We start from the raw sequence: 282,989 nt of genomic DNA, 5'->3' as shown, positions 1-282,989 counted from the left end.
TAGAGATAGAGATAGAGATAGAGATAGAGATAGAGATAGAGATAGAGATAGAGATAGAGATAGAGATAGAGATAGAGATAGAGATTAGAGATAGAGATAGAGATAGAGATAGAGATAGAGATAGAGATAGAGATAGAGATAGAGATAGAGATAGAGATAGAGATAGGATAGAGATAGAGATAGAGATAGAGATAGAGATAGAGATAGAGATAGAGATAGCGATAGAGATAGAGATTAGAGATAGAGATAGAGATAGAGATAGAGATAGAGATAGAGATAGAGATAGAGATAGAGATAGAGATAGAGATAGAGATAGAGATAGAGATAGGATAGAGATAGGAGATAGAGATAGAGATAGAGATAGAAGATAGAGATAGAGATAGAGATAGAGATAGAGATAGAGATAGAGATAGAGATAGAGATAGAGATAGAGATAGGAGATAGAGATAGAGATAGAGATAGAGATAGAGATAGAGATAGAGATAGAGATAGAGATAGAGATAGAGATAGAGATAGAGATAGAGATAGAGATAGAGATTAGAGATTAGAGATAGAGATAGAGATAGAGATAGAGATAGAGATAGAGATAGAGATAGAGATAGAGATAGAGATAGAGATAGAGATAGAGATAGAGTAGAGTAGAGATAGAGATAGAGATAGAGATAGAGATAGAGATAGAGATAGAGATAGAGATAGAGATAGAGATAGAGATAGGATAGAGATAGAGATAGAAGATAGAGATAGAGATAGAGATAGAGATAGAGATAGAGGATAGAGATAGAGATAGAGATAGAGATAGAGATAGAGATAGAGATAGAGATAGAGATAGAGATAGAGATAGAGATAGAGATAGAGATAGAGATAGAGATAGAGATAGAGATAGAGATAGGATAGAGAGATTAGAGATAGAGATAGAGATAGAGATAGAGATAGAGATAGAGATAGAGATAGAGATAGAGATAGAGGATAGAGATAGAGATAGAGATAGAGATAGAGATAGAGATAGAGATAGAGATAGAGATAGAGATAGAGATAGAGAAGAGATAGAGATAGAGATAAGAGATAGAGTAGAGATACGAGATAGAGATAGAGGATAGAGATAGAGATAGAGATAGAGATAGAGATAGAGATAGAGATAGAGAGTAGAGATGAGATAGAGATAGAGATAGAGATAGAGATTAGAGATAGAGATAGAGATAGGATAGAGATAGAGATAGAGATAGAGATAGAGATAGAGATAGAGATAGAGATAGAGATAGAGATAGAGATAGAGATAGAGCTAGGATAGAGATAGAGATAGAGATAGAGATAGGATAGAGCTAGAGATAGAGATAGAGATAGAGATAGATAGAGATAGAGATAGAGATAGAGATAGAGATAGGATAGAGATAGAGATAGAGATAGAGAGAGAGATAGAGATAGAGATAGAGCTAGAGATAGAGAAGAGATTGAGAGATAGAGATAGAGATAGAGATAGAGATAGAGATAGAGATAGAGCTAGAGATAAGATAGAGATAGAGATAGAGATAGAGATAGAGATAGAGATAGAGATTAGAGATAGAGATAGAGATAGAGATAGAGATAGAGATAGAGATAGAGATAGAGATAGAGATAGAGATAGAGATAGAGATAGAGATAGAGATAGAGATCGAGGATAGAGAAGGAGATAGAGATAGAGATAAGAGATAGAGATAGAGATAGAGATAGAGATAGAGATAGAGATAGAGATAGAGATAGAGATAGAGATAGAGATAGAGATAGAGATAGGGATCAGAGATAGAGATAGAGATAGAGATAGAGATTAGAGATAGAGATAGAGATAGAGATGATAGAGATAGAGATAGAGATAGAGATAGAGATAGAGATAGAGATAGAGATAGAGATAGAGATAGAGATGAGAGGGGAGATAGAGATAGAGATAGAGATAGAGATAGAGAGATAAGAGATGAGATAGAGATAGAGATAGAGATAGAGATAGAGATAGAGATAGAGATAGAGATAAGAGATAGAGATAGAGATAGAGATAGAGATAGAGATAGAGATAGAGATAGAGATTAGAGATAGAGATAGAGATAGAGATAGAGATAGAGATAGAGATAGGAGATAGATAGAGATAGAGATAGGATGAGATAGAGAAGAGATAGAGATAGAGATAGCGATAGAGATAGAGATAGAGATAGAGATAGAGATAGAGATAGAGATAGAGATAGAGAAGAGATAGAGATAGAGATAGAAGACTTAGAGATAGAGATAGATAGATAGAGAGATAGAGATAGAGATAGAGATAGAGATAGAGATAGAGAGATATGAGATAGAGAAGAGATAGAGATAGAGATAGAGATAGAGATAGAGATAGAGATAGAGATAGAGATAGAGATAGAGATAGAGATAGAGATAGAGATAGAGATAGAGATAGAGATAGAGATAGAGATAGAGATAGAGATAGAGATAGAGATAGAGATAGAGAAGAGATAGAGATAGAGATAGAGATAGAGATAGAGATAGAGATAGAGATAGAGATAGAGATAGAGATAGAGATAGAGATAGAGATAGAGATAGAGATAGAGATAGAGATAGAGATAGAGATAGAGATAGAGATAGAGATAGAGATAGAGATAGAGATAGAGATAGAGATAGAGAGAGAGATAGAGATAGAGATAGAGATAGAGATAGAGATAGAGATAGAGATAGAGATAGAGATAGAGATAGAGATAGAGATAGAGATAGAGATAGAGTTAGAGATAGAGATAGAGATAGAGATAGAGATAGAGATAGAGATAGAGATAGAGATAGAGATAGAGTTAGAGATAGAGATAGAGATAGAGATAGAGATAGAGATAGAGATAGAGATAGAGATAGAGATAGAGATAGAGATGAGATAGAGATAGAGATAGAGATAGAGATAGAGATAGAGATAGAGATAGAGATAGAGATAGAGATAGAGATAGAGATAGAGATTAGAGATAGAGATAGAGATAGAGATAGAGATAGAGATAGAGATAGAGATAGAGATAAAGAAGAGATAGAGATAGAGATAGAGATAGAGATAGAGATAGAGATAGAGATAGAGATAGAGATAGAGATAGAGATAGAGATAGAGATAGAGATAGAGATAGAGATAGAGATAGAGATAGAGATAGAGATAGAGATAGAGATAGAGATAGAGATAGAGATAGAGATAGAGATAGAGATAGAGATAGAGATAGAGATAGGATAGAGATAGAGATAGAGATAGAGATAGAGATAGAGATAGAGATAGAGATAGAGATAGAGATAGAGATGAGAGATAGAGATAGAGATAGAGAGATAGAGATAGAGATATAGAGATAGAGATAGAGATAGAGAGAAGAGATAGAGATAGAGATAGAGATAGAGATAGAGATAGAGATAGAGATAGAGATAGAGATAGAGATAGAGATAGAGATAGAGATAGAGATAGATTAGAGATAGAGATAGAGATAGAGATAGAGATAGAGATAGATAGAGATAGAGATAGAGATAGAGATAGAGATAGAGACTAGAGATAGAGATAGAGATAGAGAGATAGAGATAGAGATAGAGATAAGATAGAGATAGAGATAGAGATAGAGATAGGATAGAGATAGAGATAGAGATAGAGATAGAGATAGAGATAGAGATAGAGATAGAGATAGAGATAGAGATAGAGATAGAGATAGAGTAGAGATAGAGATAGAGATAGAGATAGAAGATAGAGATAGAGATGAGATAGAAGATAGAGATAGAGATAGAGATAGAGATAGAGATAGAGATAGAGAGGTAGAGATAGAGATTAGAGATAGAGATAGAGATAGAGGATAGAGATAGAGATAGAGATAGAGATAGAGATAGAGATAGAGATTAGTAGAGATAGAGATAGAGATAGAGATAGAGATAGAGATAGAGATAGAGATAGAGATAGAGATAGAGATAGAGTAGAGTAGAAGATAGAGATAGAGATAGAGATAGAGATAGAGATAGAGTAGAGATAGAGATAGAGATAGAGATAGAGATCGAGGATAGAGATAGAGATAGAGATAGAGATAGATAGAGATAGAGATAGAGATAGAGATAGAGATAGAGATGAGAGGGATTCAGAGATAGACGTATAGAGATAGAGATAGAGATTAGCGATAGAGCTAGAGATAGATGATAGAGATAGAGATAGAGATAGCGATAGAGATAGAGATAGAGGATAGAGATAGAGATAGAGATAGAGGGGGGGATAGAAGCTAGAGATAGAGATTAGAGATAGAGATAAGAGATAGAGATAGAGATAGGATAGAGATAGATAGAATAGAGATAGAGATAGAGATAGAGATTAGAGGATAGAGATAGAGCTAGAGATAGAGATAGAGATAAGATAGAGGATTAGAGATAGAGATAAGATAGAGATAGAGATAGAGATAGAGATAGAGATAGATAGAGATAGAGATAGGATAGATAGAGATATACGATAGAGATAGAGATAGAGATAGAGATAGAGATAGAGATAGAGATAAGATAGAGATTAGAGATAGAGATAGAGATATGAGATAGAGATAGAGATAGAGATAGAGATTAGAGATAGATCGATAGAGAGACTAGAGATCAGAGATAGAGCATAGATAGAGATAGAGTGATATGAGATAGATAAGAGATAGAGATAGGAAGATAGAGATAGAGATAGAGATAGAGATAGAGATTAGAGATAGAGATAGAAAGATAGAGATAGAGCTAGAGATTAGAGATAGATGATAGAGATAGAGGAATAGAGATAGAGATAGAGATAGAGATAGAGATAGAGATAGAGATAGAGATAGAGATGGATAGAGATAGAGATAATGAGATAGAGTAGAATAGAGATAGAGATAGAGATAGAGATAGAGCTAGATAGAGATCGAGATAGAGGATAGAGCTAGAGATAGAGATAGAGATAGAGATAGAGATAGAGATAGAGATAGAGATAGAGATAGAGATAGAGATAGAGATAGAGATAGAGATAGCGATAGAGATAGAGATAGAGATAGAGATTAGAGATAGAGATAGAGATAGAGATAGAGATAGAGATAGAGATAGAGATAGAGATAGAGATAGAGATAGAGATAGAGATAGAGATAGAGATAGAGATAGAGATAGAGATAGAGATAGAGATAGAGATAGAGATAGAGATAGAGATAGAGATAGAGATAGTAGAGATAGAGGATAGAGATAGAGATAGAGATAGAGATAGAGATAGAGATAGAGATAGAGATAGAGATAGAGATAGAGATAGAGATAGAGATAGAGATAGAGATAGAGATAGAGATAGAGATAGAGATAGAGATATAGGAGATAGAGATAGAGATAGAGATAGAGATAGAGATAGAGATAGAGATAGAGATAGAGATAGAGATAGAGATAGAGATAGAGATAGAGATAGAGATAGAGATAGAGATAGAGATAATAGAGATAGAGATAGAGATAGAGATAGATTAGAGATAGAGATAGGATAGAGATAGAGATAGAGATAGAGATAGAGATGATAGAGATAGAGATAGAGATAGAGCTAGAGATAGAGATAGAGATAGAGATCGAGATAGAGATAGAGATTAGAGATAGAGATAGAGATAGAGATAGAGATAGAGATAGAGATAGAGATAGAGATAGAGATAGAGATAGAGATAGAGTAGTAGAGATAGAGATAGAGATAGAGTAGAGATAGAGATAGGATAGAGATAGAGATAGAGATAGAGATAGAGATAGAGATAGAGATAGAGATAGAGATAGAGATAGAGATAGAGATAGAGATAGAGATAGAGATAGAGATAGAGATAGGATAGAGATAGAGATAGAGATAGAGATAGAGATAGAGATAGAGATAGAGATAGAGATAGAGGATAGAGATAGAGATAGAGATAGAGATAGAGATAGAGATAGAGATAGAGATAGAGATAGAGATAGAGATAGAGATAGAGATAGAGATAGAGATAGAGATAGAGATAGAGATAGAGATAGAGATAGAGATAGAGATAGAGATAGAGATAGAGATAGAGATAGAGATAGAGATAGAGATGAGAGATAGAGATAGAGATAGAGATAGAGATAGAGATAGAGATAGAGGATAGAGATAGAAGATAGAGATAGAGATAGAGATAGAGATAGAGATAGAGATAGAGATAGAGATAGAGCTAGAGATAGAGATAGAGAAGATAGAGATAGAGATAGAGATAGAGATAGAGATAGAGATAGAGATAGAGATAGAGATAGAGATAGAGATAGAGATAGAGATAGAGGAGATAGAGATAGAGATAGAGATAGAGATAGAGATAGAGATAGAGATTTCGAGATAGAGATAGAGATAGAGCTAGAGATAGAGATAGAGTAGAGCTAGATAGAGATAGAGATTAGAGATGAGATAAGATAGAGATAGAGATAGAGATAGAGATAGAGATAGAGATAGAGATAGAGATAGAGATAGAGATAGAGATAGAGATAGAGATCGAGATAGTGTAGTGAAGAGATAGAGATAGCGATAGGGATAGAGATGAGATAGAGATAGAGATAAGATTAGAGATAGAGATAGCGATAGAGATAGAGATAGAGGATAGAGCTAGAGATAGAGATTAGAGCATAGAGATAGAGATAGGATAGAGATAGATAGATATAGAGGATAGAGATAGAGATAGAGATAGAGATAGAGAATAGAGAGAGATAGAGATAGAGATAGAGTAGGAGATAGAGATAGAGATAGAGATAGATATAGAGATAGAGATTAGAGATAGAGATAGGATGAGATAGAGATTTAGAGATAGAAGAGATAGAGATAGAGATAGAGATAGAGATAGAGATAGAGATAGAGATAGAGATAGAAGATAAGAGATAGAGATAGAAGTAGAGATAGAGATAGAGATAGAGATAGAGATAGAGATGAGATAGAGATAGAGATAGAGATAGAGATAGAGATAGAGATAGAGATAGAAGATAGAGATAGAAGATAGAGATAGAGATAGAAGATAGAGATAGAGATAGAGATAGAGATAGAAGATAGAGATAGTAGATAGAGATAGAGATAGAGATAGAGATAGAGATAGAGATAGAGATAGAGATAGAGATAGAGATAGAGATAGAGATAGAGATAGAGATAGAGATAGAAGATAGAGATAGGATAGAGATAGAGATAGAGATAGAGATAGAGATAGAGTAGAGATAGAGATAGAGATAGAGATAGAGATAGAGATAGAGATAGAGATAGAGATAGAGATAGAGATAGAGATAGCGATAGAGATTAGAGATAGAGATTAGAGATTAGAGATAGAGATAGAGATAGAGATAGGATAGAGATAGAGATGGAGAGATAGAGATTAGGAGATAGAGATAGAGATAGAGATAGAGATAGAGATAGAGATAGAGATAGAGATAAGATAGAGATAGGATAGAGATAGAGATAGAGATAGAGATAGAGATAGATAGAGATAGAGATAGAGATAGAGATAGAGATAGAGATAAGATAGAGAAGGATAGAGATAGAGATAGAGCTAGAGATCAGAGATAGAGTATAGACGATAGAGATAGAGATAGAGATAGAGTAGAGATAGAGATTAGAGATAGAGATAGCGATAGAGATAGAGATAGACGATAGAGATAGAGATAGAGATAGAGATTAGAGATAGAGATAGAGATAGAGATAGAGATGAGTAGAGATAGAGGATAGAGATTAGAGATAGAGATAGAGATAGAGATAGGAGATAGAGATAGAGGGATGGATCAGATAGAGATAGAAGGATAGAGATAGAGATAGAGATAGAGATAGAGATAGAGATAGAGATAGAGATAGAATAGAGATTCGAGATAGAGATAGAGATAGAGATAGAGATAGGATAGAGATAGAGATAGAGTAGAGATAGAGATAGAGATAGGAGATAGAGATAGAGATAGAGATAGAGAAGAGATAGAGATAGAGCTAGAGATAGAGATAGAGATAGAGGATGAGATAGAGATAGAGATAGAGATAGAGATAGAGATAGATGATAGAGATAGAGATAGAGATAGAGATAGAGATAGAAGATAGAGAAGAGTTAGAGATAGAGAGATAGAGATAGAGATAGAGATAGAGATAGAGATAGAGATAGAGATAGAGATAGAGATAGAGATAGAGATAGGATAGATAGAGATAGAGATAGAGATAGAGATAGAGATAGAGATAGAGATAGAGATAGAAGATAGATAGAGATAGAGATAGAGATAGAGATAGAGATAGAGATAGAGATAGAGATAGAGCTAGAGATAGAGATAGAGATAGAGATAGGATAGAGATAGAGATAGAGATAGAGATAGAGATAGAGATAGAGATAGAGATAGAGATAGAGATAGAGATAGAGATAGAGATAGAGATAGAGATAGAGATAGAGATAGAGATAGAGATAGAGATAGAGATAGAGATAGAGATAGATACTCGCCCTCGCCTGACTTTACAAATTCAAATTCCAAAAGACATAAACTATCTTTATCTATACAACTGCTGAGACATACGACTTTGTATGAGCAGCTTATGACTGTTTATGTTTTTAGGTCAATTATTATTATGTGCTCATTTGCGCATCTTCTTCTTCTTATCTCTCCTTTATTATTATCTTTCGCTCTTGGCCTCAGTCATTGTTTAAACAAACATTTCTTGGCTTGAGAATGTGACGCCCACTTAATATTTCTCAGTTAGTCGCATTATTTTCTTGCTCGTGCTTAGATCAGATAAATTAAAAACTTTACATCAATGGATTCTGTAATAATTAAGCAAACGACAAAACTGTGCAATATAATAAACAAAAATAAACGAAGAATTAACACAGACAATTGATAATACCACATTTTCCTCATATTGACCCAAGTGTTTTGATCTTTAGGAATATGTCGCATGTGAAATATTTCTGAAATTCCCAGTGATAGCTAAAGGTTCGTAATGACGACATCACGTTTGTTACTTCGACCAGGTACTGAATCATAATAGAAGCAAATTCAAATTATTTAATTAAATATCACAAATTTTTAGCACATCGTAAAATCTTTACGTTCGTCGTAGGCTTAATTGTGACAATTTTATTAATTAAACTTTACTCAGCGCCGCTGCAACTTGATGCCTTCGACACTTTCAGCAGCAAGGAATTTCAGTCCAAAATAAATGTTACAGACGAATGGGCAATAAAGAATTGAGTTGATAACTATTTTTGGCTGTTTGTTATCTAAGTTATCATTTAATGATATTCTATCTTTATGTTCTGTTGATATAGACTTGGAGTTCTTATTGAGATGCTGAACAACATTGCGAAGCATAGAGCGAAATAAGAAATAAGTAAATAGACACGAGATAAAACACATTGTTTGATAAAAGAGTGACAGTTTTTCACGGTGTTCTCACAGGTGTTGTCTAATGCAGCTATCTATTGACAACTATATCTCATATAACTCTCATTATGAGCGCTTAGTTGGGTCGATAGCCCGAAATACTTCGGTTCACTTCTGTTATTAAAGTGTAAAGTGAAATAAGGTGTTCTAGAATAAATTCTAAAATGAAATAAAACTACTCAAATAAAAGTTAATAAAGCAAAATTGTTTATATAAATAAAATAAATTAAATATACATAATTTAAAAAAAAAGTTGAATTAATTTTAAAAAATATTTAATAAAAAGTTAATAAGTTAATAGTCATGAAAATGGCTGGACATTCCATTTTATATGAAGGTAACAAGCTCAAACCTCAAGTAAAATATTCAAAAACAATTGAAAGAGCAATATTTCAGGAAATACAAGTAAAACACGTTCGTTATTGACCCTTCTTATTGGACTGCTAATTGGATTTTGTATCGCTGAGCTTATATCTTATATGACTATATCGGAAGATATTAATCCGAAAAATATCGTAGCCAGCACTGCGTCGCCTAAACAGCAATTGACCAACGATGTTGGAATACCAAATTTAGGGGTGATTGAACACGAACATCCATTCGATAACACCTCATTATCTGATCAGCTGAAGCGGGAGGTGCGTGTGCTCTGCTGGGTGATGACCAATCCCAGCAACCATAAGAAGAAAGCCCGACATGTGAAACGGACGTGGGGCAAACGCTGTAACATTCTGCTGTTCATGAGCTCTGCAGCAGATGAGGAGCTGCCCACAGTCAAGTTGGATGTGGAAGAAGGTCGACCGAATCTGTGGCGCAAGGTGAAGGAGGCCTTCAAGTATGTCTACAAGCATCATTACAACGACGCCGACTGGTTCTACAAGGCTGACGACGATACCTATGCAGTAATCGAGAATCTACGATATATGCTATATCCCTATAGTCCAGAGACGCCCGTTCACTTTGGCTTCAAGTTCAAGACCTTTGTTAAGCAGGGCTATATGTCGGGCGGAGCTGGCTATGTGCTCAGCAAGGAGGCGCTGCGACGGTTTGTGGTCGATGGCATACCCGATCCCAAGATGTGTCTGCCGGGCACCGTTATTAACGAGGATATTGAAATTGGCAAATGCATGGAGAATCTTAACGTGACAGCTGGCGATTCTCGTGATGTGAATGGGCGTGGTCGCATGTTTCCTTTTGTACCGGAGCAAATGTTAATACCCAATAAAGATCCAAATTTTTGGTATTGGAACTATCAGTATTACAAAACAGACGATGTGAGTTTTTGCGTTGAAATTCAATTGGCTTCTTCTTATATATACAAATCTCTTTTAGGGCCTGGATTGTTGTTCGGATAATGCAATATCCTTCCACTATGTCGCTCCCAACTTCATGTATGTTCTGGACTATTTGATCTATCATCTGAAACCTTTTGGTGTGGAGCGATCGCAGCAATTGCCCGCCAAACTAAAAGTGGGTGAATTGATGTCGCCGCCCAAGGAAGAACCCGCCAACAGCAATGAGGACTCTGTGGATGACTATGATAGATTATATACACCTGCAGTGACAATGAATTCAAACGAACCGGATTCAAGAGAAGTTAGCTCAAATGAAAGCGGTAGGAAATTTGCGAATGGTGAGAAAAATTAAAAAGCTGCGAAGAGAAATAAAGCGCCTCGAAAATGTATATAACGAATATGACTAGAAAATAGAAATATAATACTTAAAATTAAACATTCTTATGTACTTAAAACATGTAATGCGCGATTAATTATCGATACGAATAAATACACTTACCCAGTTGTTAGATAAACACATCTATATTGACACAATTGGTGGCTAGCTAGTAAATATGAGGTTCAATTTTGTTATGAATGAAAATATTTTGAAAATTTATAGGATATTGATAAAAAATACATAAATTTATGAATTTATGAATTAGAGTAAAAGTTGATACAAAAAAAAAAAACAGAAATAAATGACAAGATATATTTAAAATTAAAACAATTAAAAATGTTGCAGTCGACTTCATGATACTTATACAATTTTAAAAGGAGTTAACCTGTAAAGTTAAATATAATTTTGAAATTCTTAAATTATAAACTTTGCACATTTCATTTATCTTTTAAAATAACATAATAATTTCAATCAATGCACTTTTATCTATATACTTTCGTACTTACCCATCTCTATTTTTTATTATCGATACCAATCGATACGACTTCATTTGTAAAGACTATAAGAGCTAGAGACTCACTAGGACACTTTGATGATTATAGGGACTATGAGTATTTCGCAGAGAATTGGGCTTCAGAAAATGCAAACATTAATATATCATAATTATGATCCGAAAATTGCAATAATAAAGTGCATGTAAAGCAAAAGTTATTCAATAATTCATTTTTGGCACAAACGCATGCGACCGCAGCGGACCGCGTGCTTATGTGTGTGTGCTTGCACTCTTAGTTATGTTTACAATAATCATAAAATTATTTAGGAAATCTCATTGTCGGGCACTTCAGTATATGTATATTTCACTTTTACTTGTATTACGTTATTGGCGCGTTGAAAAGTTTAAAGGAACCGCAATCAATAAACACGATCAAAAGATCGAAGCGACAATTATCGAAGCGAGATTAGTTCTCAACAAAATCAACGAATTCCGAAAGCGTAATATAAGGAAAGACTTTAGTTTTCTGTTATACTTAACACATTTGTAAATTGTTTAAAGCTCATTTAAAATATCAGTACAGTAATATGGCAGCGCCAGCGAACAAAATGTTTAAACGAGTAAATGAGTAACAGTGTAACTCAATTGAACAATCTGGTAGCTCTATTGACTTTTGAAACCAGGGAATGAGTAATAAAGTCAAATTCCACTTACTTTACCAGTCTGGCAACGTTATAACATAACTGATTTGACATTTGTACAAATAAAATAATTTTAAAATGCTGATGCAAAGTTTAAAGCGTTTATTAGGCCACACGGTCTTGGCATTACTTATTTGTTGCTTTGTTTGGTTCATTCTCTTGGAGTTATACCTATTTGCATTTAGTACATCCGGCATTGCCATAAAGGACTATCTTGATACGCCCTATAAAGAGAGCATTCGAGAAGTCAATGTGGGCAACCGAAACGAGACGTGGGACAATCGCAGCATTGCCAATAAGCTATACCATAAGGTACGTATACACTGCCTGCTGCACTTCACCAGCGACCGTGAGCGCGTCAAAGCACAACACATCCTAAGAACTTGGGGAACCCGCTGCAACCAAGTGCACATCAGCGAGGCGCCGCGTGTTATCGACGCATATCGACTTATTGCCAGGAAGCACTATGACGACTTGGATTGGCTGTTGCATGTGCATGTGGATAGCTATGTGATTATGGAGAACTTGCGATACCAGCTGGCTAGTTATCAGGCAGATCGAAAGATTTACTTCAGCGCCTTTCATGCTGCCTATCTGTATGCCCATGTCAGTTTGAAAGATACCACAGATTATATATTCAGTCGCAGTGCACTGCAGCAGGTGTTGAGATCAACAAACTACCTTGCAGACATGGAACAGGGCCCCAATGAGCAGCTCTATCCATTTCAAGTGCCCCCCGAGATTTTGCCCTTTGCACTGCGCTCTTACTTTTGGAACTGGCCATTTATATATCAATTCGTCTATTCCAACAAGGTGAGTATATGTTAAATATGTTTTCATTTATGCCTTACCTCCTTATTTGTCCCACAGGACTTCGATAGTGCCATGGAAATGCCTATTATTTTACCCTACGTCGATCTCGATCAGCTTTATATGCTGGACTTCATGCTCTATCATTTACGTCCGTATGGCTATGTGAATGGCATGCCCGCCCTGCCTGAAGCATCTGTAATGCAACAGCCTGCGCTAGCTGTCAATGATACCGTTAGAAACCAGCTTTACAAGCATGTGCGCATTCTCTGCATGGTGTTCACCTATCCACACAAATACGAGCAAGTTGTGGGTACCATACGCAAAACCTGGGCGCGTCACTGCAACAAGCTAATTGTATTCAGCACCCAAATGCCGAGGAATCAGAACTTTGAGGATGTTTACACCGTTGCTTTGAATGTGAGCGAAGGCTATAAGCATTTGTGGGGCAAGACGAAGGCGGCATTTAGGCACGTCTACACACACCATTTGCACGAAGCGGATTGGTTCTATAAGATCGATGACGATACCTATGCCATCATTGATAATATGCGTTATATGCTGTATGCCCAAAGCGCCGACCAGCCCATTTACTTTGGATGCAGTTTCCAGTCGGACAACAGAGAACCGATCTATATGTCGGGCGGTTCTGGGTATGTGCTTAGCCGAGCAGCGGTGCGTTGCCTGGTCGAAAATGGAATCGATAACAATCTCTGCAATCGAAAGTCAACTGGCGCAGAGGACTACGAACTGGGACGGTGTTTAAACAAATTGAATGTTGTTGCTGGCGATTCTCGAGATGATTTTCAGCGACATCGTTTTCTTCCACTTGGATTGCCCAAATTTCTAGTTCCCGGAATTATAGATAATAAGTTTTGGATATTTAGTTATATGTACTATACGTTGAAGAAGGTATGTCCTTTAATCGTTAATACACTGTATTATTTTTATGTAATAAAACCACTGTTCTAGGGCATTGAATGCTGTTCATCCTATATCATAGCAATACATTATGTGGTCTACTATCAGATGTTTATCTATGAATACTTTCTATACAAAATGCGTCCATATGGCATCATACTGGGTCACGAGCCGCTGGCCAATTGTAGTCTTGGTGGCATTTAGCTAGATATGGAAGAGTGTAAATTTAAAACAGAAAACTAACAAAAATTTAAGTTTGTATGTACACATTTATTTATAGGTTTTCTGTTAGCTATTTCTAGAGAGTTTTACAATATATGTTATGTTCTATTTATGTATGCTTAATGAAGACAGTTTTAAATGAGGCTATGTCTTTGGCAAAGTTTTCTGCAGTCCTTTACTTGAAATTTTCATTCGTTCAACTCAAGCCAAACGGACGTAATTTATAAACGATATATTCCATTATATAAAAACAAAACATATCAGGACAGTTAAATGTTATTGCTGACTTCGAACAGCAGCCGAGTGTAATCTGCAAATTTATAAGAATTTATATAAATATTTAATATTATTATTTTAATGTGCTTCAGTTGACCTACATTCGTTAGCTTGTTCACGAAGAGCGGCAGGCCTTGCTCATCGCTACTGTTGCCCACGGCCACGCCCACATTGCGAAAACAACGTGCAATTTCCACATGCTTAATGCCATAATTGTGACTGCTGCAAATGGTACTATTATCATGGCCCAGAGTCACAAAACGATGCAGCGCCTCCTTACTAAATAAATTGCCGCCAGATCCTGTTCTTATATGCTGCTGAGAATTATAAGAAATTATATTGAAAAGAAAATTTGAGTTAACTGTGCATAATTGTAATTGAAAATGCTTGCCATAAGAACTTATATATTAAATATCTTTATATATATATATTAAGCTGAACTTAAAATTTTACCTATAACAAATTCTAAATAAAAAATTATATTTAAAATAATTATATATAAGACAAAAAAAAAAAAAATATATATATATTTATTTATAATATATTTATTTAGAATTTGTTATAGGCAAAATTTTAAGTTCAGCTAAATATTTCAAGCATTATGTAAAACAAATTATATTTTTATCTTTTTTTATAAAAATAAAATCATTGTTAAATATTCATTATAATAATTCTTGAATTAATATTGTATATGAATTTGAAACTTAAGGCCTTTAAGCACTCTTTTAATCATGCATAAATTTAATAAGATTATAAATAATATTTTTATTGTTGCTATACCATAATATATATAATTATATGATTACTATATTTTAAGTTAAAGTTAAGATTTTTAAAAAATAAATTGCATTTTAGGTCTATAAACTTAATGTAAAATATGTTTAGTAAAAAATTCTTGACTTAAAAATATATTAAATATGTAAAGTTTATTATAAATGAATATTTCTTAAGTACGTAATATTAACCGATTATTGTCTATGATAAATAACTATTTTATATATTTATATAAAAATATCAATTGACTATTTTTTCAATATATTTCCAATAAGAAAGAGCAGAAAGTTTCCAACTTGCACTGGATATTATAAAGATATACATAAATATATAAATATATTTATACAACTATTTACAAACCTATAAGCATAAATATGCAATTTCCTTTATGAAAAGCTTGTGTGATATTATTTTTAAATTATAAATTAAATATATATTTTCAAACTTGTCTATAGAAGGTATAACAAAAATACTTTTAAGATTTGTAATAAGATTAAATTATTTGATTATATATTATTATATAAATAGTTATGCTCTAGTCTGGAGCCTCTAATTTAAATGATCTTGAAGTGATGCCTGGCAAATAATTAAGGCACAGTCTATGCCGATTATTGGCTTACAATTATAAGAGAATGAGTTGAAGTAAATGAAAAATGTTTAAAATCCCAATTTACTAGCTCTTCTAGTGAGATTAATATGTTAATAACGATAGACAGCCGGATGGCTATATGCATATATGGCTATATACACAGGCAGAGGTGTAGAGGCTAAAGTTGACTCAGCTCATTACCCTGAGCAAGAACAGACTCTACTCTATATTTAGAATAGATTTTTCACCTTGCACAAAACTATGAAATCTAATTTTGTATATCTAATCTAATCTAGATCTAATAAGCGTGATAAGAAGCTATCTGATTGGCAAGCAATGATTCAACTGGAAGTAAATGCATATATCATAGTATATCTATATAGACAGATATATGATATGTCTTAGCTTAACTAAGATATTTCTTAATCCACTCACATTTTTCGTAAACTCATATGCAAAGCTATCAAAGTAGACGGGCATCTCGGGTAAGTAGTCAAGCAGCAAGTGTTCCAGATTCTCCATGATCACATAGCTAGGGGTAAATATGCCAAAAGATTAGCATTATAGATATGCCGACTCTCCACGCTACATACGTTTCGTCAGTCACCATGAGGAACCAGTCGTATTGCTTGTGATAATGCGTATAGACGTAATGCAGATATTCGCGCGTGCGACCCCATGAGCTGCTGCTGTTGCTGCTGCTGCTGCTGCTGCTGCTGCTGGTGTGATTGCGCCTCATCGACAGGTTGAAAAAAGGTTTCTTATTCTTATGCTTGGAGTTGAGGAAGAGCAGCTTGTGGCAGCGCTTGCCCCAGGTGTGCTCAATGTGCACCTGGCGCTTCTGCTTAAGCGGGCGCACCGTAATCATGCAGAGTATACGCTTAGTCGGATTATAATTTGAAGCTTGCCGCAAATTGTAAAGAGCAGCAGCAGCCTCTCTGCTGCTGCTGCTGCCGGTGTAAAGCTCAACGGAATCAGCTGATGCGCTGCTGTCGCTGTAGAATTCGTGACGCGCCAGCTGCAATAGGCGCGACAAACAGCTGCCACAGATGAGGCCCAGCAGCAGCATCAACAGCAGCTGCAGTCGCTGCTTTTGCAGCTTAACGAAATATATATACATTTTTTTCTTGCTTGGCTAACGGTATGTTGGCTTTTATTACCGTTTTATGCGCTATGTTCGTAAAGAGAAGAGAGAGAGAGAGAGAGACAGAGAGAGATTATGTTAGCTTTGTATAGAAATGAGCACGGTACAGTTGGACAACCACTGTAAACAATGTATTCAATTACTTTGTAAACATTGAAAGCTTAGGTTTGAACAAAAGTTGTAGTCACAGTTTTGCAGTCATTCACACTATTGTGTCAATGTCAATGCTTTAAGCCTCCGTATCACATGTATTAAATCTGTATTTAATAAAAGTTTGACAGTCACATATATCAATTAATGATTTTAGAAACACTGCAATTTATTTTTTAATTGTATAGCATAAAGTAATTCAAGTAATTTCCCTATCTTAAGTTTGAAAGTCATTGCTCTCAATTTACAGTTTTAGGATTATTCAATTTTGGGCTTTTATTTTTTACCTTTTCCAATAATACAAAGAGCCGTTTTATATAATTTAATTTTCTTCATTTAAATGTTACAGTTTTAGAGTCCCAAACTAAATCTCTTCGAGTTCGAGTTAGATCTTAGAACAGTTTGACAGACGCAGTTTTGAAGCTACTGAATTGACTTTATTAAACCATAGTCAAACAACTTTTAAAGATTCCCAAATTGAATTACTTTTAAAGTGCAGTTTTAGAGGCACAGATTCAAGCACACTTTGAAAGGCACAGTTTTAAAGCTGCTGCACTTGATAGATCTGATTTATTAGTTTCATATCAAACAAATAAAATAAAACAAATTTATCATAATTTTTAAATCATAGTTTGACGGTTCCTGAATTGCATTTATGGCATAACTGAAATGCTGTTAAAATTTATACGTTCTGAAGTTCGAATAGATTCATAGCCGTACAGGTGAGCGATTAAAATTAGCAAAAAGTTTGCTCAGTATTAGAGTCACAAAGCTCATTAAGGAACAGCAACACTTCCCAGTTTTAAAGTCACAGTAACAATGCTCTCTCATACATCAGTACTTCACAGTTCTAGAGCCACCGATAAAGAATTGCATAAGCTTTGCATTTTCGGAGTTACAATAATTCCTCGTATCGCATCTACTTTCACAGTTTCAGAGCCACAGGGCTTATGCGCAGTGATATACCAACTCTACACAGGCTCTTAGACACACAAGTTAAGCAAAACTTTTGATTGCCAACGCCCATTCACTCACTCTGCACTCTTAGAGCTGTTTGCAACACTGGAAAAGAGTATTGGATAGTCGACATGGAGTTGCATTGGCTTTGCTTTTCTGTTTTGTTTAACTTTTATGCAAATATAATGTTTATGTTTATGTAGATGCCGACGACGGGATGTTGTTGTTGCGGCCTATGCGTCTGATTGTTGTTGTGATTGTTGAAATACCAAATTAACACATTCTTGTGCACTGACGCAGCAGCCGTAAACGCAAAAGCCAAAAAAAAAGTTTAATAAAAAAACTTGTAAGATGCGGTTGACCTTCAGGCCAGGTTCGCTCTACCCAGGCAGCGTTGCACCTCTTTTTTCGGCTTAATTCGATTTGCAATTGCTAAATTGTTAAACTTTTGCTAGCTGTTTGCCGGTTTGCGTCTTCTTCTTTTTCATTTGCTTTAACTGTAGGCCACCGTCACAAATCGCTGGCTCCTCTGCCGCAGCGCGAGAAAGAGTGTAAGTGTGAGAGAGAGAGACAGAGAGATCGAGCGAGGGGGTGGGGAGCGCGCGCTCAATTATGCGTCGCTCGTTCCGTTTCGTTTTGTTTATTTACTTGAAGAGAGTCGCAGCAGGCACACACGTAAAGAATATATAAAAAAAGTCAAAAGTAATACAAACAACATAAATGTCACTAACATATAAACAACACGGCGCAGCGCGACGTCGACTTAACGCCTTGACGATCGTTGACAGACTTGCGAGCTGTTTTTTCTGCTGTCTTTGTTATTGCTTCTTTGTTGGTTTTTTACGTGCGCGCTTCGATCCAAACGACACTTGATTTGCGAGGCAGTGTGACCATAATGGCAAAAGCTAGAGATGTGCAACCGGGCGGTAAGTGTGATGAGCAAGCGATGGCCGTGTTATTGGAAGTAACAGTTAGTCAAGGGCCACACGCACAGTGTGTTGACTTAGGTGAATAAAGATGTTAATTATAATTTATAATTTAAAAATATTATTTTAAATAAATATTAGAGGTAATTTAAATATTTAATAAATAAATTAATTAATTATATAAGTTAAAGGTAAAAATAATTTAAATTAGGTTTCTTGTAAAAAAAAAATTTAATTTGCATAATTTGTTTCATATATTGTTGGTAATTTATTTATTATTTTAAAGATGCTAAAGATATAATTCATACAGCATACGATAGTTTTTAATATATTTTAATATATATAGATGTATGATTTCCTGTTCTCTCCAGAACCCGAAAAACAGGTATAAATGCTTCATTTCTGTGTTTCATACTTCTTATTGTTGTTTTCTTTATTTGCTGGCATTCCACTGGGCTGCTTTAAATTCAAGCCATGATTATGCCTTAAGTGTGGTTTTCTCTTTTGAACCTTAGACTATTTATCATACTGGATAAAATATCGTAGAAAAAGGCATAATGTATGGAAATCTTAAGATAAATGTATAATGTGCAAAAATATTAAAAATCATTCTGTTTAAAAAGTCTTAGTTTGAGTTTCATATCGATTATTATCGACATCCTAAAAGTATGCAATTGATAAAATCGAAAAGTCAAAACGAGCAAAAACTAACAGCTAAAAAACTGAAATTTTGAAAATAAAATTAAAATATTATATTAAATAAAATATTAAAAAAAATTATTTTATCTTTCACTCAAATTTAATGGATAAAAATAATATTAATATAATAGCTAATTCCTGCACATCAGACAATTTCCGATCTACTCATATATGCCGCTGCTCGTGTCACGAGATTTCGCCGCATTCACATAACTATCGGCAGTGATCGCTTTCAATGAATTGTCCAAGGTTTTAGTAGCAGTTGCCTCCGTTGAGGCCTGGACAACGGGGGAACGTTCGTCGAGCAACACATTGGTTGGAGCTATGGCCAGTTTCTTCAGGACAATGGGCACCCGATTGACAATTGCATTGAAGCCGTGCACATCGTCCGCCGTATAGGTAACGGTTCTCTTGTAGCCATCTGGATCGATGAGGCTATAGGAGCCGCGCACTACGTAGCCATCGCGTGTCTCCCGATGATCCTTAATATCGCCCGTGGTTTCATCATTCACGGCATAGTCAAAGCTGTAGCTGGCAGGTGGAAAGATTTCCGGTTGCCTCGGCTCGTGCAGCACTGGCAGCGGCTGTGGGAATAGAGGAGCTCCTCCACTCGCTCCATGGGTCACAGCTTGTAACACCTTGGCATCGCCATTCTCCAGCTGGCCATTATAATCGTAGCCAGTGGGCGTTGCCTGGGAATTTTCAGCATTCGTGCGCGTAGTCTGATAATTGGTTTGATATTCCTCGCCAGAGTTGGACGCAGGCTGCTCCAATGAGTTGATTTCATTTAAGCTTAGTTTTCCATTGTTGTTGTTGTTGTTGTTGTAGACGTACTCCGCTTGGATAGTTCCAATTAGCGCAAAAACGAGTAGCAGCAACTGCAAGGAATACGTTTAAACTAAAAAACATTTCCTTCAAATTCAAAACTAACCTTAAAATCCATTTTAAATTAATTTTTTCGTGATCTTTCGTTTGCTTGTGCTCACAAATTGTCAGCTAACTGCACTTTGAATTGATGTAGCTCAAAGCTTTTATACTACACTGCTCGACATATTACTTCATATATGTATATATATCATTTACCGTTATACAATATCATGCTCATCAATGGGGTGATTATACTTTCGTTTTTTTGTATTTTGTGTCTGCACATCATTTATGCTGCGTAAGCGTTTAACAATTATTCGTCTGGCCGTCAATGTGAAATGGCAATAAATGAAGACAGAACTGCGCGACATCCAATTAGCTGATGGAAACAACAATTGATCAAGACTTGAATTCATTTGGAATTGGCGAAAAGAGCTCATCGCTAGTGTTGCCACCTAATAAGCTAATTACACATATAATCAAATGCATTTGAACAATAAATATGCTATTTCAGAGTAATTATATACGGTCATACTGAGTGGCCAGCAGAACAATTGAAGAATATTCTGTTTTGCTATGGAATGGGCACTAAGTTCAATTGACTAGTGAAGCTTATCTGTAATTATTTTATTTATATCAGTAATATATTTATATTTTTAAATGTTCTATTGAGCTTTAAAGCGCTTATGAATGAATAAGTTACCAATACACCTAAAAAGTGTGCACGAACTACTGAACTAGTGACAAGAACGAGCAACGTAGTTCATAAATTCATAAGGAACCTTTGAGCTTATTCAAAACACCATCCAGCTGAACTAGAACTGTCAGCTTAAGCAAGCAGTTCGGTGTCGTTGCCACCTGACAAAATTATTGAAGATATCATCTCTTGATTGAGGTTATAATATTATGCATATATGGTCACACAGACGAGCGCGGGCAATGCGTACCATCAAACCGGTCGTTTGTTTTGCTTCATTGTTTTGTGTGTTAAATGATGTTTTTTTGCTGCTGCAAAATTAAACGCGACTGCAGCAATCGCAGCTTACACGTCGCGTCGGCCAGAACATAACGCGGACAAAACAATGGCTAAGCTGAGATCGTGGCAACTGCGCGGTCAGCTACATCTGTTGACCGGCTTCATAACGGGATTCGTTTGCGCTTTTATGTTGCTTCTCTTCATTTACGATGTACACAATGGCATCAGCTGTTGGCCAACCAGCAGCAGTAGCAGTGGTAGCAGCGACTACACCTCCTCTAGGGCGATGAATAGATTTTCAGCAGATTTATCACCTGCGATTCGTGTGCTCTGCATGGTACTCACCTGTCCGGACTATGTGGAGCGCTATGCCCAGCACGTATACGCCACATGGGGTCAACGCTGCAACAAGCTAATCTTCGTTAGCAGCGAGAACTACGAACCGTTGGGCGTCGTTCAGGTGGTCGACTCTGACGGCGGCAACTATGAAGATTTGTGGAATAAAACACGAGAGGGTTTTCGATATGTCTGGCTAGAATATGGCGCGCAATACGATTGGTTTCTCAAGGCCGACGATGATACGTGAGTACAGCTAGAGATGAGCGTGTGTCGATTATGCAGGCACGAAAAATACGTTTGTTAAGCGAAAGTGAATTGTGATTAATATATACAAGCGTAAATGTTTACCAAAAAAATTTGTTAAGTGGCCGTGCCGCATTTCCAACGCTAAAGATTCCTCTATATAAATAATGCAATTTTTACTAACATTTATTCCATAATAATATATATTCCAAAAATAAATACTGAAATAAACTCAATTAGTGTTGAATGAACTTTAAAAAATTCAGTTTTTATAGGAAAATTTTGATTTTTTAAATATGTTTGGGATATTCTTTGCCCATAACATATAGCTACAAGAGTATTTTATATTCGGTTTATCAAGGCTAGGTTTTTATCAAGTTTTTATTATGTCATTATTTCGAAGAACAAATTTTGCTCCACAAGTTTTTTATAGCTTTTTTTAAATTCGATTGAAACGTAATTTATTTCTTTTGTTTATCTTGCTAAACAAAAGTATTTATCTAATTTATTGTGGAAGCCCATTTGATTTCATTATTAAGGCTTTCTTTTACTGCACTTCTTATTCTTTATAATCACATACCTGTCATTACTTACCTTTTGTTGTTCTTTTAGCTATGTGATTATGGAAAATCTGCGTCATATGCTCAGCGCCTATGACCCCGATATGCCCATATATTTTGGCTATCAGATGAGACGCTATAATGTGGTAAGTCTCGAATTACATCTATGAGTCATTTCGTATAGCTGCACTTAGCTTTGGCATGCTAATTAATTCATTCAAAATATTCTAAAAAAATATTTCTTCTCTGTCATCTCGAGCGTCAACTTCTGAATTCCTAATTAAATTATAGGATCTTAGATAAATTGACATGCATTTTTGGCTTGGGGCGACAAAACACATATTTCACTTAACAAATTGCTCGAAACTCGCCTTTCTCTATGCTTGCGATTAATGTGGCATATAATCTTTATTGTCGGCGAAATATATGGTACAAAGCTTCAGCTCGTTGGGGAATTTAACAATTTTTTCTATCTTGTTTCTGTCACTCAAGACCTTTAAATATTTGTGGCAAAACCAGAAAATAAAATATTTTGAAATGTTTCAAAACAGATTATGGAATTATTTAAAGAATAGTTAGAAATTGTTTTCTTTTTTTTTTTTTTGAATATAATATATTTATAATATTTAAGTTTTCACATTTGTTTAGTTGCTAATAAAAATTAAAATATATTAAAAAAATAACATTCATTAATTTAATAATTTTTATATATATTTTAAGCGTATATATTTACTTATATTAATTTTTTATTTTTCAAGTTCGATCAGTTTATGCATAAGTAAGGGTATTTAAGTTACTGCATATTTATAAATGAAATAGAAATTTTTTAAGTCATATTTTTGGGATAGCGAAATGTTGTTATGGCCATGCAAAATTCAAAGTTTTATTAAACAATAATCAATTTGTTGGCCTGACTAACCGGTTATCAACTCTAGCTGCGTTTAAATAACAATTTCTGTCGATGCTCGTTTAATTGGCTAGCTAATTAAAGAGAACTTCTCTGTTAGGTCTTTATCACTGAAGCCTTGGCACTCGCTGCGCATACGAAAAACATTTATATTTTTATTTACTTCAAATAATGATTAATGAAATCGTAAGCATCTGCAATACAAATGGCAACGGGCAGCAGTCAATCAAATGTTGATGCACTGCCTCAACTATGTTCACTGCTCTTCTGCTTCTCCTTCTTCGTCTTCTTCTTGTTTTTGTACTCGTGAGGCCGCTGAGGTTTTTTGTCATTTCGCTACAGACGCATCTATGGTTGCTGCTTTCAAGCTTTGTTTGTTTTTTCGTTATTTATTTTGCCATTTGACATTATTGTGCAAAGCTTTTGCTGGCAAGGTACAAACTGTTGGCCAATAGGTGGTAATTGTGAGCGCTTTGTAGTCACCATGTGGATGGATCTTAAGCACATAGACAAGACATATAAATTGCAAATGGTAATGGTAATAAAAATACTACAAACTATTAGCAAATATTAAACAATTTTATGAAGATACAAAAGAAACATTAATATTCAAACATAAAAGAAAAACATAAAATAATAAAAATTATTTCTAATTTCTAATTTATTTTTAAAATTTAGTTTTTTCGAAAGAGCTGCAAAAGATTGAAAGAGGGCAGCTAGGCAGTGGGTCAGGTGTTCAGCATATTATAGACTTCATAAATTGTTATTTCTCACCTGTCTGAGCTATTAAATTATTACGACTAATTTACTATCGAATTAAACCATTCGCATTGATTTATTTCTATTTCATAATCAAACTGGCAAAACAGAATAAAGCTATTATAACTATTGAGACAAGTTAAGCCCAAGTTCACCACTCAGCAGGTGGCAAGGTTTTAATAAATTGCTGCAAAAACCAAGCAGGTAAGAGTTCTCCAGTCGGCAGTGCACGACAATAAAAATACCCTAAGAAAGTTTTTTTTTCACAGCATAGTTATGCAATATTTGACGAGAGACTCGATAGAGAGCTAACAATACCCAAAACCCGATTTTAATCGATTTTATGAATATTTAAGTATATATACGGATCAGCCACGCCTTCTACAGATACATAGAGTTAAGCAGAAACATTATACCCTCTTAACCCATTTCCAGGTAATAACAAGATTTTTGTGTTTGCCAAGCAGCATTTGATAATTGCTTAAAGACACGTTAACTTTTGATAGGTTTTCAAATTTTCCTTTGATTTATAACGATGCTTAAGTTGCTGTGTGTATTTTTTTTTTAAATATTATTTTGGCTTTTGTCTATCAGACAGCCCAATTAGCATATGTTAAATCAGTTAATGGCCAGCTCTATGTCGAAATAGAAATTTTTCGACAGATGCACACAAAATTATTAGAAAAAGGTCAGCTATAGGTCGCTATATAGATTTCTGTATGGGAATTTAAGCAACAACCAAAAACTGAACATACGAAATTGTGTTCACATTTCAATTAAACTTGTATTTTTGACACATCATCCATTCAATTAGGTAGCAGACGTTCAAATGGCCTTCAAAGCGGCTTAAAATCCCCAAGTTGAAGTTGTAATTGTTACGCTTGATCGGCGAAGATGCTAAGAGCCTATAGCATAGCTAATCGCTTGTACTAACATGATTTTAATGCATATTTTTGTTATATATTTGTATTATGAAATTTTACAAATGTGGGCGTGGTCAAAAGTCATGGAATGTCTATGTGTGATGAGTGTATAAAATTAATTTTTATATTGAGTTTTGATTTCTTATCAATGAAACTAGTCTTAGTTTGTTTTATAATATTATACAAATATTTCTAATTATGTATGATCTTGAGTCAAAAATTGAATATACCACTACTTAAGCTCTGTCTATGAAGTTGTATGTAAATATATGAGTTCAGGCTGAAGTAATTTTTTGTTGCTTATTTAAGTTTTTTTTTTATTATTAAGCAAATTATTTGAAATAGCTATACATTTATAAATATTTATTGATATTACATATATTTGCACTTTTCCATCTAAATATATATTTATGTTAGATTTAATGCATTTAATTCCTGGTTCGAATTTGAGAGCTGTGTTTATTGAATTTGTAAATATTTATAATAATTAAAACAATAATAATGATTTAAGTATTATTTAATTAAGAAAATTTATATTTTTATATATATTTATATTTATATTTATATACTCATTTATATATGTATACTCATTCATAAAATCAATATATAATATATACATTTTTTGAAAAAGTACGGTCAGAGTATCATTGAATCTAGAGACTCAAAAAAGAGTCGGTTTATAAAGTGTTGACATTTCTTGGATAACCCAATTGGGCTATCTTCTAAAACTATAACTGTAAAGACCCTTTGATGTTCATTCACAAATTCATCTCTGTACTAAGTTGGGTTTTGGTAATTAAGAATTCATTTATTTATTTACTTTTGGTCTTATAGTAGTAAGACAAGGTGAAAGATTACGCTTTATAGTATTATAATATATTAGATATTAAATTGTTTCTCGGCTAGAGTTACATGTCTGGCGGCGCTTCCTATGTGCTTAGTCGCGAGGCACTGCGGCGCTTTATGAGTGAAGCCTATAGCTCGGCCAAAATCTGTCCAGCAGCGAAGAAAACGGGCATTGAGGACTTCTATATGGGCATTTGCCTGCAGAATGTGGGCGTGCACTTGATAGACTCCAAGCGCGCATTGCCCGCAGAGCAGAAACCAAAGTTTTTTCCGCTGGATGTTGCAAAATATTTGTTCAACTCCAATGTCAGCATACCGGACTGGTTGCGAGAGATGAGCGTCTCACAGATAGCCACAGTATGTGCTCTACTTGAAATTGTAGTAGCTTTCTATAGATATATATAAATATGTACATACATTACATATATTTGTTATCATTCTGCAGGGCAACGACTGCTGTTCGAATTATTCCATTGCTTTTCATTATACGAAGCCGGAGCGCATGTATCTATATGAATTTCTGCTATATAATTTGCGTGTGTTCGGGCGCAGCTACGAGGAGCAGCTGCCGGCGCAGCTCACAGCTGAAGAATTATTCGAGCTGTTTCCCATTGAAAACAATCTGGATATTAGAGATTTATCACAAATGCACGAAAAGCCAGAAAATTTTTGAATTATCTAATTTAATTTTTTAATTTAATTTTTATAAATTTAAGTTTTATTAGTTTATGTATTTGTCTTGTGATTTAATTATAATTAAATTTATATAATTTCTAGCTATAGCACTATTTGTACGTTTAAACTAGTTTTAATTTTTAGCGCTTCAAACTGTATCTGCCTTTTTGTTGCTCTCAAACTGTTTGGTAAAACAAAAGACTTAGGCAACATACTTGTTTGGGCCGCTACCATAAATTGTTGCATACTTTTAGGGTCTGCTTTAATATGAAAGTTAACAAAAAAGGGGAAAACATAAAACGTTATGCTTAATTCTCTTTATTTCTTATGATTTTAGGTATTTTAACATAATGTTAAATTCTAAACTTAAGTCTAAAAAATAATATTTGCAAAAAAGTAAATACATATACAACTTTGTTAAACAAATATTTTTGAAAACTAAAAGAATCAACTAAGAATTAATTCAAGTTGTATTTAAATAAATATTGTACTGTTGTTCACTTTTATTTATGTTCTATATTTAACAGCCTTAAACTTTTACGTTAACTTTATCAACTTTTTAATTTTAGGTTAATTTTTTCTTTTCAGCGTATGTCTTGTTGTATGCTTGTTTTAATTTAATTTAATTTATTTTTTAGATTGCAAAGAAATACTGTTAATCTAAAAAAAATTTATAAAATTTTTCAAAGATAAATAAAATAAATCTGTATTACAAAATTATTGTGTATACTAGTCAGCTTCCTACATCTCCAACGATACTATGACATAATACTATTTTGATCTGAATTTAATTATATATTCAGAAATAAATTTGAATTCGCAACAAAAGAATTTTAAATTAGACTATAACAAAAATTCCAATTTAAATTAATATAATTCGAACACTTTAAAAAATATTTTTTTCACACACAAAAAAAAAGATATTTATATTAAGTTTTATTTTTATAACATGTCTCACAAGTATTATTTTACCTTTTTGCCTATGCAATTTATTCGCAATTACCTTGCGGTTTTAGTGTTTAATTAATTGTGCAGCCAATAAATGTGCAGCGAGCAGCTGCCGGTCTTTAGGCTGTCAATGAATCATTTCATTATTTATTGATCAGTTTTGTAAAGCAGAAAAATGTAAAGATCCTTCAGTTGTGAAGCATTCTTGCATGAAGGGCCTGCATAATGAATACATTGCAATTTCATTACCAAAGTCAAAGTCAAAGCCGAAGCCAAAGTCAAAGCCATGATATGAGCCTCGTCAGTGGGCCACAACAATTATTTGCTTGGCCAAGTGCAGTTAATTAAGGCCAGAATCACGTACGCATCGATTGAGATGTACGAGTGACTTGTTGTGGCCAAATTGCATTAGATATATCAAGATATATATCTATACATATATATATATATTAAATATATATATTGCTGCTGCAGCGTGTGAATTGATAAGTGAAAGGGAATTCTCAGCTATAGTTAGGCATGAGCTCAGTTTATTAATGAATCTCTTCAATACGTATCATTGAACATAAAAGCTGTGCACCTGACGACGAGGAAGAGCACTTGGCAACGCTCAAGACTAAATCAACTTTTAATCTACATACTAGAATATCGAATATGAATATTTGTGTCATGCATTTGAAGTGACATTTCCGACTAACTCAATGAGCTAAGGCATGAGTGTAATATTTGTAATATTAAGTAATACTCATGATAATGACTGCTAGATATTGATGCTCAGTTGTTAATGTTAACGAATATTATAAATAAAATATACAATTTCTGCATTTTTTTTAGTTTTTAAGCAGCATCAATCGGGTCGTCACTTTACCTTCCAAAAGGCTAGAGTCTGCTATCGCAGGACTTTTGCCGACTGCACAGAAAGTTCTTCCCGCGTCTTCTTGCGCTCTTGTGTACTGAGGTTGAGTGGTATCACTGTTGCTATCACCGACACAGCACCTTTAGACGCTGTGCTGTAAGCTTAAGCTATGCTTAGAACTGCTGTTCTCTGCACCAATAGCATCGGCTTTTATTTTACTTTAACTCTTAATGCCTCCGCTCAGACTTCGTTCAGACTAGGCTTGCATTTGTTGCTTACATTGGGAATCTTAATTTTACTGCAGTCACTTCGATCCATCAATATTTGCCAGCAGGCTACGCAGAGACCCTATTGATATCACCATTTGCTCTGTGACATGTGAATGAAAATTCAACGTCCTGACTCATGGAAGCTGCTCAAAAAAAGTTAAGCTAAGCTAAGTTAAGCCAGTCTAAAGCTTAGAGAGTTTTATTCTAGGAGTTCCCATCAAGTCACCAATTACTCGCATCTCTTGCTCGACTGGTGTATGGTTGCACATAAATAGAAGTAATTTCCTTTCCGGAGAAGCAAACTTAAAATCTCGGGAGCTTAGCCACGTCTGTGCAGATCATAGCTTTGGTTTGGTCTTTGTTCAGCCTCTACGATATTTCTATGTATAATTAGTTACATATATAAATCGTAAGCTATTTGCAGGCATTATTTTTCGAATAAAATTAATATTTAATATTTATAATATTATCCAAAGCAAATAGTTTCGCTTTACTCAATTTTTTCATTTTATAATTGGAGTGCAATAAAATAATTTTTATTTAATTATTTCCAAGCTAGCATTTGTTATACAGTAAATGTGTTTTAGTTTTTGTGTCTGTGTGTGTTAATTCATATATTAAAATTTAATTGACAATCTTGAATGGCAAAAAGAAAAAAACTGACTTCAATCAAATTGATTCAATTTATGAGCGACGCGACGCGACGACGCACTTACACACAAACTGTTTGCTAACAAGCTGAGCAAACAGCTACCGTTTGCTAGCTGCTGCTTAGTTAGTTAACGTACTTAGCTTTAGTTTTTAGTCCATGTTTTTTGTTTTAGCTGTGTAAGCCAGCCGCCGTGTCTAACCATTCCAACGGCCGTCAGACGGTGCGTATGCGCAATGTGCGCTCCATGGCAATGGCGCGTGTTCCATTTTTTCAGTTTTTGTGTTGTGTTTGTGCCGACACACGCTACACACAAGTGGGTTAAATTGTGGTTCGCCGCTGCTCTTGTTATTGTCACCTGTCCGATTAATATTTTATATATATATATATATATATATATATACATACATATATATGTATGTATATACTTTTTTGTATAATAAAATTGTGCGTCGAGTCATGGCATGTAGTTGGGGAGCATTCGCCTGACCTTCGACGTTGTCAAATGTGAGCTGTAAACTGCGTCGCTCTCGATTTGCAAGACATTCAAAAAAAGACAAAATCATGGGTAACACAAACACACACAGAAAATAATAATAAAAATAAATCCAAATTGAAATTGCATTAAATTCAAAATTGAAACCATAAAAAATCATTTATTCAGCTAGGCAAAGCTCTTGCCATTGCGCAAATTATTTTTTTTTTTAACTCTAAACTCAATTGCCACGCACTTATTATTATTATATACACATACAAAAAATATACATATTAAACATACATTTTTATACGCTTTTTTTTGCTGCTTAATTAATAAAAATTCCGTAACAAGTTGTATTTCTTTCTCTCAAAAATTTATATCTCTATATAGATTGCCAGATAAAGCTTGTCAATTTATTATACCCTTCACTTTTGTTGCCAGGCGTATTAAAAACAAATTGTAAAAAAAGTAAATACTCAATAATGCGAAGACTTTTGTATTTTTTTCCATGTTTCTTAAGATTTTATTCTTGAATTCTCTGTGCGTAGCTCTTGAAGTTGGCTTCAAGCATTTGCGGGCACTTAAGCCTTGGAATGCCATAATTAGCGCAATGTCGTGGTCTTTTTTTCTTACTTCTTTATCTGCATATAAATTGTTGGAGTATATTTCTGGATAACAAGTTTAAGTTAAGCTGGAATAATATTAATGGGAGTGTCAGCTAGAAGAATATATTTATATTTAGACAGTTGGGCAAAATAACACATAAATTGTTAGTTTGGTTGAAAGTGAAGTGGAAAAATAAGTAAAATAAAATAAAAAAATAATAACTAAAAGAAAAAAACCTGAAAACATTATAAAAAAATTAGAAAACTTTATGTATTATTTATTAATAACATAAATATTAAAATAAAATATTAATAAATATTGATATATTTTATTTTGTTACTTACATATCTAATTGGGCGTAACCTTAATTTAAACTTTATTTTAAACCTATGTTTCATAGTTATGTAAGCTTAAACTCTAGGGAATTTTTCGTTTACAGAGTTATTTAGTAAATGCATTTATTAATTATATAAAACTTGTTCGACTTTTTTCTTTTGTTTCTATATATCAGCGTTTGTCAACCAGTTGGCCAAAGTTCAGGCTGCACAATTCAATCATTATTTACAGACAGACATTGGCGGATAATGTAAAGACGATATTTTATGTCAATTTTTCTATGGGTATGTCAACAGCTCGATCGACAGGCGACGGCCCCCGGCTGCCCAGCGGCCCCTCTTCTCTATGCACATGCATGCTGTGCAGCTGTGCAAGTTATTTATTTTAAGATTTCGAAATTATGTTAAGCGCGTACGGAGTATCGGCGTTAACACTTATTCGAAAAATGAGAAGACTTTGTGAATTCCGTGGCGATGACCGACGTTCTTTATTTCCAAAAATCAACTAACTCTATTTGACAATCGTTCTTATAATAGAAGCTAGCCCTAAGCCCTGAAAACGCTGGCATTGCATACAGTACTAGGTCGCTGGTCAGCAACATTGTTGCGCGTGGACGCTTCCGCTGTTGTGCAATGTCCGCTTGAGACAGCTGGTGTCGTAAGCATTTATGCTGAGAATGCATGGTCAGCTTCAATATTTACGTTCTGCTGATCAATTGTGTTAACTCCTCCCCCACTTAGGTGAATGACGTCCTCGGAGTTCTTCAAACTGTTAATTACCGCTTGAAGATCAAGTTGACGTTTGCTCCTCTGATGTCTTTGATAAAGTTTCATTGAGGCGTAGCAGGAAAGTAGAATGATGACCACGGTTAGTCCAGATATTATTGGTCTTTTTACCAGTTGTTCTTCTATTTGAGCAATGTCCCGGATGTTTTTTATGCTTAGCTTCTGTAGGTACGGCAGGCTCGGTATTTCCTGATGATCCGTTATATTTAGAAGCGTGGATGCCGCTGGTCTCGGGGATTTCCTCACGTATTTTTTTTGATTTTTATATACGGTGCCGTTTACCTTTATCTCGTTGTCAAAGGTAAGGAGGACTGTCCCTTTCACCATTTGCTCGTCAACTATAGCCACTCTGTCGTTGATGATGATAACGCCATCGTCGATGATGGTTAGAGGTTCAAGATGGCTGGGTCGAGTTGAGCAATGTGCAGTGCCACCTGAGTGCAGTTGTTGCGCGCACGTTGTATAGGGTAATTTCTTACAGAACGTTGTTGTGAGGGCTGTGCTACAATTTCCTATTGATATTACATGGTTGTCGCAAACAGCTATATCGTAGTCTTCGGCGAAATTGATTACAATGCCATCGTGTTGGACAGGGTATATTGTTAATTTTTTACATACTATGTTAGGCTTAGGGTATCTTATAATAAAGTGTAAAAAGTTATTATTTAGCAAGACTTTAACTTGAGATACTTCCATTAAGTCAGTAATAGTGATATTTATAGGGTGTTCATTAACAATATTTTTTAAGTCAGAAGAATCTAATATGGAGGGGTTTACAATTCCAACCTTTGCAAGTGTTACTGATAGCATCAAGGTTTCTAGTTCTGAAATAATTATTCTGTTTCTTGAGAGCAGTGTCTCATACAAATGTTCTGTATCTATTTGCTTTGTTTTTGTTATGAGGTTTACTGTGTCGGTTAGCTTATTTATTTGTTCTTGCATTTTTGTGTTTATAGTTACTTGCCTGTTTTCTGATTCTACAAGTTCTTTCTGTGTAAATTTAAGATTTTCCAAGTCGTCGGAGTCTGGCGTGCCAGCTACGACTTTAAGAACGGTGCCTAGCATATTAATGCTCCTAGCATGTCTATGATGGATATTTACTGTGGCTATTAGTGCTTCTATATGTTGTATATCTGTGTCTAATAACTGTCTCATATGTGATCGTGGAAAATTTTGTCTTAATTTCTTCGTGTCCTCTACTATTGCTGAGTATAGAGTAAGATTAGTTGAATGTTTTAAATATTGGAAATCCGTCCAAATGGTTACATATCCGTCTGAGATCGGTATGTAATCTGTGTTCGTATAATCGGTAAGTTTCGCCGCTACCGTTGTGGCGAAGAGAATTATAGCCCAAATCCTAAAGATAAAAAGAAATAAAAAGGGTTTAATGTTTTGTTTACCTTAGGTTGTCTTTGTGGACCACCCTCCCTTTTATTAAGACCGTTGTCCCCAAGTCTGCGTCAATTTTGTTTTCATTGTACAGTGGTGTCAATTTGTTCCCTAAACGTCTGTTTGCCTTTACAAGAACTGTATCGCCTACTTGGAATTGTCTATCGTGTCTTGTTTCATTTACCCTGTTTATTTGGAGCTGCTGTGCTTTTTGAATTTTATTTCTTATTTCAATTTTAAGTTCTGGGGAGGATGAGTGGATTATGTCGATTGGACGTTTGTCTGTTACCGAGTGAACTGTGTTGTTGTATTCAATAGTTGCTTGGAGTATCGTTTCAACGGTATCTGTAATTTTTCTTTGAGCTGTTAGGCATCTTGCGATGTCGCTGAGGGTGCTATGAAATCTCTCGACTTGTCCATTTGAAGTACTATGGAGTGGTGGGGCGTTTACGATTTGAATGTCATACTGGCCGTTTAATAGTGATTTTATTGTTTCGGACTTTAAGGAGGGTTCATTATCGCAATAGATCGTCTTGATATGTCGATAAAAATTTACAAGTTGTAAAATTGCCGATTGTATGTCGATTATTGTCCTTGAAGCAATGGGTTGAACGGTTGCGAATTTTGAAAATTTGTCTATGCATGTAAGGAAGTATTTTTTATCAGTTGAGTATACGTCAATGTGTAGCATTTCACCCACATAGGAAGGTATAGGAGTTTCTCCAAGTATTTGTTTTTGTGGGTGACGGTTGTACTTAGCTGTTTTACAGATTTTGCAATTTGCAACCACTTCGTTAGCTAGTTTTGTCATTTTTGGAAAAAAGTAGTCTTGTAAAATCTGTTTTACATTTTCTTGAGCTGCTCTGTGGGCTCGATTGTGTTCTGTTACAGTTATTTCTTTTTGTTCGTTCTTGTCAAAAATGTCATTTACCATATGTTTTGTATATCGAAATATTGTTGTTGGGAAAGTTTCTATTAGTTTATGTTGTATGAATGCCAGTACTGGTAACTCGCAATGGATTGCATTAACGACGTCTTTTTTGACTACATCGTAAACTCTTTCGATTAACGAATTTCTGTCTGAGAAGTGAATTGTATGTCGGATTTTTTTACCGAATATAATGACTGTACGATCAGAGGCTACTCTATCTTCTTCAATTATAATTTGGTTTTGGAAACAGTTGATTGGTTTGTCTGTTGTTTCTATAGTGTACGTGAGTGATACTTCGCTATGCATTGTAGCTCTGTCTGACTGTGCGTCGTCTTCCAAGGCATGAATATTATGCCGCGATAGCGCATCAGCAACGTAGTTTTCCTTCCCTGGCTTGTAATAGATATTTGCATTATACTCGTCTATAAAAGCTTTCCAACGCCTGATTTTTGCGTTTGGATTACGGTCAGATACTGCAAACGTCAGGGGTTGGTGGTCCGTAAAGATATTTAAATTTTTTACTCCGTACAGATAGTTTCGGAGGCTTTTCAAGGCCCAGACTATAGCAAGTAATTCTCTTTCATTTGTTGCAAAGCTAAGTTCCCTATCTTTCAATGTCCTTGATATCATGGTGATTGGTTTTCCACCTTGGGATAAGACTGCCCCTAGACCAAAGGACGAAGCATCAGTTGTTAAATCAAACGCTTTCTTGTAGTCGGGGTAGAGTAACATTACATTTTCGGATGCGAGAACCTCTTTTAGTTTCTCAAATGCCGTGAGTTGACTCTCGTCGAATTTTACTGGTATTTTCTTTGATTGTCCTGCGCTAACTTTGCCGTTTTCGCCTTTTAAGATGTCGCTTATAGGTTTTGCCAAAGATGCGAAGTCCTTGATAAAACACCTATAGTAGCTTGCCAGGCCGAGGAATGATCTGACGTTAAACAGAGTTGTTGGTAATTCGTAGTTACGAATCGCTTCAACTTTACTTGGACATGTCTTTATACCTTTACTTGAGACCACGAAACCTAGATATTCAACGCTTTCTTTGAAAAAGTGTGATTTTTCTGGCGAAACTCTCATGTTGGCCTCGTATAGCTTATCTAAGACCCAGGCGATATGTTTGACGTGGTTTTCCATGTTTTCAGAAAAAATTATTACGTCGTCGACGTAAACATAACAAGATTTTCCGATTTGCTCTCTGAGCACATCGTCAATGGCTCTTTGAAAAATACTGGGTGCATTTTTCAAGCCAAAAGGGAGCCTGCAAAACTCATACTTTCCACTTCCTATAGAAAAGGCTGTCTTTTCTCTGTCCTTTTCAGCAAGTAAGATCTGGTGAAATCCGGATTTCAGATCTAGGGTTGTAAAATACCTTGCTGTTCCTAAGTTGGATAAGATAGAGGCAATATTGGGGATTGGATATTTGTCGTCTATTGTTTTTTGGTTAAGTTTTCTGAAGTCTATGACTAAACGCTTCTTTTTCCTTCCCTGTTCATCAGTACCTTTTTTATCTACAACCCAAACGGGGTTATTGTACGGTGAACGAGATGGACGTATTATACCGTTTTTTAACAGGTCTTGAGTTTCTGCGTTTACGAATTCCGATACGCCCATTGGGTATGGGTATAGTTTGGAATATATGGGATCCTCATTTTCTGTTCTAATGGTGGCAATGATGTTGGTATTATACGGGAGTGCCTCATTTGGTTCCGCAAAGACTCCTGTTCGTTTCTTGAGCATTGTTTGAAAGTTTGTCGTTATGGCTTGAGGGGTTTCTATTTCTTTGACATCCGTAAAATTTACGGCTGGGCATTTTAGAAATTTAATAGTCTCGGAAGTGCAGTTTGTTATTAACTTCTTGTTTTTGAAATCTAATATAACGTTGTTTTGGTTTAGTAAATCAAGTCCAATTATACCGTCAAATTTCGTAAGGTTTGGTAGTAAGAAAAATGTTGTATTTGTGTTAAAAAGATGCATTGTACACTTCCTGTCAATATCGTTATAGCCATGAATTGATTTTACTCGAAAGGGTTTTTCTACTGGCTTAATATGTTTTAATTCTTTTAATGGTTTAACATAGTTTTTAGAGGCCCCTGTATCTATAAGTAATCTTATTGTCCTTCCTGCCACTGATCTTTCTATGAACGGTAGCAGGGAGCCAGGTCTAAAAAATGGACCTGGTCATATTCGTCGGATTCGTCTTCAATGTCTTCTGCCTCATTTTCTGCGATGGTCCGATATTTATTACCGTCCTGTTCATATTCTGAATCTCTTGCTTCTAAATAGTTAACTCTTTGCTGCTTCGGTCCTGTGAGTCGTGCACTACTATTATTTGGTCTCTTGTTTGCTTGTCCCTGATTATTGTAACTTTCATATTTTGTGTTTTGTTGTTGAGTCGACCACTGAGTTTGCTTTGAGGGAGCCGTGTTTTGCTGGTATTGGGTCGTCTGTCCGAAGCGAGCGGATGTATCAACGTCCATTGGTTCAACTTGTTCTCGTCGTGGTGAGAATTCTTGTTTCTTATAATATGGGCTTTTCCCTGGCTGGTTGTATTTTGGGTCTTGAGTTAGGTTCCTATCTCTGCCTTGTTGTTTTTGTACTGTTCTCTGAGCCTTTTCTTCTAAACTACGTGCAAAATTCGTGGCAAACATATACCGGTCATGATTAGACTCGACTTCTTGGGCTAATGCCAGTGCAGACGGAAGGTCAGTTGGTCTAGCTGAGAATAGGACATCACTTAAAGTTTTCCTGGTACCTGAGATGAATACTCGTAGAGCGTCTGCCCTGTATTTCTCATTTAACGAAGAGGCAACGTTGGCGTCATAGGTCATGATTGTCTTATTTATGAGTAAAGTCAGTTTCTTCTCCACTTCGTCATAGTACTGTAGTAGTGTCAGATTTCCTTGACGGAGTGTTGACAGCTCTTGTTCAATTAGGTATATCGGTCTTTTGTCTGCGTACGTGAAATCTAACCGATTTATAATGGCCCTAAAATTCAGAGGAGTGTCAAACGAAGAGAGTACCATATCGGCGGCGTTTTTAATTTTGTTTCTTAATATTCCTAAAGCTTGATAATGTTTCGAGCTACCATCATATTTTTCATATACTTTGTATGCGGTATGCGCAGCTTTCCTCCATGATACATAAGTCTCATTTTTTCCTTCAAATTCTGGAAGGGATTTCATTATGTCAAGGGTTTCATTGCAAATGACGCTTGCCCTGATCTCGGCCTCTCTAAATGTTTCTACTTCAGGAGTGCTAACTTGTACAGAACCAATACGTTGTTCTATGTCGCGTAATTTCTGATCAAAGTTTTCTTTTTGGGTTCTTAATGCGCTTGTAACTGCGCCTTCTACAATCGCTCTTAACTGTTCGTTAGATAAAGACATTTTTATTTTTTCACCTGTATCTATACTTTGAAATTTTTTTACTAAATCTTGTATCTCACTATCACTCATAACATGCAAATAAGATATGTGTAGTGTTTTTTATACAATTAAAATTTAGTTGAACAGTTGGAATTGTATTTTTACAATTTTTATTTATTATTATTCTTTTTTTTTTTTTGAACACCCTACTTACATGTTCTTATATTATTTTCGTAGAGCTGATGGTTTGATGAATCCCTCGGTGAACTTTTTTTGTTGCGTATTAGTTGTAATTTATAATGTTTTTTTTCACAAATTATTTGTTGAATATTTGTTTAACTGAGTTCGGGGTTTTTTTTTTTTCACAAATTTTTTTTAATAATTGTTTGATTGAGTTCGGGTTTTTTTCAAATTATTTGTTGGAAATTTTCTTAATAGAGTTCGGGTTTTTTTTTTTTTTCACAAATTATTTCTTGAATATTTGTTTAACTGAGTTCGGGTTTTTTTCACAAATTATTTTTTGAATATTTGTTTAATTGAGTTCGGGTTTTTTTTTTTTTCACAAATTATTTCTTGAATATTTGTTTAACTGAGTTCGGGTTTTTTTCACAAATTATTTTTTGAATATTTGTTTAATTGAGTTCGGGTTTTTTTTTCCGATTTCGTTGGGCGCCAGTTATTTATTTTAATATTTCGAAATTATGTTAAGCGCGTACGGAGTATCGGCGTTAACACTTATTCGAAAAATGAGAAGACTTTGTGAATTCCGTGGCGATGACCGACGTTCTTTATTTCCAAAAATCAACTAACTCTATTTGACAATCGTTCTTATAATAGAAGCTAGCCCTAAGCCCTGAAAACGCTGGCATTGCATACAGTACTAGGTCGCTGGTCAGCAACATTGTTGCGCGTGGACGCTTCCGCTGTTGTGCAATGTCCGCTTGAGACAGCTGGTGTCGTAAGCATTTATGCTGAGAATGCATGGTCAGCTTCAATATTTACGTTCTGCTGATCAATTGTGTTAACTTGCACATTAAAATCAATTAAAATTCTTATTTATCTTCTATTCGCGATTCTCAATTCTCGATGCGCCTAACAAGTGCAGCGTGCTGCGAGCTCATCTATAAATATTTATTAATGTTTCACAGCGCTCGAAAAATCAGCTGTTAAAAAAAAAATAAAAAATAAAAAATAAATATATACAAATTACACGCATTGAAAGACATTCTTGAATCTAAAGTGCACTTCAAAAAGAAGCAGAAGAAATAATTATTTATTATGTTAGTCTCTGGGAATTGTTTCGAGTTTTCAAACTATTTCATGTTGTTCTGCCATTAATAAAAAATAAAACACACATATTTTTAATGTTTTTTTCTTCTTTTAGATAAGTAATTAAATTAATTAATTTTTATATGCTAGCAAAAGTCGATGTTGCTTGACTCAGAATTAGCTACGCAGAGGCCTTCCACTGGAGCGTTCATATCGTTTATCGAGTTAAGATTGAGTTAAGTCGATTGCTATCGGTAGCAGCTGCTGTTTTTGGTCAACTCAATTGAGCGTTCAACATATATGACACATACACGATAAGCTCACTAGTAAAAAATTATATAATTAAGTAATGTGGACATTCGAGAAGTAGAATGAATTGATTAAAGAATTCCTTAGAATAGTTATTGAACTTTATCTTTATTTATATAAAGGTTATTCAATTCTAGTTTGACAAAAAAATTTCAAACATTGTCAATTCTTCAAACCGCAAAAATTTGATCTACACTGAAGTTATTTATTTCCTTTCCAACTTGTCATTTAAATTGTTTGAACAATTTTGTATAGGCAAACGCAACAATTCTATATATATAAATTTGTGCAATTTGGTTTAAATATAGGTTCTAAAATTGTATAATTTTACTATAAATTACTCAACTGTTGATGCTGAACAAGCTTGTATCTACTTTATGTAATTGATAAAGTTTACTGCACTTCCATAAAATTATTTTAGCTAAAATAAATCGCCTTATCATAAATCTTCATAAAGAAGCCGTTAACAACATAAAAGTAAAAAACTGAAATATTATAGCATATTTACATAGCAAACAGCTGATGGCGACTGCTGCAATCCAATTGACTTTGACTGCTCAATTAGCGCGAAGAGCGTCGTCTTGGACCCGCTCTTAGCGTGTCTGAACAGGTCAAACAGCTGAAGATGTTCACTCTTTAACATTCCAGTCGACTGCTCTTTGCATACATCCGTTAATGCTGAACGCTCTTTGGCACGTTAATGGATTGGAAATGCCCAATGCTTACATATGCTTACATTCCTGTGGGAAACGTTGACATGACAATGATTAATAAGAGCCGTTGTCAGTAATGAATATGACGAAAGTCATTTAAAAACGGATTTGGAGACGGAGATCCGCCGCACAAACGAAATGGAGCATGAGCCTACCCAGTGGGGGGATGAAAACAGTAAAATAATAATGAGAGAGAGGGAGAGAGAGGCAGAGAGAGAGAGAGTTCGCACGAGCGAGTTAAAGACGGCGGCGTTGTCTTCGACCGGTTTCTTTCAAGAGCGCGAGGGGAGGTCGATTAACAGAGTTTGGTGGCGTGCTGCTTGTTCCCTAGCCCAGCTGAGGTGCCAGGCACCAGCAGATATTTCAGTACTCAACGAACTCTTGGCGGCTACGGACGTTTGGCGCTCTCCTTGCTGCATGGGCAAACTTGGTGAGCGCGACGTGGGACGAGCGACGCAAACGCTTGTAGTGAGAGTGATTGTAAACGTGTCGCGCATGCGTTCGTCGTCTTCAATTGTTGCTGTTGACTCGCTCGGTTCGGTTTCGTCTTCACCGTTATTATAATTTGTGTGCTGCTCGTTTTATCTATGCAAAATGACAAGCCAAGCTAAGGGGATGGCAAATTGTTGAAATTGTTTAGCTGCAATTTTCGCTATAGGAAGAAAAAACAAGCAACAAAAAACTCCACCCGCTGCAATGTTTTTAAATAGTCTCCAAGTTGATCATTGTTGTTGCTTCATTTTTGGTTTTGTTGTTGCTTTTTTGGGTCGACGTTTCGTTGGTTTGCCATCTCTGTTACGCACACGCAAATTCGTCGTGTTCGGTTTTGTCTTTTCGCCTCTTCTTTGTTCGCTTTGAGCGTCGTCTTCTTGTCTTTTGCTTATGTACGTTTTCGTTCATGAATATAATTTATGTTCGTGTTTATTTCTGCGGCTGCTGCGGCTACTCTTCTCCTTCTTCTTTTTTAAAAAAAACCACCTCTCCACAATCTTCCCACTCTCCACCTCTTCGATGCAACAACAAAAACAATTCACAAAATTTATTTGTCGCTTGCGCAATTTTTGCGCTAAACACAAAAATTATTAGCAAAACCGAAATAAAATTTCAAGTACGAAAATTAAATATATAGCGGAAGTGCAAAAATAACGGTTAAATGTGTGTGCAAAAGTCATAAGTGCTCAAGATAATTGAAAAAAATACAAATAAAAACAAATAATAAGGAAATAAAATAAAATGAAAGTTGCAAACAACGGCAAGCTTATGAATCAAGTCTTTGGTTATCTATTTTCAAGATTTGCATACAAATTATTTTAAACTAGTTGACACGATAAATACGCAGGGCCTTAAGAGATAAAATTATATAAGAATTTACACGGCTGCCAAGCGCCTACAAAGAGAAGAGAGCGACGTGAAGAGAGCATGAGTTAAGGACGAAAAGTAAAGCTGCTTCGATCACTCAAGTCTTTTAATTGGCAATTATTACAAGAGAGTCGCTTCGCAGCACTAAGTGGCCCAAAAAATTATTCAACCTTTGTCCAAAACCGCATCATTTTATTTTTCTTTTCTTTGCATTCCATTATAATTATAGCTTTCAACTCTTCCACGCTTTCTTGCATTTCTATTGCTACAGCTCACACGCTCGCTCGCTCTTACTCTCTCGCTAGCTCTCACTCTCTCTCTCTTTGACTACTTATTACAGTTACCAAGCAAATGTCCGCTGTATAATTTGTGTATAAAAAAACTCTTTTTTGGGTGTCTCTTTGGCTTTATGATTTTGCCGTTGTTGTTGTTATTATTATAATGGAATTGTTAATTGTTTGCAGTTGTGCAATGTATTTTTTATAGCTACGCTTTGCTTATGTTGTTGTTGTTTCATTTTCGGCATCTTTCTCGACGTCTCTCTGACTGTTGTCGATTATGACTAATGGACGGACATTTGTCGGTTTTGCTTGTAAGCCCGCAGAAGGTCAATTGTTTTGTGGGTAATTCCGTTTATTTGATATACGCATACACATGCACATATACATGTACACATGTGCATGTGTGTCTGTATATAGGTGTATGTAAGTTTAAATTCTTCACGCTTTGCCATTTATTTAGTTGTATCCATTGCATTTAATAAACTTATTGTTGGTTTCCTTTTTTGTTTTGCTTGCCTTACTTTATGCAATATAATTAATTTGAAACATTAACGAACCATTTCGTCATTTACTTAAGCCTTTTGTATTGCGGTTTTTATTTCCGTTTTTTGGTTTTATTCGTTTTTGTTTTTGTTTTTGTTTTGTTTCATTTCATTGTAAAATATAATGCACCTAAATGCTGTTTAATTTTTTGGCTAAGTGGTATTTAATGCATTTTTGGTTTACTTGTAATTTTTTCGACATTCTTACATTCTTACAATTGTATGTATATGTAATATGCAATAATATATATATATATATATAATATGCAATATATATGTATTTCATATGTTTATATTCTGGCTGCTTATATTCCAGCTTAGGCATGTTTAAATTAATCTTCAATTCACTCCAAAGTCCAAGTCTATCAAATCTGAGCTGATTGAAAAAACATTTTTATTTAAAATTCCTATAGCAAGAATGTATCTATTGATTGTGTCGATGGATTACATTATTAATTATTTAAAAGTCTTCGTTACTGAGTTACTAAAAGCCCAATAAAGTATATACGATATATTACAGATTGAGTTAATCCTTATTAAATTCCAAGTGTGACTTTTCCATTCATTTTTCACACTGCCAAGTGGATATATATATATATATATATATATATATATATGCAAATATGCGTTCTTTTTATCTACTTTTGGAAATGTTGTCAATGCCAACAGCTATGCCAACTTTCGGATTCACCCAAGTTCTAACACCCTCTAAACCCCCTTTGAAATGAAGTCAAACAACTGTTTAAACATTTAGAAGTTTGAATGACTATTAAAAACAAATACTCATATTTGTAGCATCGACAAATCTTATGCAAATTTATGATAAATAAATAAATAAAACGTGTATTCGGTAACGGTATAAATAATTTGAAAAAAAAATCCTAGTGATAAATTTTGTTGACTAAGAATAAAAAACACAATTTGTTATATGAATCACAAGTTTTTTACTAAAGTTTTGCATTTTTGCAGTGCTATTTTGGAAATTTACGTGGAAAAGATGAGCAAACGCTAAAAGTCGGCCAATGTGGCGTGTGATAATCCATATATATACATATATATAGCCAATAATAAAGTATATATAATGCAAAATTGAATCGCCCGAAGCTAAGCCAATCCAATCGATCGATCCCCGCTCCCTCAGTGTGTGCTATACATAGTTTTGCTTAATTAATTTCACAATACAATCAATCCGACAAGCTAACAAAAATAAAAATTTGCTCACAACAATAGCACAAAATATCACGGCTACATAAATATGAGTGTTCCAAGCGTGCCCCAACAGCGGGCATCAAAATATTCAAACACAACTCGAGTCCCGCGTTGCTGGAGATCGTGTCTAACGCCCAGGGCATTAGCCCCCCTATTGTTGCTGATTAGTCTGGGCCTCAGTCTGGGCTTTGTGCATTGTTATGGTGAGTACCTTTTGCATATGCCTTAAACAAAAAATTCAATTAGTCTAAGTTTCATACGAAATTCCATTGTCATGCAAAAAAAAGCGAGAAAACTATATTTTTGCATTTATAGGGAAAAAGTAGGCTAAAACTATATACAGCTAACATACAAAATTTTTGGCTATAAAAACAAAAAAAAATTGTGACAGCTGCATTATATAATAATTTTCTAAGGTATATAATTCATTTTGGATAAAAAATTTCAAATACATTATAAAAATATAAATAATATTTAATAAAAAATTGCAATTTATAATATACAACAATAAAAAAATGTCAATAATATTTTTATTGTAAATTTAATAAAAAAACACAAAATATATAAAATTTCATAGACACGAAAGATGAATATATATATACATATATTTGTATATTGCATATAGGCAACAACTGGGCTATAACTGCATCGAAAGCTGACATTATGAGATATAAAAATACTACAAAATATAAATAAATCACCATCTGGATATTAAAAAGCTATTTGAAAATTCAAATTTCAGTTTAACGTATGAAAAAATTATATAGAAATTGGATAATAATAACATATATTATTTATACAGTGCTGTTAAACCGAATAGGTTTGATTTGAAAAGTGAATTTCATTAAATGAAAACTTCAATTTGAATGAAAAAATTTTTCTTATGCTAAAAATCAGTTTTTTAATCTGTCAATGCAAATTTAGTATTTTTACCAATTCATATTGTTTTATAAGTGTAAAATTTAACTCAATACTTTACCTATTAATATACAACTATTATTAGTATATAAATAATTATTAGTATAATATTAATTCTCTAATTATATATAGGAAGGTACCGTTCATAAATTATCTACCTAAAGGGTCGCTATACTAAGGAACTGAATATACTTCCAAATAAATCAATGAAAACATGCTTCCACTTAACTTTCACGCTAATGAGTGAAATCCTTCATCGTTTTGTAACATAAACTGCTCAACAATCGAATAGTCAGCAACAAAGTGTTTATTTTGTTAAGTTATTATAAAACTTTGAGAGATTCACTGTGCAATGTTTTTTTCTCCAGCAACAAAACAAACAACAATAATTTAATATAACAACTTGAAAAAATGTTTACAAAAACGAAACAAAACGCAATTGCTAATGGGGAAGCATAATGAAATTGGCAAAGAAAGGAGGAACACAAAACGTTTACATAGATCAAGCGATCCAATGCCTTACCACATGTGGAGGGGGCGAGGTATACGTATATATGTATAAATATAGATAAGTTTACAAACAATGGATAATAATACACATTGTTTGCAATAATTTCATTAATGCCAGACAACAACGGAGAGGCTAACGATCCGTGAATAAATCAAATGATTAGCAAAAATCAAAAGAAAACATTCAAATCAAATCAAATAAATAAAAAATGCTATGTAAATTAAAATGATCCATGAAATTGAGAGAGGAAATAAATCTCAGTCTGGCCGGGCAGCTGTTTGGCTGGTTGGCTGGTTGGGCGTGCATTGACATTTGACTTGGTCCACACCCACAAAACTAACCGTTTAATGCACAAAGCGAAGTACGTGACCGTCAGCTGCAACATCTGTTCGACAGCTGAGAGAAACCGAGAGACAGAGTGTGAGAGAGAGAGAGAGAAAGACACGTAGAGGGGGCGAATCAATAGCTAAGGAAATACTCGTATTAATGCCCATGCATAATAAATCAGCAAAGCCGCTTCGCGTTTATCGGTCAGTCGATGCCACGAGATCTCGACATGTCTGCCGATATGCTGTCAATCAACTAGACATAGAGAGGCACAGCGAGACATGGTAGCTGTATTGTCTTCCGCCTCTCCCGCCCCATAGGCCATATGGATGACGTCAAACAAAAATGTTAACTGGTTAACTGATTCTGTCATTATGATGAGTTTATTTTGTTGTAATTGCAATCAATTTGCCTAGCAGTTCAGGAAAATGAAATTGATATTTGTCTGAGTTAATGCTCAACGAGGCAACAGCAGCTAAATATATACGTGTGTTGGTTAGCACGTCTCTTCTAAATGACCCCATAATAAGAGTTGGAAAGTTCCGGGTTTCAGTATTAGCCAAATGTGTGAGCATTTAGTACTTGGCTCAGCACCAGATCGCATCAGTTAGTGTTGATTAGAGTTAAAGGCTTTTTAACACTTTTCAATATAAATGTTGAGTTGACATATAAAAAATTGGGCGCTAATTGCTGAGTGAAAAGAGTCAGCCAAGGAAATAAATTCAATAAGTAAATGAAATATTTATTAAATATATGAATATATAATATTAAAAACATATGAAATATATATATACATAAAAAATAAAAGTATATAAAGACACAAACATATATATAAAAAGAAAAAATGTATATTTAAAAACAAAAAATGTATATTCTAATAAATATGTTAAATGTTGCGAAATTTAAAAAAAAGTATAAATAAATACTTTAAATTCAGATAGATTAAATAAGCCGTAATTTAAGTTTTGTGTAATACCATTATTCTACAAATCTCTGATATATAAATTAAAAATGCAAAATTGAATTAGAACTTATAGATTTCCACAAGAATGTTGTACCTAACTCAAGTTAATTATTTTTATTTATTTATGTCTTAGTTTCTATCTAGTTTTAGACTAAGAATAAAAAAAGCTTGAAATTTTATGATTCAAACTTCTAGAACTACTTTTCAAATAATGCAAATATGTGCGATATATATATATATACATATATATTCATATGTATATGTTCACTAACTTGATCAATATTGGCCATTTGCAAATCTTGTGTAATTCTATAAAACTAATTTGCAAAAGTTGTTTATGGACACTTGGCACGCCGATAACTGTCGCAATTTATTTCAATTGAATTTTATGTTATTTTATGCGTGCAAATTACGCATTAAATTGTGCCAGTTAAGATCTGAGAATGCCATAAATGTTGTTACGCAACACAAAAAAAAAATAAATGTTAACTAACTAAAGCATTTGTTGCTGATAGACTAAGCCAGTTTGCCTTTTTTTTACATACTGAATCAGAGCTCAATGTTTTATAGATCGCAGAGCTAATGCTTTAATTGACTTTTAAATTGATTGAGCAGTGGTCAGGGCTTTAAGTATGGGCCACGCCCTGTTTGGTAACAATATTTAGGCCCAATTAACATATTTGTTTGCCATTTAACGCTTGGCTTGATCGTTTGCAATGACAAACTGTTTAAATTATATTTACTAAATTATTTGTTTTAAGTCGAGTCTCACTTTTCTATAAATTTTAAATATTTTGAAATGTTAGACAGTTGAATTGATTTTATTTTTGTTAGCAGTCTTAAATATAATACTTTACGACATGAGCTAGAATTTATTTTTTGTTTATTTGTTAATTATTAAGCGCCGGATAAACACACGCCACTCAGCTACGGATGTTATTTATTTATGCACTAATTAATAAATTTTAATTTTTTTGCTTTGATTGAACATGTATTATGAATCACAGTTTTAAAGAAATGAATGCTCGAAGTTTAGATACCCTGTAACTATAAAATAAACATAAAAACATAGAAACTATAAAAACTAAAAAAATGAGCAAAAATAAAACAAATGTTAAAATAATATAAAACATAATCAAATGTAAATAAATTATACAAAATAAAACCTAAACTAAAGTAAACTAAATGTAAAATATAAATAATTAACTATGACATATTTCTTATAAGAACTATAAATTATATTTTATTAATTTGCGATTTATCTTGTTTATTAATGTTTTACTACATTGTTTATAGTTTAGTTTTGTATTTCTCTATATATATATCCATATTATATTTTAGTGCATAAAACAGAGTATGTTCAAGTCGTCCCTGCATAAATTTCATTCCAATTATATTTTTAACGCGAAACTCCCACTATAAAGATGGTTAGTGCAAACCCGTTTTAACAATTAATGGCAACGGCCGCAATTTGCAAAGCAAACTGAAGCATGTGATTTAAAGCATTTATTTTAGTTAACAAAAATAAAAAAATTAAAAACTGAAGCGTAGCTTACGAAAAAATTAGTAGCTGTTTTTGTTTAATTATTCTTTTCTAACACACTCTAAATGCCAAACGTTTTATTTTGACAATGAAACAAAAGATGCGCCAAAAACGTTTTCAGACGAAAACAACTATTAAAATCATGACGTTGACAGCAAAGAGTCAGAAACAACAGCAACAACAACAATACGGATCATGACTATATTTTGTGCCATTTTCGAGAGCAATGCTCGCACGTGTGTAAATGTGTGCAACTGTGTGTGTGTGTGTGTATACATATGTGTAAGTGTGAGGAACGATGGATGGCAACAACGACTGACGACGACGACGACGACGTTGTGAGTCTATATTTAAACAGCACAGAGCCAGAGCGTGGAGCGCAGAGCGCGCTGCGGCAACAATCATTCAGAATCAGATCCGGTTAACCAAAAACGTAGCTAACTAAACGCCAACAACAATAACAGCAGCAGTAATATTTCTACTGAAGATTTACTCATCGGAAGACTCAGCTGACTTTATGTCTATATATGTCTACACATACATATACGTATATAATTTATTGCGTTGGTGAGTTTGGAATGCCAGAGGCAAACACCTGCTTCTCAGCTCGAAAGCAAACTTTGGCACAATATGTTTGGAAAAACATTCACGACATACCACGGATGCACAAAAAAAAACAAGACTAAAAATAAGCTCTAGTCAGGAGTGTTCGACTAGAAGATACCCTGAACTTTTTTCTGAGCAGCTGACTTTCATGATTTTGGTGGGAATTTCTGAGACATGCCTAAGGTTGAGTACTCGTTAACTGTTTTTAGTTATATACTAAATTAAGTATGTTAAAAATGAATTGTTTGATCAAGTATTTGAAAATAGTGTACAAGAGTTTACATCCAAGAAATAGACAGAGAAACAGATCTAGGCTTGGTTGGCAATCCAAATCAATAATATATATAAATTATGGGTTGAGCCTTCTTCTACCTATTACATACTTTCAATCATTATTGCGTAAAATTCTCTCAAATTTAAAAAAAAGAATTATATTCTAACTTCTTTATGAGTAAAACTGAATTTTAATTGAATGAAAATATTACTGAACATTTGAAAAATATATATTCACTTTAAAAATTATTTCTTGCTGTGTATATATACTATATATATAGACATTTATACATATATATAGTACTTATATAAAACGGCAACTGCTGTTGCTATCGCTACGTTTCGGCTCGTCATCATTTATCGCATTGTTGCTGTTGTTGCTTTTAGCTTTTCTATCGTCAACGATTTCACGTTCGTTTTCTTAGTCTTTTGCTTTTGTTCGTCTTTCACTTTCATGCGCAGGGCCAATGCGTGACATTGGTCAATTAGATGGTTATTGCAATTGGGTTATCACTATATACAATATATATATATATATATTATCTGTATCCGAATTGTGTTAATGTGAGGTAAATTTGTTGGAGAAACTTTTAAATGCTTTGAGCTAAATAGAAATGAGATACTTTTGCACTCATGATAAACAAAATTGCTAGGCAGGCTTTTAGGCTAAAGACCTGCAAAATATAGGTCTTAGATAAACACCCCTATACGTACATACATCAGTTGCTGAAAAAGAGCCATTAAATATAATAACTACCCAAATGCTCTATATTTTAAACAAGCTGTGCAATTTGTTCCGTTACTTTTAAATTTTGTTGTATGCAATCATATACCCCATTATTAAGTGATGATTCCATAATAGAGCAATGCGATGTGGTAGCTCGACAATGATTATCATGATCCTTATCTTGCAAAAGAAATTTTTTCTTGCTCTCAATATTTCCCTTATTCTACGAAAATGGCAAAGCGTAAAGAAGTAAAGGCGTAGGAACAACTTCAATTGTAATTCGCAGATGGGCTTAGTAACTTAGTGGAACTTAAGTTGACGCTTGTCTAATACTTCGCTCGACTTTCCCTCATTAAATTTAACAAAGGGGAAAAAGGAGAAGACGTAGCACGAAGCTTCGATTCTAACTAAGAAAGATGAGTTGAGTGCCTTAGTGGAAGCTATTCTGAGCAAAGGAGTGAATGTTAAATTTCCCAATAATTTCCAAGAGAACACAGTCCACAGCAGAGCGTACGACGAAGGGCACATTTGGATCGTAACCGAGAGAGGTGAGCTGACACACACATGCAGTCTAGAGCGTGAGTGCGTGGGAACTTTTTCGTTGAGTGCTTTTTGAGTTCTTGTTGTTGTTTTAATTTGATAACAGCCAATGCGCTTATCCTTTACATACAATGCATACTTACCAGGTGATATATGGTTAATAGTTCTTCAATTGATTAATTAAAGTTGCTTTAAACTATATCGGATTAAAAATATAAATTGTAGTGCAAATGCTTTTTTAATGTATGTATGTACATACATACATACTTATACCTATATCTTGCATATTTTTCTTCAATTGCACAAGTGAAGAGGCATGTTAAAATGCTTGCTATTGCTATGTCTCGGTATGTTTGAATGTGCATGCGCTTGTTAGTCGATTGTGAGAGAGTTTCAAATATGAGCGCACTAATACACATTTGCACATACGTGAGCGCCTCTGCTTGATCTGAGCGTAGTTACAGGAGAAAATGATAGAATCCACAAGCGGGCGCACAGAACTCAATATCTGAACTGAGCGCGTTACTAATAATGAAGGGAATTCACATTTCGACATTTTCGTATCAATAACAGCGTGAGAATATAGGGAATGGTTGAGTGCTAATTGAGTTGTTATTGTATTAGAGCAAATGCTTCGCTTAGGCTCCCACATTTCGGTTAATGCAGGTCAGTTGCTTACGAATAGCTGGTGCCATCATAGCTGGCATGCGTCACTCATTTTTGTGTCATTTACTTATATTATTATTATACTATTATACATTTTTATATATGTATTTAATGTCATTATTTCTTAAGACAGTCTGTAGCATACTTTGTATTATATTAATTTTTAAACAATGCCTTATTTTTCATATATATAAATGAGTATAAATATGCAAACATGTACCTTTATATATTTAAATAATTTAATGCCGCTTAAGTCTTTCACTGCCAAGTCAGATTGTCCAGCTCAGCTGATATTTGTATTTCAGGAGAAGGGTCGAATATCTGTTAGTTTGATTCGTTATTTATAATTTAAATAAAAATGATTTTATTTTAAATGACATTTTAGCGTTGAAGCAGCAAACCTTGATAATTAAAATAAATAATGATTTTATTTTTATTTAAATTTATTTGTTGACTTTAGACAACAGTTTGATACTCCATATAACTGAAGGTCTAACGCAACCGGAAGCATTTTATGTGAATTTATGATAGAAATCCATCATGGGATGCCGAGTGTTTCTGTATTATATTGTGCTTTATGGCTGGAACTAAACCTAAACTTATATATATTTATGTGTGTGGCAAAAAGTTGACCTAATCAATTTGTCAAACGCACCAAGCAAAAAGTTTTTGATTCATTGACACATAAAAATCATATGAGACAATGAAATCTATTTGTTAACTGTTAATTGCTTGCCAATTTGAGAGTTGGCCAAAACCAAAATGAAAAACAAATTTAAGTGTTCAGCTAGAAAATACCCTAGAAGTATGACCTAAACTGTATTGCTAAATTATTGTTTATATATATTTCATTTTCATCTGGCAGTTACATAAGATGGCTCAAAACTAATATGCCCCCGTTTTGGCTATCAATATTTTGCGTGGTATAGAAAAATGCGCACATGACTTAATTTCATCTAAAATCAATTAACACTATCCATATAGCCATATAGTCACTCAACTTTACGCCAGGCCAAAAACTCAACTGCCTAATGAAGCCCAAAAATTCTTTTTCATCTTTTGCGGCTTAATTAGACAACAAGAAAAAGTTGTCAGCATCTCAAACAGCTGGCCAAGAATGCAGTCGCTCCAAACGCTTCAACTCTGGCCAAATGCATTGTTGTTTTTTGCACTCTCAATTATTTTGGCATTAAGTATTTTGCTTACACGCAGCTTTACGTTTTGAAGATTTTGGCATTTTGATGTCATTAAACCAAATTCCATTTGTTTAATTAAAATTTCCAATATTGGCATTTCTATAACATAAATGTAAATAATTAAATAAAACTAATTTGATATTTTTGAGATCATGGCAAGAATGAAGTGCGACAAATCTACTTTTTAAACTGTGATTTTTGACTTACAAAGGAATGGAATAATATAAACTAAATATGGTTAGAGCTTATTGAAAATACGATTCAATTTTACGATTAAGATACGATTCAATTTTTTGTTAATAATGATGTTGATTTAATAGATTAATTATTAGCTAGATTAACTAACTTAAATTGTGTTATATGTGTATATGCGTATATAAATTCATTAACAAATTATTTTAATTGAATTTGTATTTTCTTATCATAAATAAAAAAATAATTTTTTATAAAATCTTTTTTTTTCATCTACAAAACTTTTAAATATTTATTTAATTTGCCTATAAATTATATATATTTTTTAATATTTTATATATATTAATAACTACTTATTTATTATTAATTCTCTAATAAATAAATTTTATATTTAAATAAATTTATTTTATATATATATTAATTTACGAAAGTTTAAAATACCTATTTAAAATGCATATTTTTAAATATTTTCTTTATTTAGAAATTTAAAATTTTATCTTTATAGTAATATATGATATATTATAAATATAAGTAAACATTTATAAATATGTTTTTTATATTTTTGAATTATCAATAATTTTAATGTTTTTACCTTCCTATTAAAATACTTATTTATTTATTGCAAAAATTCGTAATATATTTTTAATATTTTTCATTAATTTCCATTTTATTTGTTTCTTATTTCCAGAGAAAATGTATAGTCAGACTGAGAAACAGCGCTACGATGGCTGGTATAACAATCTGGCCCATCCCGACTGGGGCTCTGTAGGTAGGTGCAAAGTAGAATATATAGTGATATTATATAAGTATGTTAAGGCAACAACTTTCTAAATGTGCTTAGAGGGCGGCACCTCATTTAAATTAGATTTGCCGTCGTTAAGGGCAGCGATTTGCATTAACACGACGTCCGATTTGCATTGAATAGATTAATATAGTGCCAACAATTTTAAAACTATTTTCAGATAGCCATCTGGTGCGCAAAGCGCCGCCCTCTTATTCAGATGGAGTTTACTCGATGGCAGGTGCCAATCGGCCGTCGACACGGCGATTAAGTCGTCTATTTATGCGCGGACGCGATGGTCTAGGCTCGAAGTTCAATCGGACGGCATTGCTGGCATTCTTTGGCCAGGTGGTGGCCAATGAGATTGTGATGGCGTCCGAGTCCGGTTGCCCCATTGAGATGCATCGCATTGAGATCGAGAAATGCGACGAGATGTACGATCGTGAGTGTCGTGGCGATAAATATATACCATTCCATAGGGCGGCATATGATCGCACCACGGGCCAGAGTCCAAATGCGCCCAGGGAACAGGTGGGTGTTAAATGGTGGGCGTGTGTTATTGCTTACCAACTGGTGTACAAATGTCGCAATAAATATTACTCCGCAGATAAATCAAATGACTGCTTGGATTGATGGCAGTTTCATTTACAGCACCTCCGAGGCATGGCTCAATGCCATGCGATCCTTTCACAATGGCACCCTGCTCACCCAGAAGGACGGCAAGCTGCCCGTACGAAATACGATGCGTGTGCCGCTCTTCAATAATCCAGTGCCCAATGTCATGAAAATGCTAAGCCCGGAACGTTTGTTTCGTAAGTTTCATGCAATTTCAATTTTCATTTTTATTCTTTACTAAATTCTTCACTTCGTTCGATTTTCAGTACTGGGTGACCCGCGCACAAATCAAAATCCCGCCTTGCTCTCCTTTGCCATACTCTTTCTGCGCTGGCACAACACCCTGGCGCAGCGGATAAAACGCTTGAATCCCACTTGGTGTGATGAGGATATCTTTCAACGTGCCCGCCACACGGTTATTGCCAGTCTGCAGAATGTCATCGTCTACGAGTATTTGCCGGCATTTCTGGGCACTGCGATTCCGCCATATGAGGGCTACAAGCAGGACGTGCATCCGGGCATTGGACATATCTTTCAGGCGGCTGCCTTTCGCTTTGGCCATACTATGATACCGCCTGGCATTTATCGGCGCGATGCCGAATGCAATTTTAAGCAGACGCCTATGGGATATCCGGCAATACGTTTGTGCTCCACGTGGTGGGACTCCAGTGTAACTAGATAGACTCATATATTCCGTATATTTACATTTAACGAATCTTATTGATTGCAGGGTTTCTTTGCCGACACCAGCTTGGAGGAGGTGCTATTGGGTCTATCGTCGCAAATTTCAGAGCGCGAAGATCCCGTTTTGTGTTCAGATGTGCGCGACAAGCTGTTTGGGCCTATGGAATTTACACGTCGAGATCTAGGTGCTCTCAACATTATGCGTGGACGTGATAATGGTTTGCCCGATTATAATACGGCCAGAGAAGCATATGGCCTGCACAGGCATAAGACCTGGACAGACATCAATCCGCAGCTGTTCGAAGCGCAACCCGAGCTCTTGGAGTAAGTTTTAACTGAAGTTTTATGTAATTCCAATATTAATCTAAATTGCTTTCATTCACAGCATGCTCAAGGAGGCCTACAATAATCAGCTCGACGATGTGGATGTATATGTGGGTGGCATGCTGGAGTCCTATGGTCACCCGGGCGAGCTATTTACTAATGTCATCAAGGAGCAGTTTCAACGCTTACGCGATTCGGATCGCTTTTGGTTCGAGAATGAGCGCAATGGCATCTTTACGCCCGAGGAGATTGCCGAGCTGCGTAAAATAACGCTTTGGGATATTATCATTAATAGTACAGACATAGCCCCGGATGAGATACAGCGCGATGTGTTTATGTGGCGCACTGGCGATCCCTGTCCGCAGCCCATGCAGCTGAATGCCACAGAACTGGAGCCATGCAATTATTTGGAGGGCTACGATTACTTCTCCGGCTCTGAGTTGATGTTCATCTATGTATGTGTTTTCCTTGGCTTTGTGCCCATACTCTGTGCCGCCGCCGGCTATTGTGTGGTAAAACTGCAGAACAGCAAACGACGTAAGCTGAAGATACGTCAGGAGGCGCTGCGCGCACCACAGCAAAAGGGTTCCGTGGATAAGATGTTGGCACGTGAGTGGTTGCATGCGAACCACAAGCGTCTAGTAACAGTCAAATTTGGACCCGAGGCGGCCATCTATACCGTGGATCGTAAGGGCGAAAAGCTGCGCACATTTAATCTTCAGCATGTGGACGTTGTCAGCGTGGAGGAGTCGGCCACAAATCATATAAAAAAGAAGCCCTATTTGTTGCTTCGTGTGCCCAGCGATCACGATCTAGTACTGGAACTCGAGTCATATGGAGCACGTCGCAAGTTTGTAAAGAAGCTGGAGGATTTCTTGTTGTTGCACAAAAAGGAATTGACACTGATGGAGGTGAATCGTGATATTATGCTGGCCAGAGCAGAGACACGAGAGCGACGCCAGAAGCGTCTGGAGTACTTCTTTAGGGAAGCCTATGCACTGACATTTGGACTACGGCCGGGCGAACGCAGGCGACGCTCGGATGCATCGAGCGATGGCGAGGTGATGACAGTGATGCGCACCAGTCTGTCCAAGGCGGAATTTGCGGCGGCATTGGGCATGAAGCCGAACGATATGTTTGTGCGTAAGATGTTCAATATTGTGGACAAGGATCAGGACGGACGCATTAGTTTTCAGGAGTTCCTCGAAACCGTGGTGCTCTTCTCGCGTGGCAAAACGGACGACAAGCTGCGCATCATATTTGATATGTGCGACAATGATCGCAACGGAGTTATCGACAAGGGCGAACTGAGCGAAATGATGCGTTCGCTAGTGGAGATTGCTCGCACCACTAGCCTTGGGGATGACCAGGTTACCGAACTAATCGATGGCATGTTCCAGGATGTGGGACTTGAGCATAAGAATCATCTAACCTACCAGGACTTCAAGCTCATGATGAAGGAGTACAAGGGTGACTTCGTTGCCATTGGGCTGGACTGCAAGGGTGCCAAACAGAATTTCCTGGACACATCCACTAATGTGGCACGCATGACCTCCTTCAATATAGAACCCATGCAGGATAAGCCACGGCATTGGTTATTGGCCAAATGGGATGCGTACATAACCTTTCTGGAGGAGAATCGTCAGAATATATTTTATCTATTTCTATTCTACGTGGTGACCATTGTTCTATTCGTGGAACGTTTTATACACTATTCCTTTATGGCAGAGCACACCGATCTCCGTCATATTATGGGCGTGGGCATTGCCATCACTCGCGGATCTGCGGCTTCTCTATCCTTCTGCTACTCGCTACTGCTGCTGACCATGTCGAGGTAAACGTTCACGTTCGACTTCCTTGAATATTCTTAATAGCTTTTCCTTCGACTTGCAGAAATCTGATTACCAAACTGAAGGAATTTCCAATACAGCAATATATTCCATTGGATTCGCACATACAGTTCCATAAGATTGCCGCCTGCACAGCGCTCTTCTTTTCGGTGCTGCATACGGTTGGACATATCGTTAACTTCTATCATGTATCCACACAGTCGCATGAGAATCTGCGCTGTTTGACGCGCGAAGTACACTTTGCGTCGGACTACAAGCCGGACATTACTTTCTGGCTATTCCAAACGGTCACAGGCACCACGGGCGTCCTGCTCTTCATCATCATGTGCATCATTTTCGTGTTTGCCCATCCAACTATACGCAAGAGAGCTTACAATTTCTTCTGGAACATGCATACGCTCTATATTGGGCTCTATTTGCTGAGTTTGATACATGGTCTGGCACGTCTTACTGGTCCGCCACGTTTCTGGATGTTCTTCTTGGGACCTGGTGTTATCTACACGCTGGACAAGATTGTCTCGCTGCGCACCAAGTATATGGCACTGGATGTCATTGACACGGACCTCTTGCCCTCGGATGTTATAAAGGTCAAGTTCTATAGGCCGCCAAATCTAAAGTATTTGTCTGGGCAGTGGGTGCGTCTGTCCTGCACCGCCTTTAGGCCACAAGAGATGCACAGCTTTACATTGACCTCGGCGCCGCACGAGAATTTCCTGAGTTGTCACATCAAGGCGCAAGGACCTTGGACATGGAAGCTGCGTAACTATTTCGATCCCTGCAATTACAATCCAGAGGATCAGCCCAAGATACGCATTGAGGGCCCGTTCGGTGGTGGCAATCAGGACTGGTACAAGTTTGAGGTGGCTGTCATGGTGGGCGGTGGCATTGGTGTTACACCCTACGCCTCTATACTAAACGATTTGGTCTTTGGCACCAGCACCAATCGCTACTCGGGCGTGGCCTGCAAAAAGGTTTATTTCCTGTGGATTTGTCCATCCCACAAGCATTTCGAGTGGTTCATCGATGTGCTGCGTGATGTGGAGAAAAAGGATGTGACCAATGTGCTGGAGATACACATCTTTATAACGCAGTTCTTCCACAAATTCGATCTGCGTACAACTATGCTGGTGAGTTGTGAAGGACTTATCGCTCGTTTGAGTCTGTTTTTAATTGAACTTTTCTCTCTTTTGTAGTACATTTGTGAGAATCACTTTCAGCGCCTCTCAAAGACATCCATATTCACGGGTCTCAAGGCTGTCAATCATTTCGGGCGCCCCGACATGTCCAGTTTTCTGAAGTTTGTGCAAAAGAAGCACTCCTATGTAAGTCCTCAAGCAATTGATTCGATGATGGAATATCTTCATTCAATGATTGATGTTATGTTTTTACAGGTGTCTAAAATAGGTGTCTTCTCTTGTGGTCCTAGGCCGCTAACAAAGAGCGTCATGTCCGCCTGTGATGAAGTGAACAAAACACGCAAATTGCCTTATTTTATACATCACTTCGAGAATTTTGGTTAAACCTTGTGTATGCCCAGTTCTTAATCAGCTCTACAATTATCTGCCAACTATAAAAAATCACACAATGAAACAAAACGGATTACTCTACGAATATTATATGCATAGTATTTAGTTTCATTCATTAAGCATTTAAGCGAATTTAGATTTCACCTGACCAACCTACCCGCCCCTTCCCCTTCATTCCCTTCTCTCACCCTAGTCCTACTTAACCTCGACTATCTCTCACGTAATCTGTAACTTCATAAATTAGTCATGTTCTACAATTTAGTGCATTATGAAAATTTCCATTGATATTTAGCTACAATCACAACAGCAACACGAAGAACAAAAAAAACGGCCCTTTTACTTTATATACATATACTTATGTATGTGTATGTGTATATGTATATGTGTATTTATTGAAAATATGATTTGTTATCAGTTTTTGTAAACCGTTTGCATTATTTATTAAAATTTACAATTTAATTGAAACAATGTAACAAATGTATTAAAATTTATTTGTATATGTCTATACTTGGTACATGTATATACTTATACTATATATTTACTTATAAATATATATATATATATAAATATGCTTATATATTTGGATAAATATATATTTATATTGGCTAATTTCATTATTGAATTTGCCAAATTTGGTTTAGATTGACACCATTGGAAGGATTTCTTTGAGTGAGTTTACACTGTAATATTTAGTTTGCTTTGAGTATTGATAGTTATTTCCCTTTTATACAGTATATATATACAGAGCTTAAAATCTGGACCATTTGACCTAATCTACGGCCAAATGGAATTTACTATAGCTCAAGAGCTTAAGAAGTTCGCTCACTTGCTAAGCAGTGCAGTAAGCAGTTCTGCAAGCAGTGCCACCATACCCATGCTCAATATTTCAAGCCTCCACTGTAAGATGATAATGCGCTTGCGTCAACTACAGCTGTTTGCTGGCAGCTCAAAGCAAAAGCAGGATTCGCCATATAAACACACATCCTGGAGAAAATATTAAACAAATTTCTAGTTAAACAACAAATTTCCTTAAATGGATCTAAATGTGCTGCGCCTAGCGGCGGATTATTACCACAAGTTACTCAATGCGGAGCTGCATATCAATGAATGGGTGCAGGATCGGTAAGTCAATATTCCACTGAAGCCAATACCGATTTTAATGTAAAGTTCTTGCAGCTTGTTCATTGCCGAGCCCGTTTTTCGTTTTGTCAGCGTTTACCTGGAGCCGAGTAATCTGTTCAATGTACTAATACCTTTGCTGGGCGTCTGTGGACAAGATTTGCTCACGCATCTGGTTTATGCGCTCAGTTTGGTTAGCGCCGTGAGCTCCTTCGAGAAGTGGCAAGTTTTGCAGTTGCAGTTAATTTCGTGGCATAAGCTAATACTTCTACGCTTGCAGGATATATCCGGAATGGCGACCCCTCTGGCGACTACGTGAACTCTATGCCAATCAGCATGCCATTCGACCGGGCATTGCATTGCAGAGTCACGATCTGAGCTGTGAGACGAGTGGCGGATTGCCATGTGGACACAGCATGGCATGGACAGCACTGCTGATGGTTATAAGTATGCATCTGCCAATAACACGGCGCTCCTTTGCCAGCCGACTAACCATGTATATCATGATTGGATGCTGCATGCTCTGCATGTGGCTTAGCCGCCTCTACCTGGCCACCGAGTATCTGCATCAGTGTCTGTTAGCCACTTATATAGCGATAAGCCTCTTGTCCAGTTGCCAAAGGCATTTGAATTATTTATATGCCCAGCGACGCTTCTGGCCGGTACTGATGGTGCTTCTGCTTGTTTACCTGGCCATCTCCATTTACTTCATTAAGCTACACCTGGAAATTGACCCACATTGGTCTGTCAGGCAGGTGAGTGGCTTAAAGAGTCTCAGTCGCAGCAAGTTTCATTAATAAATTGTATTTTCTGCAGGCTTTTAAGTGGTGTCCCGAACCTACATATATGCGGCATGAGAGCAGTCCCATCTTCCTGCTGGCACGAGATCTGGGTAATCTAATGGGCGTCGCAATCGCACTACCTGTGGATCAGCTGTATGTCTATAAACAAACTATCTGACTTTTCGGGATGTTTTTATCAAATGTATCTTTACTTTTGCCCATAGGAGAAATTACGATTCAAAATGTTCACATCGCTTTGTTGGCATTGCCATCGTGGAGATCCTTAACTATATCCTGCGCCTTTTTACACCCAAACAACATGGACGCTTCTTATTTCTGGCCTATGAATTTATGCGCAATGCCCTGCACTCACTGATACTCGTTAAGCTGCTACCTAAGCTCCTACATAGAACGAGTTGAGCTAAATTTAGTCTGATACATTTTAATAAGATATTATTTTTATATAATTAATAAATAAGTAAATATTAAACCAGCAAAATTAACAGAGGCGCCTGATTTGACTGAGAATTTGACTTACCTTAACATCACTCAATAACCGAGTGATGTTAATTAACAATGAGCTTACGTTCCACTCTGTTATCAACATTATTGTGCTACTTAACATAAATCTTAAATCAGATCAGAGGCCACTGTCCCGTGGGGGTAGGCAACGATTTTTTCGAAAACTTTAAATCAAAAATTGTGGATACCAAAAATGTTTAACTCTCCCTGGTATATACGCGGCTCAACACTCAAGCTGTTTACTTACAAGCAGATACACGGATAGATCGCAACGACACCGATACCTACTTGCAAGAGGTCTAATCCCTAATGCCAGACCCCTAAGACGACTTAAACGGCAAAGCTTTGTCAAAACGATGAGAATGCAGTAAGCTATCGACTTTTAGTTCCTCATAATATGACTGAGGTTTGGCCCTAATTCCACAATATACATGTGTTGCTAAGGTACTAAATTTGATTGTAAAGGTTCTACACTTAATAAAAAACAAAAACAAAAAGCAACCAAAAGTGTTTGAATAAAAAAGTGTTTCCATTTCACATAATTTGTTCACAAATATTTTTAAATTTTAGTACAAGAAATAAAACAACTAATAATAAATTTCATTTCGTGTTCTTTTCAAAGAAAAGTGTTGTAGGGATGAGCTTCATCGAACAACTATGAAGGGTAATTGAGTCATTAATATAGGTTTTAGTGAGCAGCAGCGGCAGCTTTTTGAATTAATTTTGTGTGCTCAAGTCATATCATCCATTAATATTCCAATTCAATAATAATTTTTGATACTTAAGTAAAGCCAGTAACCGCAAAAAAGTTACAAGTTTCACTTATAAAGAAAACTATTTATAAATACTATAATCATGTGCATGTATGTTTGTATGCATTTGAAAAATAAGCTACCTTCTGCTCCAAGCGAATGTTCGTGAACAACTGAGTGCAAAGCAAAGCCAGCGCTAGCATTAATACAATCCAAATAATTCTCCCATTCTCACATATACCGCTCAACCAATAAAATCAGTGGGCGATGGCGTGCATGCATGCAAGCCCTTCCGCTCGTGCGCTCACGAAATTGTCAAGCCATGGATCCCTTATTGCATGAGTGTCTTAAAGTATAGCGTCTCTCTGTTTAACATTTAGGAAAACACTCAATTTAGCATACACAAAACCACTCAAGATTACAGGCATCTACGATCTAAGCTCAACGTCTTCTCTGTTCCCTTCTTTGTATTTACTTTTGTTCTCCTTTTTGGCTGTGTTGAGTGAAACGGTAAGAGCTACGTCAATGAGTAACGATCTGTGCACACTTCTGTAGTTTCTGTTTTGCTCTTCTTTGAGTGAACTTTTACAGCTCATCATACATACACGGTACATATCACACACAGACAGAATTACCATCAAAAGTTATTCTCTTCTTGCAAGATTTTTAAACAATATTTATTCTGTTACTTCAGTTTGTTTGTTTTTTTTTCGGGTTCTTACAATATTTAAGCAGTTGCTTTCGTATTACATTTTACAATGTTTTCGCTGTTGCTTAAATTAATTCATTTATTTTTATTTTATTTAATTTATCTTTATATAATGCTATTTTATGTGTATGTAAATTGTTAAATGTATGTATTTGTGTGTGTGTGTTTGCGTGTGTGTGTTTGTGTTTGTGTATGTTTAACATTGGTTATGGTATGCATTTTAATTAGTTTGTATATGTAATATTTTTTTATAATCTTTACTTAACAAGTTAAATATTCGATTTTCGTTTCATTTGCTTTTAACATTTGTTGGATTTTCCAAGTTTTTTTGTTTATAAGTATTTTAGTTAGCAGCTAACGGGTTTACGTTTTATCTTTGCATTTAGTTGATACATATATATTTATTTATATATATATATATATATTTATATATATAAAACAAGTTTTTTTTAATACAAAATATAAACTAATTACAAATATTTTATATTTATATAAATATATTTATGTTTTTATATTTAATAACATTTATGCGTGTAAATAAAATGTTTATTTACAATAACTGGACTTTTGAATTTTGAATAGCTTTTGTGATTTGGTTTTTTTTTTGTTGTTTATAAATGCGCAAGAGGAAAATTGTTTTTGTAATTGTTTTTCATAAGTTAATTAACATAGTTGTCTAATCAGAATTGATCTCAAAAACAAAATGAGCTGAACTTAGCTTTTAGTATTTGCTATAATATTTACATTATGTATTTAGTTTGTATACCTATATATATATATATATATATATATATATATATATTGATATATATATTTATGTATTTGTATAATATGTTTTTCCACATTAGGTAACAGTGCATTATTTTTTTTCGATATTTTGCTGGGTTAGTTTTGTGTTTTAGTTGAAATACAGTTACAAATGGCAAGTGTTTGGGGGCATTTGGAACATTGACTTTTCGTTTATATTTTCTTTTAGTATTCGTTTTATTTTCCATTAGCTCACTAACATTATGTCGATTGTTAAGTTATCTAAACTGCAATTGATGCTTAACTCTCCACGGTTTCCCAAGTAGCGCCGCCCTCTTTATTAACTGTTTTTCTTTTAGCATCTTGAAGCAACATTTTGGGATTTGGTTGCGAATGATTTGAATGCATTTATTTTCAATATTCATTGAATACTTTTAGTATTTAATTCTGGAATTGCTTAAAGCAAAGCTGCCCACATGCTGGCACATCAAATGCTACAAATTACATTTATCTAATATAATATTATTATATTTTATTAAATTGGGGGATCTTAGCGTTCATTCTCATTGGCCAGCTGGGCTTGCATCTCTGTGGGCATATCTAATCATAATTTGCGCTTAGTTTACGAATAGTTGTAAATATTTGCTCACATCATATAAATATGCTTATCTCTACCTGTAGATATAGATGTATCTGTGCATCTGCTGCTTATTAATGTAGACAAAAATTGAAACGAAATTACTGTGCATTCTTTTTACTCAAATTGATCTTCATTTTCCAATTACATTTAACTATGCCTTACATATCGAAGTCAACTAAATTGCACTCGTCCTTAGTCATAATAGATTCAATGATTCATAGATTCGTAAATTCAGAGATTCATAGATTCAAAGATTCAATGATACATTGATTGAATGATTCAATGATTCAATGATTCAATGATTCAATGATTCAATGATTCAATGATTCAATGATTCAATGATTCAATGATTCAATGATTCAATGATTCAGTGATTCAGTGATTCAGTGATTTAATGATTCAATGATTCAAGGATTCAATGATTCAATGATTCAATGATTCAGTGATTCAATGATTTAATGATTCATAAAATTATTGATTTATTCATTGATTCATAGATTTACAAATTCATTGATTCATTGACTCATTCATTCACTGATGAATTGATTCATTGATTCATTGATTCAATGATCCATTGATTCATTGACTCATATATTCACTGATTCATAGATTCACTGATTCATTGAGTCATTCATTCACTGATTCATTGATTCATTGATTCATTGATTCAATGATCCATTGATTCATTGACTCATACATTCACTGATTCATTGATTCATTGACTCACTGATTCATTGATTCACTGATTCATTGACTCATTCATTCACTGATTCATTGATTCATTGACTCACTGATTCATAGACTCACTGATTCATTGACTCTTTCGTTCACTGATTCATTGATCCATTGATCCATTGATTCATTGATTCATATATTCATAGATGCATTGACTCATACATTCATTGTTTCATAGATTCATATTCGTATCTTAGTTATGAGAGTATTCTCAATGTACTTATAGTAATTGCTTGCTTGATTTTCGTCCAGCTCTAACTTCTTACTGTTGCTGGATCTATTGAAGCTCTTCCAGTTGTGGCTGGCAGGAGCCGCAGCATTTCTCCTTGTAGCGATGCAGTCGACAAAGGCCCATAGAGCGGGCGTTGCGACAATAGCGAGAGCTATCACGACAGCCTGTCGAAGAGCTGCCCACTGTTTAGGTATAGCGATCAAGAGATTCGATTATGGTTATGGGACTTGGTATGGGAGGGGTTAGAACTTACCTTTGGATTGACATGGCGCACTTTTGCACACCTTCATGACCGCTGGGCGTGGCTGATGCTTGCACACGTTGCCCGCAGGTCGACGGCTGCCATACCAGACGCACTGCAGAATGCGGAATTTGATGCCCTGACGGCCACAGGGCGCATTGCACTGTGTGAACAGAAAGCAAAACAGAAAGCCATTGCAATTGACATTAATAAAAGATGCACTCCATGGCCATAGCCATAGTCGTAGCTGTAGCTGTAACGGTATTGCCACCCACCTCGGACCAGGGCTCCACACGCCAGACGCCCTTGCAGCGCTCGTTGTAGCATTCTTGCCGTGCCGCCGGCCTCTCGTACTCATCGCAGGCGGTGCCCGCGCTGCCATTCTGATAGCGGCAGTTCACCTCGCGCCGTTGCACGGCCGTGTTGCGTCCGTGGCAGCGCGACTGGTGGCAGAGTGTCCACTCGCCCTTGGTCCAGTGCGGACAGGGCTCGTTGCCGCAGCTCTGGAACGTGTCGGGCATGTCCAGCCCCTGGCCACGGCATTGCGCATTCTCGACGATGTCGACGACGCTGCCATCGGTGGCATTTGACATCGTCTTCTTTGTTGCCACACGCCGGCAGCTCAGCGTGCGGCGCTATGGAGGTGGCAAAAGAAACAATGTTTACTGTTATTTTCTACTCTCTCTCTCTCTCTCTCTGTGTCTCGCTGCCTTTCTCTTTTTTCATGCCACACATAAAACAATGGACGGCAGCAGCCAAGGCAGCCGCAGCGACAGGACAACCCTGTCGAGCCAGCACTGCCTGCTAAAATATTTAAACTCGTCCTCAATCTCTGCTTCTACTTTTTAACGTACCCTGACTTGGGTTTTTGGCTTGAAAACGTAGAATCTATGTAGCCAGGGCAAAGCCAAGCATTCGGCTAATTATTATATAAGTGTTGTCTGTGGCTCGGGGAGTTCTGCTTCTGCTTCTGCTTCTTCTATTTTTTCTTGCAGCCTTAACAAAGCTAATTTGGTAAAGCTTGTTTGAATGGAAACTTTAGAGAATTGTTGCAGCAAATATTTGACTTTAGTTAACTGAAGACATTTAGATTAGGAATAACTCAAAATCAAATTTGTTATATAAAGATGAAAGACTAAAGTTAAGTTATTTGTGTTGACAAAGAGTGAATTTCACTTGTTTTGCTCGCCCATGAAGAGTATTTGGGAAATGGAATGAAATGGAAGTGCGGCAACTATTGATGTTGCTTGTGCCTCAGCTTAGCTAGAGTCCAGTCTGGACCTTCTCCATCATGGAGCTGCCTCTGTGACGTCATTACGGGGAAAGTATTTTAATTTTACTCCACACAAGATCAAATTGACATAATAACTGAACCCTTTGACCAGCTGAACTGAAGTCAAATAATGAACTCAAAGAGCAAATATTGAGCGTGATATTGATGCTGCATCGGTCAAAATTTGGCTCGTCTGTACTTCTGCAAAAGTGCCCAAGGGCGGCCATGGCAAAGAATGAAATTGAATTTCATTCATGATATCAAATGTACTTTGATGCAGGTCAACCAACTGTCTTTTTTTGAAAATAAATATAGAAACTATATAGCCTCATCATATTCAAACTTTAAATTTTTGAAATGGCAATAAATATAACTTGGCATACAGCCTATTTTAAGAGCTATTGAAATAAAAGTCATCAAATATAAAATATTCGTCTAAAGCAGCATCACAACTAAGTTTATTATTTACGACGCAAATCGAAAAAAAAAAATATTTCTTCTAGAATTCTAGAATTCTAGAAGTTAGAATCATCAACATTTATAAAGTAGTAGCTATATTGCACTATTTTCGCTATAAATTAATTAAAAATGTTGAATAAAATCAATGAAGTAACTTTTTTCACGCTTATCGAGCGAGCGATCGATTGGCAAGTTTTAATAGAAATCGATACTGCGAGAGCCGACCGAAGCAGAAGCCATTTGCAGTCAGTTAAAGTACAAAATAAAAGTTAGTTTCTAATGCTGGACAAGATTTGTGTAATAATGTTAAGGTCTTTGATTATATTATTGGCCAAACTGATAAAAATTTGTGAGTAAAACTTTTGAATGTCGAAGAAAAGTTTTGCTTGCTGGCCAGTGTTAAGCTGCTCTGCAGATAGACCTAAAACTTCAGCTATTGAAGCGTGGCATAGCCAAGAATATTGATTATATTTAAAAAGCCTCAACTGTTTTTGAACCCTGAACAAGTATTTGTAGTTGGTTTTTATTTCAGATTAGTTAGTTCAGAGCGCAACTAGAAGAACTCAACTTTTGCCAGAAAGCAGCTGATTCCAACGTTCCTCATTGCTTTTGTCTATATTTAAGAAGGCCTAAGTAGATATTCTTCTGGCAGCTGATCTTTTCTACAAATATAAACAATGCTGGTAGATAGCTAAATTTTGAGTTTATTTTGTTTCAATTTCATTAATTAATCTGCTGGCTAAGCTTGTCTGCCGCCTGAGCCACTTAGGTTTCAGCTTGATATTCATTGAAATCGCAAACTCATACCAAGAAAACAATTCTTTTTCATTATTTTGATATGAAATCCCTTTTGACTCTCAAGTACTCACCTGCAAGCCGCTGCCCGCGGCTCCACATTCCTGCGAGCACTTGGACCACTCGCCCACCTGCCAGCTGTAGCTGTAGCGATTGCTTGCCCCGACTATATCGGCGCTGCTCGCCAGATTGCTGCTGGCCGTGCTGGTGGGCAGTGTCATTGTCGTGGCCGTTTCCCAGCGTGCGTGCGGCATATGCGGTGGCACATTGTCCTCCTCCTGCTCCGTGGGCTGTTGCAGATGTTGGCTGGGCACGGCCAGTATGCGACCGGCCTCGGTGTGCAGCTCTTTGGTCAACACACGGGCCGGCTCGTCCTGTTCGTAGCGCTGCGGCGGCGATGGCGGCTCCAAATCGAGGCCATAATTGAGCGCCTCGCGCTGCAGCAGATGCTGTCCGCGTGAGTCCTTAAAACGCTGCAGCGGCCAAAGCAACTGCACGAGGCGACCATGGATAGCCAGGGGATAAACATAAAGCAAAGAGTTTAACGTATGAGAAATGCTAGCTGCAAAAAATAGTTCGGCGCAAAAATAGATTGCTATAAAGCCCGCATGCAGCATGTGGCATGCAGCAAGCAGCAGGCAGCAGGCAGCAAAGCGGCAAAGCAGCATACAGCAGGCAGCATCAATTGGGTGCTGTGTTGTGCTATGCTACGGTAAATTTGCACGGACGTCAACGCGTTTCCGTTTCCGCTTTCATAACGTGTGCGCTATCAGTTCGTGTATATATGTGTGTGTGTGTGTGTGTGTGTGTGTGTTGTATATGCTGTTCATGCATGCACACTTGAATTGCCCTCATCAATTGCTTCACGTTGACTGACTACGTACTGCAAAATCCGATTAGCCATTGAACTCAGCTGCCACAGTTGGCCCCCGCCTCGGCCCCCAAACTGGCAAATCTGCTCCCCCTACCCAGACGCGCGCACAACTTTCAAAGCACTCACACAATGCCGCTGCTTGGCACTCAGGCTCTATGCTAAAATTTGACTACCAAATGCATTTTTGGCCAACAATTTTCTAGTGCATATGCAACGCATTTGGTTTTTGACTTTTGTAAAGCTTCCCATTCCATATTGCACTCTAGCTGTTGTTGTTGTTGTTGTTGTTGTTGCTGCTGCTGTTGCTGATGCTGTGGGCCAGCATTGTCTCACTGTCAACATCATCGTCGCTGGTCGTTTTCATTTACAGCCGCCCATTGCCCCAGCCCCGGGTCGATGCACAAGCGAAAAGATGATTTCCCAAGTGCCACTTGAAACCGACAAATACGTTTCGCTGTTTGTTGTTGCTGGTGTTGCATCTGCTGCGCTTTTATGTGCAGCTGCTAGGCGCTTGTATCTGTGCCTGTGTCTGTGTGCCGTTGTCATTTGTAGCTCGACACTAACGCCAACGCCTCCATATAGCCTTTTATTGTCACCGCAATCGCAATTGCAATCGGCACTGCTGTTGTTGTTGCCGTAGCCATCGCAGTTGTTGTTGCTGCTGTTGCTACTGCTGAGCTGCTGTCAATAGGTATACCGTAGTCAGCAGGCAAAACTGTTGGCAACCATTTACAGCTCTCAGCCCGTATAGCAAAACCCCAAGCTTTGCTCGCTGCAGTCGTTAAACGAAACTTTTGCCTGCTTTTTCTTTCAGCTCAGGAAGCTAATGCCAATACGGTAATTAGTGTCCTACCTATAGAGATAGAGATAGAGGCACACAGCGTGAGAGAGCAGCTTGAAAGAATCGGCCTTTCTTCACTCGTCTTGTTGTTGTCAACTTTGGGCAGCTGCGCTGCTTTAAAGGGCAGAGTTTTGTTAATTTATGCAAACAATTTTTGATTAAAATCAATTGAAATAAATAAATTTGTAATTTTGATTTGTGGCATATGGAAAAGTAAAGAGATTTGGAAAAGATCTTGTTGGCAAGCGATTGAATGGAAGTTAAACGCAGTAAGACTTTAATAACGAAGTGCTTAGAGTCGACTCTCAATTAACCTGCTCGTTGTATTAACTTTTCATTTTATACTCTCAGGAAGTGAAAGGAGTATATTGGTTTTATGCAATGTGCGCCTAGCTGTCGCCTTTGGCCTTCTGTTCAAAGAGACTTGAGTTGTGGAATATATGCTGCTTTGCACCCTCGTTTCATATAATATTAAGACTTTTACTATAACTCGGGTTATACTATATTTGGTATGTCAAATACGCTGTTATTTAAATTTAAATATATATAACTACGCCTTTTGGATTGCTAGCAAAGTGGGTAAAGCTTTTCATACTACAGTTTGACAGCTTGAAACTAACAATTTACTGTTGACCTACTTTATTGATTTACCAAAATCTATATATATATGGTATATATATGCATGCATATGCAAGTTGTGCAAAGCCAGAAAATTGCACAGTTATGAAAAATGAACGAGTATTATTCAAATGGTTATGCCCTATACTCGCATATGCTTTGGCCTCAAGCTGCCTTACGCATATTGAGCTGATTTTAAAAATGTTTGCTTTGCTTAAATTATAAAAATAAAATATTTCTGCAGTTCCACATATTTTATCTTTGTTTTTAGTCAATAATACCATTTTTATGTATCGGAAATTTGAGAACATGTTGAATGAGATGCTTGGCATCAGCCCACAGAAGTTGCATTTGACATTTGGCAGCGACAATTTACATGCTCCACAGATGCGCGTCAAACACAAGAGTCCCATTTGCTTGTATTTCGTGTAAGGCAGTTTATAAAATACATTTTCTAATACTGCTACAAATTTGCAACATCTCTTTCAATAGACGCTCACTCAGCTCTGTTTGCCTAGAACGCTGTGAAGTCTTCATAACTTCTCTTGAGCAAATTTCGCACTAATTACAAATCTATAATTAATTTAGCTTTTTATTTCATTTAGCATATTTTCCGGTCTCATTAGCGTATGCTACAGTTTATTAAAAATATATATGCATTAATATATATATATATATATATAGATATTTTTTTCACACAAAAGGAAAATACTTTGAGGCACGCACATCGTTAAATTCTCACGCCTGACAAGCGGAGCAGACGTTGCCAGAGACAACCAGTTAACCAAACAGCAGTAAACCAACAATCAGACCAAAAAAAATGACGAGACAAGTGTGTGTGAACGACTAGCAGATACCCTGTGATATAATTTATTTAACTACTCAAATATATTTCTGTACTATTTCAAGCTGAAGACTTTGTGGATAATTCCACTTTTATCGCTCAGTTATTCCAGTACATCATACCCCATGCACACATTTTACAGGGCATTAAAGTCAACTCATAAAATGTGTAACATACTTTTTTGTTGCTTTATTTATTTTTATTCTTGAACTTAATTTAATTTGAGTTTAAATGTTGCATTTAACAAACGCAGCGAGTGCTGCAAATTGCGATGCAGCTTAAATGGAGCGCAGAGCCGCAGCCGGTGGCTGCCCTGAGGGTGTGGCTATCCTGTGAGCCCGCCAACATCCTGCGAGCGGAGCATTAATAAATAGTTGCAATCAAAATTAAAAGGGCAGCAAAACTGTGCAAACATTTCGCTTCTTTAAATCATTTTGCGCAACGACTGAATAGCACAAGAAGAGAGAAACGGAGAGGGAGGGGAGCGAGGAAGCGGTAGGAACTGCAGGATGCACTATATGGCAGGATATGGAGACTGTTAGCTGCAGCTCTGCACTGTCTCTGCAAATTTATTAACGCGCTTTGGCTGAGCTTTAGCTAGCTAAAATACGATTTTTGGTCTCCAGTTATATAAATTTGTCTGGCATGTCCGGGGCCTACGCCAGTAGCATAATTAATAGGCCAAAAATGCTGAGCAATAAATTTCTGGGTTGGCTCAAACCGAGCATTGATGAAGTCGAGATGGTGCTCTCCATGGCTCCGGCTGCTGTGCTTGGCTAATTGGCAGTCGCAACGTAAGCAGTTCAATTACATGCAAAATGGCCAAAATGCATTAGCCTGGCTAACAGCCAACTGCATAATAATGCGCATAACAGCCAAAAGAGCCAATTGCCAATTGGCTATCAGTGAAATGATTTACCCAAAGACAAACTGCCTGCTAATGAGCTGCACTCGTACAGCTGCTGTAGCTGAGTCGGCAACAATGCAATTAAAAATTAAATTACCTGGATTTACTCAGGTAAATACAGATATATTTATATATATATAAGTCTAAAGCTATAGAACTTAAGTTGCCCATAAAGCAAACGCTCATAAAACAGCGAATTATTGAATGACATTAAAAGGAAGAACGAAGAGTATGGCGGGACTAAGAGATACCCTGTAGCTTGCTCTACTAATGCTAAGAGTAGACACACGGATAAATATCAAGTACAAAGTATATATAATATATTCAACTAACTTAGGCAGTCTTCATAAATTTTAATACAGAGATAGCGTGAGAAAGAGTGCGAGAGGTAGAGAGAGAGAAGGAAGTTATTAAGGCTACCCCAACTACCCACTCTGACACTTGAAGTGAGTATTTAATGCAGCTTGCCTGGCTTGGCTTAAAAGACAATGATATCAGCTGCGGCATTTCATTAGCATTTAATTAGTTACCTGCGCCAAGCAGCCTGAGTGAAGCATACCTTGAGGCAACTCAGGGCTGTTAACTAAGCTAAGCTGCTGTGTTTACGATTGTCAAATGGCTCTAAATAGTTGGCATTGCAAGAAGGATGTTATTAAAATAATTACGTCACTATATAAACGACAGTTATATCGACTTTATTATAATGAATGAAATGAATTGATATTAAATATATAATTTTTGTTGAAGTAAATATTAATATTAAAAATATTTTTGCATTTCATTTCCTATTTTCACACTTTGATGGCGAATGATGAAATTCGATTTCGATTTCGATTTCGATTTCGATTTCCATTTGTTGCTGTGCATTGATTTTCCATTATTCACATTACATTGTAATGTGATAAACATTGCACTAATTGTGAAGCATTAACATATGTCAAATAGTTTCGCATGACACATTGGTTGTGACAAAAATTAGTTAGCGAACAAATAACACGCCTGCATAAATATGATAAATGTGGCACAGTGGGGTAAAATCGAATTGTTTATCTCATATATATTTATTTAAATATGATTTTTGGCGATGTATGTAGTCTAACAAATGATGAGACAGACAACAGAATTTTTAAGAAACAGCGTATCTGTAAGATACAGAAAAAGCATCTGCAAATAACTGTATTTACATCATAAGTTTAAAAATTTATCTTTTGTATAAATAAATCTGCTGGTGCCACCATTTATCTATAAGATACATAAGTATCTGTGAACCTCAACAGTATCTGTAAAACCTATAAGAATTTTCAAGATACAAAAGTATCTTTAGGTAAGTTGCATGTTTATCTGTAATTCCAAATGTGTGTCCATGATTTACAAGAATATTATTTGAAATATTATAATCTATTATTTTTTATATATTATCTGAAGAAAACATAAGGCTATGTGGTTTACAAGCTATCTGTAAGATATAATAGCTTCTGGAATATTTTCAGTCATTAAACAGACAAACAGATATTTGTAACATAAAAACTAGCTGTAAGAAAACAATGACAAAAACATAGAAACAAGGAAGATACAAAAGTATCTGTAAGATACAGAGTTCTGATCTAAGATCTAGAAGTATTTGTTATAAAAAAAATAATCAGTAAGATACAAAAATTATATGTAACATGGATAAATATCTATAAGATACAATAGTATCTGTAACATACAAATGTAGCTGCAATATATATATAAGTACTTGTCAGATACAAGATAGTTCGGTTGCTATATATACATTATCTATATACATTATATTAAAGTTTCTGTAAGATACAAAAGTATCTGCAAGATGAAAAAGTATCTATAGCATAGGAAATTAACTGTATGCTAAATTGTTTTGAATACATATATCTAGCACCTTGAGTTGTAGAACTAAGCTTTAGGTTTTTGTGGTTATAAGTCGATCTCACTTGCATAATAATATTATCATAAGAAAAGGCGTTTTCATATTTTAGAGAAGATTACTTTAAATTTGACCACAGTGCGCGAAAGCATGACTACTAAATGAAATGCAAATATATTTTATTTCTAAAAATAATGGAAAATGGTTATAATATTGTGAGCAGTCGAGCGATGTTGCCGCAAAGAGTTAATCAATGCGCCGCAAGCGTTCGACCCCAAATAACAGTTATCATTCCGGCAATCGCGCACGCACACATACACACAAATGGACTGCTATCTGTGTGTTTGTGTGTGGCTTAAATGCAGACAGCTAAAAGCTGCCGGGCAATACACAAAATGCCTGTCTACATAATCCATTTCACGTATATTTATTGCAGTTATATCAATATATATACATATATATATATATATATTATATATATATAGATGCACATATATATAGATAGTTTTTGCGGTTCAGGAAATGCGCAGCAACAAAAATATTTGGAAATTAGATAAAAATCGCTTTGCCAAACTATTTAAGTGTGTGTTTTGGCGGGCTGCTGCGTTCTGCTGTGGCTTACAATTTAACGGTAACTAGCTGAGATAAATGTGGACCGAAGCAGCACTTAAAGTTGTTTGGGGGCATCGGATTGCCTGGCACTGGGTTGAGGTTGAGGTTGAGACTGCGTTGCGCTTGGCTGTGCATCATAAATTATTTTTGCCTAATCTGCATATGGCAAAGGGATATGGAAAATCGGCTGCTGCTGCTGGCTGCTCGCTGCTGGTTGCTAGCGGTGCAATTTTCGGCTGCAGTCAGTTTAAGCAGTCAGTGGGAAGCAGCTGCTGCGCTTAAGTCTCGGCGGCTTTATTTGGTATATTTTCATAACCAGAAACCGCGACACTATATCACACACACACACACACACACCGACGGCATTAACTTGGCCCAGCGTCGGCAGGTGTAAAAGGCAACTTTTGTGCGATGCCGTCGACAACGTTGACTGAAAGCTAATTTTCTATGCCAAAAATTTGTTTGGGCTTTATATAACTTTTATGAGCAGCGCTGCGATTGGAGCTAGCTGAGGGAATGTGTGGAGGGTGGGGGTGGGGGTTGGTGAAGAGAGGCAATAGTAACCAGAGGTAAACATTGCAATGAACTCGCGCGGCAAAAAACTTTTCAATTAATAAATTAAGTTTGTGGCGAAAAAAAAATTTTGTTGCTAATTGTTTGTTGGCTTGTGCACACACATACACACACACACACACACGCGCACACACATACACGTATATTGAGGAAATGCTTGACGTTGAGGGCGCGGCACTTACCAAGCCAGCATACCAACAAAAACTTGTGGCAAGTTATATTTTGCTGCCACGTTGCCGTTGCTACTGCTGCTGCTGCTGCTGCTGTTGCTGTTGCTACTGCTTCTGCTTCTGGCATTGAATGCCAGCGAGAACAGCTCATTAAAAACTTTTTGAAATGCATAAATGAATAAGTTAAATATTTCACATCTACTAAATATATATTCATACGTATATCGTATATAGATCACAGAATTTTATATGCATTGATTAAAATTATAACATGCAAATATCAAAGTATGTTTGAATTAAATTAAAATTGTTTACCATGCCAAATGTTCAATTAAATATATTTTGAGCACTGCCATGCATAAAAGGTGGAGCCTTAAGTCTTGGAGCATATTTAAAAGCGGATTCAAGCTTCAGCAATGTTGAGCACATCAAAACGTTAAGACTTAATAGTTTTATTAAACTATTCAATATTTTTTATTAAATTTTAGGTTGAAAATTTCAAATGCTTTTGTATAGTAAAAGCTTAAATTTTGTTTTTTTTTATATTTTTTTAAATTTTATTTAAAATATTTCACTTAATGTTAGTAGAGTGAACGAAAAAAATTAATTAGGGGCAACGCTTATATAATCAGTAAACCTATGCTGTTATATATTTTTGTTATATATGCTTATATGTTGAAAATAAATCAGAAATTATATAATATAAATATCTAAAGTAGTCATCTGAATAGTATGAGAAAATCTCTATATAAACACAAAGTTATATGAACCAAGTTCTTTATGGTATAGCAGATTCTTCATGATATATCCTGGCAGATATAGAGATTAGTTCCTTTTAGAAAAATGGATATTTATTTATAAGATAAGAATTTAGATCATTGATATATTTTTATCAGTGATAGAGCAGACCATATAGTATATATATTTATATTATATCAACCCCTATAAAATGAACTATCTACCCAACTCTTTTCTGTATTTAATATTTAAGTTCGATTCATATGAAACAGTTCGCTTCTGCAAGCAACAGCTCTTACATTGATGTTTACAGGATATTTCCAAGTCGAGCCTGCTCTACTATAATTCAGCTTTATCTAAAGAATTTTCACATATTGTTTGTTTTAAAATTTGTTAACAGATTTACGTGAATGCCAGTCGTGACCACAGAAATGACAAAAATAATGTGAAATATTTTCCAACTTTTGCTATTCGCAGTATATAATCAAATATATACTTGTTGTCCCTCCCACTGTGCCTGTGTGTGTGTGTATTAAAATAATTAAATTAAATTGTCATGCATATCGGTTGACCAACAATAATGCACAAATTTTATTTATATAAATTAAAATTTAATTAAGTGTTTTGTTTTGCTTCGCTTCTGCGTTTTTGCTGTTGTTGTTTTTGTTTATGTTTTGTTCATAGTCTGTTGCTGCTTTCGGGTTTGAAACTCTGCAGCATATTTCGTAGTTCACAATTCATACTTTATATTCAATGGAATTTTAATTGCATTGCTGCCTTTTAAACGCAACTAATTGCAGCTATGGAATTTGATATTATTAAAGTTTCTTTCACATTAATAAATATTCAGTGTGGAATATTTTAATAAATTTAGGAGCTAGTTAGAGAAAGATAGATAGATAAGTGTGAAAGTTGTGAATATAGTTTTCGTGTTTAAGGAAGTTATGAGTTGTTTTCAGTTGAAACTAACTTGTGATACTGGTTCACGCAGTGGAAAGAGTATATTGGTTTACTGTAACATTAATCTTATTAAGCAGCCTGAATAGCTGCAGCTATAACAGTTGGTATTTGAAATATTTACTTCAAGCATGAACATGTTACTGACCTCCTATCGCCTTCAAATGGACTGCGGCCCATTGAGAAATTTAAGACCACCCTCAAAGTCTACACGATCGAGTTTAAGGACATACGAAGAAACACTTTGCTCAAATTGCATGCTGTGGGCGAGCACAGGTAATATATTTAAGTTCTGATATAAGAATTATTAATAAAAAGAGCCATAAATAGTTGAGCATAGCTCGTTATAGCTCTGTTATCTGAGTGCAGCAGAGATCGCTGACAGCTCAAGTTGATTGGAGCTGAATCTTCTATAGTAAATAATCCAGAAATTTCACTTTTATTTTACTGCAGGGTTACTTCTGCTTCATCTATGGATTGTCTAAAAATGATACATAGCTGTGGCAAAGTAAAAACTATATCTTCTCTAGCTTATGAGCTAGATCCTTCTGGTTTGATAAGCAAGTTGCTCCTGCAATCTTTTATAGAGGCACTAAAAATTATTTACTTATGGCTTTTAGAGCTAAGCACGTAGAAAATGACTAATTCTGACAGTTTTAGAGCCAAGTCTTGCATCGTTAAAATGCTTCTTCACACATAGAATTCACCAAAAAATTTCGATTTGATAAGATATATAAATATTTTGTAACTATAAACGAGTATTATGCAGTCGCTCACAACCCACAATATATAATTGTTCCAAAATTTGTTTATTTAAATAAACTTTTCATTGAAATTTATAAAATTAGAATTTTCAGAACTTTCTAAGCTTCGCTTGAGTTTTTGTTAGCGAGAGATTAAGCCATGTTTTATGCTGCTTTAGGCTTTAATAATCAAATATACTTAAAGTTGAGTAGAGACTCAACTGGAGTCATTGGTCCTTAATGATTTCCCCATACAGAGCCAGCAGCTGTCAATTAATGAAGCATTCAAATGGGCAAGCCATTGACAAAACTCTGACCTAAATATTAACCCAAATTAGAAGCGACGAGAGCAGCCGATTTCCATTAAATGGAGTTAAATGACATAAAAGTTGCAACACGCTCGTTTGTGTCATATATCAAATATTCAATTATATAAAACGTGAAAAGCGATTAAGTATGCAGAATCAAGCTTTTCACTCCAATTGCAATTGCCATCGCAATTCATTCAATCATTCATTCATGCATTCAGTTGACTGCGCATCGCAATCCGCTCAATAATAATAAGCATTAGCCAGCGGTATTTCATGCTAATTTAAGATTAAATATATTCATATAGGACTTTTGTTTTATTGTTATTTTTTTTTTATTTTTACTTCGATTAAATGAGTTGGTTTTATGCATACTTTGCTTAATTTGCTTTTTGCAGTTGATGCAATAAATATATGAATTTTTTCTGCTTTGTGCATGCTTTGCTTGGACTTTTGGCATTTGGCTTTTGCATTTTTGCGCTTTGGGTTGGAGCTCTTGTTTGTTTTTCTGGACCATTATGCCAATTGTTTGCCCATTTCAACAAAATGCACAAAATGCAAATAAAAGTCAGCGGAAAATGTCTTTGATAGCAAATAGTATGGCGAGTTGCGAATTGCGAGTGGCGAATGGCGAATGGCGAGTGGCGGAGCGAAGCGCTCAAAAAGTTCGCCTCGAGCACAACCTTTGACCAATTCGTAATTGAAAGAAAAAAGGGGGAAAATATATATAGTTAAAAACCATTAACTATTATTAAACAATAACAATTTTTGTCGAGAGCGTAACTGTTTAGGCGCTTACTGCCTCAGAGAGATAGATAGAGAGTGAGAGAGAGACAGACAGAGAGAGAGAGAGAGAGAGGGAGATGTATATGCATATATCGTACTTAAAATGGAATGGAGTAGCATAGCTTGTAGTATTTGAGTAATATTTCATATTTTACCTACATTGCATATTTTATCAGTATGTCAATTGTATTTGTGTTCCATTGTTGTTTTTGGTATTTGTTTTTCATATTGTTTTTTATTGTGTTGTAAATGGGGTGTTGTTTGACATTAAGCATCGCAACATCAACCCCACCGAAATAAGCGAGCACGAAACAAAAATGAATTGTTTCCGGTTTACGTATACGTGGAAAAGAAAGATTAAATAGTGTTGAAAAGAAGTCAAAAGTCAACAAGTGAGAACGTTTCTGTGAATTGCATGCAACAAAGTGCTAACTAAGTAAACGAACCGAGAACGCATGCAAAAAACCCTTAAAAATACCAAGAAATTAAAATGTCGAAAATAGCTGCAAAAATAGGAGCAAATTAATTAGTGTGTATTAAATGAGCGCTGTGCGCGGCCCTCAACTAACCAAAGTGAAACGAAAAGCTAATGGAATTCAGCTGTTCTACAACTGCAGTGCATGCTGTATGCCCTGCACATCATAAAATATAACAAAAAAGCTATTTAATCTTAAGAAAAATAACTTGCAGATCTGCCTGTAGCGTTAACTATAAAATCTGATTAAAATTATTTATTCGAACTGAACTTGTTCTAAAGACAATTTTGTTGGAAACTAAAAACTTATTATTTACTGAACAGATTTTATTATTTATATATACATGTAATATATATATATATATATATGTTTTAAGTGCGAGTGATATTAAAGAATGATCAAATAAAATGCACAGAAATTGTAATAAAAAAACTATTTGAGATATTACATTGCTTAAGGCTTAATTTGAAATTTTTATTCAGTCTGTTAGCAGCGCTTTTAGCTTGACGCCTTATTTTGAATAAAACTTTTCAATATGTGCAATGTTACTCCGGCAATCCCAAAGGCTGGCGGCCAGCTGTTGTCTAAGCAAGATACCAATCTGTGTAGCAAATAAAAATCAGAGCTCTCTAGCTATAGTGAGGCTAACAAACTTACCATTAGTGGTAGGCTTGCTAGCTTAAGCTCTAACTAGATAACGCTAACTGGAACTTGTTTCACAGAGAGTAATCGAATGATACACATTAAATGATCTTGACAGATGCACGCTCCTTAAATTTGCTGCAGCATTGCATATAAATAATTGAGTACGAAATTCGCTTGATATGCTCAACTTAAACATAAACTTAATTTACACGCTCGATAAGCCTGAACAGCTGAATGTTATCAATTAGCGATTTGAACATTATTGAAAAATAGTTCTCGAATATAATAAAGTTCTTCTTTGCTCATTCCACATCATTTTATTTGATCTCTAACCTATCTGAGTCATATAATAAAGCTGACAGCTCTGGTGTGTAACTAAATGCCTCTAAGTACTATATAAATCTACATCTATTGCTTAAGCAGTTGTAACTGTACTTTCCTGTCCTTTCAGAATAGTCTTAGATAATATGCAATTTTAGCACAAAACTTTCATAGTCAATGAGACGTTTATAGATAACAAGAGTTAATTATAGCTAAACACTTTAACTAATTATTATCCAACCGCAAAACTCAAGGTAATTTAAAGGTAAAATTTGTATGGTCTTCTCATTGACAAATTGCTGCAATTGGTGCGGCGTCTGCGGGGTCCCAATCAGGCTGAAAGACAAATATGCGCAGTCTGTAAATTTATATGCAGAACTTTGGCAATTTGCTTTCGCACACACCCACGCCTCGACACACACACACACACCAAGTGCACTAATTACACACATGCATTTCGGTGCTGCTGTGCCTACCTGGGGCTAACAATTACAATTACAAACCTACACTGCGATGTACATGTGTGCAATATGGAGCAGCCCTTGGGGCTGCACAAAATTTTAACGATTTAAAGAAGAAGAACAAATTGGAAGGCAAACCAAGAAGAAGAAGAAGAAGAAGAACCAGCGGAAGAAGCGATAAAAATGAATGCATTTAAATCAAAAACAATCTCAAATGAAAGAATTAATGCGCACAACTAAAAAAGAAAAGCGAAACGAAATGAAACGAAATGGAACGAAACGAAACGAAACGAAACCAATCCAAAGGATGGGCTCACCTGCAGGTTGCTGAGCAACGCCTGGAAATAGGGCATGGCCAGAAGAGTTTTGGTGCGGCTGCTGCCGCTGCTGGCGCTCGCTGGCTGCGGAATTCGGTCCTGCGATTGCACTAATTGCGAATGCTACACACACACACACACACACACGCACACACACAAATATAAATATACCAATTTATTGATGACACACAATTCGCAATCGCAATAAATGAAAGCGACGAAGGTTGGGAAAAAGAAAAATTTGACAAAATATTTATTAATTATAGCTTTATCATACGAATCTCTAATAGAGCATAAATAGTGTATATATATAGCTATATAGATGAGATTGATGAAACCCTAGACTTACTTAAAAATAGAAGAAGTAGAAATGAAAATTAAATGAAGTTTTGCCTCAAATATACGTAGTTTAATTATGATATCAAATAGTTATGCAATTAATCTCAGTAATGAAAATTAAAATTAAATAAAGTTTTGTCTCAAATATACCTAGTTTAATTATGATATCAAATACTTATGCAATTTATCTCAGCAATGATGATTTGGAATTTGACTTAATAAATATTCGAATATTTTAGATTTTGCCAACATTTTAAACCGCTTAGGCTCACGAAATGTTTAAATACCACGTATGAAATTTCTCCCAAACTCAACTAACGTAGCTCGTGCAGCTTATGGCTAACAATCTGATTTGGCTGTTGGGAGGATTTCAATTTGATGCAGAGCCAGCAACAAGACTGAAGCGGAGAGTACAAAAATACAATTCCCACAGCTTTGGAACTCAATCAAAGCATTTACGCTAATTTCTCTGTTTATACAACTTGACCTGAGCTGGCAAACAAGCCAAAAAAAAAAAGCTGGAAACAATTTTACTTCAGGTTCGGTTTGAGCTAGTCAACCTGAAGAAGGCTGAACAGGCTGCTCCTGCTCTACACGTGCGGCAGATGGACCTCCCCTTTGTGTAGCTGCTCTGTTGTTGCTCTCTGCTGAGAAGCATTGTGAAATGCTTGCTTCAGTGTGCTGTTGCCAGCCAACGTTACGTATACGTAATTTCATTGCAAAGCGCATTATGTATACGTATGCATGTTTGGCCAGTTCGGCAGATAAAGAGGAAAAGATTTTTTCTAAATCCATAGAACAGAATGTAGAGGCAGCCAACACACATGTGTATATGTATGTACACAGAGCTATCTAGATATATTTGTATAGTTGATATAGAGAGCAAAGTAGAAAAACTATCAAATTACGTGGCAGTTGACAGAGAAAAGGACATGAAGACATGACGAAATGTTGCTTCGGATTTGGCAAACACAAAATCCAAAACGTGAAGGCGACAAGTTGAGCCAGCCCCAAATGTTAACAATGTGTGCCCGATTAAGGACTCGAATGAAACATATTTAAAATGTAAACATATGATGGTGATACGTTAGACGACGACGACGACGACGACTATCATAATAAACAAGAAGTCAACGAAGCGTTCGCCTCTCACTTACCTCATCCTCCATAATGCTGCTGTCAGCATGCTGCACACCATCCGATTTGGGGCGACGATTGCGTTCACGTCCATTCTGCATCCTTTCCGACTGGTTCTGTCTGCGACGTGTGGACTGCTGTTGCTGCTGCTGCTGGGAGCTGTAAAAGAGCAAATATTGCAATGAAAAACGAATTAAAGCCAGCTAAATCCAATCAGAACAAGAAAACTTGCAGCCAGACGGAGCAGCTTGATTAACAATTGCTCTGCAAAAGCTGACTTAAACTAAATTTGAAGCTCTTTATATTTATGGTATACAATATTACAATTTATTTCATGTGGATTAGCAAAAACTATAAAACCAAACAGTTTTCGACCAAAAAAACACTTAATTCAACAATAACCCTCAAGCCTGAAGCCACAAAAAAAAAAAAAAATAAACCGGAAATTCGATGTTTGGATTTGTTGAAGTTGTTTCTGTTGTTGCTGTTGCTGTTGTTGTTGTTGGTTGAAAATGTCAAAAGCATAGCACATTGAAATTCCTGTGCCACGTGTTCGACTGCAGTCAGCACAAAAGCTTCGAGTGGAATATTGTGTGTTGGTCAACGCCCCAGGAGCAAGTCGTTTCCTCTGCCCCCTCAGCCAATTTTTGCTTTGTTATATTTTGCATGCTCTGTATAGGTAAGGATATATACATATTTGTGTATACATATATATTTTTGTGGTCTGCCAAACGCTTAAAAATTGATAACTAAATTGCCTGGCTATTGCTTCCCATTGTGAACAGATAAATATATAGATATATATGTATATATATAGATACATAACATATATATACATGAATTCATATGAAATATTAAATTTACTCTAAATGCATTATAGTAGGTAGCTTGTGCATAGAAGTTTTTACATTTTCTGGAGTCTTTGAAATTCATATCAATTCTCATGGCTGCAAGTGCCAAATAAAATCCGAGATAAATTTGCACATTTAAAGTTTACCATATAAACGGGCATGGCAAGTATTTGAGAGATTTTGAATCTTTATACCCTGTAATTACATTTTTTTTTAATAATTTTAAATTTCTATAGAATGGCTTAGCTTTGCTGAGTTGAAGGAGTTTGAGAATTGCAAGAATGTGTTAAACGTTTTTCTAAATTTCTAGACATACTGAATTCACAATGAAAAATTGTAAATTCCAATCATGTTAAGTCTTTCTAATATTTTGCACTTATTTGAGATCTTACAATATTAAGCTAAATATTTGTTTGCATATATTTTATTTATGGCAACTCAAAATATTATTTTCTGCTTCTAAAATTGTTTTTTATATAATAAAAATTTGTAATAAATAAAAAATATACTAAAAAGAATTAACAGAATTTATAATTAGGCTAAGGCATTAATTCAAATAAATATAATAACAATATATATTAATAAGTTCAGCAGAATATTGATACCATTTATATTAATTTTTATCAATAACTTTACTTAAGTTAAATTTTGTTTAATATATTTGCTTAACTTATATTCTTATTTCTAGCTACACTTAAACACAGAGTATCTTCTGCTTAAAGTATTTATTTTTATTATAAACTTGCTGCTACTTTCGAATATTAAAATTTGTGATGTTCACTCAGGCGCGTTTTAAAATATTTGTGTTTCCTCTCGGGCTAAGTAAAAATTCTTCGAATTTATATAAGCATTGTGAGCGCAAGTAAAAATCATCCATTTAAATTTACATATATCTGCGTCTCAGATAACAGATATTTACGGCACGCCTACCCCCTCGGACATGTTCCACACCAAGCAGGCAACGGGCCAATCGAGCAATCGACCAACCACCCAGCTGGCCAATAATATCAATATTATTGCTGCTCTTTGCCGAACAGACAAATAATAAATAATAAATGTTGAATAATAAACAAAAACGGTATATCAAAATGGCATTTAATGCAGCCTAAAAACATACAAAATATTGGTCAAAAGACCAAAACGAGGCAAATATGCAACCAAAAGCCCATCTCCCGACCCACTGCAACACGTATTTTACATATTCCATAGATGACACAAAATTTGTGCTCGTTTCATACAAAAATAGGCAGAAAATATGCCTCCGCCTCCACTCAGGAACGGACAAATAATATTTTTTGGGTGTAAACATTTAAAATGCGATCAAATGTGGTCCACAGGTCCACAACTTAGCCCCCATCCAACAGCTATCAAGTGTTACATGTCAATATGTGTATATATATATATATATATATATGTATGTATAGATATATGTATGCAGGTGATATTTATTTTTACAGTCTCCCCCAAAAGTTGGGCAACACTTTGTGAGCATGTTGATGATGCATTTGTAAGCAGCTCTTTGCAATTGTGGGTAGGCGTGTGGGAGTTTGTCTGTGCGTGTGTGTTGGCGCTTGTGGCTTTGGCCAAAATGCATTTTGCTGTTGGCTGTTTGCTTTTAACCATTAAGCAGGTCGTGCGTGGATCCCGCCGCTGCCTGGGCATGGCTCAAACATATGGAATTGTTGTGTGTTTGCAATTTTTGGTATGTTTAAACTCGTGGCCCAACCGAACACGTAACCCAAATTGCAAAATAAACCACACACGCGCGTTGCCAACAAGCAAAGTGGGCGGCCAGGTTGTGGCAGCCGAGTGTGGGGCAACAACTGAATAGACTTAAGGGTTCAAGTAGCTTAGATAGAGGCAGAGTTGCACTGCAACCAGCAGCAACTGCAGCAGAAGCAGCAGCAGCAGCTACCCGAGGACAAACAAACCCAAAAGCTGCTACCTAATATATAAGCAAGAGTTCGAGTCTGAATAGGACGAGTACTCGATGCTAAAACAAATGGAGGCAACTTCAAATTTGTGGTCTCTAATCGACTTTGCAATGCTCTGAATCATATTTACAATTGCAACTCGATGTGCAATGCAAGCAAGCAGAAGCTTAGCATAATAATGGTTGGGGAAATAGGTAAGCAAAACTGTTTGCTGGAAAGTCTTAAGAATACGATCTTTAGAAATTTATATATGTAAACTGTTTGGATATAGCTTTTGTTATCTATATCTCTATATCTATATCTCTTTGTATCTAAAGGTAAACTTATCTCTTCGTTTGTACAGCAGATTAAAAAATTATAGAATTTGAATTAGACTAACACGTTTTTAATAGTTATATATTTTAAAAAATTTTATATTTTATATTTTATATTTTAAATTTTATATTTTATATTTTAGTTAAACTATCAGAATTCTAATTTGCCGCGGACTTAAGGCAAGCTTTAAGTTTAATATTAATCTGTTTTAATAAGTTAAGGTAATAAAGTTTAATCAAAAAATCGAATATATATATATATATATATATATATATATATATATATTTAAAAAAATTTAAAATATAAAATATAAAATTTATTAAAATATATAACTATTAAAAACGTGTTATATATATATATATAGAAATATCACATATGAAAATATATGAATATTTATATATAGATATATATTTTTTTTATATCTTTTCTAATATGTATAACTACTTTTAAAGCTTTCAATATATTCTACAATAGTTTTTATATAAACTGTTTTTTTTTTTCTAGTAATAACTAATCTATTTACTTTTATTATATGTTGTATATATTAAAAAAATTCCAGTTTTATTGTTATGTTATTTTTTATATGATAAAAAAAATGTTAGCTAAGCATTTAATAAAATTTCAGTTTAATTTCAATTTTAATGCGTTTTCTTAGTAACTTTTCATTACTCTTTGTTAAAGAATATTTTTAAGTTATTTCTATTTAATATATAACTGCTCAATAAAATTGTATTTATTTATATCTCTATAATAATTTAAGCTAAAACTATATTTTATATTTATATATGTTTTATAATTATATTTTCTATTGTCTCGACAACTTTTGTACCTAACTCAAAACTTAACTCAATTAATTTTGAACTAACAAATTTGATTATGATTTTCTTAAAATTCCATAAAATTTAATTTAATCCTATTTAAATTCGTATATATATGTGCTAACTATTTCTGCCTTACTCTTTCTCATTTTAAATTTTCCCAACCTTATTCTATCTCTCTTCAGGATATTCCACCTCTTCTATATATTCATCTACGAAATATGCTCCATTCAGCAATTACCCTATTCTTTCATGAGCTGAACACATTACAAGTTTTGAAAACGTTTTTGCAGGAAAATCGGGAAGCTAATGGCCGGGGGCATTCGGGGAGGGATGAGCGAAAGAGAAGTGAGCAAAGCAGAGGTAAAACACATTTAAGTAACCATGAAATTTACTTAGAGTTTTGTTTTGTTTTGTTTTTTTTTACCCTTTTCTGCTTCTTGTTGCATTAAAGCTTGCGGCATTCTAGTGTGAGGCAAATACAAATAAATGTGCAGAGGTGTGTGGTATACAACACTTAAAAGGCGATAACACGCATACGCAGCGTTGGGCGTGTAGCAGTCGAGGGGCGAGCAGGCGGCAGGAGAAGCGCAAGTCAAGTGTTTGCAGTGGGGGAAACAGCGCTAGATAAAGACAAGACAGGAAACAAGCGCATAACTGACCAGGCTGCCAGGCTGCCAGAATGCCAGACAGCATTTAGCCAAGGAAAAGGGGTCGCGCGCATATTGTATAGAACGTGGTCTGCCAAAGGAAGCAACAGACAGATAAGCAAGACAGCATAGTCATAACTGGCCAAAGGGTCTGACAGCAGTCAAGGAAGGCGACTATTAAAGTAGTCAAGCTCATGGCTCAAATAAAAGCTGAGAGACGGACTTAATTAGATTTGGCTTAGACTGATGAAATTTAAGAAATTCTTTCTCGGATTAAACGAAACACTTCAAGTAACCGTTGGCTCAATTAATATTTATGTTTTCTAATGCTGTTTACATGCATATTAAATAGTTTTCACTCGGGAGCTACTTTCACTAGCGAAGCTAAAAAGTGTTCATCGTTTAGGCCGCGCCTAGCCTTAATTAGTGCCCACTCCAGCTCGCCCACACCAACTACAGCGAGTGAAAAGTTAAAAGCATAAAGTTTGGTAAGTTTGCGCAAAAGGCCAGGCGAGTGACCCTCGTTACTTACCCATTAGCGGCGCCATCAGTGCCGCCCACGCCCGCCGCTCCACCGGCTGTGGCGCCGTTCGGCGACGACGTCATGTCCGCTGAGGTAAGCGCCTCAGTGCCGCTGCGCTCACGCACTAAGCGATCTGTGTGCAAGAAACCAACAAGAAAAACAATTTGGAAAATCTCTTGAATATTAATTTAAAGTCTAATCTTCCACTCACCCGCTTCCTGGCGCTCCAACTCCTCAGCTTGCTGGCCGGGCTTGGCTTTTACTTCAATGTTTATCTCGGCCGAGCTGAGGCCGGCGTGACAGGAATAGATGCCAGCATCCCGGAAGGTAATATCCAGGATGCGCAGTGCTCCCTTCTTGGAGACCTTGAATTTGCGTGAGCGCGCCAAAGGCTTGTGATCCTTGCTCCACTTGATCTTGGTGCGATTGTAACGCTTCACCGGGCACTTGATCTTGACCTGTGTGCCAAAGAACACGACTCCGGCGCCGCCAACCTTCAGCGTTATCTTCGTCTTCTTGGGGTCGTGTTGGATGTGTGTCGAGTTGCTGATTTGTATGACGGGCTTGGGGTCTTCGGGTGGACAGGGCTTCACGTTGCAGGGCTTTTTGTCTGGCGGCTTAACGCTGGGGCACATCGATTCGGGTCGTTCAATCTTATGCTCCTGTGCCATAATCTGCTTGCACTCCACTTTTCGATCCTTGATGCCGTAGCCGCAGGTGTGCGAGCACTTCGACCACTCGCCCACCTCCCAGCGCACCGGGCAGTCGAGCACATTGCAATATTGACGATCCGCGGGCGGCGGCTGGGGGCACATGCTATTGGGCACGACCATGGTGTTCTCACCGCCACGTGTCACCTCATGGATGCACTGCACCTCGCGCGTCTTAATGCCAATGCCGCAGCTCTTCGAGCAGGGCGTATAATCCGAATAGTTCCAGCGTGGCGGACAGGGGCGATCATTGCAGGTGCGCACCCGCGCCTCCGGCTTAGTTTCCGGCGAACAGAGGAAAGGCGAGACAACGCGTCCATTGTCCTCCCGAACACAGTTGATGATTAGCTCCTCCACGCCACCCAAGCACGACGCGCTGCACGAGGTGTAGCCCTGCTCGCGCCACACATAAGTCTTGCCCGGCTCAGACACGCCCACCTTGATGGAGTCACGCGGATATTGATCATCGTAGCCAACGGGCAGGGAGCAGACTTCCTCCACGCAACGCTCCGCCTCATCGTGCGGCTTGGTGCCCTCGCAAAGGCTATCATTCACCGTGGCCACAGTCCGTGAATATTCTAGAAAGATTTTGCATTTATATGCGCGTCGACGTATGCCCTCGCCACAGGTAACGCTGCATGGCGACCACTCGGTGTCCTTGATGAAGCTGCAACAAAAATTAGGGCAAAAAAAGAAAATATGAAAATGAAAAATGGCTTATGACTTGAAGAAAAATTAAGTGAAGTGAAATTATAAAAAAAACTTAAGATTGAAAGTAAAAATATCTTAGAAATTTGTTAAATAACTTGAGTTTAATATTTTAGAAATCTGTTAAATAACTTGAGCAAAGAAATACTTTAGCCACTCGAGGTATTACAATTTGTAAGCTTCATATATTTATAGCCAAATGTTGAAGTTTCTAAATGGCAAAATATTTCTCAAAAACTATAAACTTGCACGCTTAAGACTTTAAGAACTATGCGTATTACCGTTATTACGCCCGATGTCTATATATGCAAATTGAAATTTGCATCTTCAATTTGAATATATAGAATTCAGTTTATTGAAACAAAATACAACCATAAAGTTGAGCTTTATATTCAGCTAACAAACAGATGAGCGCAGCACATAAAAGGCAATAGCCACAACTATCTAACATGGTGCGACTCCCCACTGTGCACAACCAACCACCCAGCCACCCACTGTGTCGTGTGACATTCGAGTGCTAAACAAATGCCATGCTACAATAGTCAACGCCACGTTTTACACATTGTATTTCATTTCATGGTACGCAGCATCCGAGTCGCATTTATTAAGCCTGCCCCGCTGGCAGAGCCCCAAAAACTATGCTATATGACATGCTTCAGTGATATACCCTGTAGTCATAACTGTGATTCAAATGGGTAGCTCAGCGTTGAGAGAAGCATGGGAATTGTTAGATATAGAAAAGGAAAAACTTATGTGAACAGCATAGAGCAGAATAGAGATAGCTATAGACATAACAATTTGATGCGAAATACCCTGTAAATGTGACTAACTAACTATATCCATATCTAGCAGGTATAATCTGGCTTATAAATCACAGTATGGCTAGATATAGTTACAGCTAGATGGTATTAGTCACATTTACAGGGTATGCTCTGGTCGATCAGTGCTCAGCAGCCTACTGCTGAATTATTTTACAGCTATTATTGTTGTTATTGTAGCTGAGCATTGTTTGTTGCCCGGAGTGGTTTTTATGACCACATTGACAGTCAATAGAAGAGCTTGACACAGCGCATGGTTCTCTGACCGCTCAAACAGCCAGACACTGGGCAAACGCCCCGCCCTGGCCCCGAGGCCAATTGGTGGCCGCGTGTTGTGCCCCAGCTTATTGATTTGTAGTCAAATTGTTGCCACCGCCAATGCCAGTGGGACCACATCATGCGCATTAAAAGTGGCGCCAATGTTACAGCATCTGCAGAAAGCTCCGCTCTAAGTAGGTCGCTTTTCGTTGATTTCATAACCGGCGCCCGTTGCTCATACGCCGCGTAGGCCAAGTGCCAACCGAAAAACGTTTGAAACTTTTGTTTGCTCTTTATTATCATCATTTGTTGTTGTTATTGTTGTTGTTGCTGTTGGTTTTGTTTTCTTTGGCGTTTGTATTTTTTTTTTTTTGGTTTGTTTGTCTGGCGCGTCGCCAGCACATCTCCTTGCGCCTTGCGCCGAACACAGAGGCCAAGGTTTTTCGGCGGCATCAAGACGCGACTTTATGGCGGCAGGCGTCAGGCGACAGGCCGCCAATAGTTTCAGTTTAGTGCCGAGGCCAACATAGTTGATAGTATCTCCACTACACATATATACTATATAATACAATATAAGTTAAATTGCCCACTCAGCAGAAATATAAAAAGCGGCAGTTTGTTTTTTCAACATCGCGCCATTAAATCTTTGAGGAATGTGCGTCTGGACCTTGGGTCAATGCACGAACTCTTGCGAACGGCATATAGGCATAAAATGTTACCGTTAAGTTAGCTATTGTGTAGATAAGTAAACCAAAGTCTTTTAGAATAAGTGATTCTTTAAGATGAACTACTTAGAAAGTGCCCAGTGAGCACTACAAATCCGTGAATACAATTGAATTTACTAAGCAGTTCATGGAACTATTAGTTCTTTTGAAGTTTTTCAGCTGTTCATGAACTAGTGATCAGTGATCAGTGATCAATACATTTCACTAAGTCATAAAAGCAATTTTTTTGGTAAACAGTTCATGGAACTATTAGTTCTTTTGAAGTTTTTCAGCTGTTCATGAACTAGTGATCGGTGATCAGTGATCAATACAATTCACCGAGTCATGAAAACAATTTTTTTTGTAAACAGTTCATGGAACTATTAGTTCTTTTGAAGTTTTTCAGCTGTTCATGAACTAGTGATCGGTGATCAGTGATCAATACAATTCACCGAGTCATAAAAACAATTTTTTTTGGTAAGCACTTCATGGAACTATTAGTTCCTTTGAAGTTTTTCAGTTCACTGAGAAATATAAACAAGTTGTTTTGCTAACTAGTTCATAGAACTATTTGTTCTTTTGAACGATGAAAGATAACAAGCTTTTTATTCTTTGAAAGAAACTTGAGGTGCGCTTGCTAAAGATTCGAATGAACAAACAAAAATAGTTTTGTCAACTATTTTTCAGATCAAGATAATATAAGCTTTATGTCGCCGTCAATCCATCCACAATTATTCTTTTACTTAGTTTAGAAGATCAGTTTGCATAGAGTCTTAGCACTATGATCTCTACCCAGCACCAAGAATTTTAATTTACTTAGATCCTTATATCCTTAGGGATTATATGGCACCCATTAAAACTGGTAGCTCAATGCCTTTACAATATCGGGTTTTCCTTCCAATACAAACATTATTCAGCTAGCAATTATTGTTAATTTGCCATCGAGCGCTGCCTCTCATTGCAGCCAAGCATATTGATTACACTTGGCTGATAAGATGTTAGAGCTTGTCGTTGCCTTCGAAATTATATGATTTGGTACTACTATTTAGCTGTTACTACTAGCGGAAGTATAGGCTAGTCGATTGAGTACTTAAGCTGGCAAACATCTTCCAGCACTGCCGCTTTTATTTACACAGACTTCATTGCTTGAATACTATAGCCACATAAATTAGAGCAAAGGAAATGGTATCCATATAAATTACAACTATAATTGGCTATATTAAATACAACGAATATCGAATGCTCTTTCGATGCATATCAAGTTACTTAGTTACAGATACTTAGATTGCTTTGTACTTAATACTTATAGTAAAATGTGCTCAAGCCTAAGAATACGCAGAGTACTGGATGCCTGATTCCTGGATGCCTGAATCCAATATTAAAGCTTGAACTGAATCTTGTCATATTCTTAACATTCCTTAGCTTATTTATAATACCCCTTGTTAGGGCATGACGAGGACAGCACAAGAGTCGAGCCGAGCCGAGCCGAGCCTAACCTAGTCGAGCCAAGCGCGACCCAATCAGAGCTATAATTTATTATTTGGTCAGCGAGTATTCCCCACATACCAATTAACAGTTAAAAGCATTTGATTTAGCTAGCTCCAAACGATTTCATTAGATGTTCCCCATTCGCCGCATCGAAGTCTAATTAAAGTGTTGGCTTATATGCACTATTCGACCCCGAGACTGCCCGCCGCCCCGACAACCAATTCGACAGCTTATCGCGTCTACTTTATCGCTTACCAATAAACATCAACAAAGCACACGACGGCACTTTAATTGTCATTAGGCGTACTTTACTGTACTTGCAAGCAACTCGAACAGTTTCATGTTGATGATGTCGTTGTCGATAGCCTTAATTTTAGGTGTCGACACGGCTCAAGGACATTATGAGAAGGCATGCTACGTGGCCACACTCAATCTTAGTGCTATGTGTGTGTGTGTGTGAGAGTGTGAGTGTGAGTGTGAATGTATACAGCTTGTAAGTTCTTGTAAGCCAAGTACTTAAGCTGAAGTCGTGAGCAGAAGGAGCGACAGCAGTGAGAATTGAGGCGAAGAAGCGCAGAGCACTCGTACTTGAGCTACAGTTCAAATATGTCAAGTACGTCCTGGCTGGAGGTCTGCTGTCTGAGTTGGAGTCTAGGTCTGACTCTGAGTCTGAGTAATGATGGATTGTTAACCACTAAAAGCAGCGCCTTGGCTGGGTTAGCAGAAAAAAAAACAGCTTTGATTGCAAAACTGTGAAGCATTTTAAAGATTCCACAAAAGTCAAAAATATTAAGATAAGCTGAATAAATATATAAAATATAAAATCTAATATTATTTGAGCTTAAAAATTAGCTCTCTATACGATTCTCAGAGTTTCAATTGTTTTTGAAAAAATAAAAATTTATAAATCGCCTCTCTTCACGATTCTCATAGCTTAAAGTCATATTAATACAGCTTAAATTTCGATTTTTATTTCTAAATTACTTTGTAAAACACCTCTCTATACGATTCTCATAGTGCAACTTTCACCCAACCATAGCTGCCTCTCTCTCTCCCCATCTCTTGTTTACCAACAATTTTAGCCAAATATTTGGCTTGAATTCAAGAAAATATTTTCATATTATTCCGCTTTTCGCACTCACCTTGGATCCAGCGAGGGCACATCCGTTCCACCGCTGGCACCTGTTCGTGCATTGTTGTGATTCTTGCTCGAGCTGCCACTCATGAGTCGCATAGTGCGTGGCTCCTCGGGCGTCTCGTGATGCAGTCGACTTTGTGTGTGATGCGCATAGCGCATTGGCTGATCTGCATAGGAGAGGCCTTCTCCATCGTCAGTGTCTTGGCCTGATTCCATATCATCCATATCTTCAACTTCCTCATCCTCATCGTCGTCGTCCTCATCAAGATCCGAGCTATCCATATGCCGTTCGGCGCGCTGTAAAGACCGATTAACGTTAGCTCTGGCGTATAAGCCACACAAGTGTCGGCAAATGCCACTGGCTTACCTCATTCAGGGAGCGACTGCTGCCGACAATAATGGTGCCGCCACCCTTATTCGGGCCACCATCGCAATGGATGCCAGTCGCACACTGCTGCATGCTGCCGGGCTTCGTTAGCGGATCACATTTGGCACTCAGACTTCCATCTGTCGATTTGCACTCAACGCCGCGCATCTGAATGCCCTGTCCACATGAAACGGAGCACTGGGAAAGGGAGAGTTGATAGGGATCCATAAGCATTATAAATTATTGCAATATGTTTTACTGAGGGCGCAATAAAAATTCATTTGTTTGCGCAAAAGATGACGATGAAAAGTCGTGAAAAGTGCGAGAAGCGAAAGTGAAAGTGGACGACGGTTGCTACAAACAACAAAAAGCAACAGCTAAATGGAAACTGTTTGGCGGAGTTGAAGGGGGCAGCGGTAGGGGCATGGTCGGACATCCTTCATACGCCCTAGCCCATCAACGGTGCGGCACGTGCACGCGTCCACGCATACAAATGCAAATTTTTCATATTGTTTGCGTTTTGTCAGTTGGCGCTGCCACGCGGCGTATGCGTAACGTCCTTTTCGAGTAGCTTACCCCATTGTTTATCTGCGCCCCATGCCCATGCCCATGCCCATGCCCATACCCATTCATTGCTTTTATGCATTTCATGCGTACTCCACTCACGCCTCGCCCTTGGCTTCCCGCAACTTTTAGCCACTTTTCAGCTCATTTTAATGGCGCTTAATTTTTGCGCCACACATACATGTGGCACATATATAGGCATATGCATATATATATGCATGTGTTTGGGCATACTTATTTTATTAATGTGCAAAAAACCTTAAATGTATTTTTTTATTGACCCTCGAGGCTGGCTGAGCTGAGTTCTTATACTCTAGAAAAAGATATTGTAACTTGGCTATCAAATTTGACGCGTGCACATTATATTTATGCTATCAAATTAATTGAATAGCTAATAAAATAAAGTTTTTATATTTAAATAAATATTTTATAATTCCAAAAAGTTTTTATATAAAAAAAAATATAAAAATAGTTTAATAAAGAAAACTTTTTTTTATTTTTTTTTAATAATTACTAATCAAATATTTTTAACCACTTCAAATCAATATTTTACACAATATACACTTACACATTTCACTCATTTAATTCTTAGTTAGTTCATTGGGTATTCGGTTACTGTCCCACTCGTCCCACTTACATTTAATTTCATCTGCAGAATACTCTCAGCCTTTGCCATTAACATGCAAGCCGTTAAAATGTTTTTTGTTTTTTTTTTTTTTGCCAAAGTTAAATTTTTTTCCTCTTGTTTTTTAGTTCATAAAGTTCTTAATAGGCTGAAGTTGGAGCTCATTATTTTCAAACATTGTAATCCACTTTGTATTAAAAGCTATAAAAGTGACTTTGTTGTGCGTCAAGTGCAAAGGGAGGATGTGCCGGCAGAAGCACACATAAAATCAAGCAGGCAAACAGCACTATTCCATATGCCCTTAACCTCGCACAATGCGAGTAGCAACACTCTCAATGTAAGCAAAATAAATACTCAGCCAAACTCAACTCAAGACAATTCAATTAAGCAACACATAAACTTGACACCCCTGGCAAGACGCCCAGGAGCGAACGCGAACGCGAACGCCAACGCCAACGCCAACGCCAACCCCCAACATATAGAAATCGAGTCGCACATTAATAAACTTGCACTTTAAATGAACAGCAGCGAACTCGATAAGGCCGGCAAGGGTTGGGGCACAGTGGGGCGATGGGCGATGAGGTGAGTGTTACTTGCGGCCAGACAAACTTAAGCAGCAACAGCAACGAACCTCCAAGTTGATTAAGTTGTATGGCTATAACCGGGAAGAGGCTTCAGTCTCAAGTCTAGCGGCTTATTACGAGCCAGCAAGCAAAGTAAATTGCAAAAAATAACACGAGTAAAAAAAGTAGAAACTAACACGCCGAAACTCTGATGCTCTATAGACATAAAGTAATTATGATGCAGACAGAATTTTTATAAAATAATTAATAATATTAATATAATTAAATCTATTGAAATGTTGCAAGTTGCTTAAACTACAGAATTTTTATAAAATTATGAAAGAATGAAAAAAAAAATTCAAATAAAAAGAAATTAAAATAAGAAAATAAAATAATAACTGCAAAATATATTTCTGCAAAATTTCTTAAGCTACAAATTTTGTATAAAATTATAAAAGAAAGAAAAAAAAATTTTAATAAGCTGCAAAGAGTCTGATCAGATTGGGCTGTTCTCTGCAGAAACTTTAAAAATATTTTTGCAAAATTTGAGAGCTATGAAAGTTGCTTAAACTAAAATCTTAGTCAAATCGTGAACTCTTTTATAATTTCCCACTCTCTCTCTTTACATGTTTTCTTCTATTCAAAGTCTTCTGTTTGTCAATCGACTCTCGGCCAGTGTATGCCTAACAAGTAGCCGTCTACACATTTAGCTAAGTATACACTACGGCCAGACGTGGCCTCTCATCAACGTCTGCGTCTTCCACTTGCCCTGTCTCTGTCTTGCTTTTTAAGCTATGTCTGCGTCTTGGTCTTCGTCATGTCTGCTTTGCTGGCAAAAAGTGCATGATTATTACACGAGTTGTTGCTGCTGTTCTTAATGTTGTTGTGGTTGTTGTAGTACTTACACCAGTCCAGTCCTCCACCTCCCAGTGTGGGCACTCCTCGATAATGCAGGTCTCCTGTGTTGGCGGCTTCGGAGTGCGGCACATAATATCAGCAACCTGTTACCAAAAGGTCCAAGCATGAAACCCATCCAGAAAAGTGAAGAGCAGACAAAAAAACAAAAAAAAGAAAGAAAAATATATATAGAGAGTGTGAGAATACATGGTAATATTATGTCTGTGTGTGTCGTGTTGCTACTTGGTATGCAAAATTAGCAGCGTTTAAAAGTGGGCGGCACTCTGGTAATAGCCACTTTCGTTCAACTATTTTGGCCACTAGCATTGCACTTACCCTCGTTTTGATGCCGTTGGTCTCCTCGGCACAGACAACCATCCGTTCACGGTAGCCGTGCCCACAGAGGCGACTGCAAGTGCTCCAATCGTCGGTTATCCAACTGCGGAAGAGGCGGACAAGTGGTTAGAGTATACCCAACTATAACACAGTGGCCACTTGCGCGGGCGTTTTGCTGAATTAGTTCAACTAAATTGTTTCAAAAACAAGCTGACCGCCTCTGCGGTCGGAACTCAAAAAAAAAAAAAAATTGCAACAAAAAAGTTGACGTTAAAAAGGACGAGTCCACGCCCCTATTGAAATGGTGTTGGACACTAAAGAGCATGGCATTTTATGCAGACAGATTATATAGTCGAATGAATCACTTTGTGCATGTGTTGGGACCAGAAAGCGAGGGGGGTCAAACCAGGATTGAGCTGTCAGCAAACGAAGACAGCCTGGCTATGCAAGGGGTGCACATACGAAGGGCTAAGATTGCTAAGGACTTTGTACTTATCAAGGTTTATTATGCAATAAAACTCAAATAGTTTTTGCCTAGAAGATGAAACTAGACTTTTAACTATTTAAACTAAGAAATAAGAAGAATTGATTATCAAGCAATTCTCTTTAGAACCATACGTTAACTCATTAGACCCAAAAAGGACTCACAAGTCCTTAGCTCTCCTGCAGATAGGCTTCACTTACAATAGTAAACCTGCCTTTCAGCTATAACATCTCGACTCCATCGTAATCTCAATTTATAGACTTTACTTTCGCGCAATTACAACAAAAACTCGTGCGTCTAGACTTTATTGTCAATTCCCGCTCAAATATCCTTTCTCCCGATACAACTCAATTGCCATACGAAACTAACAACTATCATAAGTCTTTGGCAAGCACAATGATACTCCAGCCAGGCGTTTTACCCCAACCAGCTATTAGCAAAGTCCCCAATGTTGCAGTTAGCGTTGCCAAAAACTGAAAACCTCAAGACAGCCAAAATCACAGGCAATAATTGATGTCCCAAACCGACGGCGGCCCAAAGCCGCGAACAGCAATAAACAGACCAAACGCCAGAGAGCAACAGCAAAGAGCAAAAAAGGGACATTGAGCGACTAGTAGCGACTACAAGATACCCTAGATATTTACTGTAAATTGGGTTTAAAGTAAAGGCAGAACATAAGTTCATATGAAATGCACTTTTAAAGGCTTTATAGAACTTGCATATCAAATTTAATTGCTGCAGCTTTTATATTAATCAAGTTAACTTAGCTTGATAGATGGACTAAAATATATAACTCTTCTTTAAACAAAACTATATGCTATACCCAATAATATATAAGGCCCTTAGTTAACTTTGTTAATCAGCAAATATTTCAGAGCTCTTGGAAACTTCTGGTTGAGCACATCTGTGGCTTGCAGGGTATACCAAAAGGGAAAAGGAAAAACAACAATAGACAACCGCACAGAACGGAGATTAGAATTTGAGGCGCTGCGCGCGAGATACTTGGAAAATTGGCGTAAACTTTCAGTTCGGTTTTTGGAAAATGTCACAGAGCGATAAATAAAGTGTGGGCGTCGGGGGTTCTTGTTATGTATATATATATATATGTGTGTATATAGTCATATACACGGGCAGACGGAGAAGACACCAAACACGGACAAGTCCACAGCAGGCAGACAGCGTCAGAGTCGTCGCAGTGCTGGGCGATAATAGAGACCGAGTAGGCAATCAAAACGTGCGCACGATAACCAAACGCCATTTAAATTGATAGCTCGGCAGGTGGACTAAGGCCGGAAGGGGTGGGAAAGGACAACGGCGTGTGGGCAGGTGGACTGTCTGGGGCGCCTGGGGGGGCAACTGTCAGAGCTGTACTTACCGCGGCGGACAGCTGTGTGTATTACATGGCACCACCGAATTCTCCGGGCGATTAGCAGCATTGCAGAGCATCGTATCGACATCAGCGCCAGTTAGGCGATTCTTGCACGCAGGACGAGACATTTTATAACCTACGGCACAAGCGAAACAGAAATAGAGCAAACACAAAAAATATATATATAAGTAAAGAAATGCAGAATGACGTTAGTATTAGGGGTAAAGGCTAAAAATTGGAAATGGCAGACGACGTGCATTTGCTGCATTTTAAAATCAATAATAGCCCGAAATGGCTTTCAGTGGGTTGGGCTGGGCTGGGTTTTCGGCTGGGCTGGGGTTTTCTGCGCTGCAACTTTAATGTCACTTAGGCACTTAAGACAGTCACGGACACGCAGCGAATAGACCAAACAGCAGAGCTTAACCCGCACCATACCGGGAAAACTTATCAGTAATTTTAAGTAAAAAACATGTCTTAGCACTGAGGCAATTCAGATTTAACTAAGCTTATATATTAATTAGTGATATTTAAAAAATATAATAAATTTAATAAGAGTTTGTTTTATAAATATAAATTTAAATTTTATTATGATATTTTCCTTAAGTCAAAATTATGATTCTATATGAACTTTTTTCAACCTCTTAGTTAAGCTGAGTCTAAAACATATTATTTTATAATAATACTCGGCTTTTGGCTCAAATTCTGTTATATTATATATAATACAAAAATACGAGTTATTAAACCATTTTTCTTTTAACTGAATTATTGATAATTGTTAATAATTCATAATACTTTTATACAAAAATTCTTCTTAAAAACTTTTCAATATTCTTCCAATTTCCACACTGGAAAATTCTGTTTTTACATGCACTGAACGCAGCCACGCAATGGGTTAACGTTAACAAACAGATGTGAGTTTTCAGCTAAGCCAAATGGCTGCAGCAAATGGGCTGGGCGTTTTCAAATTCTATTTTCTTCTGCTTGTTGTTGGCCAAAAAAAAAAAAAATAAAGAGCGGAAATTGGCAGAGCAAACACAGAGCCAGCCAAAGAGGCTGCAGCAGAGAGATACACAGAGAGTGAGAGAGAGGGTAGGAGAGACAAGTGGCTAGAGCTTTTTTCGTTGCCGATGCTTCAGCAAAAATAGTCGCACAATGCATAATGCCATAACGATCTGTCAGTTTGAAAAATAGTTGGAAGCTGCTCTCGAATTTGATAGTAAATAGTGCTGCCTCCCCAAAGAGCACAGATGGGACGCCGATTTTCAGCTATTGAATTTCGTTTATAAGCTTCATTGTGTGCGTTCAGGCAACGTCATCGTCATCCTTATCCCTAGCCTTACACTGAGACTATGGCTTCCCCTCCAGCGGCAACACGCCGCCCTCTAACATCGTCATAGACGTCAGCTGGCGCCGCCGCTGCTGCTGCTGCTGCTGCTGCTGCGTATTCATGACACAATTGGCTTAAGGCAATTGGTAATATCCTCTATTGGCATTTATGTCAATAGTTGTAACGCAAAAAGTCGACTTCATGTTCACGGCAATGATAAAGAGCGATAGAAAGACTGCAGGGGGCGGGGCAGAAGTCAGACTGTGTGTGTGTGGCATGTGTTGCATAGCTTTTGGCTCAGCATGTTGCTTGGGGCATAGCCAGCATGGCTAGCATGGCTGGCGTGGCATGCAGCATCATGGGGTCCGATGAGTGGATTTATAAAGCTCACTGCACCCAGCATGTTGTCCATATTAAGTTACGAGCAACAAAAGGGGCTCCTTCCTGTCATTAATATTGATCATAATTTATAGAGCAGCGGAAATGTTAATGTTACTGCAGATTCCTCTCTTTCAAGTGGCTGCAGCATGAGACAACTGATATTTTTTATGAGCTTACTACAATCTTCAATGTGATTCATTTAATGACTATTGAGCTGCTCCATAGAACTATAATTTGGTTAGTTTTAGTTTATGCTTCAAAGAAAATTTTCTTTGTGGGTCTTGAGAAAAAATGTTTTCTTATGATTCTAATTCCGACTTATTTCAATTGAGTTCGGCTTACCAATATTAATCACTGTAAATTAAATGGTTAATTAGGATAAGTTTGTCTCGCGTATGTAAAATTTATTATGTATTTATTAAGATCCGTAAATTGTTTCTATATATATATCATATAATAACATAATATATATGTATGTATGATACTGTGAAATAAGGAAAAAGATTCTGTTAACTAAGTTTCCCAATTCGTGATTGGCTTCCACTGTTGCAATAGTATTAGTGAGAGAGAGCTTTTTATCTGTGTGAGTTTGCGCTTCTTTGCTGAAAGCTTCTCATTTCATGCTTGTATCCTCTAATTATCACTTCTTGAGAGAGAAAGAGATATAAAGCTAGATGTCGCTCTAATTATGACTCATTGAGCGAGAGGGAGATAACTATAGTTGCTGCTGACTGCTGCTGAGCGCGAACGAGACAAATAGCCAGCTTGCCAAGCGAGTGACTAAACGAAAAGAAGACGACTGGAAGTTAGCACACTTAAAAAGCTGAAGCTTGGCACAAAGGGGATTCGTGATTGGGTGCAGAGAAAAAATTATTAAGTTGACCAAATTTACACAACTTCAACATATAATTGAATTTTAAAACATATCAAATTTTGCTTTGCCAAAGAAATTGGATGAGCAATGATGCGACTATTTTTACAGACTCAAGCCACTGTTCTGTAGATCTAACAAAGGTAGTTTTAGTCCCTGGTAGAAAATATTTCAGCTTGGAGCGGCTAAGAAGGCATGCAAATAGTGCATCTAAAATCTGATATTCAGCTATGATATGCAGCTATAATAAGGGAATTCGAATAGATAGACTAACTGTAAAGAAAGTCAACGAAAGCTGCTACCAAGACTACAAAGATATTGAATGACAATGAACTTAAGATGGTTCTCTCACACGAACAGAATGACTATGACAAAAAAAAATAAAAGGGATAACATTTAAGACAGTTTACTTTAAAAACTATTCTCAAACTCTGTTAAAGTGCTTAAAATTATAAATATATTACAGAATATTCACTCGTGTATGATCTGGCTTACTTTAATAAAATATTTCACTTGGCTTTTAGTTTAAAACATTTTCCAATTGCTGCCCAGCTGAGTCGAGTTAAAATCTTGTTCACAGCTTTAATCCGCTTACACTAAATGCCTTTGGTAGCCCAAATACTTGAACCTCAATTAAAACAAGTGCACAGGAATATCAGGCGAGCGATTTCAGCTGACCTCCACTAGTCACCTGTTTAACCTACATATATATATATATATATATATATATATATATATAAAGCTGGACGCATGTATGAGATCACTTGGTGCCCTTAATTTGGTGTGCGAGAGAAAAAGAATATGAAATAAGTTGACTATCAATTTGGAGCAAGCTAAGGGGCGGTGCAGTGAGCACAAAATATGTATAATTCGGCATAATTGATTACCTGCAATGTAGACAATTATGTTTGCCGGTGACGTCGATAAGTGAGTAAAACAAATGACAAGTCGCAGCCGAAACAACGTGCTATGAAAAACTGACAGACGATAGTAGTTTTTATTCGTATAGTTCTCGTATGTTGGGCTTGGCGGTGCGTTTATTTGGGTGCCCCCTGTGGATAGACGCCGGTGCCGGCCAACGGCAAGCAGCGACTGACTGCACTTGACATTTAACTGACATGTGAGGCGGACAGACGCTGAAATGTAATTAAGGCAGCGAGCCCTCCGCAGTCAGTGGCACGTGGGCGGGCGGGGCAACGCCTACTTGTAAGGTAGCTAAACGATATTGCAATTAAAATTGAAAAACAAATTGATTTTGCCATTTGCAAGAGACGGCCAGGATAATGACTAAGTAAACTGGCGTCGCCCGGCGCTTGGTGCGTTCTCCCATTGTCGGAAATTAACAAGTCCCGGCCCGTTGTTCTTGTTGGTTGCTAGCCCCATGCACCTCTAGGCCCCCCTCAATGGAAAAAAAACACACTGACATTTATCAAGCGGCAAACCGATTATTTTCGTTCGGCATTTTTGACGGCCTAATGGCCGAAAATGCTAGCGCATAGTTGATTAAAAATTCATGAGGCCACACCAAAAAAAAAAGAGGACAAAGAGTAAATATCAAAAATGGTGGCTTAAAGTTTGTTCTCTAACCCAGAATATTGACAGAAAATATTTGTTTTGGTTTAACGCCATTATCATCAGCTTTTGCGTGTGTTCCACAAAATTTGTGTGTGCCTTTGAAATTTGGCTTCAATCGATTTCTCTTTCTAGATTAATTACTATTCATATTTCGCTTAGGTGACAATTTGTTTATATTTTTCTTTGCTTTTTCAAATATACTGTCTTATGGCATATGCCAAAAGGTAAATAAGGCTGAAAGAGTAGTTGCAATTTTTGAGATCTTTAATAATTTTTCAAAATTTTTTGATATTAAGAAAATATATATTTTTATTTGAATTAAAATATTATAAACTTAAGCAATACTGTTAGTTGATGTTAAGCAAAAATATAGAAAAGTTCTCAAAAAAATTTTAAAATAAGTTTTACTCTCGAACTTGTTGAGAGTAAACAACATTTGAAAATATTTTGAAAAATTTTCTATATTTTTATTTAGCTTCAACTCTCAAACTAAATGAGAGTGCATTTTTAGTGAAATGTACTATATTTTTGTTTAGCTGCAACTAAAATTTTAAATGTCAATATTGCTTAAATTTATAATATTTAAATTCAAATACAAAAATATATTTTATTAATATCATTACTTTTTAAAAAATTAAAAAAAATCTCAAATATTTAATTATTGTTTTTATCTTTTAATTTTAATAAAATTTAACCTTATTCAACAATCATGATAGGCATTAAAATAAATTAAATAAAACCTTAGATAAATTTACAGCATATCCTAAAGCCTAACAATCACTAGCACCAACTATGCCTTTCATTTAATTACTAACTGCCATTAAGCCAGGCTAGTTCCAGTAAATGTGCGCTTAAAATTATTTGTTAATTTTGAAATGAATCATATATTAAAGACGCCAAAGCCAATTCGGGTTTTCCACATCGGTGAAGATATTTAATACACTAATGCAAATACATTGCAAATTGCTTAATAACAATACGTAATAATATCAATTAGTTATAAATTTAATTCAAATTGAAACATCATGTTGACTTTCATTAGAGCTCCGACTGGCATATAATACAATTAAGATATATACTAATTAAATGCTTGTTACCATAACAATCGTTGTTGCTCTTGTCGTATTACTTCAACCCGCTGAACTCTCAGCTGAGACAGGTAACTGCCGTTCAGTAAGAGGACACCAAACTTATATTATCTCATGTCTCTCATCATGTTACATGCAGGCACACTTGTGAACTTTTGTGAATTGAATCGGAAAACTTCTGGCTTTAGCTTTCAGCTACTGCTGCTGCTGCCAATGCCACTGCTGCTGCTGCTGCTGCTGCTGCTGCATGCAAAGCAATTTATGAACCCACACAGAAGGCAGAAAACAGAAGTTAACCTTAGGCTTTGGCTAACAACAAAGTTGGATCGCAGGCTAATCGACAAACTTTAGTTGCAAATATATTATTTCGACAGCACTATTAATCATATATACATATATATATATATATATATATATATATATCTAAAGTATGATAGTAGAGCAAAAATATAATGCCAGCAAAAAAAGAAAAGAAAAATTAAATAAAAAGAGAGCGCAAACTTTAAGCATTTAGCCAGCAAATTTGCTGAACAGTTTTTTTTTTTTTTGCCTCAACAAGAGGCACGAAGGCAGCGCAACTGCCACTCGATTACCATGCAAACATTCAATCGAAACAAATTCCAATTCAATGAAAATAAATGAGCACGACAAATAGCTGCTTGCAACACACACTCACACACAAGCTGAAGGGGGAAATTGGAGGCACGTAAAAAATTTGACAGCATTTTTCGCGTAAGGGAAAAGATTACAAACGGCAGCGAGGCACGCCAATGCCTGCGGCAATGTTCTTGACATATTCCACTTGTTTATTTACACTAGAGACTAGCCGACTGGCGGCAGCTCCCAAGCCAGGCACACAACTACATAAGTACATGCATAAGGACCTAGAGACATAACAACTACGGACTAAGGACTAAGGACTAAGGACTTACCGCCGCCGCAGGTGACGGAGCATTGCGACATCGCCGACATCTCCCAATAATAGAGCGGTTGCGAACAGGAGTTGCCATCGCCTCCGCAAACGCCGCAGCCGTCAATTTTCTTCGTCGAGCCTATTTTCAAATCGCAGCCAACGCGCTGAAAAGAGAAGCACAAAACCAAATAAATATATGTATATAAAATATATATATATATATGTATTAAGGCGAACAGTTTGATAAAAGAGCCGTCGAAAATAAGGCGACAAAGTTAGCCTAGTGTGCAGACGCCTCAATGCCCTTACATATTGCAATTGGTATAGCTTTATATCTCTCACATAAGTCACTTCAGTTATGCCTCCCTTTTATTATATATAAATTAGCTAAACGAATCTGGCAACAGCGACGTTGCTCTGTCGACTGAGCCGAAGCTCTTAGCATATTGGCATTTAGCTTACATATAAGCATAGTTGAGCTTATCAAGGTAACTCTACAGATATGTCTACACGTTACACAAATATTATCAAAATCCAAATACCTCAAGCTAGTGTATTCAAACCGTAGAAGAAAAAAAACATAAAAAAAATGCTACGTAAATAAGTGTAAATCAACTGTTAGCGGTATCGTATCGTAACCTATTGGCAAACAAGCATACAAGAAAATACACACACACACACACACGCACAGACAAGTCCTCACAGTAATAAATAAAATATGGAAATCAATGAGAATTCGTTGCATAAGCCCAGGCGCAGGCACACACACAACTCACTTGTATCTGCTTATGATGTATTTGCCAAGATATGTGTATGTGTGCGTGTATGCTGTTACAATGTATTAGTGATTGATATGCAGCTGGTGCCTCATGGCACTTGCTACACAGTTGTCTTCGTGCCAGATTTCGCTCAGTGCCAAAGGAATATTATTTAAGGAATGGCTTGGATTAGTTGAAGTCGTTTGACAAGTGGAAGCCATTGACGAGCTTAGTTAGCGTGTGCTAATTTGTATAACTAAAGTAATGCATGAAGACACAACTATATGTGCTTTAAATTAAATCAAATTTTCCAGCTATTTTCACAGCGTTTCAAACTAAATAAAACTGTTAAATAAATACACAAATAACGCATGTGAGTGATATTAATACAATTGATGAAGCATTTTCAATATTTCAATAATATTACCTTAAGGTAAAATTTCGTTTTCCTTTGTGTAGTCAAAATTTGAATTTGCTTGGTGCATAGAAGCCGCAAACCAACTATTTGAGCTGCTTATACCACACATTGTTTAAATATTGTTGTCATGTATTAAGTTACTCAAAACTCTGTGCAGAAAAGTTATTCTGCTAAATTCATTTTGTTCTTATTTTTGATAGAAATTCATGAATAATATTTAGTTACAGCAAGTTCCTTGTGGAATCAAATTTCTATATCAAAATCTGGGAAACTAAAAATTAATATTTATACATAATAAAATTAAATAGCATAAGCTTGCTGATGAAATATATACCGAATATGGTAACTGGCAATTGCCACATCTACTTGAGCCAGTTTTTAATATGGTTTTATTCTTTTGAAATATTTGAATAATATTTAGTTAGCATGCCCCAGCTTTACATAAAAATTTCCATGTATTTTGAGAAATCAAATTCAAAATCTAATTTATATAAAATTATTATGCTTATAATATTTATTTATTTATTTATTTATTTTTAATACAATTATTTCTAATTAATATGCATTCATAAAATTTAATAATAATCAATTTGATCTATTTGCTAAATTTTCGATAGCTTTTCTCAAGTTTAACTGGAAATCCAGCAAAAAATTTAGCTCACAATATATTAAAGCATTCTTTAATATATACTCAGCATGATTATTATATATATATTTATATATTTTATATATTAACCCAAATATCTCAGAATTTATTTTGACAGTGTCGTTTAGTATTTTAGCATTTCGAGGAATTGCCCGGCAGCCAAATGACAGATGGCCATTTGAAAATTAATCCAGTGTTCTCTTAGCGGTAAATGTGTTAGATTCTAACCCATGTCAAGAGCTCTCTTAGCTACCCGAAAGAAATGTATTGTGGTTATGGCTGTATGTGAGTGCCTGTGTATATGAATATGTATGTGTGTGTTTGTGTGTGTGCGAGTCTGTTTTTTGATTTTAGGTCTCAACCACAAGCCCAACAGAGCTGGTGAGAAATAAGCCCGCGGGCCGCATTAAAACCCACAAAACTGGCAACTTGCTATTTGATTTATTTGCAACGGATACAGAGATATATATAAATATATATAGAGCTATACATATATGTATGTGCTCATACGTGTTTCTGGCAGCTGCTGCTGCTGCTGCTGCTGCAACATCTACTTGGCCGCCCAACTCGTGGCAGACAAATAAAACACAATGTAAACCACATGACATATTGGCGTTTATTACAACAAATTGGGGTGACGATTTGGCGGCATTACAAAGGCAGCAAGAGCTCCAAACTAGGCGAAAAGTCGGATAAGGCGCGACACCGACACCGACACCCACACCCACACACAAATTCACACACTCACACACTCACACTGCACTCGAAACAAATTGAACTGAAACTCAAACAAACCACGGGTAGCTAGAGAAAGCGCCAAGAGAGGGCAACAGGCGCAGAGCTGTGGGGGCGGAGGGTAGCTAAGAGGGCCTCGCAGCTGTGCCCACATTTCTTATTGTTGTTGTTTTTTGTTAGTGTTGTTTTTTGCTGCTGTCGCCAACTTCGTTTGACATTATTGTAGTTGTAAGCCTGCCAAACTGCGGACGTACATATTACACACGAGGGTTGCCTCAACTGTTGAGCATTTAACATGAATTAGGACAAATGCAATGGAGAAATCTAAGCTTTAAACAGATATTTGCAAAAGTAAAATTAAATTGATTTTATTCAAAAATAATATATATATATCTGATAAATATAAAGATTTGCTGGCTGTTCAAAGCAACAGCTTTAGGTATAATTAATAGAAGCTAGAAAATTGCATTTCAGATAGCATATATCAATAATCAACCTACTTCACCACAAATCCACAAACTTATCTAACACCCCTCCCATATCTCATGTCAGCATTGCATAGCATACTTTGTAGCGCGCGCGTTTCATTCCTGCGTCAACGACTGCGACTGAGTTTCGTGAAGTGGCAGCCAGGCAGGCAGGCAGCCCACCGGCAGCACGCTTTATTGGCATTTCAATAGTTGGCCTTTGACGCTGAAGTGGCAGCCCTTGCTGCCGCCTTCACTTATATATCAAACTCCGCCAGATCGTCCAACCAACCGCCCTACATTATGATTTATTTATGTTCACGTTCATAATGATACAAAGGCGCTTGCGTTATGCAATCTGCATATATATGCATACGTAAGTACGTATTACATTGGCGGGCTGGTAAGCTGAAATGGCTTTTGTTTTTGTCATGCTCACGAGCCACGACCACGCCCCCATGCTCAGACACGCCTACCGGCCCACCTGCGCTGACAACATCGACGTAATTTATCATCTTTTAGTTTTGGAGCGCAGCTAACACACACACACACACACACACACACAGCAAGGAAGGAAGGAAGCTAACAAGGCTCACACGCACACACCTCCATATCGTTGGCTAAACATTATGATTGCATCGATAGTCCATCTATATACATATATGCAGCAGACTCACCTGGCATTTGCCCTGAATGCACATATCCAAACTCCCAGAGCGACAGCGCGTTCCATCCTGCACCCGCGCCGACAACTGAACAATGACGCTTTGCTCATCGTAATGCTCCGATTCCTCGGCATTAGCTGATCCCGATTCCGGTGAGATGTCCTCGGTAAGATGAGCCGGGTGTCCCCTGATTGGAATAGAAAAATCATTTCGTAAAAGATTTATTAAAGTATGATCTATGGTTTTAGCCTTGTTTAGGCTAGATAGTTGGCTCGAAGAAGGGCTTCAGCTTGGATAGAAAACAGTTTCAGTATTTATAGCCAATTAGTACTGCTTCCTCTAGCTACTTTTAAATGGAATTTTCAGCTTAGCTTTCTTTGATATTTGCAATTTTTTTAATTCCCTTGGCCACTTTATTAGCTGTATTCAGCTTTTATCTTACGAGATCCCCTTGGCCAAAACCGCTTCATTTGCAACTAAATTGCACTATTTTGACGCTTAGCAAATGATTTATATAGCCCGCATGTGTATCCCGTATGTAAATGGCGAGGCGAAAAGAAATATGAAATCTAACCCAAATGGATTAACCACAAAACCGGGCACCGCAAAAGCCACAGCGCAGCGACTGCCACTAATTTTAGCCACAAATACAAATGAAGCTATAAAAAAGAGTTGCAAATAAAAAAGCAAGCAGCAACAAGCTTGACTTGCCAGATACCCTGTATATTGAGAATATAAGAGAGGGAAAAATGAGAGCAAGCGCAGTTAATCTTAAAGAAAGTTCTTGATAAGGAATTATTCAAAATATTACAAAAATTCTGATAACTTTAATGATGTATCAAAGAAGTTTTCTAAATAGAAAACAAAAATTTATTTTTGTGTTTAGACTGATTTAAGTGAGCGCAAAATTGTGGCTCTTTGAATCTTCTAGACTTTAGTAAAACCAAAAAAAATCTTCTCTAATGTCAAGCTGGACAGCCGCTCGCGGCGAACCATGTTGAATGACAAGTGAACAGCTCTGGAGCTGAGCCATTTAGCCAGTTGGCCAATTGGCCATTTGGCCCGTAAGCGCATCGCTGTCGACTGTTATTTTGGCATGCAACAAAACTCACCTGCATGTGAGGGCACATGGCTCGACATAATCGTAGTGAGGCGTCCATTTGTATAGGGTGCCATCGTAGGGGACATCGTTGTAAGCGGCACACTGGTTGGCACGGAAGTCCTGCTGCTCTGGGCATGGCTGCATGTTGCAGATGCGATAGCGAGCGCTTTCGCCGCGACAGCTGCCGGTTGTGTTGCAGCGACGCATTTGCTGCATGATGCCGCCATCGCAGGTGCGCGAACATGTTGACCATTCCGACCAACCTGACCACTGGCCAGAGCCGGAGCCGGAGCCAGAGCCAGAGCCCGAGCCACCAGCTGAACCGGCGCCCTTTGAACGTTTCTGTTGCTGCAATGGTAGGATAAGGATTTGCTAATTGAAATGACAAGTGTTTGCATATGTTGGTGTGTGTGAGTGAGTGTGTGTGTGAGAGATAGAGTGTTGGGGTTTTAGTGGAATTCGGCACTCACTTCCAGCTCATTTTCCAAATCGGATGCTGTGTTCCATGTGTCGTCAAAGGCTTGACTTGCATTCAATTTCTTTGCCCAAGCGGCTTGTGAAATTAACAGGCAGAAGCTCGTCTGAAACGGAAAAGCAAGGTTATTTAATAATGAATGCTATTCAATGGAAATATATATAATTATATATCGATTTACTATAAAAAAAAAACAAAGAATTTCGCTTGTTCTATAAGCTAAGCTCAGCCTTTTTGAAATAAAACTTTAAGTTTATAAAAGATTTCTTAAGAGCTTCACTTCATATACATTCATAATCCTGCGCTCAAAAATTCTCAGCAAACTGATTTAGAAATTAAAAAAAATATTTTCACATAATACGTAGGAAAATTGTAAGGCTTTGTAAACAATATGATAAACACGTAGCATAAGCGTCATATAAAAATAGAATTGGAAGGGGCGAATCTAATCCTAGAACAACGAATAATGCGTCTATCTCCACCTGACTCTATTGGCATCTCAAGTGGCTAAGATGACGTTTATATTTGTAAAAGATTTTGCGCTTTTTTTTAGCCTCGCACGCGGCTCTCGCGTTAGTCACGTTAACAATTTGCATTTTGGCCGGGGACTTTGCTTTTTATATCGACAGCGCATTAACCTTTAGGACACGCGTCACGTATGCCCCACGGGCATTGAAAACAATCTCGACTGGCGTGTCAAGGGTTATGCCACACGAATGGAGGCGTTTAGAGGGGCGTGGACCAAGTCGTATGTCGTGTATCTGCTGCTGCTGCTGCCGCTGCCGCTGCTGCTGCTGCTACTTCTTTTCGTGCTGCTGCTTAATGGCGTGTCGTATGCCACGTGCCCCACGCCTTTTTTTCTGCCAACAACACGTAATCGGGTTTCAACTGGGTTAAGCGTTTTACTAAAATAGACTACCCCGTAAGAGCAGACAGTTAGCTAAGTATTTATGTGCTAAATCTCTCTCTTTAGGCTAAGTACGGCAGACTTAAGTGAACGACTTTGTTTTTATTCTTCCGTTGTTCTGTGAGATTTATTTGCCTTCTTGGCTACCTCGAAAATTGAACTGAGATATTAAGATACAATTTTGCAGCAGACAATTTGTTGTCTACATAAATTTATTTTAATTGCAGAATTTTTTTGAATTGCTTGTTTTTTACTAAGTAATGCTCTGTAATTAGTTTTGTATGTTTTCACATCTTTTTCTTGTCCAAAATATATATCATTTTTTAATAATTTATTTTTTATTTCTGAATTTTTTTGTTTAATTTTTTATTTACTTTGCTTTTATTTTATATTTATTTTTTATTAATTATTTAATTTATTTTTATTTATTTTTTATTGGTTTATTTTTTTAAAATTTTTTTTTTTCATTTTTATTGAATTCAAAAACGAGATGTTTAAATTGATAAAATGTTTCTTTTTTTTATTTTTTATTTGTTTTTCTATTTAATTTCTTACTTACTATTTTTGATTCTATATTTTTATTTAATATTTTAATTTTATTTATTTTATTTTATGGTTTTCCTCTCTAATTGTATTAATAAATAAATTATATATAAAATTCTCCTTAATTCTCATGTTATTTCTGTAGATTGTCAGATTATTTATATATACTTTGATATGTTTTATTTATTAGCTATACATCTACATACACGTATATATTATATTAATGTTCTTCTAAATGGTTGTGAAATCTGTTTCCAGCAATTAACCAGCGAAAAGCCTTCATAATAACTGTGGCCAGCTAAAAGCTGACGTAACGGCTTGTTTAAGTCAAGGCCTAACACGCACACATTCACACACAACAAGAGCATCATCCGATGCTGTGATCCTCTTGTTCTGGAACAGCAAGCAATAAACAGCCGACATATGAAAAGCTAATCTCAAAGGCAAATCAATGGCAAATGGACCACAGCCAAGGCAAAAGCAAATGAACAGCCGCACACACACACACACAAACACACACGCACACATGTATAGAGTGTACATAAATAGTCTACTGCATGAAACATGATCCAACTATGGCTGGCCTCATGCACCGTTCCACAACGAGCCGTGGTTTAAGACAAAAACCATTTTATAGCAGTTTAGCTGAGAATATGTAAAAACCCTACACAGCGAGAGAGAGCGGGAGGGAGAGAGGCAGAGAAAGCGAGAGGGAGTGAGAGAGATAGAAATGTACGAACTGACAGCAAGATGAAATGTCTGATAAAGCAAGTGTAGTGCAATAAAGGCTGTAAAAGAAACACACACACACACACACATACATGCAGACATGCATGCACAGACACATGTGTGTTTGCCTTGCACACAGACAGCAACTGAGGCAAACTCTTAGCAAAATCGGCGTAAAATCTCATATGTCCATCCATGCGGTTACAAAAGCTACTAAATTACTATTTAAGTATCTATTACCACGTTTCAAGTGTCTGAGGTCCGGCTCCTAACCAAACTCTTACCCTGTCCCCTTAATGGAAATGCCTAGCTAACAACCCTGACGACCCTTAAGCAAACATTAGAAAAACAAATAACAAATAACTAAAGAGTGTATGCCCAGACCCCTGAGCCGTGCGCCATGTGCCGTATGCCGTGTGCCTGCCTGCCTACCCAGGTGTATGGGTACGTACAGGAAGTCCTGTGCCTCGACACGACTGGGAGTGAGATGGCTGCAAGTCGATTATTGTAAAGGTTGCTTTTCGTAGGCGCATCTATGTGCCTACTGAATTGTAAGAGGAAAAAAACATTAGCAAACAGCATTGGACAGGCACATTTTATGCGAATCCGGTAATTATTTATTTATGAGTTGAAGCAGTTTCAATAACTCACTTTGCCTTAGCTACCACCAGCCCGAGCGAGCCTGCTCCTGAACATACGTCAAATGTCGAGCAAACTGTATGTGTGTGTATAAGTGTGTATGTGTGTGTGTGTTTGTGCGCGTGTATTCTGAGTACTCTAGCCAGAGTCAGCGTCATCATCATGACAGGAAGTCGTTGTAGGTAGTTAGTTAATGTGCACAGTGGTGCGAAAATTATGAATTTGTTTCAGCTTTTCAACTGAAAGGTTAATGGGTAATACGTTATGCTTAATGCTTTTTGTTTAATGTTCAAAACCAGTTAAACAGAAAGAGAGAGAGAGTGAGTGAGTGAGGCAGAGCGAGTATGAGAAATGGTCTGCTATTAAAAGGTCAAATAAATCTTGATGTACAGTGTCTGTGTGGCAGGCAAACAGGTAAGCAAAGCAGTGCCATAAGCGTGTTCCTCTGGCAGACATAAAATATGTGAGCCGCATAAGCATTTAATTATTATGTTCTTTTGAAGAGAATCTTAATGTATTAAAAATATGACAAAATATTTTTATTTTTGGAAATATTTTTACAAACAAAAAATATATTTTTGATATAATTCTTTACAACGATTTATTGCAAATTAAATATTTGCAAGATTTTTTATGTTTTTATTAAATATTGAAAATACTTGTATAGAAAAGGTTTTTATATAAAGAATTTAGCTTCGGAATTTATAAATATATATATATATATATATATATATATATATATATATAAAGTATACTATTGAACTATATATATATGTATTTTATATATTTTTATAGATTATATGTATTATATATTTTTCTAAAATTCCAAATATCTTAATCACATCATTTCTATGCAACGTTGCACCACCGTGCAACACAGTTGCCAAGTCACAGATAGATACCGTTAAGTCTATTTCGAGACTCATAGTCGGGAGTAAATAGAGAACGGCCTAGAGCAGACACACATTCTGTGCTTGAGGCAGGCAATTTTTGCATAACACCGGGTTATTTAGGGGTTGGGCAAGGGATTGGGATGCTGCTGCGAAGTCAGTCAGTCGGACGATTAGACAGTCAAAGGTAAGCAGCGTTGTGCCAGTTGATTGTTTAGTATTGTAACTGTATATATGCATGGATATATCTATATATGTGTGTGTGTTCAGTCGGTAATGTGTCTGTTGCGTCACGCCAGTTATTTATTCAAAGCGACAAGCGGCACAAAACGTCAATGAGCAAAATTTTCTGTATGCGCAAACGTTGTACAGGTAGCTGCTGCTGCTGCTGCTGCTGCCCAAGCGGTGACGAGGCTGCCAGAACAACGGCTAACTGAAACAAAGGTAGACAGTAACAACAACAATTGGTAAAAGCTGCGCTAAACTTTTACAAGGAGTTGCCATAGCAACAATAAGCCCTGAGACAAGGAAGCGAACGCGCCTCTGACATGACAAGGGATGGATGGATGGCTGGATGGATGGATGGTTGACTGACTGACTGACTGGGTTGCAGGGCTCGAGTTGACTGGGGGTTTAGGGATTGATGCTGAAGTTGCGCTTGAATTGATGGTACGCTTTTGTATACATATATATATATATATATATATATATACATATATATGGCCAGTCAGTCGGCTGCTGTTGCTGCTGCTTACCTCGTCTTGCTGTCTGTCTGTCTGAGCCTGTCTATCCATTTGACTGACATTGCTTTGTCATTAATTTTCGATGGCAGCACTTAACACACATGCCGCATAGGTCAAATGTCAGTTTAGCTCTAGCATCCCTAACTGCCCGATCTAAAAATATTTGTATATGTATGCCCATAAAAAGACACGAAATGACGTAAGCAGCGTAATACAAAAATAAAATTCGCACCTCTTGCAGCCGCACAACCCGCTTCCACACCCACTCCCACACCCCCACACACAGTCACTGTCTAATGCCATTTAACAGCCGTAAGTGGCCAAGGGCTTAGCCGTTGTTAACTGTTTCCGGTTTGCAGCTCGTCTCGACCTACGTCGCTTTATCGCTCCACTGCGGCTGTCGCCCAACTGCTAAGGTTTCCCATTCGCTCTGACCCCCAACTTTGCATTGTAACCCGTTTTTTACGGTCTTTTTTTTAGCCATTTTTTGCTGCCCCCAGTTGGTTTATGTTGCAATAGCACAGCTTGTGGGGCTCGGTTGGAGCAGCTGTTCCAGGCTTGGCCTGATGACAACATATTTTGAACGCACTTTATTGTGCTTTTTTGATTCAAGAGATGCTGCTTTATAAGTGGACTGAATATACTTTATTTGGGTAATTAAAGCGGGGACAGCACAAGGTGTTAAGCTCACTTTAAAGAGAGTTTTATTTGACAAATTTATTCAAATATTTTCTACAAAGCTTATTGATTTCCTACTCGATGTTCATTAATTTTTATAGCATACTTATGGGGTTTATTTAAAAATTAAATTGAATCTATTTAATCTGCGATTGTTCACAAAAATAGTAGTGATTTATAAAAATCAAAAATAATTTTATTTTCAATTATATTTCAGGCAGACAAAAGTTAGAAACTATTTCAAAATTATACATCAGCTCTCAGCACTTACTTTATTTACACCCCCAACAGTTATATCAATAGAAACTGCAAAATTTTGGACTAGATCGAAGCGACATGAGTCATGCATGCCAAAGATATTTAGTGGGCAAAACGAATTGCTATAACCCCGGCCTGAACTTTATGTATTTAGTTGAGAACAAAAGGAAAAAGAAGAAAAAAAAAGATATATAAAATAGCGCATATTTATTTGATGCCAAAAAACTTTCTCAATAAATATCATCGATAGCAAGCCAAAGGCGCGAGTAATCAATTGGCATATGACAAGTGGAGGGGGAGTTGGCTAGGCAAACGGAAAAGTTGACTGACAAATAACAAAGACAGAGTTGAAAGTCTTTGGGGCTGTCGTGCTGCTTTGCATGTCCCGGAGTCATTAACTCAAAAATGGAATCGAAATGAAATTGAAATAAAATGCACGAATTTCACAGGATAGTTAAGGATGGCAACACAAACGGAGTCGATGGCAACATAGAAGATAGGCGGACAAGTGCGATGAGACGACTGACAGTCTGTCGTCCGATAGAATCGTCCAAACGACCCCACGAATGGATTACAAACAGAGTGTTACAAATTCGAGTACATAACAAAAAAAAAAACCCAATGGAAGTGCGAGAAAATAGAGGAGTTAAGAGTGAGAGAGAGAGAGAGAGAGAGAGAGAGAGCGAGAGCGAGCGAGAAACGAACTGTGGAATTAAAAGAGAGGGCAGCAATTGTTGTTCTTGTAGTTGGTACGTGCCTTTTGGCCAAAGGACCAGCATTTCAAGTGGCAACTGGCAAAATGACATGCTCTCCAACCAGGGCACAGAGTACGAGCGGAAACACTTTGTGAGCTATATTTTTTTGGAGTTGGTGTAAGAGAGCACGTGAAATTAAGTTTTCATGTAGACTATTTAAATTTATTAATGGCTGGTTGAACAGCGAAATTAAGAGCTCTTCAAAATATGAGGCATTTAGAATACACTTTAATAAATTCATTAAATCAACAAAAGCGCCGTTCTATGCGGTTTTCAAAATTTAAAAACTTTATACATTATAGTTCCCAGGCAATCTACTATATCTTAGCTGTACTACTCCAATATGTTAGGCCTTTCTATGCAATTCTCCTGATATAATTGGCTGCTTTTGTTATCAGCTGAGTTCCTATGCGATTTGGCACTTCCCAGTAAGACATATATTAGTTTCTTAATGCCTTTCTATCAACAGACTCTCTCTACTTTATGGTGTAACTTTTAAAATGTCTATTTTTACTATCTCACAGTTTACTTTTCCTTTAAGCAATTTTACTTTGTGCATTTGAATAGTCTCATGCCAGACACTTTATCATGCAGTTCAATTTAGTCGTATACACCCACTGAGCCAACCAATGGGCCAACGTACTAAGAGCTTAACTTTACACCAGGCTCCCCTCTGCCATTAATCATCTCAACAAATAGTACAGCTTCGCTTGCTATATCTTCTTCTTATGGTTCATTCTTGTGAGTCGCCAGCAGAGCACTCACCGCAAAACTTGTCAAGCAGTCGTACGCCTAGGCCATTAACACGCCCTCAACACAACGAAACAACCTAACAAACAGACTACAACCTACTGAGAGGCGAACAAACAAACGGGCAGACAGACAAACAAATATCGGTGCCCAGACAGATAGTCAGAGAGACGAACAGACTGATGGTCGGACAGATAGACAAATACTAGAAATAGCAAAGAAACGGCACACGCAAAACCTTGGTCGCAAAGTCAAATTGAAATAGCAGCAGAACGGGCGGCAGCCCGAAGAAAGTAACGAAATACGACAATGGGTAAGAAAAATATTTACTACACGTAACAATAAATCCACTCGAGAAACGGGTGAAGAAATACTACACACACACACACACACAACACGCAGCAACAAAAAAAATGAGGAAAAGAAAAAAGTTTCGCAGCAAAAAGGGGAATTTTTCCTACTCGGACCTGCCCCATTTATAACAAAAGGCTTTCATGTCCTTCAAAGGCACGCAACGAAACCATTTTTTATACATATATATATATGAAGTGTAACATACACTTCGACAAATTGATACCAAGATTAAATCTTGACAGCATGAAGAGCCACAAGAGAAGGAAATGAGTATAAATTAGCGTCAACGAGCTGGGATCAAAATTATTTAATTAATATTAAAATATTAAAATAAATTATGAAGCTATTTTGGGGCTTACAGACAAAACTAATTAGTGTCCAAGCAAAAACTAATCCAACATCAATGGCCAAGCACGAGACAGTTACCAATTTCAGCTGCCAATTTTGCTGTTGGCTGTTGGCTGCTCGCCATTTTCTAATTTCAATTTGTCGTTGCGGCTGCTCAGTTTTTCAGCTTATTTTCTTCTTTTTTTTTTATTTTTTTTTTTTTGTTATTTGGTTTACCATTGACGACCCGCACAAATGACGACGCCCAATGTCCATTGACATTGCTTTGTGGTGGACAGAGAGTTGCCAACGTTGTCGCTGCTCCACATTAAAATTAATTACCACAAATGGACAAGTCTCATTACAGCGCGTTTCTTTTTCGGCACAATGCTATGTACACGGTAAACATATATAGTACAATACACATACACACACACACATACACACATAAATATATATGTATAAATGGGTCTCCAACAAATACTATTGTTTGTGCTTGGCTATTAGATGACTGTTCTCTCCACTGTGCCACTGTGACTGGCACTCGAATGAGAATAAGAACTATACACAAAAGTTGCAAAAGTAAATCATTAATTTTTTTCTTGTTGAATGACCTACATACAATTTTCTAAGGCATATTAATTTACTGGGAGTTGTGGTGTATGGTCAAAATATATAGGAAATTCTGACTTGTAGAACGTAAATACCTTGTAGAAAATAAATATACAAAAATAAATAAATATATAAATATGTAAATAGATAAATATAAAAAAAATAAATAAATAATATATATATATAAATAAAAAATAAAGTTAAATAAAATAAATAAGATAAGGAGAATATATATATTTTGTTTACAATTTTTTTTTAATTATGTGGCATATTTTAAGTGCTTATATTTTAATTTAATTTGATTGCTGTCAAACTCTGTTGAAAATAAAATTTTTTTGGATGCGTATTTTCTTTTAAAAATTACAATAAAAATTAATAAGATACTTTTTTACATTTCCATTTATATTTTTATTTCTATACAATATTTTAATGTTTTATATTAATAAATTTGTATATGGATCTCAGCAATGGCTTTTCAGAAGAATTTTGTATTTTATTTTTTTCAGAATTTATAAGTTTTATCACATTGATCAACCCAAATAAACCAGACTCGTTGACTATAGCAAGAAAATAGCAATAATAGCTACCCAAAAACTTTAAAACGATTCACGCTTCAAGCTTCATTATAGATTTCCTTAGCAGTTTCTCAATGTCCGAACCATTCGCTAAAGCCAAGAACCGCAACTTTTTGTTTTTTTTTTTTTTTTTGCAGCGCATTGGTCGCTGCGGCCAATTGAATGCATCGTTGCTGACGTCGGCGTTGCCAAGTAGCCCCAAACTCGTCTCCAACTGTTAGTTCATCATCCCTCATTACATCCAAGCCCCAGACCCAACCCCCAACACTGCCACCCACCCATCCGCAACAATGCCACAGTTACAAAACCGCGTCACTTTAGCAATGCTTGGCCCATTGTATTGGTGCAGCAGTATGTTTGTGTTGAGTTTTGTGGAAGAGAAAGCGCTGGCAACAAACAAACTGAGCTGAACCCAGCTGCAAATGAACGAACGAAGTGAACCCAAAAGAGTCTACAGCACACAACTGAGCACAACCCGCGAGCCGCGCAGCGCTGCAACAGAAACTAAAACTCAAACTGAATGAAATGAATGAATAAAAGAATGCAAGTGTAGTGTGGCATGAAGTAAAGTCGGCAAAGAAAAATATGAACAAATAAGAATGGTCCAGCTGTCGGGAATAAGCTCAACTAGGCGATACTCTGTAAATGTAAAAAAGTGAAGACTTTGATATTTGGTGTGGGGAGTAGAGAGAGTTAACAGAAAGTTCAGAAAAGCTTGAAAAAGAAGCTTATATATTGATTTTGAAGCAACTTTTCTTAGAAAAACACGATATAAAATACTATAAAAACATCAAAAATATTAAATGACACTAATAAATTAAGTATCCTAAATTTTTAAAAAATTTATAAAAAATTGTGTTAATATTTTTTTTGAATATATTCACAGTTTGTTATAATGAAAAAGTTACTTTTATGAGCTTTAAGTCAATTAATATGCTGACTGCTAACTTAGAAGAGAAGGTTATATTCATAAAGGCTATAGCTTTATATCTTTATAATTTATTTATTAAAGAAAGTTCAGCCAACAATTTCAGATAAAGACTTTCCATTAGAAAAACAATTTTAAATATATTTTTAATCAGAGCATGTTATGCCAAAATTCAATTTTAATAATACAAAATCTTAATCTTAATATTCAAATCTAAGGAATGCCCTGTCTTTGCGTCCGGCACAGGGTATAATAAGAAAACCAACTGCAGAATCATGAAATATTTTGTACATTAGCAATTGTTACGCTGCTGCGATTGTATGTGTGACTGTCTGTGTGTGGGTGTGGGTGAGGCTGTGTCTGTGTGTGTGTGTTTGTGTAGTTGACCCTAACGAAAGCCAATGCCGGCACTCCCTCTACAGCTGCTCCATAACGTGCCAATAATAGTTGAATTTGGCTTTGTTACAAGCCAAGGGTAGAGAGCGTGTGTGTGTGTGTGAGTGTGTGTGTGCGTGTGTATTCTATGGGTAATACAACATTCAACAAACCGAGTTCAGTTTATGGTTTTATTTGGTTTAGCCCGTTGCTCCCAGTTTGGCTTTATTCTTTCTGCGCTTTTCTTTTGGCAATTACTCAAAGTTTTTGTGCACCGGTCAAATGATTCGAATAGAAACCGAAGCAGAAAAAGTATACGAAAAAAAAAAGTAAATATAATAAAAATACAAATATAAAAAATAACGAAAAGGAGAACGAAACAAGCAAACAAACAAAGTTATGCATTTCAATTTCAGTTACAATTGCGAAAATTAATTTATCATATTGCTAAATTCAACCTGAATTTGCTCTTTGGGGTTGATTTTGCCCAGTTTGCTGCGGTTGAGTTTTGGCTATTTTGCTCGGTTCGGGAATTGTGGCCGAGATTCGTTGGTTGGCAAATCAGAGCTCGTGTAATTGGTTCAAATCAATTGAAGTGCACTACGGCAGTACGTAAAATGGAGAGACACAAGGAATAATTAGAGCACTGCATAAATTGCATCTTGTGTGTGGGACACACATCTTGCTATTGCCTTGACAGTTTAGGCGGGAGGACTCGACTCAGAAATACCCAGCACAGTTTTAAATATATAAGCTTGCTTTTCATCAGCTCATTATGATGATCGTTACTATAGAATAATAATAGATTATTATTACATACAAGGCACAGTTATTTGAAGTTGCCCATCTGGGGACTTCGCTGGCAATTTCAGTTGCCACACAACCTCTGTGCCGCCGTTTAATTGTGCATTAAAGTGCTCAGTGATCATCCAGAGGGCTGCCAAAATATAGCTCTATACAGAGATACCTTCCACTTACCATAGACTACGAAAAAAAATGATTCGGAATTGACTGCGCTTGAAATCATTCTGGGACCACAGGCACAGACGTAACATCGTGTGGCAATGGCTGCCCGTCTCATTAAAGCCCTGGCAGGCCTACATTAGGCTAGATTAAAAGCTCGTTTGTGGTACAGGTATACTTTCGACTAACTTCTTAATCTGTGCAAAACTCTAAACGTAGGCAGCGCTGTAAGACCTGCCATACATGGTCATAAACCAACATGAAGATTGCTACGAGCGGTCTTAGGGTAGCGACTTGTTGTCCCGACTCTGTCTAAAACATGAAATTTAATGGAAGCTTAGCTCTTATATAGAGCTAGTTTTTGTACCTGCTCTCTAACTGCACAGGTATACAAATTTTAGAATGAAATCGTAGCCTAAAAATGATCAATAAATCTTAATATATATATCTATATATCTATATATCTATATATCTATATATCTATATATCTATATATCTATATATCTATATATCTATATATCTATATATCTATATATCTATATATCTATATATCTATATATCTATATATCTATATATCTATATATCTATATATCTATATATCTATATATCTATATATCTATATATCTATATATCTATATATCGTTAGTCATGTTTGCATAAATCTTTCATTTACAACTCTATCAAACTGTATTAATCATTGAGCACATCAAGCAAAATTTATAAAAATTCAAAATTAAGTCAGAAAGTTAAGCAAAATAAAATTCTTGAAACAAATATTTTAAAACTTAGTTCTCTTAATATTTTAACTGCCTTATCTAAATTCTTTCTAATTATTCGCCTGCTTGTTAGGCGCAAGTTGTATAAATCACAAAACTTAACCCACCGACACTATGTTACCTATATTACAATTTGCCAACAATGATTACGGCTACTTTCAGTAAATTTCAGTGAATTTCCACACCTGCCGAAATGTGTTCGCGCAATCAAGTTTTACGGCATATTTCGCATGGAGCGCTTAAAATGTTCGCTCGCACGTCTACGCAAAACAAGCGCAAGTTTTTAACAGTTGTTCACGCGTGCCCACTTAAATATGCAACAATTTCCGCATAATTTCGTGCACTCCCTGGGCTAACGGCTCCAGGACACTAACCCACACAAGCGCAAATATATGTATTTACTCACACACACACGCGCACACATTCACACTTGCATGTGTGCGGCTAATCACATGACTGACTAACACGAACTATCTATGGCAGGTGGGAGTGCGCCTCTGCGAGTGTGTGCGAGTGTGTGTCCATGAGAAGTTGACGCTGAGCCTATGGCCAAGCAATTATTACGCACCAATGAGCACGCACACGCCCACACCCGCACACACACACACACACACACAGAGCGAGAACAAACCGAACAGAATACACATTTGCCGGCCAGTGTGTCCGACAGAAGTTGCGGCATGTGCGGGTCCTGGATCCAGCAACGACGTTGATTAATACGAAGCAATTTGCAGTCCGTGAGATGACGATAGCGATGCGTGAAATTGTCAGGCGATTCACGTATGACTCTCAACTGTTGAGCCAGCCAGCCAGCCATGGAACAACAAATTTTGATGACCCATATTCGGATGTCAGGCACAAATGGTTGCCACACCAAATGTTAGCTCAGCGACAGCTCAAATGGTTCATGCGAAATTCCTAGTTATGATAGAGCTCCATGATTAACTAACTGATATGTGTGGCAAGATTCAGATTTTCTTTTCCTAATTTAGTTAATTCTTTGCATTAAGAAGTTATGTATTAAGCTAGAGTTATTTTTGGGTTGATTAACTTTTCAGCAGAGATCAATTGAGAGACTTCATTAAAATATGTTATAATCGAATATATTTAATAAATATAAATATATAATATGATATAAAAATATATAAAATATATGATATTTTTTCTAAAAAAAAAATACTAGAAAAAATTATAAACATTTTAAGATTTTTCAAAATAATTAATGCTAATATTTATATTCAGAAAATTCTACAATTTCTAACAATTTTTCATATCTATCGCACACATATTGGAATGAAAAACGTTATTTAACTTTTATACATCATTTATATGTAAAAAAAACCCAATTGCAATGTTTCACATATAGCAATTGAATTTAAGACATTTTTTGCACTGAAAGGGTTTAAGTACTAAATATATAAGACATTTATGATATTTTTTTAAATATAATTTTTTAACTTTTAGAATTTATATGAAAAATGCACATTCAGAGAAGTTCAATTTTTTGTTAGCTTCTTGAATTTTTATCACAAATGCACATTCATTAAAAACATTTCAGAGCAATATTAATAATAACAATAATAATAAGCGACGTTTACTTTCAGTTTACAGTTACATAAACAAAAAGTGGACGCTGGCTTCACACGTTTTTGCCCCCTTTCCACAACCTGCGCAGATACAATTCTCAAATAGTTATAGCATAGCAAGAGTAGCCAGGCGAAGGCGATGATGGACCAGCAAAGCTACTGGAAGGAGCTATGCAGACAGACTACTTGGCTATATGTCTGCTTTATTCTTGGAAATATAGAAATGTTCATAAATACCAATTACAGCAAACATAAAAATTATTAGAAAATGTCCGCCAAGATACAATTTGATAACATTTCAACATTCGCATATAATAATTATAATTTCCATAACGCTTCAAAAGCCCTCAACCATTGCACATTTTGCCCGCTTTAAAACAACGTTAAATAATAAAAGAACCGACATTTTTTGTACTTTTCCGATAAGCACACATATCGATTGTTAAATCAAAACAAATTCGCTGTTTCGCATTTCAATTCCCATTATCAATCGACGTTGTATGTTTTGCATGTTCCTAGATGGCGAACGGGCAAACAGAAAGAGAGAGAGATAGGGAGAGAGAGAGAAAAAAAATAACAAAAGTCCCCATTGGTAAACCTCACAATTTGACTTTTGCCGTCATTTTCCATAGCAATCGCAATCCTCGATAACACCGCAGAGCAGCATTCTGCCTGTGTAGCTCGGCTAAAGGCAACACATGCATAAATTATTATACCAAATAAAAAGCAAAAATTCCACAGTTCACGCCACACACACGCCCAGATGAGCCACCCCTGTAACACATACCCACAAACATTTTAAAACAATTAAACAAACTTTTTGCACATTGTTGGCTATGCGAAAAAAGCGCAGCATTTATTTAAAAGCCGCTACTGCATGAGGTCTACAAAAAAAAGATGCCTTTAAAATATGCCAGCCACTAGAATAGAGCGAGCATCGGGCTATGCAGATCGTGGCGTGGCATGGCATGGTATGCAACAAAGGTTTACATGTTTTATGAACTGCTAAAAACAGTTGAGAACCCCTAACTAAATATGGTCAACCGAAATCGAACGAAATTGTTGCACAGCCCAATGAGGTCAAGCGCAGTGTAAAAATCTCTCGATTTTATAACTTCATTAAATATCAATAGAGCTTTTTAATGCTCTTAAATATATAATGTTTGCAACAAAAAAAGACAACAGCATTTGTCATTGTCTATTCAATTGTTAAAAAATAGTAATTGTAAAAAAATAAATAGAATAAAAAACAAATACAATAGATAAAAACGTTAAGTGACGGAAAGAGCTATTATTTAAAATTGTTTCGCTTTTATTTTGCAATTAAATTGAGTTGAATTAGTTAAGAAAAAATTTGTATAAATTAAATAAAAGCAATTTTTACATTTCAAGGCTAGGACTAGGCAGCAGATATAAGTTGATAAAATGTTATGATATCTACTATTTTTTTAACAAAGAATTGGTCTGCTTAAATTCATTGAGCGCTAAAATTATTTTTCATTAAAATACACAAATAATAAAAGTCAAAGAAGCAAGAGGTTTTATTATAATTTTTTATTAAATCATTATTAGCAAGAAAAAATATATTTTATGGCAAATTTTCGCTCTTTTATGTTCATGTTTAAATACACAATATAGTGCAGCTAACTATATAAATATATTTTTTTGGAATGTAATTTTTAGGCTTTTGCGTCCATTTACTCATTTACATAAATTGAGTTTCCTTTAAAGTTTTCACAATCAAATATTATATAATGCAGGCAACATTTGTTTTCATTCTCGAACTACTTCAATAAATCATGTTGTTCAGCTACTCCTTTAAAGGCTCATCGTCCTTTACCGAATTTCTTCAAGAACATGAACTGCTCGAACTGCGCTTTCGTTTGATTATAAAAGAACCAGACTAAAAATTTAGTCGATTTTATAACTTATAGAAATATAAAAGTTTTACTATGTAGAATAAAATTATCTCTATTTTCTATAAAATATATTATTAGTATGAAAAAAATCCAAAAGAAATGTTAATTTACCAAGCTACCTTAACCAAAAGTGTTTATAATAAATCTTTGTCATCTAAGTGGAACCGTTTGTTTGTTATTTTTATTGAATAAAAACCGAATATCATGAATTAGCCTCAACTAATGATTTAACAAAAATATATATATAATATATAAAGTATATCTTCTATGTATATGCCCAAAGTTGTCCCATCCTCAGCATTGAATAACATTAGAATGAACCCTGTCAAAGGCATACTAACAATACAACTTTCCGAATTCCAATTGAATAGACTACATACTATACCATATATACTTATATATATATATATATATGTATATGTATATACAAATAAATCTATATGCATGTAATATCCCAAATGAGCTCAGCAAATTTGAGGTTATGCCAAAACTTGCCTCAACATTACTTATTAACATATCGAAACCATTTCAAGAAACCCAAGACACAGAACCTGGCAGGGGGGCAATACATAAAATACAGAGCACACACACAAATACACACAAACAATCTACTGCTGCTGTAGACAATACCATTTACATAACATCGAACCGTAACGTAACGCATCGAAGGCAGCCAGGCAGCCAGGCAGCCAGGCAGTCAGGCAGTCAGGCAGGCAAGCAAAAATGCGTATAAAGCTTAACATTAAATATTTATAAATATTACGTATACGTAATCGAATTGATTGATTTTGCAATTTCACGCAAGTCGAAACAAATGCAAAGACTGACAAAAGGAGCGAGTCGTAAATGATGAGAATGAGCATGTAAAACCAAAAGCCGGTTGCTAACCAGTCGAAGGAGCCAAACGTCGACCTGACCTGTCCAGCTCAGGCATGCCTGCCAGGCAGTCGGGCAGTCACTCAACCGAACTGTGGGTAACTTGAAACGAACTAATACCAAAAGAATGGCCAAGACGGAATGTTGGGGTATTATTATGGAGGCAGCAGCAGCAGCAGCAGCAGCAGCAGCAGAGCGTCTTAAGTGATTTCTAACTGAGGGGCCGCACAAGTCAGCAGCCAGATAAAATACATTATGGTAATGTGCGCACAGTAACAAGTTGTATGGTGGCTGCCACGCCCACACATTAACGAAGGCAAACACACTCACATACACGTAAACACTCTATAGAGCAGTTTACAAGCCACATGGCCTAATCCTTTTGCTGCCGCACCACGTTAAACCAATGACCAGCAAAATACATTGAACTCGTAGTTAAGGATAGATTTAGCATTGAGATTGGGTTACGGTTAGGGTCTGGATTTGGGTTCGAGTTTGGGGTTTACCGAAGTGACGTCTGGGTCCAAGAGATGCTTCATTGGCGCTATAAAATGCCGTCGGGCAGCCCAAGAGCCGACGAAAAGTATCCGCAATCAGAAAGCGGCACGTGTTGCTGTCCAACTTGGCGAGTTTCGAAGTCCTTCCCATGCACGCCGAAACCGCCTTCACGTCATGGTCAAGCTAACTGTGTGAGAGAAAAAAGGATTCAACAGTCCTTGCCTCGTGCCTCTTGCCTTGCCTTGCCAAGTCCTTTAAATTATTGGTAATTTGATGTTTTATTACATTTTTCGAAAATTTGATGCGTGTCCCTTTTTGTGTGGGATTTTTTATGTTTTTTGTTGTCCTGCTTTAAAATTTATGAACGCACTGAGATGGCCACATTATTGCTCTGGCTTATAATTGTCACACAATTTCTGAAGGGCGACTGACTTTAACGATTATGTGACCATATTTAAATTGCATCCAGGCTTGGGCAAATGTAAGCAAATTATGCAAACATTTTATATATTCTAATTTGAGTAGAAAATAATGAGAGCAAAAGGGTTTAATAATCAAATTATCTAATTCTAGTTGAGAGTGAAGCACAAGTAAACAAGTAGAATAATGAAACGAAAATTAGAAAGTTTTTTATACATTATGTGCTTAGCTGAACAAAATCAAATGTAGAAGAGTTATTTATATAAATGAAAGAAATATGATTAATATTTAATTAGATAAAGTTGCCTTAACAATCAAGTAATATCTATGTAAAGCTTGGTATGATAGAAAGTTAATTTATCAATTAATATTCCACAAGAAAATGTTGTATAATTTTAGAAAAATACATTTTAAATAGCTTTTGCCATATACGTACATTAGAAATATTTATAAAAATCATAAAATGAAAATGTACAAGGCAGAAACCTTTCCTCAACAAACTAAATATTTTTTATATTACAAAATTTATTTCAATAAAATCGGCGCTTTCGTTGAACTTTTAAAGAGCTCAAACCCATTCATTCAGCTGAGCAGCACTGTATTTAGTTAATTCAGTTAATTCAATCACCTCATTTTATTCTGGTAATGCAGCAAGAATTCTAGATGTGTGAAGTGTGGGAATGTTTCCGAAAAATAAAACTGCAACTGCAACAGCAAATTAAATCATTCTAAGTATGCAAGGTTTATCAGGCTGTTCATAGAAACTATGCTCAGTCATCATGCCCACTCATACTAACAGACAAATACTCAAGCTCAAATCTCTTCTAGTCTTAATCTCAGCAACACTCATAGTCAACATATGACCTCACTTGAAAGCAATTTATCCTGGCTTATTCCAAGAGACTAACGTTAAATGTGTTGCAGAATTCATGCAACATCTGCAAGCAAATCATGATGCACACATAAGAGAGAGTGTAAGGAAAGCGTTTGCCAAATGCAAGTAAGCCCAAGAATAACCGCCTCTAGACTTTCCCTTCAGCGCGATCTGAACTTAAATGACTTAAATGACTCAACCAACAAGGCATTAAATTGTTGCTGGTTGCAATTTATAGCTACATCAATGCCCGTATATACAACACATGACATCCACCAAATGGCCAAGCGCGACATGGCCAACACTGCTTCCAGCTTAAGCTGAACTTTTCGGTGAGTCGCTTGAGTATGTGGCTTGGTATTTCGACAACAGCGTCTCGAGTGCTGGCCTCGAGCCCTGCCAAAGTGGTTGGCTGGTTAGCGTTTACTAAGGACTTGATGTTGCCCCAGAGAAACCAATTGAGAGGCGGCAAAACGCATGATATCAGCGGGCTATTGATGAGCGCTTGTCGTGCAATGAATGAGTCGCTCAACTGCTACTTTACAACAGCTGAGCAGAAATTTTGATAAGCAAATCTCATTGCATATTACAGTCAATAACTCAAACAATTGCTGGGATATAGTTCAAGGAAGTGGCATAAGTCCTGTTGGGTGACTCGATATCAGTCCAAATAGCAGCTACGAATTGAGCCAAGAAATCTATACATAACCCAAGTTGTGATCGAAAAAATGCCTTAAGTATAATTATTGGAAATAATGTAGATTAAATATAGATTAAAATTGGAAACTATCAATCTAAATATATTCAAATAACAGCAACAAAGCTACAGCTAAAGATTTAATATCCACAAACTAGCGTAGCAGTAGCTTGCTGATTATCGTAGTTCAATGACCTCAGTAAGCCAAATTTTAATTTATTTAAAGGCAACAGCATAGTACATCATTATCAAATTTCGAATAAAATCTCAAAAGATTGCACTAATTAAAATACCTCAACAAATACATCAGATCTAAGTAGATCCCAAGAGGCGACTTTAGTATTAATTGAAGAAAACAACCTTTTCACTTTGACAATTTTATTATGAGTCTAAAAACAATACGATCTTTATATAAAGCAAAAGACGGCAACAAGCTCAAGTAACAATTATTAATAAAAGTTAGCTTAAATATGAAAGCGGATATGCCGCTGCTATATTTATAACTTACTCTGCCCAATTAACTTGGTTAAAAAATATATTTCTAAAAATAATATTAATTAATATAAATTTTGGCATTACTTACCACGAGCAAAGCTGCCCGAATTTGTTTAGTCTTCCAATAAATTTGCGCTGGCATTTTTATCTGTGTTTTCTGGTAATCATGGTTTCCATGCTGTAATTAGAAATGTGAAGCTGTTTTAGTTGAGATATCAAGGAACAGCGGCAAAGGACAATAATCAGTGCGAAATGCAAATAGAAATCATATGCGGCACACGGGCAAAGGCTAATACAGGTAACAGGTAAACAAACACATAAGCCAATACAAACACAAACACAAACACACACGCACACAAACAAGCTAAATAAGCAGTTAAATCAATAGAATGTGTTCCGAGGAATGTCGTTTGGCATAATTAAACTAAATATTGTTAAATCTTTGCGTATGCAACGATTAATGAAGGCAACAACACGAAGCGACAGCTGACTGAATGCCCTGGAATGTGGGTGGGAGGGAAGAGAGCTTGAAATTATGGCAGACTCTTTGGCGCATCCCTCGAACATAAACAACAACAAATGGCAGCAGCAAGAGCAAGAGCTACAGTGAGCGTAATAAATACGTTTAGGGCTCTGAGACATTTGTCATTCAAATTAAGTACAAACGACATTACTCATTTCATCCAAGATTCCGCCGCCTCCTCCAGCAAACAAGCCAGCCAAGTGGGCATGGCACTCGCCAGCAAATTTCACAAATTTCGTTGATTCTTTCCTTTTCTTTTTGTCTTAAGCAAAAATTTAATTTAGATTTATGCACGTTAATTTGGTTTGGGCTGATTTTGCTGCCTCAACTCGGGCCGCCTGCTGTTTATTTTGTATTAATTTTATTTTACAGTCAAGCAATTTGCTTGGCCTGAACAGAAAAAGGAGTCGACTGGAGTGGGCCACGGAGCGGAGTGACAGGCAAAATTATTTAATGTACTTTTAAATATACGCACGTAATTGTAGAGTGCAAAACGGAAAGCTGCCAAAGGGTATGGTTAAAGTTTGCAAAGCTATGGGACTTCATAAAAAAAATTTAGTTTTAGCTAAGAGTATTTTAAGCAGAAAACTATGAAAGAAAATTAAAATAAAACTGGCACATTGAATATACAAATTAATAAGCAATTTAGTATTTATACTAAATGAAATATTATAACTGAGAATATATACGAAAAACATAAGAAGATATGATAATATATGAATAGCAGAAAATATATCATTAAGATAATATATATATATTTTAAGATCTTTTATAAGACGTTGTCCATACTACAAACAATCTTATATCTGTGTATCTATATTTATAGCTGACAATTATAGGTAAAAAAAATATATTTTAGGTGAGCACATTTAGATAAGAGAAATATAGATATAGATAGATAGATAGATAAATAGATAGATAGATAGATAGATAGATAGATAAATAGATAGATAGATAGATAGATAGATAGATAGATAGATAGATAGATAGATAGATAGCTATAAATTGATAGATAGATATATAGCAAACTAATATAGCAAAATAAATATTTTTATATCAGCAAATTAAGATAAGCAAATAAAAATCAAAATAAAAATAAAATAATATAATATAAATAAATAAATGCAAGAACATTTTCACAAAATAACTCCTATAAAATAATATATTTATATACAATAAATATATTTATATCCCTGTTAGCTACCCAATTTTATAGCCAAATAAAGAGTATTATACAGCCAAGCACAGGCGGCCAGTGTAGTCTGCTTTGAGTTAACAAATTACGTAATTACCTTTTAAAGAGTTAATTAAAAACCAAAACTGCATTAAAAAATGTTCATGGAACTTTCGATGATTAACTTAATTAAAAAACTTGCAACTTTTTATTATATAGATATAAATATATATATATATATATATATATATATATCTATATATGTATAGACATAAACTCACTGCAACATTTCAATTAATGGCCATAACTTGTGTGTGTGCCAGACAAGAAGAGAGACAGAGAGAGAGAGAGAGAGAGACAGAGACATGCAGAGTTATCTGCTGTTAGCCTAATCAATCCTAAACCATTTGAATGCTCACCAGGGAACACTTAAGGTCGCCGAGCACGTACCACAAATTGGAAAATGCTAAAAATACATGATACCAATTAGTTTTCTTTTTTCAGACCAGCCAAGGGAATAAATATTTTTGGTCGGCCACTAAGTTTACATCTATTGCAAATGGAATTACAACTTTTTCATTTTACATTTTGCCACATTTCCTATGCTCAAAGCATATTTTCGACTGTAAAAGTTTTTATTTAATAGACGGGAGCATTTGGTGTGGTAATTATGAGCAGATAGCCGTGAAAAATATCTCACAGCATGACAATTCTTCACTAAGCTTCACACACACAGAGACAGCCTCTGGGCATTGGAATGCGTTGTGACAGCGGCTGCTGCGTTCGTTGCGGTTGTCAACACTTGTGACCTGTGGCAACCACCCAGCTCCAGGTACAGCCTCGACTCCCCACCCACCTTCCACATATAAAAATCAAAAATATAACTTCAAATATTACAGACGAGGTCATAAATAAAATGTTGGGTTGGGCCAACTTACACCAAAGCCTGAACATTTGCCCTGCTCTTCCGCTCAACCTCTCACACCCTCTCTGTGTGTGCGTGTGTGTGTGTGTAAGCTCGCAGGTGATTTTATGTGGTTTTTATATGTTCGTGTGGGTGGATGTGTGTGTGGTTTCTCTCGAATTGGGTAGCTGAAACGTAATGTAATTAGTTGGCCCAACCAAATACATAATGAGCATAATTTAAAGATTTATTTGCTTGGCCAAATTGAAGAGAATTTTTATATATTTTCGAGTGGCATTTAAATGCAGCTATACCTGCTGTAATTTTCCTTTTAAATTCACAAATAATTGCAAATTATTTTCACTGCAGCAGCATTTACTTTTCGCTGCTCATTTCTTATGTAATGCAATGCGATGCAAATTTTGGTTTCCTTATTCGACTTTTTAAAGTTTGATTAAACTTCCCTCGGGCTATTTACATAACGTCACGCAATTAATTAAATAATTAAAAACTGATTTCGTATGCTCCGCTTTCAAACAGCAACGGAAATCAGACAGACGACTCGCAGCCAGACAAAAGGGGAGACAAGTAAAGAACGCTTGAAATAAATTAACTATGCTCTTGTTTTAAATACACTAACAGAGAGATTGCTGGGAGTTTCTTAAGGAAGATGTAACGTAGCGTTAGAGGTATATTCAAGTATGTAATTCTATGATGAAGATATACTTAAAATATAGAAAAATTTGTATTAATCTGATATTTGCGCAAAATCGATAAATATCGTTAGGCGTCAGATTTTAGTTCAGCAAATGAGCTGAGCATATAGACGTAAGTCTTTGTGTGATATAAATACATTTAGCATGCATTTCATTAGGAGAATTGTGCAGCTTATAAGACTTAATAACCAGAGTTGTCGTGTTTATTAATTATTTTTTACAAAGTTTTAAAATAGAGCACAAAATGAAGTTTTTATAAGAATTTAGAATGAGAAAAAAATTAGTACAAAATGTGGAAAACGTTAGGCCCAAACGAGACATTGTTCATGGCTGCATGCATACCCTGTAAGCCCAAAAATTTAATCAATTTGACTAATATAGCCGCAACTGCTAAATCGAAATCTATTTATATATGTTATGCACAAGAAAGCTTAGGCAGAATCCCAAGTCTAAATAAACTTTGACTCCAAATAGAAGCTGTTAAGAGAGCTGATCTTGTCTTTAATACGACTCTATTAGTTCAGTTATTTATATATATTTATATACATATATTTTTTTTCTCTAAAACATCTCTTTTCAATCAGTTTCTTATCAATATGTGTATGAAGAAGCTTAAAAACAGATGAGATACGATTATAGAGCATCACTTATGTATGACATAATTTATTAACAATTAATAATTTATTAAAATGTGATTAAGCAAGCTTAAAGCCAGCTGCTTACAGAGTCTAACTTGATTAAAAAAAAAAAAAATATATATATATATATATATATGATTTTCTCTTATAAAAACAATCTCTTGTGAATAAGTGAATATCTTGTCTATAGTAAAACTTCTTCAAATAGTCAAAAAGTGATATGTGACTAGGACAGCTCACAGCTAATTACAGGGTATTTCTGGTCTATAATAAATAGGTCAGTTTGGATTAGAGAACATCTCTTGTCTATAGCACAACTCTTTTAGATTTAGTCTCTATGTATAAGAGGAATTCAGAAACTACCTCGCAGCTGCTTACAGAGTATCTCTGGTGCTTCTCCCTTTATTAGCCTTGTCTCTAGAGTGTGCTTCCCCAGCTCTGCTTCATCTCTTGCCTCTGGCAGCTGCCATGTTTGTAGTACAGCTGGTTTTTGGTTAGTGCATTGAATCTTCGGCTGCAGGCAAAGCTAAAGAGTTCTCTTTTATTGTGCCCTTTATTCGTTCACCTCATTCCCTTTGTCATTGTCATTGGTGTTGTGCTTGTTGTTGTCCATTTGGTTGTTGTTGCTGCTGCTGTTGCTGCAAATGTTGCGCATTGAACTTTTAATTAGCAAAAGTGACGTCTGCTTAAGCGAACAACCCCAGCACAGCACAGCACAGCACCGGGCCCAGTGCCTGGCTGAAAGGTAAGCCGTGTAAGGTGCCAGCTGTCGGTGGATGGGTTCCGGTTGAGCTCTGGCACAACACTCCCGCCCCCAACCCCGAAACGCAAATGACAACAAAATGAAATTCATTTCTATGCACAGATTGTTTGCCTGCGCAGGCGGGCGAACTGGCGTTTGGACAGGCGTGGCATTGCATAACATTGTGTTTGTTTATGTTTCGGGGCTTTTATGATGTCGTAGTCGTCGACAAGTTCATAAATTATGAACAATTAAAATGTTGCCCGGGAATTGCTTGAGGTCGGGCCACTTTTTTGGGTCTACCCGCACGGCTAGTTCATCAAAAATGTTTGCATATGTGACAATCTGGGCAGGGGCTGGGGCTCAGGCAATTGAAGTCAGGCAGCTGGCGGCGTTGCCTCACTTGTCATTTGTGTTCTATAGCTATTATTCAGTTTTTAGTTTTCTGTCCATACTTAATGTACATAAATAGTGATTAATAAAAACACGAAAATTTCAAGTCTCAATCAAATCTATGTATAGTCCGTCTTTCACGACGTCCGGAGATCCGGCGCATTAATCTATACAGGTTAGAGCGAACTTCAGCCAAGCAGTCCACGTTGATACCCCCTTAAAGCCAAAAACCAGTAAGCAAACCAGCCTGTCCAATGTCATCCTCTTCTAAAGCCAAGCCCTACATATTGTGCTCACCATCTACGCCAGAAGCTAAACACGTGAGTAGCGCGAAAACAACAGATTCACGAATAATTCACAAATATTTTGTAATCATTTTTATTTAATTTTTTTTTTTTTGTATTTTTGAAAATATTATTTTTATTTTTTAACTTTTTTTTGTATATTTATTGTTATGTTTAAAGTTGCATATTTCGTATATAAAATATTTTCAGTAATACATTTTTTTTGGTTTCATGTGAATATTAAATATTTTTTATGTAAAATATTTTATTTATATGTTATACAATTTTTTTTAGCTATTTTTTAATACGTTTTTATTTTTAATAAATTTTTTATTTAGATATTTATTTATTTATATAATTCTATATTTATTTACTTATTATATTATGTATTATATATTTATATATTTATTATATATTTACAATCTAGCATTAATTTTTTTTAGTAATTACTTTTATTATTATTATTATTATTATTATTATTATTATTATTATTATTATTATTATTATTATTATTATTATTATTATTATTATTATTATTATTATTATTATTATTATTATTATTATTATTATTATTATTATTATTATTATTATTATTATTATATATTTCCTCCTCTTGACACGCAGCAATTCAACATGTGGAGACCAGATTTCCCTGATTGGTATTATTATAATGCGATGCTAACTAACTCCAGCGGACAATTTGCAAGCACAGTTCATCCACGACAGCACCGCCACCAACAACAACAACAACAACAAGATCAACAAGGATATAGACCAAGTTATTCATATATGCCTCGGCAACAGTCCCTGCCTTATGGCGCTCAGCATGAGAGACTTAACTATAATGGATTAAACCGAGCACAGGCTGCGACTCAGGCTCAGGCTCAGGCTCAGGCTCAGCAGCAGGCCTGGCTAGCTTATCAAAAACAGCAATTGAAGCAGCAGCATAGCTACAGCTATTGGTATGGCTTGAATCAGCAATTAGCTGGAAGAACTTATCGTCATACTGATCCACTCAAGCAGCAACAGTCTCAAGGCCAGACGCAGCCAACTATAAATTTGGTGAGAAAACACTAATCCCCCTCTCTTATCTTAGCTTATCTTCTATTCTCCACTCAATAGCTCGATAGAAGCTCTCAATCGGGCAGTTCGCAACATTCGCCATATCCCAATCAGACCAGCTTGCCTGGCAGCAGTCAGAATCATGACATCTATTCGCAACTGAGCAGCAGCGGCAGTCTCAATCGCATCGATAGCGTCTCTAGCTTTAAGAATCAACATGGCTTGCACATACGCGATTCTCAACATGATATGAACACCTATCAACTCATTGCGGCACGCAAACTGAAAACGGCAGCAAGCACAGCAAATCACACGGGGCAGACAGAAGAAGAAGCAAAGCAAATTGAAGAGGCGCTGATCAAACAGAAACAGCCAATTGTCGGCACCAAGCAGCAGGAGAGCCAGTCAATGCAACCAGCTAACTTAGTTATCAAGTGTTGCAGGGGCAACAGTTTGCTTAAAAAACTGGGACTCATCAAGCACCACAAAACCAAATCCACAGATTTAAAAATATCAAATTCGAATAATACTCAGGAATGCACTCCGAGCGGCTCTCGGAAGTCGCGCAAATCAAATTTCTTCAAACGCATTTTTCGTGTTATGCATTATCCTTCCACAAAGGTGACAAATGCAGCGATCGCACAGGATCTACGCGAGGAATTAGAATTTGATAAAGTACGCCACAAGCATTAGATGAAATAGTAAGCCACAATAGTTCATGATGAATGTTATATTAGCTTGTTATAAACAAAAAATTTTAAAATATAAATAAAAACAGTCAGTAAAGCCAATAAGAAACCAAATAAAAAAAAAAACAAAATTATAATTTATGTCAAAACATAACTGTTTTTTGCAATTTCAATTCTTTTCTTATTGATTTGACCTTTAGATTGACTCTGCACTTTAGATTTAAAGGCAACAATTTTTTTAGACTTTTTTTATTAAGCATTGAGCTATCTAAAAATAGATTTTTAATTAAAATTTAGCATTAGGGCACAACTATTAATTTGATATATTATTTGCAAGTTTTATCAAAAAATATAAGAGTGGGATTGCCGAATAGCAATATACCTGAACCCTGCAATTCCAAACATTTTACGCATCTTTTAGACCCACATAACAAGCTATAAATATGCACACATTCACACAAATTCAGCACATGTTAATGATATCTATATATCTCTATTTAACACAGCAAATATGGGGTTAAGGGAATGCAGTATACAAATGCGACAAAAATTATAAATCCGAGTATTTATCACGAGGATAAAATTGCATATATCTGCCATTTCTACTATATGTAGCAGATATGAAGTCTTTAGCTTTAGAAACTCTAGCTTTTGTGATTTACTAGATCGCTATGAACGAACAGACATACAGACGTAGAGAAGGACATATCTGGATCAAGTCAGCACGTCGTCCTAGTCTAAAATATACAAACCTTATGGGCTCTGCCACCTTCTGCCTGCTACATACATATTCACAGCAGCCTTTCGCCATGAATTCTTAATTTTGAATGGGTTCAATCACATATAAACTTTTAAAATGTTTCCAAGGTTATTATTGAATTCGTAATTCATATTTTTCCATAGAAAACTCTCGAATGGGCACGGGCCCAGCTATATTTTCCAGGAAAGAGTCGATGAAATTCCAATCCATGCCGAATTGACACCATTGATGATTAGCTTTAACCCACCGCAGCCGCTGAGCCACTCTGGGACAGCGGTTTGCCTGCATGTCGCAAGCGTTAACGGCGCCTCATTAAACAGCCATCAACGCTTATTAATTTTGACATTTCGATGGTCATATATCATTATCCAACCAGCAAGCCATCGCAGCTCGTCAGCAACAGCCGCAGAGTCGCACAGCATTTGCCAGTTAGACAAATTCCGAAAATTTCAAAAGAGTAGAAGAAAAACAGCCAAAAATAATTGCGCAGTTAACACGCTAATCAGCTCGTTACCAACTCTTTGATTTGGAACTCAATAAGAGCCATGCCCATATTTATGGGCATTTGAAGCCCGCACAAAACACTTTTGACAACTTTTCCCGCAGGTTTCCAAATGGAAAACGCAGCGAGGGTGGCACGAAAAACTCATCAATCATTTTTAAACAAATCTATAAATATAGAATTTACAAAAATAAACCAATATCTCTCACTGCTTTAAACTACTCGAGCCAACCTCGCGCATGCCAGCTCATTAACATTTCAATAAATTGTTGTAAATCTTATTGCAAATGGGCGTGGCAACAGTGTTTGCCTATAATTAGTAACGGCTCAGAGCAGAAGGTGCAACAACTGCGACGCGGTCAGCGAAAAATGCAACGCTTCATTGCATCACAAGCACAGCTAGAGAGAGTGAGAGTGAGAGAGTGTGAGAGAGACAGAGACGCCACCTATATAGAAGTCAATATATCTGCATCTGTTTTTTGTCTTCTTTAGTATGAAACGTTAACGAGTAGCTTGTAAATGAGGTCGACACGAAACTTGTTGCCCTGTTATGACTTCTTCTCGCAAACATGACGTCAAATCGAATTGGCAGTCATATTATATATATACATACATATATATGTGCGTATGTATATGTGCATAAGAATTCCAAAAATTGTGTGCACCCATGACCAAGTCTTAAACCACATTGTCTGCCTGACAGCCACAGCGAGCAATAAGTTTCAAATGGAGCCGACGTCGACGTCGACGTCTTCCATGTCAACGCAAAGAGCGATGAGCTGTGCTCCAAGTGGGGTGGCCGAGACGTGGGCGAAGGGGCTGCAGGTAGAGGGGGCCTCGCAGATTGAGAGGACAGAGCTGCAAGAGGCGCTATGCGATGCATTGCCATCATTGTCGTTGCAAAACGTTTCGATTTCAACGAAGATCATTCAAGTATTTCAGCGTGCACTGAAAGAAATCAGTGGAGTGTGCTTAAGCAAATTTAATGGTACAGCGCACTTCAGGAATGTCATGAATGTTGAAATCTTCAAAATATAAACAAATCAAATAAATAGAATGTGAATTACAGGAATTTATACCAAATTATTAAAAAATAAAAAATATGATAGAAAATAATATTAAAGAAATTTATAAAAGTATTTAAAATAGTTCCTTATAATTTAAAACTAAATAAATTTAATATAAATATTTTTAGTAGATATGAAAACAAAATAAATAAATATAAAAAGAAATAAATTAACACTTTTTTATAATTATTTACTATTTTACATTAGATTGTTTTATTTATATCGAAGCAGAGGAACTGTAAAATTAATAAGCCAACAGCAATTCTAGATTTTATTTTTTATGTTTTAGTTTTTTTATAGATAATTAAAAGATCTCGATTACAATTTTTTTTAGAAAAATCTGCTCATAATAACTACTTTATATTTTAAATTGCTTGAAAATATATTAAAAGTTATTTAAATGTAATCTTTAGAAATAAGGGAATTAATTTTTTTTTTGATTTTTTTTAAGTTTTATTTAAATTTATTTTAAATTCGATTGTTATTGTTTTCATAATATAATTCAGTCGAGAATCTCAGCAATATGAAATCATTTTGTGTATACTTTAAGTGCTTTTGTGTACTTATTTCTGTTCAATTTATAAAGCTAAAAAATGTTATAAAAAAAATAAAATATATTAAATACGTACGGTAAATGAGTTAACATATAACCTTTCATATTTATATATTTTTGATTTATTCATAATATATTTAATTCTATTTATTTTTCTAAGGTTCTGTCAATCAAAGAGTAAATAATATGCGAAATACATATTTAATTTGATTAGATATCCGTTATAAAAATAGCCAAATATTAAGGCTTAAAATTTAATATACAATTAAGCTCAAGTAGAGTTTTGGAAAATTAGTTTTCAAAAAAAATTCGTCGGCCACTTGAAATGTTGCAGCCGCAGGCAGAGTAAAACCATTTAAGAAAAAAACTAGAAAAATGAGAATTCTTTTCTTATTTTATTGTTAAGCCAATAAATTATTTTGCATGTATAAATCACAGGGGCACGAAACTTGTGCTGAAAACATGTTAAAGCCATTCAAAGATTTATTTCGAGAAGCGGCTCGAGAGGCTGCAGCGAGTGAAGAGCCAGAGCTGCCAAGCAGGAGCAGGAGTCAAGCACAAGCGTTGAGAGAAAGCACGCAATAAAATGAATGAATGAATGAATGAAGGAAATGGAAAGAAGCAGAAAGAATGCGTTGCAAGAAAGGCACGAAAGGAGTAGGCAAAGTTTTGTGGCTGTTAGCGCTTTTTATTTTAATTTTTCACTCGTTTCGCAAGATTTTCCAAATGCCGAGTGCCGCCGCTTGCCAGTCGCATTGGAGTTTATGTGTGTCAGGCTAGGGCTCGAGCTGAGCTGAGCTGAATTGTGGGAAACAGCAGAGCAGGTAGAATTACTAGCAGGAACCACCAACCCATTAACCTGCAACACACGCACACACACTCAGTCACACACACACAACATATCCGCCACTTGGCAACCCAAACAACTTGCGCTAAACTTTGACAACGGGAGACGAAGCGCGATATTACTTGAATATATATACCCTGTAAATGCCTAATGAGAGCTTGACCCTGAAAATCATTTTATATATAATATATATAATAATACAAATATTTGTTAAGTGTTTTTCAATGCATTACAATTTAGTTCGAATACATTTTTAAATAATAAATATTAAAATGAATTATTTTTCTGAATTTTTAAGCTCTTTAAAAACAATGATATATATATATATTATTAAAATAAACTTTAGTTTAAATTTTTAAAAATATATAGGAATGATAATTATATATATATATTTTTTATATTTATTTATATTTTACTTTTATTAATATTATATATTTATATTATATTTCAATATTTATTTTAAGCTTTTGAAAAAGAGATTTAATTCTTTTTAAAAAGTTTTGAAATTAAAATTTTGGTTGATTAGATCATAATAAATTATATTTATTTAAATTTGCTCTGACTTTTTCTTAGTTTATTTATAAAACTATACATTTAATTTAAAATAAAAATTAATAATAATAAATGGTTAATTTGCTTTTATGTACATATCTAAAATCTCAGCATTATTTATTTATAATTATTATACATTGTTAATAAAGATGTCCATTGCTAGCTCAATTATTTTTTAAAAATGAAAGCTTCATGAATTTATACAGAGACCTATGCTTTCCAGTTGATTTATTTATTAATGAAAACATATAAAATCTGCATAAATAAAAAAATTTATATAATATTCGCAAGTAAATTTTTTTACAAATATACATTAAATTGTATAAGTAATAATGAAAATGTTTCCCTTAAAGCCCAGCGGTACCCTGGGCTGGGTACAGGGTATATTCTAGTCGAGCACTCTACGAAACGGATTTCACTTGTTAGCACTGTGTACTGCTTCGCCCAGAAGTGGGGCTGCAGCTGGAGCTGCTGCTCTTTGATTTCGTGGCAGCTTTTAAGTGTTTAACTTCCTCAACTGGCGCTGAGCATAGCAGAAGGCACAACTTTATGCAGCCTCATAATTTACGGCCCTTCCCGATGCCAGTTTAAGGACTCGCGTGTCTCTAGCTCTGGATCGGCCCGCGCCTGTTAAGCAGTTGCATTAACGTAGCAAAACTTCGTTAAGTTGGATTGGGAATTTCTTTTTCTTATTTTCCATTTTGATAAAGTCCCTACAAGACACAATCAAATGCTTACTTCAAATACGAAATGGAGCAGAAGTGCGCCAAATAATCATTAGAGGAGCGCATTAAACGCCTTTTAAATGAAGTCACAAATGAGACGATAATCCGCCTCGAGACGAAAATGCTCTAATGTGTTCTTAAAAAGCTGCTGGACAAAATGAAAGATGACAACGAAGTGTTACCTGTGGCCTTAATGAAACATTAATGGACATTGAGAAAATAATATACAGAAGACAGATAAGTTTAGCTCATAGAGCATAGCTCGATACGAGATATAAGACTTTCTATTAAACTGAATTCATATAAATTAAAAATGATCTTAAAAATTTACAAATTTTCGAGAAAAGCTCAAATTCGTATCTCAAATTCAGCTTCAAATAGAAACTTCTGATCAAACTAAAGCTTACATTTAACGGCTTTTCGAAAGCACTTACAGAAACCTTTTTGGACAAGTGCTATAAAAGTGTTGCTTTTAGCACATATTGAAAGAGAGAGAGAGAGAGAGAGAGAGAGAGAGAGAGGGAGACAAATGACTACAATAACAACTACCTTTAACTATCCTATATCCATATTGTAACACTTGGAAACATCTAAAAGCTTTATACACGCACTTAAAGCTCTTTACGATTTACGTTTGTTTATTTTCAACTTTTTTGAGCTGAGAAAACAAACGCCTTGGACCCCAATAAACGCATAAATATAGCAGCTGCTTGAGCCCAATCGAAATCGTCATAAACTGTGAGTACTGTATCTAGAGACCTCTTACTCCACACCCACACACGCGCTTCCTATTCTCTGCCTGTCATACATACAGCTTAATAAAGGCAGCTAATCTGAGAGGCATACATACACACACACAAGCGTAGATATATTGTCAGAGTTCTTTATAGAAATTTTCGCACACAATGGGCGCATTATGTCGCTCGTCTACGTCGACTTTTTAAGTAAATTATAAAATATTTAAGTATTTTAAATGCGAATTTCATTGAAATTGCTGCAAATTTCAGTATGAGAATGCCTAAACAAATAGGCACCGACTGCGCAATGTTCTTTTGCAGAAGTTTTAATCCGATACATACTGTTTAATGATGGAAACTTGAGAAAAGGAACCTAAAAACTAAAACTAAAAATAATAATAACTCAAAATTTAGCTTTTACCAAAAATGTGTGTTACATAATTGAAATATATATTTTGTAGTAACAAGAAATAAAATTTATTATGTTATATTTATAAAACTCTCAAGCCTATATACTCGTCTTCACTTAATGTATAGCGTATGGCTAAAGTGTATGCAAAAGTCAACGACTGCCGGACAGACGGTCACACTGGCAGACGTGCCAGACAAGGACTGGCCGCCAGGAAGTTGAAGGAAGCGCACACAATGTGGGAATGTCATTTTGCTACAGAATGTCACAGCCTTTCCATCTCTTCTTCTTTCTCTCTTCCTCTTTCTTTTACTGTTATGTGTGCAAAGGCCTGACGTTGCCTTGGCCCCCACTCTCACTCTCTCTCTCTTTCTCTTTGCTTTCAGCTGTCATTGCGTCTTGTCCTCTACTCTTCATCTTTTCTCATTGTGCAAAGTGCACGGCAGCGAGCGTGTTACATTTGCAACGGTAAATGGGAACATCGTTCACATTCAATTGGAACTGATTGCGAGGCAGCGTCCTGCGGTCGTTCGTTAATGTTTTTTATTCTAGCATTTGTTAGCTAAGCTGAGGATTATCATAGGTTGTGCAGAAAGAGACGTTGCTCTTACTAAATTTTATAAATAAAAATTTCAAGTTTGAGACTAAATTGTTTGCATAAAAATATGCAGCAAAAAGCTTTGGTTGCTTAAGGCAAATGCAATCCAAATACTTCCCCTTAAGCTGTGCTATGTAAATTTACAAATATTTATCTCATTCTATTTCACATGCAAAACAACAGTCACACACACATTCAATGCATACAGCTGCTATGTAAACTCATGCTCATTTTACTCTTCTTATTCTATGCTCTCTGTTTCTATCCCTTTGCTTCACACAGACACACTCGAAAGGAACGTGTCAAGACGCGTTCAAATAGAATTAAAACGCAGCTATTAAATAAAAATCTCAGCAGTGACCACAGCGCTCTTAACTTAAAATTAATTACAATTAAGCAAAGAAAATGGCACACACCAAAAAAAAGAGTGCGAACAAAAGAGCAACAACAAAAAAAACAGGCCAAAAGCCGGGCAACTTACAACAGTCACGAGTTGAAAGACTAACACGCTAAGCGCTTCGCATTAAATCCAAAAGAGCGTCTCAGTCGCTGTCGCTGTTGCAGTCGCAGTGGCAGTTGCAGCACAAAATTTAACACTAACTGCGCTGCCGGCGGCAATGGCGTCTGCTGTTGCTGCTGCTAATCCACTTTTACTGTTCTTCCGCTCACTCCTACATACACACACATAAACACAAACACTCTTACGCGCGCGCACACACAACTGCACAAATGCAAGCTCTCATGTATGCAAGCGAAAAGGTAGCGACGGCGACGCTGCAAATTTTTTTTTTCTTTTATTTTGGTGTGCTGCGCTTTTGTTGTTTGTGGTTTTTTGTTGTTGTTGCTGCTGCGGCTGCTGCGCTGCCGCTGCTTGGCGCTTTTCGCACTGATTGTTACACACTAAAATCGAATTAAACTTGCGCGCTGTGCAGTTGTTTCGATTGTTGTTGTTGCTTTATTTTTGCCGCACTTTCCGCTAACTTTCGCTCTAACTTTTACTTTGTTTGCAGCGTAGGACACGTTGGCAAAAAAAAGGAGTAAAAGAAGAGCGTAGAAAACTTTTAAAAACGTGCAATTTTTTGGTGTATGTTGTTGTTGTTGTCGCTCTTCCTCTTGCTCTCTGTTGAGACTGCTTTTCAGCTTCTCTTTTTTGGCTGCAACGCAGCGAACGCGTAAAGGGATTTTCTAATAAGAAACGCGACAAAAGTTGAGCGTTGCGATCAACGGTGCAAACGTTGCGGAGCTTAACGGTTTCTAGCCCATTTCTCTTCTCCGTGTATTTATAATAATTATTTTTTATTGTTTTATCCTTGTTTGGTCCGAGATCAAAGGAGTCGAAACTTTTTCTTTGAGTCTGAAAATTTGTTGTGGCTAATAAATCACAAAAAGCCAATTTTCCAGTTTGTTTTATGCGCTTTAAAATTTGATATTTGGTTAAAATTAAAATCTTGCTTTAAATTTGTTTTGTTTTTATTTTCTGTTTATGTTGTAAGCGTTCAGTTGGACTTGCTTGTACTCATAATTCAACTGGACTAATTGGACTAATTAAAAAGTCTTAAACGCTGCTGGGAATTTTTCTCTTTTCCTTTATATGATAAATGGCTTATAAACAAGTTCTAATATTTATTTCTTGGAGCTATTCGTATTTGTTATAAATAATTATTAATTAGTTCTAAATTTACTTTTGATTATTTTCAATTTTCTTTAAATATTTTGTATAAGAATTCTACTTTTTATTTTTATTTATTTTTAATATTTTTATTTGTTGCATGATCCCAAAAATATTTATATTAACTACAGTACCCATTTACTGCAATTACAATATTCCTTCATTAGCACTATCAAATAAATAATTTTCGCTCTTAAAAAACTCTCTTCGATTTCCTAAACTGATCCTTACAAGTTTCCTCTGCTAGCTTGCAGCATTATCACTCTTATTTGTAGGCAAGTCCAATTGGAATTATGAGCACACGCTTTGCTTAATTATATTTAATTTTTAATAAAATCTATAGCTTTTATTTATTTATTCATTTATTATGCACTTTGGTGCATCCTTAGCATGCAACACACACGCACACATAGACTACGCACAGCAACAATAAAACGCACGAATGTGTGTGCCCCTTATTGAAAGCAGAGCTTCAATTTTACCGTTAGCACAGACCGTACGCACAGAAAATCACTTGAAAACTGTTCGGCCGGCCGCATCGGATGTGCCCGAACGGCCAGCCAGTGGGCATAGCCAATGATGTTGCGACAACATTGTTGCTGCAACGTGACGCATTGCATACGAGCCGAAGCCTGTTTTTGTGATTGCTGTGAGTGTCAGCAATGTTGCAGCAACTGGTTTGAGTGGAATTAAGCTGCAGCTCATACAAGTTGTGTTCGCACATGTTTGAGTTGGCTTGATACAGTTTTAGAGTCACCGAGGTGAGTTTTAGTTGTGCAACATTTTTACATGTTGCTATACAATGCTGTTACGCAGCATGTTGCATGAAACCAAATGTATGAGAAATATTTATATTTATATTATAACTGTAGTTGTTAACAGACAGACAATAGTCAATCATGACTCAACAAGTTTTGTTGCTTTTCCTGCGTGGGTGAGGCCGAAAATGTTCTGTTCTCTTCACGCATGTCAAACAATTTGAAGGAAAAGCGATTAAAAGCCCAGACAAATTGACCAATTAGGCTGGAAAAACGGTTTATGCCATTGTAAATATGATTTTCCTAAAGTTGATCAATATCTATAAATCCTAAACAAATGATAATTATTCTCATTACGAAAGCGTTGTTACCAAATTTCATCAAACCTAAAAAGATAATTGCTATGAGAAACGAAAGAGATAGCATACTACATGCATGTGGAACAACATGAACATATGTATATAAAAATTTAGTATTTTCCTATAACAATAATACACACTCCCCAGTGTTAAATGTCAATGAAAATCCAGTATTTTCAAAATCGTAGGCCCCAGGCACAAATTTCCACAAGTCAAATATCTATATATTTAAATTTTTATTACGATTCCGCGCAAACTATATGCATACAGTTTTCTATTCACATGGTTGCATTTTTTAAGAGGAATATATTGATATATTACGACCGCGTATCGATTGATACTAGCAGCTAATCGATACTATCGATATCAATCAACGTCGACCGTCGCGTCTCTAGCAGAGCGACGTTGCCCGTTCTTTCCTGTCGATACGCCAGTGCAGGCGTGTAGTGTTTTTAAAGTTGATCCACGCAAATCAATAAACATCCAAAATGGTAGGTGCCAATAATGTCAAATAATTGCAACAAATGCAGGATAGTAAAATGCCGCAGTCAAGTGCATCGAAATTTTGTGCATGTGTGTGGCAGACAAGTGTATAAAATCATGCAGAAATATGTAAAAATTGTAGACGTGACATTGTCTGCCACTGTGTGTGTGTTTGCGTGTGTGAGAGGTAGTGGTGAAATGCAAGACAAAGAAAATAGCTCAAGGGGCCGTCACAATGACGTATGCAACTATTACAAAAAGAAAAAGTACAGAAAACAGGTCATAAGATGAGACCAGATGTTTGCTTAATGCATCAGTGTAAGTGATTATATATATAGATCTAAAAAAAACCAATCAAATTGTTTTGCAAGCAATAGTCAACGCAAGTGGTTTTCGGGTTCTATTCTAACCTCACAAAATTTAACATCGCCTGAGCTAAATATGTGCAGGTATCTCAGTATGTGTGTGTGTGTGTATGTATAAGCGAGCATTTGTATAAGCATTCAACGCCATTTTTAATAGCAGTTAAGCTGCTCTGACAGCTTACACATGGACTTATTTACAACTCTGATGACTTTCTCTTTTTCTCCTGATGCTGTTTTTAGGTCAACTTCACCGTCGACGAAATCCGTGGCCTGATGGACAAGAAGCGTAATATACGCAACATGTCTGTCATCGCTCACGTCGATCATGGCAAATCCACTTTGACCGATTCCCTTGTGTCCAAGGCTGGTATCATTGCCGGTGCCAAGGCTGGTGAGACCCGTTTCACCGATACCCGCAAGGATGAGCAGGAGCGTTGTATTACCATTAAGTCAACGTAAGACGCATTAAACTCTGCAATCAGGCACGCTCTTAAATCCAATATAAATTAATTGCAGTGCCATTTCCATGTACTTCGAGGTTGAGGATAAGGATTTGGTGTTCATCACGCAAGCCGATCAGCGTGAAAAGGAATGCAAGGGTTTCTTGATCAATCTGATCGATTCACCCGGTCACGTTGATTTTTCATCTGAGGTGACAGCCGCTCTCCGTGTTACCGATGGTGCCCTCGTTGTTGTGGACTGTGTTTCCGGTGTGTGCGTGCAAACGGAAACCGTGCTCCGTCAAGCTATTGCCGAGCGTATTAAGCCCATTCTGTTCATGAACAAGATGGATCGCGCTCTGTTGGAGCTGCAATTGGATGCCGAAGAGCTGTACCAGACTTTCCAGCGCATCGTCGAGAACGTGAACGTCATCATTGCCACCTACAACGACGATGGCGGTCCAATGGGTGAGGTCCGTGTGGACCCCAGCAAGGGTTCAGTCGGTTTCGGTTCCGGTCTCCACGGCTGGGCCTTCACCCTCAAGCAGTTCTCTGAGATGTACTCCGAGAAGTTCAAGATTGATGTTGTCAAGCTAATGAACCGGTAAGCATTCCCTTCTATTATATACGCTCACACATGCTTTTAGCACAAAACGTGTGACGCTGAGCGTGCGACTTCTTTTGGACTGTCACAACCTTGCAAAGGGGCGTGGCAGTTTCGCTAGAACCGCGCGTGCTGATGGCGCCACAAGTGCAAAAAAAAAATAAAAGCAGATCAAATTAGAAGACGCAGCTGAAACGCTACACCGGAACCGCTTTCCTAATGTTCCAACGGTGCATTTGCTAAGGCAGCGACTCGACAAATTATATATTTATATCTACTATATATTGAATTTTGATATCTATAGTCCATTTCAACTCATAAATCCATATATATATATATATTTAGTTTCAATTTAATGTTTTCATAGCACAGTAGATTGCATAAAATCTTTGAAAAAACATGCATATATAATGTGTTATGTCTATGATATAGATTCGTTGTGCTTTTCTTCGTAATGCCCTCGTTTTTTATTTCTCGGAAAAATGATATGTTCATAAAAAATATTCAATGGCTCGAATGGCAACACTTTTGTATGACGTCATTCTTCCTCTGCCCCTAGAAGGCATCGCATAGCAATTAGCAACTATGTATTTTGATTATGGTAGACGCAGACGATCGTGTTGAGGTGTAGAATCATGAAAATAATTATATAAATAAGAGAAAATTAAATTAAATTAAGAACCAGACAATTGAAAAAGATATAAGGTGAGAAAATTTGTTTGTGTAATGAAGAGGGAAATGATGTGAAAAAAATATTTAACAAAAAAAAATAGTTCAAAGCAAATATAGAAACCATACACGAAATAAAATAAACATTTCCCCTGAAAAAAAAAAAAATGGATATCCGAGTAAACAATCATGCCTGAATGTGGAAATAGATAAGATAATATGTCATTCATAATTGATTCGATCACATTTATATAGTTAATTAAATCCTCGTAGAAATAGTGATCCCTAAAAATCATCGTAACTCAATTTCTATTTGTGTCAATTTCGTTTTGTAGTCTGTGGGGTGAGAACTTCTTCAATGCCAAGACCAAGAAATGGCAGAAGCAAAAGGAGGTGGACAACAAGCGCTCTTTCTGCATGTACATTCTCGACCCCATCTACAAGGTGTTCGATGCCATCATGAACTACAAGAAGGAGGAGATCAGCACGCTGCTGGAGAAGATCGGTGTTACACTCAAGCACGAGGATAAGGACAAGGATGGCAAGGCTCTGTTGAAGACCGTGATGCGCACCTGGCTGCCAGCCGGTGAGGCCCTGCTTCAGATGATTGCCATCCACTTGCCATCGCCCGTGGTTGCCCAGAAGTACCGTATGGAGATGCTGTACGAGGGTCCTCATGATGATGAGGCTGCCATCGCTGTCAAGAACTGCGATCCCGACGGTCCATTGATGATGTACATCTCCAAGATGGTACCGACCTCCGATAAGGGACGTTTCTATGCCTTTGGCCGTGTGTTCTCCGGCAAGGTGGCCACAGGCCAGAAGTGCCGCATCATGGGCCCCAACTACACGCCCGGCAAGAAGGAGGATCTGTACGAGAAGGCCATTCAGCGTACCATTCTGATGATGGGTCGTTATGTGGAGGCTATTGAGGATGTGCCATCGGGCAACATTTGCGGTCTGGTCGGTGTAGATCAGTTCCTGGTTAAGACCGGTACCATCACTACCTTCAAGGATGCCCACAACATGAAGGTAATAGATAATCAAATCTCCTAACGAAAGTCATAGTAATATGAAATTTTGTTTTCTCAATTCTTCAGGTAATGAAGTTCTCCGTGTCGCCTGTGGTGCGCGTTGCCGTGGAGCCCAAGAACCCAGCCGATTTGCCCAAACTGGTGGAGGGTCTGAAGCGTTTGGCCAAGTCTGATCCTATGGTGCAGTGCATCATTGAAGAATCTGGCGAGCACATCATTGCCGGTGCCGGTGAATTGCATTTGGAGATTTGCCTTAAGGATTTGGAGGAGGATCACGCTTGCATCCCACTGAAGAAATCCGATCCCGTGGTGTCTTATCGCGAGACCGTTTCCGAGGAATCCACCCAGATGTGCTTGTCCAAGTCGCCCAACAAGCACAACCGTCTGCTCATGAAGGCTCTGCCTATGCCCGATGGTCTGCCCGAAGATATTGATAGCGGTGAAGTTAGCTCCAAGGATGATTTCAAGGTGCGCGCCCGTTATCTGGCCGAGAAGTACGACTATGATGTGACTGAAGCCCGTAAGATCTGGTGCTTTGGCCCCGATGGTACCGGCCCCAACTTCATTCTCGACTGCACCAAATCCGTGCAATACCTTAATGAAATCAAGGATTCCGTTGTCGCTGGCTTCCAGTGGGCCTCCAAGGAGGGTATCATGGCCGATGAGAATCTGCGTGGTGTGCGCTTCAACATCTATGACGTCACCCTACACGCTGACGCTATCCATCGCGGCGGTGGCCAAATCATTCCCACCACCCGTCGTTGCCTGTACGCCGCTGCCATCACAGCCGGTCCTCGTCTGATGGAGCCCGTCTATCTGTGCGAGATTCAGTGCCCTGAGGTTGCTGTTGGTGGCATCTACGGTGTGCTGAACAGGCGTCGTGGCCATGTGTTCGAGGAGAACCAGGTCGTAGGCACCCCCATGTTCGTTGTCAAGGCTTATCTGCCTGTCAACGAGTCGTTCGGCTTCACCGCCGATCTGCGCTCCAACACTGGCGGCCAGGCCTTCCCACAGTGCGTGTTCGACCATTGGCAGGTGCTGCCCGGTGATCCGTGCGAGCCATCCAGCAAGCCCTACCAGATTGTCCAGGATACCCGTAAGCGTAAGGGTCTCAAGGAGGGTCTGCCCGATCTGTCGCAATATTTGGACAAATTGTAAGCGACTCCAACTTGGGGGACAGAGGGCTGCAGCTGCCTAACCTATGAAGCAGGTGGAACGATCAAAGATGCAGAAACAACAGCAAAAACAACATCAACAGCTGTGGCCGCTGGCAGCGTTTAAAAAACACACACAACATTTAAAGAAATTTTGATGATTATTAATTGTATAACAGTAAACAACAACAACAAAATAAATCAAGTAAATGATTATACTTAAGTTTATATAAAACAAAAAACAAATACATACATGGAGAGCACACTTAAAATGTGCTCGAACAAAAATAGAAAACAGAAAACAAAAAGGGGTCCAATCCAATTGAAAACGAAGCTGAAAGCAACTAGTTTGGTTGCTGTCAACAAAGATCACGTTTTAGCAGCGCTGTTAAGGCTAGAGAAATTTGAATGTACGTTAACATTGCCATTGACAACTCACTAAGTTAGCCAAAAGCAGCTGGGATTCAGCCACCCCTCCTGAACTAGCTAAATTGAACAACACTATTCTGTTATAGCTGTAACAGCTGTAGTTACCGCATTGAAAATTGCAACGTGGGGGTTGTATTTTGGCTTTTATTGTTTTTGTTCGTGATGCACGCCGCGTGGCCAAGTGCAAAATCACAAAGCAAAGCACACAAAGCCAATCAATGTTAATGATTACAACAAATGGGCGACATGCGGCGTTTGGCAAACAAAAACAACAGCAGCAGTAGCAGCTCGGTATGGGGTGGCACCGACCGAGAGAATGGGCAAGAGAGAGAGAGAGAGCGCGCGCAATTGCAACCCAAACAAAAACTCCCACACCAATGCGCGTACGGTCTCTCCTATTGCACTCTCTGCTTTTGTATGGCTGCCCGAATCTAGCTAAATCTAATGATTTTACCCTCTGCTAATAAAGAGTGTACTAATGTAAAGAAAAAACTATTAAATTGCAATCCCAGCTAAAATGATTTTAACAATCATAGCTATGTTAACAGACAGGCAGTATTGTCTGCGAAGAGAGCCAATATTGGCAGATCATTGGATCACGCACAAGTACAATCCAATGTAATGCTAGCTTATGAGAGCTTGCTCTTTGTTTGCGCTCTTTGTGTGCGGAGCTTGAGGTATAAGCAACAACAACAAGTAAAATAGTAAGTGAATAACATCCACCAGATACAGTAACAGCATAGAGTAGCCAATTGGCTTCTCTCTGCGGCTCAGTCGTGTTTCGGTGTTCGAGGCAAGCAGACGTGTTTGAGCAGTTGCTTGGCGCATCACATCGCATTGCAATATTTTTGTAAATTTTAATAGGTATATGAGCGCGTGTATGTGTGTGTTTCGATTTGTCTGTGTGTACGTGTGGTTTGCGGTCTGTGCTGTGTTTAAAATTCAAATTCGAAATTAATCGAATTAAATATTGCAAAAATAGTCAACAATTTGCTGAATTCGTTTGCCAAACGAGCGGAACCAACAACAAAAGTAACTTACGTTCATACACAGTATAGGTGTCTGTGCCTGTGTCATTCTACGTGTGTACGTGTGCATGTGTGTGTTCATGTGTGTAGGTGGAATTGTATGTAATTCATAAGCAAATTGCTAAATGCGAATAGAATTCTCTTGTTCTCGGAAGTCGCCGTCTGTTTTTGTCATCGTCTCAAAAGCCGCCGTCGACGTCGCTGCCGCCGCTACGTCTGTCATTACAAACGTCAGCCCCGCATTTGGGCTTGTTGGCTATCTCGCTCTTGCACACGCATACGCGCGCGGCATATTTGCTATATTTAGCAACATTTCCAATTGGAAGATTTTTGATTTGACCTTTTGGCAGTAAAAGCTTTTAACTGTAATTATTATGCGTTGCCAGCATAAAAAACAAACCAAATGCTGATGCTAAATGTGTGTGTGTGTGTGTGGGTTGGAGTGTGTGTGTGTGAGTGTGTGCGTCTGCATATGAAAAAATCGATGCCAGACTCCCTGCGACAACGACGACGACGACGTCGACGCCAGGCAACTTCATTCAGTAAAGTAAAAGGCAAGAGGCAAAGGCAGCGACGCCAGCGTCGCCGCAGTATATTTTACAGTTAGACAAAGTTGGAGCTTTGCGCTGTCTGTCTATGTGTGCGTTTGTAAGTGTGTAGGTGGCTGCAGCTGAAGTTTGAAATTCGAATTGGAACTGGCTTTATGGACAGCTACCGATAAGAGCGGAAATGAAATTTGAAACTTAAAAATTGCAAACTTTTCTATTATTTTTAACCGTTTTTTGTACTTTGTTTGCTGCATCCGTTTGAAATGCGTTTTTGGGGCAGCCAACGCAAAAGTTTTTTCTATTTTTGCGCAAAGACAAAAGCAACGTGCGTGCCTGTGTGTGTGTGTGTTTGTGTGTGATATATATATGTGTGTGTGTGAGTGAGTTGTTTATGTATAGCGGAATATAATATATCTTGTATATGTATGTGTAGCAGTGGGCGAGCAGGCAGGCTAATCTGTCGCTATGTCCGTGAGCGTGTGTGTGTGTGTGTGAGCCAGTGTGAGTGCGCCTGAGCTCCACATATATAAAACTCCTCTCTACAAAGTGTATAGAAAATATGAATGAAGATAGGAAACGCAATGCAAAGGAGTTAAGAGTAAATTGTAGGCAATGAGTGTGTGTGTGGGGAGGGACGGGGGGCGAAAAGTCTTTGCAGGAAACGAGGAACGAGAATAGTTTTCACACACAGAATAGTTTTCCACCATTTTTCACACCTCCTTTAGCTTCACTGTGGGGGCACAGACTCTACGTGAAAAATCAATGCAAAAAATTTGTTGTTTAGTTTAACGAAACAAATTTTAATTGGCTTTTGGCAGCGTGTTGCGAAAGTTGGAAAGTTTCTTAAGAAATTGAAATTGAAATTGTCAATATATTCATTATGGGAAATTTTGGGAAAGTCTTTAGTGGCTCGCCTTTTCAGTAAAGCAAAAAAAGTTTTTCTTTATGATACAGTGAAAGCACTGTTGAGTGGATATCAATTGAAGGGAATTGTATTGAAATTTGTGCATAAAATATCTATATGAAGTCCCTATGTGAGCACATATTCATTTATGCTCTATAAAATATTCATCCAGTTTTATTATTTTCCAATTGGAATATCTTTTAAATCCTTAGATATTCGATACAAAAAGATTACTTTTATTTATTACTTTTATATAAATATGTATATATATATATGTATACAGTCCTTTAGTAGTCTTGCATTAAAAAATTCTTGTTTAATTATAATTTCTCATTTAAAGCAAATCAAATAAAAAAAATTTATTTTTTTGTATAAAATATTATAAAGTTTCGAGCTATTAACACTTCCTTTTTCTATAATCTGTTCTCCACCCAATTCTGCCTTCAAAAAGTCTCACCATAGACGTTTCTTTCAGATTCTGGTGATAGAAAAAACTTATGGCTTCTATTAGTAAAGTTTGTCGGAAAAAGTATGCTAATTACCTAAGTAGCTAATTTTTGCTCATTACTGAGCTTTCTTAATGGAAAAACTAAATTTTATCTTTGTGCTTAATAAATTTTTGGCCCCTATTAAACAAAAAATATGTCAAGAGAACAAATTTACCAGATGTGCACTCTAAGCAGCTTTTACTGTACATTGAAAACAAGTTTTCAGATTATTTATTAAAAAGTAAATTTTAAATAGGAAATAAATTTATAAAATAAATGTTTTTAAAGAAACTTTATATTGCAATCAATAACAGTTGTCAATTGTGCGCTTTACGGAGTGTTTACTGTAAAATTAAAAAAAAAAACTTAAAAAATACTCCCAAATTTAATATAAATTTAAATGAAATTAATATTAAAATTTGAAATTTCTTGGCCTTTGTTAAAGTTCGCTCTAAGCGGATTTCACTGTACAATGAAAACCAAATGTTCGCTAATTGAAATAATACTCTTAAATTGAAAATTTAACATAAATTACAAAAATATATATATATTATTATAAAAAATTTGTCAGCTTTTCGCTCTATCAAGTTTTTACTGTAAATTTACATAGGCATTTAAAATCGGACTAATTTGATACACAAAGAAAATTTGCAATCGAAATTGAATGATTTAATGCAATTTTTCTGAGTTCACTCTAAGCAGCCTTCACTGTATCTCTCATCAAAGTGCCTTATGTGGCTTAGAGTCAAGCCTCAGCCACACATTCAATTATCCTATTAAATAACGGATTTATTCAAGCGCATCAAACTAATATCCGTTCGTTCTCGAAGCCCCAAACGAAATCTAATTGCACGTTACGCAAAATCAATATTAAATATTATCGATATTAAATATTTATTGAACTTTCGCAGAGCGCAACAAAACACGAACAACTTAAGCCGCTTACGGCCAACTACAGCAGCATTTACAACATTTTGATTATTTAAGCAAGAAACAAAAACAAAAAAACCTAATTTTCCCACCCGCTTTAATCGTGCCATCTCTCTCTCTCTCTGTCTCTCCCTCTTAGCATTTGAATGACGAATTTAATGAGCTGAAAAAAACGCCAATCACTTTCACACATTGCATAGATGAAAATTGAAACAGCCGACAACAAAGACGAGCAGCGGCCGTCGACGCCGACGTCGACTGAGGCAGCGACAGCGACTGTGGGCGCATTGATTACATTTTCATAATCAACGAAATACAAGAAAAAGCAACAGCAACAAAAAATAACTCACAAAAAAGTAAAAAGAAAAAGAAAAAGAAAAAAGTTGCAGTTGGTTTCAATGAAAATCGCATAATGGAGACAACACCTGAATCGTGTGGCACAGCACGCGATTCTGTGGAGGCGTTGGAACTGGAGGCGGATACGGCGGAGACAGAGGCGGCAGCAGAGCCAGCGACAGCAGCAGCAGCAGCAGCGGCAGCGGCAGCAACAGCGACTGCGATTGCAGCCAACAACATGTCCGAGTTAGAGCCCGCAGCTCTGGATGCTTTGGATGGGGACAACGACCAACAAAAGCAAAAGTATGTCGCAAGCTCTAAATGAAATTAAAATCAAATTGTGAACAACATACAAAGCGAGAGAGAGAGGGCGACTGAGAGAGCGAGTTGATGACTCTTTGCAACAGTCAAGCCGCCACGAGCATAGCCTAATTACATTTTCATTTCGATTTTAGCAACGATTCGCTGCAGCCGCATTCACTGGAGCCCATCTCCATGGACGATATACCGGAGCCCATCAAAGTGCTGGATGATATCATATCGGAGTTCGAAGAGGCAACCACCAAGCCGGCAGCACTGCATTGCAACAGCGGCGAGAATCAATCAGAAGACGATGGCTACATGAGTCTGAGTCGCAAAAAGTGAGTTATACAGAGCTAAACAGTCTATTTCAGTATAGACCTTAACATTATTCACTTTATGCTTAGGCTAACCCCCCCAGTCCATGAGTGTCTTAGGAACTGCAGACTCTAGTATCAAAGTAGTTTTTTCTTAACTCAAGAGATTAGCATGCTTCGCATACAGCAGATACAGTTTGTCTCTATTTTCAATATTATTTCTTTAAAATTTGAAAGAAAATGCAGATTATGAGCTATGGGCGGCTATATAAGGAAAGCCAAGACAAATATCTTAACCAAAAAAAAAATATTTGATAATGTATAAAAAATTAAATTTGAACTTAGGCCAGATTTATTATATATATTTTATAAATTTAATATATATATATAGTTAGTATATATATGAGTGATTATATATTGAGCTATGGTTTTTAGAAACTTAAAAACATTAAAAATTTAATTTAAAAATAAATTTGAACTTAGTGCAAATTTATTATATATATTTTATAAATTTATTATATATAGTTAGTAAATATATGAATGATTGAGCTATGTTTTTTAGAAACTAAAAAACATTGCATAATTAAAAAAAAAAAAATTAAAAAAAAATTATTTTTAATTAAAACATTTTATATTTTAAAAGAAATTCCAAAATTCTTAAATATTTTTAATATATATATTTTTTTAAATATTTTATTTATTTATTATTATCTTAACTTATAAAGTTTCTAAAAGCTGTTAAAACAATCTTTAGAAAATTTAAACTTAAAAAAAATTGATTTTCTCAAGGAATTTAAAAAAATGCTAACTTTTGTTGACTATTATATTAAAGCCAATAACTGCATGAAACAAGCTCAAACAAGTAAGAATCTGGCAGTCGACTGCATAATACCTGTTCACCTTCCTAAAACAGTTTAGTAATTTTTAGTCAAACTCAAAGGAAACTATCAAATTTTGGAGTTCTAGCTGCAAAGCTTTAAAATATAAGGTAAATCTATGGAGAAGGTCAACAGTAAAAGTCGTTTTAATGCAAATACATATAATAATAATAAATAAATAATATATATAATAGGCTTAGGTTTGTCTATCAGTAATTTTTGATCTTCGGCTTCCAAGTTTCCCGCCTCTTCTGCTATATCAGTTATAGTATTTTCCAGCTGAATCTTAACTTTAGTAGCTGTAAAGAGAGAGCTCATAAAACTGTGATAATCAATGCCAATCATAACTAATTTTCAATTCAATTTCATTTTCAATTAATTACATATTTTTAAGCACATATCCTCTGCCCACTCTATTGAAACATTCCTTAATAAACTGCCCAAAAATGTTAATAGAGCTTCTAAAACAAAATGCTTCTGTTATTTTTGTATGTGCAGCATGTCTAAAAAGGACTCGGAGGATGTGCCACAAACACCCAGCACGGACACCGTGCCCGAGGGCAGCTTCAACGAGGTTGATGGCACCGCTGAGAATCTAACCAAATTATCCGAGGCGGAGCACAGCAGCCAGGAAGCGACAACGCCGCTCATACAGACAACGCTGGTGAGCACACACACACACACACACATAAATATATATATACATATATATATATATAGCTGATGAAAATTCAATTAATGCACTCTTTACCTTTAGCCCAAGGCACGTAGCGCCAATTCGACGCCAGCCACCAGCTCCAACTACTCGAGTCTGCCCTGTTGTGGTGCACGTGCCTCAAATTTGACTGCCACCTCGACGTGCAGCTCGTCGAATGGTCTGGAGGCGACAGCCACACGCACCGGCAGCTGCAATGGGGAGCGCAATGTGCTGGGCATAGACATCAGCGCGGTGCACAATGCCGTGCTGCGCGGCAATCTGGCCAAGTTGCCGGAGCCAATGCTGAACGAGCATCCTGTGACCATCTATCCAGGGCCATCGGCCAAGGCGAGTGGCGACGGTGGGCGCGGCAAGCGTTTGGTGGAGAAGCACAAGGCTGTGTGCCACATGCTGAATCCACATTCTATTAGCTCCAGCTCCTCGTCGGGCTCGCAGCACACGTCCAGCGGCGAGGCCTCGCCGGCGGCGTCCAATATGAACGTGGCCACGGCCAAACAGCAGCAACTGGACGACTATTCCGAGGATTCCTTGGAGGAGTCAACCATCTCGACAGACCTAACGCCCGTCAAGCAGAACGGCGTCGCCTGGGAGATACACTTCAAGAGCAATAAAAAGAAGTCCAGCGGCAGCGCAAAGAAATCAAATTCGACAGCCGTCAAAAAGGTGAGAGAACTGCAGTTCGACTGCCAGCAGCAAAAGCTAATCTCTCCCTTCGCATTTACTTAGCAGCAGCAGCAGCAGCAGGATAACAATCTGGCTGATTTCAACAAGAGTTTCGCCTACAACGAACAGAGCATGCTGGGCAAGGGCACCTTTGTCATACGCCGCTCCACGGGCAAGAAGCCGCCACGTGCCGCTGACATTTTCTGCATACCAAAGCCGCCGCGCAGCTCCCTCGGCGCCGGCGCCATTAGCAACGAGTTCTATACGAGCGACAGCGAGCCCAGTGAATCGACGCCGTTGCCACCGCCACCGGCGCCCGCCGAAATCAATTTCATCTACAAAGAGTGCGAAGCGGCAGCGGCGCAAACGCGACGTGGCCTGGAAATGGCAGCGGCACACAGAGCTGCGCTCTCCTTGGATATAGCCGAGGCCACCGAGCATCTGATCAATAAGCCGATCAAGAGCAAGACGGCCATGTTGACGGAGAAGCGTCTCAGCGCCGAATCCATGCCGGACAACACCTCCAGCAGCGAGGAGTTTGACGAGGCGCGTCTCAATGGCAACGGCTACGAGCTGTACGGCTATAATGGAAGTGGTAAGGGTATTCCCTAGTCGAGCACATCTACACTAGAGCACTCTTAACTTGCTCCTAATCTGTCTTCCAGAACAACGCGTCTCGACAGCGACCACGCCTCACACAGATCTGGCGCCTACCTTGGAGGAGGACGAGGAGTCTGACTTTAGCTACGGCTGTGCGCCGCTCAAGCAGATCGAGCACAATATCAGCGCGCTGCTGCGTGGCGATATACCGCTGCCTGGCCAGCTGATTCAGGCGAATGGCTGCAGCAGTGGAGCTGCTGCAGTTACTGGAGGTGGAGCTGCCACTGGTGCTGCTGCTACGACTGCTGCTGCTGCCGCCGCCGCCGCTGCTGCTGCCGCTGCTGCTGCTGCTGCGGAGCTGCATGCCAAACGTGTGCTGGAGTTCCGTCCGGGCGTGCATAAGTCGGAGAGCGCGAAAGAGATGCTGTTATCGCAGAACATCGGCTTTGGCCCGTTGCCACCGTCGCCGCCCAGCTCCAATCCGGACATGTTCGACTATGATGCGCCATTGCCGCCGTCGCCGGTGGAGCCACGCAAGCCACTCGAGCTGCCAGCAGCTGCAACAACGGCAGCCACTGCCAATCGTGGCACCACCGTGGTCGAGGTGCACGCCACTGCCTCGGGCGCTGCGGTGCATAGCAGCAATAGCCATACGCGACGCAGTCGCGACAACGTGGCTGCAGTGCGTCATTTCAACGATGAGCTGCCGGCGCCGCCAGCACCGGCACATCAATCGAATAGCTTTGTCGACGGCTTGCCAGGTCCACCATTGGCGCCAGCCGTGCCGCCACACCGTGCGGGTCATTCGTTGAACACGATGAAATCGTGGAGCATTGATTCACAGTATCGCAAGAGATCGCCCAAATTGTTTGGCTATAGCAGCGGCAGTGGCATCACCACGCCCACTGGCTTGGGCGGCATGCCGCCGCTGCCACAGCCGCCGATGGGCACCATCGGCTCCTGCGATGGCGGCTCTGTGGCCGGCACGGGCTCCTATCAGCGACGCTATATCAACTATGGCACCAAGCGCAGCTTGAAGCAGTCGCCGCGCGAAGAGCATCGCCTGCAAACCTCATGTAGTCTTCCTGAAACGCCAATCTTTGCCAGAGGGTGAGCTGCCCATACCCTGTAATGCCTACCCGATCCCAATTCACATATGATTTTCTTGCCTTTGTCGCAGCTGTGACATACCACGTACGCCATATCGTCGCCAAAATGATCCCATTCCTGTGAGTGGCTCCCGCACAGCGCCACGTTCCAGCACATCGAATAGCATCAATATGGGCAACTCCATCCTGGGCATAGGCGGTAAGTGTGCCACGATGAATGGCTGCATCTCAATAACCATGGCTCTTGCTTTAGCTGGCGCCTATGGCACCGCTCAAATCTGCCGTCAGCGTTCGATCAATCACGCCTTAGCCTCCAATGAAATGCTGCGCATGACTGGCGCTCCAGCACGCGGCTGGTATCCCAAGCAGCGCAACATGCGTCCCGCTTCCACGGAGAACATTGATCGCTTGGCCTCGGTGCGCGTCTGGGACAATCCGGCTGGCATGTCCGGCACGGGTCAATCCCGCAAGCCGCTCACCCTGCCGCCCAATCTGACGCCCTCCTTCTTGAACAAGTCGCCGCGCGAAGCGCTACGTCGTGTCACCAGCTTGCTAATCACCAAGAAGAGTAAGTGTGCAGCTGGCTAAGCATGCCATTGACTTACCCTCCCTCTCTCTTCCTCTCTGTTTACTTTGCTAGAGCACAACAAGGAGCGCAAGCACAAGGCCTACAGTGATCTGCCCATGGATGACAGCAATAGCAAGCATGCCTATGAATTTGAAACTGGTGAGCAGATGTTTACAGCTGGGCCAAGGCAGCTATAATACAAGATGATAAAACAGAGCACTTCATATAGACCAGGCCAAATCTGTTGTTAGCCTAAAAGTTCACTCAATTAAGCTGAAGAAATAGCAGAACTGTAACTCGCTTAACTCTTCATATAAATCAAGTCCAATGAGAAGGATTTTAAATTCAAAGAATTTTTATATAAAATTTCAAAAAAATGTACAACAAATTGTTAATAACTAAACGAGTTGCTTTCTATAAGCCAAGCCAATTGTGGCTTTGGCAAGGCAAAAATGTCCATAGAGTCGATTATGATTCCACAAACTCTTTCATAGCTGTGCGCTAACTAAGCAGAGCTCTTCATATATATTAGTTATAAAACATGAATAGAGCAATTACAATTTCTCAAACAGTTTCTTACTTAAATTTTAATGAAATAATAACAATGTAAATATATCTTATAAGCATTGTAAGCAATATTGGGATCAATATTTTATCAATCCCTATAAACATCTCATGAAGTGATTGAAATGTTAAGTCTGATCGGAGATCGATGCAAGCTAATGCCATTCAATCAATTGACTGCTATGACATAGATCTTGCGAATATAACATAATACATTTCAATATATTATATATATAAGATTATATATTTAAAGTCTCTTTCTTATTCTGTAGGTTCCACCAAGCGCAAGGAGAGCAGCAGTCGCAGCAAGGACACTGCCGCCGTTGCTGCTGTCGGTGCCACGCCCAAGGCCAAAAAGAAGGGCCTCTTCAAGACGCTGTGGAAGCGCACGAAAACCGCCTCGCTGGATCAATAGAGCAGCCAAAACAACAACAACAACAACAACAACAAATTATATACCAAATGTCAACTTGTTTACGAACGAAGCCAAAACACTGCCCCAACATCCCAGCTAATCCAACTACTTTGGATATGCACACACACACACTCATATATATGTACATGTATATGTTTTTAAAGAACGTTGATAATAACCGCACCTCTATATGAACACACACACATATATATATATATATGTATTATAACCCGAAACTCACCTGCTCAGCCATCAATTTCAATCACGCGCATACGATTCGAAAGATTTTCGCACGCTCATTCGATTGTAGTTCGCTCACCTTGAAAAATTGCACTCAATATGCAAGCAATTTTTATATATATATGTATATCTAACATATATATATATATATATATATCTATGTATATGTATACAACTATATCGGTCATATAATAAGGCGAAAAACTGAGTAATTCAAAAATGCACAAAGCCGTGAATCGTAAAGACTGAAAAAAGAAAAAAAAAAAAAATAAATAAAATGTAAATGAAATGTTTAAAAACAAAAATTTTGGAAATGCCACAACAGACCAGATCAGCAGAGAAATATATATACCTATCAGCAATAAAATCTATATCGAGAGAGTAGTCCCGTCTTTTGAACCTGCAAACAATTCCATGGCCGAAACACACAATAAAAACGCACGCAACGATGAGCAAAAAAATAAAAAATAAAAAATAAAAAAATAACAAAAATTATGAAACGAAAATTTATAAAAGCAAAAACAAAAGAATAATTATTATACAGCACTGAATTTATATATAGTATATGAAAACTCTATATGCATAGTTTGGAGTATAACTGAGCCGTTTAGGGCTCCACAGGCAGCATAACTTACTTTATATTATGATGTTCGATTTATATACATGAAGCTACTCTTTTTATGGGCTTCCTTCGGACGCTGGAGGGTCATCTCTGAGCCAGCCTAACTTCGGCTAGAGCGCCGCTCCAAGCTAATATTTTAAAGCAAAAAAATATGATATCTTACAATAAAATTGTATTTCGAAATTTTGAGAGACTAGAATAGCCGAAACGCCCTCCAAATTTCAAAGAATCTTTGATAATACGATTTCCAAAATTTTTCATACAATTTAAAAAACGAAAAACGAATAAGAAAAACCTAAAAGTTAAATACAAGAAAAAATGCTCAATAGAACTTTACCAGGCAGCATTTTGCTTTTTGTAATTCCAAAAGAAAAGAAAAGAAAAGAAAAACCCGCAATGAAAAGCAGAAAACAAATAAAACAACTGTAAACGTTTACTAGTCATTAAATATATGAAAAACAAGAGGTGGGCAGAAAATGATGAAATATATAAACAAATATGTATTTTTTATTAACACACTGAGAAAGCAAAGTGGCCAAATATAACAAAAAAAAACATTTTATGAGCATAGGCGCCCGCCCCGCCCTGCCCTGCCCTGCCCCTCATAAGGAAAGTTAAGTAAAGAGAGAGAGGGAGAGCCAGTTGAAAAGTATTATTAACGAATTATTATATATTATGCTATAGCAAGTTGGTATTTATTATAATTAATATTATTGTATGTACAATTATTTGTATTAATATTATTGAATATATTTTTTAGAAAAGTAGTGTGAAAATTGAAAAAAAAAAAATAATAAAAAAACTAACAGAAGGAATAAAAAAAATAAAAGTACTTAAAAAAAAACAAAGACGAAAGTAAAATTTACATTTGGGTACTTTTATATATATATATCTAAATATATATATATAGATATTTATCCTCAAAAATCGAAATTGAATATCTGACCCAAAGTTGATATTTATAGAACGAGCTGAAGTACTAAAAAGTCGTTTGTTTTTTAGAGATGTTTTTTCTTATAGACCTTTCGACACATCCTACATTTGAGCAACATTTCTAAAGCACTAACTAAACCAAACGCTCCCAACAAAATAAAACTCTATATAAAATGTTCATTCTCACACGCTCGGCTAGACATGAAAAACTAACTGCTTAAATGGAACACACATATAACAAAATATATATAGAAAAATAAACATATAATAATAACAATGACAAATTACAATAACAATTCACACACACACACACATATGAATAAAGAGCTATGAAAAACAAGTTAAGCACAGACAGAGCAAAGCAAATGATATAATTTTTTAGCAAGAACAAATGAATTTTAAAAAAAAATATATATATATATATTATTTATATATATATAAAATTTAACAATTAATGAAATGAAATAAAAATAGCATTGAAAATTTTGAAAAATATTAAAGTAAAATTGTGTTTTATTGCAAGGTTGCAAGGCATGAATGTGGTAAGTGAAAGCTAATTTCTAATTGTAGATGAAAAATTATAACAAATTACCATTTAAAAAAGTATAAAGTATTAACAATAGTAATTAAAAGTCGCAAATAGAACTTTTTGTTTGTTTATTACACATTCTTACAACAAGCACGACGAAAACTTAAACTCAAAAATACCAAAAATAAAATGAAAATAAAAACACATAAAATTAGTAGTTAGACTTTTAAAATTAACATTGAGAATTGAAATGAACAGAAAGGGTTAATCGGGTTCTATGTTGTACTCCTCTTAAATATTAATATTGATAACATATAAATGATTTGCCAAAAACGAATATTTTCTTTTTGACGGCAACATGTACATGTACACGGTATATGCACATAGTTTAATATATTTAAACTGATTTAAACACGCACGCACATACACCTTTAATATACCTCCAGCGATGTCTATACATTGTGCGTGGCACAGTCGGAACCAATAGCCGATCGACTCTATAGCGAGACAAAGCATTTCCTTGATACTGGCAAAGCATGATGCTGCCAATGCCAATAACACGAATAGCAGACCAGATCTATTAGCTACCTAAATGGAATATGGCCATGGCAACACATATCTTAATCAATTAGAATTGAAAAGTTAATCTAGATACGAAATCTTTTCAGTGATATATAGACATATAGACATAGATTGAATTGAAATTCGCAACGCTTTGAAGATTTTGAGAAGTATTTAAAGGTAAGTGAAAGCTAATCCTTAATTTAAAAGTGAAAACACACCCTTTAGGGAGGTATATAGTATTAACAATAGTTTAGTTGCTAATGTAACAGCAAATTTAATTCAAAATCGTAAATACAATTTTCATATGGGTTTCTTTTGTTTTCTTTTTATTACACATTTGCTCGCAATTTACGTTGTGAGTATACCAAATAAATATTCATTTATGTTAAAGACGAAGATGTTTTTTTTTTTTAAAGAAAACAACACACGCGCCACAAACGAAATAATTATTAAAAAACTAAATAAACTAACTAAAAGTATCAGTAATGCGCACATCTTATACGCCTTTAGTTTTAGGATTGATTGGGTTAATGGTTAAAAAAAAAAACAAAAAAAAAAAACAGAAGCAAACAATTATTGATAGCATTACCTTAAAGATATCAATTGAATTGCTTAGACAGTCCTGTAGGTTAAAATTATTGTTTAGCAGAAGAGATACTATAGTTGTAATTGTTGTTATTGTAGCGGATGCTGCCGTTGTAATGCGTGTCATAAATTTTAAAAAGATTTAACAAAATATGCCTTGGTATAATGTATTACAAGGTATTACAATTATATATATGTAGTTTGGTTTGTTGTGCATTGTGAATTCAATTAGTGAAGATTTTATTTTTTGTTTTGCTTTGTTTTGTTTTATTTTGTTTTGTTTCTTTTTCTTTTCCTCTCGCATTTTCTTTTGTAATAATCTCTAATTAGCCGTCCGAGCCATCTGCAGTCTAAGCCATATAGCTATACTCGTCCCCAGAGTTAGCCGTACGCTCAATATATTGTTTGTCAATTAACGATTCAACGCATTTTTTTATCATTGCGATATTAGGCGTAAAGCTAACTTTCGATAAGGAGAGTACCTGTCGATAGAAGACGAATGCGATTAGTTCATATTTATATATCAGATTCGTTGACATACCTCTTGTATGAGAGCATTGTGCTTCAAGACCTTGCGCGCCTTCATAATACGCACAATGGCGGCCTGCAAAAACAATTTACGATCCTCATCCACCGAGTTAATCGTGTGCTCCACCTAAATGATACAATTGAAAGCATTAATCCACACATTATCTATAAGGTAGGCTTGTTGACATCTTTACACCGACCTCCTGTGGTGTTTCTTTTTGTAACGCCGAGCTAATCTTAAATTTCGTACGCTTATTGGTATAATCGAAATTCAATTCGATGCGCGTATCACCCGAGAGATTCTCTGAGTTGGCATTTAGCAATTTGGACTCAATCATCGGCTGCATATGCTTCTGAAACGTTTCATCATTTAATTCCAACGTATTCTGTATCTCTCGACAACTGAGCTTATCGCAGGTCTCGAAAAGCAACATTATCGCCATTTGGTACGTTTGCATAGTCACAATGTAGGACTTCTTAAGGTGGCTTAGCTTCAGTTCGCCATGGCACATATGATGCAGCCAGGTTAGCTTGCGACCGCTGAATAAATTGTGATAATAGTCCTCAAACTAAATAAAAAAAGAACATTTTTGAATACTTTTAAATTAACATTCACAAATCGTCAATTTCCAACTCACCATTTTGATGGACTTTTCGAATTCCTGGGGCACTGCAAATGGTATAACCTGCGTCGAGCCTAACGGCCAAGCGCCCGCCTGCAGCACTTTAATTGACAGATTTATACCTGTAATAATACATTAAAATAAAATATAAATTAATTTGTTATAGACTCATTACAGCTTTTGAAAACTGTTCAAAAATCAGAGACAAATACTTCTAACATAATCTACTATAGAATGTAATGCGCTGTCATACCCAGATCAATTTCGTTGTCCTTTAAATGATTATTGAACTTATTGTTCAAATCTGTGGAGACCGAAATGTCCGTGAACATGCGATGCAGTTTATTGGTGAATTCATAGCCGCAGGCTTGCTGTAATACAGATAAATACGTATATATTAAATTTCATACATAATTATAAGGTATCTTTGTAACGCACCTTCAAGCGATTTATCATGCCCTCCTCGGCATCCATACTCTGACTTTGTTCGTGTATAAGACGCTTCGCTAGCAATCTACTGTAGAACTTTTGATACACATCCTTGTCCTCAATGTATTTGAATATGGTTATATTATTTGTGAGTTTCTGATCGATTTCCGCTTCGCAGGTTTTCGATTTCTTTAACAGTGTATCACAGTATTTGGCCACATATTCAGCGCTGCGACATGGCTGCCGTTCGCTGGGACGTCGATTGATGACGCTGGCGCAGGCTTTGTCCAGCGCGCTAAGGAATAGCGAATCATTTTCGAAGACATCGGCAATTAGCTCCTGATACTTGTGATGCACTTTCAGCATATTCTCAACGAAAGCAATGTGTATATTCTCGCCTTTGAGGGCATACACCGTTTCCAGCCCTTCGTTTTTGATGTGCTCCAGAAAGGTCTGTATCAGCTCAGCTTTTAGATGATCGGGTATGGGCTGTAGTACAATGTACATATTGCGTAAATCCTGACGCCTTTCATCCGACACCATGTCTCGGCACTCTGAATATATGAAGCCCAAACGATCGTTGATAAATTTCTCTTCGCATTGCTTGCGCAGCTTTGTCAACGAGCTCACATGGAGAAACTTTTGCGCTCTCTTACTCTCACATTCGAGTATCTTGATAACCTCTTGCATGTACTGTGAAACGCTGCAACGTTGTAGCAGCTTGTTGGCTTCGTTCGTATAATATGTGCCACTGGCTTGCAACATGGGCCCTTCGAAGAAATCCTGATACAACTTTAATGAGCCTGTCTTTTTATAATTCTGCACCTCAACAAAGCTGTGTATAACGCCATTAATGACCTGTACGCGATGCGAATCGAGTGTACCATTGCTAGCCCGATCTGCAGCAATGCCCTCCAATATGTGACGCACCAGTTCCTCCGCCAAATACTCGACCATATGCATGCGCCAAATGTCCAAGCCAAGCTCACCGATTTCCATTTGTTCGGCAGCATCGCTGGACTGATTACTATAAATTGCCTCCGTATCTGTGATCTTTTGCTTTTTAATGTGCTGCTGGTTTAAGTAACTGCAAAGCCAAACGCAATTTCTATATATTAAATATTCAATGAATTGGTTAAGCTAGCGACTTACATGTATAGTAGATGAAGATATTTAATGCCCTGACTATATTCCATCCAGGTAGTATAATAGCGTTGCAATAGATCTGGTCTGCTATTCGTGTTATTGGCATTGGCAGCATCATGCTTTGCCAGCACCTTATTGGCCAGCATCTCGACGTGAGAATCAAGGAAATGCTTTGTCTCGCTATAGAGTCGATCGGCCATTGGTTCAGGCTGTGCCACGCACAATGTATAGACATCGCTGGAGGTATATAGAAGAGTGTATGTGCGTGTGTGCAAAATGAATTTAAATATTAAAAATATGTGCACATGCTATATACATGTAAATGTTGCTCGTCAAAAAGAAAATTTTGTCGTTTTTGGCAAATCATGCTGCGTAGCACAGTGGAACGCAAGCAATTTATATGTTATCAATTTTAATATTTATGTTCAGCATAACAGCCGATTAACAGTGAACGATAACTGTTCATTTATTTCAATTATCAACATAAATATTCTAATTTTGTTAGCCACAAATATATTTGGTTTTTGTTTGATATTTGCTATTTGTTTTTGTTCCACTATGCGATATATAGGAGTAAATACTCACGAAAAGCTTGTGTTCCAGACGGCGCGATCCACTTGTCTCAACGTTATCACCGATTCAGCCATGCGACGCAAGCGCGGCCAAACATCAACAAATTCCACTCTTTTTGGCTTGAGCGACATCTCTGCTGGTGTGTGTATGTGTGTGTTTGTGTGTGTGGGAGGATGTGGATTGTTTGCTTAACTGTTTTTGAATTGGTATTGGTAAGTGGAGGACAAAATGGATTGGCCCAACAGCATTGAAAACACAATATGAAAATAAACAAGAAATTGCCACAAGCGTATACAACTTGAATTTGTTTTAAACGCGCATTTTGTTATAAATAAAGTACAATTGCGTCGCCCCTCGTACGTTGCTGCCACCAGACATAATCAGCAGGGCCCCAGGCCAAAAAAAAAAGAGAAATATATGTGGGCAACAACGACGACGGCGACGACGTCGACGGCCTCGAGGTGCACCAATAAATGCAGTTGGCCCCCAAAAAAGAGCCACTTGATGTGCTGCTACGGCAACGTGTGGTGCACTTACGCGCTTTTTAATTACACTATGTACTAATTATTTATGCGTAAAATTTAGTTTTTTTGCACTTTTTTACAATCCAAAATGAACTCTTATGTTACGGCGATAGGGTTGCCAGTCCATTTCGACAATGACAGTGCTGACATGCAACCCTGTAATAGCGTAGTTCGATAACAATAATTTTACTCACTGTTTTGCATTCTGAATATTAACATTACAAATCGAGTTAGCTACTCAGTCAGCTGCTGTTAAATAATTGTTACTGCCCGCGAAATTTAAAACACTGTAAAAATAAGAGATTTTTCTGTATATATTTATGTAGATTTATTAGACTTTTTGTTTGTCCTATAATTTGCTAATTGTTTGTTTCTGATTTCAGATTTTCTTTGTTATTGAAACTATATAAAAGTGCAATGTTAGATTTATTGTTAATAGCTTAAAACACAACACTTAAACATTTACTAAATAATCTCATTTTTATTAATTTTGCTAGTTATTTTCAAATACTTTTTAATGAAAAAAACACAATTTAGATGTTTTGGGAATTTTGGGTTGACAGTTAATCAATCATCGTTATGCTTTTAACTTACATATTTTCGTTGATTGTCATGCTTTAAGCCATTAAAAAACAATTTAGGTAAGGCTAACAAAATCGATGGATAAAAATGCTTATAAACTGGATTTGCCATTCGTTATTTTTTTAAATATATTGATGTAATTTTCATTTATTTTATCTTGCTATGTAAGTTCGTTTGTAGTTTCTTTCTTGACTAATTCGTTGAAGTTCTCTAGTAAACATGCGACGCTTCTCTATGTATATATGCTAATGTATATGTAGAACTATATATATGCATATGTATATGTTATTATGTATCTATGTTTCCATAAGAATAGTCTATGTTCGGTTGTTTTTGTTTCTGTAATATGCATGCCAAATTCTTTAAATTATTTGCCTACTATTGCTCTTCCACTAGTTTGGGGCATTATTTAATGCTATATTAACTAATAGTTTATAATTATTTAGCATAAGTATAGTACATACAATTTGTTTGTTTTACTGTTTCGTTTTTGGACTTGCTTGTGGGTTGCATTTTTGTTGTGTGGTGGGATACGGATTCTCAATTTAAATATTTCGACTTAGTCTACATATTTGCATTATTTACGTTTTGCCTTTGTTATTTGTTTTTAATTTATAGTTACATTTCAAGCACATTCACATTGAGACGTACTTTGTTTTGGTTTTCTTTTTGCGAAAATTGATGCAAGTAGTTGTAATAGTATATACGTATAATTTAATTTAAATTCCTAACACTAATTTATAAATTGATGTTTTAGATTTTTTATATTTCAACTACACATCGACTAATGTTGTTAAGCAAATAATTTGTTATGTTACAGTTTTTCTATATAATTTGTAAATGAAATAACAATTTGTTTAAAACAAAACACTCACAATAAATTTAAATACTTAAGTTATAGTTATAAATGTTTAAGGTACACAGTTTACAAACTTTTCAAAAGCGAAGACCAGTTACAACTAAGGAGTACAATTTTTCTTATGCTTCTTTTTAAATGTTTCTTTTTTGTTCGTTTTCTTTTTGTTTTTAAGTTGTTCACGTAGCAGAGAATATCACACGAATATAGGCAAACCAAATGTAGCAAGTATAACAGTTGTTGTATAACAGTTAACTATATGTTCACTCCCGCACAAGCACACACACTCTCTCTCTCTCTCTCTCTGTATCGTTCTCTCTCTTACATACACACACACATATACAATCTCAATATGTCAAATGCAATTCGTTCTCAATTCACTCCAACAAGGATTGAGATTCCCCAACGGTTCCATTGCCTAAACATGTTTCTGCAGCGGCCTCTGTTGCTGCATCCTGCGCCTTAAGCTTCAGCAGTGGTGTCTTAATATCTGCCTCCAGCTCGGTACTGCACTCCAGACTAACCGGAGCTGCAGCTGCCACTGTCTCCTTCTCATGCAGCTCTACAGCTGCCTTTGGCTCCGCGGCGCTGCTCTCAGATTTACCCTGTAAAAAGCCAAAGAGTGAGGCCAGAGTGTACACAAGTATTGCGTGTACCACTCACCTGTAGATAGTAGGTCATCAGTTGACCCTTGCCCTTGACAGCCACCAAGCCGCGCTGCAGAAACGTATAGCCGAATTGCTCCAATATGTTACAGGTTTCCTCGGTCACCTGTACGGCGCCCGCTTTGCCAGTGCTCTCCATTCTGGAGGCCACATTCACTGTATTCCCCCAGATATCGTAGTGTGGCTTCCGGGCGCCAATCACACCCGCCGTAATGGGTCCATGATTGATGCCCATTTTGAGTACGAAATGATTGAATGACTGCTCATTGATGCCCTGCAGCGCATGCTTTAGCTCCAGTGCAAATTCCACCAGAACCGCCAAGTGGGACCAGCGCTCGGTAATGGGCGCATCATTGCGTAAATTGCGCTGCAAATTAATGCCACTGGCAGCCATATAAGTCGATCCAATTGTCTTAATTTTGATGATGTCCTGAAATTGTGGCAGCTCCAACAACTAAAAACAGGTTAACAAGTTATGTAGTACAAGTTAACCGAAATATATAGATTTGTCTTACCGCATCAAAATCGGAAATGACCTCATTCAGAAAACGCAAACACTCCAGACCCTGATTGTTAACAGTTTCCTCCGAATAGAAATCTGTGAAGTATGTGCTATGCTCAAACTCTATTTTCCATAAATAAACCTATAGAAATTGTACCTGAAAAGTTGGGCATGCTGGCGAAGAGAACGCCTACCTCGGCATAGCTCTGAGAGTAGAGATCATCGTGGGAGCGCTTTGTGTTCTTCATAAAATGTTCGGCCACATGCACGGGCAGCACATTATAGACCAAAGCCTCATTGCGTTGACGCATATCGTTGGCGGTTTCCTTTTGCTCGGCCACTTCAGTTTTCCATTTGAAAATAACACGATCCTCGTGGTCCATCTAGGGAAAGCCCAAGTTTAGAGACATTTAAATATATAATTTAATATATATACAATTTAATGTTTATATTAATCATTCAGTCAGCTGTATTCTCTACTGTGCTCAAAGAAAAAATGTTCATATATACAAAATTTTCCCTTATTGAAATAAGTCTGGAAAACACAACACTGAGAAGAGTAAACTGGGAACAGTTGTTTGAGAAGTAGCACAGTAAATTGCGGGCATTATACTGTACAAGCATTGAGAATAGTATAACTGGGTACAGTATACTGGGAACAATACGCAAGGAACAATCAATTCTTATATATATTTTTACAATTCGAAGAGAACATCAATCATTTTAAAACTACAAGCGCAATATTGAGAACAGTATAAATAATGAGAACAGAGTAAGTAAAATACGAGCAGATCATTGAAAGATAAATGAACAAATAAATGTGATATTTATATTAAAGGCAGAAAACTTTAAACTTTAGATTTTAGCTTTTTTAAATTTCACATAATTTAGGTATACATAGGTATATCTGTTATGTGTATATATATGTAGATACAGTAATGAAGGGCCCTAAGTAAAAAGATTTTTCATAGCTCTTGCAAATAGACACTAAGCCTTATATATAATAAAAAATATTAAACAGCAATTTCCGTGTGGTAAATACTATAATATTGTTTGTTATAATTTGGGTTCCATGTATGTAAGTCATCTCTCAAGTGTATTGTTAAATTCCGCATTAGAGGTACTTACATGTCTTGCTAAAAAGCTGAGTGACAATGCCGCCACAAGCAGCAGACCTGAAGCACAATAACGTGTTGATATAACACTGAAAAAAATTCTTTGATTAATAATCTTTAAAGCGCATACTTTTCATCTAAACTCACGGCTGATGAGCCAGATCATCCTCCAGAGTGTACAAATCCTGCATAATGCACACATTGAAATAACAATGCAGAGCTGAAGTTTAAAGAACAATCGTTTAGATTTTTATATTAAAAAGATTCACAAAAGAACAACTCACCTGCAATGGACAGCAGCAACAGGATTTTGGTCAAGTGTGTGAGCTGCGCAATTACAGCAATTGCGATTAGTATGAGGACACTGAAGTTGCTCAAATAGGACGGATATAGGACACGCTCGGTTGGCACCGCTTCACGCATCTGTTCCACAAACGATTCGGGCAGCAGGTGCTCAGCGGTGGCCACCTCCTCTAAGCCGCCCGTGGCATTGAATTCGCTCTCGCTAACAATGTGCTCGGTGCGCACGAAGGTGACAAAGAAAAACTGCAACGAGCAAAGAAAAGAAACAAAGTAGAAAGTGCGCAAAGATCGATGACTTAAAATACACCCTACAATAAGCTATAAGCTAGATGTGAGCAATCATTTATGCTTATATAGACAAAGTCCAGAAGTCTATTTCTTAAGGCAATACTATATAGATGTATGGCTTTTAAATGTGTATAAATATGTTACTTATAACAAGAAGCTCTTCAATAGTATGTCTTACTCTGGCATATGCTAATGCTAATATAACAGTTACAGAGTAATGGTAGAGTCGAACTCTGTACGGCCTTAATTTTTCCTATAGAAACTGACATACATCACTATATCAATCAATAACTTATACACACTAACAGTATTTAAATATGAATAAACTTAGTTAATTTGTCGTCCTTATTCTATATATATATATAATCGTATGATGTCTAAGGTGAACGCGAACAGGCGCTTATTGTTAAATCTATTCAAATTGTCGTGCTTATTAAGAATCTATCAACTATATAGGACATGCCTACATTTCCGTATTACATCGTATACAGCTACAATATTCTTTTGTCGAAGCAAACTTTTACAGGGCAACCGTAAGAAAATCAATAAGGACTTGAGCACGCCCAGTGCAGCAGTCAAACCGCATACTAACCATGTCGATGACATTGCTGAGGCCAATAGTAAGCGCTATAATTATGGCCGCCAGCTCACGAACGAAGGTAATGTCATTGAATCGCTTGCTCACATCCACAAAGAACTTGGGCAGCATGCCGCTGAAGCTTTCGGCAATGCTAATGGCCACCAGCATGGCAATGGGCACCAGCGGCGCGGCAATGTTAATGAAATGCAGCGTCGAGCGAGGCAACACCAAATAGGAATACAAAACATCGATGCACTGCACCAGCAGGGCGGCCAGCAAGGGCAGCGAGCTGTACGGCTCGCGATAGACGGCATAGGCCTGCTCCAGCTGCGGATTCTTGAAGCGCAAAAAGATGTTCGTGTCCTTGGTGAGATTTCTGTGTGAGTGTTAAAGAGAGTTAAATAGAGCCTGATATATTATATGCAAGGCAGTTATAATTACTCATGTCCATCGCGTGTGACCAGTTCATCTTTGAGTCGTTGCTTGAAGTTCTCCAGCTTGATTTGTTCCTCCTCATCCTCGGCGGCTGTGGGACTGTGTCCATTGATGACGACACTTTGCGCCAGCAGCTCCTCATCATCCACGGTGGCATCGTTGTCGTCGTCAGCACAATCGTTGCTCTCATTGCTGCTGTTGCTGCTGGCATTCGAATCGGGACTATGATTGGCATTTTCCGACTTTAATTCGTTGATTTTCTTGCCGCAGGGCGAGGCGAACTGAAATGTAACTTAAAGATAAAGACAGGCGCGAGCAGATTTATGAACGAGGCTGACAATCTGGACTCACCGGTTTAACCACTTTGGTAATGAAATAGGTCTTCAGGCCAGCTATGCGCAGCAGCTCCTCGCGCTTCTCACCAAAGGCGGGCTCCACCTCGAACTCGCCATTGAGAAAGGCCAACGTTTTGTCGGAAATGTGTACACGCCTGCAACACAAAACTCTTATTAAATGCAAGTGTCATAAAGGCGTCGAGGGTGTGTCTGGCCATAAATTTGCATATCGAAGCGACAAGGACAAATCATAACAACTTGAAATAGCCCGCCCAGCCCCTTTTCGACTTGATCAATTATAAATTGGACTCACCCGGCTTTGCCGCTGGATTCCATTTTATTAGCCAGCTCAACGTCCTTGGAGTAAACGTCAAATTGCCATTGACGCTGGCCAAGTATGCCAGCCAGGACAGCACCGGTGTGTATGCCCACACGCATATCAACAGGTGAGTTTGCCTTTTGCTGCACATATCTGAAAGCAAAAGTAAACTATGGTATAAAAACTATGCCCAGACGACACAAAGGGCCAATAGGACGACAGGACGACAGGACAGCAGGACGACGCGTGGTTAAGTGCAATTACATTTAATTGAACAAACGTTGATTTGACAACGCCTGTCGTCGCCTGTCGCCTGTCGCCTGTCGCCAGCGCTGTCCCATGAGTCCACTGCTTGACAGAGTGTCCTGGCACTCTGCTCCACTCACTTGATGGCCTTCACCATGGAAAGTCCCATGTGAACGCAGAGCACGGCATGATCCGGCCGCTCGTCGGGCGCTCCGCTAATGCAATAATAGCAATCACCGAGAATTTTAATGCGCAGTTGTTGGTATTTCTGTAGGGGTTATAAAAAGTGTGTGTGGGTAAGTAACTGAGTGTATGTGTAGGTCTTAGCTAGAGCGTTTATAGCGAAACGAGCTAATCGAAACGAAAAGGTCCCTTTTGGGCTGACTACCGATTAGGTACGACAGCAATGCTTAAATTACCTTAATTACAGGTCTTCAAATCAATAAAAATAATGGATTATCAAAACAAAAAAATGGGATTTAACATTAGTGCAGGCAATTAGTTATTTTAACAAAGCCGTAAAGCTTAAGCAGCTAGAAAAAGGATCTGAGACTAGTTAAAGCAAATAAGGTATCAGCTCTATTGATATATGTTAAAGATCTGAGTAAAATTGTGAGAATGGATTAATACAAATTAAAATAAAATTTGCTTTAGTACCATAAAATCTAAATAATTATAATACATTCTGTATTATATATAACAGATTCTGTGTTATATAAAATAACAATAAAATTAAAAATAATAATAATAATAATAATAATAATAATAATAAGAAATATATAAAAACGCTAAATGTAAAATTTGAAAAATAATAAAAAAAATAAATAATAAAATAAATAAATAAAAATAAAAAGTAAATAAATAAAAAAAAAACAATAAAATGAAAATAATGATAAATTAAAAATAATAATAATGAAATTAAATTAATTATTTCCTTATTAAAAGGAAATATGTAAAGATATTTACATTTTAAAATAAATAATACAGTAAAAAAAATAATAAAATAAAAATATATAAATACCTAATAATTATAAACAATAAATTCTAATGCAACTCATCGTTTAAAAAGCAGTTAAAAAGTAACAATATATAACAAAAACGTTCATTTATATTATAACACCTGGCATGCTTATTATAATTAACAATCTAAGCACTGCAATTAGTTAAATTATATTAAAACGAAACTTGGAAAAGTTCCCGAAAACCAAACCTGAATCTTAGCTCTCAAATCCCAACACAAAACAAATGAACCGAAAACACGCTGCAAAGCCAATAAAAAACAATAAACATAAAAAAACTGAGAAACAATTTCCACAAGGAAAACCCCCGAAAAAAATACTGCAGCAAATTAACTGAGCCTAAATTTAAAGGACCTTTTAGGCAAAGCCCCGAAAACAAAAATCGCATGAGAGCAAAAATCAACTCGACGCATTTCACACGGCTGACTGAGCGTAACTTTTGTTGCCAGAGCACCGAAGCGCCCAGCCCCGCCCCCACAGCAGCCCATTAAAAATATACCAAGAAAAAAAAACAAATGTGTGTAGAAGAAAATGAAGATGAATGGGAAGAGCAAACGTAAGAAGCAGAATTCAAATTAAAGTTCGAAATGCGCAATTGAAGGAAATGAAAAACGAAAACGAAAACGAAAAAAAAAGAAAAACAAAATTCTCAGATGCTTATCTTAAACATCATCATCAACATTATTTTAAGAGATTATTACGGGACCGGGCAGGTGAACGAACAGCTGGAAAACACACACAAACAAAGCCAGAGAGCGAGAGAGAGAGAGAGAGAGAAAACAAAAAGAAAAACAGTGCAAAAGAAGAAAAAAGAATAGCAGGCGGAACACAAAAGGAAAGTTGTTTCCACTTTACCTCGGCGAGCCTATCGAAGCGTGCGAAGAGCTCGTTTAGCATTTTTACCAGATCTTGGGCGCTATACGTTGAGGAGATGGCGGTAAACCCGACAATATCCGCATACAGTATGCTTTTTGTGGGTGCGAAAAAGAATATATATTTATACATACAAATATAGGTAGATTAAAATATGTGCTACGGGTCGGTTCATTCCATAATACATATATATACATACACATAATCGTAGTCGTTTGATAATGAGCCTATTAAACAAACGCTGTATAACTTATGCCAGGCATGATTCGGCGGAACTATTACAGCTAAAAAGGAGCTTATAGGGAAATTCCTGGCTAACACTCGGGTTGTAATAAAAAATACTCGAAGGCGATAATTTCGGTGTTAATATTACGACAGAGATTTTTATGGCGGAATGCGTAATGAGCATAAAAAGTGGACGTTTCCTTTTGTGATTAAACGACGAGTAACGAGTAGGCAATATAGGGTTGTCTCTTCGATAATAGATTCTGATGAGTTGGCAAAACTTATCTCATTCATAATAGAAACAGTGCCGAGTAACGCGTGAGTAGAGTACAGATTTATACTAACGAGTAGCGAACAGACATTTGAGCTGACAAGAATAACGAGTAACGAGTAACGAGTGACGAGTAAGTAAAGTTCAGATTTGCCTTAAGTTTCATTAGCGAGTAGCGAACAGATGTTTAAACTCATATTAATAACGAGTAACATGAGTAACGAGTAACGAGTAACGAGTAACGCATAACGAGCAACTAGTGAGTAAAGATTAATGAATAGCCGGTGAAAGTAAGTCCTCTTAGTTTATGAGCGAGCAGACTTTTTATAATATATAAAAAGTAACGAGTAGCGAGTGAACATTAAAGTAAAAATACATGTTAAAGTTTGAAAATATGAACGAGGAACTGTTTTCACTTGTTAAATGAAGTTTAATTTGACTACGAAAATGTTACTTCAGTAACGAGTATGTATGATAGTCAGTGAATGAACATAGTTTTACAAAAGACAGCAAGTAACGAGTGACTCATTGTGACTATTCAAATGCTGTTTAGAAACTATTAAAGTGTATATTTGTAGGAATAATCTCAACAAGTGTATAATGCCTGACACAATTGAACTCTGAAAATTTATTTTAGCACATAACGAGTTAAGTAACTAAGGGCCCTTTTATACTTTTATCAGGAGTAGCGAGCTCAGTTTTAATCTACTAACAAGTAGCGAGTAAAGACAAACAAATCTTAACTTGAGATTGGCGAATAGCAAGTCAAGTCATAGCTTGTCTTCAGCCTAATAGCGACTTAGCTTTAGTCTAAAAAGGAGCAGGAAAAATCTTATGTTAAGAGCGATCAAAAAGCAGATTGAAGGAGCTGAATTTAGGCTACTGACGAGTAAGAGTAAACCACTTGAGCTTACATCATATCAACCTTTAGTGACACGTCAAGATATCGTCTCATTTATAAACAAAACTCTCAACTTACCTGACATTCTCATGTCGACTCATGTAGATCTTCTTAAAGGCCTCCGAACTGGATGAGCCCAGGTCTTCGCGCATCTTAATAGCCACATGCTTGGGCAGCACGGATAACAACAAGCGTTCCTTTGGGAAAGATTAATGATTAATGAAATGATAAAGATTAATGCAAAGTTAAGCACAGCTCAACGATAAGAGGTAAATATATAAATATATGTGTTACCTGTTCTGCCGACTGCTCCTCTATGACCATCTTCACCTCCAGACTCTTTTTGGCCTCCAAAAAGGCGCGCTTCTGCTTCGCCTCGCCCATAAAGTAATATAATAGACCAATTAATGCTGCGGTGGCTATTAAGACGGCATTGGCCGCCGCCTGATCGGAGATTAAAGGATCTAGACGTGAAAAGCCAACGGGCAGGCTCAAGCAATTGAAGTACGTGCAAAAGCCAATGACTAAGCCCAGAAAAATCAGCGGCAATGGCAACGTCACATATATTAGGAAGTTCAATAAAATCGCCCAGCCGAGAACATCTCTAAAAAACGGAATGATTCAACATTTTAGATATGGACCCCAATTTTACATAGAGCTGTATTTACCGCGGCGAGAAGTTGGCCTGCAGCATCTCATAGGCGGCGAAATGGAGCATCGATAGGAACCACAAGGCTCGCGGCACAATCGTCAACAGCGAGTGATGGAAGCGTTTCAGGGCAGGCTGCTCCGAACGTCGTCCAATGTGCAGTAAAGCTGTCAGTGCCAGGTAGGCCAACAACATGCTACAATTGACCACTAAGAAAGGGCATTTTAAGGACAGTTAGTATGAATTACAGTTGGGATTTAGCTTTCATAAAAATTAGAACTCAGATTATAGAAAACCTGGCAGCATCTACTAAACATAATCAAAGTAAACTTTCCGAATTATTAGCACGTGGTAAATTAGAATCAAGTTGAGAATCTTAAATTTAATATCTATAACATTATATAGATCTACATTTCAGCTATTCTGTTCTAAATAGTGATTTTGAGTTCTATTAACTTTCGGAAAAGTATAGTTTGATTCTTGTTTAGTAGTTTATATTACTTATTATTAATATGTATGATTTAGCTATACTCAAAAAAGAAATTTAATACGTTAATATACTAAGCTAACTTACTTTGAATGCATGAAATAAAAAAGTTAAGATTCTTCTTCTACTAAGATGTTCTTTTACACTATCAATTAAAACTTGATTACAGAATTCTATATATATATTTAGTTAAGAACTTTTTATAGACTTCCAATTAGTTTAAATATAAGGTGCGTAGACAACACTGATATTATTAATACTTAATCTATATATTTTTTATATTAAAACTATAATGTTTCATCTTTACATGTTTACTTTTGATCTTAAAATTTTCAAATTTGAACTTTTGCTTTAGAGAAGTTATAAATACCACAATTCAAAGTTCTAAGAAAGGAAAGCATATCGATAACAGTTAAAAGCAAATTTACGGAAAGCCCATATAAAAGCAAGAATAAGTAATGCTCTAATGTTTAGACTTAAGATATAGATTAAATTTTTATAATTTTCATTTTAAAAAATTCTATTGAGTTAATCTTAAATTAAAATATGATTAAAATAAATTGTTTATAAATAAATCATTCTTGATGCTACGAAACCTCATATATATAATAAATTAGGTTTTTTAAATAAAATCAGTAATATACTAAGTACACTATTATGCCTACATGACTATGTGTAAGCCACTCGAAACTCCACTTCAAAATGTATTTTTAAAATAGTTTTTTAAAAGACACCTGTTCTCAAATGAATATGTAGTAGGAAATATATTTTCCAACAATGAATACGCAACTCAAAATAAATTCTAAGCTCTTATAAAATACAGCATCTAGAGTTCTTAAGATGATGTTAAGATTAGTTTGAATGGACTGACCTCTTGTGGGTAAGGCCTGCTCCCAGGGTATGCAAATTGTCCAGATATTAAAGAGGATGGCCGCAAACAGGAACCACTTAAGGCCGCTGCGTCGCTGCTTAATGGAATAGTTGTGATAGAGTTCGTTGAGTACGTGTTGGGGCAGGATGACCACACCGCCGCCGGTAATGCCCACGCCTCCAGCGACGACATCGCCCTCATTTGGCGGGCGACGTCGTGTTGGTGTCCTTTGCCGTTTGGTTTTGCTTGGTGTGGATGCTGCCGTTGTTTGGCCATTCTCAAGATTTGATGCCTTCTCTTCTGGCATGTTGCGAGGTCTACTGTTGCACTGTTGCAGTTTTCGTTGGTCGGCACTTGTTATGGTTTTTATAATTGAAGTCGGGCCATTTCCGTTAGCCGTCTTATCTTTACTTAGTTATGCAAGGAGTGCGATTGGGGAGCTGGAGCTGGAGCTGCGAGGACCCGTTGGCAAATAGAATAATATAAAACACAAACTCAAATACGAAACTTGCACACAAAACACAAACGTTAACGGTAAATTTGAGGCTTAACATTGTCGATTGCCTCGTGGCGTCCCCTCTCTCCCTCTCACACTCTCGCTCTCTAAATATAATTTTGTATGTGTATGTAGTTGTGTTTGTATTTATGTGTGAGAGAGCGCCAAGGCGGAAGCGTCCTTGTACGAGAGCCATGAGCGTGGCCCTGTGTGCCAGTGCCGTTGCCTGTGTGTTAGTGCGCTCGTGTGCCTGCCTTAAGCAGAAAGTTTCTAACCGTGGTACTGTGTATTCGAAACAATTAATTAACTAATCGAATCTGAATTACTTCTAAATAATTTTAAATATTTATAAATTTTAATGAAAGTACTTTATGTATAATTTACTGTGTTCAGAGTCATATCAATTGAAATTCCTATACTTTCACTATCATATCAACTGCAAATACAGTATTTAAGCCTGCTAGATGTTTAAAAAATCGATGAGTTTGTTTTATCTAATCTTTGGTTAAAAAAGTTAATAGATATAGAAAATACTGCACAATAAACTTTTTCTATTGATTGCGCTAAGAATATAAATCAGATAAGTACAATTTCATAATATTTATTTACTAACGGAAATTACATTATAAACGTCCTCCAAAGACTATTCGAATTTATATCTTATCATGCTATGAGCATTTGAATGAAACAATTATTATATTTAAAAGTATTAATTGGATTGATTTATTTTGCTTTAAACAGCGCTACCAATCACAAATATAAATATTATTGGCATGTTTTTTCTTATCGTAAGATTAGATAGAAAAACTTTTTGAGAAAAGGAAGAGATATTAAAACATATTAATTAATATTACTTCCGCTCTTTTATATTCTACATTTGGTTTCTTGAGCCAACGTGAATTTTTTGCTTTTAATTTTCGGCCGAATTTAAATTGAGTTATCAAATTTTCAGGCATAGCGCTTAATAATCGTTTGCATAAATTATGATAATTTTTTCGGCCACATTTTACCCACACACACCACAGTGCACATTATACTGCCCCGACTCCCTCTCTCGCACGCACACAAGTAGCGCTACTCAGTGTGTCTCACTTTGTTCGACTGTCACGCGCGCCTTCTCTCGCTCTCCCTCTCTCTTTTCAGCTACCTGGCCGACATGCTATTTCCTCTTCAGTTGGTTGGCGTATCCTTATTGCCGAATTCGTTGCTTCTTTTCTTGGCATACAAAAATCCTTTACTTCTAGCTATGCTCGTGGATATACGTATATATAAGTAAATATCTATATCGGTATACTTGTGTGTGTTTATCTATGTGTGTTTAAGGCTGATTTGCTCAAGGTTCGTTTTAATGCGTTGTGATTTTGTTTGTGTGTGTGTGTTTCCCTTTGTGTTTATGCGTGTATGCATATATATATGTGTGTGTGTACACTATGCATTTACAGCCGATTTCGGATCTAATTTTAATTTAAATAAACAACGGCTCGCGCAAAAAACTAGGCAGCTTATTTTACAGTTTACAGTTTTTCTGCCTGGCATTCTTTTTTATGGAGGCTGCGATAACGGTTTAAGCATGTACAGAAAATCCTGCCTGCTGCAGACTTTTTTACAATTTTTACATGAATAGAATATATCATGTCACACGCGTTAATTGAATTAACCTTTTTTTCAACTGCTTCGTTGTGGATTTTCTATCTTTTTTTAACTGCTGCTCTGGCTGCTGCTGCTGCTGCGGCTGCGGCTGCTGCTGCTGCGGACCAATTTTTTGTCGCAAGCGTCGCGCGAGCTAATTTCTGCGAACTAAACTAAGACGCACGATAAACTTGACTGATTGTTAAGTGAAAATTTTTGACAGTCAACAGCCCAACAGCTCAACAGAAGCAGTAGCAGCAGCAGCAGCAAGGACTTTCTATATAAGCGCCAAACTTTAACGGTCTCTCTTCTGCTCTCTTTAACGTAAGCTGCTCTCGCGCTGCGAGCGAGAGAGCTTTTTCTCTCAAGCACTGTGGCGCATGTCTTCGAGAGCGCATTGCAACTGATAACAGTACAGCTGTGCAGCTTGATAACGGAACTGTGCATTTGTCGTAGCGAGTGCATGTGTGTGTAACAGGACATCACACTCGCACTTAAGCTTGATTACTCGAATTGCCGCAGGCTCATAAAATTAATTATTAAGAAAAATGTTACTAAAATGGCTATCAACTGTGACAGTGACAGAGACAGCAGCAGAGACGTCTACAGCGGCGTCGCCGCCGACTACAAAAACAGCACCTGGCCTTGGGCACGCCACAGGATGCAGCTGTGGCTGCCAGAATTCAAAATGTAATGCATGTTAAAGAGCAATATGTTGAATGGGATACAGATGATACTTTCAATGGGATGAATATCTTCAAATTAGATTTGAAGCAAATCAACAAAACTCGAACAAATTCTATTATATAATACTACAAATACATATAAAAGAGTAGTTATTTTGTTATATAAACAGTAGTATTTAATAGTTGTGGTATCGAATACATGAATATTTTTGGTGATACTTGAAAATTGTACACTGAGCAGCAATGAAAACTACCCACTGTGCAAATACAAAGGTAGACCACACACACATACATTTATATAAATATAGCAGAAAATGTACATGCATGCAAATGAACGATGTATGTATGCGTATGTGTGTAAATGCTACATGCCTATCAAATTTTTAACGGGACATGAGGGCCATAAGCAAATGATGAAAAGTTTATTAAAAAATACAGCAAGAATTATTTTTCCATTTTATAAGAGCAAATTTTTATAAGAGATGAAATTGTTTTAAATTAATATAAACATGTATTTATTATGGATATATATGTATGTATATGCATTTACTCATGTATATAGATGCATGTACTGAGACCTTCCACTGCAGTGCAGCTGGAAACCCCATGTAAAAACGCGCGCATTCAAAGCAGTAATAGCAGCAGCAGCACCAACAACAAATCAACAAATGCGACACCAGGTAATAAAACAGGGCAAGCAGCTGGCTGTTCTTTGCAAGGGAACAATATTAAGCCAGGACGTGCACAATGGCACGTGATGCCGCTTAATCCATCTGTCTCGACTGTGCCGCTGCTTATTACCTGCCTACCCGTGAATCTCGACTGCTGCAATTTCCGCTTATTTTCAAAACTCGAACAAATCGAACATCACTTTGATTGATTGCTTTGTATTTCCATTTGGCGGGCTAACGTGTATCTGTACTAGTGAATACAACGTACTATTCAATATGGTTATCGATAGCTTTTACTTTTCGCCGCATTTAACATAACTAACTAGGATTGGGGTACTCTTGCTTTAAATTGATGTGCGTATATAACTTATAATAAAATAATGTACAATACATGCTACGAACAAAAAACTAGTCATTGCATTATATGGCTTATGTTTTCTTAAGGAAGCCTCCAGTTTTCTTTCAAATTTCTTTAATAATTATTTAATATTTCGCCTCTACAGTGAAAGTAATTTGGTGGATACATCTGTCTATATACATGCAGAACTGTACGGCAGCTGGGATGAAATAGGTCCTCGGAAAAGAGCAGATGTTCTCGTAATCCTTTTCTCATGGAAGCCGAACACAAATTGTTGCTCACCTTTTGTAGCTATTAAACTAAAACCTAAACTAAATGAAATGCTTATACTACATATAGACAGAGGGAGCAAAGAAAAATCATTATATTTGACATATTTCTTATACATATCGGTACTAATAAAACAGAAAACGGTTAGGCCATCTGCTTCGGAAAATTCCAGAAAATGGAATCCTAAACGCTTAAAATATAATCCTATCAAAAAGAATATTTAAAATCTTTTCACAGTGAAAAAGTTATAAGCACTAAAATTTAATTTTATCTGAACTGTGCTTTTAATAGTTATGATATGAAATATCGTAGCTTACACAGCTATCGATAAGACATATATTTCTGCTTTTATTGAAAGGTAAAAGTATTTTCTCTCTCTCTTACATACAATGTTTTTAAAGGTTATTGCGCTCGCACTATTCACCACAGTGTAGCGCGACGCCATAGTCCCATATAACAGTGCCATTTTGAGTTTAACATTATGCTTTCACTGAACACACTAATCCCAAAATGATATATCGCTAAAAATGAATTTAAACCAGTACGGGCTTCAATTTAAGCAGAGTTTATTTAAATTTAGTTTGTATAAATTAGTATTCACCAATTTCATACAAATAAATATTTTAAACGGCTTTATAAATTTAACAAAGCTTAATCTAGGGAAAATATTTTGCAGCAAATATATCGATATCTGATTTGGTTCTGGAAATCATCGATGTCAATGTTAAAATACCTAGTGTATATAAAGTTACCTCAGTTTCTGTCTCTGTCTCATTCGGCGTTTTTCTGCGTAACTGTGTGGACGTTATTCTGAACGGCAACCAAAAACCCAGCAGGCATTCAACTTTATAAGCAGCAGAGCTACCTGAAAAAAGTGGTCAAGCAAGAGTAATTGCACAAATTTATAAAATTTGCAAATCTTGTTGAAACTACGTGTTTTGGTTTTAAGTATTAAAAAAGTCGTGTTTACGTACGCGTGCTACTTGCAAAAACTAAAACTAAACACTTTTCGCGCTTCTCTTTGAAAAGTAATTCTTTAAAAGTTAAAATGGCTGATGTGGCTGAGAAAAAGAAGTGAGTAATTTATTTGGTTTTGTGTGTACATGTGTGTGCTTTAACCTATGTCGAATGTGTGTGCGTTGAATATGTTTAAACAATATATATAGCGGCAATTGCAGCTAATTTCGCAAGTGGTGTACATCATTTTCTTCCAACGGTTTGGAAAAAATTTCTTTTTGAATTTTGTGTCTATCTACGTAAAATGCTTGAACAATATATAGAGTTGTCTCGCTTACACCAAAGCTGCCCAAACGTGCGCGCAAAAAACGACGCCGTTGAAATTGGCGCGGCGTCATGACGCTTTCTCGCTCACACTCCGGCCGGCAAACAACGACGGCAGCGGCAGCGACTTCGTCAGCATGCTTGTTGTTGGGCATGTTCGTGGTGGCGGTTGGTGAAGGCAAAGAAGTAATATATTGAGCGTACGTGTGTGTGATGTGTGCAAAGCGGAGTGCGCAAATAAGTATGCATGTATGTATGTATATTTGTGCGAGCGTGTGAGCACTGCATCAGTGTGTAGCATTCAAGTTGCCGCTCTTTTTTGTGCCGTCTGAGTTTCAGCTGTCGTTTTGTCTGTCTCGTCTGTTTGCTTTTGCTGCTGTCGTCTGGCCATTAATTTTTGTCAGTTTTGTCTTGCGCATTTTTCGTTTAAAGCTTAAAGCTTGGCAATGTTGGCCGCTTGCCTTTTTCTTTCCGCTCTTGTCGCTCATTTTTGTGCTAATAAGCTGCTCAAATCAAATTCTGTTTTCAGGTATATTTTGTCATTGCCGAAAATAAACGCACTGCCGGTTGGCCTTATTGTCTACGTTTCGCTCTTTGCGTTTTGTTTTAACTGCTCTTGCGACGCAGTTAAAGATAACCGTTAGAAACCTTTTGTCTGTTGTCTGAGGTTGTGTTGGTTGCTTACCATGGTTGGGGGAGCTGGGATATTGTCGTATAGGTGTTTGTGTAAGTGTATATGCATGTATTTTGACCGTTATTTTTGCCGCTTTGCCTTAGAATGCAATTCTTTAAGCGTGCGCTTATTCGCTTGCTCTAGGTTTGCTGTTTCGCTTGTGTAAGTGACGCGCGCGCACTGCGGCTCAGAGAAGGTATGTGCGAGGGAGATGTACGTAGTGTTGAAAACATAAAAACCAGTTTTTTTTGTCTTTGCTCTTTGCCTTTGCTCTTCACTCTTTACATTTTATGCTATGTACACCTATTATCCCACTGGTGTATAAAGGAAAAAGCACAATTTTTTATATGGAAGCGCATGCCGCTCACCTTTTTTCGTTTACTTTTGCGTCGCAGTTTCCACGAGTTGTTGCTCCCATTTATCATTTGAGGCGGCAGATGCTTTTAACAATGTGATTGTGTGTATGTCTGTGCGTCTGGTTCTACTTCTACTGGGGGTGGTTGTAGCCAACGCGGAAGCGACGCCGGCTGCGGAGTTAACGGCATTTGCCGGTCTTTTGTGTTCTTGAATTTTGTTCTCGTTTTTCATACAATTGCGAAATGTTGGACAAATTTTTTAGTGTAAAATTTTCTAACTAATGTTTTTGTTTTATTTTTATTTTTTTGTTTTGCTTATCACAGCGATACCCCCGTGGTTGAGAAAGTTGCCGCTGAGGAGGTTGATGCTGTAAAGAAGGATGCCGTTGTTGCCGATGAAGCAGCAGCAGAGACACCGACCACCACAGAGAACGGTGCCGGCGAGGAGTCGAGCAGCAGCGCCGACGGCGCTAAGGAGAATGGTGCTGAGGCGAGCGCCGAAGCTGCACCCGCTGCCGACGCTGTCGATGGCGAGAAGACCGAAGCAACCGCCGCAGCACCAGCCGATGAGAAGAAGGAGGAGGAGGCTGACGAGAAGACAACAGCTGAGGCCAAGCCAAGCAGTGAGGCAGCAGCAGCCGTTGAGAATGGCGCCGACGATGCAGAAGCAGCAAACGGTGATTCAAAAGGTAAACGCAAAAGCAAACATAACCTCAAAAGTAGAGGATTAACTTTTGTCCCATTTTAGATGCGCCCGCCGCTGAAGCTGTAAAGCGAAAGGTCGATGAGGCCACCGCTAAAGCAGATGAAGTCGTTGCCACGCCGGAGAAGAAGGCGAAGCTGGACGAAGCCAGCTCAAAGGATGAAGTTCAAAATGGTGCCGAAGCCAGCGAGGTAGCTGCCTAAAGTCCTGGCTAACTGCATCGTATCGCCCGCTCAGCCAGCAGCACAGTAATACATTTAAATTTACTAACACACAAACAAATCACACACAAAATGCGCGCACGCACTCATGCACAAACACACACACACGCACACAAACACTGACATTAGTAAGTGTGTGTGTGTGTGGGTGTGCATGTGTGTGCTGGCGTCTCTAATAACAATCCTGTAAAAAGGGAGCGTGTAGTCTTAAAATGTACCGATTCTCTCTGACTTTACTAACAAAAAAAAAGAAACAAAACAAAAAAAACAAGCAACAAACACAACAAGAAAAAATCCATTATCATTTAAAATTTACTTAAACAAAAACAAAAACTTAACTTTAAAGAAAAAAGTATATATATATAAATACAAAAAAGAAACAATTAAGATGCGTTTTAAGCAGACAAGCAAAACAAAAAAGAGTTGTACACAAGGAAAGCATCAAATTTAATAATTATATAATAAAAAGAAAACGAAACAAAAACTATACAAAAAACAACTTGCAAGTCTTGTAAAAGTAAACGAAAACAAATTTAACATTACGCATTTGTCATTTTTAAGATAATTTCTTTTTTAATTTTATGTATGATCCTATATTATATATGAATATTTATATTAAAAGAAAACCAAGCTCTATGTTTAAAACTCGAAAAAGAAATCCTAAAGAAGAAGCAACACATAACATAAAGCTGCCCCTTCCAAGCTCCTTCCTCACTTGAACGATCTATAAATAGAATTGAGAAATCATTTAATGAAATATGCATACGTATATGAAAGATATATCAAGTTTTTTATGTAGCAATGAAATCAACAGCGCCGACTCGCCAAACTTAAGGAAATTAAATTATTTTTAACAAGCTTAATGTACAACCATTTTTTTGTATTTTTTTTATTTATTATCTTACTGTGTAACTTAACTTGGCTAAGTCTTCAAGCGTTTCTAATTTTGTTGTTTGCATTATAAGAGCCTAATTTTGTGTAAAGAGCGTTATGTAGATGTATGTGTGTGAGTGTTGGTGGTTTGTTATTTAAATAGGTTCCTCCCCCTCACTCCTATTCAGCTCTCTCTCTCTATCACACACACTCCATAAACTTTGAGTAATTGTTTAGAGGCAACAGAAGAGCAACAAAAAAATAGAACAAACAGACCAAACCATAGGCAATAACGCATGCAAAACAGAAAGGAAAATGAAATAAAAGGTAGGCGCAGAACACGTAATTAAAATTAGAGCAGTGTATGTGAAAGAAATGTCAAAATTGAAAAAACTTTAAAGTAGAGAACAGCCAAGTTAAGCAACAACAACCTGCAGAATATGGCTAACAAAGCGTAGCCAGAACCAGAGAAAAAAATGATATAAAACCACAAATAAAAAACAACATTCGAGAACATTCAAAAATAAATGGAAGAACAAAAGAAATACAAAAACAAAAACCAAGTTAATTATTCTGTCTACTCTTTGGCTGGGTTTTGGGGGATTTGCACCTTTCTAGAAACTTCCTAGAACTCGCTCGCATTGTATCAGTGTGAGCTCGTGTACGTGTATTTGTGTTTGCATACACTCATGCATGTTTGTATATGAATGCATGTGTGCTTGAGGGGACGCGACTGTACACCAATAGACATGGCTTATCAGCAGCAACCTTTTTGGCATTAAAATGCGTCGCAAAAAGCTCCAATGACAAATTAGCATATTAATTTATGAGTCATGTTTATATATATGCATGCATTTGCATTTAAAATTCTAATCTAAAACCAATCTTTACATTAAAAAAGCTCAATAGAAATATAATATCGGATATAGTAATTGCACAAAAATAAATATGATCGCATCCGTGCGAGTGAGTCATATTTAAAGTACATTTGAAAAGCGTCTGCAAGAGCTTTCAGCGTTGAAAGCTTTTCCAGCGGTAAGCTAGAATTTTTTGAGCTTTCAGCGAAAGCTGCCATCGTGTAGAGCATTGTGCTGACCATGTAAACCGAAAGCTTTTTGGCGAGTGTTGCTCAAAAAGTAGTGGGCTTTTCTGTTAATTCTGCATATTAAGTTACATATGGATTGTACAGCCCTCGTGTAACAATAATTTTCCACTGTGTGCGTGCCAATTGGCATGAATTTTACAAAACTCCCAATGGAGCTTTGAAGAATATATACAAACATATTTATTTAAAACGCAATTGATTGGCTTTGACCCAAAAAAACAGACTGTGTCCAAACGTAAGCAAACTAAACTAAAACTAGTTCTATTTATTATTGGTTCAAAATTTTACATTTATAAAAACTGTAAGATTGTATTTAAATATAACAATATTTTTAGAATTCCAGTTACAAACTGCTATAGCAGTCAGCATTGAGTCGCTAGTGAGTTTGCGAAATATGAACAATGACAGATTGGTAGTATAGCGAGAATCACAATTCTAGCCTGCTGCTGTTCATTTTAAAAAGCTCGTTAGCAGAACGCTATGAAACTCATCAGTTCGAAATGCAAAGGCGAGAGAGCTGACACGCAGCGCTTAACCAAGTGATAAGATAAAGAAGAGTAGGCGAAAATCGCACTGTCCTCTTTAACACTCTGCAACAACTCAAAGCTTCGATCGCAGTACCAATTGAATCGTGCGAGCGAGTGGATGTTAAAGCGGAAAACAGTGCAAAGTGGAAACCGTTAATCAAACAGAAACAGTCAACATCGCGACTAGTTTTTTCCTACTATTATTGCAATTATATTTAGCTAACAGTGACGTCGCAGTTTATAGTGTATGTGAATAGTATCTGTAATTGTTGTTGTCAACTGAAAGTGTAAATGAGAAACGTATAAGAAAAAATTAGAAAAAAACACAGGCAAGCACAGACACAAAAACAAGCACACACACATTGCTGCTACGTACCTTTTTGGACATCGTGTCGTGTGGAAGGCAGAAAGAGAGGAAGAGTGTATGCACCAACAGCCCACAAGATGTCCAACAATTTGCAAACGGTAAGAGAATGCAGAATGCAGAGAATGCTTTATAACCCGCATTATAGTTGTGTTCGCTCTTGGTAGCAGCTTCTCAGTATTTTTGTTGTTGCTGCAAATTGTACGTAATTTGCGAACATTGACCGATACACCGTTCGTGTGTCATCACGAAATCTTTGGCGGTTTAAGGCCCTTGTAAAACGCACAAAGAAGTCCATTAACTTTGTTAACACGTTTGCCACCTACAAGTTAAACAACATAAAAATAATGTTTTTTTTTTATGAATTGAGTTTTTTGTTTGACATCGGCGCCAGTGCTGTAGTAGATTGATGTTCGGAATAACTAATTAACCAATTCGTTTCTGTTTTGTTAACAATTTGTTGGTACTAAACATATATGTGTCAAGTACCTAACTAATCTAGAGTATTTAAATAAATTATTATTGCGTTCTGACATGGCATTGATGTAAATCTCAATGAACTGATAAGCTTAATCAAATTTATTTTTATTGAAGGTGTTGCTCTCTTATCGGAAAGAGTATTTCAGTGCCGATCTGTACGTCATTTCAAGGCTCTTCCGCTGTGGCTTTTGATTTCTTTTTTTCTTTATGGTGATTCCACGCGTCTAGCTTATTCCTTGCTGGGCTTATCGCACTGTTATACGTTGTTGTTATACATTGTTGTTATACATTGTTATTATACAGTGTTATACATTATAGTCGCTTGCTCTCTTTACAGTACAACTGGCAGCATGTTCCTGATAAGCATGTTTCTATTCGTATTGTTGTTGTTTCTTCTTCTTTTCTTTTCCTATAATAAGTGTAATTTTCTACTTTCTACAACTGTTGCCATATTTCGTTGTTATATTTATTTTGGGGTTAAAGCTCGTGTCGTTCTCTCTTGTCGCAATGATTGCTCTGCGAACGGGCATGCCGTGCAGGCTTAGCAACACGCTGACACGCATTATCTGCCCGCCTGATTCTAACGGCTGGAGTCACCAGAGTCGGCGCAACAGGTCACGTGCCGTCGCTGCTGCGTCGCAGTTGCGCAGCGAATTGCAGACGCACAGCTGTAGTCAGGTAATTGCTTTAAGCCAATTATTATCTACTAGAACACACTTACACACATGCATATATACAATATGTGATTTCCCCAATCTGTTATTGTTGTTGTTAGTTTTCATTGGAAGTAACTTTTGTGAATAATTTACTATCGCGCAATGAATCAGCTTGCAAAACTACTATGTGGGAAAAAACCTTGTAGTCTGAATAAATTAAATTTTAAAAATTAATTAATATTAATTTGTGTGCATTAAATATATATTTATAAGCACTGACAACTAATGTTTTGGCTTAGACAATACCAAAGTAAATTAAAAATATTTTAGAAGATTCGAATTTGGACAGCTAATTTATTGCTAACTGCAATAGCTAATACTAATATATAGTTCTTCTCTTGAAAAGTTTTGGTTGATCACACCTCTTAAAAATATGGAGCAAAGATTCTTTATCAAATATTTGGCCAAAAACAACACACTAATGTTGTCATATATATAGAAGTATTTTCATAAAATATAAAATGTTATATATATATATTTTATTTTTTATCAATTTAAATTCCACAATTAATTAAGTGTGTCGTTAGCACAATACACTTGAAGAAAAGTCTATAGTCTAATAATATGCTATAAATTAGATAAGTTATCATGTATATTAAAAAAATTTGCTTATCGAATTTGTATTTCATTTAATAATATTTACATACCCATCGATAGGCATTTGGCATATATATGTATACATTTATATATACTTTATATATATATATATATATATTTATATATATATATATATATATATATATATATATATATTTAGGTGAGATATCGCTTACTAATTACTTACTAGACTAATTATTAGTCACGATTTTTTCCATAAACCATTAAAATTTGTGTTTAGTTTGTAGAATTTAAAATGATTAGCAAATGATAGTTATTTCAGTTTTTGGCTTGTTTTTCTTAAATTTAATAGGGGCTTGCTTGTATAACATGCGATTCAAATCTTATCTCTAGTTTCGTGTTGTGCAACACGAACTTTCAGCTTATCATTGGCAAAAAAAGAAAGAAATTTCGTCTGCATTTTTCGGGGAAGTTAACAATTAATACTGACCTACATATGAGCATTTTGATTAGAAGAATATGAAATGTGCATATTCAGTTGGGACTAAAACACAAAACAAAAAAAAATCGAAAGAAATTGAAGTTTATAACAGTTAAAATAATTCCTCTGCTTAAAAAACTTTTGGTATTAGTTTTTAAGACTAAAAGCAAGGAATCCTTAAGATATTCGAAATTAAGTTTTTGTCTTATTATGTCATCCATAGGCTCATGCTGAAGAGCTTTAATGAGCTTTTCAGGTTAAAGCTGTAGTTAGGTAGTAACTCAAATGTTTAAATAGGGTATTGAACAGTCAGTATGGAACGGTAGCTGACTATAATGTTACAATGTAGTTTTTCCATTAAAAGTCTGTTCCATATATAATCTTCAGCTGCGCACTTCAAACATTTGATTTTGGCACAGGAAAATTATAATCAAAAATAGTTCTGCGATTAAATATTTGCAAGGCGAGGGCGCTATATAAAATAGTTAATGATAAGTTTCAATGGAGCTGATAAGGCCCGGAAACGACTCTGTGAAACAGCCTTATGACAATGCAATGTTTCGTTCGCTTTAGTTTTTATTGTTAATTTTATAGTTCTTACTAAAGTAAAGATCTATAAAATACTCTTCACGAGCTTATCAGTTGAAACATAAGCCTTCTATATATAGCATGTATATAGTATATAAATACATATTTGTATGTTCTGGCCATTGTTTGTTTAGCTCTGATTGTTTTACACATCATATATAAAATAATTACTTCATCTGTCTCATGTCTGTCATGTTCACAATATATATATATTTATTATGTTGTTGTTCGTCTTGATAAGAAACAGTGCGTAAATGCGCTGATTGCGTGGAAAATTCCACAACATTTACATTGTGCTCATTAAATTTACATGTGTGAGAGTTGGTGAAAGTTGTCTGAATTTTGATGCAACGATGGATTAATCTAGTTTTTATATTAATATTTTTACATTAGGATATTAAATTGAAGATAGATGAAAAGTAGCTAAAAATATATTTTAAATATATCTAAAAAAAATATATTATTTATTCTTAAAAATTTTAAGTTTTTATTTCATATATATTAATTTTTATTTATATATTAAGGATATATAGAAATATATATACCATATAAATATAGTTTTTTTATACAATATATTTGATCGTAAATAAGTTATACTTATTTTTTTAGTAAACCATAATTAAAAAGTTTTATATAAAATTAAAAACTAAATAAATATTTAAAAAAAATAATTTAAAAGTGTTTTTAGGAGCAAAAAATCCCATAGAAAGGTAAACAAAGAGAGACCGCTTTAAGAGAGGGTAGAAAATGTCAGTGTATCAATGCAGAGAGAGTGACATTCAGAGAGGAAGAGTGTGACGTCGAGAGAGAGAGAGAAACTTGAGCTAATCCTGAAGGGTTGCAGTTCTTCGTGCACTTTAAAGCAAACGAAAAATCTAATAAATAATTGCATACCTGCTGCATATATATTTAATCCAACTGGAAGGTTTTCTTCGCGAGTATATATATATATATATATATAATATATGTATATAAAATATAGAAGATATTCGCTTTATTATGCAATACAAATTTATTGATATTAAAGAGGAGAGAAAGAAAGAGAATGTAACAAAGTTAGGAGAAGTTGGAATTCATTAATAACTTATATATTATAAAAATGTTATATATATAAGAGAAAAATTACTAATATGTATATATAGTTTATAGATCTAGTCTTCTCACATAATATAGATACATATATGCACACTTTATGCTATTCATTAGTTAAAATGTAAATAGTTGTCCAAACTATAAAAGAGGTCAACGAACGTTCAAGAAAAACATATATCAAGGCCTTCGTTGTAAGCTTTCAACAATATTTACAAGTACCTGAAAATATAATCTTATCTGAAATAGGTGCTAGGCTAGAATTAATTGCCATTAAACCAGTTTAAAATAGTTTTTCTTTTCTACCTGTCGGCCAGAAATCGAACATCTGCTGAAAATCACAGATGGCTAAGCGATTGACGTATTTTATAGTTACGTTCGTGGTTTCGGTTCTAGGTAAATATACGCTTTAGCCCTAGCAACCCCAAGGCAAGGTGGTTGGTGGTGCCGCAACCACCAACTACAGAGAGAGAGAGAGAGTAAGCTAGCGAGAGAGAGTGAGATGAGGAGAGCGAATGGGCATCTCAGGGCTACGATGAGTCAGTTTTGCTTTAAGGTGTTTCAGTTTATTATTGAACGCTCAGCTGTGAGGAACAAAACGACTTAATACGGAACAACATTGAAGACTTGCGTGCATACGAAATTGTTAAATCAGTTTTTTATATAATTAGATTTACACTCATTTACACATATATATATATAGATATATAGTTGACATTTTATCGAACTTTCTTGGTAAACGGAATAATCGTAGTATGAGACAACGTAAAGGTTGCAACAAACATAAAACTCGTCGTCAAAAGCAGCAGAAAATTCCAGAAATTGATCAAAATTGTTGTAAGCGCCCACGTTGTAACTATGAACATATCTGGCAACATTTTCGACGCAATGTAAGCTAACTCTATTCAAGTTAATAGTTACATTTTACAATTGTTTCTCAGTTATATATATTTAATTGTTTTTCTTTTTTTGCACTATTCGAAAGTACCGTTGGTACATATTAGTTAGTATTAATGTAAATATATTATTTAAAAATTTAGAGCACATGCACTTAGGGTTTTTAGAACCATTTGACTTTCATTTAAATTTAAGGTTTTAAATATTTTCTATAAGTAATTTACCTACATTGAGGAGCCTTGGCTTTTTTTGGTAAAATCTGTACCATTTAGGTACATATTTATTAACATGTTATGTTCATGTTAAATATATGTTGCATATGTGCTAACCACATCATAGGTACATGTTATGTATATGTTAGGTACATGTTTGATATAACTTAGGTACATGTTGTGTACATAATTGGTATATGCGTGGTACATGTTAGATACATTATATTTCTGTTAACTACATTTTAGCATTTAGGTACATTTTACCTATGTTAGATACGATTTAGGTACATGTTAGGTATATGTTAGATATACATTGGGTATCTGTTAGCTACATGTTAGATACTCATTGGGCATATGTTAGGTACATGTTAGATACGCATTGGCTACCTGTTAGGTACATGTTAAATATGTTTTTATCACTAAGTTCACATGTTGCATACTGTAAAGCTTCCTGTTAGGTACTTTTTTGTTTAGATATATGTTGCGTATAGTATATGCACCTGAAAGGTATCAGTTTGGTATTTCTTGCTCACATGTTAGGTGTATGATGAGTACATGTTAAATATGTTATAGATACAGGTTAGGTAGATAATAAAATTGGGTATCTGTTAAATATTAACTAAGCTATCAATCTATATCTGTAGCTTATAAATAATATACTAATAAATAATATATTTTAGCTAGACATCACATATATGCTCATTTTGAGTGTGTAGTATATTTGAATTGCATGCCTAGACACTTTTAGCACTCTCGCGACCTTGCACTTGTACTAAAAATTGTACACGAATCTATTTAGAATTTGTTGTTGTTTATTTTTTGTCTTGTGTATATTGCATGCCAATTTTGCTTGTATTAAACACATTGATATGTCTTATTATATTGTATATTATTATTATTATTATTATATGTGTATTTGATGTGTAGTACAAGCAACCCACTTACCCTCCCAAAGCCTCTGCCGGGTACAAGTACTCGCAATTGTTTTGTCAATTCGTAAACGTCAAGAGCTCTCTCTCTCTCTCTGCTTCTGTCTCTGTCTCTTTAACGCATGCTCTCTCTGTTCTCTTCTCTATTGCCATACGCTCTTTCAACCAAGCATAATTTGTTTCTCTCTCTCTTTGGTTTTTGGTACTTTGACGCTCTTGGCACACATCCAAATAGGCCACACTTGAGGAAATTCGCCAAGCGGCTGCCCGCATTTGCCGTGACTATCTAACCGGACGCTGGAAGGTGGTTACCCCAGAGCAGCTGGTAGTTAAGCGCATCAGGTGAGTTTTAATTAATATTTCCATATAATCAATAGAAAGTAATTTAATCTGTGAAATATGTTTTTGCGTTTTAGTGGTGGCCTCTCAAATTTCTTGTATTACGTAAGTCTGCCCGACTTGGATGACTTTGATGAACAGCAGCTGTTGGAGGTGGAGCAGCAGCAGCAACAGCAGCAGCCAGGAAATGTCAACGTCAACCTTGGCAAACACGTCATAGCCGCCTCGACATTTGCTAAGAATAGCAACAACATCAGCAGCAGCAGCGGCAGTAATGACAACAACAACGACATCAAAGATGTGGCGCCGGAGGTAACTAAAAATTTGGCACAATCTGTTATTGTGGGCGTTGCCCCAACAAACAACAAAAGCGATTCCTCAGCAACCGCCCACGCCGATGATGAAGATGATGATGCGGCGTTGAGCGCTAAACAGACAAATAAAAGACGACGCTTCGACAGCGACAGCGGCGATTCGAGTTTGCTGCGACGTCTACAAAGTCCCAAGCAGGAACCCCGTGAGGTAGGTCAAAAAAACAAACACGTTTCCTAATCTTGCATATATGTTAATATTTGATTCGCTCTCAACGAGAATAGGTGCTGCTGCGCATCTATGGCCAAACTCATGGCGATCATGCCTTGGAGACAATGATAACAGAGTCTGTGGTCTTCGCCCTGCTCAGCGAACGTAACTTTGGACCGAAGCTGCATGGCATATTTCCCGGCGGACGCATTGAGCAATATATACCGGTAGGTTGTCGAGGAGAATTGGATGGAGCAATAAAAGTGTAGAATAACAACAGATATGAAATGTATTCTAACATTGTAAAGCATTCGTTATTGTATTTGAGGAACAGTCAGACAGATAGATCGATAGATGTAGCTGTTATCTATATGTAAATACAGATCAAGCAAATGTTTACTTTATGCTCTTGGTGAAATGTTCGTCAAGATAGAGAAATCAATGTGATTGTCAATATGTTACAAATTTATTAATATAATATGTTAAGTAAATGTATAATTTATGCTGTTATAGAAGACTTCTTCTAGAAAGTTTATGTAGATAAACTTTTTAAAGTACTTGTAATGATTTTTGTTTCGTCAAAATAATTATTAAAATGTGATGAATTCTGTATTCTCTTCAAGTAAATATATTATGATTTATGGATATAGGCATATATTGATATAATATAATGATATCATATATTTGTGAAAGCTTGAAATGTTGATTAGTAGAAGAACATCGAAAGTTTGTTCATAATATCATAATAGATAGAGGGAGATTTCTATACATGCATAATAAGCAATTTAATATACTAAAATATATTAGATAATTTGTGTTACAATTTAATTTACTATAGTAAATCTATATAATTGCCTGTTTCATATGAAGCTAGAAAGCCCTGTAAATCCAGTCTTTAGGTGTACCTTTAGAGTAAACAGTTTTATTTAGTTTAGTGCATGTGAATACTGCACAGAACAATAATAAAGAGTGAACGACTACTCAATGCTCCGATACATATGCATGAACGACTACTCAATACCCTGTAATTAAATAATACATGCAAATAATAGTAATATATACTCTATTTCCATTCAACCAGGCACGCACTTTGGCGACCACAGAGCTGGGTGATGCACGCATTTCGATGAAGATCGCTGAGAAAATGGGCGAAATACATAGCTTGAATATACCCATGTCCAAGGAACCGGATTGGATTTGGAACTGCATGGACCGTTGGCTGGCCAGTTTGGATAGCATTGTTAAGGGCAAAATCGACTCGAAGCCCAATTCGACAGTGTTGCAAAAGCAACGAGAACTAATGCGCAGTATTGACTATGTGAAGGAGATAGCCTGGCTAAGATCGGTAATAGATGCCGGCGACTATCCCGTTGTCTTTTGCCACAACGATCTGCAGGAGGGCAATATACTGCTGAGGCAATCAAACAATGGACACGAGCGTACGCCCAGAGCATCGATAAGCAGTCTAAGGTAGCTATATTTCATTGGCATATTATATATATTTGCTAATATATGCTGTAACTCTGATTTAGATCCAATTTCGATGAGACCCTGGGCGAAAGCCTGGATGGCAACAGCAATTTGGACGCGGATGACACGTGAGTGCTCTGTGGCTTAAAAGAAACCCTTGTTGGCCGCTAACCCGTATTTATTTGCCAATTGCTCAATTAGTAATTAATTTGTATATACATATATATTCGATATGCTTGTTAAAACTACCTCAAATTCTAGATGGCCCCGTTGCTGCGGTCGTCAAAATGAAATTTAAATTCGGCATAAGCAAATTACCAAATACATACAGGTTATCCATGCCCTATTATGTGATATCTGTCGTTAACTGAACTAATCGCATTTCTCTCTCTTCAATTATCTACAACGACTACAGTAAGTCGCATAGTGCGTCGCCTTGCCCGGAATTGGACACCACAGATGACTCTGCACTGGACTCCAGCTTTATGTCCGATCATGAGCCGGATCTCATTATCATTGACTTTGAGTATTGCGCCTACAATTATCGTGGCTTCGATTTGGCCAATCATTTTATCGAATGGACATTCGACTATACCAATCCGCAGTTCCCATACTTTCACCACTACAAATATCAATATGCAATGGAACAGCAGCGTCGTGATTTTATCGTCACTTATCTGAAGAAATATCACGACGATGAGCACTACGAGCCCAATGTTGAGGAGCTTGATTTAGTCGATGCTGAAATACGACTGTTCACAATGCTCTCGCATCTCTTCTGGAGCTTGTGGTCTGTGGTAAATGTTACCTCAGCTATTGAGTTTGGCTATTGGGTAAGTTCTTCGTAAATAGGATAGGAAGTAGAATTAGTATTTAAAAGTTAATTAATATTAAAAAATATAATATTTTTCATTAAATATATAGTTAAATTTCGAAATCTTACATGAAATATATTTATATAGTAAGTTTTTATAGTAAATTAAATTGACTCAATAAGTATAAAATATTTAATGAAAAAACGAGGAAAAATAATTATATATTTTATGAAAAATATTTTTAAAATAAAATATTTTTGGAAATGATCTTGGTTTTATATTAGTTTTTAATGGACAATAGACCTATAATATAATTAATATGGGTTAAATATGCAATATTTTGATTTTATTAAATATTAAAATACATAAAATAAAAATGCAATTTGAAAGAAAATTTTAATAGAAATAAATGTTATTTAAATCAATATTAATCTATAAACTTTTAATTATATTTATTAAGATATTTATATATTTATAAGCTTAAAAAATTATTTTTATATTATTATGTAAGAAAATCATAAAATTTATATCTCTTAATTTTTTTTATATATTAAATGTTCCTATATAAATATATACTATAGAATATAACGTGTATATGAAAATATATTTTTAAAGGCCAAAGCTCCATCAAGAAAAAAAAAATAGTTTAGCTCTATATATAAATTTTTTTAAATAATTTTTGTATATTTCTGAATTTTTATTAAATTTCCGACTCATCTTTGGTGTCTCTTGCAGGAATATGGCATTGCGCGCATACTGGAATATCAGCAGTTGAAGGCGGCCTATTTGGCCAAATGAATTTATGGCACTTGAGGATTAACTTTATGCAAAACCATCATCGCACTTAATCGAATCATTAAGCGTACTTAAGTGGCCTTAATATTTAAACAAACACAATAACTAAAACAAATTACTAAAACAAAGAAAAAACAAACACGAAAAAAAGAAAAATGTTTAGTCAGGAATTACATATTTCCAGCTTAGTTAATGCGAGCATTGGTCGACTAGTTGACCATATACTACTATACACTATGAGCTATATGACTAGGAATGAGCAGACTTTACTTGACCGTGGATCTATACTGATATACATGATTTGTGCTGTGCATGGCATGTTTATATATATTTTGTATATAAATATATTTTTTATGATTTAATGCCGAGAAGAAAAGTCAAAATGTAACAATTGCAGCTGTGATTATTACTGCGTGAGTTAGGCAGACAACAATAATTATATTCGCTCATTATGTGAAATTACTAGAAAAGTTTTGATTGAAGTATTAAGACAGCACCCAATATCTAACACTAGCTATTCGCACACACTCTCTTTACTTTTATATACAAACGCACACACACACACACACTCACACACGCACACACACACCTCTAACACTCATAGCAATTTGTTTGAATTTATTTCTCGCACGAATTTTGCTTTTAGCGATTTTACACAGAAATTCTGTTTTCGGTTTCCTGTTAAGTATTATTTTTGTTTTCCATTGCATCGATTGTATTCTGTCAACGTCGATAACACAGAAATAATGAACACTCAGCAAATTACAAATTGGGTTTATTTTTTGTCTTTTGATTGTACCTATCGATATATATATATACATATATGTATTCAGTAAATGAATTTAGTTATATAATATATATGTGTAATTAGTATTTAATGTATTTGCGTCTATTTTTTAATGCAATCAATAAATCAAATATTTAGTTCAAATTTCAAATACAATTTGTATCGCTTTTCTATAAAAAATATATACTTAGAATGTGTATTATAATACTAAAATGTGTTATATATATTCTTGATCAGGGCGGAGGCAGTGCTCTCATAAATCACAAAGGTTGATTTGAAACTTGAAATCTATATTATGGCATGCACGAATACGCAGGATGCTATGTTTTTTTCTCGATAACTTATCTGATGTAGTTATCGATTAAAGTCGATCATTTAGATACGTTTTTAAAGCGTAGCTTGAATACCGAAAATGTTGGAGACGTCAGACGTCAGCTGTGTGTGCTTGCGCTCGATAATTGTGAATTGAATCGATATATTTTAGCAGTGCTTCAGGAAATTGGGTGAGCAATGAGCTATCGTTATGGAATGGTCGGTTGGGTCTAGGAAAGTTAAATGGTTGAAGGCATTAAAGAGTAAAGATTCGGAAATATTGCATCTGTAAACTCAATAAGTTGTAAATGTAGTAATAATTAGGGAACTTCAAAAAATCAACTCAGATTTACCCTACAGCTGCAATGGTAAATTGACGGATGTAAACGAAATTAAAGTCCCTTTAAGGTGTCTTGATTCGACTCTCTTTGTTTCTGTTTAACAATGAAGTTCGATATGCGCGATACAGTAACTTCCTTAGCAGAGGAGAAAAACTTAAATCTAAAACTTTTTTCGAGACGCAGGCGATGCTTCAATACCTCTTGAAGGTCAGGATAATCGCCGGAGGTAAATTGCATAGAGGAGGTTCGACTCTAAATTGGTTTTTTTATAATTGACTAAAATTTAAAATCTGTTTTTTTATTTTTTTTTTGGCGAAAACAAATAAAAAGAGGTGTGAGTTTTCCAGTCGGGAGTATCCGACTAGTGCGGAACTAATATTAACGAAAATTTCGGCTGAGTTCTTAAAACTTAATTTGACATTTATCGTCTTTCGAAGACGCAGAAAAGTTGATTCGTTGCCGAACAATAGATCAGCTTTCATCTATTGCTTTGTATGCTTAGCGATAGCAAGAATATGGAATATCTAAAACTTTAGCTATGGCATGCAGCTCAAAGTATTTGCCAGTCGTGCATACCCGACTAGAGCTGGGTCGCTGTAGGCTACGATGAGGCCGGCAAGTGTCAAGCTTCAAGCCTTGCTGTTAATTTCATTTGCTAAGGATCTGAACCAATTGCGGCCAGTCCTTTGACATTAACTCACAACAATGCAATGAGCTGACGCCAGGAGAGCAGGCGAACACGATGCCGGAATGCTGGCTGCCAAAGCAATGCAGCGCATCTTTAATTAATGCAACAAACACCGAACAACAGAAGGACTATTTAAATGGCAGTCAGATAGACAGACAGACGGACTGACGGACAGACAGATAGACAGAGTGTGTGTCCCTTGTTGCACAATGATTATCTGCATGTCCTTGTGCCATGTTGTGTGTCTTCAGTGCTCTGACCCAATGTCCGCATTGTCTTGCCTTGCGGTTTCGGACTGCACTTGAAATCAATTGGGGGTGTTCGGGTCCGTGCTGGGTTGGGAGCGGCCTTTATGCTCGTCTAATGTAATGTACGCCTCGGCGGGCAAAAGCAATCCAAAGCAATTGTCTGCGGCTGGTGCTGGTGCTGGAGCTGCTGCTGCTGTATGACGAGTGTCCTGCCGGGGACAACTATTGTTTAAATAAGTACTGAAACCACCCGTCCTCTTCAGTTCGCCTGCTGACAGACGGGCGAATACAAAATAGAAAATGGTTTTCGGATTGCGGACTGCGACAAGGCTTCAATATTTCGTCTACAACTGCTGCACTTTGATTTTGATGTTGTTGTTGATGATGATGATGAATTGTTATGCGGTCTTGCAACCTGTTCAAAAACCATGCCCATGTCCAACTGCATGCTCGCCTGCATTTTGACCAAAAACTTAATTAGCATTGAGCCAGGACACGAAATCAAATTAATTAGCAAGCCAAAGTAGCAACAGCAACAGCAGCAGCAGCTCTTACTGCAGCTGATTGGACAGCATTTGTGCCTGTCATAAGTGAATTAGATAAAACGTGATAAGAGCTACAGCTACAGCTCTCGAATTTTCCCTAATGACAGCGAATTAACAACAATACACATGTATTTCTCTAAGTGCATGCCATACAATTCGGAGAAGTATATAATTTGAAAGCTAATGCTTTAATAAAATTAAAGAAATATTTTATAATTTTATAATCATAGTTTTGAATCTACATTTGAATATATTTTTTAGTAAAGAACCTCACTCCAGAGGCATTTTCTTGCTCGCGAAACTGAAGAGGTCAAATTATATAAAATCAAATCTTTAGTTCATAAGACTTGGGACAAATGATTTCAGAATTGAAGTTCGATAACTTTTTTAGTTAATTACTTTGAATAGACAATATATGTGAATATCTTAAAACATTATTGTTATGTCATATCATAGGCAGAACTGTAAAAATATTTCAGGTCTAGCGCCTAAAAGTGCCGAGATCGACGTTATAATACAACGGACGGACGAACAGAAGGACAAACAGAGTGTCGGACGGATAGATGAACGGACGGACGGGAGGAAGTACGTAAGGATGGATGTTGGGGCAAACGTAAGGATGGAAGAACTGATTGAAGGATGGTGGTAAGGATGGACGTAATAATGGACGTAAGGATGGACATAAGGATGGACGTAAAGATGGACAAGGATGGATGCAAGGATAGACCTAAGGATGGACTGAGAGAAGGACGGAAGGATAGATGCAAGGATGGACGTGAGGATGGACTGAAGGAGAAAATTCATTACGTAAAGTCGGACTTAAGGACGGACGTAAGGCCGGACGGAAGGGCGGATGTAAAGACAGACGGCAGCGGGACGTAACGACAGACTTAGGGGCGGACAGGCGATTAGATTAACTCACCTCAGCTCTAATTCCATATATATACATGTGTTGTTAAGGTACTAAATTTGATTGTACAGGTTCTACACTTAATAATAAAAAAAAAATACTAAAAAAGTACTTTCTGATATTTAAATTGTGTTTTTAGTAAAAAAAAAGTATTTTTATGCTATCAAAAATGCCTTGAATATCTCGAGCCTGAATTGTTGGACCATTCCCAGCTTTGGCTAAGGATGCTTCTTAGCTCTTAGTTTGATCCTGTCCCTCAATTACCAAAGAAACAGTTCTGTTTTTTTCAAATTTTATTTACACATTTTTTGTTATTAAATATATAATTTTTATTAATGAAACCCAATCGAATCGCAATTAAACACTTAATGATTTATGAACAGTTGCGCTGAGTGCGACGCAAGTTGTTAAATATTTATTTTAGTTTCAATTTTAGAGTGTTACCATCTACGCACATCCTTCCTTCCTTCCTTCCGCTCCCTCTTTGTGCAATTGTTTTATTGTCGTCTTTTTTTCTTCTCTTGTTTGTTTCTGCGGTCAGTTTTGTGTTAACTTTGCTGCCCGCTCTGTATATAAACTGCTTCTAAATTACTTTGACCAAGTTTTTTTTATTTTTATTTTTTATAGCCATCATCTGAGCTGGCTGAGCAAACCAGCTCTTCCTCTAGCAAGATTTGCACATCCGCTGGCAGAGGACGCAGCGGAAGAGGAAAGCAAAACGAAGGAAAGTGCAAGGAAAATGAAAAACTTTGCCCGGCATTGTTCCTGTCTACGCCTGCAACATGCAACTGTCTGCGTCTATGTCAAGTTTGTGACTGCCTCGAAGCCCACCCAATGCGTACTCTCTTCGATGTGCTCCAGGGTATACCGGGCCCGCCCCAACGGGTCGTCCATTGTCCAATTGCAGCTAAAGTTGATTTATTGTTTGCATTTTTACAACTTTTGTGTCAGTTTCTGTTTGGTTTTTCATTTCGCTTGACTTTGGCATATCTCTCGTTCTCCCCTCACTCAGCTTTGTTTTTGTATTATTGCTGCACATATTGAAATTGTCAACTAGGGGCCATTGGTCGAAGGTCCTTCACTGCAGCTTAAGGCAAAAACAAAGCAAAGTTCTATGACTTTAAAAATGCTAAAATGATTTATTTGTAAACTTTGCTGATGTACTTAGAGCAGTTCCTGTGGGAACAGATGGACGATAAATGATATATGCACATACAAATAATGCAGACTTTAGAATATTATATATAAATGCTTGAAGTATTTTAGCTTTAAATTTAAAATTTTTATTAATAATTAATTTATCTGAATATAAGTTTTTCCAAGCTGGAGTTATTCTAATTACATTTTTAAGCTTTTTTATATTTAAAAGATATATTAACTATATATATAAATTATAAATATATATATATATTTATATAAATATGTGTATATTTCTATATGACTATTGTTTTGGACAACGCTTTCAACTTCTTTAATTAAGTTATCCTTGCAAGTCCTCTCGTGCCATTTACCCAAAAATAATTCTATTTAAATCAAATTCAAATTTATCTGCACATAAAAACTCGAGAGAAATATCTCAATAAACATAATTTCTAGTTAAGATATAAAAATTTGATATATGAGCAGAGCAACTTGTCTCTCTGTTTCTTTCACTCTCTGTCTTTTTCTCATATGCTAAATGAGAAGTGTATAAATTTTTGTCAGTCCATTTACGCATAGGAGCGATACCCAGTCGAAATTACATATTTCAGTTGCCTTCTTGACTCTTGGCCCAAGCTAATTTTAGAGTCGACAAGTCACTGCGTGTCGACCCATCATCAGTCAAAGCTGACAAAATTGGGCAGTGGAAAGTGGGCGAGTTTTATTGAGGTCTTATGTATCTTAAAGTCGCGTGAGGAAAAATTATAATAAAAATGCTCGTTTTTTTGCGTTTGTAACGTGACATGTTGAATAAAAAGCACGAGTAGAGCGTTTTTGCTGCGTAGGTCAGGATAAAAATTAATTATTTAAAAGCGTCACACGAACTGAACGTTCTACATGGCGTATGAAAATTTAAATAACAAAAAATGTTGCCTACTTTTCAGCGTTCTAAAAATTTGTTTGTGGAATTGCGAGAGCAAAAGAGAATGTGATAGAGAGAGAAAGAGAGAGAATGAGCGACAGAGAGAGAGAGTGAGAGATATATAGAGATACGCGCAATTTAATTCTGTTCTGTCATGATTGTCTGCAACTGTTACAGTAGTATTAGTATGAAGTTCAGAGTTCGTATAGAGTTGTAAAATATATTATTCGAGTGAGTTTGCGTCTTAGGTGCTCAGAGATACAAATATAGCTGTTACTGAACGTAGGCCCTGGTGTTGCTGAGTAAGAGTGAGATGGCTAGATAGGCATTCGCACAGGTTCGTTATGATTGTGAGTGAACCCAGAAAAGATGACTAAAATTTAGTACTCTGGGAAGGAAGATTATTGAGCGCAGTTTTAAAAATATTAAGCAGACTAGAAAAAATATATATGTATATGTAAATATTTAGGCAATAAAAATTAGCTTTCAGATTTCATATAAAATATTCTATAACAGCGAGAATGAGTCTCATACTTTAGGCCGATTTAAGTTCATGGAAAATAAAATGATTTTTGCTCTTTATTAAAAAAAATTTTTTTAAATATTAATTTTTATTGTCTAAATGATAAATATAAAAATATATTGAAACTGACAATATATTGTATATATATTAATAATTATTTAACTATAAATTAAATTTTAAATGAATAATTATTAATTAAAAAATTATTATTTATTATAATTAAAATTAAAAAATTACTCTTAAGTCTTCAGCTTTAAAAATTCCAATAGTAATTCAATTTGATGTAAAGTGAAAAGAAAGGAAAGTTTACTTACTATCTATATATAATTCTAAACATAAAATATGTCAACTGTGTCCGCTTGATATTTAGAACTTTTTAGTACATGATCTACTTTTAGACAGACTCTCTTTAACACATTAGGCTTTAACCTTTGGCTACCTGCAGTTGAACATTGTTTTAAAAACTATAAATCTAAAGCTTTCAAGCTGCTTTGCACTTATTAAGAAAAAAAAAAACGTCAGCAATGCAATAACAAAATACCTTTTAGTTTGTTTAAATAAGCAAAGCGTCGAGTTGGAGTATTTTGTACAATATATTTTGTGTCTTGGCAGCTGGAACGGTGCAGGCAACATCATCTTTTTGCCGAGTGGGCGTAACACGCCCACAAGTGACAGCTCGAGGCGAGTCGAAAGCCACAAACTACCCACGAGTCAAGCCAAACTCACAATATAATGATAAACATGCATGGGCAGAGGGAATGCAGACAGAGCGAGAGAGAGAGAGAGGGAGCGAGTTAGAAGGCAAGCGAAGCATTTCAAGATATTTTCTTTTAGCAATTTCACGCACTATACGTGTCTGTGGCAGACCATACATAATACAAATACAAATGTCATGAAATACATATAAGTTTTACGCACAAGGAAAGACACAGAGAGAGAGGGAGATAGATATCGTATATTGCTATCTCTATCTGACGCAATCTTTGCGTGGCATTTTTACGATTCGCTGTTCGCTGAGTGTAACTAAGCAAACAGCTCGAGGCGCAACAAATTATAATGTATATAATGGCCATGCAGACACTCACACACACACACACACTCGCACACATACACACACTCTTAACTATAGTCTTTAGATAAGCGCAGTGCGTGGCTGTAGGCCAAACAAAGAGGTTGGCGCGTTGACCATGTCGTATACTTGATATTTAATAGCAAACTTTGCATAATATTCTGCACAACTTCTACACACTTTTTCCAACATTTTTTCTCTTCTTCATTCAGCGCTACTTTCGCTTTGTATTATCACTGACAATTTAGCAGCGGAGGCAAAAAGAAATGGAAAAAAACTGACGCCAAACGAAGTGTAATCTGATTGCATTTGGCAGCAGCACAAAGCGAGCGAGTGGCAGGGCAGGGCAGGACAGGGTAGTGCAGAGGAGCGTAGGGGACAGGAGCTGGTTTAGCTGTCGGTGTCATGTCCTGGCATCTGCCAAAGGCGTTTTGCTTAATCAAACGCCGCTCTTTGTGTCAGCGCGATGTCAGTGAAGCGCTTTACACCTGTCTGTGCTGCGTCGCCTCGCTCTCTCTCTTTCTCTCTCTGGCCAATAGTCGCCTCGAGTTGTCAGTCAGCGTGCGAGGCAATCGCTGAGATTGATTATGTCTGCTTTAATCTTGCAAATGTAATCAACATGTTTATGGGTTTTTAGCAGCTCTCCCCCTTCTATTTCCACCTCCTAGTTCCGCTGCTTCTTTTTCTGTTTGCCAACTTCATTTGGTTTGGCGTAGCAAAAAATTGATTGAGCGTTAAGCATTTTTAAATAAAATTTAAACTATTTTGAAGCGGGTAATGTATACATAGATATATGATTGTTAACAAGTCACAGAAAGTTTTGTGCATGAGTTCGGTCATCGACTTAAAACACTTTTCTTCTTTGGACTGCTTGCACCTTGGAGTTGGATGCTATCGCGCAGTAACCTTCAAGCTGAGCTTTGTCCTCAGTGAGCCTGCATCCTGGTCGACGAAATCACAGGCTCTTTTCGAAGAAACGACTTCGTTAGATTGCCATGAAATAATTTTACATGTCTTCCTTTTGGGACTTCCTAAGTAGCACATTCAGTTAGCAACTATAGATATCTGTGCCCACTTTGTAAGCTGATTCTTTAAACGGAACCCATCTGGCAATTGTTGGAATAATTGACACTCGCTGACTTGGCACCAAGGCAAACACATGGAGACCAAGCAGTCAGCCAGGCAGTCAGGCAGCCAGGCAGGAATCCGAGTACCAAATGACAAACACAATTCGAATTGTGAAGCCGCAGCGCGTGTAAAGTTTTTAGATCTTGAGCAGCTCAGGCAGAGTTGCGAGAGAGTGAGAGACTTACAGAGTCCGTCAAACTTTAATGATTGTGCGGTGGTGCATAAAGTGCATAAGCAAAGTACAACATTGAGTGCAGCGGCTGCTGCAATGGGACATACAAAAGGGAGCTGCGAGACTTCCAAAGCGAGACAGAGAGAGAGTGACAGAGTGGGAGTATGGGCATGACGACTGGCAAAGTTATTTTGGACGTCGTTTCGTAGAACTTCACACGGTTTGTGGACCTCGGCGAGGCAGAACTTGAACTTTTAATTTGTTCGCAAAGTAAATTTCGGGCTAACAACTTTAAGTCATATTGGGTAGTTGGGCTGCCCACGAATCTGGTTGGCGGTAGTCTGTGTGCGACATATGTGGCATCAGCTAGCTGCTAGAGATAGGCGTGGGCGTGGCACATGCTTGGCACTAAAACTGTTTGAGCGATTCGATTTTTTGTTGTTAAGCACTCAGAATGGGTGTATTGAGTGTGTAGAAAGGTATGTTACGGGCAGAAGAAGGCGTGGCCAAGCATGACAGTTCATGATCAAATGGCAAAAGTTATTGAATATTTAAGCAATCAAAAATGATCAACAACTTAAACAAATGCTGAAATATAGCTATCGGAAATAGTTTCATAATTATTGTGTCACTCATTCAAATTGTGGAATTCTTGTTGTCTGCACTTTACAGGGTATCTGCAGTCATGCACTAACTATTGTACTATTATTTGTTTCATTTTGTGAGCTAGCCGCAATCGATGCCGCTTGCCACACGCCACGCCCACGCGCAACATCGCGTGGTTCAGAGACAGCCAAAAAAACCAAAAAAAAAAAATTGCAAAGTTTTTCAATTAAATTTATGTGCAAATAAAGTAAAATATTTGTAATTTGTAATTTTCGTAGTCGAAGCGCGAAAAGCCACGAAAATTGTTTCAACAATTTAGCAACATTGACGAATTGTTCAATTGATGTAATTATTTATGGTTTACACTCAGCTGACAGCAGAAGGAGCCGGCAGTAGGTAGACTGTTGACTGCAGCGAGGCGCTTGGCGCTTGGCGCATAGCCTGAATAGCGAATCTGTGCGCAATTAGTGGCAAACGATTCACTAAGCTGCAAGTTGAACGGCTTTAGAGTAATTGATGTTTCAATTCAGAGTGCTAACTTAGTTATTTATATAAATTGAAATATATACAAGGGAGCTGAGCTACAAATTGATTTTAGGATTTTATAAACTGCATTTTAAATACAATCAAACTTTATTTAATTTTAAAAAATGTTATATATAAAAAAAGTATATTTAAAATTAAAAATATTTTAAAATAAATATAATAAATAATGAATAAGTATATTTAAAATTAAAAATATTTAAAAATTAATTTAATCTAAATTAAAATTGATTTTCTCTCAAGGCTTCAAATTCGTTCTCATTGGGTGGAGTTCTCAAATTAATAATAATTAATAATTTAAATTAAACTTAAACTATATACATTTTACTTGCATATATTTAATATATAATAATTAATAAAATAAATTGAAAAATATTTATTAACAAAAAACATATATTACACTATTATTTTATTATATACTAATATAAATTGATAAATTTTTGTAGTTTTTATTAATATAAATATATAATAAATAAAGTTAATTGAACTTTTATTATTTCGAAAACTTTTAACTTTTTAAAAATGTAATATATATATTATTAAATAATTTATCTTATTTTTATTACATTGATATTTTTATTCATGCTGTTCTTAGCAAGAGTTTCAACTACAAATGTAATTTAAAACCTTTTTCCAAACGGGTTCAGCAGCTCTCGCTCTATAAAATGCAAATAACAATTTTGTATTGATTTTTATGCCACTGCAAGCCTAGTCCAAGCATTTATTATTATTATAATTATATAAGTTTATTAAGCTCTATTTTAAATTAAATGGAAAACCCGTAAAAACCCTTAAACACATATAGCCTAAACCATCGTTCAAATTTCTTATTTTTGACGAACTTTTAAACTGCGATTAGTCTTCAGTTGGTAGATAAAAGAAAATTTGTCTTTGTTTCTCTAAAAAAATTTAAATAAATATGCAAATTGTTCTCAATTTCTAGATTAGTGTAAAAGTTTCCCTTCTTTTTGATGGCGTTTTTTTTCGAGCTACATACGTCATCATCATCATCGTCGTCATTGCAATCATCGTCATAAATGATAAATCGTCAATTCCCGCTGGCCATGTCCAAGTGGCTTGTTTTATGTCATGTTGTTGCTGTACATCAATAAAAGAAAAGCCAAGAAATAAACAAGTTTTCCTTTTTGGTTTCATTACTTTTTGTTTTTTCTTTTTTTTTTTTTTGGTTTTAGCCAAGAGCAAAACTACAAGTCAAATGCCATGGCTGCGGCGCTAAAGGGTAGTGTGGCAAACAAAGCCAATGTAATAAAGGAAAACACAACAATCATATTTTTATGGGGAAATGCAAATGCAAAAAGGAAAATAGGGACAACGGGACAGCGACTCAGAACAGAACAGGACACCACAAGCCACTCACTTATGACCCTTTGCCTTGTCCTTGTCAACGGCCATTGTCACCCCAGTTGACAGCAAAGCAAACAACAAAAAAAAAAAATAAAATATATATAAATAAGAATAAATAACAATGAAAAATAAACTCAAACTAAAACGAATTTAATATACACTAAACACTTAAAGAACATCTCTCTTTTTTCATGGTGTCTTTTGTGTAACCATTAAAAAAATCTTGATTTGGTTTTTTTTTTAAATTTATTTAATTAATAGTTTTTAAACATTTTTTTAAATTTTCGTCAAATATTTGGCAGTTTTGGGTTTTTACACAACTTAATAAATTATCATAAATTTTTATTTAATTTAATTAATTAAATATTTTATTTATTTACATATTTTTTTTTATAAAATATTTTTTTGGTGTTTGAAAATTAGTAAAACTATATTAAATACTTTTAAAAAGTTCACTAGATGTGACTAAAAGAGCCTATAAAATTTGTTTTCTTTATCTTTAGCCGAATGTTAGGGTATACAAGAACGGAAAAACGAAAATAAGGGACAACCTCACACATTTACCTATTACGAACGGTAGGTGGCGCTGCGCTGGCGGTGGCCGATAAAATGATTTGCGTACAAATTGGTTCGGGGCGCAATTCGATTGAGCTGTGGGAATATTCAGCGCCCTTTTGTTAACCGGGTTAACGCGCAAAAGGCAAAAGTGGAAAATATGGCAAAAGAGCAGCAGAGCAACAGAGCAGCAGGAACAACATCGACAGAGCTAAGGAAACTGTCGGCCAACGTTTTGCTAACTTCGTAAAGGGCTAAAAGCGATTTGTTCGCTGTTGGCCCTGGCCCAGCAGAGAGTACTTCAATGCCCAAAAGAAGTTCCAAATGCTCAAAAAAATTTATATATATATGTATTGTATGGAAAAACTCCAAAAAGCTTTTGTGGTTATTGAATTTCTGGAGCATTCTTTGCCCTTTGTGTTGCGGCCACAATCTCTGATGCTGCCGCTGCTGCTTGCCAAATATGCCGGAAAATTTTAATGATTTCCGCGCACTGGAGACTGCGAACCAGCTGCCAGACTAGATAGACGCGCGCGCAGACTTTTCAAGTAAATGAAAACAAATCGAAGTCCAGCGAGTCAGCAAAAGTCGCGAATGGGTCGCTCATTAGATGCGGGACAACAGTTCCTAGCACCCACCCGCCCACTCAGCAAAAAGCGCTGACCAAGAGATGGATCAACCAATCGATATGTCATCATTAGTTTTGTGGCCAACTCCAAATGGGGCAGTCAAGAAGCTGCTCCAAACTGCGCGCCTGGCCTTATGACTCGATGCACAAATTATGTGCAATGGGCATTTTCTTTTGCGATTTCCTTTTTGAATGGAGTTTTTCTTATTATTCTGCAATTTCTCTCTATTTACTTTGCTTCTGCTTAAATGATTTTCGGTAGTTAGCAATTCCAGGCTTATTGATCTCGTAGCTAGACGTTGAGTTCCTTGAGAGCACACCTTACTAGCTAGACCTAAGTATCCTGTATTTAGAAATTTATTGTGAGATTAATAAATTCCATTTTAGTTAAAAAATATTTTGAAATAGTTAAAAAATAAATATTCATTTTGTTTCTCTTTTTATCCTGTGAAGTCAAAAGTCAAGAGATTGTAATCGAAAATTCATTAATATCTTTTTAAAGATTTCTTTTCCTCTTAGTCTTCTTAGTTTAGAATATTACAATGATTGCAGTACTTGTTCGATCGTACATATATCTTTTTATTATTTAACGTTTGCTGTTATGTAATAAGTCAGAAATTCTGTGTCCATCCACAGTGTTCCCCAAATATTTTACATGTTTAGTCTGACTATTTATAGTAGTGGCATAATTTATATATATATATATAATATTTTATTGTAATTATTTAAATTTGAATTTATAAACAATTAATATTTTTGCCAAACATTTTTCATTATTTCAATTTATTATTGGATTTTATTTCTAAAACAATTTAAGTATATATTGTGAAAATTGTATTTGTCTTTGAATTCTATTTTCTTTGTACCCCAATATTATTTAAAAAAAAACATTTATTATTTATATAAAATAATATAAATTTTATTTTGATTTCTGATATGCTGGGATTTGAGCCCTGAAACCTTTCGTGCAACCATCAAAGTGCAGACGCTTAACTAAGTAACTTTTGAGTCTTTAAGAAATATTGAATTAATTAATAGTAATATATCTACATATACATACATATATATATATATGTATTTATATTTTTTTTCTTTTCTTTTTTTATATTATATTTTTATACATTTATATTTTTATAAATACTTAATATATATATAGCTTTTACCTTTTTTTTATCATTCAACCTTAATTATTTTCAGACTTGTCAATTATTAAAATCAGCATTTATACTCCAAATGCTTTTCTCAGCAAAAACATATTTTTTTCACTTAAATGTATAGTTAGTATATAGTTTTTGGCATGTCCCATAAAGTTTCAAAAAGTTGCTTTGGTCAACGAGCTTCATTTCTGCCTCTGTGCATTTGTATGACGTTTGATGGCATCGCCAAAGGCATTTTTTTACATATCTTTCACGAGCTCTGCCTCTCGCTCGCTGAATGAATATGTCCAGACCTATTTGCTTCTTTTTTTTTTGTCATTTTCGGGGTAACCCAAAAGATGGAATTAATTACGCTAATTGAAGTGGTATGTATGTGTGTACGTGCTTGTTTATTTGTATGTGTGACTGTGGTTGTATTTGTGTTTATGTGTATGACAAGTTGACTGTTTTGGCCTTTTAGGCAGTTTTACTACATGGAAAGCAGCAGCAGCAAAAGCAAATGTTGCTTTAATACAAAATACATGGAAAAAAACTTTGTAATGAATTATTCTACGACAAACTTTCTAATAAATTTAAAAAAAATTAAAAGTATAAAAAATCAAAAATTAAACTAAATTTTATTAAAAAAATGTTGGAAAACCAAAATTATTATGAATTATTCTAAGAAAAAATTCTAAAATAAGCAAGGTCTTAAAAAAATTAAAAAAATGTAATAAAAATCATAAACGCAACCAAATTTTATGGAATAAATATATTTTTATAATTTTAGTCTTAAGTCAATTAAAAATAAATTTCGAGCTCTCTTTATTAAAAAAAAATATATTTTAAAGTATAAACAAGAAGTCCACCCTAAATTGAAGTTTTTTAAACATGTAAAATGTTTATAGAAGAAATCATACTCATTAAAATTTTTAATTTTTAAAAAATCATCGATTGTGGCACAATTTTAAGCAGCATCGCTTTCGGCTCTCAAGTTCATCTTTGCCAAGTTGTCTTATTTTTTGAGTATTCCTAGTAATTAGTAATTAAAAACTTAATTAGGTCGGCAGTTTGGCTTGTTCGAGAAATGCAAACTATGCGAGAAAGGCAAATTGCATTTGGGTAAATTTTGCTGGCTTGCCTGTGTTCAATTACGGACAAACTAACAGGAAAATTAAACTAATTTAAGGTATAATTAAATTATGCTAAACAAATGAACAGTTCGAGACGTGGAAATGGGAAAGGCACGCAGACAGGCAGGCAGGCAGCCAAAGCGGGAAGTCGAACTTCGAACAAAGTTTGTAAACAAACTGCCAAACTCAAAGGCAATGTCAGTTGCAGCATGTGGGTGAGTCGAGAACTCTATTACAATATGCTAAAACCCAGACCCTGTGCAAGTCAAGTCCAAGTCCAAGTTCTTAATGTGAACAATGCAAATTCGATTGGAATGGAAAATCCAAGTCATAATATTTATGCTCGAAAGCTAAAAGGCAAGTTTAGCTGGCGTTTAAATTTTTCACTCAAATTGCAGTCAATGCGTACGCAAGCTGGGGTTGGGCTAAAAGAAAAGCAAACGAACAGAGAGAGAGAGAGAGAGAAAGAGGGAGAGAGAGAGAGAGCGAAAAAGTCAGGCGGCAAGTCCTTCCGGAAGTTGACACTTAAGTTTATAAATCCAATAAAAATCACATTAGCCTTGCGGCGGAAACTCGCGTGCAAACAATGAAGAACAAGAGCTGACACTGAACCAAGCGCAGCGAGGCGGCAGCGTGGCGAGGGCGATTCAAGCAGAACAAATCCTCGCGACACATTTAGCTAAGCCACTTGAACCGACGCCCCCGGCCATGCCGTTTCCCTTAGAGAGAAAGAGAGTAGATATGCTAATGATAAGACCGCCCGCATCTAGACCCAATGCTAAGCGTTTTAGCCAAAAGTTGAACAAAAAAAAATCTGTGTGTTTGCCTGGCTTTCAATAATTTAAAAGTGGGTCTAATGGATCGCCAGTCGCTTACCATATTGACTCGCCGCCAATCGAGCGGACATTGTTTAAGTCTTAAGTTGCAAAAATGGCTACCAGTCGGAAATGACAGCGCTACCAGCGAACAAATTCTTCAAGCCCGCTTTTTTAAAACTTAAATAAAGTTGAAGCAATTATATATTACTTGCATTTGTCCTAATTCTTATCTACTCAATTCCAAAGAACCTTAAAAAGGAAAGCAAATTATATTATTTACATGTGTGCAAAAACAACGGATCATATGCGGACAGATAGAGCCCTCAGGTTGTGGGCATTGTGGATTCTGAGAGCGCAAGCGGATAGTAATAGCAAAGTCGCTATGAGTGAAAAGTAGCGGGAGAGTTGTGGAGTGAGCGTTGCATTCACTTTATCTATGTGTGGAAAGTGTGATCTGTTGTTGTGTTGGTATGTTGCCGGCTTAGCGTAGACGATAGCTGTTCAGAGAGTTTGAGATGCGTAGATGCGAGCAGTGTAGAGTGTGAGCTGTTGTTGTGTTGATGTGAAGGCAACTTAGACTAGACCACATCCTGATGAGACAGACGTATAAGCCCAGACGATTGTTGCAAAGAAGTGTAAATAGTTTCCGATAATTAGTGAAATTGTGTGAGTGTGTTAGTATTAAATATGTTCATGCTTTAAACATGAAAATTACGTACAATAGAATACGTTCCACAACTGGCTGCTGTTAGAGGACACATAAAGAAAGGAAGAGATAGAGAGAGAGGCTGAAGCGAGCACTGGGATTTCTATATGCTCTATAATTGGTAATCAATCATCAGTTTTTTATCATTTAAAATTAATGCATTATTAATTCATTAGAGCATAACCAATAACTGCTGATGAGGTAACTCATTTACAACACCTCACTACTTTTAATGCAAAGCAAGTAAATTAACATTCTGTTGAAAGCCAAAAAAAATTCATACTTTACTCTCTTGACGAAGAGTGTCTGAGAATTTGAAATATCTTGAGCGCCTTTTCAAGTGCGTGACATTAACAGTTGAATGCAATATTGAAAATTGCATGAATGAATAAAAGACACCGAACGTGGGGTAGGAAAAAAGGGATAAAGAGAGCGAGACAGAGTGGGGAGAGTGAGAATAAGAAAGAAGACACTCGTAATGTAAGTTTTCTCGGCTGCAACTCATCATCAACGTCATTTGCAAAGTTCGCGTGTGTACCCTATACACACTAAAATGTGGGTATATTAAATATATATGATTATATATATATTGTGTGTATAATATTGTATAATACAAGTTTATTTATAGCATTTACAAATAAATCGATACTGATGTGTATATTATTGTCTGTCCGTTAAATTGAAAATGTATCGAAATTTATGTATAGCTTGATATGTAGATGCAGGGTATTTTTTAGTCGGTCTACTGGGTATCTTGAAGACTTCCACTTGTTTTCTTGTTGTTGCCGTCGGCATCAAGGAGTGCAGCAACAACAATCAGGCAACAGCTTCAGTTACTTTTAGTGGCATGCCCCTTGCCATACCATGTCATCATTCCCGCCATCTGTGGCAACGTCTCCTCCTTGCCTTGTCCGCCCACGTCCTGTCGCGTCCTGCATAAGTGCCGAGTGCTTGCCGCAAATAAATTTGATTTGCATGTGCAAATGAACGTGGAATTGAATTTTCTTATGCATGAAATGTGCGCATAATTGGTCTATGGCACACTCACACTAACAAACACATACACACACACACACATGTATACAAAACCGTTCAAACAGCAGATAGACATATAACATAGTAGAAGAGAAGCTGAAATGCTATTTAGCCTTTTATCACTAGACAAATGCCCCAGTTGTGGCATTGCTCGTCATTGCGTAATATACGAAATTAAATTCAATTTCAGAATTTCTATATTAGTTTTTAGACATAATTATATTGTAAATAGGTAGAAATGGCAACCAAAATAGCAGCGAAGATACTTTATGATGTTATTTTCGAACTAATTACAATTGAGAAGATGGAAATATAAATGCTCTTCACATAAGTAATATACAATAACATAGTATATAATATATAAGAGATATAGAAGAATAATGGCGAGTCAGCAAATAGTTTAAATGGTTTAGTACATTTTTTGAAAAATCAACAAAATTTATATTTTTTCCAAAAAATTTTTGTGAACGTTGAAAGCATATAAGAGTTTAAAAAAATTTTTCGAAATTCTTCGAGCATGAAAGCTTTAAGGAGTTTTACTCTAAAATTAAATTTTATTATTTAGTATTTGCTGTAATCAAAATTATTCTATAAATTTAAGTAAACAACTCAGATCTCTCTCATTATTTGAATTGCTAACAAATATTTAGCATATTTTATAGAGTTTAGAATTAAACAATAACTGACTAGATGTTTTCCTACATCACCTCCCTCAACAAGAAAGCTTAGCAATTTCTGGTAATGAAGGATTAAGTGGATGCCATTAAATTATACAATAATTGGAATAGACATATTTATTTAATTACACTCCAAACACAATGAATCAAGTGTCAAGTGTGTTTGACAGTCATTATTTTCAACTTAAGAGGATGTTAAGTAGCCAGGGGAACATAATGTATAATGCCCATCGTACTGCTGCAGCACACACTTGACAGACTTGTGGAAATATAATGCCCATTGTAGCGGCGCAGCTTGAATAATTAAAAATACAATATTGTAGTGCAAACAGTTGGGCAAAATGTGGAGCGTTTTGTTGTTGGCTAACTGGCATCCACCCTGGCTGCACTTAGCCAAAGATATCCACTTACAGGGCTCAACAGCTCCCGTATAGCCAAGCCGAGCTACGCCAAGCCGAGCAGGCAACCAACTAACACTGACGACTGACAGTGGAAATCCTGACAAGCTGTGCAAACAATCGAAGCACAAGGCATGACAAAAATGCAGCCTGTACAGTGATTCGTCTGCAGGCGAACGTGAACGGTACGTGCAGATGCGCTTGCTTATAGGTCAGCCAGCCAGAAATGAGGCGAACATGTGGGTGGATAGAGCGGCAGATATGCCCTTAACTCTAACTAGAGATGACACCGTGATAATATAGAAGAAACCACAAGCAATTTGTGAAATATATTTTGCTAGCGAGTGCTTTGACCAGAATGTGATGAAAATTCATATCACAAGCTATTAGAATATATATATATTTGTGTATTATATATCAACTGATTTTAATAAGTTTTGGTTATATAACAAAATCAATAAGTTCTATAATATAGTAGTTTCTGTTCAGCAAATTTGACTTTTATATGAATTTTATTAATTTTGCCTTGAATAGGTTTGACTGCTTAAACTACTTAACACAAATTTTGAGGCACTGGGTAAATTACGCAATATAAAGATTATTCTTTGTTCTTTAGCATGTGCTTTATTATATTAATTTATTAATTTAAATTTTACCATGCGAAACTTTTTTAATTGCAACAACTAAGGTCGCAGTCAAATCTTGCAAGAAAATATTCTCCATAATTTTTAGGCGATAGTCTAATATATAAATATTTCAAAATATTATATTATTTTTATTATATTATATTATATTTGAATATAAAATAATTTAGTTTATTTATATTTATTTGAAATATATTTAACATATATTTTATTACATTTTTTAAACAATTTTGAGGACCGTGCTTTCCAATTAGAATCTAGTGACATATTTTGCATAGTCTTCATAAATTGCAATAGATTATGCGATGTTTTATTGTATTTCAAAATATTTTCCATCTCTAGTTGAAGGGCATTTTGTACGTAACGCGCAAAGTCGACATCGTCATTGTCAACGCTTTTTGGCTTTGCTTTGCTCTCTTTGCCGACTTACCGTTAGCATTACCATTCCCCATTCGGCCATTCCCCGCGCAGTTGCTCTTTGCCGTTGCCGTTACCGTTACTGTTACTGTTTTATTTATTGTTTGCGCTCATTTGAGTCAATTACGACAAACGGAGATTGTTAATTGTTTTGCTGCTGCTGCTGCAGCGGCCGCCGCTCAAGTCCAAGACAAACAAGTCGCATCCTGTCCAGTGGGTAATGGGAAGCAGCAGGGGAGAGACGCGCACTCCATTTTGTTTTCTAGTATTTATTCGTTTGCCTCTTTTGTCTTTGTTTCGCTGCTGCTGCTGATGCTGCGGCTGCTACTCAGCTGCTACTGCTTATTGTTTGGCTTTTGGTCTCTGTTGGCTTTTGTTTGTTTACTTTTGGCCAATAAACGGTGTCTCCCCGAACCCGTCGCCTCGTCGTCGTACTCCTTGCCCCAGTTCTGATCTACAGCGCGTTTAATGGCGCGTTGAACGTTACATTTGCTCAACGTCTACCACTACATCGACACAGTCAACGAAGCCGTCTCCGCCCCCGCCCACGCTCCGTCCCTCTCCCGAGCGTCACCTTCTCGTTTCAACCGTTTTTCTTGCTGCTCGACTTGTTGTCCGTGTCTCTTGCGTAAACTTTAATTGGCTGTCAGTTCATTGAGGTAAGTTTTAATTAATTTTTTTCGACCATGTTCAATGTGAGTGTGGGAGCTTCCATACTACATACTACAGCTAACTGTATGTGAAACTCAGCAGCAGCCCGGCCAGCTAAGTGGTGCTTTCAGCTAACCACTTAAATGCTTTGCTAATTGTTTTGCCAACATTTTCTGAATTCTACTTAAAGGTTGTCAATCTTTGGAAAAGTACATTTCTTCTGTGTACTCGACATAAATTATTAATTTGGTTTTATTCGTCATAAATTCGTTTAGATAATGGAACGAAGTCATGTTTTATTTTTTATAATAATTTTGTGAATTAATTTCATGTCATTAAGGTCGATATCAAGAACAGAGCCCAAAAATATATATGAAATATATAAAAAGTACAATACTAGTATTTTTATCAAAAGTATAACAAATTTCGTGTCATAAAAAATAACAAAAGCTTAAGAATTTTCTTTTGCCATAAACACGCTGATGAGCAGTGCAATGTCAGCTAGCGTCACCATTTTGATGATGCAATACTTTATATTTAAAAGTTTTACATCAGCTTTTGTAAATAAATAAATATATATATATATATATATATATATAAATAAATATATATACATAGCTATTGTATATATATATATACATATATACAAGTTTATTTATTAAATTAATGTCAAAAATTCTAACGTGTCAATTTAGAATTTATACTGATTGTCCGTAATTTATATCATTACTCCAACCGTGGAATTTGTCTGGATCCTACAAATATATAAAAAATAGAAGTGAATAATATTAAAGACATGGCAAATAAAAGTAATTTTTCTTTTGATTTTTCCACTCACCAATTTGCCACATTTTCTTTACCCTATCCCGATCACTGGCTAAAAGTCGTTCTTTATATTTACCTTGTGTAAAATCATCAAGGATTTTACAATTTCGAGACTTTACTAATCTGGCAGCTTTACGTGTACGTCTGATCCTCGGATAATCATCTGGCTGAATTGAATCTTCCTCATCAGAGTTCTGCTGCCTACGTTTAGGCACTTTGATATGCGAGCATTCTGCTTCACCGGAAATTTCATATTTATCATCGCGTGAGCTCGCGATCTGGTAACAGTCGCTGGTTCTAATGATATTCGACGAGACTGTATCGTCTGTGGATTCGATATCTAGACCCATGATACTTTGCAGTTTTTTGGTAAATTTCGGAATTGGTTTTTCGACTCCGTGGGCTAATGTTTTGAGCATTCGTCGTCTTTTTAGATAATGCTCCTTCAGTATCTCATTTGACTGGCGGATTTGCTCGGCTGCTAGCATGTTCTCAAACTGCCTTGCATCAAACGGAGTTGTACCATTACGAGCGTTTTTCTCATTGACCAGCCTGGTCGGCGATGACTTACATAGATCACTGGAGTAATTTAGAAGGTTCTTTTTTTTCAGTGCGTGTTTCCTTAATTGATTATACGTTGTGACGTGACGATGGGGAGCCCAGCCTAAATTAAAGTCGAGAATTGTCAATTTATATGTGGCTTAGTTCATTCGCAACGTTTACTAACCTTTAGGAAATCTTTTTGTCAATCCAAAGAAATTCAAATTGTTAATTTTATTGATATTTTTTACGGCCATACTTTTTATTTTTTACGGGATAAATTTTACGGGTTTACTAGTTACTTAGCAATTTACGTGTAAAAATTTGTTGTCTGACTGAATTAGAAATATTTATTACGATTATGAATGTATGTTAATGAACTTAGCTAACTAAGCCTACTATTTTATAATAAGTCATTTAGATGTTTCACCTATCGAATCTAAATATTATATGCACGGACTATTTCGATTTCGAGAGAACTACTAAGTGAATTTGTTGAGCAAGCACTCTAAAAATTATGTGTGATCCCCACAATGAATGTCAAATGATGACAGAAACGATGCGCTTCATTAGCGAAATATCCCGTCTAATGTCTATTAAGTGGCTCCAAGAGAAAAAGTTTATTGGGTATTTGGTAATATTTAATGTTTCATCTAAAAAGGTCGATTCACCCAAGTTGTCAGTACTTCAATAATCCTTAACCGAACATTCTCATCATAATGATGCTCATCATCATCATCGTTGTCTCGTGTTGTTGTTGTTGTTTTAGCAGCATGTCCTGGAATCGCACCCGGAACGTGCTGCAGCTCCTGGTTCCAGCTGAAGCGACTCGTTTAGAAAAATTGCTCACGCACGGGTTCATTTTGGATAGGTGAGCCGTTGGGCAGGTGGGCAGGTGGGCAGTTGGGCAGGTGGTTGGATTTTAAGTGCTGGCAGTTCTATGTTGTGGCTTTTCGTAGCTCCTGATTTTGTTTACCATTTACCGTTCAACATTTTCTACTCTGTGTATCGTTCGTCGCCTAAGCGCATTAAAAGTTTTTCTTTTTCTCTCTTTTTCTTTATATTTTTTTTCTCTTTCGACGATTTGCTTTATTTCGTGCACTTTATTGAAAGCACATCACGTAGTGCACCTGATTTGCTGACAATCCTTGAACATTCTAAATAGGCGGTCCGGCACAGGCTTAAGACTGGACTCAAAGCAACTACCCGAGCTGCATACGAAATTCGTGCCACATTTTGTGGCAACCTTTTAATTAAGATTAATTGCTTTCAGTATTTAATAATTTCACACGCTCTCAAGAATATTTAAAAAGTATTCCGCTCGAGGACCCTAAACGTAATTTATGCGACCAAATGATGAAGAATATTTGGTAAGACAGTTGATAATAATAATAATAATAATAATAATAATAATAATAATGGCAATTGTTATTTATTTAGCTATTAAAAATGGAAAGTTAGTATTCAATGATTATGTGAAAATGTGTGTTGCAGGCAAAGGAATGCATTTCTCTCGATAGCAGATTCCCTTTCATTATTATCGATAACAATCGATTATTTGATTTCGTTTTCTTAGCCATGGGAATGCTTAGGTCCTTCGAATTTTGAATACCTCCCATTCGTCCTTCCATTAACTATATATTCCTGTACTATACATTGAAAATTGTATATATGAAAGAAGTATAGCTGCTCTGCACTCGATTCAGAGTATCTACCCGACTTGAGTTGGCTTAAGATAGAATATATTTGAAGAATTGTAATTTGTCTCTTCCAACTGGATAGCTTTTTATCTTGAACTTATTGCCTAATGCTAATCAGTAATAAAAAAGGTATAAATATTAATAACGTATTTACGAGAGAATTTAATGGCCTTGAGCAATGTTTAGATTACATATTTTAGAGGGGTTCAATTTAAGGCCATATAAATTACTGTTTAGCAATATAGGTAACACGTGGCCTTTTCGAACTTTGTTTTACTGGTCTTGGTGCAGCTCATGTTGGGTCCGGCAGCTGCTGTTGAGTTGCATGTTGAGCTACTGGAGCTCACTTCAATGCCTTCATCAGCCAAGTGCTTTTGTTGACTTGTAGCCAAGCGGTCAATATAAACGTCAAACAAGTAGAGCATAATTTTGGCTAATTGGTTTTCTCATGTCTTTCAGTTCAGGTATGTTTCAGGTGAACGTCATTTTGGCTAATTGGTTAGTCACGTGTTACTCGGTTCATGTATGTTTCAGGTGTGTGCTTTTAGATGTAGGCTGCTACTACAGCCGCTTGGAAGTTAGAATCATATTGAGTTATATTTTTAAATAATTTTACTTTTATAGTTTGTATCTCCGCGCTTTAATCTGAAAATTGCATGCGTAAAAAAATTCAAGGGAAAATGCTTTTTTATTTATTAACTCAAATTCTCACAGGTATTTTTAGCTGTTGTCCACGTATTGCTTAACCATTATTGTAGCCTTAAGTCGTAGTCTGGGGCGAGTATCTAACAATACGATTGTGAAGCACGTGTTCCAGGCAGCGTGAGGCTGCGCTCCACTCTACTCCATCCATTAGCATGGGTAACAGCCGCGGGATGAGCAGCTTGTATAGCAGCACGCGGTACAGCAAGCGGTGCAGCAGGGGCTGCAACTCTGACTGCAACAATACATATAGCAGGGACTGATACAGGGGCCGCAACACGAACTGCAACACGCACTGCAACACGGACTGCCACACGGACTGCCACACGGACCGCAACCAGGACTGCAAACAGGACTGCAACACGGATCGGAAAAAGTAGAGCACATCTTGACTTGGCAGTTGAGAACGCAACTAAGAGCAAAAACAAAAGCCAATCTCAACTTGAATTTCATGTCAGAAGTACTTAAATAATACTCACATTAAAAGGAACAACTTCACAAAAATAGATTCGGCATATTTGCTATCGCATTGTGCGAGTATCAAGTAGAGCCTTTAACATCTCCTTCAGTTTCACACAAAAACGATCTCACAAATGTCTAACTACTCAAAAGACCACAACCTGCGCGAAGGAGAATTAGCACCATTTAATTGTATATAAATTATATATCAATACTCACATGCCTGCGGACAATCACAAGTATCACACAAACAAATACGTATCTGTAGATGTTTATGGAGCGGCAGTCTAAAGAATTATGATTCGAATTTGTTGTGCATGAGCGAGTAGTCGAAAACATCAAGTCACGGCCTGCTTATTTAATTTTATGTATCGGCACTGTAACTGTCAAATATTTCAAATCGAAACGAGAGCAGCTCAAGGTGAAAACCAAGAAAATATTTTGGCTGTTACGACAACGGTCTGAACTTAGTCTTGAGAACAAATTAAGGCTACATAAGGCCGTACTGAAGCCAGCATGGACCTACGCATTGCCGTTATGGGGTACAGCTAGTAATTCAAATATCGAAATTATACTGCGATGTGACTAATTATAACATCCACAAAGAGGTTCAACTGCCCCTTGTTAAAGAAGACATACAACTATATGCAAACAGATACATGAATAAACTACATAACCACGATAAGGCACTAGCACTAAGACTACTGGATGACTCAAGCAACCACAGGCGACACAAAAGGTTTCATGTCCTAGACCTGCCTCACAGAAATATATAAATATGTAAAGTAGGTAAATATATGGATTGATCTAAGTGGAGACCAAGCCACCCGTTTACGTAATATTCTTGTTAAACAAATTTATTTATTGTCTAGTATAAGACAGATTGCAAATAAAAAAAAGCATTTAAAATAAAAAAAAATATATATATATACTTAATGAACGAATATAGCAATCGATTAACCAAATATTCATGTTGAACTTGAAACAAACTTTTCACGATTCGAAAGCTAAAAGGTGGGCAGCTGAAATATGCAGCTCAGGAATTTCTATTTACTATAGATAAAAATGTCTGCAATTTTAGGGACAGTGGCTTTTCGTTCAGATAAAAGTGTCTATGACAGACATATAAATTACATGAGCTGCCTTCGCTTAGAGATTAAAGTTCATTAACAGCGGGACTAAGTGAAAAGGCAAATATTCTACAGGTCAACCTTACAGTTGAACAATTTGTATATAAGTAGCTGAGTAAAGCTGCATAGAATTAGTAATAGCCGACTGTTCGATATGGTAAGTTCTGCTTCAAAGTTCCTTTCACCTACCAGTTTTTCACAAAAAAATCTTTAGAATCTCAGGTATTTTCTGCTTATTAGCATCTATCAAACGTTCTCTCTTGTAATGGGGAAAGGAGTTCCAGTTAAATTTGTCCAATATCCAAAGCCCGCAGTACCTCATGAGTTCTGTGCTGTGTTTCCGTTCCATCCCGTCTGCATCAAATTAATGCTTTTACTGAACGCAAACAAAAGACCTCCTACATTTACATCAGCCACAGTCACTACTCCAGTACCCACCACAGTGACTACTCCAGAACCGACCACAGTGACTACTACACAACCCACCACAGTGACTACTCCAGAGCCCACCACAATTACTCTTCCACCAGGCTTGTGTGCTTTGTTCCCGATGCTTCCATTGTGCTTAACAACTCCAAGCTCAAGCACAACAACAACAGCTCCAACTACCGTAACTACTCCGCAGCCAACTACAGTTACTACGCCACAGCCAACCACTGTTACTACTCCAGAACCCACCACAATTACTCTTCCACCAGGCTTGTGTAATTTGTTCCCGATGCTTCCATTGTGCTTAACAACTCCAAGCTCAAGCACAACAACGACAGCTCCAACCACTGTTACTACTCCAAAGCCAACCACTGTGACTACTCCGCAGCCAACCACAGTGACTACTCCGCAGCCAACTACAGTTACTACGCCACAGCCAACCACTGTTACTACTCCAGAACCCACCACAATTACTCTTCCACCAGGCTTGTGTAATTTGTTCCCGATGCTTCCATTGTGCTTAACAACTCCAAGCTCAAGCACAACAACGACAGCTCCAACCACTGTTACTACGCCACAGCCAACCACAGTAACTACTCCGCAGCCAACCACTGTGACTACTCCACAGCCCACCACAGCCACGAATCCCTGGCCAACTCTTCCGGAAGGATTTTGTGATATATTCCCGACGTTTGTGTTCTGCTTAACAACTCCAAGCTCAAGCACAACAACAACAGCTCCAACTACCGTAACTACTCCGCAGCCAACCACAGTCACTACTCCGGAGCCAACCACTGTGACTACTCCGCAGCCCACCACAACCACGAATCCCTGGCCAACTCTTCCGGAAGGATTTTGTGATATATTCCCGACGTTTGTGTTCTGCTTAACAACTCCAAGCTCAAGCACAACAACAACAGCTCCAACTACCGTAACTACTCCGCAGCCAACCACTGTCACTACTCCACAGCCAACCACTGTTACTACTCCAGAGCCAACCACAGTGACTACGCCACAGCCAACCACAGTCACTACTCCAGAGCCAACCACTGTGACTACTCCAGAACCCACCACAGTTAGTCTTCCACCAGGCTTGTGTGATTTGTTCCCGATGTTTCCATTGTGCCCAACAACTCCAAGCTTAAGCACAACAACAACAGCTCCAACCACAGCTACTACTCCACAGCCAACCACTGTTACTACTCCAGAGCCAACCACTGTTACTACTCCACAGCCAACCACAGTCACTACTCCAGAGCCAACCACTGTGACTACTCCAGAACCCACCACAGTTAGTCTTCCACCAGGCTTGTGTGATTTGTTCCCGATGTTTCCATTGTGCCCAACAACTCCAAGCTTAAGCACAACAACAACAGCTCCAACCACAGCTACTACTCCACAGCCAACCACTGTTACTACTCCAGAGCCAACCACTGTTACTACTCCACAGCCAACCACTGTTACTACTCCAGAGCCAACCACTGTTACTACTCCAGAGCCAACCACTGTCACTACTCCACAGCCAACCACTGTTACTACTCCAGAGCCAACCACTGTTACTACTCCACAGCCAACCACTGTTACTACTCCAGAGCCAACCACTGTTACTACTCCACAGCCAACCACTATCACTACTCCACAGCCAACCACTGTTACTACTCCAGAGCCAACCACTGTTACTACTCCAGAGCCAACCACTGTCACTACTCCACAGCCAACCACTGTTACTACTCCAGAGCCAACCACTGTTACTACTCCAGAGCCAACCACTGTTACTACTCCAGAGCCAACCACTGTCACTACTCCACAGCCAACCACTGTTACTACTCCAGAGCCAACCACTGTTACTACTCCACAGCCAACCACAGTCACTACTCCAGAGCCAACCACTGTTACAACTCCAGAGCCAACCACTGTCACTACTCCACAGCCAACCACTGTTACTACTCCAGAGCCAACCACTGTTACTACTCCAGAGCCAACCACTGTCACTACTCCAGAGCCAACCACTGTCACTACTCCACAGCCAACCACTGTTACTACTCCAGAGCCAACCACTGTTACTACTCCAGAGCCAACCACTGTCACTACTCCACAGCCAACCACTGTTACTACTCCAGAGCCAACCACTGTTACTACTCCAGAGCCAACCACTGTCACTACTCCACAGCCAACCACTGTTACTACTCCAGAGCCAACCACTGTTACTACTCCAGAGCCAACCACTGTCACTACTCCACAGCCAACCACTGTTACTACTCCAGAGCCAACCACTGTTACTACTCCAGAACCCACCACAGTCATTAATCCCGGGCCAACTCTTCCACCAGGCTTGTGTGATTTGTTCCCGATCTTTCCCTTGTGCCCAACAACTCCACGTCCTTAATAACAGCTATAATTCCTTGAAAAACAACATTCAGAAGGACGACTTCAGTTACCAATGTCCACAGACCGTTGTGGTCCTTGGACTCCCAATCCCACAACTTGTGCTCAATTCTGTTGGCTTGCATTGGTTGTCAGTTAATCAAAATACAACATTTTTTAAATTAAAAATAAAATATATATATTGAAGCAAATAAGGATTAGTAATTTAACTAAAAAAAGATTTTAATAAAGATATGTACTCAGAAATGTATTTTCGTTGGTTTTTACTGTTGGGCGCTATTTAAAACGTATTACAGGGAAAATAATTGTTAAATCCACAAAATTGTATTATGCATCTTTATTATATGTAAAAGGCTGGCGAATTGAGTGTTGAAGCGTTATGATTACAGCCTAATGAATTAATCAAAATTATGAACTTTAATCAGTTGAATTTGTATGTCCCATGGCTGTGGGAGAGGATACTCTGACTTTATATAGGATATATATTAACAGCTTGTGAGGTCGAGATGATTTTAGTTTGATCTTTGGCATCTCAACTGGCAATACATGCAGAAAATCAGAATATATATATCAGATTATAATTGTTTAAGCTTCATTTTCGACAGACAGTTTTCGACAAGATGAATTGGTAAATATCTGGAAATATAGAAAAAGACTCATTCGTATGAAACGAATATCAAAACTGGTTTTTAGTTCGTACCTAAATACGAATGGATTTGAAAATAGTTTTTGAGTTGTATTTGATTTAGTAAATCAGTAAATTATTCGGAATGGACTTCTTTGTGATTCTATTACAAAAATTATATTCATTTAAAAATAATTAAAATTAGAAAACCAAATGATTATATTCAAGTATTTAACTTAAATTCTATTACAAATAATTGAACAAATAATAAATAAAAAAAATAACAAATAATTAAAAACATAAAACCAAATATATATACTCAAATATTTAATCAAACTTGTAAAATCAATTACCTGATTTTGACAGTATATGTATATATTCACATATCTATATATCCACAAAACAAATACTTTCACGAGTGAAACAGATTACAATAGAAACCTTCCACAAACTTTTGCTTTCCCAAACTGATAGCACACACGTAAATAAATAACATTATAACATAAATAACATTATCTTACGTTTACATGACTAGTTCAATAACATTCGATATCGCTAAGCATTCTTGAGCTGCCCATTTTCTTGTAGCTGTATGTAATGAACTAGGAACAATACAAATATTCAGTGCTATTCCAGACTTTCAGGTATTTGTTGGCCTTTGTTATATTCCAAGCCATCTCGCTGCGCGTAATAAATCTAAGGAGACAGTTCCAATCTCTACTCTTCCGATTTCAACTACGGCGACAACTCCAGTCTCCACTACTCAAGTTTCAACTATGGAGATAACTCGAGTATCTACTACTTCAGCTTCAACTAGGGAAACAACTCCAGTATCTTCCACTCCAGCTTTAACAACGGAGTCAACTCCAATCTCCTATTCTTCCAGCTTCAACTGCGGAGACAACTCCAGTCTCCTCAACTCTGACATCAACTACTAAAGCTTCTCATCATAATCATCATGTGCACGACTACTATCATAATAATTATATTTCATTAATTCTACCTAATGCTATCTCTCCTCTTTTAAGACCAATCGTTAGTCCACATTTGTTATTCCCATTACTTCCAGCTATTTCGCCGTCACCTAGCTTAGCTATACTTGCCTTCCCATCGTTACCAACTTTACCCAAAATACCGCCCTGATTCCTCCGACTCTTGCAATTCCTTCTGCTCGTCCTACTCCTGCCGGATTTTCAGTGGATGCTAACGCCACCTACATTATCGTTACTATCACTGCTTTCCACAAATTCCGTCTCTTCCTACTATTTCTCCTCCACCAAGTCCTCCTAGACTACCGGTTCCACCTCTTCCTATTATTTCTCCTCCACCAATCCCTCCTCAGTTACCGGGTTTACCTTTACCAATTCTGTCAGTTCCATTGTCTCCTTCTGGTGCGCCGAGCCCGTCTTCCGACGCAGCCAACACTCATCAATCCTTCCGTTCTACCTACTCCACCCAGACTACCAGGTCTTCCCACTCCTCCTCTCCCACTACCAGGACTTCCTCTTCCACCGACAGCTGTTCCAAATCCCTTTAGATTTTTTTTTGGAAGGCACAATAAAGATAAAGCTCTAGTGACTCTCATACTTTTAAAAATTAATATTTTGGCATTTACTTATTTAAAATTTAGTTATATATTTACAATCTGAAGTAGTTGATTTCGTAGTTATGCAAGATTCCTCGATTTCGTTCTGAAGATAAGGTTAACAAGAGGGACCGCAGCTACCATAGCAAGATCCACATGGTGCATAACAAGGGGCATGGCCACATGGACCGCAGGGACCACAAGGCCCACAACAGGAGCCAAAACTTGGCCCACAACAAGGCTCACAGCATGGTCGTCGGATTGGAATAAGAGTATAACCACCGCCACAGCACATCTTGTATATATAGCTCGAGTTCTTCACGGAAATAGGTTCTTACAAGGAATGTGGATAAAAAGCCGCCAAAAACCCGTTGCCGTTGGTTGATTGGAGTTATCAATAAACCCTGTTTGAAAATAAGATATGCTTATCTTTTAACTTACTTTTTATTTACTTAAATTTTTACTTACATGACCATAAAACAGTAACAAGGAATTCACAAATAACGTGCTGATGTTTTAGATATAAAGGTCCAACTACGAATGTAGAAAAAAGTATAAGGTTTCCTGGATCTCGGAAAATTCATGTATTTGGGCCTACTAAGGTTTCCTATTTTAAATAAATAAATTCAAAGCTTATTGGGATAAAATGGATAAGTTTAGCAGTGATTAAAGACTATATAAGGCTCATAATTTGTAACCAATGAGTTTATACTTTTAAAATTCCATTGTTTTAAATAAACTTCATTTACTTTATGCAATTTTCCTGCAAACCGCATTCCGCTTACGCCTTAATTGTTCATGAATTCTGACTTCTACCGATGCTAATCGCTGGTCTTCGAATTAAGTTTTATAAACTCTCCTCACTCTCTCCACGAGCTCCAACAGAAAATTCAGAAAACTTCCAATGATCGGACAAGAATTAAAAAATAAGAACACACAAATACAATTTAATTATAACAGTAACATTTATTTACTATTCCTGATCCCAATTAAAAACCATTATACCATCATCACCATTAAATAACAACTTGATGCCAACTTATTATTGAAAACCATGCAAATCTGGGAGGGGAAGGAAACTATTTATATATACATAATTGAATTCCAAATAAGATGCGACTTACCCAACTTATAATACCAGTACCAGCGATAACTTCCAGTAGATATCATTTATGTGGGTGCATTGTGCTCTGTATCCCTAGTGTGAAGACTAAGCTATCCTAATTCCAACATATGGCTAATATCGCTTAACGATTATAATTAACAAAAAAGTCTATTCAAGAAAAATTAATTTATGAGTAAAAAAATAAAAATCCGAAATCGGAAACTTACGAAATTATATCGATATTAAGATTACCGAAAATGTAAAAATTTTGTATTAGTGCCACACAGTAAGAGAAATATGAATTGTTTTTAAAAATACGAGAAGGAGTGCAAGAAAAAACAACTTGTGTCACGGATAATGTATGGTGTAGTGGGCTAGAGTTTTGTTAAATTGGGCAAATTTTGTAGAGAATTTGAAGAACCCACTTTTAGCCATTTTTTGGAATTAAGATTTACAGATAAATTTTGAAAAACATTATAATTTTTACTTTATTGTTTGTTCCAAAACGCTGTGAACCTAACAAACTCTAGTTGACGAATGACTAAATAATTCAATCAGCTCTAGGTCCAGCTAAGCCGGATACACAAAAATCGTAGCCAGTTGCGATTTATTGAAATGGAAGTAAAAAATTTTAGGTCGGAGCAATCAAATGCATAGTATAAAAATGCTAAACATTTCTTTTCTGATTTGCCACGACCCAATGGACGGGCTTTATACGTATGAAAAGATCAAGATATAGGCTCTATTCGCATTCGTCACTAACCAAAAATCAGTTCATTTCTACGACGAGGATATAGAGATCATATAGGTATATATATATATTTATATATATGCGCATAAGCAACCCAAGCAATACGATCAGATATAGTACAGAGTGAAGAATGATAAGAACCTTTGTTTTGTTTTAGGACTTTTGTATATTTAATTTGCTGTTACAATTTTATTGAACGCAGTTTTCAATGGACATAATTTTGAGAGCTACATCATGAAAGCTGTAAGCTATTTTTCCTAGAATTCTTCTGCAACCGAGGTCCCATCGCCGCCTCATCCGAACTAGAATGTCAGTTCTCAGTTTGTGCTTCTACAGATGACAATTGGTAAAGTTAGCTCAGAAACAAAATTGGCAAAAACGTACCATAAACAACGTCCGTGCCAGAAGCCAGGACCACTTGGACCGCTACAGCTATTGAATGGTCCTTGGAATGAACAAAAGCTGGGATCATAGAAGCCACTTGGTGCAGCACCACCGCAGATGCCAATACAGCCAGCAGGATAGCACGTATATCCAAACATGATGATTTGGTGTGAGCTGTAAAAAAGCAATAGGAAAAATTGTAATATATAATATATATTGTGCAAATCTGATCAACTTACACTGCTCGTGTTACACGAAAAAATGAAAAATAATTTTTTTCAAAACTGAGTACCGAATTGGTTCAGTGCTGATGTTACTATAAATAATATTAATACATAATGTCAGGCTATAGTTGAAATGGGATTTGTAAATCAAAGACTACTGAGTGAAATGTGTATATGTATATATATATATATATAGGAGAGTATGCATTTCATATTCCATTTTACAATTTTTTATTTAATCACTCAGAATGTGGCGCGACCTTGTATGGTGTCTCCTCTTTGTAAGCATAGACTCCTCTGGTTCGGTTTACTACGACAATTGCGCCAGGCTCGATTGAAACGACTTTCACTGTCAAATTACTAGACATTTTTTAGTATCTTATTATTGTTTATACTCCCATTGAAATTGTTAAGCCAATAGTCGAATGTAGAATAATAACAATTTGCAATTAGTAGCTCATATCTTATGCATTTACTCTTTAATGTAAACAAAATACCAAAAAACTGTTAATAGCATGATCTACAGAAGGCACGACTACAATTAGCTTCCAGACCATGACGTTTTGCAATAGGACCAGGAGCTTTAGGCATGCAGCAGGGTCCACACGATCCGCAAGGACCACAAGATCCACAAGGACCACAGGGTCCACATGGTGCTCCACAAGGACCACAGGAGCCACAGCACGGGGAGCAGGGGGATCCGCAACATGAATAGCATGGATTACACATCCTGATATTGTGTCAAGTCCAACGGTTATACGATCAAGCTATATTTAAGGACTACGTGGAATAGAAACAACTATTGATTTTAGAAATGCTGTGAATTTTTTTTACTTATACTGAAAAATCTTCCCACAGTAATTTCTGGATGGATAGATAGAAAAAAACAGGATTAAGTCAATTATACATTTATTTATATATATTATGCTCACTTACATGTCCAAAAACAGTCACAGAAATTGGTATTGCAAAGTGAGCCCTTTTTTGTAGAAAATTCGAAAAGATTATGTGGAACATTTTCACCTGCTTTTGGCAGCAGTTCAAATTTTCGTTTTCAAGGCCTGCTTTGGAAATGATATTTTTAATTTTAATTTTATTCTGCTATTATCATGAAATATGTGAAATTAACTTATTTAATTATTAATTAAATCTTGCAGAAACCATATAAATGGTTTTATAAATTAATGTAAAGTAACTTTATTGGTATACATAAATATTATAAATAATAAAAAATAAAAAGCCAATGATTGGCTAAGATTTGATCTAAAAGCCATTATCAGAAAAATGAATCATCAGAAAAATTAATATTGGTATACATAAATATGATAAATAATAAAAAATAAAAAGCCAATGATTGGCTAAGATTTGATCTAAAAGCCATTATCAGAAAAATTAATCATGCGACGACTCAAACGAATTATAATATACATTTTATTTCACTAATCAAATAACGAATGGATTGGGGTATAAATACTTGTGAATAAATACACGAGAAACAAAATGTAACTCGAGGACTTGAAGGAATTGAAGGAATATCAATAGATTTATTTTTATTTAATTTCTTTCTGCCTTTCGCTTTGCAGTACTCCATATTGCCTAAATTATTATTATTTATTTTATTCATTTTATTTAATTTATTTTATTGATTTTATTTATTTTACTTATTTTTTATTTATTTATTTATTATTTATTAAAAAATATAGAAATAGAAATTCGATGATCGCTTACCGAGCTATTTTCAGTATGCTACACCAAAAATGTCTTAGCAGCTTCCGAAACTAATTGCAATTGAAACATGCTATATAGAAAATCGATTTCAATTTGCTATTTATTCGTTATACAGTTACAATGCAAGAGGTCAATCTATAAAATAGTATTTTTTAGTGGTGCATAATTACTAAATTTTGTTCTGAAGATAAAAATCAGTTAATAGCAATATCTACAGAATCCAGGAGTACAACGCGGTTCAAGGCCATGCCGCTTATAGCAAACAGGGCCACAGGAACCACATGAACCACGGTATCCGCAGGGTCCACAGGATCCGCATGGGCCACAGCAGGGACCGCAGGAACCGCAACAGGGATAGCACATTTTGGCAGATCGAGTAGCTCTGTTACTATAGGAAGCACGCTGTACCGCGGCTATTTTTAATAATTTGTTCTTGCTCACACAAATATTCAATGTTTGATATGCAAAAAACTTTTAGATTTTTCAAATACTGTGATTATTTTCAGCTCTTTAGTCTCTATAAGGGCGATGTATGTTCAACCAGTATGTATCATCACATAGAGTGACAACTAAGAAATAAAGGAATGATTTTTAATTTTTAAAAATTTTAGTTTTTATATTCTACTTACATGTCCGAAAATAGTCACAAATATTCGGTAACTGTATACTAAGTTATTTTCTGAAAAAGATTCTCTGAAGTACTGAAGCCAGTTGACTTGACTTCGGCTAGTCTCTAAAATTTTCGTTTCAAAGCCTCCTTTGATTCATTATTTTGATATTTTGTGCTCTGCTAGTTGAAAAAACTAGATATAAAAATATATATAGATTATATTTGGCATTAATAGAATAAAAGTAAGAGTGAAGAACGACCAACGCTTACCGCGCTTAGGCATTTTGTTTTTTCATTTTAAATTAATATATTTTCAAATTATAAGTTACCCAAAACAAAACTAATTTCAATTTAGATGAGGTTATATTGATTCGGCTAGTTATAGATAAAGAAATACATGGGATTTTTTTCTCCCTCTTTAAAATATACTAAACCACCTTGAGCCTGAGCTCAATAATTTCCTATTTAAAAAAATAATGAGATTAACGATTAATATATCTTACAATCCAGAAATACATTTTACTAAACTGCGAGCATATCTAGTAAATAATACTCGCTAATTCAGATCCTATGACACCTGCACAGGGTCCACAATTATTCCACATCGATATTGATATCTAGTCAAAAAGCAAAAAATCAGAAATCTAAATTTACATATAAAAAAGTCGCACAATAATCTTTAAATTATGTTTTTATTTCCTTTATCTAGTTTATTGAAAAATAGCGCCATTTCTATTTATAAATAATTTTGAAAGACCAAGGGCTAGCATTCTTCCCAGTTTTCTCCAGTAGCCCAAATTCTCTATAACCGCCTCAACCATGCCAATCAGTGTCAACTGCTTCTTCGATATTTATGCTTTGATACACGTATTTCTTTCTTTGCTTACGAGGAAGAACATACGAATCGCAAAAGAACAAACTCGCAAATATAGATTACCAACAGGTACCACCCCACAAGCCACAATAGCCCAATCCCCGACATGGGCCAGCCATCGTACCAAAGCTGGGATCATAGAAGCCGCTCGGCGCACAGCTGCCGCAAGAGCCGATACACGCCGCAGGATAACAGGGCCAGCTGCACATGGTGATTTGGTGAGAGCTAAAAAAAATATATATTAAAATAATAATTTATTATTTATTTATATAGAATGAAACTTTACATTTTTAGGCTACACAAAGAGAGGAAAAATTTCCAAGTTTTCAAAAGTTATTTATTTCGTGAGCTGTTTTACGAAAGGTTGTAAGTAACTAAATGAAGTAAATAAAAGAAAACAAGTCATACAGACTTCCCTAGTTGTCAGACTGAATAAGACTTCAGCAACTGCTTTGTTCACAAAAATAATTTAATTCCAGATCTTCAAATTTCTCACACAATTTTAATTAAGTTCTTCACGTGGCTTTGTTACACCTCATTTTATGGCACTCTAAGGCTGTCAAAATATATACATATAGGACAATGAAAAATCTCTGCCTGAAGTGCCAATAATTAAGTTAAGAACCACATGAATTAAAAAGTGCTGAGGCTGAAGGGAAAATGTTGAGTGCATGAAAGACAAAGCGGAAATTAATATCACGCACGCTGTGCTACAGAGTTGAATAAATTAAATGATATTAGTCGCTACTTTGTATATATATATATACATATACTATATGTATACTATATATTCTTGTGGTCTATGTGGCTGCTGTTGCCGCGTGTGACAGGCAAAGTCGAGCGACTTGTCAATGCTGTCAGACCATCAACTCAATAGCTGTCTCTTTCACTCTCTCCCTCTTTCTCTCTCCAAAATTAAGTGCGAAAATGTGCAAATTAGATTTTGTGGTTGACGCAAAGACTCCAACACACACACGGACAGCCAAAAGTGAACAGCAAATGGGACAACAACAACTCACCTTTAATTACAGCCAGTCAATGCGACGTATACGCAACGCGGCATCTCTAGTAAGCAACAAGAACTTTTTGACACCACGCATATGAATTAATTAGCAATTGCCAACACAGCCTGACATGCTCTGCTATTTACCGAACAGCTCTCTTCACTGACAACTAATATATGGATTATGTCTGAGCATGAAATTCAAGCCGAAAGGAGCAAAAGTTGGCTGTGAGATTGTGGAAAATTAAATACACTTACAAAGGTATTTATAAATATGTAAACATGTATTAAAGTGTATAAAAATATATAAAAATATATAGAAGGATGTATAATATTTGTGAATATGTTTTTTTAATAAATTTATTATAAATAATAAATAAATTATATAAACTATAAATTATATAAATAACATTTAATTCCAATTCATATTTTAACGAAATTATAGAGAGAGTTAATTTAATAAATCCAAGTCAAAATAACTTTAGTAACTTTTATTACAGAATTCAGAAAGCTGAATTATAATGCATATATGTATAAATATATATATATCTTTAAAATATATATTCTCATTTGACATCTCTTCATTTTTTTCTGGTACTATAACCACTGAGTTTCATAGTCCTTAGATAAAGTTGACAATATCCAACTCTATAAGTGTATAAAACATATTTAACATTTGATATTATAAATGTAGTAAGCCATGCGATTGAAGAGCCCTCAGGGTGAATACTCCTGATAAGTTGGAGAGCATGTTACGCCTTGATTGATGCCAAGTAAATACCAGTAATACCAGTTGAACCGGGGCTTGACAAAAACTTAAATGGCATTAACCGTAGTTAAATCTAGTAAAGGAATTCTCATGCCTGCTTCGCCATGTCCTTGATAGCACTTGCATACAATTATAAAGCCATTAATGTCAAACGGAATGACACAGGACACATTCAATGTCCACCCATACAGCTACACATACAAACACATACAGTGAGTTGTGAAGCATTGTAATTGATTACACTTGGGACCAGCTTCATTTCGACAGGGCCCCAAAGACAAGGCCCCAAAACCCTGCATTTAAAAACTATGCTTCGGTTTGTTGTAGGGGTAAATTATGGTCTGCTTGTGTGTGTGTGTGTATGTGTGTGAGTGTGCTGCAACTGTCAATTTAAAATGTCACAACCAATAATAAACAACAAGACACACACAACACAGTGAGTGAGTGAGGCAGACAGACATATTTATTGGATGCATACAATACAGAAATCAATGTTAATTGTTGACTGAAATCAATTGTTTAAATTGCCGAGCAATTTTTTAAGTGTTTCATTGAATTTTCGTTTTTTATACCCTCAGCTCATTGAAAATGGAAATTCAGGGTATAATGGCTTAGTGAAAATGTGTGCAGGAGGCGGGCTAGACCCCACAGTATATATATTCAACGAGATGAGTTGATCTAGCCCTGTTCATCTGCCTGCATGATTTAAGTTGCAACTCTGCGGGGTATTCCCTAGTCGGTCATGCTCAATCAGCGCACACTCTTACTTGTTTTATATACATTTTTGTTGAAGCACTCTCTGCTTTGGCTGCTGCCAACACATTTAATTGTTTTTATTAAGGATCTGTTCATGAAAGAAATCATTTATTCAATATTTACACATTGCACTCTGTGACGATTTAATAATACTTTATAAATTGTAAATGCATCAAGTTTTTTTCCCAAGGCATTTTTACAAGCAAAGATTTTGCTTGATGTGAAGAGCGATACTACAATTGTGTTGCATAATTCTCTTACCTTAATATGGGCTGACCAAACCAAGTTTCTGTGGCTATATTTAAGCAGCTGCTTAAGATAATAATATGCATCTGATCAAATATGCAATATAATTTGCCATCAAAAATGATTTGTTTTATCTGTCACATAAATTTGAGAGAATTTTTATATAAGTCGTTAAATGTCGATAGTCCTCTAGGCTTGAGTACACTCTTTTGGATTGAGATTGAACCTAACTAAAGAAAATACAATACTAAACTACTGAGCCGAATAAATCCAGTATTAACTTAGTCACCCTATAGTATATTGAACTAAAATATTGGGTCCTTTTTTTTCAAAAAACTCTATATTTATTTTATTATTTATGTTGTAAGAATCTGAGCTTTTATAATAAGAATGATTTAACTTAGCTTGAAAAAAAAAACAGTAGCAATAAATAATAAAAAAATAAAAATAAAAAAAATTTATATAAAAATATATATACTTTTAACTTAATTATTTAATATAAATATGTGTATTTAATATATATTATATATAAATTATATATAAATATATATATATATATATATAAAATATAAATTATTTAAGATTAATTAAATAGAAAATAAAAACTTTGAATTGTATGTAAATTTAAGTATTTTTTTGTGAATTCGAAAAGTAGAGTATCAGGCAGTATAAGTCTAGGACTGTAAAAAAATATTCCGTTAGCTTATTAAAATCTGATCAGAAAGGTATATGTGGGCAGCTTGTCCACATAAGCCGAGAGCAATTGTTATTAGTTTTTCGTTCCATTCGACTTCAATCATAGATATTTGACTTTGCAGAGTATCTATCTGTTGTGTCGACTTACTGGCCACAATTTTGTTTTCGGTCGAGGCGTAAGTCAAGTTAATGCCAAACAATTTGTCAACAATTCGTATTATCAGATTTTTGATTGAAATTTTTGTTTGCATTTTGTTGACGTTTTGCGTACTACTTGTAGTTGAGTTGAGTTGAGTGAAGATTGATTTGCTGGGGCAGCAGCAGACACAGTGAAAACAATAGCACTTGCAGCACAGTGTGCAGTTGAAGATGAAAATGATTGATTCGCCATAATGCGGCAGTCAGAGGAGAAGGGAGCGAAGCGATTGGACTGAGCATTCACTCAAGAGTTTCTATTTGAGTTGAGTTCTTGTTTTAAACTGAAATATTTTTGTATGTGTGTGTGTGTGTGCTTTTTTATGCTCGCCGGACTAATCATCAATCAATCAATCATATGCCCGGCCATTGCTGCTGCCATGCATAAAACAAGAGAGGCAAGCGCTTCAAGCTACAAGCCCAGCAAAGTATGCAACACTTTTTCGTTTCAGCTGCACAATTACCATCTGTGTGTGTGTGTGTGTGTTTGTGTTTACTTTGTGTTTGCTTTACAACTTAACGGAGCAGACGCAGCCGCAGTTGCTGGCTTTATCGCAGTTTGTGAATTTAATTTCAGCTGTCAATCAGCGTTCATTACGAGCTTTAAAACCGCATTTGAAGACTTACCAAAAGAAAATTGCGCATACGCCGCGGCACAATGCCAGGTAAACACAAGGCCATTCACACACACACACACACGCAGAGACACTCACTTAAAAGAGGAGACGCCAAATTGATTGTAATTGACACTTATTGGACAGCAGACGCTGACAGAGCTTCGCCGTGCGGATTGTGAACCTTTGCGCTTTTGTTTCGTTTTATTTATTTTTGCCTTTTTTCTTTTAAAAAGCCGAAAGATTGTCTCTGCACAGAAATCAATAAGCAGTAATATCGTTGGATAAGAATGCTTCTCTGAGCCAAAGTATTTCAGCTATTCAATATTGTTGTAACTTTGTATTTTTATATTAACGAAAAACGAGCTTGGTTTTAAGCTGAAGAACAATAATTGAAATAATAAATAATAAATAAATAAATAAATAATAGAGATTTGTAGAGAATAATTGAAATAATAAATAATAAATAAATAAATAAATAATAGAGATTTGTAGAGAATATGAATATTAACTTATGATAAATATGTTAGGCTTTAGGCTTTAAGACTGTAGAATATACAGTTTTTCCTGATTTTCCTACCCCCAATGGGTGTACGTCTATACTACAATTTATTTCGACTTTCGCACCTCCTTCCTGTCTATGAATAAGTTAAACAGAATGATAGAAGCCTTCAATGTATCGACTAGACTAGTGCGAACTTTTACTTGTTGCACACACTTTAGTCAAAGTTTCATTTGATAAATCTGTGTACATGGCAAAAGAAATACAAAAGCTAGGAGAATAGTAAAAAACAACAATAATTTCAATTGAAGAATCTTATTTATTATGCTTAGCAACAAAACAGAGAAATAGAAAGGAAAAAAAAGACTTTTCAACGGAACAAAGCATAGTTGAAATAAATTGAAATATTTTTCATTTAAAGCTATCTACATGGAAAACAGTCTCTCTACAGCTTTTCAGACAAGAATTCTAGACAGAAACGAAGTAAAAAAAAGTAGAAAAGAAATAAAACAAAGTAATCGACGAACCGATTTAGCAATTTGAAATTTTGTTTGTGGCCAAAAAACGTGTCTAGCATACTTGATGTCTCTATCGGTTTTTGTTAATGAAGTCCAATTCAAGAGAGAGCGAGTGAGAGAAAGATAGAGAAAAAGAGAGAGAGAGAGAGCTTCTCTTGAAAATGAAATGCTAGCTGAATTGATTTCGCAGCTGCTCTGTTTTATGTGGTCAACAAATTGTTTTAAATTTCTAACAGCAAGTTGAGCAGCCTCCCACTCACACACACACACACGCGCACACATGGTACACATACAAAAAAAGTAGAAGAAAGTTTGTTGAATTAAGGGCCGACTTACTAGTGGAATCCATAGTACTCACTTACGCCTTCTTCGCTGGCCAACGAAGCATTCGATTTTAGCTGAGCTCTGAAGCGATGCAAAGTGCAGTTTTACCCGCTCCACATTGAGGCCCGTCCGAGCTGTATTTAAAGTTGTGGCAAAGTTTTTCATTTAAATTGAGCCGAAGTCAAGCCAAACGAAGCTGGTGTTTTTTCAGTTTGATTGACGCACTGAATGATTGCCAAGCCGTTTGGCTTTTCCCTCTCATTCGCATTAAAAACTTTAACGCGCCCGTAAATTTATATGCCTGCCACTTACTTTGTCACCTGAGAAAAATAAATCGGCTTAAATTCTTTTGTTTTGCTTTCAATAACTTTAATCAATGGGGTCATGTCTTGCAGTTCAAGCAGCGCTTAAGCAATTTGCAAATTGAATTAAATTGAAGTTAAATTTTAATTGTTTTTTTTTTCTTGAAATTTAAGCTTGGTTAACTGGACTGATTCACAGTAGTAGATAGTAGAGAAGTATTTTTAATTGCTTCAATATGTGGATTTTCTGTCGATGCTCAATACACTCGAGCAACGCAAATTTAACTGGAGCTCACTATATTCTAATTACTATTTCTGTTCTTTTTTTTCAGAATTATCGTTGACTCCACCAAAAGGCTGTCGTGTTTATTAGATGGTTAATATCCAACGCAGTGCTCTCAAGCCCTAAAGGTGGCCGACTCTTAACAACAAAGAATGCATTTTAATAAAATGTTAACTCTATTATCGCTCCGCACAAAGAGAGTGATGTACAGTGCTAAATTGCTTAGGTAAGCGTTCCAGAAAGAATTAATAATTATTCTTTATAGGTACGACCTTACCATACTGATATATATCAAAAAAACTCAATCTATCTAAGATTTGGAAATATTTTATCAAACTAATTTAGGTGAAACCAAGCCCAGTTTTTCATAGGATGAAAAACTCAGAGTCTCGTATGGCGAAATAAATTTGGAGTCATGCTCTATACTCTATATATAAATACTCTCTATATAAATAACATTTCTCTAGCTACATCATTTATGTATGCTTCGATTCAGTTGCTGTTTCAACATTAAATTGTAGCATTTGCTTTGTGGCTTTTTGTGCTGCACACAAAAAAAAATAAAAGCGACAATCAACAGTCAAGCGGACAAAGAGGCAACAACAAATTATGGAAATATTTATATATTACATATATAAATATATATAAATATGTATATATACTTTGTGTATAGTATGTATGAAATGCTCATCATATTTTTATAACCACGTAGACATAAAGATTCGTATCGCTACACTTCTAAGGGCCGACATGAACTGGGAGCTGGTCGGCAAATTTGTTGTTTCGTTGTTGCTGTAATCTTTTGTTATGTGACCAATAAAGTAGGCGGCAGTTGGCCCGCAGGCAAGCCAAAAAAAAGATATATATATATATATATATATATACGTACACCCCGTGCAGGACACTGGACAACGTTGGGCGAAGGGCGGCCGCGGGTGGATGGGCGTGGAAAATTGGTACGTAAACCCGACATAAGCCAAATGTGCAATAAAAGGATTTGTGTGAGAAATTGCATGAGCACGCATTTTAAATCCACATTAAGTATGTATGGGGCCATGGTGGGCGGCTGGCGATTCGGGGGCGTGCTGGAGTTTAGGTCTCAGCACTAGGGTAGCCTTTTGCGACGCGATGGACAAGCGCGTATAAATAAACATGAAATAAAAATGCAATGAAAAGCACAAAAATGTTGCGTGGCAAATTGTTGAGCTGTTGCGGCAACACGATTGAGAAATGATTTGTCTGCCGGACAGAGCAGGCACAAATATGAAATATGGTCAAGCCGGGCAGAGGCTAATAGTGTTTGGGATGCTAAAAGAGATGGCAAAGAATCCCTACTTGATGCACTTAAGATTCGATTTGGATTAGTTACATCATTAGCTCTCATCAATTTTCCTTTAAGTTTGTTAAGTAAATAATTTATTTTACAATTTTCACTAAATACTTATTTATAATAATAATTTCAAGTTATATTCTTGGTCAAGCTACTTTCATTTGTACTTAGCCCAGGGTATTTGAACTTCGGTTAACTTCGGTTAATTTATGCTTTCATGCTGATTCATAAATTAAACATTGTTAAAAGCTGTTATTAAAGGTAATTTCTATAATCTGAAAAGTAGAAATCGTTACAGGCGGCGCAGTTAACAGAGATCTCAAAAAATAAGAAAGAAAAAATCAACAAAATAAATAAAAAATCGACCTGGCTCAACGGCAATTATTATGATTTGCCCAGAGGCTAATCATACAACTGGCCAGAGTTGAGAGTTGAGAGTTTTCGAGACGCAACAACCACCAGGTGCCACCAAGTGTTGCAGCTACGTGTGCGGCAAGCCGGCAGATAAATCAAGTTTTGTGGCAACAGTCGTTGACGCCTTTTGGCTTCGGTTGCTTTGCCTTAAAGTCGATCTGCTCTGTCTGGGATCTGAGGCGTGGCTTGTTGAGCTTTCTGTAAAGCATACAAATTGATTAGGGATCAACGGGGTTAAGCTGATTTATCAAGCCCACTTTGTACAGAGTTATGCAAACGATGCGTGGGCGCAGATTTTGACTTATATGAAATATTTCACTCGAGCTACACAATTATATATATATTTATATATCATAAAGAAACAACATTTATTTTGCTCAGATTGCTTCTTAAATTAAATCAACTTCTCTTTGTTTTCCGTTTCTTTTACAAAAACAATTAACCGAATGGCAGGAAGACATGCTCCCAAGCCGCAAAGCAAAAAAAAAGAAAACAAATTCTATGAAAACTTGTTTAACAAGTAGAAAACTTTTTGCAAACAGCGCTAAACATCAACAACACACACACACACACACGCACACCCGCGCACTCATGTGAGTTTTATAGAATATTCTATCTCTCGTCTGCGCTGGCTTTCGTGCAGCAAATGCCTCCAAAGCACTGCCTCATGTTTGTTTACTTTTCACTTACAACAACAACAAAGCAAAACATAAAGTTTCAAGTGAGCGTTTGGCATTTCACCTAATTTCAGTTTTGCGCCTCAAGAGTTTTGCCCATATGAGATCAATGTTAGAAAATCAACTTCAAATTAAGTTACATGTAGTTATAGTATAGGTAAGAATGATGTTCTTTTTCATTAAATTAAATATGTCCAAAATATAATACTATAACAGAAATAATAAGAGTAATGTATGTGCAACTACATTTTATAAGGTTAGAGCTAGTTGAGTCTTAATAAGTATATTTTTAATACAGGAACAGCAGGACTAGACTAGAAAAGGAAGTCACATTTTTCATATAAAAGGTAAAGGTAGTTGTAGCAGTAGAAGTGGTCGAACTGGTGCAAGAAATAGCATAGAAGTAACTAATAGAAGCTGTAACAGTAGATGAAGTATGATGATTAGTACTAGTAGTAGCAGTAGTAGTGGGTGAAAGGGTAGAAGTAGAAATATTTGTGCAAGAAAACTAGGTAATAGTAGTATAAATAGTAGAAGAATTAGTAAATTGTAGTAGCTGTAAGTAGTAGTAGTAGTAGGTAATCTATCTTATAAGTGTTATGGCAAGACGTATTTTTCGTCCTGCTGAAATACGTATTGCTATAACTAAATCCACATCGAAATCCAAATCCAAATCCAAAATCAATAGCCGCAAATCATGTTCGAACTCATTTCCTAATCAATTAAATATTCTGATTTCCGAAGAAAGGCAAGAAAGGCCGCAATCCGAGTTCCTATTCCAAGTGCAGGTCCAATGAATGCCTTTTTGGACAACTCGAACAAAGGCGCTTACTTAAGATTCATTCGCTTGGCCATGGGCTGCAAGTTTTTCTTGTTTTTTTTTTCTTTCGCTGGGGTTCCCTTTGTGATTGCGTAATTACGTCTAATGAATTCAGCGCAAAATGAAATTGAAAGAGCTCGTCCTGCGCGTCCTTCCTAAGGAATTTTATTTTGCTCAACCTTTTTAGTCGATTTTCTTGGTGCAGTTGAGGATTTGTTCGTGTCGCTTTTCATTTCCATTTCTTACTTTTTTCGAAGACATGACGGCATAATACAAATTTAAGGCTGCCACAAAATTGTAGAAGGGTTGCTCACAAAGCCAATTAAACAGCTTTTTGGTCAATCGATTTTGTCTATATATGTAAATAAACCCTACGGCCTGGCCCAGAAGCTGTCAGAGGCTGCCTGTGACTCGACTCTTTAGCCTTTTCGCCAGCAGCTGCTGCAAGTGCTTTAAGGACATTTTTGGGTAATTGACATTTTGACATCAATTACCGCACTGGCAGGGCGTAAAACTTGTGCTAAACCATCGCTTCCTGCACACCACCACCCACTCGACCTCCATCGACTTCATCTCCATCTGCTTCTTCAATTTGTTTTCGTTGTAGTTGTTGTTTACCGAAAACTGAATTACGAGTGCCACCTGAGAGCTAACTGCTAATGATTCGAGTGCTTTCGAAATGCGAAACAAAACCTAAGAGCACACCTTGAATAAAAGAGCAAGGCAAAATAAAACTAAGGGACGACTCTTAGGTAAAAAAGAAAATTATACATTAGCAGAGGAGAAGAGCTTCTAGAGGAAATATCTGAAAACTTCATTATAGTATTTAAATTATGTATTTAAAACACTTACATTGGGCTGACTGAATGATTAACTTACGAATTAATGATAAAACTATTAAGCAATTGATTGACTAACTGATAATTAGCTGACATATTGAGGACTGAGCGAATGATAGAGTGACTCATTGAATTGCATGAATCTCAGATAAACCGATTAATTACTCGATTGACTGACTGACACTGGTTGGCTGGCTAGTTGAATGACAGATGGACTATTTGGCTGACTGATTGACTGAAATATACTCAGATACCTACTGATTGAATGATTGATTAATATACTGAAAGATACTCAGATACTTACTGCCTGATTGTGCCTGATTGATAAGCCGACTAATAACTTGATTGATTGACTGACATACTGGTTAGCTGGTTGATTGACTGATTGAATGATTCATACTAAGCTACATACTGGTTGAGTGAGTGATTGATTCATTGACTGTTGTACTGAAAGAGACTTAGATACTTACTGACTTACTGACTGAGACACTGATTGATCCATTGATTGACTGACATACTGGCTAGCTGGTTGATTGACTGATTGAATGATTCATACTAAGCTACATACTGGTTGAGTGAGTGATTGATTCATTGACTGTTGTACTGAAAGAGACTTAGTTACTTACTGACTTACTGACTGAGACACTGATTGATCCATTGATTGACTGACATACTGGCTAGCTGGTTGATTGACTGATTGAATGATTCATACTACATACTGATTGAGTCATTGACTCCTGTACTGAAAGAGACTTAGATACTTACTGATTTACTAACTGAGACACTGATTGATCCATTGATTGACTGAAAGACTGACTGATGCAGGCTAGTTGGCTGGCAGGTTGACTAGTTAATTGCCGAAAAAAAATTAAAGATTGATGGAAATAATTGATCGAGTGCCACTGGCTAATAATATGAATGATTGATTGACGAATTGTCTGAGAGATTGATTGATCGTTTCCTAACTACTAAAGGTTAAGTGATGAACTGTTTGACGAGGTCAATGACTGAAAAACTGCTTGAATGATTAAATAATTGACTGAAATTCACTACGCTACAAGAATGATAAAATAATTAACTAACTAACTGATTGATTGATGAAGAGAGTGACTTTAAAAAACTGATTTCGACTGCAGAAAAAATTTATTCGACTCTAAATTTGAAAACTTCTTCTTTTATGGTCTTTATATACACTCTTTGTATACAAATTTATTTTTCCACGATTTAGTTTTCAGTCATTCAATATAGAGTAGTTACTAAGTATATAAGTATAGCAGAGCAGGTTATTAAATACTCATAGAAGGTAGTAAAGCTAATGGATTAGTACGTCCAGATGTTATCTAGAAAATCTAAAAAATTCTTGATTCTTGGAAGCGAAATTCTGCTGACTTATTTTATCATTCAATAGCTTTCAGATTAAATTTTCAATTTGATCCAATGTGATATTGATTTTTAAGTAAACTTCAATACAAAAGCCTTGGCCCTACCAATTTCGTTTAATCCTTTAATAGAGAGTTAAAGCTGTGCATTTGGAAAAGCATTCATGAAAACTCTTCGCACATTCTAAAACATAGTCGTAGCTTATCGATGCCAGTTAAATTTCATATCGTATGTCAAAGTTTTTGCGAGCCCCAAGCCAAGTGGATGCAACAAACTCCCTTGGCCCGCATTTGGCTCAGCATTTGGCGTCCAAGTGGCGCCTGCCATTTGGGGCAATAGCAACACAGAAACAATCTCAACTGTCAGTGGGAACTCAATGCGCCAGGGCCAGACTGTCAGGCTGCCAAAAGCGGGTCAAGCAACCAAAACTACATACATATTGAAATCGCAACAGTGGCAAAAAAAAAAAGAAAACAAAAGAGGAAGCACCAGAGTGCCGGTATACGACTATTGACTGCTCTGTAAAATATTGAAAATATTTTTACTGCATTCAGAAATTTTGAAAACTTTTTAATTGACATCATCCTTACAAATAATTTATAAATATAAACAATTATTGATATATATTTAATAATGACATTTTCATTTAGTTTACTTAAGACTCTTCAGGCTGATCTATAAGACAAACTGTAACACTTTAAGTAACCCAAGTCAAAAGTTCATTACTTCGAAGTATAACTTATCAAGCATTTATATATTTTTACACAATTTGCAATGATTTACTTTGAAATTTTTTATTTTTCTATATAATATTGAGCAAAGATTTTTTTCTCTTTCAAGCCAAATACATATTTAAAAGAAAATATTGAACAAAGACTAGAAACATTTTTATTTTAGTATTGTAAACATTCACATTAACTCTGAGAAAGTGTTATTTATATAGGCATTAAAAATCTTTGATATATCAATAGTCTTTCAAACAGCGCAGAAATCAAATGTAATATTTTTTTAGCTCAAAAGAATTTATAGTTTCTAAGTCAAATGCTATATTTCTGCAATCTTCACATAGAGATTTGGTCAAGTGCCAAAGATTTTGATGTAGGTCTAGCAAACTGTTAACTGCATAAGTAATTTTCATGGAATAGATTGTGTGTTAACAAAAGGCAGGCCATTTGAAATATGTGAAACTCTTGTAGATTGTCAATATATATATATATATTTTCTAGTCCACATAACAATTTTCTTAGTCTTGACTAAATTCCTTCACAATTTCAATTTATAAAAGCCTCACTGACTTGCCTAATGAGTGTCAATCCGTACCGATAATAGTTTTACAGGGTATATTCGAAGCAGCAACAATAGGGAATGTCATTGAATTGTGTACAGCAAATGCAGTGCAACAGCAGCTGTAAACTGGGTTGAGGGAAAATTTTTAACGCTGTTTCCTTGACTTCGTCTCCTTTTTTTGGACTGCTAACGTTTTGAAGTCATTTTCGTAATGGAATGACTTTTGAATATTTGAAGAGCTGTTATACAACATTGAAAACTTGGCTGGCTGGCTACACATGCTGCTGTTTCTGTGAAATCTTTGAAAATGCCTCGGGAATAGGAACTGGGTGTCAGTCTTGTAATGATTTAGCTCCACGCCTCCTTTTCCTTTCAGCCTTTCTAGCTATCGTCGCATTGAAATTTTCATGAAGTCCTGCTCACTGTCTCTGCCTCTCTCCAGTCCCCTGCTATCTCTATGTTTGGCTGCCATCGCAGCAAGTTTCTTTTTAATTTTTAAGCAACTCTTCTCGCACAGTTTTCAATTTGTTCGGCATGCAGCTATCTGTCTATCCTAAGCATGTATCCATTTCTACTCGAAACTCCAAAAGGAGAAAGAGGGGCGCAGAGAGCTGAATGCAGCATCAATTGCTCAAGTCAAGTGCCAAAGTTTGCGATTGCAACATAATCGATGATTGGCAGCAAGGGGCCATAGAGAGAGAGAGAGGGAGAGGGAAATTTGTTAGAGAGACGCGCGGAACAGGTTTAGTCTGCATGTGAATTAATGCCAAATGCTACAAAAGTTCGAATGTGCAAATGTTTGCAAATATTTGAAGTAGAGATTTTCCTTCTAGCAATAGCAAGTCAAAGAAGTTGCACAATAAAACTCCATTGTCATCGGGACTTTTCAGCTTAGCTTTATATTTTAGACGTATTTCAATTTAAAAATTGCTTAAATAAATATAAAAATCCATGTGCACTACTTAGTCTGTTCTAAATTGTATGGTTTTTAGTTTAGGCAATTTAATAATATTTGATAAGGCTTTAAGTTTGTTTGTAATTGCAATTTGTCTGATCATCATTTGATTTAATTGTATTTTAAAAATTTGTTTATGGAACAGCTAAACTACGATTCCTTGAACGCGCCTCAACACAAACATATTAATAAACTAGTGTTGACTTTATCTGTGGCCAAAGGCAATGGAAATTGGCCACATTTCTACACACAAGTGGCACAGTCCATAAATAATTTGATGGGTGAGGCGAAATTTTTATGGCACCCACATGAAGCTATGAACTATGTTTTCAGTGGGCACAGATGGAGGAGGGGAGGGAGAGGATGGGGGAGCAGAGAGAAGAGCTAATCTTTTATTTTTCGGCTAGGAAGTGTAGAGGGAATGGACAATTCAAAGGTTTTTTTCTGCTTTTTGGCGAGGTTATGTTCACATATTTATGATCACTCAATTAGGGTTGCGAGAGGCGTGGCAGCTTATCAAAATGTGTGTACGAGTGACTCACACTCTTGGTGTGTTTGCGTATGATTGGTGTGTGTGTGTGTTTGAGCGCATATCCATTAGCATTCCATTCCATTCCATTTTCGTTTATTTGCTCATATTATTTATGCGTGTTTGTTGCTTTTGTTTAGCTCGAATTGGCATCAATATGCCCAACACACACACAGTCTGCCACGCCCATGCCCACACGCTGACTCGTGTGAGGCATTAATGTTAATAATGCACGAGTCTGTGCGGTCAAATGTTGGCCAATGTACTCGTAAATAGTTAAAAATTATATTTGATTACAGCGGCCATTGCCACAAAATGACGTTCCAGAAAAAGAAATGGAAGAAAGAGCAGGAGCATCGCTCTCTGCCTCTCCCTCTCTGGAATTGATTTTGTTTCACGCAAAAATTGAGATGAATTGTTTAGTAGGCAATTTGTTTAAGTGTTGTGCGAGCGACAGTCTTTCGGGGCTGGGCCTCGCACTCAAATGGAACTTAAAACTGTTTCTTTATGGCTTTGGCCGTAAATGTGCGCAAACAAATCTTTGCTGAGTCGAACAACGTCTTCTTCAGCATTTTTATGAGACTCTAACTGAGTGCAGCGGGTAGTCCGAGCACATGACTGCGGCCTCTGCAAGCGAAAAGCTATTCAGATCAAGTTCTTGGCCTTTGAGGTTTCAACTTTGACTTTATAAATATTCTTTTGTAATATGTGTGTATATTAAGAGAGTATGTTTTGGATATGTAATTAATGAAATTTGATTGATTTCTTTATATTATGTACAAAGACGCGGAATGAGCTGAAGGGACTGGAGATTGGAGCGAGAAATACTCTAGATAGCTTGAGATATGCAAATCCAGATATCAGCGCATCTACAGGATACAGATAACAAGACAAAGGTAAATTATGATGCAACCACAGATGCTGCTAAATCGATAATTTCAATTCTTTTTTAAGTATAATTTGTATACCGTAAAGAATAGATATTTAAATTATATTGTGTGGATTTCTGTTATGATTGATACCTGCCCTCATAATGCCTTCCTCATATATAAAAAAGGGGAAAATTATTGGAATAGCAGGGATTCCTATTTCTCCTAATTGTGCTCTACTCGTACATGTTTTAATTTCAATTTAATTTCATTAAATTTAATTATATAATACAAACAAGACAAATAGCTAGCTAATAATGTACATTGTTTGAATAATTAATATTTGGCAAACTTAATGTTAAGCCTTTATACAAATCTGTACTTAAATATCGTTCGGCTTTTTTGATTATTATTTTAAGTAATTATTTTAATGTCAAACAGAAACTAAATTGATTAGCTCCTAGCAATTAGATGGCAGTTTCTACTTTGAATTAATAAGCTCTAGAATTGTAGTAAATTTTATGTTTTTATTTGAACAACAGCAGCCAGATAAGACAGAGTCGAAGACAGGCAAAGCCTTTTTACCTTTGACCGACTACCCAAAAATACTTGGCTTGACTAACTAAGTGAATACATTTCCATGAATTTCCAATTAATAACAATCAATAAGCAATGCGAACAGGCCGGAAGGCTGATTCAGATTTGTTTAACTGCCCAAATATTATCATCATTCTACATTGTGTTTTTCAAACATATGATATACATATATACACACAAATATATATATATATATATGCATATGTGATCTAAAAAGGTTTGGTACATCTACAACTAGCACGGCTAATGCAGTTTTCTTGTTAGCCGCTTGCATTTAAATGCTGGTCGGAAGTTTTTTTTCTGACATGAGAATTTAGCAGAGATCCGTGGCTGAACATTTCAGGCCAATTAGTCAAATTCGTTGTGCCCTAAAGTATATGCACGACTGCTGGCCCTGTCGGGTTCTTTTACATTTATTTAGTTATTTATTTTTGTTGTTGGAGCCACAAAAGCCAAACCGGTTTTGACCGTCGTCGTCTGACCCTTGGACGTCGTTTGACCTTTCAGCACGATTCGTGCGTGCGTATCTAAATCTTAATTGTTTGAACTCTTCACCGACCGAAGCGACAGCAGACACAAAATAAAGGATAATTTCTTACAAATTCCTACAAATTAAAGAGCGAACACTGCATTAGGTGTGTGCGTTGTGCGCGTCGCCATAGGTGATAAAAGCAATATGTTTTCATCTATCAAGGGTTCTCTGTGCCTAATTGAAAGGCCTCTGACTAGAGTGTTCAGAGCTCAAGTTGAAATCCGTGTGCGGTCTGGGTCGCCTGTTCAACTCCTTGAGCTGTTCAAGTGTTGGGCAGATCCATGGCCATTTCCATTAAATGCTTTTGCGGTCAGGTAGAAAATTTTAATTGGTCATGCTCAGATTACAATATTCAATGAACAGCTCGATCTATATATATTTATATATATATGTGCATAATCAAGTGTGCTAGATAATGAAAAGTTATGTGATATTTTCTGGCTACTCATCATCAGCCGAGTACCCTGTAAATAAAGTTTACGTGGAGTCGTATACATAAATATATTTATATAAATATATTTTATAAAAAGTAGTTTTTATAATTTAAAAAATTTTAAGACAGTTACGAACAATAAAATATAACAACATGAAAGTTAAGATTTTAAAAAATATATTAATATAAAATATATTTAAAGTATTAAAATCAATTTCGCTATATATGATATTATAATTTAATACAAATAATTAATATGAAATAAATAAAAAAACTAATTTCCTTTTTAAAATAAAATGATAAACCCTAGAAAATAAACAAAAAAAAAATTTAAGATCTGTATATATTATCTATTATGTATTTGTCTTAAATTTTATAAGTCTTATTAAGTAAACATTAAAAAATATTTATGAAGTTTATAAGTAAGAGCAAGAAAAGTTATCTATATTCATTTAAAAAAACATGTTGAATACTTTTTATCGATTATTATTATTACAATCTTTTTAAATTTCTTTAAACAATTTTAATATTAAAGAAAACATTTTAAAATATGTCAAATTATAAGTTTTTGTATTTATATAATTTTTAGAGTATACTTATATCGAGTTGATTTCATTATCTTTTATTTACTTACATATATATTATATTATTATATTATTATATTATTATATTATTATATTATTATATTATTATATTATTATATTATAATAATGTTCTGTCAATTATGATATAAATTAATATTTGAAAATGTGTAAAAACTTAATTTTTTTATTATTATTTGGGATTTATTATTTATTTACTTAAGAAAATTATATATTTTATTTTGTATTTTAAATTGTATTTTATTTTAAATAATATAATACAATATTTTTCAATAATATTGTTGTGAGTTCTTTACAAATATGTTGAAAGTCTATCAAGTATTTTAGTAGGGTATTTTCAAGTCGGGTAATTGACCTTTGCCATTATTTATATTTTTTATGGTGGGTGTAGCGCATTTTGATTGCTTTGCTGGCATTTTGTTTACCTTTGTTGCCCAAACTCTAAAAAGGGTTCACGGTTATTATTCTAATGCGCTTGGATGACCGATTCGATTTATGTGAATATCCTATAAAAAATATAAAAGATAACTCAATTTGTTGGCGACTTACGAAAGATATTTCTGTGTGCCCAACAGATTTTAATCATCGGCATTTTATAATGAATAAATTTACTGGAGCTTAGCAGACGATAAAACAAATAAGGCAAAGTGCTTAAGTGAGCAGATACTCTCTGTGCGGTAAGTTGAGCTGAAAGTCATTATTGCTTTTTGTACTAAATTGACAAAGTTTTGCCAGATCTAGATATTTAAGACTTAAAAAATTAAATATAAAATACAGAAATAGTGGCTACAAAAAATATATATTATTTATTATATTTATATTTTATATTTTATATATAATTTACATAAATGTCTTCATATTTATAATATATTTAAACATTTTTAAAATATATTGTATATCTTATAAAGTCTTTAAATTTCAAATCTTTATTTGATTATAAAAAAAAATATAAATATATATTATTTATTATATTTATATTTTATATTTTATATATAATTTACATAAATGTCTTCATATTTATAATATATTTAAACATTTTTAAAATATATTGTATATCTTATAAAGTCTTTAAATTTCAAATCTTTATTTGATTCAGTCAACTAACTGAGCACTGTCCTTATTGTTCCAGTGTTCCGTCACTGACCTACTTGAATGAGTTGAAGTCTTGCTTCAATAAGCTTTACTCTGTATACATTTTTTTTTAATTTTCTAAGCATAATATTTAGACACGGCCTTTCAATACTCACAACAAATATGCACATATCATGATCTATAGAGTTGAATCAGGAAAAAGAATGAACATGAAATTATATAATCATATTGGTCAGTCAACCGAAGGCATTTGCTCCATATAAGCATTTAAACGTGAGCTGGTGAGAGGCTTATATGCAGTATGCCAAATGTTAATGGCAATAAAAATGGTTGAGTGTGAATGAGAGAGAGAAAGAGGGTCAGAGAGAGAGAGAGAGTGCACGAGGGAGAGGGATTGGCATACACTCGTATATATATTGCTGCTTCATGTCGGATCTATCTCGCTTGTGCTTTGGGGTTTCAATGTGGCATCAACTTTAAAATGCAATTGCCACACGTTTATAAAATGCCTAGCTGCAGCAGCAGCAGCAGTAGCAGCAGTTGCAGTTGTTGTTGCATCTCCATATCCTGGGCATATTAACAATTATGTGTTTGCACTGCAACAACAACAGCAGCAGCAGCAGCAGCAGCATTCGTCGATTTCGATGGGCTGTAAAAGTGCATTCGATCGAAAAGTTTTCATTATGTTGCAGACGTCGGACTCGGCACTCTGATTCACATGCAGAGTGAGAGACAGAGTGAGAGAGAGTCGTAGTAGTAGAGGCAGGGGGAGAGCAGCTGGACTGGCAGGAACTATCTACGCTTCAGTTCATTTATTTGCAGAGTGCACAAACTACTGCATGTGTGTATGTCTGTGGCTGTGTGTGTGCGTGTATGTGTATAATTCAGTCAACTATTTAGCACTTGCACAGTGCATCGAAATGGCCTACGCACAGAGCCATGAAATTGAATCGCAACTGTGAAAAGAAGCGCAATAAAGAAGCGAAAAAAATTTAAATAAAATATTTTGCCAAAGTCGCAACTATCAATACACTTTAAATAATATAGGGATTAAGTATCAATAAAATATGTAGTAATATTAAAAGCTTTGTTTGAACTATGAACTTCTGTTGCCAAAGACAAAAACTTAATCACCATGATTACAAAATAATCAAGATTTTCTCTTGTTGCTTTTAGTTTTATATACTTTCGATCCTTCCATGCTTTTAGGTACTCCTTTTCATTACTCGTCGTCGTCGTCTTCTTTGCAGTAGTGTACTCCTTCGCATACTTGTCCTACTCCATCTGTTGCTTTCACCTCGTTCTTCTACTTCTTCGTATGATTCCCATTATTTTGATGTTACTTCTTCTGCTTTTTCTTTTCATTCCGCTACTCGTGATACGCTTCATTTTACTCCTTCTTCTTCCGGAAATTCCCATCTGCTTTCAAACTCCGGTTTTTCAATTTGAAATAAATTATTTGTCAATTTAAAACTTTAAAATATTAATAACAAAAATATGTATTTATTTTTTATTGAAACCTGACAACACAAAATATTAATCTTAAATTTTAACATTTGAGCAGAATAAGCAAATAACTTTTACAACATATTAAAGAGAGTTTAAATTCAAAAATGATATTTTCAGTAATCAAAATCAAAGATTTGTTTTAGTTTTTATGCTAGTCGGGGAAGCGAAAAGAGCAAATTGGTCTAGTGAAATGTCCATATTCAATGTCCAATTTTCAACAAATTTAAATTTGATTCTTCCATTTTAGGCAAAACAATATTTGAAAAGGCATTACTCAATAGGTCTGATCATCATTTGAACATATTCTAGGGACTCGAATGTCCATGTCTGCCATTGAATACCACAGTCCGATTTAGCATTTTCCACTGATTGGTGTTTTCCATTTAGCATGCTACGAATTAAAACTAAGTAATTTAATTTTGGTTAATTGTAACACATGTAATTTACTTACCTATTCCCGCAATCTTTAAACCACCAACCAGATTCATAAAGCTTTGCACAACTCGCACCACTCCAATTATCGTGATCCTCATCAGGTGTTGAGAATTTCATATTAAGAGTGGAATCCATTGCATCGCCCGCGTTTCCAGAATAGTTTCCCAATGACTTCAGCTTGAAGTGCTCCTCCTCTCCTCCAATGAGGAAGTGACTGTATCGCGCATATCCTTCATTGTTAAACTTCTTCATATAAATGAACAACTCGTGTTTTCGTGACTTCGTCATTAAGTGGAGCTTATCGAGGCCGACGAAGAACTCTCCGTTCAATTTGCCAAACCCCAAACGATAATCTTTCATTCCACGATTAAAATTCTCAGAACCATCTCGACGACGCTGAATCACAGTCCAACCAGATTCAATCAGGCTCGAATCACAAGACACGTTAAACGGATTCGAGCCAGGAACTTTTATTTGGTATATACCTGTCTCTTTACCTATGCAGCTAGAGGGTAAGCATTTCTCGATTTCTTTTTCAGCTAATCTACTTTCAAGTTCCCTAAGTCTTTCTACATTTGCAACTTCTTGAGTTTTCAGATTAAATATTTCGGAGTCTTTATTTTTTAACTCCATTTTCAACTCACTCTCTTTGTTTTTATCTGTCTCTATTTGCTTTTCCTTTTCAGTTAATTTATTTTTCAATTCCCCAATTTTTTCTGCCATTGCTGATTCTTGAGATTTCAGATTCGATATTTGAGAATCTTTATTCTCTAATTCAGTCTTCAACTGATTTTCATTGTTATTATTGGAAGGTATTAACAGTTTAATCTGATCAACAAGAACTTCAACAAGGCTCTTATCCAACAAATCGTTTTTGGTCAAGCAATATTTCTCATGTGAGGTATATGATTTGAGTTGATTCTCTTGCAACTTGATAGTAGCTTCGAGATTCAAAATTTCGTTGTTTAGTGCCGTGAACTGATCTTCCTTAGATCTGATCGACGAAGCATATTGTAGCAGAGGTTTTACTATTCTATAGCAATATCTGCCGCATTGATCATCCAATTTCGTGGAGGCAGTGCATTGCTGAAATAGATTAAATTCAAGATTATCGATGAGAAAGACAAACACTTCACATTCGTTCGGTAAACATACCGAATTGTCTATTTTTTCACTCAATATCCCTGATAAGGGAATAAAGAAGATTACTATTAACTTTCGAAATTTAAGCATTTGAAATTTAAAGATAGAATCTCTTAAACTGCACTCAATTGCAATGAATTTGAAACTGAATTCTGATGCAGAGCGTGCTCAGATTATATAGCCTCAAGATTTCAAATTTGCCAATGTCTTATCAAGCTCCAGGCTTGGTTGACTCGCCGAATCCGGATATTGAATTTTTCTGTTATCAGTCTATGGCCTTGACTTTGTTATTGTCATCAACAGTTCGATCGCATTGCCTCAACTCAGATTTTTGTATTTTCTATCCGTCTGTTTTTACACCCTTTTCCCAAAGGCAAAACATATCCTATATCTTACAAAGTCTTACAAAGTTCAGTTGATGATACCACAAATGAACTGTTTTTAATGCGCAAACGAGTATTATGCAGTCGGTAACGCCCTAATGCAATGTTATTCATGTTTTTTTTGTTCAATTTAACTTTTTTATTTTATGTGCTTTAACTTTTTTGTGTTTAGTATTACTTTATTTATTTTATATATATATTTTTTTATAATTATAATTATTGTTTTATTTTAAATATATATAATTTTAGTCTGTTGCTTATTAAATTTTATTTAATTTATTTTCAATTTACTTATTTATTCGTTTATATATTATTTTTATTTTAATATACTTTTGTTTTTATTTTTTATATATACAATATATAAAATAAAACAAGCATTTTATGTATTGTATCATTTATATTAAGCTTTTTCAAAACATTTTTTTTTTTATTTTGTTAGCAAGATGGATGTGATTACTGTTCAGATCTATTGTCTCTGAAAATTCCTCGTCTTAAAGGTTGTGTTGGCGTTTTAATAGGATTAACCCAAAAAACAAATATAAATTTTTCGAACGGCTGCCAAAAATATGCTCAGATATAGATTTTAATGTGCCACCGAAAAGAAAGCGTTGACAAAATATGTTTACCCAGTCGAAGACCTCCCAAAATGTTAGACGATTTTTTTTAAGATTTTAAGCGCATTAGAAAAAAGAAGATAACTAAGCGCATTTGATAGCGGCTGTAGTTGCGTTTGATGGAAGCTTGAGCGAACGACTTCGAACCCACTCAAAATCAGGCTAATACAATGTTGCCAGCAACATGTATGGCCAGCACGAAATTCACCATGCTATGGCTGTCAAACTGTGTGCAGCAATCGCGCTCGAACCCTTGGGTATAACCTTCAAACTGTGGGGCTGCAACTTGTTGTAAGCCTTGCACTCAAACCTGTCTTGCGGCATGTTGCTGCAACATTGGCACGCGCTGCAATAATGCTGCGGCAACATTTGGTTAACTTCGTGTGCGCGGCGCACACTGAAATACGAAGCAAAAGACGAAGCAAACAGCAAAAACGAAGTTCATTTCAGTTCTAAATAGAAGAAGAAGAACATGAAATAATAATAATATGAAACATATTGTGTCCGGAGGAGATGTTACGAGTTGTTCTCAGAACTTTTTGACTAAGCAGCTCTACAACAGGCTTAAATTTATGTGTACATATATATTTATTATTATATATATTATATATTATTATATATTTATTTAAAAAGTAATATAATTACTTAGAATATATTATATTATTTTTAGCATTTATAATCTAAGTGCATAAATTAAATTTTGAATGTTAACAAATTTGATCAAAGTAAGAAATTCTGGATAACCTCATTTTTTTTTATTATATAATAATGTAATATTTAGTAATATATATATATATAAAATATATAATTTTAATAAAGAAAAGGAATACTCAATCAAATGTTTGAAAATCTATTTTTAATTCATATAAATAAATTGTCTCAGTCTTTGTTTTTGTTTTACAAGATTTAACTGTACCTTTTTTTGTGTTTTACTATTCTTAAAACAAATATTTTTGATAATGTTTTTTTTTCAACAAACAAGACTTTTTTTATTATTTTGTCAATTTTGTTTTAAATCTTAATATTTTAATTTAAATATGCCAAATGAAATTCTAAGTTTAACTTAAAAATTATATGTAAGATGGAATAATATAAAATATTTTTGAAATAAGTTCTTGAAGAAAACTCTTTACTAATTACACTTAACAAAAATGTATACTGTTGATATATAATAAAAATGAATTTTGCATAAGAAAACAATTTACAACTTAAATAAAAAAAAACTTCAAATGCTTAAATTGTATGATTTAAATATTGAAATATATAATAATAATATACATATATATACATATATATATGTAAATATAAAAATTTATGTAAATATGAAAATATATATGAAAATAAATATAATGCATAAAAAATTTATATCAATGCTAAAAAATTAATCCTTATTTATATATAAATATATAAATAAATATTTGTATATATAAATATGTAATTCAAGAAAATATTTCAATAATTATTTTTTCTTATTTTAAAATATTTATGAATTTTTTTATATATAGAATTTAGTTCAAAAAGATTGCATCTTTTACAGAAACTAAGGGAACTTCTATGACGCTGACTGATGGACTGCAGCAAATCGGGTAGTTGGGGGCTGGCTTGGTGTACAGGTGTGAGCAGTTGGGCAGGTGCAAAAGTTGTTAATTAGCCGCATTTGTTTTGTTTTCTTCGAGCACGCGTCGTCGCCTTCGTCTTTAATTAGTTATTCATACGAAATTTGTAGTCGAGAGACCAAGGCAACCAGACAACAAATTTAGCTGACGATTTTCATTTTAATTTTTACTTTCATTTTCGTGTGTGTGTTTGTGCGTGTTCATGTATATCATCTGGCACGTTTATCTCTGGACCGCTTTGGCTTGAGCTTGAGCCACATTTGGAATTTAGAATATTTTTCTTTTCTGCTACGTCCTGGCGCCGTTTCGGTTGGGTCGAGCGCAAAAAAATAAAAAAGGCATAAATAAATTTTTGGGTTATGCGTCGTTCGAGAAAAGTGAAATTATCATAAAGTTTTTCTTCAGCTACTTTTTTTTGTTTTGTTTTGTTACTCGTCTGATGTACATATATTTTCGTGGCTTTCTTTCGCTTTTGCTTTCGCTTCGTATTTTTCATTCGCAACTTTTTGTGTAATTTCTTGTTGAGGTTGTTCGCGCAGATAGTCCTCAAATGGTTCTTGCCATCAACTTTATGGAACGTGAACAAGAAACTGCTTAAGAAATTAGTCATAATTTTCCTTATGTATTTACTGGATTTTCTCTTTAATTTTTATTTTCTTGTTCAATTGAAGTTTTACTTATCAAATGATATTTGAATAAATAATTTCCATTTTGTTATCAGCTGCAAGCACTAACCGACTGCACAATACTCGTCCATGGCAGGAGAATTTATGCGAAAAATGAACTGTTTATCATTTTTGGTTAACCTGAAAATCGAAACTGCGTAAGGTAAAGCCTTATGCAATGAGCATTTGTCTCGCATTTCGATTCTCTAGCTTCACAGAGTCAGGAAAGCCAAAAGGTTCTAGACAAGTCGTGAACGAGTATGAAATCAAGAGATAGTAATTTGAGTTAAACTTTTCAATTAAATTGCTTGAATGGGAAAAGTATTTGGTTTTTACGCTTATTAATTGCATTATGGCCATAATTAGCATTAATTTATTTAGTAATTATACTTTAATTTTAACAATATGGCAACAACACCGAAATACCCAAACATCCATGCATATATATCATTCCATCTATAGGTAATTATGTAGTTAAGCGAGATGTACAATCGGAATCGTTAATGACACAGACGGCGCAGCGTTCGGTTGCATCTGGTTTACTATAATGTAGATAATTTATTAATGCAGAAAGAGAGAGGAGAGAGAAAGAGGACGAGAGTGGGAGAATTTAATGCAAGCAAATAGCAAAAAACATTGCCCGACATCATGAACTGAAGCTGAACATGAACAAGCTGCTTAAATGGGATAAATCAATTGCTAGAACGGGCGAGCAGACAGCAGGAGCGTTAACATATTTTATTTATCTACATATACACGCACTTGTTTCTATGTGAATACACTCAGAGAAAAGTGGAGAGCATTTAATTCTAGTGTGTTATGCATGGGGGAAATCAGAGCGAAAGTTAATAAATAAAGATAAATAAATGAAAATAAATATAGAATTGAGATTTAGATAATAGATAATTTTTATTACTTGTACAGTCAGAAAAAAAGGTAATATATAATTTTTGTTTTTATCATGGAAAATAATTTCAATTCCTTCAAGTTAGAAAAATGAAGAAAAGAAAAACAAAATTTGCATGTATTTATGTATACTGAGAGAAAAGAAGAGTACTTTCTATTATAGTGTTATGTATGGAGCCTAATTAGCTTAGTTAATGCGGAAAAAAATAATAAAAAGAGAAAAAGTAAATATACAAATAAATAAAGGAATTTGCGAATTATTTATACACTCAGAGAAAAAATTGATATATATTTTTATTTTCAATTCATATTAATTTATAATTAATTCTATTAATTATAAACAGTTTTATACACTCAGACAAAAGTTGATGGAAGTTATAAAATTTAAATAACTTCTTATTCTTTATAAAAGCTAAGGTTTAATCAACTTTTACTAGAAATAATATAGAAATGTATAAAATTTTTTAATTTTAAAAATGTGTTAGTGAAATAAATCACATAAAAAATTACAAAATAATGAAAATATCTTGAAACCGAAGCACATTTTTAGTTAGAGTTCGCTAATGATTGAACTACGCTTATTAGAAACTACAAAGCTTGCGAAATTTAAAATTAAAATAGAAAATTTCATTTGACCAAATACTTAATTTCAAATAAAAAGAAATGTTTTTGCTTAGGAGACTTCGAGTGAAATAATTGAAATAATATTTAAATTTCATGTTTTTTAATTATAGGCCATTAAAGCCATATTAATTTCTTTGCGTGTATGTTGCACAGGCTGTCAGAGTATTGAGGGACTAATTAAAAGTGCCAACAGCTGAGGAAACTCAAGCAAACAAAGGAACAAACAAACAAACATGAGACAAACAGATAAACATGCAAACAACTGTGACGACAACAAGTTGATTTCTGAATGAACAATGAGTCAAAAAGGGAAGCTGAAGCCAAAGGAGCAGCCGAAATAACAAGCTGCAACACACACACACAATAAAGTTGGCCAAGACTGAAGCACACAATACACAATCTATGTAGGGCATACAAAAAATTGTTATTATCTACAACACTTCAACGTCGAGATGAGCCATTGCTATGCCACTCACGTACACACGCATACATAGACATATATATGTATATATATATGTATAAATTTGACTCATGATTCTTCGAATTTTAATTGGCCATCTGGACAACAGGTTGCACATGCACTAATTACCATGAGTTGTGGGTTAACTGAATTACATTCTACAAAACTTGAAAATGCGATCTCTATGAGCAATGAGGCCAGCTAAATGGTTCAGCTTGTCGAAAGCTCCATTCGCATGGACAACAAAGATAATAGAAGTGATCATAGTTATAGGAAAGTCGAATTATTCCATACAAAAATTGGAGCGACTGCAATGTTATTTATTTATAGATACATAAAGAAAATATTCTAGTTAACAGTTAATCTACTTTCAAGTTCCCCAACTCTATCTACATTTGCAACTTTTTGCGTTTTCAGGTTCAATATTTCGGAGTCTTTATACTTTAGCTCACTCTTCAGCTGAATTTCATTGTTTTTATTTATATCGATTTCCATTTCCTTTTCAGTTAATTTATTTTGCAATTCCCTAATTTTTTCTGTCATTGCTGATTCTTGAGATTTCAGATTCGATATTTGAGAATCTTTATTCACTAATTCAGTCTTCAACTGATTTTCAATGTTATTATTGGAAGTTCATCAAGTCCATTTATCCCTGTCGGTTCATCCGTCTTTCCGTATGCATGAACGCATCGATCTCAGCACCTTAAAAAGTAAACGACTTATGTCGAGCTAGTTTCAATTTAGCTGATATGTGAAAGAGTTAGAAGATGGAGATCATATGCTGAAAATTTGATTGAAGTCCGATAAGTAACTCCAGAGTTATTACGCACACGCTTGGGCAACTTGATTTTATTTATTTATATAACACATATTCTATATGCAATACTCTATACACACTGTTCGAGTCAAGTCAGAGGGCATAATGAGCTGCTTGGTGACTCAAGGGAACGTCAATTGCTGCACCGTACGGTATCCATTGCATTTTCAGTTAACTGAACTTGGACTCCACCAGTTTGCCGGGGGCACGAAGGCGGAGCTAAGGGGCAATTGGTGTGGGGCAAGTTTAATTCTAAACAAATTTAATTGAAAAACTTTTCGGACGCTCCACTGATGCCAATGGTCAGATTTTGGGCAAAGCTGAAGCTAGAGCAGTAGCTGCTCGAGCCACAAAAGGATACAAATGCATATGAAATTGTTGCAAAGTTGCAGTTGCAGTTGCAGCAGCAGTGGCCAATTGCTCCTTGTCCCTGGTCCGTTGCTTGTTTGTCGCGATTCACTTGAGAAACGTTTGGCATTCAGTTTTCAGTTTGCTTTTATTTTTTTTATTATTGAGCGAAAGACTCTCGACTCGCTTGCAGCCAAGGAAACTAGCCAATTTGTATGCTCGCTCGTGCAATGGAACGAGTATATTGGCTTTTGCTTATGGCTACGCCAGCGCCTTGTCATGTTAATTTGAAGCTCGAATCGTATTCGACTGAATTATACTCGCTGATATGCCAGTCCATTTGAGCTCAGAACACTGTATATATATATATCATATAGAACTATAAATATTATAGAGTACGATTATTTTATTTTCGATTTCTCACAGTTTTGAACGCGTATTATGCAGTCGGTTCTGTGCAATTGCAATATTGTTGTTTCATAAAATTTATTTTTATTACTTGCTGGCCCAAAAGTCAGCGAAGTGCAGCAAAACTTTTGCACTTCTTGATCAAATCGAAATTCGAATAAAAAATATAATTAAATATTATTTTAATTTCTTAGAGATTGTTTTATGTTTATTTTTTTTTTATTTTTAACTTTATTGTTTGTTTCAAAAAAAAAATATACAACGAAATATAATTGTAATTTTTTAGAGAATGTGTTTAAAATAATTTTTTAAGATTTGAATATCTATATATATATATATATATATATATATATATATATATATATATATATATATATATATATATATATTTTTTTTTTATAAAATGTACAAAATATGTTTTTTACTAAAATAAATTTTAATATAGTTTTAATTTCTTATACAAATTGTTCGTAGATTTAAATATATATATTTTTTTAATTACATGATTTTAATTATATTTAATACTTAATATTTAATAGAAATTTATATTTCCAACCTGAGCTTTGTCTCTCTGCGTCATCTTTCTTGGTCTTCTTAGCTTATTGTTTGTTGCATTAGCTGAAAGATTTTTGGCATTACGTTTCTTGCTTCACGCTGTTACTTAACAGTCGAATATACAGAAATATATTTATATATATATTACAGTTTAGTATTATTTTCAATCACACACACACATACACAGACGCATTCAATTGAAAGCCAACCAGATCGTTGCGATATGGAAAATGGAGATGAATCGCAGCTATTCAGCTATAAAATGCTGTTAACTATGTGTGTGTGTGTGTCTGTACAGACAATATGCTCTGCGCTTATGTATGTATGTGCGTCGCATGACTTTAGATATTTTATTGGTTTCAAGCGGCTGCCGCAGCGCGCACCATTCAAAGATTTATATGAAAACTCAAGGATCAAGCTGCAAGTGCTGCTGCTGCTGCTTAAAAGTAGTTGTATGTTTGTGCCAGTTTGTGTGTGTGTGTGTGTGTGCGTATCTGTGTAAGCATGACATTTGTCAACTGCAAGTGGCTGCCAAGGAGCAAACTCGCATACAACTGCATGGCGTATGTTGACGACCAAGTTATGTCCTTGCCACAAATTCATATACTTACACACACACGCTTACATACACAGTAAAGCCTCGCCATACTCGCCATATTGAATTTCAATTACATTCAATGGAACTCGTGTAAATTTGAATTTCTTAGAGAAAAATGATTGTCCAATTGGAATCCAGCTTATCTCTGTCACTTCTATACCTAGCGCCTACTGCAGACCTTCGCCTGGTTCTTGTTGGTTCATTATAGTATTGTCTAACTGTTGCGTATCCGTGATATACTTTACTATCTGCTCGCATTATAAGAATTTTTATTTTAATTTTTACGCTTTGTATGCTCACTTCAAGTCTTCTGTTTATGCACACACACATGAGCGTAAGGATGTGCGTGCGTGTGCACCTATTGAAGGCAGCTGAGTTTCAGGCCAAGAGCCCAACAAGAAATATTCGCAGAGCGAACTGTTTTTTTTTTTTTTTTGTTTTTTAAGTTTTTTTCTTTTATTTTTTGTTGTTCTTATATTTCTTTTTTTATTGGGTGCTTCTGTGGCCCACTTTGTTGGTGACTGGCAACTTTTTCGTGCCATGTTTTGCTTCTGCTGCTGCTGCTGTTGTTGTTGTTGTTGCTGCTGTCTTTTTACACTTTGTCGCATTGGAAGGAAGTGTGCAGCACTTGAGAACTACTTTTACTTTTGTGTACGCAACACTGTACACGTACCAAGCCACGCCTACAGCTGCCTTTCAGCTTTCGCTGATATATATTTATATATATATATATCGCTTATCGGCATTTGCTGAAGCACCTGCCAGACAAACTTAGTGTTTGCTATGCGACGTCCTAAAGCTCTTCATTTCGTTCTTTCTTTGTTTCTTCCCCATGTCCTTGTGCGTATCCCCCATATGTGTGTGTGTGTGCAATTAATGTGACCTCATATGTGTGTGAACTGGCAGATAAAACGTTGAAAGCAGCTGCGACAAAGTTAACACCAGCTAAGAAATGAAATTAAATATATTTATGAAACTTTTTTAAGATTAAGAAGTTTAAGATTTCAAGGCCATTAGGAAGATAGAAGATAGAAGATAGAAAATAGAAGATAGAAGATAGAAAATAGAAAATAGAAGATAGAAGATAGAAGATAGAAGATAGAAGATAGAAGATAGAAGATAGAAGATAGAAGATAGAAGATAGAAGATAGAAGATAGAAGATAGAAGATAGAAGATAGAAGATAGAAGATAGAAGATAGAAGATAGAAGATAGAAGATAGAAGATAGAAGATAGAAGATAGAAGATAGAAGATAGAAGATAGAAGATAGAAGATAGAAGATAGAAGATAGAAGATAGAAGATAGAAGATAGAAGATAGAAGATAGAAGATAAAATATAAAAGATAGGTGATATCATTTACACTTATATAAAGCTTTGAAGTATCTTCTGGAATCACATTAAAACTTTTCCTGGCTTTAAGCAACTTTTCTTTGTTTTGCTGCAAAAGAAATATGAATCAAATTGTGAACAGGTGTTTAATGAGTAAACAAAGTGTCTCTAACTCATATTTAAATGTCCAACTGGCAAGCCCCAATTGGTTCAATACACTTACACACGCACACACAACATCACACCTGGGGCAACGGAGCCATCAAAAGTCTAATTAGACCAAGACTCGAGAAATATGCGCAATAAAAAACACGGTCCGAATAGCAACAATGGCAACAGCAAAGATAATGTCTGTCAATAGAGGAGGGAGTGTATAATGGGGTAAGAGGAAGCACCAGGTAACTGGGTGCAAGCTAGGTGGGGCTAGGTGGGGGAAGGTAAGGCACTATTGGTAGGTAAAGTTTTGTCTTGCGACTGTCAGGTGTCGTTGCTGCAGTCGCGACATTATTAACACGTGACTGCAAAATTTTTAATTGCCCGAGCTGATTGAGGGCAGGTGGGCGTGGCAAGGGAAGCGGAAAGGCTTGGCGTTGTTAGACATTAAAATAAGAATGATAATGGCAATAATAATAAAACTGTCGCAGACTGCCGAGCGAGGCGAAGCAGCTCGTAAAGCTCCCAAACAAGCGCAGTGAAAGTAGTTGAACAACAACAGCATCAGCAACAACAGCAATGAGATACAGCAGCCAGCATTAACGAGCTGCAGCCAAAAGGTAAAGTCATAAAAAGTTAAACATTGCGCATACGCCGCATTGGTGGCGCGTTTATTTTTTTTTTTTTACATTTTACATTATTATTATTCATTTTTTTATTTTGTTCTTTTTTTATTTTCTTTTTGGCTCTCTGTTATTCGTGTGGTCCATAATAAAGTTGTAAACGGCAACTATGTATTTATTGGCCGTAAATAAATTCTTTTATTTTTATTATTATTTTGTTTTTGATGCTCTTTGCTTTATGGAAATTATTATAAAGTTTCATTTTCAAGTTGTTTGCCTGCTGAAGTTTGTGTTTATTTTTAATTTTATCGGCTCTGAAAGCCATCGAAGTTGAAGAACTTTATCAAACAAATGGCGTTACATTTTGTAAATTAATTTACAGTCTATTCTCGGATGAAAATATGCAAATATGCTAGAAGAGGTAACAAATAAAAAAAGCACGTTGAATCTTTTTGTGTTGCATATTTCATTAACTAATTAATCTACACTCTCTAATGGTATAAAAGATTTGTAGAACAGAACTATTATACAAACATTTGCATATATAACAGATTTATTTTAAGAGAATCTATAAATAGGCGCACTGATACCGTACGACTCAACCGAGCTAAGTGCCTTATTAAAAACTGTGCTAATTATCGAGTTGAAGGTCGCTGTGCATGTGTGTGTGTCTTGTGTCCAGTCAACGTCTGCACTAAGCCATGCTTTGTAGATAATAAGCTAAGAAATAATGAGAATGGAATGAGCTGCGCTCAGTTATGATTGTATTAGTATGGGCGTATGCTTTATTTCGATTAGGCGCGAGAAAGTGGACTCGCTGTGTGCATGCATGTGTGGATCGGAGCTTCAAGGCAAGCGTGTGAGCGATAGAGATAGACTTTGCTCAATCTGCTTGCGCTATGCACAGTACTTAGCTTATGTTAGTAGCTGAGGTGCGAGTAGTATAGCAAATGAGAGCGTGGGAATTTTCTATATTGAGTAACATAAGCATTGATTGTATTAATATATTTGGCATGCTCTCTCTCACACACATAGAATTGCAGCTTGCAGCTATCACTTAGCTCTCTCTCACACACATAGAACAGCAGCTTGCATCTAAATATAGATTTGTTCATGACGACATATGACGTACCCTAGCTCGATCTCGTCGGCTTAGTTGTGTTAGTAGTTGAGAGTGCGTAAGCAATGAGAGCGTGGGAACAAAGTGCATTGAATACTGTAAGCTATAATTGAATAAGGATTTGTACGTTTGCGGAATTTTCTTATTCTCCTGGTGTCATAGGCTTTGTTGTGTTAGTGCGTAGGCAAGGTTCGAGTTGTGTAGACAATAAGAGCCTGAGAGTAGAGCATTGAGTAATCTTGTATTGGTATTATCACATATTGCGACTTAGTTTATACGAGTCAGCGGCTAGTGAAAGAAATGATTTTTTTAATGAAAGTGATCTGTGAAAGTAAAGTGAAATCAATCAATTATATAGGACGGTTCTTCGTTGACAAAAATCTAAATAAATTAACATATATTAATATTAATATTAAAATAGAAAGTTTATTAAGTAAAAGTATAATATTTAATATATTTTTCATTTGCAGGGTGATATGTAGCAAAGTTATATAACTTTGCAAAGCCTTAATTTGTTTTTGTATGTGTGTGTTCTATATATACATACATATGTGTGTCAATTGAATGCCATATGTATATGCTTACAAACATACGTAAGTGTGGCAGTATATACTTTTGTATACATGTATGCATTCAGTGTCATGATCCAGCTATAAGACCCGTTGGTTTTAATGTATTTTTAATTTTTCCGCTGTTCAGCTGTTATACGGAATATTCATCTTTTGTTGTAGAGCAAAGAGGTCAGCGCAGGTAGCGGAACAGCGAATTTGAATATACAGTGGCAATTTGGATATGAAAAAATGTGAACAAAGAAATTCTTAAACTTCAAATGCTAAAAATACCCTATAAATATTGAAGAGTAGAAAGTTGCGTAGAAAATAGAAAATTTGTATTATTTAATTAACAAATCTAATTTGAAATTATTAGATTTGTCTTTCTTTCAATACAGGGTATCAGACAGTCTGTTTTATACATACAAACAACACTTGAATTAATGCTTGTATTTCCAGTCCAAGTACTAAGTTTAATAGAGATAACAGTGCTCCACATGCCACACATCTTTGTATATCAGTACTATATAAATTATAGTAATGCTAGCATTAATTTATGCTATATCTTGAAAACATTTGCCACATACAATCCTTAAGTATTTCTCAGTCATAAAAGTCACACTCTACACACACACACACACACACACATAAAACACTCGACGAGCTGCTGGCCAGTCATAAAAAAGGCGGCGATAACGTGCATTGATTATGCGGCGCCTGCTCGGGCCGTGATCAAATGCTCATTATAAAGCACTAAAAGAACGAGAAGTAAGCGGAGGAGGCGAAGAAGAAGAAGAAGTAGTAGTGGTAAAAATGCTTAATTGCACAGCAAGTCTGGCAGGAAAAACGCGCGTAAAAGTTGTCAACGTAGTCTGAACATTTTCTTTCACCTTTTTGTTTTTTTATATAGCACTTAAAAACTTGATGACGAGCCATTGGCTGTTACAGTGGGACGCTGGCAGGCCAAACGTGCGTCGCCTGGTGGTGGTCGACCAAAGCGTTTTGCCGGCCATTCGCTGCTTGGCATGTTGCATGTTGCATGTTGTGTTGGCCAGCGTCTGGGTCATTTGGCTAGCTGTTCAAAGTACCATAAAACCCATGCGGCAGCTCGGCTCCACCTACTCCAGCTCCCCCAGCGCGCCTCTGCTCTCCCTACTCTGGCCGGAAAAGCGTCACGCGATTTTCCAACGGCCTTCGCATGCCCGTTGCCCATTTCTGACACGCCGTTTCGTTCTGTCATCCAATTAGGCAAAGAAGTTTCGCTTTCACTTTTTGAACATCCCATTCCCCAGAGCACTGCGGTATCTGGGCAATTAGCTAACAAATCGCGAACATGATTTGAAGTTTATAAATATATTTAGATAGGACTTTAATTATCTCTTTTGGGCTAAACGACGACAAATTGTTTAAGACTTTGGCAAGTGTTTGAGATTTTATATATATTTCTATTACTTTATTAAATAAGCATAGTAACTTCAGATAAATGAAAATGTTAACTGTCGAATTCGACTATTATTTATTTGCTAAGTCTCAAGAACAACTCAACGAAGTTCTGTTTCACACTCCTAAAATTGCCTTATTCAATCTTCACTCACAGTTGAAAATGCGACTGACAGCTGGCAATTGTTAAGCATTTCGAGAAGTTAACAATAATCGAAATATTTATTTAATGCGAGATATTCAACTGTATCCTTATTGTTTCATATTCAAAAGTTTTGCCAGTCAAAGATTGAGGTAAACCAAACTGGCGACCAAGTTAAAGACAAAGCATGTGCCACACAATCTCCTCTGGCATGCCACAAGTTATGTCAATAGCCGGGGCACAAAATTGTCGTGGGCTATGGGCCACAGGCTGTGACAAGAGCTCGGCACAGTTTGAGTTTTCTAGCCACAGCATTGAAGCATGTTCATTCCATGTATGTAGGCATGCATGTGTGTGTGTATCTTTGTATCTATATGCCCATGTCAGCAGAACATTAACGCCAGCAATAACAAATGTGTCGGGCCATCGAAATTGAAGTGATGAAACCATCCTACCAGGCAGGACTAGCAGCATCTAGAAGCCGCAAACATTGACGACCATTGTTAACAGGCGGCGAATATTGTGCATGACAGGCTGTGTAAGGAAAGGACGCTATGCGCCGTTTGTATTTGCCAGCCGAAACAATAAATCCACTCGAGTCGGCACCAAACAAGCACAAAAACTCAAGCCAAGTCAAGTCAAGCCGAGCCAAGCCAAGTCAAGCGCATCCCGTTCAGACCCAAACCAATCGGCCAGAATCAAAGCGAAACTCTTGACAAGCCAAAAAGCGAAACGCTCAACAAAAAGAGTTCTGACGCCCAGCCAAGTCAGCTTAGCAGTGTTGGGCAACGTACAAAAGTAACTCGACTTATGGCAGTGAAACAAGGTAGCCTCTGACCCATTGATATGGGCGACTGAAATTGATTGACTTGCCTTCACCTGCCTTTCGTACAACTAAACAAGCTGTGTGTCAAGTGTTAATTAATTTATTAAGAAAAGCATTTTGTTGGCTTTCAGTTCTACGAAACGGATGGAACGGTTATTAAGTCGATAGCTATCGAACGGCACAAATCGATGCTCACTTCGGAAACTCTGTAAATGTTTAACCTGCACATTCATTTAAAATTTTTACTGTAATCTTTTTATATAAAATGTCTACAAAACATCGATAGATAGCGATAGACCCAGCTGTCAATAAGATATCGAATGAAGCCGTTAAAAAATACATACATTTCCTAATATTTCTCTTGAGAGCAAGATATTTACCATGATTTGCCTTAAATATTTTATAAATAAATTATAACAAAAATATCGATAAGAAATCGATATTGATTGAAAGACTATTAGCCAATTTAAGTACAATTAAATATCTTTTTTAAAATTTTCAAGATGAAATATTTTACTATTTATATAAAATATAGATAAGATATCGATAGAAAGATATCAACAAATGTATTCATAAATTCATTTATTTAATATTACTTCAATCAAAAGCAGAATATTTACTATAAATTTTTCTGGAATTTTTTACTAATGATTGATAACAAAAATAAATAAATAAAAATAAAAATATCGATAAATGATCGATAAACTATCAAAAGTAACTGACCCTCCACTTACCCAAAAATATATTTTTAATATATTATATTATTATATATATAAAGTAGAACATTTTTTATTTACAGTTTTTAGGTTGAATGATCCATAGAAAATATCAAATATCGCTATCGGAAATTAGTTTTTTTCAATTCAAAATTATTTCCGTTACATATGCAATATTTAGTTGGTATTCGATATAAATGAAGGCTTAGTATTTGTCGTCAGGCATTGACAGTTGTTATCGATTTTTTTGCCTCATTATTTTAATTTAATATAAATATTTTCTAAAAGAAATTTTTCTACTATAATAGAGGTGCTTCAAGACTTCATTCAGCATCTCATTTTTGTTTGTTGGGCTTTTCTTTATAAATCCTTTGACTCCGCTTTGTTGTCGGTCTTTATTGTGTATTCAGCTGAAGCAAACTAAAAGCACGAAGTGCCAAAGCATCTCATTATAGAAAATCTTGACTTTGCTTGTGGCCTCGACTTTGAGCTGTGCTTAACTTTTCTTAACTAATTTATTAAGCACTAATTGCATTTGGCACTAGAGTCAATTAATCAATACCAGAATTCGAGTACATTTTGCACTTTGATTAATTGGCCCAAAGGAAAATGGGAAAAGTGCATTCAAAACTGGACAAAGCTGTCCTCAACTCGAATCAATCTTCGTTTGCCTTAGTTTGACTTATCACGTTTTCTTACCGCTTACTTTCCTACGCCCTCTCCCTCTCTCTCTCTTCATCTTGGCTTCATTTGAATGTATATATGTATATATATATATATATATATATCTATATATTTGTGCGTCTGCTTTTCGACTGGTATTGACGTGGGCCCAGCACTCGCTGTCGCCTGCACGTCCTATTCCATCTGGTATACCCTGTTTTTTATTGAAGAAATGAGAGTGTAAGCACTGGATACAACAAAATTTAATATAACTCTGGTTAAGTTAATTTTCTTATTAACTTAAAAATATTTTTAAATTAAAAATAAAAGCAAATATTTTTCTTTATTTTTAATATATTTATTTAGGACTTTGCTTAAGTTAAGTTTAAAATTATTATAATATAAAATTTAATTTTTGCGAATTATGTATATTTTTTCATCTTCATGATATGCTAGTGCTACAGGGTATTGCTTAGTCGGCTAACTTTTAAGCCAAATAATTTTGCTTATTTTTTTAATGCATATTGAATAGATGCGAGCATTTCTGGCTGTGTCATTTTTAAGACCAGACTTGCAGCAGCAACAACAACAACAACAACAACAACAACAACAACAACAATAAGCAGCTTTAAAGGTGGAATTATTCGAGTGGTTGCGTCGTATGTTGTCGTCTGGCTGCGGCACTTGAGACTGACACATAGAGAACATGTCTCGCTGCAAGTGCGTTTGCCAGCAGCTTGTTAGCCAGCCAGGCGCGTTAACTGAAAAAGAGAGCGAGACAGAGATGTGTATATAGAAAGAAGAAAAGAGAGAGGCAGCTCATGCTCATTGTCACAGCCAATTTGGCGACTGATATTTGCCATTTAGTTCAATCAATTTGCCACAATTTCCGCCCAGCTAGCTACCCTATTGAAACCTAATGGCACAGCTCAATAGCCCAACCGCTGCCAGCGGCACGTAGGTCATTGATCAGATCTACGCGACAAACATAACAATGCCAGGCTACGTAGTTTCATAGTCCGGAGTTCGTTCGGAGTTCGCATTCCTGTCAGAGACTTTTTGGGCACGTAGCCGTGAGATTTGTAACTTGTTGAGAGCGTTCCATGGCGCATGCCAGATTTTATACTTTATATGCACATGTATATATATATATATAGGTCTGCTGGCCCTGGCCAGGGTTGATTATTTTTTTAAAGTCTTGAGTGCAAGCAACCTGCAGCATTCATGAGTTATGACTTAATGTGCCACAATTTTGGCCACCGCATCTTTCATTAAAATTCAAGTGTGTGTCGCCACCGCGCCCCCTGTTTGCTGGCTGCCGCCATTGGCGGAAATTACATAGTAAATTTACCACACAAAGTCTACGGAAGCTCCCAAATATTTTGCCCGCCTGGCAAGCAATTTAATTAAAAAATGAAAACGTGGCGACTGCAGCATGAAAATAGGAATACAACGGCAGCCAATGCAGACAACAGGCAACAAAAAGGGTTGAGCAGGTTCATATATATGTGCATGCATACACATATATATATATATAATAACAGATTTCCTGACTCTATAATTTCATGTATTTGGCGACTAATGCGATGGCGACAAGCAAAAGTTGAAAGGATATAGAATTCTGTCTGTATAGCTATACCAATATATGAACATACACATATATATGCAGATATATATATATATATATATATATACATTATTTATATTTACAATAGATTGTTCTAAGACCAGCCAGATGATGTTGTTGGCCTCTAACATTCAGCACCGGGAACTAAATGCTTTTATACACGTTCACAAAATGAAAAGAGTATATTGGTTATCTGCAATACCCGTTTTGATGTCCCGCCATATGAATGTAAGCTATTTTACTACTATTGGGACTTAAAATTTGCAATAAATACACATTGGTATGCTCATCTTATCAATATTATAATTTTATCGTATAGGCAACGCTCGCATAAATTATGTAGTATATTTATCTGAATATGTTGTGATTGAAATAATGTTAATGTAGTATATTTATCTGAACATTCTGTGTTTGAATTAAAGCTAATCTTGCCCATGGATTCAGTAACATTTTTCTAAAAAACTTATGACTCTTTGGAGGGCGCAATAAATCAATAAGTTGCCTCGAAATTACCTTTTAAGATGTGGAAAATCGAAAAAAAAGTTAAAATCCCTTAAAATAGTTTATACATATCATATATACAGTACACGTTTAGCATATAATATATATAGCATATAATATATACAGATAAATCTAAATATATATATATATATATATCTGTATATATTATATGCTATATATATTATATGTTAAAAGTGTATGATATATATATATATATATATATATATATATATTTAGATTTTTATGGTTCTTAAAGATCTGTTGAGCGAACTCTGATCGCCGAACTTTGCTTGCCATTTATAAGTCTCTCACTTAACCATGTTTGCACAATTAAGAGATACATTACCATCTTTATTTAACATACTTCAATGTTCTTTATATACTTATTGCCATTAATGAATTTAATTGAAGAAATAAAACAAATAGAAAAAAAAACAATTTTTCAGTCCGCTCAAAATAAAATAAAGTCGCAAATGCTTAACATATTTTCCATACTCATAAGTTACTATTGGCATGCGGTGTATTGTTCATGGTATGTGTGTGTGTGTGTTGTTGTGTGTGATCTGGCTTGGAATTATTCATAAAGTGTTCATGCCATAAACAAATCTCGATTGTGGTAACAAGCAATTGCAGCTTGCCAGTGTAACTTAAGCAAAAGCAACAACAAGCACCAAAGTATATCAAAAACACAAGCCGACAACACACACACACACACACACACACACACACACACACGCACACAGTAGTAGCTATATCTGTGCATCTGGGCAGCCACAAATAAGCCCAAGACCCATCCAAATCAGCCGCATGCATTTTATGAAAACACAAAAACCCAACTTTCGACTGTCCAATGCCTAGACTTTACTGCACTCACCCACACACTTACACACACACACACACACACAGCTACAGATACGCTAGCTAGCAGTTGTCAAGGCCCGGAAGACAGTGGCAAATGGTCAGGCAAAAATATGAAAATACAAAATGCGGGCTCATGTGGATGACTGAGTGGGTTTTTGGGGCTGCTTGGGTGGCTGAGTGGGTGAAGTTTTCTTTCTTTTTTGGTTGGGGCTGCTGGTATGAGCGGTTACCCATTTGGCACCTGGGGAAATCAAGCAGCTCTCTCATGCAGGCCTCGTTCTGCTCGGCTTTTGGTGTCGGCTCTGGTCTCTGTTGTTGCCACTTCAACTGTAACTGTAAATGAAATGAAAACGACCACAGACAAATAACAAAACATGACAACAAGTTCCGAATGTTTGTTTGTTTGCCTGTTTGTTTTGCGCACTGAAAATGCAAGAGGGCGTCAGTTGGTGGCATTCAGAATTGAAGGCGTGGCACTCGGCTGAGAAAGCGAAAACAACTAGAGCGCCTCTGCAGCTTCATTATAGGAAAACATGCGAGAAATAGAAAATGAGAAAAATGTTTTGAAAGCATTTAAAAATCTTAACATGGCATAAATTCAAGGCTGCTAACGATTTGAGTGTGAGGGTGGGACAGAGAGGGAGACAGTGGGAGTTAGAGAGTGATAGACAGAAAGAGAGACAGAGAAAGCGAGACTTTAGGTATGGGAAAGACAGAGAGATGGAGACAAAGAGAAAGAGATAGCAAAGAGAGAGAGAGAGAGAAAATAGAGAGGGTGAGTGAGAGAGTGAAAGAGAGAGGGAGACCCAGAGTGACATACATAAAGAGCGAGAGAGAGAAACAGAGAGAGAGAGAGACAGACAGGAGATAAAGAGGTATAAAGAGAGACAAAGACAGAGAAAAAGACTGAGAGAGAGACAAATAGAGAGGACATAAAGGGATAAACAGAGAGAGAGAGAGAGAGAGAGAGACAGAGTCATCATTCAATGTTGCCACATTGACATAAAATCGAGCCTTTAAACTAACCAGCTTCGTTGCTAAATATAGCTTTTAGCTTTTTATTTTACGTGAAATAATTTAATTAAATTTATTTATTTAAAAATGAAACTAAATAAAAACAATTAAAGATTATGTTAAGACTTGAATCAAGTTCTAACACTTTTTCTGGCACCTGTATTAGGTATTTGTAAGCCAAAACAGGTTTATTATTAGATTAAACTAATCTATACCACACTCTATATACCCACATATAGATATATATAAGCATTATTTGTAAAATTTATAAAATTCTATACATCGCAAGATAATAATTATAGGCTTGCTGAGAGCACAATTATTAATTGTTGGCAATAGCAATTTATGGCTTTGAGCTGTCATTGACGGCAACTCGACCGCAGCTGCCAAAACGTTAAGCTCAAGGATCGCCTAGAGCACTTTCACCTGGTCATCGATTGCTGTGCAGTTGACTTTAGTGGTTTTGTTTGTTGTGGGCGCTCACTAAATGTGGGTTTTTCGCTTTTGCTTGAACCAACACGTACAAATATGTGGATCGATGGGTTTGGTAGAGTGTTCAAACAGTGACAGTAACTTGAAAAGTATGCGCACACATATATCAAGGGTAAATCACATATAAAAGTTGGTTGAAATGAAATATAAAAATAAATAAATAAAAACCAATCAGAGTAGTTCGAATTTTTAAAGCTCTGCCAATAAAATACTGAATAAAATTTAGACTCAAAGTAATTCTATGATAAATCAAAGCTGCGAGCTAAAGTGTAATGAAATTATTTTTTATAAATTAAAAGTTAAGTGAGCTATCATATTTTGTTAAGCTATTCGCATTTCAAAATTCTTTGTTTCAATTGCCTTTTTAAAGGCAAGTCTTAAGTTTAGCTCCACTTTTTGCGGCACTCGTCCACACACACTTAGCACTCAGTGTTGCTTATAAATAAATGCGTTAATCTATTGAGGCCATAACGACATCGTTGGCTCTAACAAGCGACCAACCCACTCTCTCGAATGCGCATTGACGCATAGTTAGAAATAAAAAAAGGAGAAAAAAGCGACGAACACGAGGCTGAGTTGTCGACAGCAAACAATCTGAATTTCTGCAGGAAAATGCAGACGAGCTTTTCCGAGCAAGGAGTGGGTCCACCTTCGACTAGCGCCCCCGCCATATCCGCAGCGCCCGCTTGACGGCTGCTGTTTGTATTAAATAAGCCCCGGGGTTCAGCTGCCAAAGCAGAGTAGAGCAGACCAGAACTAGAGCTGAGCTGCTGCCGGGGGCGAGGTTAGTGGCGGGCGTCTCTTCTAGCCGCAATTTATGTCGACTTCACTTCCGGTTTGCGGGAAATAACTCTTGTTGGCCAGAAGCCGGACAGGGCCAAACAGGCTGGCAGGCAGCTGGGCAGGCAGTCAGTCGGGCAGGCGGTGAACTGTGTGTGTGCGGGAATTTCTTGTCATCATTTTCCAGCCAGCTGCAAATTAACTTGCATAATTTAAGCGCTAGTCGGAAAATGTTGAGCCCAGTTCATCGGGCGCATTTAAAACCATGATGAAAGCACAAGCATTCGTTGCGCCCTGCGGCCTCTGCCTACTGCTGCTAAATTATTTCAAGAACCTAGCGCATAAATCAACACAACGCTCGGCTCTCCATTGGGCTGGCTATCCAAAAAGTTGGGTCAATCAATAGGCACTCAGCTCCCTGCTGGAGGGAATGTGCCGGGTTGGCGCTTGCGATTTATTAATCAATCTGTTTTCGGGCTAAATTTCATTTATTCACTTTTGTTTACCTTTGATATATTATAATTATGTTAGTTTAAGTTCATGTCTTAAGTTTTTAACCGAATTTAAAATGATCTTTGAGTTAATATATTATAATAAAATTTGCTTTACTTACTCACTGATTGATTTCTGATCAGAAATTCGTTATTCTGCTTTTGGGGTTGCATAAAATTTGCAGATATTTTATTTAAATATATTAGCAATCAAATTAAACAGTAATTTTTATTTTAATTTGATAGAATTTATATATAAATATTTTATTTATTAAATAAAGCTGTTTTTTTTTTAAATTTGATGTTTTTTTTATATATTATAATTCTTAAAATTAATATATTAATATTTGTTTGCTGCCAAATGCAACTTCGGAAGCTCAAATTTGATAATCTGGCTCACGGAACGATGAGCTTTAGCCGGATTTTGGCATTCTGCCAGAATCCCTTGGGTTAACCCTTGAGCTAGCCCTCATATTAAACACTTACAAGCCAGACTGCACTAGTCGGGAGAGGCCGACTTGGAGATATTCTGAGCTGCCTATCGAACAGATCTTTCAAATATTGATATCAAATTTTATTTTGTATGCTTTTTATACCCTGATACCAGTGATTATTATATATTATTATAATTTTAATTATGGCTCAACAATATTTTAAGTAAAAAGTTTTTATTATTATTGCTATTTTATTTACTGTTACTATTTCATATTTTTATATATTTTTATTTTACTATAATTTTTTTTAAATATTTATTTATTACTTTATTATAATATACTTTTAGTTTGTTCAAAAAATATATTAAGAAGGAACCGTAATTATTTTTAAATGAATAGCGATGAAAAATTTTCCTTTTACTGATTATTTGATCATATTATTAATAACTATTTTTTCAGTAGATATTCATAATTTTACTTGAGAATCTCTTCTTGTTCTTCGAAAACTTCAGGTTGATCTTCGATAAGATTTACTAGGCGTTGCTTAAGCTCTGCTCATTCGATTTTAATTTGTGCCGTCGATTGCAGCTCTGAGCAATTGCGTCATTCGTGTCATTTGCTGGCGCCAACGAGACTGGGCTAAAAACAAGGAAAAAAGGAAAGAGTTCAAATCTGCGACATGCATAAATTGTGCGACGCGGTTTTCTCCGTTCGGTTATACGCAGTAAATCTGCGAATTGTTAAGCTAAATTCAAAAGCCAACTGCGAAGCCAATGACTGCCACTTGGCAACATATCAAGGAATAAGGATGCGACGGCGGCTCGTTGCCGCCATCACAATTTACGAGTGACAGAAATTGTCTCTCGCTGCCGCATGCCGCATGCCGCATGCAGCAATCGTTCGTTGTCCTCTTTACAAATTCGGAACAGGCAGCAGCTCAGCTTCAGTTGCGCTTAATGACAAGACAAATTATGAAATTTTTAAGATGCTTAATTTTTGTTGGGTTTTTTCTTATTACTTCTTTTTTTGGCAGCCGTTCAACTCGGAAGAAGAGCAAGGAGCAAGCGAAAACATGGATTTGGTTTGCTTGGCGCATTAAGTATTTATTTGGAGTTTCTTCTCGGTTGCAATTAGACTGTGCGACTGCATAATAGAAATGCTCCACACAAAGCAAGTTTGCTCATCAATGTTTTTGGCATATTGAAAATGGGTGAAAGGAAAGATAAGCTTAAACTAAAGACTTAAATTGCCGAACAAGCTGTAGAAGAGCAGGACAGTATTCTGTAAATATTTTATGAATAAAAAAAAAATTCTTATTATTCTTTTTGTTATTCTTGCTATCAAAGCAGAGTGAAAAGTTATAAAGAATAGGAATTCTGGAATATCTTTAAAGACTCGTTTCGAAATATATTCTTGAAAAACTCTGAGAACAAGTAGAAGCCATAATCTTTCATCTTTGATTAGTGAAAAGAACTTTGTACGTCAATTCTTTTTCTGCAAAAAGTTCAAGAATTCGCATGCAAATCTTTGTAGAGCTTCAAAATAATTGAATTTCCTTATTAAGCGTTTTATGTTTGACTTTGATTGTGTTGGAGTTCATAACTTTAACTCTAGACGAGTTCTCTCCCTCTCGCCCGCTCTCTCTCACTCTCACTCTATTCTTTAAGCTGTCATCTTCAGAGCAACAAATCAAGGGGACTTTATGCAAAATTTGCATAATTTATTGAGCAAATCAGACAAACAATACAGGAAACGGGAACTAATTGAATAACAGACACAATTTCCCCCTCTCTGTCTCTCTCTCTCTCTCTCTCTCTTTTTTTGTATTTTTCTCTCTTTTTCTGTCTGTGTCATTTTGCTCTTAATAAACATATTAAAAACTGTATTATGCAAGTTGGCTTTGGATTCATTTGGCGGCTGTTCTGCTATCGACTTTGGACTTTAGCTAAGTTGGCGTGAAATAATAAAGCCAATAAAACACACATTAGCCGCGATACATTTGGCGCTTAACGGTGCTTAACAAGTGCAAATACGAATACACACGCACACGCATACACACCTGCACACATTTAGACCTTTGTTGTTGTTGGCAGACTTTCGGCTTTGGCTTATTTTACCGCACGCGGTGTTTTAAATGTTTTAACCCACTGCCACACCTCTAAGCCAACCCACCAACCACTCTCTCTTTTTTTCTCTCTCTCTACATAAGCCATTCAACTTAAAGGCTAATCCACTTATTGCCGACAGTCGCTCAAAAGTAGTGCAAAATGTCAGCATCTTAAAGCGCAGTCAGACAAACGAAACGTCAGATGGGGCGTATGCGCAATGTGTGAATTAAATTGCCAGAGCAAGCATAGCGAATTCGATTGAAAATCACAGAGGCTTGATGCAAAAAGAAATACGTAAAAAATTGCTAGAGAACTATGCAATCAGCGGAGGAGGAGTGCCAACATTTTTGTGGCTTTTGAAGCTTGTGCGAAATAAAAAAAAAAGGAGAAGGGAACGGAGAGGACGCAAAGTGTATGTAAAGGATTGCAATTTTTTGTAAGCCCGCTTTTTACATTTGTTGATAAATGGACTGTGTGTGATTGTGTGTGTGTGTGTATGTGGGTGTGTGTGCTGTGTTTGCCATGTGCGAGGGTCGCGTGAAGTCAAATTAATTACACTAATTGACTTTGAAGCTAACAAACCAAAAACGACACACACAAAATCGCACCCACATCCACACCCATCACACATATTTGTACGAAAAAACTACTTTCAGAGATTTGTGAGATATTCCTTGGTTTGATATTTACAATGAAAATAGTAAAATGGTTGAATTTAATGAATCATTTGTTAAGGTGTGAGAACATCTGCTTTATAAAACATATTTGCATTATATGAAAAGTGAAATTCGCTTTTTAATTTATCCACATTAAATTGTTACAAATCGGTTGAAGTTACTACAAGATCTAACGAGCTTAGAAACACAAGATACGGTTTCGATTGAGTAACTTTTATTTTGTATAAATCCGCCAATTTAGCTCTGCAGCTGGGCAATATCTTTTTTTTGATTTTCTGAAGTTCCTAAATTTTTGTGATTTCTGATTCTATATTTTAAAATATTTACTCTGATTTTCCTTGTTATTGTTGAGAGTTATTGAATTATTAATCTGATCAACAAGAGCTCCGTTGGAGGTCAATAAACTGAGCATTAATTGGATCTATCATTCTTCTGTTATCAGTCTATATATGTGGCATTGACTTTGTTCTTATCAATAACAATTGCTATGAACAGTTCGTTCGCATTAGCTGTGTATGTTCTTTTCGTCTAAATGAGAATTCAGGTTGTAATGCTTTTGTGAAAATGCATGTAACAGTAAAAAGAAGGCGTCAGTACACAATTATATGATTACTTAGTCCGCTGATTCGATCGAATTGGGATAATCATCTCAATAGATACCCACTAGAAAAACTTTCTTTCAGTCTATAGACTGTGAGCTTATATATATATATATATATTTACTCCTACATGGATATTCACAGCTATAGCCATTCAATTTGTGTGCAGTTCCACTCGATTTTCCCCTGATAATTTTCAATTAGTTGCTGGAAATGCATTCACGCCAGATTGTCGTGCAACGTCCCACTCAGTGTGATATGTCCATCGATTGCAATAGCTGGATGGCATTGGCATTTATATGGCATAATCATATTCATATGTGTGACAGGCGCATTAATTACTTCGCCGTTGGCCTGCGGGGAAATCAGCAACGATATTTTTGCACATGGCTGGCCAAAAAAAAAATACATTCACATACATATACACAGCTATATATATATACGTACATATACAGATATATATATGGAGTACTACTTATACATATACACTTGCTTAATGCTTGGCAAATGAAGTATACGCCGCATGGCCGTTGCCAAAAGATGAGGCAAATTAACGTCAATGTTAATTGCATGATTGAATCGTCATGCTGAAAGGTTGCTTCACAGCTTGCAGCTCTCAGTGCCCAGCATCCCAGTTTCCAACTGCCATCTGTTATGGCATGAAGTCGCCTTACATCCGTTATATGTTTTTTCATTCATCGATGAGCTGCTTCGTTGTGCATCCGACAACAGGCACACGGATTCATTCGAAAGCTCTTTCTCACACACACACATACACACACATGTGTGTGCAGCCGCTGAAGTCCTTGTCTGATTCTTCAATGCATTTGGGGCCACATTCCGGCGTTGATTTCGATTAAATAACGTTCGGTGGCTCAATAAAAATTGTCGCTTATTAAAACTGAGCGATTGGATAGCCCATTTAACCAACTTTATGCAAATTGAGCTGCTTAAGTTGAGCTTCCCTAAAGTGACAAAAAACACTTAAGAAAATTACATAAAAATTAAATATGTAATTTAATATATTTTTATAGATTGTTTCATGTAATTTTTATAAAATAAAAAAAATTTTGTATTAAATTAAAAATAAAATTTTGGAAATCTTTGGCAATTTTTAAATACTGTTATTTTTGACAGATACAAAAAAATTGTGGTTAAATTGTATAAGCTATTGTTTAAATATAAATTTTACAAAATTTAACTTATAATAAATATTTAATTTTTACCGATTTCTTGTTAATACAAATAAATTATAAATATTTTTTAAAAATTTTCACTTATTTTCATTTTTTTTTTAATTTTTTTAAGTTTTTTTATTTAATTTATTT

The 282,989-nt window shown here is 36.1% G+C and overlaps 18 protein-coding genes and 5 long non-coding RNA genes across 39 annotated transcripts; 11 read left to right on the top strand and 12 right to left on the bottom strand.

The window, feature by feature from the left end:
• The first annotated feature begins 9,613 nt into the window (after window positions 1-9,613).
• On the top strand, window positions 9,614-11,146 carry LOC111597212 (glycoprotein-N-acetylgalactosamine 3-beta-galactosyltransferase 1-like). The gene is made up of 3 exons (XM_023311783.2): window positions 9,614-9,691; window positions 9,751-10,628; window positions 10,687-11,146. Exons 1-3 carry the CDS (start codon window positions 9,658-9,660, stop codon window positions 10,999-11,001), a joined length of 1,227 nt encoding a protein of 408 aa, XP_023167551.2. The 5' UTR covers window positions 9,614-9,657; the 3' UTR covers window positions 11,002-11,146.
• Window positions 11,147-12,243: 1,097 nt separating this feature from the next.
• LOC111597210 (glycoprotein-N-acetylgalactosamine 3-beta-galactosyltransferase 1) lies at window positions 12,244-14,172 on the top strand. The gene is made up of 3 exons (XM_023311778.2): window positions 12,244-13,035; window positions 13,093-13,944; window positions 14,005-14,172. Exons 1-3 carry the CDS (start codon window positions 12,301-12,303, stop codon window positions 14,155-14,157), a joined length of 1,740 nt encoding a protein of 579 aa, XP_023167546.2. The 5' UTR covers window positions 12,244-12,300; the 3' UTR covers window positions 14,158-14,172.
• Window positions 14,173-14,190: 18 nt separating this feature from the next.
• Window positions 14,191-18,985, bottom strand: LOC111597211 (glycoprotein-N-acetylgalactosamine 3-beta-galactosyltransferase 1-like). Of its 4 annotated transcripts, none has more exons than XM_023311782.2 (5): window positions 18,797-18,985; window positions 16,408-16,985; window positions 16,250-16,346; window positions 14,553-14,765; window positions 14,191-14,485 (listed from the first exon to the last, which is right to left on the bottom strand). In XM_023311782.2, exons 2-5 carry the CDS (start codon window positions 16,932-16,934, stop codon window positions 14,372-14,374), a joined length of 951 nt encoding a protein of 316 aa, XP_023167550.2. In that variant the 5' UTR covers window positions 16,935-16,985; window positions 18,797-18,985; the 3' UTR covers window positions 14,191-14,371. The 4 variants fall into 4 exon arrangements, with proteins under 4 accessions (XP_023167550.2, XP_023167548.2, XP_023167547.2 ...); XM_023311780.2 differs by having other exon boundaries at window positions 14,192-14,485; window positions 14,553-14,768; window positions 18,714-18,985; XM_023311779.2 differs by having other exon boundaries at window positions 14,192-14,485; window positions 14,553-14,768.
• Window positions 18,986-19,851: 866 nt separating this feature from the next.
• On the bottom strand, window positions 19,852-21,090 carry LOC111597208 (larval cuticle protein A1A). Its single transcript, XM_023311776.2, has 2 exons — window positions 21,085-21,090; window positions 19,852-20,454 (listed from the first exon to the last, which is right to left on the bottom strand). Exons 1-2 carry the CDS (start codon window positions 21,088-21,090, stop codon window positions 19,852-19,854), a joined length of 609 nt encoding a protein of 202 aa, XP_023167544.2.
• Window positions 21,091-21,639: 549 nt separating this feature from the next.
• Window positions 21,640-26,783, top strand: LOC111597209 (glycoprotein-N-acetylgalactosamine 3-beta-galactosyltransferase 1). The gene is made up of 4 exons (XM_023311777.2): window positions 21,640-22,115; window positions 22,728-22,821; window positions 26,171-26,467; window positions 26,556-26,783. Exons 1-4 carry the CDS (start codon window positions 21,640-21,642, stop codon window positions 26,781-26,783), a joined length of 1,095 nt encoding a protein of 364 aa, XP_023167545.2.
• A 13,281-nt stretch (window positions 26,784-40,064) lies between these two features.
• Window positions 40,065-57,652, top strand: LOC111592500 (dual oxidase). 2 transcript variants are annotated; one of them, XM_030223703.1, is made up of 11 exons: window positions 40,065-40,121; window positions 42,843-43,285; window positions 52,234-52,314; window positions 52,508-52,857; window positions 52,934-53,138; window positions 53,208-53,611; window positions 53,672-53,949; window positions 54,011-55,783; window positions 55,843-56,926; window positions 56,993-57,121; window positions 57,191-57,652. In XM_030223703.1, the coding sequence occupies exons 2-11, from the start codon at window positions 43,129-43,131 to the stop codon at window positions 57,317-57,319; spliced, it is 4,590 nt and encodes a 1,529-aa protein (XP_030079563.1). In that variant the 5' UTR covers window positions 40,065-40,121; window positions 42,843-43,128; the 3' UTR covers window positions 57,320-57,652. The 2 variants fall into 2 exon arrangements, with proteins under 2 accessions (XP_030079563.1, XP_030079564.1); XM_030223704.1 differs by lacking the exon at window positions 40,065-40,121 and adding an exon at window positions 40,167-40,226.
• Window positions 57,653-58,358: 706 nt separating this feature from the next.
• Window positions 58,359-59,646, top strand: LOC111592513 (glucose-6-phosphatase). Its single transcript, XM_023304745.2, has 5 exons — window positions 58,359-58,447; window positions 58,502-58,666; window positions 58,725-59,199; window positions 59,261-59,379; window positions 59,451-59,646. Exons 1-5 carry the CDS (start codon window positions 58,359-58,361, stop codon window positions 59,644-59,646), a joined length of 1,044 nt encoding a protein of 347 aa, XP_023160513.2.
• Window positions 59,647-63,566: 3,920 nt separating this feature from the next.
• Window positions 63,567-143,654, bottom strand: LOC111592495 (protein madd-4). 4 transcript variants are annotated; one of them, XM_030223702.1, is made up of 20 exons: window positions 143,615-143,654; window positions 141,945-142,877; window positions 127,677-127,766; window positions 108,417-108,527; window positions 107,957-108,294; window positions 106,857-107,031; window positions 103,175-103,319; window positions 97,007-97,136; window positions 95,148-95,250; window positions 94,820-94,915; window positions 92,163-92,360; window positions 91,800-92,092; window positions 86,183-87,348; window positions 85,981-86,104; window positions 80,901-81,039; window positions 79,405-79,527; window positions 66,406-66,822; window positions 64,080-64,439; window positions 63,817-63,967; window positions 63,567-63,745 (listed from the first exon to the last, which is right to left on the bottom strand). In XM_030223702.1, the coding sequence occupies exons 3-20, from the start codon at window positions 127,728-127,730 to the stop codon at window positions 63,609-63,611; spliced, it is 4,260 nt and encodes a 1,419-aa protein (XP_030079562.1). In that variant the 5' UTR covers window positions 127,731-127,766; window positions 141,945-142,877; window positions 143,615-143,654; the 3' UTR covers window positions 63,567-63,608. The 4 variants fall into 4 exon arrangements, with proteins under 4 accessions (XP_030079562.1, XP_023160485.2, XP_023160489.2 ...); XM_023304717.2 differs by having other exon boundaries at window positions 143,555-143,630; XM_023304721.2 differs by lacking the exon at window positions 79,405-79,527 and having other exon boundaries at window positions 143,555-143,630.
• On the top strand, window positions 132,684-134,821 carry LOC111592496 (transcription factor kayak-like). The gene is made up of 3 exons (XM_023304722.2): window positions 132,684-132,998; window positions 133,587-134,024; window positions 134,085-134,821. Exons 1-3 carry the CDS (start codon window positions 132,933-132,935, stop codon window positions 134,715-134,717), a joined length of 1,137 nt encoding a protein of 378 aa, XP_023160490.2. The 5' UTR covers window positions 132,684-132,932; the 3' UTR covers window positions 134,718-134,821.
• Window positions 143,655-144,645: 991 nt separating the features above from the next.
• Window positions 144,646-149,170, top strand: LOC111592498 (elongation factor 2). Its single transcript, XM_023304723.2, has 5 exons — window positions 144,646-144,740; window positions 145,338-145,552; window positions 145,614-146,141; window positions 147,146-147,842; window positions 147,911-149,170. Exons 1-5 carry the CDS (start codon window positions 144,738-144,740, stop codon window positions 149,000-149,002), a joined length of 2,535 nt encoding a protein of 844 aa, XP_023160491.1. The 5' UTR covers window positions 144,646-144,737; the 3' UTR covers window positions 149,003-149,170.
• A 1,045-nt stretch (window positions 149,171-150,215) lies between these two features.
• Window positions 150,216-160,075, top strand: LOC111592504. 4 transcript variants are annotated; one of them, XM_023304728.2, is made up of 11 exons: window positions 150,216-150,291; window positions 153,465-153,964; window positions 154,117-154,302; window positions 155,655-155,820; window positions 155,914-156,537; window positions 156,604-157,132; window positions 157,203-158,247; window positions 158,318-158,445; window positions 158,500-158,814; window positions 158,887-158,973; window positions 159,651-160,075. In XM_023304728.2, exons 2-11 carry the CDS (start codon window positions 153,738-153,740, stop codon window positions 159,791-159,793), a joined length of 3,450 nt encoding a protein of 1,149 aa, XP_023160496.2. In that variant the 5' UTR covers window positions 150,216-150,291; window positions 153,465-153,737; the 3' UTR covers window positions 159,794-160,075. The 4 variants fall into 4 exon arrangements, with proteins under 4 accessions (XP_023160496.2, XP_023160495.2, XP_030079567.1 ...); XM_023304727.2 differs by having other exon boundaries at window positions 156,601-157,132; XM_030223707.1 differs by having other exon boundaries at window positions 150,229-150,277; window positions 156,601-157,132.
• Window positions 160,076-163,108: 3,033 nt separating this feature from the next.
• Window positions 163,109-167,256, bottom strand: LOC111592505 (cullin-2). Of its 2 annotated transcripts, none has more exons than XM_023304731.2 (9): window positions 167,103-167,256; window positions 166,578-166,862; window positions 165,999-166,229; window positions 164,856-165,933; window positions 164,671-164,788; window positions 164,433-164,539; window positions 163,995-164,363; window positions 163,808-163,921; window positions 163,109-163,748 (listed from the first exon to the last, which is right to left on the bottom strand). In XM_023304731.2, the coding sequence occupies exons 2-9, from the start codon at window positions 166,694-166,696 to the stop codon at window positions 163,617-163,619; spliced, it is 2,268 nt and encodes a 755-aa protein (XP_023160499.1). In that variant the 5' UTR covers window positions 166,697-166,862; window positions 167,103-167,256; the 3' UTR covers window positions 163,109-163,616. The 2 variants fall into 2 exon arrangements, with proteins under 2 accessions (XP_023160499.1, XP_023160497.1); XM_023304729.2 differs by having other exon boundaries at window positions 166,578-166,757.
• A 1,403-nt stretch (window positions 167,257-168,659) lies between these two features.
• On the bottom strand, window positions 168,660-188,915 carry LOC111592509 (adenylate cyclase type 3). 5 transcript variants are annotated; one of them, XM_023304733.2, is made up of 18 exons: window positions 188,837-188,915; window positions 178,612-179,063; window positions 177,273-177,462; window positions 176,899-177,208; window positions 176,683-176,801; window positions 175,190-175,301; window positions 173,456-173,583; window positions 173,064-173,222; window positions 172,767-172,905; window positions 172,422-172,696; window positions 171,993-172,356; window positions 171,094-171,355; window positions 170,957-171,029; window positions 170,823-170,898; window positions 169,852-170,077; window positions 169,708-169,790; window positions 169,191-169,646; window positions 168,660-169,132 (listed from the first exon to the last, which is right to left on the bottom strand). In XM_023304733.2, the coding sequence occupies exons 2-18, from the start codon at window positions 178,916-178,918 to the stop codon at window positions 168,905-168,907; spliced, it is 3,507 nt and encodes a 1,168-aa protein (XP_023160501.1). In that variant the 5' UTR covers window positions 178,919-179,063; window positions 188,837-188,915; the 3' UTR covers window positions 168,660-168,904. The 5 variants fall into 5 exon arrangements, with proteins under 5 accessions (XP_023160501.1, XP_023160502.1, XP_023160504.1 ...); XM_023304734.2 differs by lacking the exon at window positions 188,837-188,915 and adding an exon at window positions 180,766-180,911; XM_023304736.2 differs by lacking the exon at window positions 188,837-188,915 and adding an exon at window positions 179,383-179,504.
• Window positions 183,496-186,226, top strand: LOC111592511 (neuromodulin). The gene is made up of 3 exons (XM_023304742.2): window positions 183,496-183,795; window positions 185,356-185,720; window positions 185,780-186,226. The coding sequence occupies exons 1-3, from the start codon at window positions 183,770-183,772 to the stop codon at window positions 185,935-185,937; spliced, it is 549 nt and encodes a 182-aa protein (XP_023160510.2). The 5' UTR covers window positions 183,496-183,769; the 3' UTR covers window positions 185,938-186,226.
• Window positions 188,552-199,160, top strand: LOC111592510 (choline/ethanolamine kinase). 2 transcript variants are annotated; one of them, XM_023304741.2, is made up of 8 exons: window positions 188,552-188,925; window positions 195,010-195,116; window positions 195,191-195,635; window positions 195,710-195,862; window positions 196,717-197,105; window positions 197,168-197,233; window positions 197,521-197,938; window positions 198,656-199,160. In XM_023304741.2, the coding sequence occupies exons 1-8, from the start codon at window positions 188,905-188,907 to the stop codon at window positions 198,716-198,718; spliced, it is 1,662 nt and encodes a 553-aa protein (XP_023160509.1). In that variant the 5' UTR covers window positions 188,552-188,904; the 3' UTR covers window positions 198,719-199,160. The 2 variants fall into 2 exon arrangements, with proteins under 2 accessions (XP_023160509.1, XP_023160508.2); XM_023304740.2 differs by lacking the exon at window positions 188,552-188,925 and adding an exon at window positions 193,334-193,626.
• A 20,313-nt stretch (window positions 199,161-219,473) lies between these two features.
• LOC111592501 lies at window positions 219,474-220,547 on the bottom strand. Its single transcript, XM_023304726.2, has 3 exons — window positions 220,365-220,547; window positions 219,651-220,301; window positions 219,474-219,567 (listed from the first exon to the last, which is right to left on the bottom strand). Exons 1-3 carry the CDS (start codon window positions 220,432-220,434, stop codon window positions 219,539-219,541), a joined length of 750 nt encoding a protein of 249 aa, XP_023160494.2. The 5' UTR covers window positions 220,435-220,547; the 3' UTR covers window positions 219,474-219,538.
• Window positions 220,548-222,507: 1,960 nt separating this feature from the next.
• On the bottom strand, window positions 222,508-223,349 carry LOC111592502. Its single transcript, XR_002750963.2, has 4 exons — window positions 223,258-223,349; window positions 223,059-223,199; window positions 222,590-222,991; window positions 222,508-222,522 (listed from the first exon to the last, which is right to left on the bottom strand). It is a non-coding gene; the product is annotated as an uncharacterized LOC111592502 (long non-coding RNA).
• Window positions 223,350-224,886: 1,537 nt separating this feature from the next.
• Window positions 224,887-226,983, top strand: LOC115483012 (mucin-5AC-like). The gene has a single exon (XM_030223708.1). It carries the CDS (start codon window positions 224,887-224,889, stop codon window positions 226,981-226,983), a length of 2,097 nt encoding a protein of 698 aa, XP_030079568.1.
• Window positions 226,984-229,196: 2,213 nt separating this feature from the next.
• On the bottom strand, window positions 229,197-230,853 carry LOC111592499. Its single transcript, XR_002750961.2, has 3 exons — window positions 230,525-230,853; window positions 229,661-229,799; window positions 229,197-229,596 (listed from the first exon to the last, which is right to left on the bottom strand). It is a non-coding gene; the product is annotated as an uncharacterized LOC111592499 (long non-coding RNA).
• A 346-nt stretch (window positions 230,854-231,199) lies between these two features.
• On the bottom strand, window positions 231,200-231,766 carry LOC111592507. The gene is made up of 3 exons (XM_023304732.2): window positions 231,672-231,766; window positions 231,433-231,606; window positions 231,200-231,378 (listed from the first exon to the last, which is right to left on the bottom strand). Coding segments are annotated over exons 2-3 (159 nt in total). The 5' UTR covers window positions 231,591-231,606; window positions 231,672-231,766; the 3' UTR covers window positions 231,200-231,377.
• A 724-nt stretch (window positions 231,767-232,490) lies between these two features.
• On the bottom strand, window positions 232,491-232,715 carry LOC111592508. The gene is made up of 2 exons (XR_002750967.2): window positions 232,593-232,715; window positions 232,491-232,520 (listed from the first exon to the last, which is right to left on the bottom strand). It is a non-coding gene; the product is annotated as an uncharacterized LOC111592508 (long non-coding RNA).
• A 1,187-nt stretch (window positions 232,716-233,902) lies between these two features.
• Window positions 233,903-234,113, bottom strand: LOC111592506. The gene is made up of 2 exons (XR_002750966.2): window positions 234,014-234,113; window positions 233,903-233,953 (listed from the first exon to the last, which is right to left on the bottom strand). It is a non-coding gene; the product is annotated as an uncharacterized LOC111592506 (long non-coding RNA).
• A 604-nt stretch (window positions 234,114-234,717) lies between these two features.
• LOC111592503 lies at window positions 234,718-235,255 on the bottom strand. Its single transcript, XR_002750964.2, has 2 exons — window positions 235,155-235,255; window positions 234,718-235,093 (listed from the first exon to the last, which is right to left on the bottom strand). It is a non-coding gene; the product is annotated as an uncharacterized LOC111592503 (long non-coding RNA).
• Between the last annotated feature and the right edge of the window lie 47,734 nt (window positions 235,256-282,989).

Source organism: Drosophila hydei, unplaced genomic scaffold (genome assembly GCF_003285905.1).
Source record: "Drosophila hydei strain 15085-1641.00,03,60 unplaced genomic scaffold, DhydRS2 tig00000253-arrow-arrow-pilon, whole genome shotgun sequence".
NCBI lineage: Eukaryota > Metazoa > Arthropoda > Insecta > Diptera > Drosophilidae > Drosophila > Drosophila hydei.
Note: the sequence above shows the minus strand (reverse complement) of the source record. Positions and strands in the feature narration are given on the sequence as shown.

Coding starts and splice junctions, on each gene's coding strand:
- LOC111597212 (XM_023311783.2), top strand. CDS start 9,658: ATGAAAATGGCTGGACATTCCATTTTATATGAAG. Junction 9,692..9,750: donor ACATTCCATTTTATATGAAG/GTAACAAGCTCA, acceptor GCAATATTTCAG/GAAATACAAGTAAAACACGT. Junction 10,629..10,686: donor AGTATTACAAAACAGACGAT/GTGAGTTTTTGC, acceptor AATCTCTTTTAG/GGCCTGGATTGTTGTTCGGA.
- LOC111597210 (XM_023311778.2), top strand. CDS start 12,301: ATGCTGATGCAAAGTTTAAAGCGTTTATTAGGCCACACGGTCTTGGCA. Junction 13,036..13,092: donor AATTCGTCTATTCCAACAAG/GTGAGTATATGT, acceptor TTTGTCCCACAG/GACTTCGATAGTGCCATGGA. Junction 13,945..14,004: donor TGTACTATACGTTGAAGAAG/GTATGTCCTTTA, acceptor CCACTGTTCTAG/GGCATTGAATGCTGTTCATC.
- LOC111597211 (XM_023311780.2), bottom strand. CDS start 16,934: ATGTATATATATTTCGTTAAGCTGCAAAAGCAGCGACTGCAGCTGCTG. Junction 14,769..16,249: donor CATATGAGTTTACGAAAAAT/GTGAGTGGATTA, acceptor TATAATTCTCAG/CAGCATATAAGAACAGGATC. Junction 14,486..14,552: donor TCGTGAACAAGCTAACGAAT/GTAGGTCAACTG, acceptor ATAAATTTGCAG/ATTACACTCGGCTGCTGTTC.
- LOC111597209 (XM_023311777.2), top strand. CDS start 21,640: ATGGCTAAGCTGAGATCGTGGCAACTGCGCGGTCAGCTACATCTGTTG. Junction 22,822..26,170: donor AGATGAGACGCTATAATGTG/GTAAGTCTCGAA, acceptor TTTCTCGGCTAG/AGTTACATGTCTGGCGGCGC. Junction 26,468..26,555: donor GCGTCTCACAGATAGCCACA/GTATGTGCTCTA, acceptor ATCATTCTGCAG/GGCAACGACTGCTGTTCGAA.
- LOC111592500 (XM_030223703.1), top strand. CDS start 43,129: ATGAGTGTTCCAAGCGTGCCCCAACAGCGGGCATCAAAATATTCAAAC. Junction 53,950..54,010: donor GCGCAACCCGAGCTCTTGGA/GTAAGTTTTAAC, acceptor TTTCATTCACAG/CATGCTCAAGGAGGCCTACA. Junction 57,122..57,190: donor TGCAAAAGAAGCACTCCTAT/GTAAGTCCTCAA, acceptor ATGTTTTTACAG/GTGTCTAAAATAGGTGTCTT.
- LOC111592513 (XM_023304745.2), top strand. CDS start 58,359: ATGGATCTAAATGTGCTGCGCCTAGCGGCGGATTATTACCACAAGTTA. Junction 58,448..58,501: donor AATGAATGGGTGCAGGATCG/GTAAGTCAATAT, acceptor AAGTTCTTGCAG/CTTGTTCATTGCCGAGCCCG. Junction 59,200..59,260: donor CACATTGGTCTGTCAGGCAG/GTGAGTGGCTTA, acceptor TATTTTCTGCAG/GCTTTTAAGTGGTGTCCCGA.
- LOC111592495 (XM_030223702.1), bottom strand. CDS start 127,730: ATGCCAGCGCAAATTTATTGGAAGACTAAACAAATTCGGGCAGCTTTG. Junction 79,528..80,900: donor GCAGCATTATGGAGGATGAG/GTAAGTGAGAGG, acceptor GTGTGTGTGTAG/CATTCGCAATTAGTGCAATC. Junction 64,440..66,405: donor CCGCGGGCAGCGGCTTGCAG/GTGAGTACTTGA, acceptor CCACCTCCATAG/CGCCGCACGCTGAGCTGCCG.
- LOC111592496 (XM_023304722.2), top strand. CDS start 132,933: ATGTCATCCTCTTCTAAAGCCAAGCCCTACATATTGTGCTCACCATCT. Junction 132,999..133,586: donor CTACGCCAGAAGCTAAACAC/GTGAGTAGCGCG, acceptor CTTGACACGCAG/CAATTCAACATGTGGAGACC. Junction 134,025..134,084: donor CGCAGCCAACTATAAATTTG/GTGAGAAAACAC, acceptor TCCACTCAATAG/CTCGATAGAAGCTCTCAATC.
- LOC111592498 (XM_023304723.2), top strand. Junction 145,553..145,613: donor TGTATTACCATTAAGTCAAC/GTAAGACGCATT, acceptor AATTAATTGCAG/TGCCATTTCCATGTACTTCG. Junction 146,142..147,145: donor GTTGTCAAGCTAATGAACCG/GTAAGCATTCCC, acceptor TTCGTTTTGTAG/TCTGTGGGGTGAGAACTTCT.
- LOC111592504 (XM_023304727.2), top strand. CDS start 153,738: ATGGAGACAACACCTGAATCGTGTGGCACAGCACGCGATTCTGTGGAG. Junction 155,821..155,913: donor CGCTCATACAGACAACGCTG/GTGAGCACACAC, acceptor CTTTACCTTTAG/CCCAAGGCACGTAGCGCCAA. Junction 157,133..157,202: donor GTACGGCTATAATGGAAGTG/GTAAGGGTATTC, acceptor TCTGTCTTCCAG/AACAACGCGTCTCGACAGCG.
- LOC111592505 (XM_023304731.2), bottom strand. CDS start 166,696: ATGTCGCTCAAGCCAAAAAGAGTGGAATTTGTTGATGTTTGGCCGCGC. Junction 164,789..164,855: donor GCATGATAAATCGCTTGAAG/GTGCGTTACAAA, acceptor TCTGTATTACAG/CAAGCCTGCGGCTATGAATT. Junction 164,540..164,670: donor GGACAACGAAATTGATCTGG/GTATGACAGCGC, acceptor GTATTATTACAG/GTATAAATCTGTCAATTAAA.
- LOC111592509 (XM_023304733.2), bottom strand. CDS start 178,918: ATGCCAGAAGAGAAGGCATCAAATCTTGAGAATGGCCAAACAACGGCA. Junction 175,302..176,682: donor AGTCGACATGAGAATGTCAG/GTAAGTTGAGAG, acceptor ACCCACAAAAAG/CATACTGTATGCGGATATTG. Junction 171,030..171,093: donor GTTGCTGCTGTCCATTGCAG/GTGAGTTGTTCT, acceptor TTTAAACTTCAG/CTCTGCATTGTTATTTCAAT.
- LOC111592511 (XM_023304742.2), top strand. CDS start 183,770: ATGGCTGATGTGGCTGAGAAAAAGAA. Junction 183,796..185,355: donor GATGTGGCTGAGAAAAAGAA/GTGAGTAATTTA, acceptor TGCTTATCACAG/CGATACCCCCGTGGTTGAGA. Junction 185,721..185,779: donor AGCAAACGGTGATTCAAAAG/GTAAACGCAAAA, acceptor GTCCCATTTTAG/ATGCGCCCGCCGCTGAAGCT.
- LOC111592510 (XM_023304740.2), top strand. CDS start 193,492: ATGAGACAACGTAAAGGTTGCAACAAACATAAAACTCGTCGTCAAAAG. Junction 193,627..195,009: donor GGCAACATTTTCGACGCAAT/GTAAGCTAACTC, acceptor ACATCCAAATAG/GCCACACTTGAGGAAATTCG. Junction 197,106..197,167: donor GCATCGATAAGCAGTCTAAG/GTAGCTATATTT, acceptor ACTCTGATTTAG/ATCCAATTTCGATGAGACCC.
- LOC111592501 (XM_023304726.2), bottom strand. CDS start 220,434: ATGGCCGTAAAAAATATCAATAAAATTAACAATTTGAATTTCTTTGGA. Junction 220,302..220,364: donor GACAAAAAGATTTCCTAAAG/GTTAGTAAACGT, acceptor ACTTTAATTTAG/GCTGGGCTCCCCATCGTCAC. Junction 219,568..219,650: donor AAAGAAAATGTGGCAAATTG/GTGAGTGGAAAA, acceptor ATATATTTGTAG/GATCCAGACAAATTCCACGG.
- LOC115483012 (XM_030223708.1), top strand. CDS start 224,887: ATGCTTCCATTGTGCTTAACAACTCCAAGCTCAAGCACAACAACGACA.
- LOC111592507 (XM_023304732.2), bottom strand. CDS start 231,590: ATGTTTGGATATACGTGCTATCCTGCTGGCTGTATTGGCATCTGCGGT.